This window comes from Danio aesculapii, chromosome 4, assembly GCF_903798145.1.
Source record: "Danio aesculapii chromosome 4, fDanAes4.1, whole genome shotgun sequence".
Taxonomy (NCBI): Eukaryota; Metazoa; Chordata; class Actinopteri; order Cypriniformes; family Danionidae; genus Danio; species Danio aesculapii.
In genome coordinates, this window is record NC_079438.1 from 51,463,953 (window position 1) to 51,718,740 (window position 254,788).

The window sequence follows — 254,788 nt, forward strand, 5'->3', positions numbered from 1 at the left end:
AAAAACAAACAAATAGGTAAACATCAAAATTCAGAAATCATTCAAAACTAATGAATTAAATATTATGCATTGATCGTGTTCACGTTAGACCTGTCACAATAATCAATATATCGACTTGCCATGGCTCAATCATTTTTGGTGATGCAATACATATTGCCCATACATAAAAAAACAATATCAGCAACATTGCGTAACATCTCTATCTCTATTGGAGGTGTCAGTGTGAGCATGGTTTAAAAAACACTATAGTATTTACTATAAATTACTATAGTATATTTTCATGTGAAATCTGTTACTATCTAGTTCTTTTTACCTTGCAATTTTTTGTTAACATTTATTATTTATCATAATTAATATTTATTTCTTTAGGATACATGTTTTCACATTCTGAATAAATTGTTAAAATGTCTATAAATGAAATATTTTAATGAATGAAATATGTGTACTTTGGAAAAGTGTACGTGCATTAAGATGATGATGCTATTATTTTGTAAGTCTGGCATTATATAATGAGTGGCATAAAATGGTCTTAAAAAGACAATAATATTGTTTATCACAATTTATTTTGGTGCAACATCGTACAACAAAAAATAGATATCATGACAGGCCTGGTTCACGTACATCAATCATAAAAATTACGCGATTAAACTTTTGCTCGATGATATTTGGCATTCGCTTGCGTGCACTCACTTTTTGTGCACTTCAAGAATAAACAAACAAGCAAAAGAAAATAACCAAGGAAAAATAATTGAATACATAAAACACACATCAGAACAAATAATATACATTGAAAAACTTGAAATGAAATAAATTTAAATCAATATTTGTATTTATGTGACCTCTGTCCTTACACTTTATTAATCTGTAGTCTGTTGTTTACAATATAAATAAGTCAGTTGTCTATGCTTCTCTTTTTACTCTGAATAGTCTTAACATATTTGGCGATATTACAGTGCATGGAAGCTTGAACCTTTATCATTCCCCATTAAACTGCAAATCACAATGCATTTCATACTCGTGAACAAGCATTACTAGTGTCCCCTACATACAGTATAAGTCAGGTATCAAAGTAGTTGAGGGTGGCACACCATAAAATGTCATCAAAATTAAATCATCCCCATATTTCGAGACTTCTGAAGTCAAACTACAGACTTTATATCTTAGTCTCTTCAACACATAAGCAAAAATATATTAGCCTGGACTAAAAACCAGACATAAGTCTCAATATTTGTTAAATTAAAAGTATACTTTATCTGAAAGCTGAATAAATAAGCTTATGTTGATGTTTGCTTTGTTAGGAAAGAACAACATTTAGCTGTGATACAGCTATTTGAAAACCTGGAATCAAAATACTGAGAAAATCACCTTTAAAATGTCCAAATGAAGTTCTTAGAAATGCACATTACTAATCAAAAATTGAGTTTTGATATGTTTATGGTAGAAAATGTACAAAAAGTCTTCATGGAACATGGTCATTACTTAATATTCAAATATTTTAGGTGTAAAAGAAAAATCTGTCATTCATACTCTTTCATTGGAAGACTTGTTTTTGGTTCATGCTCATATGGTTTATAAGACCTGAAATATACTGTACGAGTTGATGATATTATGACATTTTTATTATTATTTTGCATAACTCAAATTTTTTGTGTAGATGTCTATTACCTAAAAAATTCAATCAACATGAAAAGAAATAGTAGGTCAACATCTGAACTAGACTGTTTAAATATGTGGACATGGCTTGTATGTCATTGACTCTTGTTTTTGGCAACTTGATAAAAGTAAATAGGCCAACAGAGAAACTTGGAGTTTCTCATTGGATTTAATAAACTCTTGATCAGATTTACGTGTGTGCATTGGGTTTATAAAGTGTTTGAGATTCAGGATGCTTTCATACTAAACCCAATACAAGTGAGGTAAGCCAATCGTCCTGATATTAACATGTTCTTGTTTCAATATTTGAATGTTAATCATTATAATAACAATCTTTCTGACAGTCATGGCAGTCTGTTATGATCTTCGTCTGGTTTCTCTGGCTGTGCTAATGTTGGTGTGTCAGCTGGACTTTGCCAGTGCTTCCGTTCGGGTTTATGGCTTACAAGCCAGGGACCTCACTGGGGATCCTTTCGGAAACCACCCTGATCCATATGTGAAGGTTTGGTGTGGTGGTACTTTTGGGGGGATGACTGAATTTCAGAAGGATAATGCTCATCCTGCATGGTCTGCTGAGTTCAACTTTCCAAACTGCAAAGTGAATGAATATCTGAAGCTGGAGGTGTGGGACAAGGACCTGAATTTCGATGATCTCTTGGGCACTTGTACCATAGCGGTGCAAAATAGGTCATTGCCTGTTCCTTGTCATCTGTCAAGTGGATCTCTGTTTTACAATTATTTGTTTAAGCAATAAATTTATTTACTGAAATGCTTTATATTCACTTTTTTAATCCAAATAAAAGACATTTTCAAGTCATTTCAGTTTTTCATTTCACACTGAATTCTTAAATATTTGCAGATTTTATATACAGTAGGAATTAAACATGTTTTTGTTATTATTATTATTATTATTATTATTATACCATGTAATAACCAATGTAATTCACCATGATGTTAAACATTTACAACGGTGAAAAAGTGTAATGGTTAAGCAAATCAAAGCACTAATAAAGCCCCATGGTTGTCTTGACTATAACGGTTAACGTAGTGGCTTGTTCAGAGTTTAAAATAAATAAACAAATAAATTAATAAAAAACTGTCATATAGCATAGGCTACTTAACTCAATATAGCATACTTAAGTCAATAGTAGCCTACTTTGTGGTAAACACATCCATTACGTTTACTCAAGATTAATGCCGCGTTTACGCCATGTCATCATTACTATTATTCCAACAAAAGATTAACACAACTTTTATTTCATCCTTGGACTCTCACAAAGCATTGTGATACCTTTATATAAGTGTCGTGTGGTAAATTTATGATCAATTGTGCACTACGGACGAGTCGTTTATCGCTTCATGTGAATCGCGTGAATGAATCGATTCATCCAGTACACGCTCCAATCACGCATAACGCAAGGTCAGGTGAAGATCATCAGGTAAAAGTGACTTTTATTGTTAGTGTGTTTGGTCACAGATAATTCTCGATACAGTAAAGTTACCTTACTTTTTTCCTTCCCTCAGTATTCTACCTTACGTAGTCCTGTATTAGCAAAATACCCCATGTCTCCACTGAAGAATGCGACACGAGGGTGAGTAAATTTCATCGTGAACAAACTTGTCCTTTTATTTGTTACAGAAATTATAGTAAAAGTTATGGTAGTGTGCTACAAATTTTAGGTTTGTTGTCTGGTTATAAATTGTATGTCATTTCACCACCTGTCTACACATACCATGGTTTAAATGTGTTTACTGTAGCAAAACCATCATTTATCTGTGGTTAGCCGAAGTAAATTAAGTGAGGCTTTTACCATGTATCCAATATGCTTTCTCTGGTTTAATTCGGGTCACCATTCTTATGTAATTTGAGCAGTTTGTCAATATTTATCTGACCCTGATCTTATTTGATTGAGGTGTGTGAATGACCCCACGTGTGCACATGCACTCGGTTTCCCCCCAAGTGTGTACGTGCACAACTTTCTTTCAGCGATGAATTCATTCATTTTCTCTCTGCCTTAGTCCCTTTATCAATCTGGGGGTCGCCACAGTGGAATGAACCGCCAACTTATCCAGCATATGTTTTACACAGCGGTTGCCCTTCCAGCTGCAACCCATCACTGGAAAACATCCATACACACTCATTCACACACATTCACATAGCTTACCCAATTCCCCTATACCACATGTCTTGGACTTGTGAGGGAAACCGGAGCACCCGGAGATAACCCATGTATTGAATTCATAAAATCAATATTGTTTCTGACCATGTTACTGGGGAAATTAGGCCATTACAGTCTGCTCAAAACATGATGTCTGCTGTTTGTCAACGTATTTAAAACGAGCAGGGGTGGATTTAGTGATTCGGGGGCCCCAAACAATTCCAGCTATGGGGCCCAAAAGTTCTAAAATGCACCTCTTGTAGGCTACTTTATTTTTATTAGATTTATTTTGCTGTTTTTTTTTTTTTCTTATATCACTCCATCTCCTTTTCTACTCTTTGTCTTAATGCAAAATAATAATAACAACATGTAAAGCATCTTGTAAAACCTTTTAAATTATTTGTTTTCTTAAAAACAAATTCACAACTAAAAATAATATATAAACTATTTAGTTTTTAAAACTAAATATTTACCTAATTTGACTGCTGGACTTCTCCATGATTGAGGGTGGGGGAACATTTGTGCAGATGTAATAAACTTTTAGACCCTCATCATAAAAATATGATAGAAAATGCTGTTATTTATAATTCATATATTTATGAATATTTATTTATAATTCATTCATTTTCTTTTTGGCTCAGTCCCTTTATTAATCTGGGGCCGCCACAGTGAAATGAACCACCAACTTATCCATGTTTTACGCAGCGGATGCCCTTCCAGCTGCAACCCATCACTGGAAAACATCCACACACACACATTTACCACATACACTACGGACAATTTAGCCAACCCAATTCAACTATACCTCCATATGGGAGAAACCGGAGGAAACCCACCCAACATGCAACAGACCCAGTCGAGGCTCGAACCAGCGATCTTCTTGCTGTGAGGCGAACGTGCTACCCACTGCTGCCGTTATATATAAATTATAGGTATAATTAATTCTTCTAGGTATTTATTTGGGGGCCCTCAGATTTCCTGGGGTCCTAAGCAGCCGCTTATCTTGCCTCTTGGTTAAATCCGCCCCTGAAAACGAGCTGAAACAACACAATTCTTGAGTTTTTTGGGGGACAAACAATTGTTTTATGTTCGATCCACTTAAACTTGTAAAAAGCTAAGTTAACCCAATTCCTTCATGTTGTCCCTACACTGATCGATTAGAACCCAGCATTTTATATATTAAAGTTTAAAACCAACAGATATACAATTATATAACAGACACAACCCAGTGTTTTTTGCTTTTGTAAACAGTTAATTACGTAATACAGATAATTAATTTAGGGGCAACGCAGTGGCGCAGTAGGTAGTGCTGTTGCCTCACAGCAAGAAGGTCGCTGGTTCAAGCCTCGGCTGGGTCAGTTGACGTTTCTGTGTGGAGTTTGCATGTTCTCCCTGCGTTCGCATGGGTTTCCTCCGCTGCGTTAAACGTGCTGGATTAGTTGGCGGTTCATTCCGCTGTGGCGACCCCGGATTGATAAAGGGACTAAGCCGAAAAGAAAATGAATGAGATAACTAATTTATCATCAATTTTCATAAATTACTAAAAACTGTATCTGTTTTTGGCAAATGATCTCTTCTTATATATTAGGACAGATAATTACTCTGAATATTTGAATATATATATAAATATATATATATATATATATATATATATATATATATATATATTTGGAAACATCCGTGGAAAATAGGTCAACACAGATGCTCATGGGATTTTGGCACCTGTTGATCATGGAGATTTTTGTGATTACATCGGCTTTATAAACTGGGTGAAGATCATGAAGAGTTCACACAGAACCCGGAACAACTGAGGTAAGGCATCTTCAACACTAAATCACCTCAGCTTCTTGTTATTATCTTTTATTATGGTCTTTACGATCACAATAATATTTATGTTAGGGATCCACAATATAGGAATAATTTAACATTGCAATATTTTGTCTTTCTGCAATATGTATTGCGATATGAATATAATTTTAGCAGATGACTTAAACATCTCTACTGGGAAAGAATTAATAATTTTAGATTAATTGAGATGATTGTATAGGGGAGTGAATCAAGCATAACATATAAAAACAATCATAGATAAATACAATAGAGATCAAGATGCAAATGAAATAAACGGTGCTTTAAGGTCTAAAAGAATTCTGGTACATTCAGGTAATTAAATAATCACATGTAAAATAATACAGTCTTCATTGAATACATATTGATGACAAATAGTTATTATTAAAATTACAAATAAAACAATTACTAATGCCTCAAAAACACATGCAAACAATAAGCTACAGTATTATCCATGCATAACATTGCATATGCTGCAATGTAACTATTGTGAATGATCGTATCAATGCTGAAATGATATATTGTGTGGCCCTAATTTGTGTCAACCTTTTCTCTTCTGACAGCCATGGCAGTCTTTACCCATCTCCAGCTGGTGTTTGTGGCCGTCCTGACGCTGTCGTCTCAGCTAGACTTTGGCAAAGCCGCTGTTGTGCTCTCTAGTTTGAAAGGCAGTAACCTCCCTGGTGATGCTTTGGGAAACAAACCTGACCCGTATATCAAGATTTGGTGCGGGACCTCTTCTGTTGTGACGGGCTATTTCAAAAACAATGCTAATCCTTCTTGGGATGCAGATTACTATTTCTCAGGCTGCGCTTCCCGTAACACTTTAAAGCTGGAGGTGTGGGACAAAGACTTGAAGAATGACGATCGCATAGGCTCGTATAGTGGAACTGTGGCGTCAGGAACTAACAATAAGGTTTCTTTCTCTGTGGGCAAAGGAACTGTGAGTTTCAAGTATGATGTGAAATAAATCTGTTTCACATTAGCACTTTGTGAAGGTGTTCAGAATTAAATTGAAATGCAGACACTGCATTGAACTCTGTATTTTGACTTGTGAGATGTTCATTCAAATGTACCAGCTGCTTTGCTTTAAAAATATATATGTATTTTATTGTAATAAAATTAGACAAAAGAAGCCTTTTGTGAGTGAGTGTCTTTAGTGTCACGAGAATATCCATGCAGATTTGGTGCTTATGAAACATTTATTACCGTCACTGAACCGAAATGAATGGCTACACAAATAAACTCTGTCTATTTGACGACTAGTCTAGTTTGGGCTATTCTTCAATGTCTGTTAGATTTTCACTGATTTTTAACCTTGGCTATCACCTTGTTTTAGCCAAGCTGTCTACATTTAAATATCTATTATACATCTATTAAACTCAAAATTGTTAGCTGGGAGGTTACTGATCGCAAATAGTCTGGCACAGGAACATTTTACCTCCACAACTCCCTTTCTTAATTGCGGGTGCTCGGAGAAAACAGTCAGGATGGGTCTTAAAGAAACATTTACTGTACACAGACTATTACATTATTTACTAAGTGTACCACAAGAGGGCACTGACTCTCTACCTTTGTATTAAATAAATTCAATCCAGAAGGGTATAATAAATACAGGCAGTTATTAACTTGCAGTTATATTTGGCCCAAATTGCCTGAAACGTTTTCTTTTTTTACTATGCCTAATGTTTTAAAGGGATAGCCCACCCAAATATTAGATACTTGCTGACGATTCAAAATAGGTGACTTTTTACTCTTCAGTAGATTGTTAAATAAGTAGTTCTTTTTTTTTGTTGCTGAAACTGGTCCTTGGTGATTCCTAAAATGCAAGTCAACGGCTATAGATTTGAGAACAACATTGAAAAAAAACATAAGGGCAAAATAAAATTAATACTTGTGGCCCTTGATGATACACTAAGGCAGGGGTGTTCAAATTCGGTCCTGAGGGACGGTGTTCTGTCGATTTGTCCTACCTTGTCAGATTATGCAGCACATTTTGATGATGCAACATGCTACCCATCAGATTTTTCTACCGGTGTAAATTTTAATGTAGAGTAAAGTGTTATATGAAGTTGTAATATAGCCCTAATTTACCTAATCCCTAACCCAACCTCAGAGCCATTCAAATACAGTGTTGATAGCATAATCTGATGGTTAAGATAAAATGTCAGGACACAGGAGTTTGGACACCCCTGCACTAAAGCCTGTATATGAGACCTTAATATTGGATAGACCATTTCAGTGTGATGTCATTGGCCCATGAACATTTCTTGCTTGTTGTCAATCTATTTCATAACTGTAAAAAGAGGGGATTTAATCATAACTCATTGTTAATACCGCTATTATAACATTATTTATCAACATGTGGACCTTTTTGGATTCTAGCAAACAATGGAAATTAATCATGTATAACAGGAAATGCAATACAACCATTGTTATTGTTTACATTCCTCAAAATGGCCTGTATAATGTTCAATCTCTTGCGCAAATCACAGGTATTCACGATACCTGTGAAAAAAATTTATTAGATTTTATTTTATTACAATTTTTTGGCTTTCAAATTGTATTAGCATTATATTATGTTTCACCAAGTACCACAGTCTTCTTGGCTAAAAAAGTGTTTACTGAAAAACTGACCTGCATATTTTATAGCCTGAGAGCATGCAAATTAGTAGCAGGGTGTTTTTTGATTGTTTATTATTATTATTATTATTAGTGGGTGACCTATCCCTTTAAAGGATTGTGCTAATTTACATGTGTTCTGTCCTTGAGCAAGACTCTCCTCTGCATATCAGTCAGATTGTGCTTTGACTTGGAGCAGTTCCATATCAATGTGCTTTCCACAATATCTAAAGTTAGCAACACAAAAAAACAAATGTGCCAACCAGATGAATTAAATATGTGACATATTTTTAAAATCATACTAAAACCCTTAATTTATATGGCACAGCAGTTTCTCAAACAGCGAATATATGCCACCTGTGTTTGGCTTTTGGGCCTGTTTGCCTTTACTACCTTTGGTACCATCTTCAAAGACAAATCCTTAAGCACAACAACAATTAAAAGCAGTGAAACATGTCATGGATCTTAAGTCGTTAAAGCAATTAAACCAAAATTAAATGATGTTTGCATGAAGATAACACCTTTCTAGAGTTTTCATATATATAGGATGAAATTTACTGCAGTGTCAGGGTGTTTATAAGGTGAAAAAGTAAAGCAAAAATCTGCTCATGATACTTACACTTAAAACAATTATATTGCTGCTTGTTCAAACTACTTCATTAAAATGAGCTGAAATAACACAATTCCTGAGTTTTCTTTGTAGGGTGCAACTTATTTGTTTTATGTTCTGTCCACTTAAATTTGTCAAAACTAATAAGTTAACTTAATTCCTTCATGTGTTGAGGAACCCAGCATTTTTACAGTGTATATATATATATATATATATATATATATATATATATATATATATATATATATATATATATATAAATGAAAAATCAATGTTTCAAAAGCTGGCAAAGAGCAGTGGATATTTAAGATCATTTCAAACTTGCTGATTTGACACATTTCAATGTGCCAACATAAAAAAAGTTGGTTCAGCAAATCTGATAGCAGATATCCATGGGATTTACCCATCTGTTGATCACCAAATGAACGAATTTTGCGTTGGTGATTGCGTTATAAAGGGGGCCTGGATCAAAAAAACAAGCACACGACACCTAACACAAGCAAGGTAAGACATCCTTAACATTCAATCACACCTCAGATTTCATTTTGGTACTTCTGTATGTGTAAAATTGACACTAAAATGTAATATATATATTTTTTCTGACAGTCATGGCAGTCTTTTGTGATCTCCGGCTAGTTTCTCTAGCCGTGCTGATGCTGGCGTCTCAGCTGGACTTTGCCAGTGCTTCTGTTCGGGTGTTTGGCTTACATGCCAGGGACCTCACTGGGGATCCTTTCGGAAACGAACCCGATCCATATGTGAAGGTCTGGTGTGGTGCTGTTTTTGGGGGGCAGACCGAATATCACAAGGATAACGCTAATCCTACATGGTCTGCAGAGTTCAACTTCCCAAACTGCAAATGCGGTGATGACGTGAAGCTGGAGATTTGGGACAAAGACAAGACTTTCGATGATCATTTGGGCACATGCAGCAAATTGGTTCAGTATGGGTCTTTCACCGTTACTTGCTATCTGAACAAAGGAACCTTTTTTTACAGGTATGAAGCAAAATAAGTTTCAGTTTGTAAAACTATACTCTGAGACAGCCTCCTTTGTGTGATGCTTGATAACAATAAAGTTGAACAACTTTCACTGAACCATCTGTGTGTGTTTTGCATTAAACATTGACTTATTGAAACGTGTTTAGTGTATGTTAAAATCACTCATTCATTCATTCATTTTCCTTCAGCTTAGTCCTTGATTTATCAGGGGTTGCCATAGCGGAATGATCCGCCATCTACTCTGGCATATGTTTTACGCAGCAGATGCAACCCAGTGCTGGGAAAGCACTTTAAAATTATTCCAATGAAAAAAGAACATAAGCAATACTTCAATCAGGGTTAGTTAAATCACATTCATGCCTCGTGGTCAAATCCTTTTTTTTTTTTTTTTTTTTATTTATTTTATTGGTGTTTAACAAGACAATACATCACTGTATACAATACAACATAGGAAAAATTACAGTTTGTCTTATTTTTCTTATTTTCCCCACTTTCCCCTCAAAATAAAATAAATTTAATTTATGAATTATAAACAAACATATCCTCTAAAGGAAAAAACATAATGATAATAAAATAAAAATAAAGGAAATTCTTTTTAAAAATTATTAATGATAAATGAGCAAGTATACGATACGAGCAAAAATAAATAAATAAATAAATTTTAAAAAAAATACAATAAAAATAAATAAAATCGGGAAAAAAAAAGTTCACATTAAGGAGTCAATATTTTCTCTTTCCAATTATTTACTGTGTATTAGATCTGATATCAACTGAACAGGGTAAGCCTTTGATATAGTCTAAAACAGGGTTCCAGGTCTTGTAAAAAGATTTAAGAGATCCTGCGAGTAAACATCTTAATTTCTCAAGTTTTATGTAACTAAAGATTTCTCGGATCCACATGTCATGTGATGGAGGAATTACCTGTTTCCATTTGATAAGAATGGCTCGTCTAGCTAAAAGAGTAGAAAAAGCAATAACTTGGCGAGATGCAACAGTCAAGTCAACTCTCTCTGAAATACCAAAAAGGGCTGTCAAGGGGTTAGGGTCTAGATTTATATTAATAGATTTATTAAGTGTGTCAAAAATACTGGACCAGAAATTTTGTCAAATCCTTTTTTAAAATTATTTTTTTATATTTATTTATAGAATTTTTTGCATTTACAATTTAAAGCATTACATTACCCCTACCACAACCACGGCATTGAAAGAAAAGAAAAATAATAAATAAATAAAAATAAAACATATATCATTCCAGAGTTTCTGAGTTGACAGTGGGAAAAAAAGTCCATATGTTATCATTTAACATGAGAGGCTTGGCAACATCTAAAAGAAGGAAAATACTGAAGAGGTGCATTTTAATACAAAAAAAAATTATAAAAATAAATAAATCTAAAAATCTATAATATAAAAGCTAAACGGTCATATCCTGTTGAATCACAAAACCTTCCAGATTTATCAAAGTTAACAGTGAGGCAATACATTTTCATATTTTTAGTCAATATGTTATCGTTCGACATGAAGAGTTTGGTAACATCCAAGAGTACAAAATATAAATAACAGAGAAGAAAAAATAAAATATTCAATTTCAATTCATCTTTATTTGTATAGCACTTTTACAATGTAGATTGTGTCAAAGCAGCTTCACATAGAAGATTATAGTGAATTGAAACAGTGTAGTTAAAAAATAAATATGAAAAATATATAAATAAATTTATTCTAAAGGCCAGGGAGTTCTTTAAAGTATTTATTAAAGGGGGACCATTTGTTCAGGAACTTGCGCTTCGAACCTCGAATCATGTATTTAATCCTTTCCAATTGAATGTAAGACATCACTTCATTTATCCAGCCAGTGTGTGTTTGGGGGTCTACTCTTTTCCACTTGAATAATATTAAACGTCCTGCTAGTAGTGTAGTGAAAGCAATAACTGAATGTATATCTGTACTAAGATCTATATTCTCAGACACGACACCAAAAATGCCCATCAGTGGATCTGGGTCTTAAATTCCCTAATTTATCTGCTAATTACATATGTTATGCCTGTAAACATTTATTTATTTGGATTCTACATATCATTAAAAATATTATTTAAAGTAGGTTAGGATACAGGCTGCAGTGTTCCCCCAAAAAAGAAAGTATGTATAAGTAAAATAAAATGAGACAGTATTACAATATACAAGCACGCGGTATTCTTTAGGACTCCTCTCACCCTGCTCACAGTGTTGTCTATCATGCCCTCCAGCAGGCGCTTCAGGTTCTCCAGGACAAAAACCAGCTGACTAAGGAAAAGCTATTTCCCCAGAGCTGTCTCACTTTGAAATCTGCCCCCAACTGACTCCCTTGCCCCCCTCATATACCCCAACACTCTCCTCATAACTTACACTCCCCATAAACACTGCATTATTTAATATTTTCACAATTAAAATTGCACTAATTCATCTTGAATTGTACATAGCCACTGTACATATACATTTGTAATTATGTTCATATCTATCTGCATACTTCTCATTATTAATAGCAACCTGTACATGTATTCATCTACTGTAAATCTCTGTTCATAGTTAATACAACCTGTCTATAATGTCCATAGTACATCCATCTGTAAATATCACCATGGTTTTTCTATAATAGCACTTATAACTTATACCTCGGCCCACACGGAATCTGCACGCGCAGAATTCTGCAGATTTTAAGCCCATCATCTGATTCTATGTATTTACTTGAGTAATGTGTGTAAATTTATATTTATTCAGTTTTGAAATTAATTTCAGTATAATTATTGACTAGTATGAAAATGTTAATATGATTTATTTACAATACAGTTTGTAAAGTAATATTTTCTGTCTTTTAGTAGATAAATTATATAAGAGATGTGGTTTATCAAATCAAGTGGATCTAAATGGATTTGCTTTGTAAACATTAAATAAAAGATAAAAAGGTATTATTTTTATTTAATTTATTAAGTTTTTGAATACAATACTCCCAAAATCATTTCGCATAAATCCGCAGATTTTTAACAAAATTCTCAGCAGAATTAGCAAAAAATGTCCACAGATTCCATCTGGCTCTACTTATACCTATATCCTGCACTTCAAGAGTTCACACTTAGCTGATAATCAATAAAGCATATTTGGCATGCTGTCCCGGGAGAGAGCCCTGAGCTCATAATATCCTTGAGCCCGGGGCTCCCTCCCGTTAGAAGGACGAGAGGTAAGTTCGAGCTCAGGTAGGTCTCGAGAACTCCCCTGCTTGTCGCCGTGTGAGAAGTGTAAACTAAAGTTGTTTTAGGTGATAATTGGTTTAGTCGATTGGCTATGGTTTGTTTTTGGATGGTGGGAGGAAACCGGGGAACCCAGGGGAAACCCACGCAAACACGGGGAGAACATGTAAACTCCGTACAGAAACACCAACCGGCCCAATAAGAGGTTAGACCAGCGGTGTTCTTGCTGTGAGGCAACAGTGCTAGCCACTGGGCCACCGTGTCACTCTATCAGAAAAGGAAGAGGAAGTAGGGGTGGAAGGGGGGAAGCTTCAAGATGAAGAAAACTGGAGTGAAAAACTCTGGTTATTTATAATGCTTCCGTAATCATCTAATGGGTCAGATTACGGAGCTAATGAGGAGCCAGCCGTGTTGATCATAAGCACGTGATCCTCTCAAAATTAGTTTATAAATAAACCTCACTTGCTGCTATTACACTGCTGGTTAGACCTAAACTGCATTCCGTTGCCTTGTACTTGTACATGTGTAATGACAATACAGTTGAATCTAATCTGAAAGAAAGCTAGTAGAAGACGTGAAGGGTTTTATGGGCTTTATTTCGTGTAGACAACCATCCTGGATGTACTTTATCCTGCTTATTACATGGCTATTTGCCACAAATTATAAAAATTAGACACAGAACATTGTACTGAGCCGCAATGATTTATTCAATCTTTAATTAAACGCAAAGTTAGACCTAAACCTCATTTCATTGCCTATTACTTGTACATGTGTCGTGACAATAAAGTTTAATCTAATCAAATGCTACATTTAAAGTATTTTAAGTCATTGTTATGGCCTAGTTATAGTTGAGAATTTAAAAAAAACATCATGTAGTGATCATTTTGGCTTGATTGTCACATAAAACGAATCATTTGACTTTGTAGTAATAATAAAAACAGACAAGTTGTATATCCTCTTTATGATTTTGGAGCATGGCAGTAGCACAAGTTGGTTGGTTGGTTGTTTTTTTACCTCAAAAATGTCAATCACAAAAGAGAACCATACGAATTGTGGTCTGAATGTAAGGAAATAATGACAGGCTATTCAATTTTGCACTTGCATGTTTTTTAATATGCACCAAAGTTATGAAATCAACTCAAAAGAACATTACTGATCGAACCCATATGTGACAGATAATACAGGCTGGAGCTTTATGAACTTCTTTTAATTATATTTATGTACGTATAAACAGACAGACAGTTATATTCAAAGTAACCTGCCCCAATTCTAACCATTTTTATTAAACAAAGTAAAGTGCGTTGACATTTTTACAGATCCAACAAACGACGTCATCTGTTGCTCACTGAATATCGTAGGGCATTGAAAATATAATATAAATTGAACTACAACTTTTGATTCACTCAAATATATTAGAGCTAATCTTAAAAATATGTTTGCAAACAATAATGTAATTCACCCACAACGGATATTACGTCCCACTGATTGCCCACCTGCAACATTATATATTCATACTCATAGTATTCGACATTGATCAAGTGTCTTGAATCAGCTTAATATCACATTTTCGTTATACAGAATGCAGCCAGAGTAAATCCACCCAGTCAAAGCTACACATTAAGTTCTCTTTCTTATCCTCGACCGATTGCAGCTATAGTATTAATCTGAAATCCTCCAGACTGATAAATAACAGTATTGTTAGGATGCACGGTTCATAGACCGGTGTTATTAAAGCAATATATTTGCAGGGTGCTATAAGGTAAAGCTATCACACCACTCATTCACATATGAGGGGATCTGGTAAGGTTACTAGGCAACAGGCTCAAATAATGCAATCCATGATGTGGATCTGCAGGGAGTCCAGGTCAGGTAGGACTTCCCCACATTTAGGACAAGCATGATCTGGAATGTTCTGCTGCTGCCATTCACCTGAGGAAAAAAAGGAGATTGATTTTAATTATCTTCTCAGTATGTTAGGGATAAAGTAGATATCGGAGAATACAGTCTAATCAGCAAAAAGGTAGTAGGCAAGAAGTGAAGGGTTTTACTGGCTTTATTCTGTGAAAACAACCATCCTGGACGTACTTTATCCTTTATTAGGAAAGTATTGGCTACTTGCCAGAAAATATAGAAATTAGACACAAAACTTTGTACTGAGCTGTAATAACTTATTTATTCTTGAATTAAATGCAAAGCTGACAGAAGCGAAACAGGCTGAGTGAAGCTTATATACACTAACCTGCGCATTATTCAGTATCAAGATAGCACCAAACAGTCAAAAACGCAAAGCTAACAGAAATTAAAGCAGCTGATGGAGTACACACTAACCTGCGCATTATTCAGTCACAAGAAGGCGTCAAATAGTCAAACACAAAGCTGACAGAAACCAAAACAGCTGATGGAGTATACACTAACCTGTGCATTATTCAGTCACAAGAAAGCCCCAAATAGTCAAACACAAAGCTGACAGAAACGAAAACAGCTGATGGAGTATACACTAACCTGTGCATTATTCAGTCACAAGAAAGCCCCAAATAGTCAAACACAAAGCTGACAGAAATGAAAGCAGCTGATGGAGTATACACTAACCTGCGCATTATTCAGTCACAAGAAGGCGTCAAATAGTCAAACACAAAGCTGACAGAAACCAAAACAGCTGATGGAGTATACACTAACCTGCGCATTATTCAGTCACAAGAAGGCGTCAAATAGTCAAACACAAAGCTGACAGAAACCAAAACAGCTGATGGAGTATACACTAACCTGTGCATTATTCAGTCACAAGAAAGCCCCAAATAGTCAAACACAAAGCTGACAGAAACGAAAACAGCTGATGGAGTATACACTAACCTGTGCATTATTCAGTCACAAGAAAGCCCCAAATAGTCAAACACAAAGCTGACAGAAATGAAAGCAGCTGATGGAGTATACACTAACCTGCGCATTATTCAGTCACAAGAAGGCGTCAAATAGTCAAACACAAAGCTGACAGAAACCAAAACAGCTGATGGAGTATACACTAACCTGTGCATTATTCAGTCACAAGAAAGCCCCAAATAGTCAAACACAAGGCTAACAGAAATCAAAACCGCTGATGGAGTATACACTAACCTGTCCATTATTCAGTCACAAGATGGTGCCAAACAGTCAAAAACACAAAGCTGATAGAAACTAAACCGGTTGAATGAAGTATATACTAACTTATAAAATCAGCGGCATGACAGACAAGCAAAAATATGCATGTGGATGTAAGTATATGGATGTCAAGATATTGACTGATAGTCAAGTTGTTTTGACGTTCCGGGATGAGCCTGTGTTGTTTAGTGGTTGTTTTCTCAGAATACCATACCTTGGAATTTTATAATTGACCAATCAGAATTGAGTATCCCTGACAGTCTGAAAAATGACGGGTGTTCAAAATGAATTTAAGAAAAGGTACTACCTCTACCTCCTGGCAGGTTGTTTGGAGCTGTGGGCCCTTGAGGATTGGCTCCACGTGGCACATGCCTCCTTTGCATCTCGCTCATTGAATGCCTGATGCATGAAAAAATGTTTTTTTCAGTATGCACAGAGGTCGCGTGTGAGTTGGAAAGTGTTTGTTGTAAATTTGTTATTTCACACCTCCCAAGTGACTCCATCTCCTCCTGAAGCTGGCTGTTCTGCTTTTTCACATACTCCAGCTGAGTGGCCAAACGCTCTTTCTCCTCGTGAATCTTCTCCCGAGCTGCTCTTTCTGCGTAGAAATCTGAGGAATAGATTTCTGCCTGTGTACATAAACACGGAAACACACATTAAATAATGTTACAGACTGCAAAGAGGTTGAAAAAACGTAAGCTGGTGTTACTCGTGTCCGTCATGTCAACATCCAGTCATATGTACCTGTGCCTGGAAAACAGAAATGGTTTCCAGATCCTTTTCCTTCTGGAATATTTCCATCTTCATCTCATCGATTTTCTGCTGTTTATCTGCAAGTGCCTTTTCAGCCGTAGCAAACCTGGTTTGGAGTTCATCGTAATCGTCCTTTGATACACAGCCCTGCTCATTCACATACACAAGAAGGCAGAGTGTGTAAGAAAAATGAACCACCATCATAATTACAACCCAAAGTGGACTGCCTTTTTTCCTTCTTTCTTTTTGCATGGGAATTACTTAATAATCCCTACATTTATTGCAATTAGATCAGAATATATACCTCTCTCTTCTTCTTTTCTTCCTGGAGCTCACTGTAGTCTTCAAACAGCTTGGTGTATGCATCTTTCAGCTGGTTCAGATTGTTCCTGGACAAGAGAGATTAGAATACCAGATTACCATGAGAATATTATCAAGAGAACACTTGCAACTTTCTTTCCTTCAACTTTAAACAACGTTATCAGATGGAGGTAACATGTGCCACTCACTTCTCATCCTGAGTTTTCTTCTGTTCCAGTTTAATCGCCGCTTGGAGGCTTTCCATCTGAACCTTCAGACAGTCGTTGTCAGCCTGGACCTTCTGTTTGTCTCCGAGCTGAGTCTTTAAGGTGCCTAAATCCTGCTCCAAATCTTTACATCTGACAACAAAGCAGGAGATGGGATGTTTTGAAAAGATTGTGGACTTACTAACACTTGTTACTAATTTACTAATAGTTATATAGTCTTTGAGCCAATGTGGACCATTAATCTGTTGTTAAATGCAACAAAAACCTTGAGGTGACTTTACTTATTGAAAGCAGAAATGCATTTATAGAGGAAACATAAACACTTCAAAGCATTGAGGAAATAAAATCTAAGTTTCATCCTTAATATACACTCACCGGCCACTTTATTAGGTACACCTTACTAGTACCGAGTTAGACCCCCTTTTGCCTTCAGAACTTCCTTAATCCTTCATGGCATAGATTCAAAATATCCCCCACACCATTACACCACCACCAGCCTGAACCATTGGTGCAAGGCAGGATGGATCCATGCTTTCATGTTGTTGATGCCAAATTCTGACCATCCAAATGTCGCAACAGATATCGAGATTCATCAGACCAGGCAACGTTTTTCCAATCTTCTATTGTCCAATTTTGGTTAGCCTGTGCTAATTGCTGTAGCTTATCTGCCTGAAGGTTGGACGTGTTGTGTGTTCAGAGATGCTCTTCTGCAGACCTCGGTTGTAATGAGTGGTTATTTGAGTTACTGTTGGGTTTCTATCAGCTGGAACTAGTCTGGCCATTCTCCTCTGACCTCTGGCATCAACAAGGCATTTGCGCTCACAGAACTGCCGCTCACTGAATATTTTCTCTTTTTCTAACCATTCTCTGTAAACCCTAGAGATGGTTGTGCTTGAAAATCCCAGTAGATCAGCAGTTTCTGAAATACTCAGACCAGCCCGTCTGGCACCAAAAACCATGCCACGTTCAAAGTCACTTAAATCACCTTTCCTCCACATTCTGATGCTCAGTTTGAACTGCAGCAGATCATCTTGACCATGTCTACATGCCTAAATGCATTAAGTTGCTGCTATGTAATTGGCTGATTAGAAATTTGCATTAACGAGCAGGTGGACAAGTGTACCTAATAAAGTGGCCAGTGAGTGTATAAAATAACAGATAAACCAGTACAGTACATTCTTATATATAAAACAGAAATATAATTCTACTATAGATATAAGCATGTTCCTTTTTATTTTTAATTAAAAAATATTATTATGTATAATTAGAAGCAGAAAAAGATGTTAGTTTGTTGGTGACTGGTGATTCCGACCTGTCCTGCAGGTTTCTTTTCATGTTCTCAGCCTCGTCCAGTTTAATCTGAGCTTGCTTCAATTCATTACAGAGCTTCAACAACTGATCTTCCATGTTCTTCACCTCAGTGCTCGCCTGAGGAAAATAGTAATTCCAAAATAAGTGTAAGCTTAGAAAGTGGCCGCCACGTTTAAAACAATTCCCCCATTTCAGCTTGTCCTCGAAATCCACTCCGAAAAAAATCATTCCTTTACTTTATTAATGTCATTTCAGCAGCATTGGCTATATTCGTAGCAACACTTGTATTAAAATTTTGATATATAATTTACAATCATAATCATTTCTAACATTCATTGTACAAAAGAATATACAAATAACAATAACACTGAGTAAATAGTTATGTTTTTCAATTTGATCAGCGATTAATAAAAATCCCTCCAAAACCCCTTCAGAAGAGACCTTTTTACACATTTCCCTATTAATATATCCTGATTAAAGACGTTCTCTAATATCATTTTAAAATATACGTTCAATTAAAATATGTGTTATCGTCAAAATATTCTCACACAAGTCACAAATACAGTAGGCTTTTCAATAAATATGCATGTGTAAGTCTTGAGTGGCTAATTCTACCTACAGTACCTGATGATGTCTATTTTCAAAATGATACTCATTTCTTACATTTACAAATGGATTTACTTCATACATGCATCCTATTCCATTTGCCATTTCTTATTCATTCGTGCTTTAGTATACAGAGTTTGCAACTTTATATTATCCTACATTGGTTTCAGCTGCAGAGGGTAGAGACGTCTGTGCGCTGCTGTCGGCATGTTCCAGTTTGGTCTCTAACTCTGCAATTCTGCAAATATTAACATATGTGCATATAGTAAAAGAAGCTTAAGCACTTTAAGTTGTGTTGTGCTTAGAGGGAACATCAAATTGTGGCTTACCTCCTACTAGCCTCCTGGAGCGTGAGCTGCAGTCTCTCCTTCTCATCAGTTTCTGCTCGGAGCGAGCGAAGCAGCTGCCTCACCGTCTGTTCCTCTGACTCAGCCTTTGGCCTGCTTACACACACATATTTACTAACTTACGAAATCGAGCTCCTACTACACTGTAGGCTTTCATTGTGTACATATACAGTACTGTGCAAAAGTCTTAAGCACTATACCAGCTTTGTTGGCCTAAGACTTGTTCATTCATTCATTCATTTTCCTTTGGCTTAGTCCCTTAATTTTCAGGGATTGCCACTGCGGAATGAATCACAAACTATTCCAACATATGTTTTACACAGCAGATGCCCTTTCAGCCGCAACCCAGTACTGGGAAACACCCATACACACTCATTCACACACATACACACTCATAAACTACAGCCAATTGAGTTAATCAAGTAAAAAGTAAAAGTCTATGTTTAATGTCTCTTCCCTTGCTTTGTTCTAATTGATCTGACATTTTCTGAAATAATGTGCTGTGTAATATTATCAGGCTTCTTTGAGCCCTCTCTATAGTTCTTCTTTAGGTTTAGTGTCTCATTTTTCATTTTCTGTCCAGGCGATCTCACACAGCCTCTATAATATTCAGGTCTGGACACTGTGCAGGCCATTTCATGACTGTGTTTCATTAGCTGTTTTCTTTCTCTCTGATTTCACTGCAATTAGATCTTTATAATTTTAAATGAAACTATTACTACTGAAGTCTATTCCAAAAGGAGTGGTGTAATGGATTAAACCCTATCTGCACTTTTCAACATTCACAATTCCATCAATTCAGACATGCTAACAACACTAGTAGAAATGCAGCTTTAACCTAACAACACTAGTAGAAATGCAGCTCTAACCTAACAACACTAGTAGAAATGCAGCTCTAACCTTGACAAACAGCCTCCCTTCAACATTGTTTTTCATATGTCTTATAGAAGTAAACCAAAATAATTCTAACTCTAACCCAACTCCTATCCCATCAAGCACTTCCCATGTTTTGTTTCTGAAATAATGTACTGTGTAATAGATCAGGCTCCTTTTAGCACTTTCCAGAGTTCTTCTTTAGGTTGAGAGTGTCTAAGCTTTTTACACATCACAGCACACGTGCTGCTGCTGATGTGCTAATAAAAAGTGATTTGATCTAATCTTTCCTTTTATGTCTAGGCGATCTCATACAGCCTTATAATATTCAGCTCTGGACACTGTGCAGGCCATCATTTTATTACAGTCGGTGTTTCATCAACTGTTTTCTTTCTCCAAATAGGATTTCACTGCAATTAGCAGATCTTTATCATGCTGAAAATGGAAGCTATTACCACTGAAGTCCTTTCCGGAAGGAATAGCATAATGGACTAAAACCTATCTGTGCTTTTCAACATTCACATTTCCATCAATACAGACACTATTGCTAACAACACTGGTATAGATGCAGCTCAAACCAGGACAAACAGCCTCTCTCCAACAATATCCTTCACATTGCTTAAAGAATTAAAGCAAAATAATTCAACCTCTATCCCAACTCCTATCCTAACAAATAAACTAAGAGATAATTTATTCACCCTGTCTATATCTCTGGTTTTGGTTTTGTGGTAAAGGGACACATACATCCATTAAACCATCAGTAAAACAACAGATTTAATGTTGGCCTAAATCTTTTGCACAGTACTGTAATAACTTTAGATCAGCCATGACCAGCAATCAAACCCTAAAGGGATAGTTCACCCAAAAAATTAAGTTACTCAATGCTTATTCACCCTCAAGAGCATATGTCTCAAACTCAATTCCTGGAGGGCGGAAGCTCTGCACAATTTTGCTCCAACCCTAATCAAACTCAGCTGAACCAACTAATGAAGGTGTTCACGACTACTAGACACTACTAGATCAGCTGAGTTTGATTAGGCTTGGAGGAAAACTGTGCAGAGCTGCGGCCCTCCAGGAATTGAGTTTGAGACCTGTGCTCAAGAGGTTCCAGATCTTTATGATTTTTTTTATGTTTAATTTTGTTGAACACAAATGAAGGTATTTTGAAGAAAGCTGAAAACGTGTAACCACTGACTTCAATAATATGAATAACAAACACTAAGGAAGTCAATGGTTACAGGCTTCCAGCGTTCTTCAAACTATCTTTTTTTCTTGTGTTCAAGAGAAGAAAGAAACTCATGAATGTTTAAAACTAGTAAATGATTACAGAATTTTCATCCTATCCTTTAAACCAGGGGTGCCCAAACACGGTCCTGCAGGGCCGGTGTCCTGCATATTTTAGTCCCAACCCCAATTAAACACACCTGAACCAGCTAATCAAGCTCTTTCTAGGTATACTAGACACTTCCAGGCAGGTGTGTTGAAGGAAGTTGGAGCTAAACTATGCAGGACACCGGCCCTCCACAACAGAGTTCGGACACCCCTTCTTTAAACATTCAAGATTGTTTTGGATGTTTTAAAAAAAAAGCATGTCTGATTAATCATGAATAGATTTTCTAAACAAAGTGAAATTGTGCATTGCTCCATTTATAGACAACAAATTAATAAACAACAATTTTTTGGTGTTTTGAGACTGAGAATTTCATCTACTGAACTTTATGCATAATTCTGCAATGCTTACATGGAGAACATCGATGCCTCTTTTGGCACACTGGACAAATCTTTGGTCACTTTTAAGTCATCATCCTAGTGAAGAAAACACATATAGTGGCAAATTAAGCAACATACTCTCTCTTTATTATATGCATGTGTGTGTGTGCACATACTTACAGCTATTCTAATCTCAATGAAGGAGTTGCTAGGTGAACCTTGGCCCATTTTCAGTTGGAGTTCAGAGTTCATCGCTACCAAATCATTCTTCTCGGCTTGAAGACGAACAATCTGTCCTCTCAGGGCCTCCAGTTCAGTTTGTAAACACTACAGCAGATATTCACCTTCATTTTAGTCCACTTTTATTGATGTATTTCTGAGTGGAGTGATTTAACCACTTGTTAAGTTTCTCTCACCTCAGCTCCGCTTTTTTCCAGCTCTTTCACTTGATTTTTCAACGCCTCGTTTTCAGCGTCCATAGTGTTCAGTCTGGTTCTGGCCTCCTCTAATCGTTGCTCCAGGAAGTCTCTTTCCTCCTTTTGCTTCTCCTTCCAAGCAGAAAGACCCTCAAATCTCTCTTTCATTGTCAAGTTGGTCTGTTTCAGAGCCTCTGTGGGATGCATATAAATAATGTGTTGTCATAAGTTGTAGAACATGTTTATGTATTGTGATTATGGCTGAAACTGGAAAGATGAGAGGCCGTGGTGTAAACCGCACCTTTCAGTTCTCTGTTCTCTTTGATCAGCGTGTTCATTTGCTGGAGGGTCTCTTCTAAACTGCCCAAATTTCCTGGACTGGACCCATGTGGGTGACTAATGTCCCCATTCATCATCGATGATCCAGATGCTGGAATCTGTTAAACTAGAGTTATGAAATACCACAACACGACTCTTATTTCAAGAATGGTGTCTTGAAGAGCACAGAATCAAAAGTGAAACCTTTTATGGATCTATTTACAAGATGTAAAATAAATCTCTGATGTCCCTAGAGTATGTAAAGTTTGAGCTCAAAATAACACACAACTATTTTTCTATAAATTGCTGAACTGCATCTTTTAGGCTTTGATTTAAATTGTGCCATTTTGGTGACTATCTCTTTAAATTCAAATGAGATTGTGCTCTTTTTCAAAAGAGGGCGGAGCTACAATCAGCTTTGCGTCAGCAGATTCAAAATAGGACTAATGTCAAAAGTGGCTCAGAGGAAGGCAGTCTATGGAGACAGTGTTCATCTCTGCATCCTAAAACTTCATTTATAATCCTTTTAGTCGCTGGCATTATCTTCAGCAGGTGAAAACTCGGATGGCTGCTTCTCGCTCAGGGCTGTTTATGCTAATGTGACAGAGATCACTGATGGATGGGGCTTTCCCCCTCTGATGACATGTACAAAGCAGGAATGTCAATCAAAGTGTTTCTGCAGACTGCAGACTGTGACACTTACTCCATGAGATGAGACAGATTTGGGTTCACGAGAACGACACGAGACGAGATTTTTTTAAAAAATATCAGAAATTACAAAGCTATTTAGGTGCTTGTTTTAAATCAACTTTTAATGAATGTTATTTTACTTCTATTTAAATTAATTCTATGGAGTAAAGTACATGCAAACACTGCAAAATATTTTGCTAATAGCTTATGTAAATGCAAAATAGTTTTTAATCATTTTAAATATTAAAGTATTTGCTAATGTATAAATGGAACATAAATTTTAACTTGAAAACAATTTAGGTGCTTTTTTTAAAAAAATATGTAATGAATGGTATTTTACTTTTTTTTCTGAATTATATGCCATAAAGGATATGCAAACACTATATTTAGCTATAAACTCTAACTGGCTTCTCGCGAAAGCAACCAAGTGACACCTGCAACTCCGAGGCCAGCCTGGGTTGCCAGGTGTTCAAAGCACTTGATTTGCAGTTCAAATCCAATCCTGCCTCCAATCTTCAATGCTAATTTCACCCTGATGCTACATCATAACGCCACAACTCACGAGACAACTTTTCACCTCGACGAGAAATCTTGTTGCGATTTAATCTCGCGAGATCTTGTCATTCGAGATCTTGACACACCTCTAATTATGATCCTTTTAAAATGTATTCTATGCTTAATATGCAGTGATATTACGACTCTCCTGCAAAGTATGTGCTAATGCTAGTTTGCCTAATCAGTTAATGATTCGCATTGAGGTAAAGTTAAATTTAATTCAATTTAATTCATCTTTATTTCTAAAGCACTTTATTTCTATAGCGCTATAGCATCTTGTCCAGTTTTCAGAGCTGATGTTCAGTTTAGTTCAGTTCAGTGTGGTTTAATTTTCACTGCTGAAAGTCCAAACACTGAAGAGCAAATACATCGATAAGCAGCTCTACAAGTCCCAAAACAAGCAAGCCAGTGGCAAGAAACAAACTTAACCAATTGACAAAAGTTAAGGGAAAAAAACCTTGAGAGAAAACAGGCTGAGTTAGGCAGGACCATTTCTCCTCTGGCCAAACGTTGGTTTTATATTCACACATTGATTCATTTTTAACACTGAAAACTAGTGACATTGTCTCTATATTGTTTACCAAGCTTTGAATATTCGGTCTAAAATCGCATGCAAGTATGACTTCAAAACAACATTAGACCTATTTAATTGACCGTGAACAATGTTGTACTTTGATAGTCGTTGGCTGCAAATATGATTTCCATGAATTTTTTCTGAAATTATATTATTAGGGAAGAAGTGCGAATATAAAACCAACTTTACACCAATATGATTCGCTGACTAATCGAATATTGATTCACTCAAATTAAGTCCAATATGGATAGATGCTTTAAAAGATTGCTAGTGAGTAAAGAAGGCTTATTATTATTATTATTATTATTATTATTATTATTATTCAAAGCTATTGTGTAGCTCCAAACTATTTTATGAGAGTGTGATATGATCACAAAACAGTTCTCTATAATCTGTCATTTGGGGAACCTGTGGAAAACACACACACGAGTAATAAACAATGCTTTACTCTCATGCTTTACCTCATGGGACTGTCCGCTTATCTAAATCCTGACCATTACAAAATCTCACCGAGAGATTTCACAAGACATCAACTGGCCATGTCACGAGAAAACGAAAGTTAACAAGGACATTTGCGATCGGAATTAAATAACAATAGTTAATCTCCGTTCCTATGTGTTTCATAAGTGCGCCACATATACAGGCAAATATATATTGAATTACGTTGAAGTCAAGTTTTAAATAACTTTCTGCATTTAAGAGCATATACTCACCAGGCGATCACGTCTTGTGTACAGCAACTTGTTTTGGGTAATGCTGCTCTTCCTGATCCAAACGTCAGTGCAAAGCGGTAAACGCACACACATGCTATCAAGAAGGATTGGTGTGTTACAATAACCCGTACACAGGTTTATGTCTATCCACCTTCGTAAGGATCTACTGTAGGGCTGCTTCCATTCACTGCATTGAATCAGCTGACGGAGTGCGTCATGACGCGGACGGGATTTCCCTGCTGAGGTCATTCCGCATGACGCACTCAGATATAGGCCGAATCGAGGGGCTTTTCGACACCCCTATGATGATTTTAGAGTGACAGTCATGATTTCCTATTTATGTGGAATCAAGACACATGCTGTGGGTTTCCATAACTTTAATAAATAGTTTTGGCATGATGTGCTTCAATACAGAAAACATAATCGCTAAAATAATGATGATGATAATAATCCTAATAATAATAATAATTATAATAATAATAATAATAATAATTAAAGGGCATTTCAAGAAACTCAAGGTCACTTTACAACATATATACATTTTTAAAAAAATCAATAAACCAACATAGATATATAAAATAGAGAAGATGATCAAATACAAAGACCTAAATGCTAAATGGAGTAGTGCAGTTATAGTATTTTAATACTTAATGCATAATCATTAGTATTTGTATGACAATTAAAGGAGTATGCATTGGATTTTCATGTAATGTAATGACTTTGTTTGTGCACAAGATGGAGCCACAGAAACAGATCCAAATACATATGAGTCAAGGACGTCCTCTTTTGGTGTCCAAATAAAACTAAGAGGTAGGCCCAATACTTTGCAGGGATATTAAATGCACGGTCTATCGTCATTTACAGATATATTATGTCAATTAAAAGACTTGTTGTTATTAAAAATATATATAAAAAAGGGTGATCATACGAAACATATATATATATATATATTTTTTTTTAATAGTTAAAGACCTATTGTTAGCAAATAGGTATAACCAATTATCAACCTATTATTACACTGTATGACACTTTAGTGGGTGTCTAAATCATGGTTAAATGTAGGATACTCATTATATGGCACATTCTGATGAAAATAAATAAACAGATTAGATAAAGTTTTACAATTAATGTTTTGATGCTTGAAATTCATTTGACTGACTCGTACATTCAAAACTAATTTTGAATTTTCCTCATTGTAGGATTTAATGCTGCAGCTTGTAGGAAAATCTTAAAACAGAATTTCCGACAAGACTTCTGAGAGAAGTAATAGTCTATTAAGTCAATAATGAATGAAAGTCTGGTATTAGTTGTCATATATTAGTTGTTACACAACATGTTTACACTTTGCACTTTTAAGCTGTAAATTAAGGGGAACATTTGAATTTTATTTCAATAATTGCTTGGTGGGCTTTTTGCAAATGTAAGGCTAACCGAAATGTAAAAACCAAAGGATTTTACAGCATTTAGTAAGCATTTCCAAATCTGTCAATTCATTTTTATTCACAGCAGTTTTGGTTGAAAGTGAATTCTCACAGTCAGTGGTCTGTTTGCTACCTACAGTTGAAATCAAAGTTATTAGCCCTCCTGTAAATTTTTTAATTTTTTAAATATTTCACAAATTATGTTTAACAGAGCAAGGAATTCTTTTACAGTATTCCCTATAATATTTTTTCTTCTAGAAAAAGTCTTGTTTGTTTTATTTTGGTTAGAATAAAAGCAGTTTTTAATGTTTTTTTTTTTTTTTACATTTCAATGTCAATATTTTTAGCCCCCTTAAGCAATTTTTTTCTGATTGTCTATAGCAGTGTTTCCCAACCCTGTTCCTGAAGGCACACCAACAGTACACATTTTCAACCTCTCCCTAATCAAACACACCTGAATCAACTCAGCAGAACATTAGAAAAGACCCCAAAACCTGACACAAATGGGTCAGATAAGGGAGACATACAAAATATGTACTGTTGGTGTGCCTCCAGGAACAGGGTTGGGAAACACTGGTCTATAGAACAAACCATCATTATACGATAATTCGCCTAATTACCCTAACCTGTCTTATTAACCTAATTCACCTAGTTAAGCCTTTAAATTGCTCTTTAAGCTGAATACTATAGTATCTTGAAAAATGTCTAGTGAAATCACTAGTAGGTAATCAGTGATCAATTATTAGAAATTAGTTATTAAAACCATTATGTTTAGAAATGTGTTTCTCTCTATTAAACAGAATATACAAGGGGGTTAATAGTTTAGGAGGGCTAATAATTCTGACTTCAACTGTATAACCATTGAGGACAGAAAATTAGTCCAAGAAGAGAATGCAGCTGTGCGTCTGGTGATGAACGCAGGACGCAGCTCGTCTATTGGCTGTTTAAACTCCAGCGCGTCCGATTGGCCTGAGACAAACTTTAGGAGTGATGGACCGAGGAGGAGCAGGACGTGGGAACTTTTGCTTCTGAACCCACACCAGTCCGGACAGTTCAAGACTATGCGAAGTGACCCTGGATAACCCGCATGGGCGCCTTCACTATCCACTAACCTGTGAACGAGCACTTTTTACGCGCGCGTAAATTTACTGGCACTGGAAGCATGCACCTTGCGCTTCTGCTGACGCTGGGTTTCGGCTCCGCGTTTGCATGCCAGCTTCCAAGCGAGTGGCGACCCTTGAGCGAGGGTTGTCGGGCTGAACTCGCCGAGATTATCGTGTACGCCAAAGTGCTGGCCATCCACGAAGAGCCGTACGCGTCCAGCCTGTACAACTACCTGCCGTACCAGAAGCACGAGCGCGCCGAGGACGCGCTGCTGTACGCTGCGGAGGTGGAGTTGCTATGCGACCAGGCGTGGGGCAGCATGCTGGAAGTGCCCGCGGGTTCACGCCTCAACCTCACGGGACTCGGCTACTTCAGCTGTCAGTCACACACGGTGATGGAAAACAACTCCTACATATTCTTTCTCAGGTGGGTGCAAGAATCAGTTGTTATTTTAAGCTTCTGTTGGGGGGTACCTATTGAATTGAAACAAATATTTTTTATATGATTATGTATTGTTTATTGTTTTCAAAACTTCTAAATAAATTTTCAGTGGAATAAATAAATAAATAAATAAATAAATAAAAGACATCCATTAAAAGCTACTTTAGGCCAAATCCCTACGAAACTTTAAGGGATAGTTCACCCAAAACGGAAAATTCTGTCATTATTTACTCAAACTCTATCTGTCTGGAGTTATTTTTTAACCCAAAAGAAGTTATTTTGAAAAATAAGCTGTAAACCTGTAACCATTGACTTCCACAGTGTTTGTTTTTTCTACTGTTGAAGTCAATGGTTACAGGTTTCTAACATTTTTCAAAATAACTTCTTTTGTGTTCCAATCAAGTGGCAACCTTCAAACTCTCCCTCATGAAGCAAATGTGGAAGTAACTGAAACTGCAATTCTTCAAAATTCCGCTAGTCCTGGCTCCATAATAGAGCAGATTTATTTTGAGCCCTCTGTAAAAATGGCCAACTTTACAGCAGAAATAAGGGGGTTTACAGCCTGGTACAAAGAACGATTTTGGTTCATATAGCTAATATTATCATTCATGACTGTGAGGGGGGTGAATTTTTTTATAACTCATCCGTTTTCTTTTTATTAAGCTATAATAAGTCTGCATAATTAAGGGCATGGCCACTTGAGTGACAGCTAGGTCTCGTTATGTCATTCCGGCTGATCAGCCGCTGAACTCGGCATATTCATCGTATTTTTGTTTTGTTTTATGTGGCTTTACACAGTCAGCTGCTTTTTAAAATTATTTCTTACAATTATCAGATGATATGTCATGCTGTGTGCACTTAATTGTGCTCACAAACCATTCACGGCTCTGTTTCCCAGGTGAGTGAAATAATTAACTTATACCATCTCTATAAATGTATTTGCTTTTTTTATTCAAGAAAATTTATTATTTATATTTTTGTAGACCTGTAATGCACTCCAAAATCTGACAGATTGATTAGCTGAAGGCTCTAGAACAGTTATCTGAAATGTTGTCATACAGTGTTATGCCTGGATTTCATCAATAGCCATGCATTTACTAACACAGACTATGTTTTAAGTGTTTGGAAGTAATTGACGCTTTCCTCTTGTAGAAAAACGTCATAAGAACAATGTTTAGTGGGTCAATGTATTACAACAGTGTTTTTAAAAGTATAAACACTTTTTTTTGATATGGTGTACAGCCAAGCACATGTAGTCAGAACACAACCGAGTCGCAGGTAATGAAGTATTAAGTGTTTTTCCCAAAGAAAAGCCTGTCTAAGCAAAATGCTAGCTAGCTTCTTTTGCGTTCTTCAGAAACCTATGGGTGACGTCACAAATACTACGTCCATATCTTTTACAGTCTATGGTTCCAACAGTAAAGGGAAACTCATAAAGGTATGGAACAATATGAGGTTGAGTAAGTGATGAGTACATTTTCATTTTTTGAGTGAACTATCCCTTTAACTACTACATTATATTCCCAAACAAATCATTAGCGGTTTATGAATCATTCAACTCCCATACTCAGATTTTCCATTGAACTTTCAACCTGAAACAAACTGCTTAAAATGAAGGTTAATTTATGATTTTAATGTGTGTGCAGATATTGAGAGCCCTATTGTAGGCACAAGTATCAAACATACCGTATGAAAATTTTACCATAGTTTTGTAGGTTAAAAAAACATGCTTATTGTAGTTTAACCATAGGAATAATCAATTCATCATTATTTTGCTACACAAACTATAGTCTAACTAATGGCATTTGTAGTAAAAACTGAATTAGTGCACCAAAAAAAATGACTGCTACAGTTTTACAATAATAAAACATTTACAATCATTCATTCATTCATTTTCTTTTCGGCTTAGTCCCTTTATTAATCCGGGGTCGCCACAGCGGAATGAACCGCCAACTTATCCAGCACGTTTTTACGCAGCGGATGCCCTTCCAAGCCACAACCCATCTCTGGGAAACTACATTAATTATATTGTAATATTATTATAATTAAAACATATATTTTTGTAAAGCATTGTATGCACAATCGACAATTAACATTAAGAACTGAATAAATATTTTCAGTTTGTTTCAGTAGCAATCGGATATATTCAAGTTAAGCCATCATATCAATCAATAAAGCATTCTCACATGTACATGCAAACAAACATTACAGTGTGTGTGTGTGTGTGTCTCTCCCTAAACAGGATGGATGAAAACTACAACATCCTCCCGCATGGAGTTAACTTCCAGGATGCCATATTCCCTGACACTCTGGAGAACAGACGCCTGTTTTCGAGCCTCTTCCAGTTTTCAAACTGCTCTGGTGGACAGACAATGCACGACTTTAATAGCGATTGGGAGAGCCAGGAAGACAGCAGGGTACGACACCAATAAACACACACACACACAGATTGGGGTTAACATGCACTGCAATGGGAAGAGTAAACAAGAAACTCCTTAATGATGCAGATTAGGGCTGTATGATATTGGAAAATCAAACATTGCAATGTTTGTTATTCTGAGATATATACGCTACCTGGCAAAAGTCTTGTCACCAATCCAAGTTTTAGAAGCAACAAATAATAACTTGACTTCTAGTTAATAATTTGGTGTCAGGAATGGCTTATATGAAAGGCAAAGATTCTAGATTCTAGCCTCTAGATTATGCTTATTTTACCAAAATAAAATATGATCATGTCTTGATTTTTAATGATTTAATTAGGACAGTAAGGTTTGACCTTGCTTAGACAAAAGTCTTGTCACTTAACAGAAATAATGTACATTATAGAATATAAAGTCATGGTGCAGTTGAAACAGAATGAATATTGTGTATGACTCCCATGAGCTTGGAGGACTGCATCCAATACATCTCTGCAATGACTCAAATAACTTATTAATGAAGTGAATAGCAAAGAAAGCGTTCATCAAGAATCCTTGGATTCGTCTTCAATGCCTTCTTCATTTTACCACAGACATGCTCAATAATGTTCATTTCTGGTGACTGGGCTGGCCAATCCTGAAGCACTTTGACCTTCTTTGCTTTCAACTTTGATGTAGAGGCTGAAGTATGAGAATAAAGACTTTGCTCTCTCCTGTGGTTTGTAATGTAATGGGCAGCACAAATGTCTTGATACCTCAGGCTGTTGATGTTCCACATGGCTCAAAAAACACATGCAAATGATCCATTATAATACAGACTCATATCATGCAGCTATTGCAAATGATCACATTGTGATATCGATGCTGAAACTAATGCAGCCCTAATGCGGATTCAACATTTGCAAGCAGAAAGTGATCCATCTTGTGAAGACAAGGCATAAATCGTCATGCATACGTTTGAGTGCATCATTAGGGGCAGACGTTCAAAGCAAGTTCGGCTTTTCGAAACGACTCCGTTGTAAATTCAAGAGGCTCGTAAAAGGCTTTTTATGAACACCGCAGTGTCTGCAAGCACAGCTGTTTTATTTTTACCTGTGAAAACACCAGCCCCATTCTAATAGTGCTGATATCTAGAGACGAAACAACTAAAGCTGCAAAAAACGAATCAAGGATTCTGATTGGCTGCAGCCGAAAAGGTGCGAGTAGCGCAGGAAGTGAGAATAATATGAATGTAACATGTTTGAGTCCTCATGGGTAAAAATGGGACTTCTGGTTTATAAAGTGCACACGTAAACACACAACTCCCTTTCTTTGGTGGTCTTTTGTATTGATCACGGTAGGGAATTCAAGAGCTCGTTCGGCCCGATAGAGACCGGATTAAAGACCTCCCAGCTAGAGCTGCTTTACCTTACACTCTCTCTCTCTCTCTCTCTCTCTCGCTCTCTCTCTCTCTCTCTCAGAGTTAGCCTGTCCCACCTAAACACACACATCTGCCACTGAAAATATAGAAGAGATTGAGCATAAAAAAAGAAGAGACGTCAGCTGGACATACTCTTGGGGAAAGGCGGTGGGTTTTGAAAGGAAAATAAATCAGGCGTTTGATGTGGACGGTTCGGGGCAGAATGGGAGGAATGTCAGGGGTCCTCGGGGGTTATAGAGGATGAGAGCATATAAAACACACACACACACACAGACACACAGTATCAGTGTTTGCCTTAATGAGATTAGCCTGCTGTACATTCACTCACATCAAATACAAAGCCGCTCATTAGTCGGACTGTGGTCTGAGAGGAGAGGGGTTCATTTTAAGGCAAACACAATGAGAAGCCAGAATGTACAGATAAATAGGCACCGAAAGCCGAAAACAGTCATCAGCTCAGGGTCAACGCTTTCATATTTGGTAATATACATACAGAGAACATGAGGGGAGTGGGAATTTCCCTCTTCATTCAGATAAACATGTACAGTAGTACAAAAAGGATTTGGCCCGTAGCAAAAAGAAAGTAGTAAAAAACTTTTGATAATAAATTTCAACTGGTAAACAAGAAATGTACCGTTCAAAATGAAGTCAAGTGTCTGAATTATTTAGCTTTTTCAGGCTAATATAGAAAATGACATGGTTTATAAAATTATCATTCATATTATTTATTTATTTATTCGGGTTGGGTCATTTAGGTTGATTTTCTTTTTTAAATATCTAATGCTATTAAATTCTTACTTTGTGTCTTCAATGTATTTTTTTGGTTACTGACTAATATTGTATTGCTCATCAAAACAGTTCTTATTGATCTTAATTTTTATATATATTTTTAATCTGTGAGAAATCATTTACACTCACAGAGGATCACGTGCTTATGATTGACTACGGCCGGTCCTACATTAGCTAATGCATGATTCACCAATCAGACGATTCCTAACTCATATAAATAACCAGAGTGTCCTACCTTATACCTTATGGCCCGTTTCCACAGAGTGGTACGGTATGATTCAGTATCTTGTTATGGCCGTTTCCACTGTCAAAAGGTACCTAAAAGCGTATCATACCGTACCACTTTTTGGGTACCCTTTGTAAAGGGTACCTAGACCGGCAAAAGTGTACCAAAAGGCGGAGCTAGATGCGCAGCTGAACGCTGTTGGTTTACAGAGATACGTCATTCGCTCCTGGACAAGCCAGAATGAAAACAAAGGATCCTCCATATTTAAATACACAGCCGAGACATTACACCATAATAATATATACATATAATAACGAGTCATGGTCGACCCGAGCTCAAACAAACCTTGTCGTCATCTTGATGACCAGCCACAATGCCAAGAAGAAGAGCAGACTCTACCCTGTGTGCCCTGTAATTTTTTACAAGGCTGTTTAAAGCTTGAGCGGTTTCTCTTTCTCAATTGCACTCGCTGCTCGTCTATATTTGAAATAACAAACTTCTTGAGCTGCTGATGATAGCGTGTGCGTGATTATTGAAGATCTTCGGACATCCGATCCTCTCAGAAACAGACAAATGCGAGACTGACACACGAAAACGCAAAAGAGAAGCCGGAAAAAACAAAGGAGCAAATGATTCTTTCAGCAACCTAAAACATGAATAAACTGCCATGTTTAGGTATTATCATCACCTTTTGGACTATTATATAAAGCACAATAAGGACTAAATGCATGCTGTGTGTGTAGTTTTTCTGTAATTGGTAACATGTCAGAGACTGTAAGGGTCTGTATGTGTTCATATATGCTGCATTTATTTATTTTATGTAATCATAGACATTACAGTAGGGTATTTCGCATCATTAACATCATTGACATCAAGTACAGTATTAACGTGTATCTTTGTCTTGAAGAATCCCCCCTTCCACCCCTTCTCTTTCCCTTTTCCTTGACAGGGTGGCACGGCAGCCCAGTGGTTAGCGCTGTTGCCTCACAGCAAGAATGTCTCTGGTTCAGGTCTTTACCCGGCCAGTTTACATTTCTGTGTGAAGTCCATGTACTCCCTGTGCTCGCGTGGGTTTCCCCCGCGTTCTCCGTTTTCCTCCCACAGTTCAAAGACATGTAACAGAGGTAAATTAAACCAAATCAGCACCATAGATGAGCTCTTAATCAGCAGCACATCCTCATAGCAATCCTTAATCCCCCATTTGCCTTAACAGCAGGGGAGTTCTCGAGATCTACCTGAGCTCAAACTCCCCTCTTGCCCTGCAAACGTGAGGGAGCCCCGGGCTCGAGGATCTTATGAGCTCAGGGCTCTCTCCTGGGACAGCATGCCAATCCAGCTTTATTATCAATCATCAGCTAAGTGTAAACTCTTGAAAATGTCATTAATTCGTGTTATGGCAGAGGTAAATTGTCCAGCCGTTGTTGCAGTCTTGAGTGGAGTCTATACACTTTTGGTTAATTTAAATGAATTAACTAAAATCTTTCTTTTGAACTGTACAACTAAGGAAAAATGTATTTTCAGAATTTGTGGTACTTGTAAGCATCATAAGCTGCCAGAGGTGTGTGCACCTTGTATTGCTTACATTGTGGGGAGCAAATATCACAACAAGGATAGTAATACTAGTAAAAAAAAATGGTTCCTATGAGGAAAACAGCTCCTAAATCACACAGAGTGAAGTATTCTGAAATTGTAAAAATGCAGATTGTTTACTGTGAGGGTTGGTGTTAGGTGTAGGGGATATAATATACAGTAGAAGCTGTTATTACCTCTATGCCAAGTCCCCATAAAGATAGCTGTACAAGTGCATGTGTGTGTCTATGTATGTCTGTGTTAGAGGCATTGACCTGTGTGTGTGCGTGTGTGTGCATGTGTGTGTGTGTGTGTGAGAGTGTGTGTCTGTGTTAAAGGCATTGACCTGTGTGTGTGTGTCTATGCATGTTTATGTTTGAAGCAGTGACCCGAGGAGGTGCAGAATTCTTTTAACAGGTGTCTGCTGCTTTAAACAGATGTGTCCGGCCCTCGGTCTACATGCAAAGAGGAATATTCTGCTTCAAAACAATTGAAGCTCTATTAACAGCATCCTTATTGAACCCTGAGCATGTTCTTCAAATACTGTCACGTTTATTCAGGTATCGCAGCCCATAAAAGACACAGTGGCAATTCAGTAATCACATCTGTACAGAGAGAGAGAGAGAGAGAGAGAGAGAGAGAGAGAGAGATAGAGAGACAGACAGACAGATGCAAAGAGAAAAGATAATGATGGAGTATGTGTGCTGCAGGAACAGGTGGGGGTGATTATCAGGCCCGGGAACCTCAGAAAGATAATGAGAGTGCTTTTACACAGGAGCTTTCCTGTGGGAAAAGGATTGCTCGAGGCCGCCTGAGGGACTTTTGTGCTCTTGTGACTGGAGCCAGTGCGGTGTCTTCCCCTGCTTCCTCTACCATCCGTCTTAAACACACATTATACAGTATTAAACGCTAATTAGATTCAGATGAATGCAAAAACACCATTGCTTTTGTTATACACTGCAAATCATTTGAATGAATAAGGTAGCATGGAAAAGGCATGGGATATCTAATGTCTGGGTACTTGAATATTTATGACATGATAATATTGGGTAATTTCCCTGAGATGGGTTGCGGCTGGAACGGCATCTGCTGTGTAAAACGTGCTAGATAAGTTGGCGGTTCAGTTCGCTGTGGCGAACCCGGATTAATAATGGGACTAAGCTGAAAAGAAAATGAATGGATGAATATTGGGTAAATTGCGGTTTATGTCTTTAGGTGACGTTCTCTGCGTGGGGTAAAAAAGCAACTTTATTTCAGCTGCGCCACTCTTTCACTCGCGTTCATCATAGTTCAAGCTCTAACTACAGGGGTAAGATATACTGTGGGTGCTAATTTACTGTGCGTGCTAATTTGTACTATTATAAGTAAAACACAAGCCAACATTTCTAAAATATTTTTACACAGACTGCAAGATACTTTCTAAAAACTATTTTACAGATATAGAAATAATCAAACTACTGAACATAGATTGTCACATATGTTTTTTATATGCTGTAACAAATGTAAACGTGCATTTTATTTTTAAACACGCAACATTAGGTCATGTATATTTACCTGAAGGTTTTGGAAAAAGTTTGAAAGGTAAAATTGTGTATGAACCCTGTACAGCATGTCCATGTGGTCTTAATTAGTATTAAAAGTTGATAAATCTATTTAGAAAAAAATCTAAACATCAAAAATGCCATTTTTCAAGGTATTACATTGTGTATCAGATTTTCATAATACATGTGTATTTGTCCAAAAAGATTTTCGATTATTATTTATTTTTTTAAAGAGAGGGATTCTGTGTAGTTCATGCACCACGCTCAGTGATTGGTGCATTATGTCACGTTGTTGTTGCTTTTTGTGACATATTTATTCAAAATAATCAGGATGAATTTAATGCACGATGTGCTCTCAAAAATAGTCAATTAGAAGAAAGTTTTAAAGATATTGTGACACGGGTTACAGTCCAAACAGACTACAAAAGCGGATCATAAACAATAATAATAATAATAATAACAAATAATTAAAGTAATCGATTAACAAATAAACAAATAAACTTTTAAAGAGGACGTTCTTTTGAGATCTATCTATCTATCTATCTATCTATCTATCTATCTATCTATCTATCTATCTATCTATCTATCTATCTATCTATCTATCTATCTATCTATCTATCTATCTATCTATCTATCTATCTATCTATCTATCTATCTATCTATCTATCTATCTGTCTATTTGTCTATCTATCTGTCTGTCTGTCTGTCTGTCTGTCTGTCTATATATCTCTTCATTCTTTCTCTTATTGTCACTTCTACTTGTTTGCCATTTTTTCTTTTCTCAAAACAGTCTATTGTTATAGATGACTCATTGACCATCACATCTGGGTCTGGTTTGGGTCTGAAAGCAAAACAGGCTATGTTTGGCTCTTGTGGCTGTAAATACACATCACCTACATTAAGAAGAAACCTTATGTCAAATACTATTAGCAAATAGCTGTTTACTGTTTTACAAGCAAATGATTGACCATAAGGTCTTGTGAATGAGCAGAGATGTTTATTCCAGTGTGTGTGTGTGTTGTTTTAGGTGTGTGGCTCTCCACCTGTCAGGGTGTCATGTAGTTTGGAAGAGCTGTCATTTGGAGAGTGCTGGTGTTGTTACGCCAGTGGGTGTTCTGTTTAGACAGTAGGACACAACAATAGTCATTCTCATGGCTTCTTATTCGCTGCATACATTTATATCCGGGAACGTTTTTAAATGCTGTGTTTATCCCTTCAGTATTTCTGTAGTGTATATCATTTTAAACATTTTATATATTCATTTGTTATATTCAGAATTATTCGCCCCCCTGTATATTTCCCCCCAACTTCTGTTTAACGGAAATATTTTTTCAACACATTTCTAAACATAATAGTATTAATAGCTCATTTCTAATAACTGATCTATTTTATATTTGTCATGATGACAGTACAAAATATTTGACTAGATATGTTTAAAGATACTAGTATTCAGCGTAAAGTGCAAGGCCTAATTAGGTTAATTAGGCAAGTTAGGGTTCTGTAGACAATTGGAAAAAATATATTGCTTAAGGGGTTTGATAATATTGACCTTAAAATGGTTTTAAAAATTAAAAACTGCTTTTATTCTAGCCGAAATAAAACAAATACGACTTTCTCTAGAAGATAAAATATTATCGGAAATACTGTGAAAATTTCCTTGCTTTGTTAAACATAAATTGGGAAACATTAAACAAAGACAAGAAAAGTAAAAGTAAACACAGGAGAGCTAATAATTTTGACTTGAACTGTGAAACTGTGTACAAATCAGTGTTTGTTTTATAAAAACTACAAAAAGTACAATGAGGTTGCATTATCCCCAGTTAATCAATCGAACATTTAAAAAAGTATTTATTGGAATCAACAAACTGCTTTCAGCAGAGTAAGAATAATCCCAAAAACCTCTACTGTAGAGAGAATATAATCTGCAGCAACAAAATCACAAACTCAAAAGAGCTTTAGCCACAGATACGCTTGTGATACCAATACCATGTTAAAATACCAAGTGAAACTTTAGTTTTCATGACTGCCATTTGTGTTTACATTCATCATCATTTAATTTGTGCAAGGGGTATATGCACACATGGACTTTTAATTTTCAGCCAGTCAGCCCTAGCGCTTCTGTTGAACTGTCTTTTTATTACAAAATTGCCACATTTAAGATCTGTTTTCTTTAAAAATCAGTGATCTTCACTGCCTGATCGATATACAATATGAAGTGGGTCTCAGATCGGACAAGAAGCACTGCATTAAATTCAATTTCCACCATCATGTCTTTAAAATATGACAATTTATTTTACAGCAGTATATTCAATGGAATTTCTGCGCTCATCTGTTGCTACTAACAGCGCTAGAGTTTACACAGTCTATCGTCTTGTTTTACACTTGAACAACTACATGAATGCTTAAGTCTATTTAACTGAATGATTTATAATTACATTACAACATCGATGCTGTCAAGCAACCTTCTTACATTGAAAATGGTCACATAAAGCTTTCACTGGAAGTTTATCATTGGCTGAAAAACACTAGCTGTGCATATAGCCTATTAGATCAAATGGTGGCCTTTGACATCATGTACCACAAGAATTGTCCCTTTACAATAAGGATTTGGGACTTTCCACTGTTCAGACTGAACATACGGCCTCCCATCGCTCAGATACACACAGAAGCAGCCATGCAATCACACAAGCTCCACATGTGCACACACACACAGCATGTCCCAGCTTGTGTCTACTGTGGGCATGACAGCAGGCCACTTTTGAACTGCCTCCTTCATACACACACACACACTGACATATGTGCAGGCGCAAAGAAGAAAGGCATGGCTCAACTGGAAATAATAGGGTCTGGGATTATGTCATATTGTGTGTTGACCTTTTAATTATTATTTTTTGTTTAGAGGTATATATTTGAAATGGCATTGCAGTGATATACAGTTATCCAACATCGCATTTAGATGAATTTGTATTTAAGTTCTGTTCATTTTGCTTTTTATTAACAAGTAGGACCAGCAGGGGGCGCTCAACCTGTGGTCTAGTGGGTCCTAATGCCCCAGTATACTGATGGGGACTCTATACTGCTCAGTGAGCACCGTCTTTCGGATTAGACATTAAAGCGAGGTCCTGACTCTCTGTGGTCATTAAAAAATCCTAGGATGTCCTACGAAAAAAAGTAGGAGTTTACCCCGGTATCCCAGATAAGCGCTATATAAATGTACAGAATTATTTTTATTATTATTATTATTATTGCACAACAGAAATGGCATTAGTGAGAACAGCAATTGAGAAAGCATCTGCACTTCATATATACATTGCACTTCATATAAATGATTGTTATAGCAGCTCTGTAATGTGTTATATTGTTTGTATCCGACTTTGATGAACTGAACAGTTTCTGTGTCAAAGGAGCTGGAGCCTCTGAGCCACACCCACATATTACATCATCAGACCAATGTTATTTGGAAGAAGTTCACCAGCAGAATGAAGTTTTACAGGACAGTTTGCTTTGGCTTTTGGTTGTGGAGTCCTGAAAATCCCCAAAATATTTATGTTTTTTGCACTGATTTTATTTGGAATTACATCACACCATTCTTAAATTCAATTTGAAGTATATTGGCTTTCAGTATGGACTAATATTTCTGTGCAGAAGTTTGTAAAAATAATTGTTTAGAGTTTAAGAGCTGAAAACCTAACACATAAAATAAAAAATAACACTTATAAATATTTTAATATACAATTTAAACCACTTGTTTGGTAAACAAATCTACTGTGTTCTCTCATATAATACACTCAAAAGACATAAAATATTACTCTACGTGTTGTATATAATTTATCTGAACATTTCCAATTATACAATAATTTTCAATAATTCAATAGTATTACTGAAATGATTATAAAAATGGTAGCGTGATGGCGCAGTGGGTAGCGCTGTCAAGTTTGCATGTTCTCCTCGTGTTCACGTGGGTTTCCTCTGGGTGCTCCGGTTTCCCCCACAAGTCCAAAGACATGTGCTATAGATAAACTGGGTAAGCTAAATTGTCTGTAGTAAATGTGTGTTTATGAGAGTGTATGGGTGTTTCCCAGTCGTGGGTTGCGGCTGGAAGGGCATCTGCTGCGTAAAACATATGTTGGATAAGTTGGCGGTTCATTCCGCTGTGGCGACCCCTGATGAATAAAGGGACAAAGCGGAAAAGAAAATGAATGAATGATTATAAAAACTGAATAGATGTATATTTGCTCAAATTTACAGAGGTACATAAAAGATTCAATGATGGGCTCAAAAATCTTCAGATTTCTGTGCGTGCACATACTGCATGTGGGCCTACAGTACTCATAAGTGACCATATCGCTCTTTGTGCTTTTAATTTTTCAGCTGCTGTGTTCCTCCATGCAGAAGGTGTTGTTTGAGGAGGAGGAGAGGGTGGGACAGCTTGAGGAGCGCGTGGCCGAGCTGGAGAGGAAGAACGAACAATTAAAAGAACGAGTGGGAAAACTGAGGCATTCTCTGAGGAAAACCCGGAAAGTGCTGCGCCGTGCTGAGAGGGAACGCCAGGAGCTTCAAGAGCATCTGAAGACAGTGGAGAGACATGCAGGACATCACCTCAATGCCATTCCACCCCAACACAGCCCTTCACAACACAGATACACACACGGACTGTGAGCTCCAACACTCACACTCACAGCACAAACATATGGACTCGTGAGGCTGCAGGGCAGTCTACAAAATATGTAATATTTCAGCAATAATTCAATTAACTTGTACATAATTTTCATGTTGAAGTTTATATAAGATAAACGTTAATAAGCTTTTTAAATTGAAGATCATATTGTAAAAATGAAGACTTCATAACTCACAAATGACTTGTTAGTGTAACCTAATGTAATAGTGTAGACTTGTATTCAGAATTAGAGCAATTAACTTTGATTAGGTGAATTTTTAACACCTTAAAACATGTCTACAGTGTTTTAGTTCACCCAAAATTCTAATATTTACTCATTTTTAATATTTGTTAACACTCTAGCAGAAAAAGTACAGTTAAATCACCCACATAAACACACACACACGCGCGCACACACAGTTTGATCAGAAGCGTGAGGACACATGCTGTGATTAAACTGAATAGCATTACATCTGATTGTTCCGTTCTGCTGTGGCTGATAGTAATGCATCACAGGTTCAGTTATCAGGCAGACAACCCAGTGACGGCTTTTCAGCAAATCCTCACTCACACTCCTTTCATCTGTTGAGCAGATTGAGATAGAGAGCAGAGGAAGGGCAAGGAGTGTATGTTTTCAACGTGTCCAATTCTGAGAAATGATGGCCTCCCTCATATTCCCAGTTGAGGAGTCTGCAGTCAAGCTGAATCTAGTAAGGTCTGAACAAATGAAATCTCAATCGTTATTCAGTACAAATCATATTTCATTTATAAGATGACACACATTGTAAATAGTATGTTTGCCCTGATGAGGATTACCATTTTCTATTTCATATAATTGTACATTGAATATATTATTCAGAAGGTCATGATTCACACTTATTAAATAATTACTTTGTATAGCTTTTATTTTACATTCTTAGGTGATACAAATCACAGACGTTTCGGCACAATGACTTCCTCAGTGTGTGACACAATCCTCTCACTCCACCCTTTTATCCCACAGTCAATCACATTGCGTCATAGACGGCCACTCAAAAGTTAAAAACAACCTCACTTTCATTTCAATATACTGTAATTAACCACACAAAAAACATTTCCCTCACCTTTAAAAACATTATCTCCATTGCACAGGAAAGTAACATATAAATTATCGACATTAACTTATTCATGTCTACATCAATGCAACGAAATTTCGACAGTCCAAAACACAAAAAAATACTCTTTAATCTCATTATTTGTTTCATTACATACTCAAAATCCATGATTCACAATATTCTAGCTGAGCAACAAACCATTAAAGAGACACAGAAAGGTCCAATTCCTCATTTATTCCTCTTGGTGTAAGTGATTTTAAATAGTGAATCCATAACGCTTCTCTTTGTAATAATCTTTTATACAGATTACATCCTCTTCTTCAATTCCTACATTCTAGTTGTTTAACGTCATGTCCAAACTCTATAAAATGTCTTGCCGAAGTTAGATCTTGTCGTCGTATACTTGATTTATGTTCACTTACTCGCAACTTCAATTGACGTGATAACTTCCCTATATATCTTTTGACACGGACATTTTAACATATAGACCACATTATGAGTAGGTAATACAGGTTCTTATTTTAAGATTTTTACCTGTTGCTGGATTCAAAAGTTCCTTACACTTTACTAAATTCTGACATGCGGCACAATTTCTGCATGGAAAACACCCTTGCATGAAAGTGGATTTCATATTTCTTACTATATACACTCTTAGAAATAAAGGTACAGGAGCTGTCACTGGGGCAGTACCTTTTCAAAAGATACATATTTGTACCCGAAGGATCCATAGTGATACCCAGGGGCGTAGCGGACATTTTAAAAGTGGCTGTATGAGATCATATGTTCATATAATTATTAATGACCTGTTTCTAAATGGTTCTAAATGGACGGATCCCCCCGTCCCCCCGGTTGCTACGCCCCTGGTGGTACCTCAAAGGTAATTTTTAGGTACAGTTGGGCACTAAAATGCACCTTTGAGGTACCACTGTGGACTGTTATATGTATCTTTCGAAAAGATACTGCTCCAGTGACAGCTCCTGTACCTTTATTTCTGAGAGTGTATCTGAGTCTGTAAAGACTGTGAATACTTCTGTACAGTTTCAACAAATCTTTTTTCACATTGTCATTATGGGGTGTTGTGTGTAGAATTTTGAGGATATAAATCAATTTAATCCATTTTGGAATAAGGTTGTAACATAAAAAATGTGGAAAAAGTGAAGCGCTATGAATACTTTCCGGATAGCACTGTACATACAAAATGTATAAAGTGTTATATAATTACTATACATATTACATTTCACAACTAGAGCCTTTATAACCTCTAAACAAAACGTATCCCAAGAATTTTTCCCACGTCCTCGCAGGAACATCATGAAATTTCATCAGTACACCCCCAATTCCTCCATTAATAAATCTCCGCAGGCATTGTGCAATAGAAAGAAATGTCAAAACCGTCCTGAAGCTTACAGAGACCCTGTAGAGTCACATTAGAGAGTGTGTGTCTTCTCCTTTGAAAACACATTAAGCAGACAGTAGCTTTGATTCCTTGTCTCTAGATAACTGTAGGCTCGCTAGATCAACAGAAATTGCTCAATTTGAACCGCTATTGAACTTTGCTGGACTCTTTCAACTGCTGCTACACAAAGCATTACCACAGCACGCTGACAATGCCGAGTGTATAGATCTAAGACAGTTCAATCTCACTCCAAACCAAACAATCATTATCCGGTCAGCGCATAAACATTAACCCTAGCTACAAAACACACCAGGCTGACGTGTGTGTGTCCACTTTCAACACAGTCTGAGTCTGCTATCAAAGACTTGGAGCTGCAGATGTGATCAAATAGCAGGAAATGAAGATAAGAATCAAACAGACTAAATATAACGTCAAAGTCATCATATGAATTAAAATGGACTGTGATTTATGATTTTTTTTTGAGTACACACTCATAAACTTATTTAAAATTAGTTGAAACAACACAATTCTTGTTTTTTTTGGGGGGGAAAGCTTAATTGCTTTGTGTTTAATCCTCTTAAATTTGTAATAACAATCGATAACACTTTATTTTGATGGTCCATTTGAGTATTAGTTGACTGTCTGCTTAATATCTGTTGATACTGCTCCTTCAACAAACATTTAATTGACTATAGGAAACTTTGCAAATACATGTCAACTTACACTAATCCAAACCCCAACCTAACAGTCTACTTATAATCTAATGAGAATTAGTTGGCATGTAGATGCAATGTAACTTAAATTTAACAAATGGACCATCAAAATAAAGTGTGACCAAACAATCAAGTTAGCTTAACTGATTTGTGTAGTGACAACATGAAGGACTTGTGTGGAACCTAGCATCTTTTACAGTGCAGATTATTTTTCAAAATTCACGAGCCCTAATAATATTTAATATTATTATAAAGTCTCTTCAATAGTAATGTGTTTATTAGCGTGAGGGATGAACCTGTCATTCACATTAAAATCAACCAATAGAAAACGACAACCATTAGATTGGACCATTCCCAATGGACAAAATCAAGTTTCACCCCACATTTTCCTGTTCAAGTCGCTTCACTTGAGTAAAGGTCACTATTGGGAACTTCAATTCCATGCCTTTCATCACTTCATAATGACAGAGTTTCTACAGTAGATAAAATGAAAACAGCCAATTAACTTTAGTGAAAATGAATAATTGTTTAGCTTTTGCTAAAGGGTTAATCTACTTTTTTGCAAGATATCTATGGTTCGGTAATGGTGCTTACTGAAATGAGATGTGGTGTATTTGTGGAAAAGCCAAAAATACATTGTACTGGTCCAAGTCATGACTTTTATTTCATGTCAAAAATTATAAGAGTATTAAGTAAAGTGGGTAGCACGATCACCTCACAACAAGAAGGTCGCTGGTTTGAGCCCCGGCTGGGTCAGCTGGCATTTCTGTGTGGAGTTTGCATGTTCTGTTGGCATGGGTTTCTTCTGGGTGCTCTGGTTTCCCCCACATTCCAAAAGCATGTGGTACAGGTGAATTGAATAAACTAAATTGGTCGTATTGTATGTGTGTGAATGCAAGAGTGTATGGGTGTTGGGCTGGGTTGCAGCTGGAAGGGCATCCGCTGAATAAAACATATGCTGGATAAGTTGGCTGTTCATTCCGCTGTGGCGGCCCCTGATTAATAAAGGGACTGAGCTGAATAGAAAATTAATGAATGAATTATAAGAATATGAAGTAAGGATCATCCATGAAGAAATTTAGTAAATTTCCGTGTGTAAGTATATCAAAACGTAATATTTGATTGGTAATATTCATCACTAAGAGCTTAATTTGAACAATATAAAGGCGATTTTCTCAAAAAACTACCCACATATTCCAGATTGTGTATCTTAAACATGTTATCCTATATGCAAACAAACCATATATCAATGGCCAACGTATTTATTCAACTGTCAGATAATGCCTATATCTCAATATCCCAAAACTGACTCATATCACTGGTATTGTGATCCACTACTTGTTTTATGCATGTTGAAAGCTTATAAAACATGACTCAAAAGTAAATGCGAAAAAAAATGCATTTACCATTTGCTCAGCATTTGCTGCATAAAGTAGGAAAGAAGTGCAGAATGTCATGCATGTGCAAGACATTTTTGATAGAGCTTCACTAATCTAAATATATCAGATTTGACTTCTTATTTGATACATGCTAGGCCAATAGTTTCGATTGAAAGCAAGTAGCGGTACACCAATATTGGGGTGTTTCCAAGATGGCTGCCGTTGTCATGCTTTCAAAGGAAAACAAAATTCCTTCTTAGACATTCAGACCTGCACGAAAGAAATTCAGCTGAGCATAACTTGTTTCAGATGAGCTTCACTGGTGAGTCAAGCTGGTTTCATACTAACTGCGCTGTGAGATATTGCATTTGAGGTGTTGATTTGATTTGGACCGCAGTTGTTTTGGTCATAGATTTGTTATGTGAGCTGTTTGAGATATATTTGGCTAATATATTTGGACAGTTTTGGTTGATTTGAAATGACTAGGTGGGCTTTGTGTGCACTCATTGTGGATTTTTTTGTTAAACCACAAACAAAGATCCAGCGATGCCGACAAATGGCTTAGGCTTTCATTTTATTATGATCTGCTGAGGTAAAGTTGGTTTTTATTGAGGTATAGTTGGTTTCACTGAGGTAAAGTTAGTTTCTTATTCACACATTTGGACTTTCTCTATCCAAATATAATTTCAGAAAAGCATTCTTAGGAAATTTTAAGGAGAGAAATCCTAGCAGCCAATGACTATTAAAGTACAACATTGTTCACAGTCAGTTAAATAGTGCTAATGTTGTATTGAAGTCAAACTTGCATGCAATTTCAGACCCAATATTCAAAGTAGCATGTCCAAATTGTCAAAAATGAACAAATGTGCGAAGATAAAACCGATTTTACCACAATGTCTGGTTTATACATGTCACAAAGTACTCTGTTTTCTGTTATGTGTCTATATTCTGGGAAAGTTCCTTTATTTGGACCCCCAGCATGCCTGCCATGCCCCTTCAGCATGCTTCAAACAAAAACATGAACATTTTTGTGGTTTAGCAAACTATAACATTAGCATGACTCAGAATTTCCCACTGATCCAGGTTTGATATGGCGTGGGTCATATGTTGCTGAGCATGGTTCTCCAGGCGATGCATTTAGAAGTCATTTATTTTAAGAGGAAAATGGCAGGGAAACTCTGCTGGTCCCTGCGGCAGCATGAGGGGAAAACAATGTGCGCTCTCTCTCTCTCCTCCAGGGAAATCTCGACATCTATTTTAAGATGTTTCGGATGTTGGTGTGTAAAATGAAAGTGGGTTTCTGCAACGTCTGCACTGCAGAAAAAGTCTAGAAGAACATTAATGTCCTAGTGTGCGGTGACTGGTGATTTATTGAAATTGTTATGGAAAATAAAAATTAGGGTGAAAACTCAACTCAATTTTGGGTTTGTTAATCAAATTAGATTCACACACTAGCCAGATATTTAATAAGTGTAAAGGTCTAAAAACTGCTGGTTAGCTTGGTGTTTTTAGTCTCTGACACAGATGTTGTTCAGATTTATCTACACTGTTAACAATGTCCTATAGAATCTACAGTAGCAGTTACTGGGAGCAGTTCGCCAGTAACTTACTGTAAATCAATTACAGTAAAATACTGTTTTTACATTTACAGCATCATTTATCTTGCTGTATATGTATTTACAATATTGTATATATTTACTGTAAAATATACAGTCATTTTCACAATGCAACTTTGAAATACAGTAATATACCGCATAACTGTCCTACAGTAAAATACAGTTCATATTGCAGTTCAGTTTTCCAGTAACTTACTGTAAATCAATTACAGCAAAAATACTGTATTTACTTTTACAGAACCATTTACCTTTCTTTATGTGTATTTACAGTATTGTATATCTTTACTGTAAAAATAAAGTAAATTTCACAATGCAACACTGAAATACAGTAACATACTGCATAACTGTCTTACAGTAAAATTCAGTGCATGCTTAAATCAAATCCAAAACAAATGAATCGGTCTGTCTACACATTAACATCTCTGAAAGATTCACTGAGCCATTTTGATTCAAACCACTATCTGTGAATTTTATTTATAGATCTGATTGTAACACTGAATCAATTTTAAAGCAAACAAAAAATACTTTAAGGATGCTTCTATTCTGTTTTTCCTGAATAGCAAGTGTTACAGTAAATGTTCTCACATGATAAAACACTATAGTCGTTTAGAGTAAATACTAGTGGCTTTGAACAATACTATGGTAAAGTGTATTATTTTGTGTACATTATAGTATTTACAACACTTTGTTTATGTGATTGTATATTTAACCATTGTGAACAGATAAGCTGTAATAAAATCTGTATGCTATAATCTAGTTTTTACAACAGTAAACTGTGGTATATTGTAAAGTACTATACCTAGTTATAGAAAACTTAGTACAGGGTTATTTGTGTATATTACCATAGTTGTTGTATTACTACAGCAAATATATGATTACCACAACATATTAATTCAAGCACTTTATTATAGGATGGTTCAAAAACACTGTAGCATTTACTATATATTACTATAGTATTTTTTAATGTGGGCTTTACCATGGCCCAGTTATGTTTTGTAATCTATGAACTCTCCGAAATAAAAGTACAAAATCCGTCACTGGTGCAGTACCTTTTCAAAAGGTGTATTTTTTTCCTCCATTAGGTCATTAAAGGTACATATAAATACCTAAAAAGTCCAAATGTGTACCTCACAGTATCTCAAAGGTACAAATGTGTAACCTAAAGATACTAATATCCACCTGTATGGTACAAAAGTGTACCTTTTGAAAAGGTACCACACCAGTAACAACTGTAGTACCATTATTTCTGACAGTGTGGGAAATGGGCTTAATATTTTCCCTTTTAACAAGTGTGCTTTAATACCATTTTATCACAACACTTTAGACATCATTTATTCCAGTATTTAGCATCGTTGTTTAGTGTCCAGTAGTTTGTGCAATTAAAAAAAGGAACTTTTGACAATTTTTGTGTGTATTTTCACAGCAAGACACCGAAGCAAATATTGCTATATGTTTTGAGGCCTAATTATGAACCATCATTTTAGGCCGCAAATATGCAAAATATTATTCCTGCAAAATCCTGAAGAGACTAGTTTTGGTCCAAAGATGTGTTCAGGAATTGTTCGTTAGGTCCCGTTTACACTGTCAGGTCTTGATGCCCAATTCCTATTTGTTGCCTATATCTGATTTTATAGCCTGTCTGTTTACACATTTTTTTAATTGTGACCCATATCCGATTCATGCATTTACACAATAATAATTTAAACGTCACGAATGCGTAAAGGCGGGTTCTAGCATCTGCGCCACACTAGCCACAACGGAAGAAAATGTCCTGCTTTTAGTTCTGCGAAAAAGTTCGCCCAACTTAAAAATGATTTTGAGGTGGAGGAGGAGGAGGGAAAGGGCCGTCATCGCAGCTTACACCTATGGTTTATATATGGTGTCCTCCACCATTCAAAGGAATTTGTAGGTTAGAGAAAGATCTCTTTCCTCCTCCATGTTTCCTTGTTGTTGTTTACCGCGTCAGCATCTCCACACACGCTCTTCCTTCTATGTCATCAAACCGCGGAGAAGTACCACATTGTCGCAAGTTTAATGATGCCTCAATAAATTATTAATGCCTCAATAAATTCAATTCGATATGGTCGCATTGTCACATATCCGACTAAAATCTGATTTATTTCCACATATGAAGGAGGTCTGAAGACAATCTCTGAATGTCCAAATGCTTGCGTGTTTTTTTTCTCATGTTTACACGGTCATAGAACAGATCCGATCTGTGTCACATACTGTATGAGTAAAAAATTGGAATTGGGTCACATTTAACTGGCAGTGTAAACGGGGGTTTAGATGCACTTTGTGTTAAATGTGTGTGTGTTTTCATGTCTGGTCAGCTGGCAGACACCTTGTACATGTTGAATGCTTACTAGCTTGGCAAACTGTGTTTTTTCACCTCACCCTCCTGGACATGGCTAAATGTCTAACATGTTGGCCAGACACACGCACAGATGCTCGGGGGTCGCAAGCGGTCATGCATGGCTGGACTGTGTTCACATGCTCTCTTTCCAGCCAGCTTCTGAGCCCGAGCCTGAAGCTGTGAGCTAGTGGGAGACCGGCAAACGTCCAGCCCGGCTGACCGCTAATGAAAGACCCAAAGCGTACTAATGACAGACCATCACAGAGATACTTTAAGCCATAAAAAAATAGACAAATCGTGATCATTCAGGATTTATTCAAGGAAAAGAAATAGGAAAGCAAAAAAACAAAACGAAAAACAATCATTCATTCCCCATAGCTTTACAGCATGGAATATAAACTCTGATATGTGCAGATGATTGTCAAAGGCATTGGATATACAAGCCCCATATCAACAGAAGATCACGTCACAGTTAAAGTTAGTATTCGTATGCCACTCCCAAAAATATGAGCATCAGTGTCACATGCATATGAGTATAGAATTCACATTTCACTGGGCAACTTAGTTCGGTGTCAGAGATGCAGAGACCGCGAGGCCTGCATTGCCAGAGTTGCATTTTTTTTTTTAAATATATATTCATATATATTTATTCATATAGAGAGACATGTTTCTTCATACATATAGTTACATGGACTTGAAAGTATGCAAATAATCGATTGATTTCAGAAAGCGCATTTAACATGCTTGCAATTCTTTAAAGAAAACAAAAATCAGATGCAGTTGCTAGTAATTTTCTCTCTTCATTTGCAAATAAGTCGACATTCAAGGGACAAGTTGAAAACTGCACAGTCACTGGGTAGCACAGACACTTGTCAGTCACAGCTTTTTCATCGTAAGAGGCAAAAGTGACGCCTGAGTTTGTAAAAAAAAGACTTTTCTGGAAAAGGTGCATCACAACTGATAAGCGTTATAATATTCACCATGTCGCTCGTTGTGAACTTTGTACAATAGAAATGTGAACGTACAACACTGAGACACAAGTTTGCGAATATACATCTGTGTTACAGTCAAGTGTGTGGCCAGAGAAAGGCAGTGTTTAGAGGATGAGTTGAAAGACAGAACACACACTAACAACATGACAGACAACGTCACGATCACAGTCTATTTACAAAGCCTTTAGACGCACAGAGAGATTCGCTCGGGACAAACAGACAGACAACAATGATGCTGTAATCCAAGTGAACTGACGGACTTGTGTTTGACTTTATCTCTGTCCTTCATTACACTCACAGACTGGGGTGTGTGTGTGTGTGTGTGTATGTGAGCCATGGCACATAAGTGTGCATGTATTTACTGGATTTAATTACTATCGTAATACCAAAGTAAGTAGTATACCTAATTTTTCTTCTATATTTAAATACATTAACGTTTGGCTTGGAGTGGCAGTAGCTGTATATATAGATATATTCATATATGCTCATTCAAAAAACAAAAAGATTTTGGTTTATACTTGTCCTGCACATCCTACCGAGGGTTTAAAAACCAGCATATCGTATACATTTCCTGCATTTTTACACAATAAATGCACACAAATACATATAACATGAACACTGAGACCAAAAAAATTCCAGGTCCAATTCAAGTCAAGTTCGATTACCGCTGAAAATCATTAAGAAAAGTCCCTACACTGAAGAAAAAATCTTGGTTGCCTTAAAATCTGAATCTAACCTTATGAGTCCATTGAACTTATATTATATTAAACTGACTTAAAACAGCTTGCATGACTAATAAAATTAACTTAGAACATGATTAACTTGTTTAATAAGTTACAATGACCTAAAAACATATGCTGTCTAATTGATCATATGTTTTTCAGTGTAAATAGGCAAACATGACTAGAACAGAATTGCACTTACTATGAAATGCACCGTTTTCAAAGTAATATCAATTCTGACAAAAATGACTGTCCTTTTATTAACAATTCCACTTCTGTCCTAAATAAAAATCAATTCAAAAGTGAATTCACCTTAAAATGAAAACTTGAGGGGACTGTTTTCAGTATGAAATGTGTAGTTGAAGCCATGATATATACCCAGCATACACACAACATTATAAGATGTTAACATTAGGTTAGATTTGGGTCACCAGCGTCTAAGGACAATGTTATTTTGACGTCCAATAATGATGTGAAATAACGTTGATATTTTGTTGGTGTTAGGTTGTGTTGGAAAGTGATCAAAATCCAATGTTGAGCCAAGATCTTAAACCAACATCATGACGTCAAGTACTGACATTTATTCGTCAGGTATGGTAACTAAATTCAATGTCTGATAGATGTCATATTGGGTAACGTCCACACAGTGTTAAGCTGGAACATCATTAGGGATGTAATGATTCACTGTGAGCAGTGTTGCCAACTATTTTCAATAAAAAGGCGCTAAGCTCTGGCCGAAAAAGTCTCTAAATGTCGCTAGATTACATCATACATCAATTTGCATATTACTGATGTCATTACATTCTACCGTTTCAGTTTGTTTAAGAGCCTATGGTTAATAAAGGGGTATTTATGTTAGCACTATGCTTTATATATGCATGTCAATTTAACTTAATTTATTACTGTTTGAATACAGTATAGATGTGTAGTGAATTTGCAGTAATCTCTCAGACGTATTAAACTCAGACAAGTTCCGAAACTGTTACAAAAATATCTGTAATTGTGAACAAGGTCAAATTAAATTGTTAAAATAAAGCAGAAGCAGATTGGTTTGACTGTACGATGGAAATACCTCACACTCCTGGTGCTAAATCATTTGCCATCTGTACTAGGCATGGGCCGGTATAAGATTCTGACAGTATGATGACCTTGGATAAAAATATCTCGGTTTCACGGTATTGTGATCACTGCTCTAAATCATATTCTTTTTAAATGTCTGGGTAAAAAACTACAACTTTTTTCTCTTACGAACGCAATATATTTTTATTTTGAGAAACATTTATAATATTTTGGAGCAGTAAACATGTCAGGCTAAATAATTCAAATAAATTATTGACTTCTGCTGTCTTCATTAGTTTCAAAAACACTGATTTCTATATTTAAAATGTAAAATATCTTTGGAGATCTTTTCTGCTGGATAAAAAAAGTAAAAAAAATCGTACACACCTTAGGAACGGTTTAACAGAAAATTGACGGTTTTAAAACCTTGACTTTTCCAAACCACGGTATACCTTGAAACCGGTCATTGTCCCATGCCTAGTCGGTACGCAAAGGAGTGATCTGCTCTCAGGCTGCAGGTGGGAGAGACTGTTGTACGAGGACTGGGCCGCCTGTCAGTGCTCTGAGGCATCACTTGCAGCTCGTTAAGAGTAAGGACGGTACAGTACGGAAACAGGAGAGTCTATAAAAATCTCCAGTAACACACAAAAAAGTCACTAGATTTGTCGCTAGTCGTTTTTTTGAAAATTTGTCGCTAATGGGGTGTAAAAAGTCGCTAAATATAGCTACAAGGTGGCTAAGTTGGCAACACTGACTGTGAGATGGTTGAAAATCGATTCAGATACGTGACTATTCCAACCAGTAGAAATGTTGAATTAATCGCGATACATTTTTTTAACAGAGGGGGCGCTGTGTTTACAGGTGCAAACTGTGTGCAAATGTCTACAAAAAGACGTTTACTTACACTAACAAAAGAACGAATGTGATGCACGTAAACCGTCAGCACAGTGAAAAACTACTGTCACAGACGTCTATACGCAAAAAAACCTATTAATAAGCCAAACCACGCAGACCGGATGATTTGTAGCTCCGTTTGCTTCGATGAGTGCTAAGGAGATCACATGCCGCATCAGTGTTTTCACAGCGAAAGTGTGAAGATATTTTCCAGACTGAAAGAGAAAGTTGTTTTACAGAACCAGGTACTATATAACCTTTTCAAATTAGTTCATGCATATTTTAATAATTTGCTTATTATTATTGAATATTTAGAAATGTTGAAGACTTTCTCTTCTTAAGTGTATCACACTGATACTAATTGATTGTACAAGTAATATTAATTATTCACCGTTATAATCATGTTCAACTCCTGTCTCTATCATGTTCCGATAGAGATGCTCCTATCTCTATCTCTGACGCTATGTTGATGTCCTGTGCCTGCTGGGTAATAACAAATTTGTGCAAAAAATAATGAAAATCACTTTAACAGAGCCCTCTTTCCAAGAACTACTTCAAGCTTAGAGACCAATCAAAATAATTCCCAGTGGTAATTGACATTTATGCACACAGATACAGCTTAACATTCATTTAAACAACTGTTACTTATCGAACACCTCATGCTTACACTGTAGATGTGGAAATGTGCAGTTTGAACCATATGAAAGCATCACATCGCCCCAGTTAGTTTTTTTTTTCATGAAAAGCTTCTCTGTTGGGAGATTACAAACTGCTCTCGAGTGTGAAAGCGAAGACAAAATGGTGCATGCATGACCTGACGGAAAAATAAAGCCATTAGCTGAAAGCCCCTCACGGTGAGGTGCCGTCCTACACCGAAACAAACATTCAGGACGAGACTAATGGGAAATGCATGAAGATATTCGATGGCACTTTGGAAAATGTCACGCGCTCCTAAGTCCTTGTCCTTAGACTAGGTTCCCTCCTGTGATATTAGCAAACCATAAAGGGCGAAGAAGACATCAGTCACGTTTAAAAACCTGACGGGACATAATAGCAGATCCGTTCGGTGACAGAAAAAGCCAGTCGCTTTTCAATACGAAAGTGTAAAAACCTCAACGTAGCCCTTAAACCAATGCTGGAAATTCAGCCACTTTGAATTGTATGGAAAGATGTTTACAGTCAATAAAAGTTATGCTGCGTTCACGTTGTTTAAGAATTACCAACTTGATCAAAGTTTATCAAAATTGATGATGAATGCACAAAGCTTAAAAGCCACTTTAATTTTACCTTTATATTTTTAGCAAGAAAGGAAGCATGGCTATAATGAACAACTTCTCAAATAGAAATATCTAGCAGTATCTTTATAAAACGGTCTTTAAAAGTCATGAAGAAAGTTGCAGAAGCATTGCAGACCTGCCAACTTTTTTTTTTTTTCATCTCAGCAGCACTGGATCCCCAAGTGTTTTTCCATTCATTTCTCTAATAGGGATTCTTTTAAAAAGCCAAAGATATAAAGATGCAAATCAGCCCTAAAGAGACTGTATGGCTTTAATAAAGAACTACAATCCCATGAAGGGAATGGTAGTCAAATATTGATTTCAATATGGTGACTGTGTATTTTTATGGTTATCGAATATGCATATAAATACGTATTTAAGTAGTTTGGAGGTTTGTTTCTCAGAATCATGGGTAATACCAGGTTTTACCAGCATTTGTATGATTTTTATTTTAAATTAAACTGAAATAATTCAGTCTGACAGCAAGATGATAACATCATTTATCATTTTCTTAGGTCAATGGCCCACAAAGGTTTTAGATGTCTATAAGATTTCATTTTTAATGTTTTGACGTATGGAGAAATCGACTTGATTTACTTTATGATTCAGAAGTGCTGTACTCTGTGGCTTTAAAAATGTTTCAAGTTACTTCTGCCGCTGAAATAATTGTCGTCTTGATATATTTTTCATCATCAAGAGTGTTTTCTGCATGAAGACAGACGTTATGTTGGTAACGTCCACACAACGTCAAGCTGTAACATCATTAGACGTTGATATTTAGTTGTTTTTAGGTTGCGTTGGTAAGTAACCAAAAAGCAACATCTGTCCGATGTTGGACATTGATGTGGGCTTGACGTTGGCATCTGGCGTCGAACCTGATTTTAATTTCCAAACAAAATGCAACGTCCCATCACGTAAAAATGTTAAAGTTACTTCTGTCAGTGAAATAAATGTCATCTTGATACAGTTTTCATCATGAGGAGTGTTTTCTGACTTCTGCATGAAGCACAATTCATCAGTTCAAATGAAAAGTGCGGATACATACAATGCAGTACCACTAGGTGGCGCATGTGTTGAACTCATGCACTCATATGTTATGTGTCATTTGTGTATTTTTAGAAGCGGTGTGAGCATATCTGTGAGTAAAATTGAGCTGTTCTGCATGAAGATAGACATTATATTGGTAACGTCCACACAACGTCAAGCTGTAACATTATTAGACGTTGATATTTTGTTGTTTTTAGGTTGCGTTGGTAGGTACTGTACGCAAAAAGCAACATCTCTCCGATTTTGGACATTGATGCCGGCCTGACGTTGGGTTCTGACGTCAACCCATTTTTAATTTCCAAACAAAATGCAACGTCCCATGACGTTGAAATAAATTTTTTTAATCTACTTCTGCCACTGAAATAACTGAGGTCTTAATACAGTTTTCATCATCAGGAGTGTTTTAGCATGAAGCGCAATTTATCTGAATAAATAGTGCGGATTAATACAATGCGGTACCACTAGGTGGCACATGTGTCAAACTCATTCATTCATATTTGTTTGTGTATATTTTAGAAGTGCACAGCTGTGTGTAAAATGAAGCGGTAATTGATAAAAGCCTTCACAGTATGCTAATTCTGATACTGCGTGAACTTAGCATAACATTTTCAGCACGATCAAACCGTCATACAATCATTATAAGAGCTAAACAGCTTTCTATCTACATTTTCGACATTATTCTGACTGGATGAGACGATCTCAAACTATGGCGCCCAGTGCAGCTGCGGAATTCCCTGAGAACTCGTACACTGGGGCGCAGAGAGACGCTGCCATGGCTTTTCGGGAGATTTGTGTGTGTGTGTGTTTGTGTTGACTATTAACAGTTTAACTACAGTATGTACTTCAATAACTACCACCTTCAGTGTCTATTTAAAGTCACAATTCACGCAGAGAGTAGCTGCTGCTTCTCTGCATTTTTTCAAAAAAGATAGCAATCAAATATATATTGCGTGTTTTAACCGATACTGAAAATTTTGTGATGTCAAACCCAATCGTGAGGTGTGAGATTGAAAATCTCCCATCTTTTGCATTTGTAAAAAACGATAATATTTCTGCTAACCGCTCTCTCTTGTGTGCAAACCGAAAGTCTCGACTCAGAAAATGTCTCAAAACAGTCGTAAAACGTGATTATTAAAAGCACTTCAGCAGGTCAGCATGAAACCTCGAAAGAAAATGGTAGCTAACAAGAATTACAATAACGTGTGAGTAGATAGAGAAAGTAGACAGGGGAAAGAGGGAAGAGCTAGACATGTAATGATAGTAGAATCGTTTGACATTGGCGCCGCCCTCTTATAAGGTCGGACATAATCATGCACGCACTTTCGCACCTACACCTCCGCGCTCGTAGCAGGATTTGTAGCACATTCTCAGCAAAGACATCATCACAGTTCTGTCCAAATCACTTCTCAAAAAGGAAGCCGTCTGCTGGAAATCTGGTCTCCTGCCGCTGCATGCATTGCACCCTCTTGTGGCCTGGAGGTTAAATGGCAGGAGTGCATTAGGCGCGCGCAGTGGTTGCTATGGCGATGGGTTAGTCCTCTGCCTGATTGGACGGCAGGGCGGGGGGTGGGCTGAGGGGCGGGGCTCACAGCGCTGTGGCCTCCCAGCTCTCCCCCCGCAGAACCTGGCGTCACTTGGTCCCAGTTACCACTGTGCTCACCGACGCAACGGAGGGAGGGAGGGGCCTGCATGGCTCCGCCCCTGAGGAGGAGGAAGCAGCTGATGCCAGAGAACAGGACGTGTGGGGAGGGACGGTACCTACAAATGCAAATACACTGGTTAGAAATACACACACGTCTACTTCAATGTTTTCTCCTGTGAATTTTTTCTCTTTTTTTTTTATATTTCCCAAATGATGTTTAACAGAGCAAGGAATTTGTCACAGTATGTCAGATAATATTTTTTACTTCTGGAGAAAGTCTTATTTGTTTTATTTCGGCTAGAATAAAAGCAGTTATAAAATTTTTTAACCATTTTAAGTCAATATTATTAGTCCCCTTAAGCAATATTTATATTTATTTATTATTTTTCAAAAGAACAAGCTATTATGTTTAGTGATATGTTTTGAAAAATTTAGGGATTTAGTATGGTAATGAATATGTATACGACAACGTTGATGTATTTGGACTTGGCGGTATAGACCTGTTACGCTGCTGCTTTGATTATTATGGCAGAGCAAGTACCAAGACCTGCTACTGCCAGTATATACACAGACATGCCATCTGAGAATATAACACACTGCTGCTGCAAACAATTTATATGCAAACCCTGTTAGCAGATCTAAACACAGGTGGAGCTGGGGTGGAGGAGGGTCTCCGAAAACGCACCACAGCTTGACAGCGTAAAATGACACGGAGAATTTAAACTGATGAGGAGCATTCTCATTGGATGAGAGGTGACAGAAACCAATCTCCTGTGCTATGTAGTTAATGACACAGGAGCAGATTAAGTAACCTATCAGCCTGTGCGCGCATAGAGTTTCATGGCAGAAATTTCACTTCCTTTAAACAGAAATTGGGGGAAAAAAATATACAAAGGGGCTAATAATTCACGACTAATTCACTTTATGCTAAAATGAGCATTTTTCTCTAGCCCCTGAGAATATAAGTTGAGTAATTTCTTTTTTTATGGAAATTAATCTGTAATTTTCATTGCCTTTAATGTGAAATAAGTGAACATAAATTTAGGAGTCTGAGAAAAAGGCTCATTTTAGAAGAAAATTTCAGATGGCACCATGAAGTTTTTGCATTTGAACTACTGCAATCATATTATGAATAATTATGTATTTGGTCAGAATTTTACATTATATATATATAATGTTTTGTCAGACATTGTTGTAGTACAGTAATAAAACTAAAACTTAGAAACTTAGTCCACAAAATGTTAAAGTTATAAGTAAATCAAAAGTTAAAATTACAAAATTTTTCCCAAAACCATTTCATGCAATTATTCCTTGAGCAGAGGCAACACATTTGTGAATTTTATGTCTACTTTCATGTTTCAAGTAAACTTAATGAAATATATTTGTTTTTAAAATAAAATATCATTCACTGTAATGAATATAATGTCATTCAGTGTAACAGATATATTTATCCAAAAAAATTCAACCTATTTAGGAATTAATAAAATATATAAAAGAATAAATGATCATGCAAAATTTAAGTTTGAAATATTTTAAATTAAAAGCAGTATAGAGTCTTTCAATATCTTTATTGACCCTTGTTCAAAATACATGCTTTTTGGTACATAAACTGAATGTAGTCATGGTAAAAATGTCTAATCCTTTTTATTTTTGGCAAGGAAAGAAATACATAACTACAGGATGCATTTTGAAATCAGGAAAAAATTTTCTACACTGTAAAAAATGATGCAAATGTTTTTAAGTTACTTTCACTTATTTTAATACGATTTATGTACATTTTTTAAGTCATTCAAAGTTTAGCCTAATATTTTTGTCAGCTTGATTGATATGAGTTGAGATGATTAGAAAAGTTCATTTGATTCAACAACAACAAAAAAGAATGCAGCAAGATTTATTTTTACAGTGTATTGTCTTGAATGTTAAAACATATACTTAACAGTCTTTGCGTGGTATGGGGGTGTTTCCTGTGGCCATGTCATTAATGAGAATGGCGTTTGGGTTTGGAGCAGATTTTTGATTTTGGGTCAGTGGCGCGGTGGAATTCGTTGTTGTGTTGAGCGGTGGGTTTGCGTTCAGTATGCGGTTCTGGTTTGCGGTGTTTGACTGATCCATGCTGCTTCCCATACTACTGCCCAACTGCAGTCTCCTCATGTGGCGAACCACCGCCGTGGCATTGAAGGCTTGCTGTTAAGTGGAGAGACAGAATGTCATGGTCAAAAACAAATGAAACAGATTCAGATATGGTTTGCGGAACTGTCATACAAAAGTTCCATATACTGAATGAGAGTTACGTTTAGCTTATTTCAGGGTTCACACAGTTATGACCATCCTGGAAAAGTCATGCAATTTTGACAATATTTTCCAGGCATGGAAAAGTTTTGGAAATGTCTTGGAAATTTGTTTAACAGATATCTGTATACTTGAATATAGGTTAGATGTCTTTACTTCTTTTCTGTCCTTGGCCAATCGCATACTCTCTCATTATTAGTGCTGTGTAAGTGTAATCGAAGTAAATTTTACATAGATATAAAAATACATTGAAACCAAATAGAGTGTTGCGTGCTTTGCAACATGGTGTAATAAATTTGAACATGCATTGTTTTTCTTATTGTTTACCACATATACATAGACATTAAAATTCAAAGTCTAGGAAAAGTCATGAAATTTTAGTAGTATAAATGTGTATAAACCCTGTTATTTAGTTTATGTTGTATTTTTATCAGCATGAAAAAGACAATATGCCTAGTATTATAACGTAGTATTTTAGCAGTGGTTTAGCATCGCAAGCATATCTGTTTTCTCTCTATTTCCAATAGTAAATTCAACACATCTGTAACGTTGAGGGTATATCTATCTGCCCCTGCCCACTGATTGCCATTTTTGGGATTTCTCCCATATTATATAATCTTTTAATCTGATTGCAAAACTCCTGGCTAAACGACTAATATTGCTAAGGAGGAAATATCAAAAACCTTCAACTCTAACACAGTGGATCTGTGATGTCCTCTTCTTCCTAAAATTGAAAAAATTTGACTTTCTTAAGGTTCATCTAACCACACTGTAAAAAAAAAGTTGACAAATTAAAATTGTAAGGCAACTTGCTGCAGAAATTTTTGAGTTGACTCAATTTTCAACCCAAGTACTGCACTTGACTCGATTTGAGTAAACTCAAAAATGTCCTGAAGCTGGTGCCTTGAAATTTAATTTTAGTTTTTTTTACAGTGCAGTTTAATAAAATTTGGGACCCATTTAGGAAATATATCCAAGAACATGTTTTATTGTCAGTTATAGACTGAGTCCTTGTTCTAGCAAATTGGTACAGTGTATTGTGTGACCCAGATTGATCAATTGTAATTATGTACATTATTATTATTTACCTTTTTTGTTGGTATGTTTTTTTTTATTTCACTGTATGTGCTTAAGTTGATACTAAACTGTAATTATTTTTGTCTTAATTTTTTACTGTAATTTGCCATAAAATTCATAAATTAAAACCTAAAAAAACATCTGTAATGTTGATGCAGACAGACTTGTTTTGAGTTTTTGGAAAATTTTCATGGTCTGCTAAAGGTAATTGGTTAAATCTAATACGTTTTCTTTTAAAATACAACCATGGATGAATTGTGAGAATAAAAATGCCACCTCGACTGTACCTAGTTTAAAAAAAAAAAAGCTTCACTGATTGTTTCCAGATTAATGAAAGTTACTTACACAATTCACACAAAGCACTGCACTGTAAAAAATGCTGGCTTCCATGCAATTCCTTTATGCTGTCCCAACACAAATTGATTAAGTCAACTTAATTTTTACAAATTTAAGTGGATTGAACATAAAACAATTAAGCTGTCCCCCAAAAAACCTTTAGATTTGTGTTGATTCAGCTCAAGTAGTTTGAACAAGCACCAAAAATCATTTTATACTCTAGTACTCTAAATATCCACTTGTACTCACTCTCCATTTGCTTTTTGCAAAGTTTTTGCGCATCTGTCGACTGACGGACTCGTGGATGTTCTTGCAGAGCGCCGTGTCGCCTGCGATCCTGAAAAGCAAAAGCATAAAATCAAATCTTTCAGTCGTCCTCTCATCTCAAGAAGCACTTGTATTTTTCTCTAAAGTGTGAGAATTCCCTTCGGGTTTCCAATCCTTGTGTTTTTCTGACTCGTGTGTTTGGTGAAAGGCTTGTTAAAGGTGCCTGTGGAGGACGTGCTAATTGCCGATTAGCGCTTCGGAATACGTAATGCGAGATTAGATGCAGCGTTTTAATTGGCGAGCGTTTATTCAGTAGCTTTTCCTTTCTGCCCTTGAGAGAGATCTCGGTGCATGATAATGGAGAGACTGAATTCAGAACGCACATGCAATCCCCCGGCTGATGCAGAGAGCGGCTCGAGTTAATACGGATAAAACGCTGCGCTAATAACAAGAAATAAAACGCTGTCTCTAAACGATGCTTATGAAGTCACAGTTTAAGTGTTCTGGCGTTAAGTGTCTTAGAGGACCTGAATGATAGTCCTGTGACATACAAGTGAGAATTATGCAGATCTGATGAGGTCTGCTTGTTGATGTTACAATTTTTAACAACATTTTTTTTTTTGCATTATTCCACTTTTTTTGCATTCATCACCTTAAAGGTCCAAAATTTTCTTACGCGTTTTTTGTTTCGTATTTATATGCGTAAAATTTGTTATGTAAACAAACCTTACACACTGAGTCCAATGCGTATTAATGAATCAAAAAACCCCAAAACATTTAGGAGTCAGTCTGATACTTTGTCCTCTTCTATCTTTTCAAAAGTAGAAAAAGAAAGAGTAATACGCTACATATTGTGTTCATCCAATACTGCATAGAGAGGAAGGAGAGTTCAGCTCATTATTAAAGGGCTGCGCTGGATTATACCGAAACTCAAAGTTTATTTCAGGAAATCAGTGAAATTTTGATACATTGGTTATGAACAGAGACTGGCTGTACCTACAGACATTATAATAGCTGGTGGTCACGCTGACATGTCGAAACGGACTGAAAGCAGACCATGCTTTTTTTTATTATAATGTCTATGAGCACGTCAAATGTATGGACACACACACACTCAGACCAAACAGCAACAAGGGTAGAGGTGTGCCAATCACTGAATCCAACTGGTTCTCAACTGTCCGCCACATTCTGTCTTTATTTTATGCCCTGTTAGTCATAAAGTTATCTGTAGCTCAGGTGACGGCATTCTGTATTTAGATTATGACTTGTATGGTGACTAAAAACACAGCTCAAAATGATTTTTCAGATGCGAAAAGCGGAGAAAATCAAACACAGTTCGAATTTTTTTATGACGGACGAAAGGCTCAGAGACAGTGTGTCAATACGATTGACACAATATGAGGTCGAATTTATTTTTTCACATGCAAAAATTATGGACGAAAATTTTAGATTCAGTGTGCAATATCCTTAAGGATGAATTATACTGCGTTGAGTGATCGGCATGACCCACGGCGCCGGCCTTCCGAATAGTCGTGCATTTATACTTGAGCATGCTGTTTGTGTTGCTCTGCAATAACATTTCTGAAACGCTAGCTCAATTTTTAACGACATTTTTTTTTTTTGCATTATCCCAGTTTTTTTGCATTCATCACCTTAAAGGTCCAAAAATTTCGTACGTGTTTTTTTTCCGTATTCATATGCGAGTAGGTTTTTATGTTCCTCTGTGTCAAGTTTCTTCATGGGTGCTTTGTTTTTTCTGAACGCTACCTTAATGTAGAAGTAGCTAAAGCTTGCTCATTCAGATGCTGGAACCGGCGGACGTGCTTTAATCATGAAGTAAACACAAAGCAAAAGTATCCATCTGGAGCTCCTTCACGGGGACTCCACACTTGTAAACACTCTGCCTATCGGGTTCGCAGCTCTCAGCACCGCCCACACTCTTCACCGCTACCAAGCTGACCAATCAGTGTCAGCCACAGCAAGGGCTATGCAACTGCGCGAAAGCTGCACCAGACCATACGCGTGCGCTTGACGCAGAAGTATAAATCAGCCTTTAAGGCAAGTTAGTGCTATATTATTTGTCAAAAGGGTGTTATTATAACTAACATTTAATTTTTTTTATTATATTAAATTCAAATCAATTTTTATTTATGACTTATTATGTAAATATAGTGACTTACCAGGGATGTCGAAGAGCCTGTTCACATGTGTTTCGTTTTGAAGGGTCCTTTTCCATCAAACAACTGATGAAATCTTTTGCTGTACATTAAACAAGAAAGTAAACCATTAAAATAATGCAATGCACGCTCAAGAACCACAGACCATTATACTATATCATACCTGTACACTCTCCCATTTTTTCCCGGATTTTTCCGGAAAAAAACGGGAGAATCCATTCTATCCCGCTATCATCCCGTTTAAGTATTGTCCTGTATTTGTCCCATATTTTGTATCTTTCTATGAAAAGTCAAAGTAGCTTCAAAGAGCCGATCTCAAATGTGATATAATTGCAAGAGCTGTTCAAGAGAATTAGCTTTCGCATTATTATTATTTAGTACGCTGAAATGAATATAAAAACGTCCGTTTCCATTAAAGCTCTGCGTCGATCGTCGCCCCTTTATGTGCAGCCTCTGAATATAAAGGCACTGTTCCCAGATCAACTTCTGTACATGCCATTTGAAGAAAAGTGAAAGTGGACACTTTCGGATTTGGGTGTGTTTTTAAACAGAGAAATACACTAAATAATAAGTAAACATGTCCGTCATGGCACACAATTAATTTTGTCTTAAATTAGCACAAGTAATTGAATTATTTCATTATAGATCTGTCGACTCTTGAAGCGACACCTCTGTTATCAAACAAAACAGTGGATCAAAATGGGATATTCGCTGCTCTTCACTGAGTAACTATTATAACTTTAATCAATATTTGAATACAGTGAATAAAAAACTGAATGAGATCTTATAACTGACAGGTATGTACTAAATTTAAATTTCAAAGTGAAAAGAAACATTTGCCTCGTCTCAGATAATTTTGAGATAAAACTGAGACTTTGCGTTTATCAGTGGAAAAACTGACAGCAAAATTTGGATTCGTTCACAGATCCTTAATTTGCAGTTTGGATGAATGTTATAGAGTTTAAGCCTGTGGTGTTTACTAAATGCCAGAGTCATGATCAGTCTTTCCTGTAAAACATTCCTTTACTGTTTCTGGCAACATGTGAGCTAACAGATGCATGCTTGTAAATTCAACTCATATGAACCACACCATTACTGTGATGTGCTTCTTTGAGTGTACCTGAATCTGATATATCATCCCAGTACGGAGCATCAAACTCATAGTCGGCTTTCAGGATCTGCTCAAAGAGTTTGGAGTCATTCTCGTCATAAAAAGGAGGATAACCACAAAGCCTGTAAGAAAACACATGCGTTTATTGCATCATTTCCATACAGTATATTTTATCTGTACAGTATGTGTTCATTGGGAATCGAACCCACAACCTACTGACATTTATTAATTATATTTAGTGCCAGTTTACCTGAATAAAAGTACATACATGTATTTTAACCCTTTGTTAAATAGAAATATTATTCTGGTTCCTTAGGAATTTAACCCACACCTACTGACATGTATATTAAATTATATGTGTCCCGTAATGTTAGGAATTGAAGCCACAACTTGCTGACATATATATTAAGCATTTATCTGACATGTATTTTAACCATTTAATACATACTGATAGTACACTTTTTTTTTTTTTTTTGGGAGGGGGGGGGGGGAGAATTGTTAAGAATTGAACCCACAACCTACTGACATGTATATTAAATATGTGTCCCTTATGTTAAGAATTGAACCCACAACCTACTGACATGTATAATAATCCTTTATCTGACATGTATTTTAACCCTTTAATACATAGCACTATTATGCCTGTTTCTTAGAAATTTAACCCACACCTACTGACATGTATATTAAATCATGTGTCCCTTAGGATTTGAACCCACAACCTACTGAAATATATATTAACCCTTTGTCTGACATGTATTTTAACCCTTTAATTAAATAGTCATACTGTGCAGGTTCCTTAGGGTTTGAACCCACAACCTACTGACATATATATTAACCCTTTGTCTGACATGTATTTTAACCCTTTAATAAATATTTCTGGTATGTGGGTTCCTTGGGAATTGAACCAACAGCCTATTGGCATATACTGTATATTACCCTTTATCTGACACGTATTTTAACCCTTTAATGAATAGCTTTAGTATGCAGGCCCCTTATGAATTGAACCCACAACCTACTGACATATATATTAACCCTTTGATAAATAGCCCTAGTATGCAGGTTCCTGAGGAATCAAACCAACAACCTACTGACGTTTAGTGAAGTTTTTTTTCCCTCTCCGCTGTCGCCACTGGCTTGCATGGTTCAGGATCTGTAGAGCTGCGCATCGTTGGATTTGCTCTTCAATATTTGGACTCTCAGTAGTGATTATTAAACCACACTGAACTGAGCTCAACTGAACTGAACTTAAACACTACAAACTGAACTACACTGTTCCTATTTACTGTGACCTTTTATGTGAAGCTGCTTTGACACAATCTACATTGTATAAGCGCTATACAAATAAAGGTGAATTGAATTGAATTGAACATTTATTATCTTGTATGACTTTAAAATACTTTTAAATACAGTATTGTACAGTAAAATACAGTACTGATTTTGAAACACTGGAGATTACTAGCCCTAGTCGTGTGTAAATAATGACTGAATTTCACTTTTGTCTGACCGATGCTTTTAGATGATCACTGTAATCCCCTGAAAACACATCATCGTGCACCTTCATATAACAGTAAACATTACGCTTAATAAACATCTGTAAATAAACCCCCGCAAGCCTTTGTGAACCTTCTGATTAAAGAAAAGACGGCTGATTAAACCTGAGCAACGTAAATAACACTTCTTCAACATCTCTGGGAATGTTTTTTTTTCACCCATCATCAAAGCCATTAAAATACCTTTCCTCATGGGGAACGGGGGCAGTCGGGGAGAAAGGGATGGTAATTTTCTGCCTGATTTCGACCCCATTAGCTTGGTGTTTTTTCTCTCTTCTCGTTGGGTTTGCTAATCAGAGGCTAAGAGAATTAGCTACGGTTTCGGCCGGTTGTCATTCCAATAATCACACCTGAGAGAAGGCCAACCATGCATAAGATCAAACTGCAAGCTCTAGTGGACGACTGACTCGCAGGCGCTTATCTCCAAACACAGACCAAACTTATTTTATTACTATTTATATCAGTTCTTATTTCAGGTTCTTTTAAAAAATATTATTGTTGCTGTTTATATATATTTATATATGTTGTTTATGAATTTCATTACAGCTTTAGTATTTACAGTGGGCATTCAGACCCCCTTCAATTTTTCACTCTGTTATATTGCAGCCATTTGCTAAAATAATTTAAGTAAATTTTTTCCATATTCATGTACACACAGCACCCCATATTGACATAAAAACACAGAATTGTTAACATTTTTGCAGATTTATTTAAAAAGAAGAACTGAAAGATCGCATGGACCACCTAAAAATTCAGACCCTTTGCTGTGACACTCAAAATTGAAGTCAGGTGCTGTCCATTTCTTCTAATCATCCTTAAGATACTTTCCGTACCCATTATACAGTATATAATTGCACAGTGTCTATTAATACTGCTATTATAAGTTTATATGTATATTTTCTTTCAATATTTGATTTGAAATATTTATATTTCTAGCTTTATTTTTATTTTTTATATATATGTACAGTATAAATAGCTCAGGCGCTTATGTATTTATTTTTAAAGTAATTTTAGCATTCAGCTTATAATCGTCAATGTAACATTTCTAACTAGGAATGTCCCGATCAGGTTTTTTTGCCCTCGATTCCGAGTCCGAATCATTTGATTTTGTGTCTACCGATGCCGAAACCCGATCCGATACTTCTATAATACATAAAAAAAAATAAAGAAGAGTGAATAAATATGTATATGTTTATATGTTTATTTGTGTATATGTTTTATTTCAGCTAGAATGAAAGCAGTTCTTAATTTTAAGGTCAATATTATTAGCCCCCTTAAGCAATATATTTAATATATATTTATATACAGAACAAACCATCGTTATACAACAACTTGGCAAATTAATTTGCCAAATTTACCTAGTTAAGCCTTTAAATGTCACTTTAGGCTGATTACTAGTATTTTGAAAAATATCTAGTAAAATATTATGTACTGTCATCATGACAAGGAGAAAATAAATGAGTTATTAGAAATGAGTTATTAAAACTAGTATGTTTAGAAACAGAAATTGGGGAAAACAATATACAGGGAGGCTAATAATTCTGACTTTAACTGTATTTAAATAGCTTTCATCATTCATTCAAGTCCTCTCTCATATCTCATTCTAGATTACGACATATTTCACACAATACTGAATTAAAATTACAAGGCAGAAGATGCATTATCTGGAGCAAGAGCGGAAAGCACAAACGTGTGAATATATTGTGGATGAGTGCAACTGTGAGTGGGAGTGAAGGAAAGTGTTATTATCTAAGCCACAGATTCGGCAGTTTGTTGACAGACAGCGATCGGAGAGCAAAACAAAAGACAAGTGACTCAGACGCACATGCAGAAGTCAAGCAGACTATGATAGGAGAAGCTGACGAGACACTTGTCTTTATGTTGGTTTGAGAGCCAGTCAAATGTTAATACACACAGAGACGCGCAGATGGCCGGAGCTCATGTGAAATGTACAGCTTTTATGACACGTTCTCGGTCTCCTTATGAACATTATGGCGCACTGAAAAAACAAGACATACAGAGGGAGAAATGAAGAGTGACTTCTAGGGAATATTCAGGATGTTGATTATTGAATGTGGTGGCTCAGTGTATAGCACAGTCACTTTAAAACAAGAAGGTTGCTGGTTTGAGTCCCAGCTGGGCCATTTGGCATTTCTATGTGGAGTTTCCATGTTCTCCCCGTGTTAACGTGGGTTTCCTCTGGGTGCTCCGGTTGCCCTCACAGTCTAAACACACGCGATATAAGTGAATTAGGTAAACAAAATTGGCCATTGTGATTCACACAATGAGTGTGTGTGTGTGAATGTGAGAGTGTATGGGTGTTTCCCACTACTGGGTTGCAGCTGGAAGGGCATCCACTGCCTAAAACAAATGTTGGAATAATTGGTGGTTCGTTCCGCTGTGGCAACCCCTGATAAATAAGGGACTAAGCCAAAGGAAAATGAATGAATGAATGAATGGTAATTGAATAGTAATGATGTAGTCACAGTGACTTTTTTGTTGTTGTTAAGAAGTAGGCTCTTGAATATTTATATTTGAATGCACTTCTTATTTGTTAATTAGATTGTGAGTATGAGAGCATTAAGGCGGTAAGTTTAATTATTTTCTGCAATCAGTACAGTCAGTCTGTTCTAAATGAAATTGATGATGAAAAAGCCTTTATTTGTCACATACACTGTTTCATGTTGAGAAATTAGACCCTTCCGACCATACACAAACATCAGACATTTCAGGGGAAGGCAGGTCAGATGAGAGGTAGCATTAGAAGAGGAAATAAGATACATTAGGGAAAAGGGGGGCGAATAAAAGCCCCTCCCAGACTGTCCTTAAAGTAGGGCAGTGCGAGATCAGGGGGGAAAAATATTGTAAATATCAAATGAAAACATCAGAATATCAATATTGTAATTTATCACTGCAAACTATAATAGTTTTATATTCGAAAGTATGAATGCTTTTTAGATATCAATGTTTTATAAATAATACAGATAAATATGGAAATCGCTGTTAATTATAGGTTTTTTTTACACCACAGACTACACTTTTTTTGCAATTGTGAGTTTAGATCTCACAGTTTGAGCAGTCACAATATATGATCTATGACGTGATATACAGTTGAAGTCAGAATTATTACCCCCCCTGTTTATTTTTTCCCCAATTTCTGTTTAATGGAAAGAAGATTTTTTTCAACACATTTCTAAACATAATATTTTTAATAACTCATTTCTAATAACTGATTTATTTTATCTTTGTCATGATGACAGTAAATAATATTTGACTAGATATTTGTCAAGACACTTCTGTACAGCTTAAAATGACATTTAAAGGCTTAACTAGGTTAATTAAGTTAACTAGGCAGGTTAGGGTAAGTTATTGTATAACGATGGTTTGTTCTGTAGAATATCGAAAAAGCATATAGCTTAAAGGGGCTAATAATTTTGACCTTAAAATGGTATTTAAAGAATTAAAAACTGCTTTTATTCTAGCTGAAATAAAACAAATAGGACTTTCTCCAGAAGAAAAAATATTATCAGACATACTGTGAAAATGTCCTTTCTCTGTTATTTGTGAAATATTTAAAAAAGAAAAAAAATTCAAAGGGGGGCTAATAATTCTGACTTCAACTGTATGTGATATATATAAAGTTTGAATTATTTGAAAATGAATTGAAATTGCAAAACAATAACTCATAATTGTGATTTATGAATTCAGAGTTGTGAAATATAAACTCGGCATTGTGAGAAATAGACTTGGAAATGTGCTATGTGAGCTCGAAATCTGATATATAAAGAAAGAATTGTGTGACAAACAATTCGATTAAAAGGTTAGAATTGAGAAAAGTTAAGAACTACTGTAAATGATGAGAAATATTTGCGAGATAGTGAATAATAATTAATGTTCTTTCAATAATTAAATTACAGTTATTAAGTTCCTTTAATAATTAAGTTCCTATAAATCATTGATGTGTTCAGTTGGTGAAAATTGGTGATATGTTCGGTGAAAAGTGTACACACACAGATTTGTTTTTGTGAATTGTGGGGACATTACTTACAGTAGGTTTCAACTTATTTTCTATTCCCCTACCCCAACCCTATCCCTAATCCCAACCCTCAAATAAAACTGTATGCCGTTTTACTATTTTAAAATAAAATAAATCTGTTCATAAGCTTTTTGAGAAATGAGGACATCAGCAATCCTCACACCTATGTAATTATACAGATTTGTGTCCTGATGTGTCTCACACACACACGCACACGCACACACACACGCACACGCACACGCACACACACACACACTCCTACTAATCTTTTTTTAGCTCTAAAACAATTTATAGTATTTACTGTATAGTATATAAACTTTTTATAGTTCTTCTTTAGTGTTTAGCTCTTCTTTTTTCTGAACTTTATCTACTTTTTCAGAAAACTAAAACCAGCAAACTATTTAAAGCCAAACTTTCATTAGTTTTCCTTCGGCTTAGTCCCTTATTTGTCAGGGGTCACCACAGCGGAATGATCCGCCAATTTATCCAGCATTTACTCAGCGGATGCCCTTCCAGCTGCAACCCAGTACTGGGAAACACCCATACACACTCATTCACACACATACACTAAGGCCAATTTAGTTTATTCAATTCCCCTATATATTTAGACTGTGGGGAAAACCGGAGGAAACTCCACACAGAAATGCCAACTGACCCAGCCAGGACTCGAATCAGCGACCTTCTTGCTTTGAGGCGACAGTGCTAACCACTGAGCCACGGTGTCGCCTTTAAGCCAAATCACCTGGCCTTATATATATATATATATATATATATATATATATATATATATATATATATATATATATATATATATATATATATATATATATATATATATATATATATACTGTAAATAGCACCTTGGCATTTGAATCTCGTCTCTCAGTCTCACCAGACCATGACACCAATGCAGTATTAATTAATAAAGAGTTCTAATGAAACATCTGCTGAGAAAGTCGAGAAATTTTCTAATGACTGACATCTCAAACATCTGCGAGACACAAACTCTTTCTGGTTTAGTGACTCAGACTTACTCAAACAACAATAAAACCATAGAAGGAGAATAAATGAGTGAAATCAGACAAACCATCTGTAGCTGATCAACAGGAACGGCTCACTTACTCATTAGGCCACGTCATGCAACATTTCCCTCCGACCTGATTATGCGTGAACATTTCATTCAAATCCTAGCTGAAGAAGTTCTGAGATAATATTTAAAGGGACAAGTGTGTGTGTGTATGTATGTGTGTGTGTCTGTGTGGCATTGTGGGAACTCACAGGATGTAGGCAATGACTCCGATAGACCAGCAGTCCACAGCTTTACTGTACGGTTTCTGAGCGAGGACTTCTGGAGCTGAAAGCAGAGAGGAAAGCACATCAGACACTGACAAACATGTTTCATTCCTGACTAGCAATGTGTTAGACAGTCTCCAAATCCCATATTTTCTACAATATGAGTCATGTTTTTGTAATAATTAAAGTTTTATTCCAAAGCAGCTTATAAAAACGTAGTTAGCATCAAGCCAACCAAACATCTACAAAATGGCAGACGTTTGGATTCATACAGAATGAGAGATGTGTGTACTTTTATATATTATTTACCAAACAGTGATAGTTTGGCAAGTTGTTAGCATCGTTTACCATGTGGGTAGCATGTTCATTTTAGCCTGTTGCTAGCAGGTTTTATCAAGTCAAGTTAAAGATACAGATTTAAACTTAATGGAGGGTGGCATGGATGGACAGATAGCTGCTAACATGTTTTAGCATGTTGCTAGCATGTTTTAACAAGTTAAGATAATGTGGGTAATGTATATACGATAGATGGATGGATAGATAGATAGATAGATAGATAGATAGATAGATAGATAGATGGATGGATGGATGGATGGATGGATGGATGGATGGATGGATGGATGGATGGATGGATGGACGGACGGACGGACGGACGGACGGACGGACGGACGGACGGACGGACGGACGGACAGATAGATAGATAGATAGATAGATAGATAGACAGATAGATGCTAAAATATTGTAGCACATTAGCATGTTTTAATATACTGTAGTACGTTGTTAGCATGCTTTTTTCGTTTACAAGCACATTGCTGGCATCTCTAACATGTTGCCCAAATGTTTTAGAATGTTATGAGCCTACTTTACCATTTTATCATGTTTTAGCTTGATATTGTCATGTTTTGACGATTAGCTAGGATGTTTTAGCATGTTCACAATGTTTTAGCAAACTGGTAGCATGTTTTAGCAAGAAAAAACGTCTTTAATGGATGATGGGTGGATCGATAGCAGTTTTAGCATTTAGAAGAATTTCTGTTACATTATTTTAATATAATGTATGTGTTATGTTTGTAGTTCCGAAAAGTGATACAAGTGTGAGTTTAGGACAGCAGACATGCATAGAAATCATGAAGGACGCTCAATTTAGAATCAGGACAAACTACTACTGTCCTTTTTGAGCTTGCACACCTTCACACACTCGCATAATCATAATCCTGTTATTCTCCACAGGAGGCTGAGGCTCATGAGTCCACATGAATGTGTGCTATTATTCTCCATTTTCTGCCTCTAGACATTTTCTTCTTACCTTCAGGAAACAAGCCTTCACTCAGAACACAAAAGCTTTGAGTCTATGGTTTTAAGGCTTCAACTTATCCCAGAGTCGCCTATTGTATGTGTGTGTGTGTGTGTGCAGGGGTGCCACTAGCCTCTACGGGCCCTCTGACAACCTCTGCGGGCCTCTGAATAGCCGGTGGGTGGGGTGGTGGTTGGGGTGGTGTTGTGGGGGGGGGGGGGGTGGTGTTCGTGGACGAAAGTGAAGAACGGAAAATTAGCTAAACTCGAGCTATTTATTGAGGGCATTATCTTTTAATTGTTGAATTATATCATATTATGAACAAAAGAAACATTCTGAAGCGTAGTATGAGGATATTGGTTGGTGTTAGGGGAGCGCAGGGCACAATGTAACGCAGGGTAAAATGTAACATGGAGGTTTAAGGTATTTGCTCAGGGTTAACCATGGCATGCTTCTGAGGTTTTCACCAGTGTCGGCAGACGTCTTCCTGCCAATTATTGAAAAGTAATTAAAATTTGGATGAGAAACACAGGAGAAACCCTTTTTGCAGCATAAAAGTATTTTGATTATAGTCAATATTTTTTTATTTTAAAGAAATCTGTGAAAGTATGAATGTAAAATCTTATATTGTTGTGATCACCGTCTTCTAGACTAAAAAATGGAACCATTTGAAAGATGTAAGAAACACACAGTGACTGCTAGCCAGTTTTGAGTAAAACACGACACAGCGGGGTTAATTGTAACAGGGTGTTACCTGGGTGTTACACAATTTATCTGGGGTAAATAGTAACATTTTACTCCTGGCACTTTTTTCAACACTGCACTTAAACCATAGGTCGGGCGATCATACAACCAGTGCTCATTTGAAGGTGAGGCTTGTGTGTTATGGTTTGTCTAACCCCATTACTTTGTACATTATTTGGCCAAAACCAAAAAGTGTAACTTTGTGCCCCGCTCTCCCCTATTATATTAGATATTCATATATTATATTACAGTCTTTTAGCTACATCATCTATAGCAGTGCTTTACCAAAACAAAGCCATGCTATTCTTCTGTCTGTATTCATTCAGTTTCAAGGCTGTGCAAGTAAATGGTACAATGCATAATTTACACTATTCTGTATTCTATAGGCAAAGTTTTGTGACTGAATTCCCCAAAAGTTCACTGAAAATGGGAAAAATTAATTTCCCATTAAATTCAATAATAGAGTCGGCGCCAGTGGTGTAGTGGTTAGTGTTGGTGGTTAATGCACCCTGGTGCTCACGGTGACCCGAGTTCGATTCCTGTCTCGCAGTCCTAAGCCGATCCTTCCCCTCTCTCTGCTCCCCATGCTTTCCTGTCAATACTCTCTACTTTCCTATACTATAAAGCAGAAAACCCCTAAAAATTAAATATTAAAAAATTCAATAATAGAATACTGCAATAAATTAAATTGAAAAACTTGAATTGTTTACATGTAACAAGTTCACACTACGGCCAATTTAGTTTATTCAATTCACCTATAGCGCACGTCTTTGGACTGTGGAGGAAAAAGGAGCACCCGGAGGAAACCCGTGCTAACATGGGGAGAACATGCAAACTCCACAAAGAAATGCCAACTAGCCCAGCCGGGACTTGAACCAGCTACCTTCTTGCTGTGAGGTGACAGTAACCACTGAGCCACCGTGTCGCCCATATGCGCTTTTATTTACTGCTCAATTGAGTGTGTGCAAACAAATCCTGCTTCAGTTCATCTCCATATGAAAACCAAACTCTTCATTCCTGCCTTAGGTCTGCAGGAATGGATGTTTTCCAAGACGGGCTATTTTTGCAGCTATGATCAATATAATCCCATCAACGCACTAGAAATGTGTGTGTTTGTGTGTGTATTGTGAGAGAGAGAGAGATGAAACAAAAAATGCAGAGTAACATGAGCAGCTAAAGGATAGAAAATAATGACTGCGGTTGATCCTTAAATTTGATTTGGAGAGCTTGGTGTGAGACTGTTACCATTTAAAGACAAAAAGACGGCATACCAGACACACACGTACACACACACTGAATGCATGCCAGTGTGCTTCTCTCATTTAGTCTGAGTCGTCATGTGTTTCCATTGAAGAGAAAGCTCATTTACAGCAGTGTTTGACCCCAGTCCAGGATGCAACTGGTGAAGGCATCTTTTACAGCCATCTCAGCGCCACTTAAACACTGTTACCATGAAAACCTGCCCATAAAAACTGCTCTAAACATGAAGAGGCATGCAGGAAACTCGTGCAAATAAACAAGGGTGACTTTACTATGGTTTGGAACCACATAATGACATATAATGAATGTTTTTAATGGAATTACAATATATGAATTAATGCATTCCTGCCATTTGCTCAGTTTGTTGACTTGTTGTATTTTGTCTCACAATAAGGCTCAGCATCGGTTTAGCATTTATTAATCTTAGTTGATTTTTATTTCTACATAATGTCTTACATTTTTTTTAAATATATATAACATAGTAATAATATAATAATAATTTGAATAATTAGAATTGCATTTGATTAATTGAACATGATATTGGATATTACTGAAACAAATAACATAAGGCAATTCAAATGATCAATATATGGTACAAAAAACTAGATAGATAGATAGATAGATAGATAGATAGATAGATAGATAGATAGATAGATAGATAGATAGATAGATAGATAGATAGATAGATAGATAGATAGATAGATAGATAAATAGATGGATGGATGGATGGATGGATGGATGGATGGATGGATGGATGGATGGAAAGATAGATAGATAAACAGACAGACTGACAGACAGACAGACAGACAGACAGACAGATAGATAGATAGATAGATTAGATTAGATTAGATTAGATTAGATTAGATTAGATAGAATGTTTTTGCAATTTTCGCAATTTGTTGCCCAAAATGTTTTAGAATGTTATTAGCATGCTGTGGCATTTTGGCTTGTTATTATCATGTTTTCACAATTAGCCAGGATGTTTTAACATTGCTAGCATGTTTATATTTTGTATATTGTAAATAAAAAATCCTGTGGACTACAAGAAAAATAACAAAAACACATTAGTTTCAACTTATTTTAGTGTGTTTTTAGCATGTTTAGCATGTTTTACGCATGTTTTAACTTATTTTAGCATGTTTTAACATGTTTCTAGCATGCTTCAACATATTTTAGCATGCTTTAGCATAAAACAAAAATACATGCGCATGTTTCAACATATTTGAGCATGTTGTTAGCATGCTTTGGCAGTTTTCGTAATTGTTACCGCAATTTTGGCTTGTTATTATCATCATGTTTTCATAGCTAGGATGTTTTAACATTGCTAGCATGTTTTTATTTTGTATATTGAAAAAAATCCCATGGACTACAAGGAAAATAACAAAAATACATTAGCATGTTTCAACTTATTTTAGTGTGTTTTTAGCATGTTTTAAGCATGTTTCAACTTATTTTAGCATGTTTTAAAATGGTTCTTGCATGCTTCAACATATTTTAGCATGCTTTAGCATAAAACAAAAATACATTCGCATGTTTCAACATATTTGAGCATGTTGTTAGCATGCTTTGGCAGTTTTTGTAATTTGTTACCGCAATTTTGGCTTGTTATTATCATCATGTTTTCATAGCTAGGATGTTTTAACATTGCTAGCATGTTCATATTTTGTATATTGTAAAAAAATGGACTTCAAGAAAATATTACAAAATATATTGGCATGTTTAAACATATTTTATCATTTTTTAGCATGTTTCATGATATTTTAGCATGTTTTAACATAAAACAAATGTACATTAGCATGTTTCATTGATCCATCAATTAGAAATATTCATTTTTAATATAAATTTGAGATGTGTGATTGTGTTTTTCCATTTTCTTGTAGTGTGGAATTTGTTGGTATGTATTTATTTATGTAATTTTTTATTTTTTAAATTAATTTAGTTGTAGTTTTATAAATATATTTCTTGCAGCCTTGTGGTTTTTCTTTGTTATGCAGCAGCACCACGTCCGGCCATGTTGGCTCACAGTGCTGCAGTCGCTCTAATCTACGGGGAAAAGCAGGCGACTCTGGGGCAGCTCTGTCAGTGTGAGATAAGAAAAAGCTTCGAGTGCAGATAAAACCCACAAACAAATGCAATCGCTTTCTACTGGCTAAATCTATAAGCACACACTTCTATACAGTATATGAACATGCATTTTAAACAAATCAACAGCCCATAAGGAAGCAAAATCAAGCTCATCTCAATCTCTTCTTACCCACGTATCCCGGCGTCCCGCAAGCGGTGGACATGACATCCCCCGTCCCCTCCATCTTGGACAGGCCGAAGTCACTGATCATGATTTTTGAGCCGTCTTGAGGGTTGAAGTAGAGCAGGTTCTCTGGCTGGAGTGAACACACATGTTAAAATGAAGCTGGTGTGAAAACTGTGAGTGTGTTTGTGTGTGTCTGTTCACCTTAAGGTCTCGGTGGACGATGCCCATAGTGTGGAGGTAGTTGACGGCGTCCAGTACTTGTCTGATGAGTGTGCTGGCATCTTTCTCCGTGTAAAAACCCTTCTCTACGATCCTGTCGAACAGCTCGCCTCCAGACACACTGCAAACAGACCATTATAAACTAAAAACACACATAATCAACTATATTTGTACTAATTATACACTATTATTTGGGATTGGTTAGATTTTATGTTTTTGAAAGAAGTCTCTTGAATTAGCAGGAATTTTTAGAGATCATTTTTTATCACATAAAATCATTAATTCATTCATTTTCCTTCAGCTTAGTCCTTTATTTATCAGGGGTTGCCACAGTGGAATGAACCGCCAACTATTTCAGCATATGTTTTACGCAGCGGATGTCCTTCCAGCCACAACCCAGTACTGGAAAACACCCATACACACTCATATTCACTCATACACTACGGCCAACTTAGTTCATACAATTCACCTATACCGCATATCTTTGGGCTGTGGGGGAAACCGGAGCACCCAGAGGAAACCCACGCCAACATGGGGAGAACATGCAGAACACTCCCCACAGAAATGCCAACTGGCCCAGCCGGAACTCAAACCAGCCACCTTCTTGCTGTGAGGCGACAGTGCTAACCACTGAGCCACCGTGCCACCCTTAATCACATACAGTTTTAAATAAATATGTTAAATAAATGTGATTCTGCACCACATAAGTGTCAATAATACAATAAAATACACAAGTGTCCATAAGTGGCCATATTATGCATTATCTGACAGCTGAATAAATCTGAGAATAGGACAATATTAGGCTGAAAATCTGGAATCTGAGGGTCTCAAGATTAAAAATATTAGGATAACCTTCTTTTAAGTTCACAAATGAAGCTCTTAGAAATTCATTTTACAAATCAAAGATGGCGTTTTGATATAATTACAGTAGGAAATTTACAAAACATCTTGAAACTTGATCTTTATATCCTAATGCTTTTGTCTTTAAAAAGTTAAATCGATCATTTTGTCACAAACAATGCAAAAATATACCCATGAGAAATTTTCTTCTACTCACCAAGGTTACATTTATTGGATAAAAAATATATAATTTCTACCCCTAAAATAACAGTTATATAACATTTAAAATATAAGTTCATGTTATATATTCATGTGATTAAAAGCTGACTTTTTAGCATCATTACTCATTTATTACATGATCATTCTAGTACAGAGATGCTCAAAATAGGGCCCATGGGCCAAAGTCAGCCCATGGTAACCTTTAATTTGGCCCACCACCCCATCTGAAAAGAGAGAGAGAATGCTGGGGAGGAGGATGGGGCGAATGCCTTCGTCAATGATCGTCATTTCGAATTTAAGGTAACCATTTGTTTCTTTGTTTCATTGCTGAGCTACAAAAAAGCTGAAATTAAATGATTCAATTAGATACAGTAAATGAATCTGACTTTTAAAATGTAAATACTGTCAGCAAACTGCACAAGACATATGCGAGCAAATCAAAGTAAGCGTGACTAGTGTATTCAACATTGAACTTGTGTTATAAATGGGATTGTTTATGTTTTACTGTTCATTATAAATGTTACAATATATTCTGCATTAGTCAATTTGACTTAGAGCAACATTTTCTAGTTATTTATGAATATTACCAAATAAATTAGTAAATTACCCATGGAGAAATTTAATATATACGGTTTGGTATATATTCAGCCCATAGTCCTCAATCAAGTTTGCTCTTTGGCCCTTTATAGGAAAAAGTTTGGGCAGCTCTGTTCTAGTAGGTTGATTTGCTGCTCAATTACGATGAATTAATGTTGGCAGAAAAATAAATCTTACCAATCCCAGACTTTCAAACGATACTGAAAAAATATGCATTTTCTACACTCTACAAAAAGCAAGGGGGTGAGGGGGGAGTGAATGAAGTTCCAAGCACAAATATGTGTAATGAATGTGACGTCCTGTAGGGGGAGCTGCATATTGACAAACCCTCCCTCAGACAGGTGCAGAACTGACCTGAGCTTAATCTAAATAGACTCATCTCTATAAGGACATGTAAAAAGCCTCAGCACAGCTCAATGCTGCCTGACCTCCATTAGTCAGTCATTCTTATGTAAATTCAAAATCTACTCCATACGATTAGACAGAGCTGACCTCAGATCTGCAGACAAGAGCTTTAGTGCAGTTCAAGATCACGATTGCTGGAGGTCTGTTATTGGCTGTGGGTTGACAAGGGGTTGTTTCTTAAACCCTTGAGACTGTAGCGCCTCCTTCTGGTCGGGGATACCATGAAAAAATACAGACATCTCTTAAAGGGATAGTTCATGCAAAAATGAAAATTCTGTCATTTCTCATCCTTCACTTGTTCCAAACTCATTAGATTTTTTCCTTCTGTTGAACACAAAGGAAGATTATATATTAAAGAAAGCTGGCAACTTGTCACCATTGACCTCCAAAGTAAAACAAATATAGAAGTATGCATGTGGAAGTCAATGGTTTCTTCTTTTGTGTTCAATAGAATGAGTTCATATAGGTTTTGAACCACTTGAGAGTATTATCTGTTTTCATTTAAGAAGTGGTCAAACTCATTTTAGTTTATAGTTTCTGGTCATTTTTATTGGAATATAGATTGCTGTGGAATACTATGTACAGTTGAAGGCAAAATTATTATCCCTCCTGTGAAATTTTAAACTTTTTTTTCAAACATTTCCCACTGCGCCACCGTGCAGCCCCTTAATATTATTTATATATAGTAATACAATATATGAATATTACAATTATATTTATGCTTAATTATACATTCATTCATTCATTTTCCTTCTTTTGTGTTCAATAGAATGAATTTATACACTTAAGAGTGAGAAAATATTCATTTTTGCGTGAACTATCCCTTTAAATGTCTGTTTTTTCATAAAAAAAGATTCCTTTGGCGTAGTATCTCATCTATACATTATTATATATAAATTATTTACACTTTTTTTTTTTACAAATGATATAAATAAATAATTATCAACATAAGCTGAATTACATAAATAAGTTACAAATAAAAAAGTAAACAGAACTAAATTGATAATTTACTGCATACAATTGTTAATAAATAATAATAATATTGAATTAATGCATGTTTGCAATTTTTTTAGTGTGTATATAAGACAAAACGGCAGTTTTAGAGAGCCTATTTTGACTACAGGAATATGTCTCACTTAAAGAAATCTCTTCAGCTCCCAGCCTTGAAATCCGCAATACATAATCCTGCGACGCACATTGCTTATTTCATTTCCAAGCCTTCACTGACCCCTGACAGCATATACGTTATGATTACAGGAAACCTCTGCAATGGATTGAAATAGTAGAGAGACCTTTTGGCCGTGAATCGAGCCTCGCCACTGTAATCAATGCATTTACAGCTCTCTGACGCAGTGTGCAAACGCCCTCCGTCTGTCCCCTTCTCTCCGACCTCCCTCCACAGCCGTAAATACTGTCATACAGCATGGCAGAAGGAAAAAAAAACATCCATAGCTCTAATCACAACACTTACAAACCCAGAGAATTATGGAAAGAGTTTCTAAAATGCGTCTGTCAGATCATACAGAAAAGCAGATTGGTACTGTTTAAATATTCATCTCAACACCATATGCCAAAGTGTTCTTCATGTTTCTCTTAGTAACACACACACTCACACTCATACACACATGGCACAACCTATTAAGAAGGAAAAGAGGGGCAGGCTTTGGGCCAACTATCAAATTAACACGGCGGAATTCAAATTCACAATTTATTTCTCAGGCGAAATGAGGACAGAAAATGAATGTTTGTTTGGTCTAATCCTCCTCACTTGCCTCTCGTCTCCTCAGCATCACAACGTTCAGAGTTGAAATGAAATCAGAATTGACCTGGTTTTTGCGCTGTTGTCTTTGTAATCTCTCATCCAAATGTAATGACATCCTCTGCCCCTGAAACAAATTTCCTTTTCGGCCTGATGTCTACTGCCAACCACCTGTCATAGAAAGCACTTTACATGATCGAGTCCAAGTGTTTTCCGTCGCTAAACACAGACGTAATCATTTCTTGTTTTGAGATATATAACCTATATAATGACCTCTGTTGAGGATTATTCCAGGTTTCAGTACGAGATTAATCAACAACGTAATGTTGACTACCACAAAAAGAAATGTCTTTAAACAAAGCTTGAATCTGGATTATAGTGAGACGTTTAAACATAACACTATAAAATAATATTCCAGTAGATGTTAGTTTGATGGTATTTACATTACATTTAACAATGTATAAACAATCATAGTTCCACATGTGTTATTAAAATGCAAAATTGGGCTTGTTAACATTAATGCACCAACTAAAAAGAGCTAACAATGAATGACTTTATTTTCATTAACTAATGTTAACAAGATGAATAAATATTGTAATAAATGTATGCATCAGTTCATTTTAGTAAATACATTAACTAATATTATATAATGGACTATACTTTTAAATTAGGGCTGCGTGAAATTGGTAAAATCTAACAGAGCGGTATTTTTTATTTTGTGATATTGTACGCCGGACAAAGGAAGTGTGGATCCAAATGCAGGGTTTATTTAGATGGTCAGGCAAGCAGCAGTCAACACAGGAGCAAACAGATGTATAAGGGCAAATCCAGAGTCATGGTCAATTAACAGGTAGATGGTCAGGACAGGCAGGCCGCAGGTAACATAAACAAACAAACAAGGCGAGGGTCAAAAACACGGCAAGACAAGGCAAGGAAACTGCGTCGTAATGTTCACAGTGACAGTACAAGACTCAGCAATGAGTGTGTGTGTGTGTGTGTCAGTGCTGCTTTTAAAGTCCATGCCATCAGTTCTGAACAGTTTCAGCTGTGTTTGTTAGCAATCAGCCAGGATTAGGAACCGGTGTGTGTGTAGTGCATGACTGGATCTGTAGTTCACATTGAGACAGGATTGTAGTCCGTGTAAATGTGAATGTGAATAATTTATAATAATATCATAATATATCTGTCACAATCACCAGCGATCTTACCTTCATAGATCGCTGGTGATTGTGACAGATATATTATGATATTATTATAAATTATTTTCACCATACAACTTAATATCTCCATTTGGAAAGAATTTATAATATTAGATATTAAAGGTTTATAATGTTAGAATTACACGTTAGAATCATAATGTTAGACTAACATTTATAATGTTAGTAGAATTTATAATGTTAGATAATTCTGCAGTGGGAGAGCATCTCCATAAATTCGAATAAAAAATTATAAACTTTTTGGTGTCCCCCGACACATTTGTGCTACTTGCAGTGCGTTTCTGTGTATATATATATATATATATATATATATATATATATAAATAATTCAATAAAATTAATCATAGTTAAGGTCGCAAATGGTACGATTTCTTATACCTGAATGTTTTTTTAATAATTATACAATCACAGGCATCAAAATTACATGCAAATGATACATTATAATACAAACTTAACATTGCTTATCCTGCGATGTGACTATTGCGAATGATCACATCACAATATCAATGAGGAAACTATATATTGTGCAACTTTATTTTAAAGTGTTAGCAAATAATGACTTTTTAATAATTAGTAAAATATTAATTTGTGAACATTATTTTATTAACTTTATGACAATAAATATTTTTATATTTTATTCTAATCTACACAATATCTACACGTATTATTATTATGATCCAACATAATGTTTTTAATATTTAACACAAATTGATAAATAAATGAATTAATTATGTATATTTTAAAGGTTTTCTAGCATTTTGAAAGTTTTGTTCTACTAATTCTAAATTTATTATTTTTATTTATTTATTTTAATTTTTATTTTAATTTTTATTTATTTATTTATTATTTTTATTTATTTATTTTTATTTATTTTTATTTATTTATTTATTTATTTATTTATTTTTATTTATTTATTTATTTATTTATTTATTTTAATTGTATTTCCTCTTAATCAAAATGGACACATGCATTGTGAGAGATATTAACAAGTTAAAAAATGTTTATAAATGACACAAAATTTATTTTAAATAAAAAAGCTTATGCAATATTATAACTTTATTTACCATCACTTTTCATCAACTTAATGCATCCTTGCTAAGTAAACGTATTCTTAAAAAAAAAAAGATTATGCAAGCAATACTACTCTAGCACTTCTAATCACAAATATCAAATGTAACATGCCATTCAAATTCCACCCGAAATGTCTTTGCATAATAATAGGCGGCTCGTTTTCTCTTTAAAAGCATGCAAGACTCACTCAACAGCGTCTCTGCATTTTCAGGAGTGTGTGTGACTGCGGTGTATGGACGTTGGGCTGGCCGTCACTGCTGTTACACAACTCTCCACGTCAGCAGTCAGTATACAGTACAGCAGCCAATTCACCAGACCTGCAGACTCTCTCTCTCTCTCTCTGTCTCTACATCTTCACTCTCTCTATTGTCTTATCACTGTACTGATTCCCTTTTGAGCATTCATGTGTCAGAGCATTACACTCGTCGAAAGAAAAGCAGAAGTGAAGGACAGTGCGGAAGTCATGTTAATGTTTGAGCAGGAAAAACTGTCCGCTGCTGTTTAATCAGAACACACAATATGCCTTTATTGAATGCAGAAATGTCTGTAGAAAATATCTTTAATATTCTCCTTTTCCTTTAGCATTTGTCTGAGTATGAGATCTTCAAAACTCACAAATGATCGGAGTCCTGCTATATAATTATAGGCATAATAAGCAATTTCTACAAACTACCATAATCAATTGTTACTGAAATTAAAGATCAATTAATTGATTAACTGTTAAACTTAATAATGGAAGACGTGGCTGCTTCAGTGGCTCATTGTCATTGGTAATTAATCAGCAGTTGATGAGGTGGATCGATTTGAAGGATTATTGACAATTGATCATTCATTCATTTTCTTTTCGGCTTAGTCCCCTTATTAATCGTCACAGTGGAATGAACCGACAACTAATCCAGCATATGTTTTTTACACAGCGGATGCTCTTAGAGCTGCAAACCATCACTGGGAAACATCCATACACACTCATTCACACACATACACTACGGCCAATTTAGTTTATTCAATTCCCCTATAGCACATGTCTTTGGACAGTGGGGGAAACCGGAGCACCTGGAGAAAACCCACGCCAACATGGGGAGAACATGCAAACTCCAAGCAGAAATACCAACTAACCCAGCTGGGGCTCGAACCAGCAACCTTCTTGCTGTGAGGTGATCGTGCTACCCTCTGCACCACCACCGTGACCCCTGACAATTGATCAATAATGGATTAATCGTTGGCATCCTATTAGGGCTGCATAATATATCATCGATATCAACGTGCACATAAGATATGCAATGTTGGACTGACATTGGATTTTGGTCACTTTCCAACGCAACCTAAAAATAACCAAGATATTAATGTCTAATGATGACGTTGTGTGGATGTTACCACTATGACGTCTATCAGACATGGGATTTTGGTTGAATAAATGTCAGTATTTATGGTTGATATTTGATTTCCAACACAACACTGAATTCACCTGACATCATGACCCAAATCTAACCTAATATTAACATCTTATGGCGTTGTGTGCCTGTTGTTCCCATTTCTTTAGATATGGCTTTGGTCTTGGAATAGCTGCAAATATGGCTTCCGAGGGAACTGATTTGCTTTGAAATTGACTCTGGCGTGAAGCATTTTTGTTCTTAAGCCCTGCTCACACTGCAATTTCAGCCACAATTTTGTCATCTGAGACAAATTTGGGAAATCCTAAAAGATTTCTGAAATTCTAGGCTAAAATTTGTGATCTTTGGTTTGACATGTTCACTGACAGCCGCTTGGTGCCTGTTGCGATGAGATTTTTCCTCCGATGAAAGAAGATTTCAGACACTTCCCTGCAGTGTAACAACCACTGCGATGAGTGTCAATCCAAGAACCAATAGGAGCTCCGAATCTGATGACGCAATTCATGCGACAATACAAACGACCGCGGAGAAATTCAGACACGCCGTGTGTAAAATTGTCACTACAGATTGTTTAAGTTTGCTGTGAGAAATCATTTCAGAACGCTGGATAGTAAAAATATCGCGGGTGGATGACGTCAAACTCCGGGGGTGTTTGTTTCATGTTTGCCTCGTCTTCATTGTCGTTTAGACTGACTTTATCTTACAGTGTGACACAGGAGCCATGTTCATGATGTCTGACATGCTACAATCGTTCAGGATTATTAAAAATCACACAATGTGAGCCGGCCTTTAAACATTGTTTCAAATTGAAAAGCCACTAGGATAAATGGCACCCCGGTCAGCAGGCCAATCAGAATTTGAGGGAGGGGCTTTGAAGAAATCAAAACTTAAGGCTCGTACACACCTGGATGCTTTTCGTTTGCGTTTATTGTCAGCGTTTTCGAGGTGTTTTTCCGTTTTTAAACCCAAACGATTTTCACTGGCATCGAGCAGAAGAGTATGCAAAATCACTCCTTGACGTTAGATGGCACAACACAACTTTAAGCTTCTGACACCCGCTTGTAACACAGAAGAAGAAGACAGAAAGAGCAAAAAGCATCCTTGTGTGCACGGGCCTTTAATCAGACCATTTCAGACATTGAGGTGCAGTCTGTAAAAAACAATGGACATAAAAGCAAGTTAATCTATTCTAGTACCCTCAACCAACAAAATCATAACCTTTTAAAACTGTATCATACGGCCTACTTAATAAGACAATAAGAAAATTCTTCCTCCACTTGTTCGAAACCTGTTAGCGTTTCTTTCTTCTGTTGAACAGATTTTTTTAAGTGTTGAAAACCAGTAGACGTTGACTTCCATAACATATTTTTCCCACTATTGATGTCAGTGACTGCCGGTTTAAAATGTCCTCTTTTGTTTTCAATGAAAATAATCTCTCTCTCTCTCTCTCTCTCTCTCTCTCTCTCTCTCTCTCTCTCTCTCTCTCTCTCTCTCTCTCTCTGACCCTTAGACTCAAACAGGCTGTCTCTGCTACTGTGCTTTTAAGACTTCAGTATGTAAATGGCCTGTGTTATGATGGGCTAACCTCCTCGCATGTAAATGAGTTAAGGACGCCTCCACTAGATTGCTGAATACTGATTAGGAAATGACGACGTGGGTGGTAATATAATAAAGGCACAGTTCACTCAATACTGAAATGACTGGAAATGATTATGGAGCACATGTAGATGCCATGTTTGATTTGTGATCATGCGGTGGAATGGAAGATTATTACTAAATAAGCATTAATTTTTTGGGGATGAAATACGCCAGCAAGATGTTTTTTAAAACTAATTTAAAAACACGTAATTGACAAATCCCATGTTAATTCTTGTGAAATAAAGATTGATAGATGTGAAGTTTATTTAACTAATTTCGAGATTATCACATGCTAATGATTGCTTGCAGCCGGTCCCGCATTATTTAATTTATGATTCACCAATCAGATGATTCCTAAGCAACTATAAATACACTTAAGTTCCATATAACAGCCTTCTTCGTTTTGAAGAATCCCCCCTTCCACCCCTACTCCTCCTCCTTCCCTAGATGGGTGGCATGGTGGTCCAGTGGTTAGCACTGTTGCCTCACAGCAAGAACGTCACTGGTTCTAGTCCTTACCAAGCCAGCCAACATTTCTGTGAGTTTACAAATTCTCCCCATGCTCACATAGGTTCCCCCCGGGTTCCCTGGTTTCCTCCCACCGTCCAAAAACATGCAACTTAAGTTAATTGACTAATCCAAATCGGCACCATAGACATGCTCCTAGTAAGTAGTTATCTCTTAAGAGTGATCACTATCTGTTCATTAGCTACTACAGCAGGGAAGTTCTCAAGATCTACCTGAGCTCAAACTCCCCTCTCACCTGGCAAACGGGAGGGAGCCCCAGGCTCGAGGATCTTATGAGCTCAGGGCTCTCTCCCGGGACAGAATGCCAAACAAGCTCCATAATCAATCATCAGCTAAGTGTGAACTCTTGAAATGATAGAAAATCATAATGACGAAATAAATTCATGCTTTATACAACAATACAAGGTAGCTTTCCAGCTCCAAACTCATACACATAAGCAAAAAACTGGGTGTTGGCTTGTTAAAATGTGTACAGAGTGAATGTTTGCAGTACATTGTGGGTAATTGTGTATGCATTGAACATACTCACAGCTGCATTATAAGGTAGAGGTGATCTGAGCTTTCGTAGATGTCTTCAAGAGCCACTATGTTCTCATGCTTAATTCTGTAAAACAAAATGCACATAACAGACTGCTTCAGTACGGTCTGACAACTTAATATTAATAAACTATTAATATGATACAAGGTTATATTCATTTCTGAGGTATACAAAGTGTATCTATTCATCTGTAAGGAAAATATTACATAATATGTATTTATAAAAAATTAGAAATTATATATGCATTGTTTTTTCATATAATATTTATAATATAAAGTTAATATAAAGTCTACAATTAAATATATATGCACATATGCAGGTTGATATGCATAAACATAGCTAGACATAAACAAACAGTGGTAAAAATCATATTTAATTGCTAATCAAAACATTATTATTATTATTATTATAAATGTTATTATTATTATTATTATTATTATTATTATTATTATTATTATTATTATTATTATTATTATTATAAAGAAAAACACATTGGAAGTAAACTAATGTGTGTATGCATGCATGTGTCTGTTGGAATTAAACACACATTGCCTTAGGGTTTATTTAGGATGTGAATTTAAGCGAGTGGAACATTCCAGACCTCCTCATAAGCATATGAATACTTCAGTGTTGCGCATTTCCATAAGCCCATGAAAATATACAATAAGCACCACCATGCTTTATGCCATGAAGCTGCATGCACTACACACTTTTAGCATTCACATATCTTTACTTGCATTTCAGTTTGTTAAGATAAAGAAAACATTTTACTTTGATTTTAATATATATGCACCAAAAAAAGACTCAATTGCTTTATGAAGCATCTAAATGCAGATCTAGTATAACTGTTGACATCTAATGCGGATGCTGCTTAACAAACTGAAATACGTGTGACAAAAAATAAATTAAAATACATTAAACATTTTTACATGAATCTCGAGAATCTCAAATCTATGCAAAAATCACATTTATAAGGGGCTTAAGCACAGTTGTGTAGCATCAGTCTATGAATATAACCAGCTTTTAATGGTAAAATGTATTAATTGTATTTTTTATAATCACACTTCATAAAAACAGTCTGCAGAAACAATTTGATTGACATTCTCCCTTTCTATTTGTCATCAGATAAGGAAAGCCCCGCCCACTAGTGACGATCTCTCTCTCATTAGCATTGTTTTTGAATCTGCCACTATGCTGACACATAGGCATTTGTAGCTCCGCCCTCAAGAGCACAATCTCATTTGAATTTAAAGCGACAGTCACTAAAATGGCACAATTAAAATCAAAGCCTGAAAGGGGCAGTTTCAGAGTGACATTATTTGTGTGGTATTTTAGGCTGAGCTGAACTTCACATACACACTTTTTTTTACATCTTGTAAAAAAGGGGCTTAATAGGTTCCCTTTAAGATAACCAAAATATTTCAATTAGATTTTTATTGTATATATACACACCGGCCACTTTATTAGGTACACCTTACTAGTACCGGGTTGGACCCCCTTTTGCCTTCAGAACTGCCTTGATCCTTTGTGGCATAGTTTCAACAAGGTACTTGAAATATTCCTCAGAGATTTTGGTCCATATTGACATGATAGCATAACGCAGTTTCTGCAGATTTGTCAGCTGCACATCCATGATGCGAATCTCCCGTTCCACCACATCCCAAAGGGGCTCTATTGGATTGAGTCTGGTGACTGTGGGGGCCATTTGAGTACAGTGAACTCATTGTCATGTTCAAGAAACCAGTCTGAGATAATTCGTGCTTTATGACATGGCATGTTATCTTGTTGGAAGTAGCCATCAGAAGATGAGTACACTGTGGTCATAAAGGGATGGACATGGTCAGCAACAATACTCAGGTAAGCTGTGGCTCTGACACGATACTCGATTGATATTAATGGGCCCAAAGTGTGCCAAGAAAATATCCCCCACACCATTACACCATCACCTTTCATGTTGTTAATGCCAAATTCTGACCCTATCAATTCTGAGACTCATCAAACCAGGCAACGTTTTCTAATCTTCTTTTGTCCAATTTTGGTGAGCCTGTGCGAATTGTAGCCTCAGTTACCTGTTCTTAGCTGACAGGAGTGGCACCAGGTGTGATCTTCTGCTGCTGTAGCCCATCTGCCTCAAGGTTCTTCTGCAGACCTCCATTGTAACGAGTGGTTATTTAAGATACTGTTGCCTTTTTATCAGCTGGAACCACTCTGACCATTCTCCTCTGACCTCTGGCATCAACAAGACATTTGCGCCCACAGAACTGCCGCTCACTGGATATTTTCTCTCTTTTACACCATTCTCTGTAAACCCTAGAGATGGTTGTGCGTGAAAACCCCAGTAGATCAGCAGTTTCTGATACTCGTGACAGCCCGTCTGGCACCAACAATCATGCCACGTTCAAAGTCACTTAAATCACTTTTCTTTCCCATTATGATGCTCGGTTTGAACTGCAGCAGATCGTCTTAACCATGTCTACATGCCTAAATGCATTAAGTTGCTGCTATGAGATTGGCTGATTAGAAATTTGCATTAATGAGCAGTTGGACATTGTACCTAATAAAGTGGCCGGTTAGTGAATATTATAATACACCAAAACAAATAATAAAATTGCTTTACAAAGCATTTAAATACACAACTTTAACTGTTGACATCTAAAGGACGCTGCTTTTAAAAGTGCCTTTTTCATCTCTGTCATATAAGCCAGCAATATTATTGTTTTGTTTTTCTTCCCTGCAGTTAACATCTCTCTCTCTCTCTCTCTCTCTCTCTCTCTCTTTCTGTCTCTCTTCTCTAGTCATGGTAACGCAGTCATGCTGACCATGTGTATACACATTAGCATTGCATTTTAAGTGAATTCTGATCAGCGAGTCCAACTGGCACACGATAACAGGCCGGGCAATGACGCAAGTGAGCGGACAATAACAAGACGCTCATGCGCACATAATGGACGTCGGCAAGCACAGATAATACATTTGTTTTCCCCCAGTCCGCCTTAGTTTCCTATAATTAACTCTCTCTTTCTTCATCCATATGTTCAGCAAAGATTGATCCTCGCAGGTAAAGAAGCAATCATTTCAGATAAAAGGAAAAAAAGCTTCAATTCCCAGAACAATAGACTGGTGTATTTTGTTTTTGTCATAAATGCTCGTATTATGGATGAATCAGAGAGCGAGTGATTCATTGTGTGCCCGATTCATGATTCAGTGAACTGGGAGTCACCTATGATGCAGTGTATTAATATGTTAGCGAATGAATAAATGATGTTTTTTGAGGTCGAATCATACTTTGACATATCGATTTTTGGCAAAAACTGATTATGGAAAAGTTGTCTGCGGGGAGGATTACAAAGCCATTCAGTGGTTTAATATCCCTCTTTCATGCGCTCGCTGCTTTTTTTCTGTCTGTTTCTCTCTTTCAGCAGTGAGTGGGCAGAAGCTGTAGCACGACTCATTCGCTGCCTCTGAAACCATCTTTTTTTCATTTGATTCAAGAGGAGAAAGCATTAAGGGATAGAAGGAACAAAAAACACACACACACATTCTCTATTCCTTCATTTAATAAATATAACACCAATAAAAGAGGTCGTTTGAGAATTAAATAACTAGGATCACTAGCAATTTACCTTTTAAAAGCAGGGTCTCGCTTTGGAAATGGATTTGCTTTTAGATGCTTTTAAGCCAGAGATGATTCACTTCAGAGGTGTTCACGTTATCTGATGTGGCGTGAGATTTGTTTTTATTAAAGAGGAAAAGATCTTATGAATATCTCAGTTGCTTCTCCATGATAGACATACAATACTGTTAGTTTGTTCTTAGTTAGTTAGTTAGTTAGTTAGTTAGTTAGTTAGTTAGTTAGTTAGTTAGTTAGTCATTATTTCGTTAGTTCTTAGTTAGTTAGTAAGTATAGTTAGTTCTTAGTTACTTAATTAGTTCTTAGTTAGTTAGTTAGTTAGTTAGCTAGTAATTTTTTACCAGTTGTAATAACGATTTTGTGGTGGTGTTTAATCAACTACAAAACATGAGACATGAGATACTTTTTGATTTGTTAGTTAGTTCTTGGTTGGTTAGCTAGGTAGTTAGTCAGTTAGTAGTTGTTTTAAAATTTTGAGTTTACCAGTTGTAATAACGATTTTGTGGTGGTATTTATAATCAACTACGAAACATGAGACATGAGATACTTTTTTGATTAGTTAGTTAGTTAGTTAGTTAGCTAGCTAGCTAGTTATTTTGTTAGTAGTTTGTTTAGAATTTTGAGTTTACCAGATTTTGTGGTGGCGTTTATAATCACTTAAGAAATATGAGACATGAGATACTTTTTTGATAGTTAGTTAGCTAGCTAGTTAGTTAGGTAGTTAGTTAGTCGTTTTTTTTAGAATCTTGAGTTTTTCAGTTGCAACAACGATTTTGAGGTGCCGTTTAATCAACTACGAAACATGAGACATGATATACTTTTTTCATTAGTTAGTTAGTTAGTTAGTTAGTTAAGTAGTTAGTTAGTTAGCTAGCTAGCTAGCTAGTTATTTAGTTAGTAGTTCATTTCGAATTTTGAGTTTACCAGTTGTAATAACGATTTTGATGTGGCGTTTATAATCAATTATGAAATATTAGATACTTTTTTGATTAGTTAGTTAGTTAGTTAGTTAGTTAGTTAGTTAGTTAGTTAGTTAGTTAGTTAGTTAGTTAGTTAGTTAGTTAGTTAGTTAGTTAGTTAGTTAGTTAGTTAGTTAATAGTTGTTTTCCAATTTCAAGTTTACCAGTTGTAGTAAAGATTTTGTGGTGGCGTTTATAATCAACTCCGAAACATGAGACACGAGGCACTGTTTTTATTTGTTAGTTAGTTAGTTAGTTAGTTAGTTAGTTAGTTAGTTAGTTAGTTAGTTAGTTAGTTAGTTAGTTCATTTTGAATTTTGAGTTTACCTCATTGGTCCATAATCCTGCACCAAATCTTGTTTGATTGGCTGCTGTATCTATCAGCAGTGTATCACTGAAAGTGGAACACACTGATTTTTTTAAAAGTGGTTGTTAACTATTTATATAGGCTGAATTTAAGCAAACAAATTAAGTTGAACATTGAAAATGTATTGTTTAAAAGTAAATGTTTAAATTTAAATTTAAATTGTTTGCAGCCCCTTACCTTTTCTTTTTAAATCAATTTTAAATGAATCAAACATGAAACAATTAAGTCGTTGTCCCCCCAAAAAACTTAGGAATTGTGTTGTTTCAACTCATTTTAAATAAGCAGTTTGAACAAGCAGCAAAAGTATTTTTCAGAGAGTGCATAGTGCCTGATTAGAACTCAATTCCGTCTCGTGATCTGTGGCTCTGAGCAATAAAACGTTCCCTCTGGGTTATCAAGTCCCATGTCAGGACAAATTGAATTGACTTAAGTATTTAAACATAACATTAGTCAGGCAGCCAGCATCATTCCGAGGCATGCTGGGAGTGTGCGTTAGTGATTCTCCGCGGGTATTATTATTATTAAACTATAACCTACAAAGGCATCTCATTATCTCATTTGGAAATATCTCCATCTCTCTCTCTCTCTATATATATACATGGTTCTGTCATATACATGCGCGAACGGATCACGAACATGCTCTGGTTGCTGATCTAATTACAGGCTTGTGGCATCACCCTGGAGATGGCAGACGGGCTGTCAATCACTGGTTGCTATGATATGAGACAAGGGAGACTGCAAGTTGAAGGACAAAACTGTATGCCCGATCTCCAGGGTGCCATCGCCACGACAACAGCAGTCCATGTCAGAATCACACACAGGCTTTTCTGATGAGTCTCAAGGGAACGCAAGCCATATGTCAGACACACTGAACACACCTGCTTTCATTTGCATTGGTACTAACGGAAAGAATACCGTGTTGTGTGTGTTTGGGATTTAGTCTGCAAGGCTGTTTTGTTGTCTTGGCTTATTGGGAGAATTAAAGGGATAGTTCAACCAAAAAATTAAAAATTAATTTATTCTTCCTGGTGTTGATCTATTGATAGACAGATGTGGCTACTGAGAATGCGCAAGTGAATGAATGTGACCACACAAAGTGCTGCAGTACTGCACGGCACAACATAAAATGGTGTAACACAAGAAAGACATGGCCAGCAGGGGGCAGTTATGTAACATAGGGAACATACCGGACTGATATACATATTTGATGTAGCAGCCAGAGCATTTGAGCGGAACTGAGTGGTGTGACGCTGGTCGTGTGCTCTACTCAGTTGCTAACCACCCAAAGCAAATGCTCCGTTAACTTTCTGCTGACATTGGCCAGTAAACCAGTACAGCTCAGATCCCGTGCCAACATAAAATTTTTAAAAATATATGTAATCGTGATTTTTTTAAAAAATATATAGAGTTAAAGTCAGAATTATTAGCCCCCCTGTTTATTTTTTCCCCAATTTCTGTTTAATGGAAAGAAGATTTTTTTCAACAACAATTTCTAAACATAATAGTTTTAATAACTCATTTCTAATAACTGATTTATTTTATCTTTGTCATGATGACAGTAAATAATATTTTACTAGATATTTTTCAAGACACTTCTATACAGCTTAAAGTGACATTTAAAGGCTTAACTTGGTTAATTAGGTTAACTAGACAGGTTAGAGTAATTAGGCAAGTTATTGAATAATGATGGTTTGATCTGTAGACTATCAGGAAAAAAATATAGCTAAAAGGGGCTAATAATATTGACCTTAAAATGGCTTTTAAAAAATTAAAAACTGCTTTTATTCTAATCGAAATAAAACAAATAAGACTTTCTCTAGAAGAAAAAATATTATCAGACATACTGTGAAAATTTCCTGCTCTGATAAACATCATTTAGGAAATATAAAAAAATAAATAAATAATTTCCAAAGGGGGGCTAATAATTCTGACTTCAACTGTATAGTGCTATAAGGGCTGGGCCAGTTGGCATTTCTGTGTGGAGTTTGCATGTTCCCCCCGTATACGCGTGGTTTTCCTCCGGGTACTTTGGTTTCTCCCACAGTCGAGGCACTGTTAACACTGATAAATAAGGTCATGCATGTATACTCCAATTGTTATATATAAATAATACAGCCATGCACAAATTTGAGGCATTACAAATTTCTTTATAATGGATTGCAAAATAAGAATAAATGATTGGCCTAATTTATTGTATATGCATAATTAATTATAATTTACCAGTTTGTCAATGCCAAGTCAGTGTGGAACTCTTTATAAATATGAATTAGGGAAAATTACTAAAACATCTACAATTGCCTGGCAACCTCAATTTAATCTAGCAAGCTTATTAATATTCATAAGCTCACATACTATGAAATCTGACATCACAAGCCACCCATTTGTAATGATAAAATACAATATATTTGTGTGTGTGCGTGCGTGCGTGCGTGTGTGCGTGCGTGCGTGTGTGCGTGCGTGCGTGTGTGTGCATGTAATATTTTAATGGTTTAAAGTTAATCTTTCTATTAAATATATTTTAAAATGTAATTTATTTCTGTTATTTCTGAATTTTTGCATCATTATTCCAGTCTTTAGTGCTAATTGATTCTTCAGAAATCCTTCTAATATGCAGATTTTTCTGCACAACAAACATTTGTTAATATTGTCTATGTTATAGATCAGGGGTAGGGAACCTATGAATGTAACTAGAAATCAGTTCCTATTGAAAATACAATTGCAATTCCCTTTATATCACATTTTACAGTAAAATAAATAAAATATCAGTTTACAATAAATGAAAATTTTTAACTAATGCTCATGTGTGGCCCGTGGTTTAACTTGAATTGTGACACTAATTCATTCATGAGTGGCAAGGGCAAAAAGAAAAAAAAATTCTATAAAAATTCTATTATATTTGAGTATTCATGGACATAAATGAAGGTTTTGTTTATAAATAAATAAATAAATAAATAAATAAAATTTTTTAAAAAGGTTTTGTTATTTACCCCCCCCCCCCCCCCCCCCCCCCATGGCTCTTTAAAAAAATGCATTTAATAAAAAAAAGTTCTCGACCCCTGTTATAGATAATACCTTTTTAAGAAATTAGAATATAGACATTTTTAGAAAATAGATTTTTTTTCTCCAGAAGAAAAAATATTATAGGAAATACTGTTTTAAATTCCTAGCTCTGTTAAAAATCATGATCATAAGCTCATAATTAAATCTTTAGCTGTATAGTTTAATACTGCACACATTTGTATACTATCCTTTCCATCTAATAGGCTTGTTTTTCATTGTGCGCGCAGTCCAAGCCTCTGTCCACACTCACAGACACACGGTCTGCTCGCGTGCAGCTTCATGGAGCGAAAACATCTGCGGGAGCTTCCCTGCTGTAATTGGACGAGGGCACTGAAGTTACCACAGTAACTGCGGGTCAAACCTCAGGCAAACAAGCTGGCAAACTGAGAGAATGAGTGTGGATGCTGTTGCCATGGGTACAGGTGTGAGGTGTGGGCAATGGAGCTCACTTGCGCAGAACGGCGATCTCGTTCTCGATGCTGCTCTCCTTCCCCTTCAGCGCTTTTTTAGGGATGCATTTCACAGCGTACATCTTTCCCGTGGACCGTTCCTCTGCCAGGACCACTTCTGAGAACGCACCCCTTAAAAAGAGAGAGAGAGAGAAGGTTTCAGTCATGATTGTAGAGCTGGAATATATATATATATATATATATATATATATATATATATATATATATATATATATATATATATATATATATATATATATATATATATATATATATATATATAATAGGTGGGAATAGATAAAAAAATTAACCTAGATTAAAATGGCTTATTTGAATTCTGCTGAAGGCATTCAGAATATGTGTGCTACCCCAATTATAAGTCTTTGAGAATGGGTTTCTCAAGCCAGGTGGCGCATTAGACCAGGGGCTCATCTCCTGTTTTCAGACTGCATCACAAGCTGCTTGAGAAACTCTTCTCTACTATGATAATTGGTGAGGAAAATAAATGATGTTCAATAAGATGTACTTGTGTTTACTAACCGTTTATTCCGTTAAACATAAATTTTGAACTATAAGCCTACACATGCTCAAAACAGCGATTTTTGATCACCTTAATCTGACTAAAGTCATAACTGAAATAAACAGAAATGAAATTAAGACGTGGAGTTTGCATATATTAGTGCCATTATAGAAGTAAACACCACAATCAAGCTATTACCGTCATGTAGGACTTTTTACCATATTTTCCGACAAGATCCACACTTGTTGTCAGTAAAGGACCGCACACACACACACAATCACACACACATCGCGAAAAGCGGAAGTTTTTCTTCTTTCCGTTTGGCGTGCGTTAATATTCCATAACACTCTCACCAGTCCTTACTCCTTATTTGCATCTAATACCCCAGTTTGTCACGGGGGCATGAATGAAATGTGCGTGCGGTATCAAATTTCATTAAAACAACACTCTTCCAATGGAGAATGGATTCTTAAACCGTTTAAGAGACATTTAGACAAAAGCTGATGCTGAAGTGTGTATATAATAAGAAGGTTTTCGTTTTTTGACTTGGAATAGAAGTAAACTTATTGTAGGAGACCTCTGAAACATATTCATCACAGTCATTTTTGACCTTTTTCGTGTTTGTGTGTGTGCGTGTGTGGACGGGTGGCCTGAGATTTGAGAACACTCATTTGCTGATTGAGATCCCTGAGAAAATCTCCATGTCGTCTGCCATCTGCCAGCACACGTAAAAGCTTTTAAAAACACTGAGTAAAGAATTAGGGAATGTTTGCTCAGGCGAACTTACACTGTTGCCACGCTGCTGCAGACACTAAACACACTCTACAGCATGACTGGACATGTGACCACACACACACACACACACACACACACAATAACAAAAAAAAAACTACTTTTTTACTCTTTCTGTCCATGTGAAACCCATCTTTCGCTTTTAATACCTACTTTTTATATGTATATATATATATATATATATATATATATATATATATATATATATATATATATATATATATTAATTATGAAGAATAAGTTTGGGTCATATTTTATTACAAAATGAAAAAACAATGAAAAGATAACTTCTAATGAGATAAATATGAAATAAAATTCACAAAATGCATGGAGGTCAGGGACAGTACCTCTGGACTGGGCAACTGGGATGGTGGTTCCCATTTTTAAGAAGAGGGACAGAAGGTATGTTCCAACTAAAGGGAGATCACACTCCTCAGCCTCCCTGGGAAAGCCTATGGCAGGGTGCTGGAGAGGAGGATCCGGCCGATAGTTGAACCTAGGATTCAGAAGGAACATTGCGGTTTTCGTCCAGGCCGTGGTACCCTGGACGAGCTTTATACCCTCACCAGGGTGCTCGAGGGTTCATGGGAGTATGCCCAACCAGGTCACATGTGTTTTGGGGACTTGGAGAAGGCATTCAACCATGTCCCTTGTGGCATTCTGTGGAGTGTGCTCCGGGAGTATGGGGTCAGAGGTGCTTTGTTAAGGGGTGTGTTGTTCTTGTGTGACCAGAGTAGGAGTTTGGTTTGCATTGCCGACAATAAGTCAAACTCAAACCAGTGCATGTTGGGCTGTCTTTTGTCATCAATTCTGTTCATAATTTTTATGGAAGGAATTTCATAGCGTAGCCTTGGGCTAGAGGGCGTCCGGGTCGGGGACAACAAGATCTCATCTCTGTTATTCGCAGAAGATGTTCTTCTGTTGACTTTATCGAACATGGACCTTCAGCATGCACTGGGGCGGTTTGCTGCAGAGTGTGACATGGCTTGGATGAGTATCAGCACCTCCAAGTCCGAGGCCATTGTGCTCCACCAGAAAAAGGTGGTTTGCCATTGACAGGCAGATTGGTGAAGTGTCAGCGCAGTAATGAAGTCAATGTATCGGTCCGTTGTGGTAAAGAAGGAGCTGAGACGAAAGGCAAAGCTCTCGATTTACCGGTCAATCTACGTTCCTACTCTCGCCTATGGTCATGAGCTTTGGGTCATGACAGAAAGGACAAGATCTCGGATACAAGCAGCCGAAATGAGTTTCCTTTGCAGGGTAACAGGGCGCACCCTTATAGATAGGGTGAGGAGCTCTGTCACCTGAGAGGAGCTCGGAGTAGATCTGCTGCTCCTCCACATCGAGAAAAGTCAGCTGAGGTGGCTCGGGCATCTGTTTCGGATGCCTCCTGGACGCCTACCTAGGGAGGTGTTCCAGGCATGTCCCAGAGGGAGGAGGCCTCGGGGAACACCCAGGACACGCTGGAGGGACTATGTCTCTCGGCTGGCCAGGGAACGCCTCAGGATCCCCCTAGAGGAGCTGGAGGAAGTGTCTGGGGAGAGGCAAGTCTGGGGTTCTCTCCTAAGACTGCTGCCCCCATTACCCGGTTGAAAATGAATGAATGAATGTATGGCACATATAATTTTTCTTTTTTGATTAAAATAAAAAAAAATTCTAACTGATAAAATTTCTAAATTGATTTTAATAAATTCATTGTTTTTGGACAGTATGACTTTATTTATTATTTTCTATTAGTGAAATTTAGATGTAACGTAAACATTTAAATGTTTAATTATAAAATTAATGCCACACTGCAAAACACCTCCACTATCCCATAACTATGCTACTTTTTGACTCTGAGATTTGATATTTCTTGTGAGATTCACTTTTATTAGTGTCTCTTTTTACAAAGAAAAAAATTCTCAGACAGGATTAAAATACACAGAAATTAGAATAGAAACAGTCTGCACCACTACCCTCCACAACACACACACACACACACACCCTGCTGAATTAATCCCTGATTAACTCTGTCATTTTTTCTCAGCTCTCTTCAAGGCAACATGAACATGAATCATAAAACGCACACAGGCTTGGCTGGAAACAAGCATGAAACGCCGCAGCCAAAATGAATTCCTCTAAGCTCCCCAGCAACCAGCACCTCTGAACCGCCATTTACAGCAGCAAAGAGAGCAATTAACAGAGAGGAAGATGATAAGGACAACACGCGGTTATTATACTGTTGATGAACGAAACCATCATCAATCAAATGACTGTACTTTTGCCGCCAAAATGTAGGTGGTGGCTAGGGTGTTACTAGGCTAAGCAGACTTTGATATTCAAGTCTCTAAGCATTTATTATTATTATTTCGGTTTCAATTTCAGTTCAGTACATCATATTAAACTGAAGGTATATGAGACTAGAAATTAAATATTTAATTTTATTTGGTAAAAATTACTGTAAAATAGTATATATTACATTTCTATCATAACGTATTTGATGTATTTTAATCATATTTGTAATCGTTTTATGTTAGCTTGGTTAGTTTTATGTTCTGTTGACAATTATTCCGAGCTGCACTTTATCAACCATCTCTTCATCTTGTTCTCTAAATATCGCCATCAACTAGTTCATCTAAATTCCTGACACAACATTAACTGCCTCTGCAAAGCACCGTTAATGAAACAGTCATCAAAATGACACATCTCACATTTAATGAAATGAAAAATCGAAATGAAAACAGGAAGCCAGGCAGAAAGAGAGGGAGGAGAGGCGACAGGGAGCACAGCACGTAGCAGGAGAGAAAATCCTGATGAATGAACACTGAAAGAAAATGTGAATGAAGCATCCGACACACATCCTAACTGGCCACAACTCATACGCACACACAAACACAGGTTTGTTTTTGTGAATTATGGGGACATTCAATAGGTTTCCATGGTTTTTATACTGTATTCTTCTATTGTCCTACCCCAACCCTATACCTAACCCTACCCCTCACTGGAAACTGTACAGTTCTACTTTCTTGAAATAAAAAAGATTTATAAGCCTTTTTAAAATGGGAACATCAGCAATGTCCTCATAATTCACCATCTCACAATTCACATATGTGTCCTGATATGTCACAAACATACACACACACACACACAAACGTTGGTATTGGTGGTTTATGAGGACTCTCCAATGGCGTACTATATTTCATACTGTAAAAACACTTATTATATGGACCTACCCTATACCTCCCCCTAACCCCAACCCAAATTTTGAATATTACAAGATTATTAAATATGTTTTAGGTGTTTTGAATTACAAGGACAGACAGAACAGGACAAACAGATGTACACAGGAAATCAAGAGTTGTAGTCTTAAACAGACGGATAGATGGTCAAAGGCAGGCAGCAGACAGGAATAAACAATAAAACAAAGCAAACGTCAAACACGAAAGACAAGGCAAGGGAAACGCGTCGTAATGATCCAATAACTGTTAACAAGACTCAGCAATGATGTGTGTGTGTGTGTGTGCACTGTATTTATAGTCCTTGTAATGAATGAATGATGAGCCTCAGCTGTGTGTGTGTGTGTGTGTGCGTGTGTGTGTGTGTGTGTGCGTGTGTGTGTGTGTGTGTGTGTGTGTATAATGACCAGAACTCAGAACAGATGCGTGTGAGCGGTGCATGACTGGAACTTGTAGTCTATGTAATGGCGGATTTGTAATCCTTTGCGATCTGCGTGTTTATCAGTGATCTGCAGCCGCTCGATAACTGGTGATCATAACAAATACCTAAGTCATCATACCCATGTCATAAAATTGTACAAAGTTATGCTCTTGACCACCAAAACCAGTGCACACGCACACATGTTGGTTTTAATGGTTTATGGGGACATTGTAAAAAATGTGTATTATATGCCCTACACTACCCTTAACCCGTAAGTGTTCCACACAATTCCTTCAAGTTGTCCCAACATAAAACAATTCAGTTTCCCCCTAAAAAACGTAAGAACTGTGTTGTTTCAACTCATTTTAAGTAGTATGTAGTACTAAGTAGTTTGATCCAAGTATGATTTTAAACATTTTGTACTACAAAGACATAAGGCATGTCCTCATAAACCACCTTGGCTTTGTAATACCTAGGTCACAGCCATGTCATCATAAAAAATTGCGTCCTAATAAACCAGCGAAACCAGTACACGCACACACCCGTTTATAAATGGCATAAATTTCAGGCCACAGGTGAAAGAGCAATACAAGCTGGATTTCTATGATACGTGAGAGCCTCTACCTGTCAAATGTGATCAAGCGTGTGTTTTTCAGTGGCAGGCGTGTTGCCGAATCGTAATCAAACTAGATACAGCTAAACCAGCAAACGCACACACACGCACACAAACATATAAGCATCGTGCGTATCATTTCTGCATCCACAAGTGCAGCTGCAGATTTGAGCCCCAGCTGCGTCTGAGATGTGTGTGTGTGTGAGGGAAAGGGCAGCACACGAGCAAACAGAAAAATGAGAAAACGTGTGTTTGTAAATGTGCTTCAATTTGTGTTTCTGAAGTGAGGGCAGCGGCCCGTGAGGCTGCTTTTCTCCCTCCTTTTGCTGAATGACTGGAATTTTTGTCAGCACGGCTCCACTGACTCTGTGATTTGATGGGAAATGCTTTGGAGTTTCCTGATGCAACCGCCGAGATTCAATCAGGATAAATGTGCTGACATTTGATGGGTTTTTTAATACTAAACATCAGACTGAAAACAAACTTTTCAGATTTGATTTAAAAAAAATACATTGATTTGAATGAACAAATTTCTTATGATTTTGGAACACAAATGAACACGTTTAATCAGATTTGAGATTTTTTTTTGTCCATTCACCCAAGATTTGATTCGATATACTACTGTATGCTTACATTTTCAAGGCAAGGTAGGACAAGTTTATTTCTATAGCACATTTCAAACACGATGGTAATTCAAAGTGCTTTACATAAACAAGAATAAAAGAAAGCAGAAAATAAAAACAACAAAGAATAAAATATTAAAAACAGATTAAAATGTATTAAAAACAGGTTATAAATGAATGAAAAAGAAAAGAAAGACATAATAGTGTGATCTGTGGGACGTAGCACAGTGCTCATTGAGTAAAGGCTAAACAGATGTGTTTTCAGTCTTGATTTGAATGTGCCTAATGTCGGAGCACATCTGACCTAATGATCTGAGGGATCTGTTGGGTTTGTATTCGGTGAGCATATCTGCAATGTATTGAGGTCCTAGGCCATTTAGTGATTTATAGACAAGTAGTAATACTTTAAAACATATTCCAAATGTAACTGGGAGCCAGTGTAAAAACCTGAAGACAGGTGTAATCTGCTCTGATTTTCTGGTTCTCGTCAGAATCCTGGGAGCAGCGTTTGGGATGAGCTGCAACTGTCTTTTTGGGAAGGCCAGCGAGGAGTCCATTACATATTTTACCACATTCTTACCCTGTTATTTACTTGTTTATTTCATTTCTTGTCTTTTGTTTTTGTCTTACCCGCTTTCTTGAAAATGGTAACAGCGGGAAAGCTGTCCATATGGAGGTAAGCGGTCAGCAGGTATTGCAAAATGGAACTGCATCATACGCCACGTAGCGTTCATTTTAAAAACGAAATGCAGCCATTTGTACCTCTGGCTACATAATTTGCGATCTCCAGAAATGTATATAGGGCTACATTTTCAGAATGAGCCTATGTTGCAATCATTTTCAATTGCATATCTCCACTGAGCTTTTCGCTTGATGTTTAATATAATCTCATTGTTATTTTTGCTTTCAGATGCATTGTGTAATTAACATTCATTGAGGCCATGCTAATCGTAACTCCATCCTGTCCTCTTTAAAGCAGCTCTCATTGTCTGTTTCTCTCTGCAGTTTAGGCAGTAATAAGTGGATGTTATGTGTATAATTTGTCAACCGTTCCCTGGAGAAGACAGCGGCACAGAAACCCATCTAGTGAGAATATGTGTGTGTTTGTGCACACATGAGTCATTGACTGACAATCACAGCGGCTCAGTTCCATCCCGTATGAGCACTTGTCGATGCATATTGACATATAGTTTCCTCAGCAGGCATCTAGTTCACACATACACACAAAAACGATCTCATCTCTATGCCCTAATACCTACGGGGCTTTTCACACTACACTTAGCCCTGTGTTTTCTTCACTCTAAACACTGCTTTTAACTCCAGGTAAAGAAAAGCACTTGTAATCTGGAAGCAGAGTCAGTACTACTTTTTATCTAGGGGTTTGAAACGCTACTCCAGAGCTTTACTGGTGTTAACCCTTCATTGTCTAGTTAAACGTGCATTGCGAAACGATATGTTTTAGCAACCAACAAATAATTGCATGCGTAATATTCATGTGCTTTGGAAAGTTATGGAAAAATTGTGTTACTGTATACACTCACCGGCCACTTTATTAGGTAAACCTGTCCAACTGCTTGTTTACGCAAATTTCAAATCAGCCAATCACATGGCAGCAACTCAATGCATTTAGGCATGTAGACATGGTCAAGATGATCTGCTGCAGTTCAAACCGAGCATCAGAATGGGGAAGAAAGCTCATTTAGGTAACTTTGAACTTGGCATGGTTGTTAGTGCCAGACGGGCTGGTCTGAGTATTTCAGAAACTGCTGATCTACTGGGATTTTCATCTTTGGAATGTGGTGGAACAAGAGATTCACATCATGGATGTGCAGCTGACAAATCTGCAGCAACTGCGTGATGCTATCATGTCAATATGGACCAAAATCTCTGAGGAATATTTCCTGTACCATGTTGAATCTATTCCACGAAGGATTAAAGCAGTTCTGAAGGTAAAAGGGGGTCAAACCCGGTACTAGTAAGGTGTACCTAATAAAGTGGCCGGTAAGTGTATGTTAATAGTGGCTAAAAATAACAATATTCACATTTGAGAAGGAAATCATAAGATATTGATGAAAAAAAAAAAATTGAAGTGTAGAAAACACTGTAAAAATGTTGGGATCCACACAGTGGCATTGTGCAAAATGCAGGCCGCAAAAAGAGCGCGGGGGGAGTTGTGCGATCACATACTGAAGAGCGGGGGGGTGGGGGTGTTGACGCAGGGCCCCCCCGTCCGCTACGCCACACAAATCCTTCAAGTTGCTGCTTATTAATAGTTAATATGTTAGTAGTTAGGATTAGGTATTAGGTAGGATAAGATCATGCAGAATATGTATTTTATAAGTGCTAATAAACAGCCAATATATTGATGATAGGGAGGTAATAATCAATAGTGACAATTTGTACTGAAAATAAAGTGTTACTCTTTTTTTTTTTTGCAGTTATCAATATAATCAATCAACCAGGAAGAGTGTGGTCATAGTTGTTGTTTTTTGTTGTTGTTGTTTTTATCCTATTTGCCTTCAGTGTACTGCCTTAAAGAGCCATGAAACCCCCCTTTTTTGGTTCAAGTCTACCTCAGAATTTTTTTTAAAAATGCTCTGAGATGGGCGTAGAGCAAGCAGAGGGAGGTGTGGGCGTGGCCAGCAGAGCAGGGAAAAAAGAGGGGAGCGAACAGTTGTCAGTTGGCTCACAAAATGAGACACAAACTGTGAGGAGATGCATGATTTGATTAATTTAACGCATGATTTACAAAATTAAAATGCAAATAAATAATCAGTAAGTAATTTAATGCCCTGCTACATATGTTATTTGTTATTTCATGTACACATAACAAATTGTTATATCATCATAAAGATAATCGTGTTTATATAAACACTATAAATCCCCGGGTCTGAATGCAGACACAGTGGATAGGAGTGCAGCAGGTCTCTTGCCCAATCTATTCCTACCATTAACCCTGCGAACATTAATAGGCGAACACAGCAGCACAGATAGGTGATGTGTCTGAATGGTAACAAACTCAACTGATAAAAGACAAAGTCCGCTATTGTCCAACTCTTATACAGCTTTCTCAACAAAAATGTTTGCTGCAAACCAACAGCTTTGCTGTATCGGCCCTGACAGAATCGCAGGGAAAAACATGCAACAAACCCTGTGGATCATGGAAACATACAACGCGGGTCACGACACCAAAATTGTTGTGAAATTCTAAGATGAGCCAAAAACCAGGGAGAACTTTCGGGTATCTTCAAAGCAGAATTCTTTAATAAGAAACTCGCCGTCTCTGTGGCGTCATCAAAAGAACTCTGAACTGGTACAGCAGGCACTCAGTTTTAAATACATACAAACGTAAACAAAGCATGCAAATGAAGTGTTGTAGTCAGCAGGGTAAATTACCTTTTCCTCCAGCCCCAATCTTATCAGCATATAAGTACCCATTCACGATACATTTTAGCATGAAAACAAAGTGTGCAAATGACGTACTGGGGTCATACTGCGGCCAGTTGACCCACTTGAAAGGGTTACTTTGCCATTTGTTAGACAATAGACACAACTGTGCTTTGAAACTGACAATTTGCATTACTTTGGAGACATGAGACAGTGTTTCACATATAGGCTTCCTTAGAATGTATTGAATATATTGAATATATATATATATATATATATATATATATATATATATATATATATATATATATATATATATATATATACATTTAAAGAAATTTGTAATCGTTCAGGTCTCACAGCTTGGCAGGTCTGCCTTGCCTTTGGAACGCACGTCCATATAATAATTAATAAGCAGGGTCTTCTCATAGGATAAGAAAACTCTATGAATAATAATGAGAAATGCATGGGTGCATCATCACTCCCCTAGCAGATTCACTACGATACAGATTTTGATCCCGCTCCAAAAACTATTTAAACCCAGAGAATAAAATTAGCTGACAAAAGCTCAAAATTACCCAGTTTTCCCCACGATTAAAGCTAACAGGTGCTGATGTTGTCTTAACTGTTGCTCAACACACACAAATCTGTTAAAATCTCAAAAAAAAGTACTCAAGGGTGTCTTGAAGTTTTAATAAAATCTTGGTTTAAGATTTTCATGTACATATAGTTCACACAATATATTTTACTTTAACAAACTAAAGTGGATTAAACATAAAACAACTAAGTTGTCCCAGAATAAGACTTAATAATTGTGTTGTTTCAGCTCATTTGAACAAGCAGCAAATGTAATTTTTCTTGAGAGTGTAAGATGGCCTAGTACTGAAACACATTTCCATTTCAGCACTTTCCCGGTCACTCATTAACCTGATGCCAATGCATTCTGCAGTTCATTGTGAACTTGGTTATTCATGCATCTCAGTGGCTTCCCTCCGCCTGACCCTTTATTGCAAATCCGTTTGTTACAGCAGTCTAAAGCAGGGGACACGAAGAGACTGATGATGTAATCAACTGGCAACTACACTCAACCCAAGATAAAAAGCCTTAGAAATGGGAATCCGCGGGTATAAAAACAGTCCTCATTCTCAGAGAACTGCAAATTCAAAAAGTGCTTTGCAAATCGCCATTACAGTGGCTCGTTTCAATTATTTTCTGCTTTAAGTATTCGTCAGCATTTTCTGCAATGAAGCATCCGTTCCTTTTGATGTTGAAGGAATCGGTCGCTCTGCCAAAGGGAATTAAAGCGAGAGCAGAAAATCCACTGCAATTGATTGCCTAAGTCTCAATCTCTTGTTTGGAGCTGTCCGATTTCCCATTAAACACAGGTGGAAACACACAACTTTTCATTAAGGAAAGCTTGTTTGTGCATTACAGCCTATGAATGCCAAAATAAAACCAAAATAAACATCACCCTTCGAAAAACATATGCATTTTACTTTCACTATCAAATTCGTGAGAGTGAGAAATTGCATGGAAATAGCGTTTCTAATGCATCTCTCTAATGATAACTATAGTTTATACACCAGACATGCAAACAACTCATTGCTGAGAATAGCTTTTTTATAGCTATTTTATAGTTTTCATTATCAAATCAATTATAAAAATCACATATTTAACACGCAAGTTCATGTTCAGATTTTACGGTTAGAAAAACTATCATACGTCAACATATAGTCAACATATATTTCAAAATATTGTAGAAATGGTGGTTACATGTCCTTTTTCAACCATTGAATAACAAATATGCACATATTAACATAATTTCTGTACTTTAATTTACGAGGAAAACCTCTTGAGATTTGTAATCATCTTTTCAAGTGTGTCATGGAGTATAATTCCCTATAATATACTCTATATAAAGTATAACTTACAACATATTTGGCTATATATTATTAGATATATATATGGGCCCTAAATTAATCACTAATACACCAAAAAGTTATCACATAACCCCAATTATTTATTATAGACAATGAATCGTCAGCTAAACTTCACCATCGTGAGAGTGCTAAAAAATGTTCCAACACAAATCGATCAAGTTAACTTAATTGTTCTTACAAATTAAAGTTGACTGAACATAAAACAGTTGTCACAAAAAAACTCTTTGTTTTGTTTTGTTTTGTTTTGAATTTTGTTGATTCAGCTCAGTAGTTTGAACAAACAGCGACGTGTTCATTGGTTAGTCTAGTTATCCAATCACATCCTTATCTAAGGCACATCAAGGAATTTATTCAGTAAATATGTTTCCATTATAGTTTATTAACAAATCTTTATACTCGATTAAACATTTATCTGACTCAATTGACCACAAACAGTTATAATGTGCATTTTTAGAATTTATGCACATCTTGGAGTTTCCATTCAGCATTTTTGTATTGCAATATCTTAAAATATACAAAAACAATAGCTGAATGGAAACATGGTTAAAGGGGGTTTGGTTGTGGAATTGTCTCAAACAGAAAGATAATGCTTGTTAAAAATAAAAATCCCATCCCTGCTAGATTAGGTGCAGTTGTGGAGATAATCTCAGCACGGCTCAGTTTGACCCTCACTCAGATTAACAGATCAGCAGCTAAAGCTGACAGAAACAATTTACTTTACGCTTTTCTCATTAAGTGGACAGAAGAGAGGAGCCGATCGAAAGGTCAATGTGTGGTTTGCACTATGGATATTACAGTATAACAGTAAGCAGCAGTAATAGCATTTTTAAATGACTGTTATTAGCATAAATATGCTGGAATTTCAAGCAGATGTCACAAATAAAATGTTTCTTTTTTGTGTTATGAAAGTACTGTATTTTATGTCCACCAGCAATTAAAATATTAAATTATTTAAGTTATAAAAATACCCTGAACATTCTAGAATGGAGAGAGAGTATTCATAATACAGTTTGAGCATATTATTATCTAATCTATAATATACAATAAACTGGCTATTTTAAAAAATATATAATGTTGAATATACAAAGGTCAACAATAAATCAAATGATGATAGGCTGCTGTTACATAACCTGAATTTAATAAAACATAAAAAATGTATGGTTTAATAAAAATATATCCATAATTACATGACAGTTGGGCATCACGGTGGTGCAGTGAGTAGCACGATCACCTCAAGAAGGTCGCTGGTTCGAATCCCAGCTGGGTCAGTTGGCGTTTCTGTGTGGAGTTTGCATGTTCTCCCCGTGTTTGCGTGGGTTTCCTCCGGGTGCTATAGGTGAATTGGGTAAGCTAAATTGTCCGTAGTGTATGTGTGTGACTGAGTATGTATGGATGTTTTCCAGTGATGGGTTGCAGCTGGGCATTCACTGCATAAAACTTATGCTGGATAAGTTGGCGGTTCATTCCGCTGTGGCGACCCCAGATTAATAACGACACTAAGCCGAAAGGAAAAAGAATTAATAAATGAATGAATGAATGTACCTGATAGTTGTATTTTGCATGAACAATTTCTAGAATGGGAATTTTAGAGATAAAGCCCATTAAGAATATCTTTGTACAGTTTCAATATTTATTTAAATTAATATTTATTTAATATTATTTTATGTTAATTTGTATTTATTTTCTTTCATATAAAGTTAAGCTTTTGATTTAGTTTCAAGCCAAGGGGAATATTATTTGTAGTAATTTATAATATAATATAATATAATATAATATAATATAATATAATATAATATAATATAATATAATATAATATAATATAATATAATATAATATAATATAATATAATATAATATAATATAATATATGCCCAAGGTAGTGTGCTTTGTGATATAAAGTACTTACAGTGTGTGAAATAAGCATTGAACACGTCACCATTTTTCTCAGAAAACCTATTTCTAAAGGTGCTGTTGACTTGAAAATCACCAGATTTTGGTAACAACCAGTGAAATGCATATAGGCAAAGACAACAATATTAATTAGTTTACAAATGAAGTTATATGTAACAAAATTAAATGACACAAGGAAAGAGGATTGAACACATGAAGAAAGGAAGGTGTAGAAAGGCATTGAAAGCCCAGACAGCAGCTGAAATCCCTCAGTACGTATTCAGCAGTTGCCCTTCGTCATTGTAAATTAATATTAGCTGCTTCAGTCCAACATCTACATTATCAGGATGATGAAGATGAAACCAGAGTGGACATTTCAGCAAGACAATGATCCAAAACACAGCCAAGGAAACTCTCAAATGCTTTCAGAGGAAGAAAATCAAGCTGTAGAATGGCCTAGCCAATCACCTGACTTGAATCCAATATAGAATACAAAATAAAGAGCAGATTTGATAGACGAGACGCACAGAAGATCTTTACACTATGTTGGAGTCTGTGACAAACTCACGCCTGAGCAATGCATGTGACTTCATTCCCCATATGAGAGGTGTCTTTAAGCTGCCATCACCAAAAAAAGCCTTTTATATAAAGTATTAAACACATTTCAGTAGTTCAGCACTTTCTCCTGGTGTTATTTGATTGTTATTACACAGTACTCATTTCTCAGATTTGTTTTGTTTTATTTTTATGTCTGTATTGTTTGGGTTTTTACCAAAATCTGGTTCAATTCCATGTCAAAAGCTCCTTTAGAAATATTATTCCCAGGAAAAAACATGACGTGTTGAATACTTTCCCCCCACCTGTATGTACAGTCAGGGTTATTACACCTAATTTCTTTTGAAATAAAATAATATAAGTGTCCAGTTTAACTTAGTATGCTAAAATAATTACAAATAAATATTAATCAAAATATATATATACAAAATATATCTAAAAATGAACCAAAATAATACAACATTACTAAAATAATAACAGACGTTCACATTTAAACTGAGAACGTCAGTAAAAAAAACGACAGTAGTATATTAATACTACTACAGTAGTATACATAATCTACTACTACATGCTAAAAATACACACTACTGGAAAGCATCAGTGTCTCAGCCTTTAGTGACCAGCCGGATGAAAGGTTAATTTTCCTAATTGGCGTCCAGACAGCAGATCATGTGGATTAGTGAATGGATTACCGCACATTTGATTTCCCTCTGGAATACATGAACTTCCGACATACTGTAGAAGATGAGAGATTTGAGCTGCGCCTGAGACCGCATGATCAATGACAGGCAGTAAATATTAAATATAGTTTAATCAGAGACCTTGTGAGCAGACAGTTATGCTGACGCAGGAGCTGAGAAGATTTACAGCCAATAATGCCCTGTACGAGCACACACACACACACACACACACTCTAAACTACAATATTACATGTACATGAACTCAAAAAGTATATATGCACATCCATCAAAAATTTAATAGTGCTGTTGCCAAAGCAATTACAGTCAGGGGTGTAATAGTAACACTGTGTGCTGCTCAATTTTCACACTAGAAGACAAATAAATAAATAAACCTAGAGAAGATCTAAATGAAACAACCTGAAGGAAAACAGTGTGTATTGAGGTTACATGTCTTTGCTTGAAACCATTAAAGTCATCTAGTCCAACAATTCATCAACCAAACCCTGAAACCAACACACACACACATAAATACACACACAGAATCCATTATTTATTAACTTCTGACAATTAATCATTGCAATTGGTTTCTTTGCCTGCAGGGATCAATAGTCAGCACTGCAACAAATAAGAATAAAGGATCATTTGGAAGCGTCTACAGCTTTGGTGTGCGTGAGCAAACAACAGACACTGCAGTTGTTGTTTGTTTTATGGAGAATATTATTTGTAGCACGTATAATGCATCTCTAGAAATAAATATGCATATAAATGTATAGTTTCTCTACTGTATTTACAATTTGACATTTCAAATGAATGATTAAAAAGCTGTATAAATAAACAGGCATGTTACACTATGCCGTGTGCACTATGGTGTAGATTAAATATATATTTACAATTAAAACCATAAAAGCGAAACAATATTTGTTATTGGAAATGAAGTCAACATTAACACCTTAAATACATTTTTACAGAGCTATTACCGTGGAAATATATATTTAATTGAACTAATATATATATATATATATACTTAATTAATATATATTATAACTTAATTAACTATAATAATACTATTTAAATTAATAAGAATTACTAAAAATAAAAATATTCAAATTTTTAATCATTAAAAAATACAAATAAATAAATAAATAAAGTATTTTTATGGAGCTATTACTGTGGCCACTCACCGGCCACTTTATTAGGTACACCTGTCCAACTGTTGTTAATGCAAATTTCTAATCAGCCAATCACATGGCAGCAACTCAGTGCATTTAGTCATGTAGACATGGTCAAGACCATCTGAAAACAGAGCATCAGGATGGGGAAGAAAGGTAATTTAAGTTATTTTAATGTAGAATGGTTGTTGGTGGCAGACGTGCTGGTCTGAGTGTTTCAGAAACTGCTGATCTACTGGAATTTTCACGCACAACCATCTCTAGGGTTTGCAGAGAGAATCGTCTGAAAAGAGAAAATATCCAGTGAGCGGCAGTTCTGTGGGTGCAAATGCCTTGTTGATGCCAGAGGCTGTTAGGAGAATGGCCAGACTGGTTCCAGCTGATAGAAAGGCAACAGTAACTCAAATAAGCACTTGTTACAACCGAGGTCTGCAGAAGAGCATCTCTGATGCACAACACGTCCAACCTTGAGGCAGATGGGCTACAGCAGCAGAAGACCACACCTGGTGCCACTACTGTCAGCTAAGAACAGGAAACTGAAGCTACAATTCGCACAGGCTCACCAAAATTGGACAATAGAAGATTAGCAAACTTTGCCTGGTCTGATGAATCTCGATTTCTGCTGTGACATTTGGATGGTCGGGTTAGAATTTGGCATCACCAACATGAAAGCATGGATCTATCCTGCTAGGCTGGTGGTGGTGGTGATGGTGTAATAGTGTGGGGGCCATTTTCTTGGCACACTTTGGGCCCATTAGTACCAACTGAGCATTGTGTCAGTGGCACAGCCTACCTGAGTATTGTTGCTGATCATGTCCATCCCTTTATGACCACAGTGTACCCATTTTATGATGGCTCATTAAAAAATACAAATAAATAAAGTATTTTTATGGAGCTATTACAGTGCATATATATATGTATATATGTATAAATGTTAAAATATGTATAATTTAACTAATATATATATAATTGAATTAACTACAATAATTTTAAAAATACTATTTGAATTAATATCAATTACTAAAAAATTTAAATATTCGTATTTTTATTCATTAAAAAATACAAATAAAAAAATAGTATTTTTATTTTTAATAATTGTTATTAATATAATTTGTATTTCTACATTAATTAATACAATTTTCTAAAAATACAAAAAAATAAATATATAAAAATTAAATTAAAATATTAGTGTTTTTGTTATCTAATTGAAACTATTAAGAAATACTTCAGTAGTATCTCAATAACACCCAAATAATGCTAATGTAAGATCAAAATATTATCTTACCGTAGTATTCTGTATTACAGCAAGATAGCATTTCCACAAATATCCTCTATTGACCTTATTCTACAATGCGGATGTGCGCTCGTTTTTGTGATTTGTTTTAGATCTTCTGATTCAGTCTACAGATTGTGGTACTTGGTATTTTGTAAGATAACATCTTAAATTGAATGGAAGTGAATAGGACCGAAAGTCTCGAGCCAAAAAGATTCAAATGGCTGCGGCAGCTCGAATAAGGATAAGGTCAGTATTCATCTTTGCGAACACATTTCTGTAACCGACATTAATAAGCTCGTCTGAAATCAATAGAAAACATGTTTTTGGAATGTCTTGAAAACATTTCAAGAACATTTGGAATGTTCGGAATGGATCAAAGTACGCTGTATGCTTGTTGCTAGGAAACCTTGCAGCTGTAGAGATGCTTTATTGATCTAACTGTCCGAAATAATGTATCACCCTTCCTTTGGTAATGGCAGGGGATTTGACATCCATCTGTTCATAGCTACAGAGCAACAGCCACACAGCCCTTAATGAGAAAGCCTTTCTGCATACTGTATTTCATGCTCCCTGCGAAAACCATGGCATATCGTTCCTTGATTTAATCACAGTGAGTGCACAGAAATATGAGACTGAAGGTCTGATCCAAAACCTTATTGAGCTTCCATGCTGTCTGCTGCCTTACATAAGCAGCAGCCTTCTTAGCCGACATCCTAAAAGGTGTTAAGCGTTTAAAAAGGATTTATGTCTAACCCGTAAGAATGACATTTACTGGTGTAACCTAATTTGTCAGGCTGACACAGTAAATAGCATTTCTGATTTAAATAAAACCCTTTTTTCGATGTTAGCTGCTAATTTAGTTAGCATCTTAGGAATTTGTGCACACACAAAACAACTCTATTAAAATGAAGCACAGGAGTGATTAGCAAAATAGAGTTAGCTAATAGCTAACATACAATAATAAACCTAAAAATGCATGGGTAACCCAAATGGTGGTTAAAAACAGTCAATTTTGCTGTCAGGTTAAACAGTTTTAGCTATTTCTCCACCACCATTTTTACATATCTGAGAATTGCATATGATTTGTTTGCTTAAACAGTTTCTAAAGCTAATTTCTGCTTCTCTATTCATCTAAACATAGTTCTCGGTAGCTTGCTCTGGATGTTACTTCACTGTAAAATTCTTCTTTTGTTTGTTTTAAAACCAAAAAAACAACTTTGTCTGAGTTTTAAAGAGACATCTTGTTCAGTCTCTTTTGCATCTCAAGTACAAATGCAAGCACAAGCAGTGTGGTGCTGCCTGCAGTTCACTTAATGGCCACCGGTGTTGCTAAAACAAAGGTTTCCATTAATATCCTGAAGTGATGCATGATATATTAGCGAACATTTTGATTTCAGCTGATAAAAACTTTTTAAAATATTAAAGGTTTTTAATATTTACTCCTTTTACAAGATGTAAGATAAGCCTTTAGTGTCTCCAGAATGTATTCGTAAAGTTTCAGCTCACAATACCCATCAGATAACTTGTTATAGCCTCCAGAATCTGCCCATTTTGCTGTCTGAGTACAGTGTAGTTGTTTTTGCAGCCTGTGGCTTTAAATACAAATGAGCTGTTTCTCCCCACCCACTGATCTGAGGCGTGTCCCTGCTTCTCCTGTATTACATCAGATAAACAGCAGTCAGTGACAGAGACAGACACAGATGATGCTGAAATAACGTCATTAGTCAAAAATACCAAGTAATTTTATTTCATGTATTTGTGGGGGAGATTATTCAAGCCTTTCTCAAATGATAAGTCTCACACAAATGCCGTTTGCTCATAGAAAAACGAATAAAAATCTTGCAAACTTGCGAAAGAGTTGGATCAGATATTTTAATCAGTTTCTTTGTGAACAAAATGTTCCGTGGACATGTGTATGCATGTTATTATAGAAACATGACGCCTGTCAATCAATTCAGTGGGTGGAGAAAACCACATTCCTACATTAAGTTGTGGTGGGCCTCAAAATCACTGGGATTTGGATCCTATTTTAATATCAGGAAATTTTTTAATACACTTGTTGTGTTTATATCACTTCAATATGACAGTGGACACACTCTACATACACACAGGTCTCTCCAAACAGCTTGCAAAAGTTGATTTTCATCATACTGTAGGTGCCCTTTAATATGATAACATTATAATGTGAATACTGATAATTTATGTATTATTTACCTGCATACATGTGCCTCCCACATGATGTGCCTATATAAGTGTATATACTTGAGGGAAGAAAAGAAAAAAAGAGAACTTCAGAATTACTTAAAGGGTTTTAATAAAAGAAAGTTCTAGACGCTTCCTTCCTTCATGAGTTTGTTTGCTTTTTGTTTTTGTAATTAGTCTCAAATCATTTTCAAGCATATCGGTTATCAGTGGATCCATAATATTCAGATATTTAGAGCCGAATTTTGGACCAATGAGATTTCCCTTTGAGGAGATGAAATGGAAACTAAACATTGCAAAATGTAAAATACATTGCTCCGGGTGTTTTTTCCTTCCACATTTCCAGTCTGATCTCATGAGAAAACGTAACTATTTTCCGCTTTGTCAGTTTAGTGGCTAATTCGTATGAATTCGAGTTCAGTCAAATGAAAATGTACAGTTTTAAAAAGGAGGCGTGGCACCCAACCCCACCGCTAAACTCAACCGTCATTGGGGGGTGAGATTGTGGAATGACATTGTACGAATTCATAGGAATTAGCCACTAAATCAAAAAGTCGATATGGTGACATTTCACATAAAAATCCACTAGAGGGTGCTGTCGCATTTTTGCAAATCTGCAATACGTTACTTGTTATACGTTTTAGAAACACTACGTCTTCTACATGAGAAGGCAGGGCTTGTCATACAGATCACCTAGACCAGCAAACCACTTCGCAAAATCCAACCAATAGTGTTTCAAAACAAACATAGCAGAAAATTGTGCTGCGACCATGTTGATTTACCTTTATTTTACATTGCTTTTATCTCTTTTTTGTAACCGTGCTTCACTTTACTCGAAGTACAACACAATACAAACTGACCACATCAACAATGTTGTCCATACGGAGAAAGATATGTGAGGCAATGTTTTATTTGTCGATAATATGTCCTGGCAAATGTCATTAATGTGAAAAGCAACAAATATTGTTGCCGTCATACGACCCCATAGCATTCATTTTACTATGTTAAATGCTAAGTATTATTATTATTTTGTGGTTTCCCAAAGTAGGCCAAAGTATGTATTTCCAATAAGCCTGTGTTGCTAAAAATCAAATGAACACCAAATTTTAGATCAGCATTCACTTCGTATGTGCACTAATGATGTATTAAAGATGCCATCCAGGTAAATACATTTCAGTATAAACCACAGTTTGAGTTTGCATGCATATCGATCAACCCCATGCTTCAAATAAGTTTTTATTTGTGTGCGACTGCAGACACAAACAGCGAAAAAACTTTATAATGGCGTGTGATTCATACTGACACCCATCTATGGCCGCTGGCACGAATGCAAGTGTGTGGGTGCGATTGACGAGGTGTGATCAGAGATGTGTGTTTGTGTCTGCGTTTCCCTAAGGTCGTGACTCATATGACGACCAGTGGGCTGCAGAAGCCTGTAATTTCAGTAAAAAGCCCTGAGTCATGGAGCTGAACAAACACACACACACATACACACACAGGACTAGATGAAAGTTTGGAGGGTTGTCCTAGAAATAATCGAAAATCTGATCGAATTCCATGTCCTCTTGTGTTAATCCACTTTTTAAAAGGATAGTTTACTAAAAAATGAAAATGTACTCACTATTTATTCACCCCCCAAGTGCTTCCAAACCTATATGAGTTTCCTTCTGCTGGTAAATAAGTAAGTTTTGAGTCTTGTTTTGAATAATGTAATAGAGTCAATGAAAATGATCTCAATAGTCGTTTATAATTACACATTAACCGCTTATAAACGATGAATCACTGTCTGACCAGACCATATTAGACTACAAAAATGACAATGCTGATTTTTAATAATATTAAAGCACACTGCGAGTGTACATTAGTACCTATTGTGATTCGCTTTTAGCATCTGATAGAAAATCTGGACCCAGAAACTGTGACGTAAGGTGACTTAAAATATATATTTATGTCAAATTTAATTTTATTTACACAATTTATTGTTAATGCAGATAATATTTCACAAAGTAAACAGAACACAGTGATTGTGTGTGCACATGTAAATGACATGGGCATATCTAATAGCTCACAGTAACATGTATTAACTACCTCTATACCTCTATATGTTTTGAGCATATTTCAGTGTTGGTTGATCTCCATCTAAACTTAGGTTTACTTTGAGTTATTTTGGTTATTACTAATTTGGAAGAAGCCAATTTATTTCGATCTGTGATCAAAACTGACTGGAACTACATGTGCATTAAATTCATTTATTGCACACCTTCAAGCCAATCAGATACAAGAAATTTAACAGACCGTATGATAAAGTAATATACATACTATATTATATAGTAATATAAACTATATAATTGAGGAAAGGGTCTACTGTATATTTCTTGGCCCTTGACTTCAAAGGTTTGATAATATTATAATATGAAGCCAGTGTATTAAAAAAAACATGGATAATTGATGAGAAATGTGCTATTTCTTATCTGAACTATCAATTTGGACCCAAAAACTGTGACGTAAGCAGTGTGCGAATTATACATTGATGATCGGGGTTAATTTTTTCAGTAGTTTGGTAATAAATACTTTAGTGAATCAAATTTCTGAATGTATTTAAATTACATCTAATTTATTAATAAAATGTATACATTTTCAGTGTTTTGGATGATATTTAGTGGCTATTTTAGAGGTTCCTGTAAGTCAAACTATACAAATGATGTCTAATTTTTACTTTTTTTGTAGGCTACATGCAGATATAACCACCTATTTTACAAGAAATGTGTTTTGTGGATACTTAAGATGTCTATTGGTGCTCTAGAACTGCCAGTTTCAGACTGTTGAACGATATTTCTCCTAGCATTGATTAGCGTGATTATGCATTCACAGTGGTATGAACTGTTATTGGCCAATGTATTATACATTTTTAATTATTAATATTTAAGATATAGATCAGAGAAATCTATTTAAAGGGCCCCCCCATACATCTTGTTTTGATGTCCTTCAGGGGGGATCAAGCATTAATTAGGGTGGTCAATCCCCCCAAACCCCACTTCGCACCCTGGACGTAAGGTGACTTAAAAGACAATTTTTTGTAAAGTTAAAAGAATCATGAGTAATTATTAAAGCTATGGTATCATATTGATTGTGAAGCACCAAGGAGAAAAAAAATGTTTCAGTGGTTACAAAGTGACGATTAGCCTATTGACAGCATGTCTACAGACGAGACAGACATGAAACAGGGCCAGGAAGACGAGCTGACACTCAGAGGACATGTGGGATGAAGGACAGAGCCAAAATCTGCACAAAACAGCTCGAAAACATCCATGGTACAAGAGCACTCGCTCTGGCATTGCTCTCGCACTCTCTCTGAGATATTATCCAGGGCAGGCCCAAAGGACCATGGGTAATTACACGTCTTATTATCTTCTCGTTCTGACTGTACGCTCCCTCCAATTCATCACTACTTTTCTCTATGCTGCTGCCTCTTGCTCAGTCTCTAAAATTAACGCCATGTGAGTTGGTTCTTATTTTAAATGGCTATCAGGATCTTGCTCTATGTCGTTTACGAGAGCTGTGAGCATGTGAAAATGGTGCACGCACACACAATTTTTCCAAAATGACATGTAATGGATAGAAAAATGTACAATGTTAGACAATAACACATTGTAAATGGCCTTTTATTTACACGTTTTACTACCATATACATACACATTGCCATTACATTTTCACTGTAGGCCAAAGAGGATGTGTTTTCAATCAGGATCAATTTGATCAAGAGAGAAGTTGAGAAGAAGGAATAATACTTTTCACACTATTCTTTTATTTTATGAACCCTGTTTGCTTTAAATTCTGATATTATTTCACAAAGTAAACGAAACACTGAAAGATCATGAGTGCCCATTTTAATGGCATGGGCATATCTAATAGCTCAGAGTAATATGTTTAAGCAAGCTCTTCACAAATATTTTGAGCATATGTGCGAGTTGGTTGATCCCCATCTGCTTCACTGAGTTATTTTAATGTTTAGAGGAAGCACATTTACTTTGGACTGTGATCAAAACTGACTGTAACTACCTGTGTATTAAATGAATTATCAATTCATCAATCAGAATGAATAAGACTATAAAATACTTCAGTTTCTCATCAAATCTTCTGACCAATGTCCTGTCCAGCCGCCTTCAAGATAGGAATGCAACTATTAACCATGCTTTAATTCGTCACTGTTAATTAATTATAAAGGCTTCCCAACACTGCGTTTCTGTTGCGTGGAAAGAAACCGCACAGTTATGCTGACTATGTTCGCGTTCCGAGTTTATATGTACACCAAGGCTGATCCACATAGAAACTAGATTAGCTATGGCTGAGGCACCTAGCAGCAGGCCGTTTATATATCACGTCTTTTCAGCGCACACATTCGTTTTTTCCAGTGGAGGCGCATATAGGGAGTGACGCACGCTCGCACCTTCCAGGCTCTCACAGTTGAAAACATCTCATGCTCAGTGCAATGTAAACAAAAGATGTGTTATTATTACAAATAATTCAAATGATTTTGTATGTATGAACACAGATGATAACATTAGCAGATGATACTATTTTTTTTATTTATTCTTATTTTAATTTATTCATTGTTCTGTCATTTGTTCTCACTGTAAAATTATTACTTGCGTTTAAAATCCAAAGAGATTGGACTATTGTTTGTTTTTTATTATTATTATATGCTGTATTATTTGGTTACTAAGCAGCAGTAAATAACACTTTAAAATATAAGGAGTTTTCATGTGATTTTCTAAACTAGTAGTGCTTTGATATTGACGAATGCATAATAATCGTGATAACCGTGAAACCATGATTATTCCTTAGACTATAATTGTACAACCAAAATCTATAAGCGTTGCATCTAGGATTGGGCGATGTTGACCAATTTGGCAACAGCAACCAACCAACAGGATCTGAAGTTTTTCCTAAAGTTACTAAGTAAAAGTGTGCAAGCGAAAGATTGAAGCAGTGTGCTGACTCTGTGACACGTTGCCTGATAGATTCAAAGGACCGAAGAGTCGTTAGATAGAGACAAGATTCAATTAATATCACCTTTAATTATAGTGAGATGCAATCCAGCGGTACATCCTTGATAAACTGTCCGACGTCCACTGCCTGCTCAAGACTGCTGGAGCTCAGATGTGCACATACGCTGCAGCATTGCAGAGTGTGGGTTTGTGGTCACGTGATGTGCCTTTTTAGCGGTATAGTGTGGAAGGAGCTTTTCAGAAATGCTAGATGAAACGCCAGGATCGCTTTTGTTCTAAAATGCCATTTTAAAACTAAGACATATTAGTGTAAATGGAGTCTAAGTGTGTATTTTTCACGAGCGGGTTGCTGCTTCGACGGGGACGGGGAAGAAGATTGCGGTACTGGCTCAGCATCATGATGTCTGTCGTCTATCGACCCAACCCTAGTTGCATCTCTACTTCAAGATGCTATTGCTATGTGTCTTGAGCTCAACCACTCTCACTGGCAGAGCTGTGATAAAAACAAAACGCTACTGGCTGTTTTTCAAACAGGGGGAGGAGCTACTCTATGTCCCACCCTGTCTTTATTTTTCAGTTCAAATTACGTCACACATCGAACAAATATGACATTTCAAAGAACGTCACGGGAGCTTTAACAACAACCCAAACCATTCACAACATCTCATACTGTAGCAGCCACCCACAACATGTTGCCCAAGCGAGCAAACATTTTGTACAGAAAACATAAAACTTGGTGTTTACACAATCTCAAGTCAGAAAGGTTAAAAGCCCACACCAGTGAAACCATTCCTTTTCATTTTCCTTCGCAGTAAACTCAAAGATGACAGAAAGTGACCCCCGTCCAGAGCCATGAAAAACATGTGTGCTGAATTAAAAGGGTGAGTTCTGGGTCACCGCATCGGATGAAACAACACTAACACACTTATCTGTTCAAACCCAGCACCCGGTGCCCTCAAAACACAAGAATAACACAGCTGAGATCTTTCTAATAGCCCCTATTATCTGTTATCGAAAATACAGATGCGATTTCTCATTGAGCAACATGTATTCAGCGGATTATGTGTGTGTGTGTGTGTGTGCACATTTATTTGTGTGTTTTTGCACTGTGAATGGAGTAACAGTGCACACCGGTACAAACCACAGGAAGCCTGCATATTTTCTCTGTGGCTGCACCTGCAAACAGCATGAGAGAGAGACAGACAACGCATGCAAGGGGAGCACAGATGAAGCTCCATGGTAACTCTATTAAGATTTGTGATCAAATCACATCACAGGCAGAGGATCTGAGCATTTCTACTGCTTTGAGCTTGAGATACAACACACGCACACACACACACACACACACACACACATAGCGTACTGTTTTTCCCGCTAACCAACTAGAGACTATTTACTCCTGTAAATCTGTTTTACTACTGTAAATCTGACTATTTACTACTGTAAATAAATACTGTAAGCAATCACAATAGGGCTAGGACAACAAACAATATACTGTACACTCACAGGCCACTTTATTAGGTACACGTGTCAAACTGCTGATTAACGCAAATTTCTAATCAGCCATTCACATGGCAGCGACTCAATGCATTTAGGCGTGTAGACATGGTCAAGACGATCTGCTGCAGTATAAACCGAGCATCAGAATGGGGAAGAAAAGTGATTTAAGTGACTTTGAATGTAGCATGGTTGCTGGTGTCAGACAGGCTGGACTGAGTATTTCAGAAACTGCTGATCTACTGGGATTTTCACGCACAACCATCTCTAGGGTTTACAGAGAATGGTTCGAAAAAGAGAAAATATCCAGTGAGCGGCAGTTCTGGGCTCAAATGCCTTGTTGATGTCAGTGGTCAGAGGAGAATGGTCAGCCTGGTTTGAGCTGATAGAAAGACAACAGTAACTCAAATAACCACTCGTTACAACCGAGGAATGCAGAAGAGCATCTCTGAACGCACAACACGTCTAACAACATGCGCAAATCATTGAGTTTCTTGAACATGACAATGAGTTCACTGTACACAAATGGCCTCCACAGTCACAAGATCAATCCAATAGAGCACCTTTGGGATGTGGTGGAACTGGAGATTCGCATCATGGATGTGCAGCCGACAAATCTGCAGCAAATGTGTGATGCTATCATGTCAATATGGACAAAATTTCGGAGGAATATTTCCTGTACCTTGCTGAATCTATGCCATGAAGGATTAGGGAGTTCTGAAGGCAAAGGGGCTCAAACAAGTTACTAGTAAGGTGTACCTAATAAAGTGGCCGGTGAGTGAAGTATCAAATAGGGCTGCATAATATATCGTTTCAGCATCGATATATCGCAATGTGCAAATCTGCAATAGTCAAGTTTGTATTATAATTAAACAGTTTAAAACCTTCAAAGTTTAAGTCTAATCTAATAATATGAAGTATTTTATTTGGATGAGTTTTTAGGGTCTGTGACTGTAAGATTTCAAGTTAATTTAAACCATTTGGCCACAAAAATGTTTTGAAGTTTGCTGCTTTAACAAAGATAAACTGTTTAATTATTTAATACAATAAAGAACATGGGTGGCATGGTGGCTCTGGGGTTATCACTGTCAGTAAAACATATGCTGGAATAGTTGGCAGTTCATTCCTCTGTGGCGATATGTTACTAAGCCGAAGCAAAATGTGCTGTTTACATAAAAGCAGTAAAAAAATAAATTGCTAGAAGGTGAACCATGTGCTGTTCCACAAAAATATGCCATGAATTAAAATGGTCATTCATATATATATATATATAATTCATCATAAAGGACCATGAAACTGATCTGTCTTCTAAAGCTATGATTTTTTTAATCAGATTTGAATATCTTCAGTATTCCAGTAGGAAACACTGCTGAATAATTTCTAACTGGAGGGCCATGTCCACAGAACCGATGAATAATAGTCTAATAATTGTTGCAGACAGTTAATAATTAATGATAGAGAAAGAGAGTAATAAAGTTCTTTAGTTACCTTGCATGAAATCCCCAGCTAGGAACTGCAAATGTCAGCTAAAGACTTGCTCAAAACTGATTTTCTATGTGAACGGTTTGTTTGCTTTCTGATAAATGGTCTAAAAAAAATGACCAGGTTCATCTCTAGAGTTTGACTTTGTTTCGCCTCTGTCCTTTCAGCTTTCTTTTTCATTAAGCTTCCCTTTCCACATCACCTCTTTCTCGCTCCCATTCTCTCTCTCTATCTATCGTTCTCTCTCTGGCCATGTTTCATGAGAGACCTACTTTGGAAAACTTCCATTACAGGTTGTCCCCTCAGTAGGGATCTAAATAAAGTGACTTTTAATGTAAGTGTCTTGTATGTGCGTGTCCCATTTGTGCAGTTCGGACAGCAGTGGGTTGTTGTCCTTGAGTTGTTCTGGTCTTAGACTGAAGAAAGGTCAAATATAAAGCACTTTCTCTCTCACACTCACAGATACCAGCTGTGTATGTGCAGCTTGAGTCAAAGCCAAATTATAGGCTGATACTTGCATATAAGGGATGGCTGTTGGATTTTAAAGTGATTAATAAACATATATTCTGAGCTAATTTGTGCATTGGCATTGCAACTGTTTGGCTCAAAATGCTCACAGCAACAATGTTAATTCATCCCCATGAATGAATGCATGCTCTTTTTGTGAAAAGAGGCAAAAATGTAATATCTATTTAGGACGTTGTTTAAATTTGAAATACAAATTTTTGAAAAATATGAATAGTATGCTGGGTTATGAAAAATGCTGGGTTGTTTTAACACAATGTTAACATTGATACAGATTTAAATAACATTTTCCAACCCAACTGTTTGGTTTGTCCATACTTGATCCATTGTTGGGTAAAAACAACGCATTTTTAGGGTGTATAATACAGACAAATACAGACATTGTTTCCTAGTTTCAGTATCCCAGCATGCTTTTTATGATTTGAATCCAAAATGTAGTATCTATTTAGGACACTGTATCCATTTGGAATTCAAATTTAGAAAAAATATGAATATTATATTAATAATTAATGTATATACAACAAATCCTTGGTTGTTTTAACCCAATGTTGGGTAAAATATAGACCAATCCAATGTTTGGTTAATTGTTTTAATTAAATTTCAATAAAAAAATGTATTTACTGTCCCAGCAGAACAGGATGTCAACATGATAACAGATTGACGTTGTACCCCAACATTGTGGGGACGTTGTATTTTGTTTGGAATCCAACATCCGACCAAAGTCAATGTCCAACCTAAAAACAACCAAATATCAACGTATAATGATGGTACAGCTTGACGTTGTGTGGACGTTACCACTATGACGTCTATCAGACGTTGGATTGTGGTTGCCATACCTGATGAACAAATGTCAGTATTTGACGTCAATATGACGGTTTAAGATGTTGACTCGACGTTGGATTTTGGTCACTTTTCAACACAACCAAAACTCAACCAAATATCAATGTCATTTGACGTCATTATTGGACATCAAAACATTATTGGACATAAAAATAAGACGCTGGCGACATAAATCTAACCTAATATTAATGTCTTATGATGTTGTGTGCCTGCCAGGGTTAGGTTTGTCCATACTTGATCCATCGTTGGGTTAAAACAACCCATTTTTAGAGCGTATAATACAGACAAAACTGTACTGGCATTAGGGCTGATTGGCTTAAACTGCTGACATTTTTTTTGAAAAATATGAATAATATTATAATAGTTAATGAATATATATTTTAAAAATGCTTAGTTGTTTTAACCCAATGTTAGGTCAAATTAAGACAAATCCAAGGTTGGGTTAATGTTTTTAATTCAATTTAAGTTAAATTTTTCAACCCAACTGTTGGGTTTGTCTATATTTGATCCAACATTGGATTAAAATAGTTTATACATACAGAAATTGTGTATTGGGGCTGATTAGCTTAAACTGCAGAATAAAAACAAGAGATTGTTTCATTGTTTCAGTATCCTAGCTTGCTGTTTTTATGATTAAAACCCAAAATTAAAATCCAAAATCCTAATTTTAAACAATATGGTGGAAAGAGTACTGAAAAATCATAGTTGAGTAGAAGTGTCATTACTTCCCCAAAGATATGATGCGAGTAAAAGTATCTATTGTAAGTATTACTCAAAGTATCAGTAAAAAGTGGCCCTTTTAAAAGTACTAAAGAGAAGTGAATATTACACTGTGAAAGCTGATGCGCTTACATGCAACTTGTGTGTGTGAAAACGTAACATTCTGTAGTGCATTTAGTGATTGTTTAGGCCTTTTGGCAATTGTAGTCATCATAGAGTAGGCATCCATCATCTAAACCAGGGGTCACCAAACTTGTTCCTGGAGGGCCGATGTCCTGCAGATTTTAGCTCCAACCCTAATCAAACACACCTGAACAAGCTAATCAAGGTCTTACTAGGTATACTTTAAAACCTGGGCAGGTGTTTTGAGGCAAGTTGGAGCTAAACCCTGGAGGGACAACGGCCCTGCAGGACCGAGATTGGTGACCCCTGATCTAAACAGTCTCTTGGTCACTGGGTGTAACAATTTTGTGTCTTGAGGTTGTATGATGCAATTTTCCTATGTGCGATTTGATTGGACGGGAATCACAGGATTGATTATTCTACTTTAGCCAATCACCATAGACAAGAAAAAATAATAATGTAGCAAATGCAGGTTGATGGAAAATACTAGATTTAAAGTACCAATACAGAACTAAAAATGCATTCAAGGCAAAGTAAAAGTACACATTTAGTAAAGTACAATTCCTGAGAAAACCTACTCTATTACAATAGTTTGAGTATTTGCAATTTGTTACGTCACACCACTGATTAATAGTGATTAGTGAACGATATAAAGAGGATCTGTGCATTGGCATTGCATCAGCTCAGCTTAAACTGCAGACAACAACAACAAGGTTGATTTATCCCAGCAGTATCCCAGCATGCTCTCTGTGTGATTAGAAGCTAAAGTTTAATATGTGCATGTTGAAAGACTCCAGAATCCAAAGTTTGAACAATATTAATAGACATTACTACACTCTATGCAGTGGCTTTGTATCTGTTCCATAGTTTCCCAGAATGCACTCTGTGCGATTAGAAGCCAAAATGTAATGCTTCCATATAGCCAAAACTTATTAATATTAATTATTAAACAACTTTGAGAGAATGTGTGCACTGGCCCTGCATATGCTTGGCTAAAACCACCAACGAAAACAAGGTTAATTCCTCTCCGCGGTATCCCAGCATGCTCCCTGTGTGAATACAAGCCAATGCCAAACTGTAATACCTGCATATAAGAGGCTGCTTCCTCCAGGATACGAAGTTTGAACATTATTATGGCACTCAGCATGCTCTATGTGGGATTAAAAGCCAAAAATGTAATCAGTTTCAGAATTTCCAAAGTTTAAACAATATTAATAGTAGTGCTGTTTAATAATCAATCATCAATCTAATCGCATACTAAATAAAAATCACACACATGTCCATGTATATTTATTTATTGTGTGTGTGTTGAGAAAAAATAAAAATAAAATAAAATATGTATATATAACCTACAATTATATGGAAATATTAATTAGCGCTGGGCAAAGATTAACCGCGATTAATTGCATTCAAAATAAAGGTTTGTTTTGACATAATTGTTATGAAGCGGACGCTAAGAACAGACGTGCGGATATAAATGCAGTTTATTGAAGACAAGGTCGTACAGGCAATGGTCAAAAACCGAAGCAAAACAGTAGCACAGCGGAAATCCAATAAGCGTGGTCAAAATACAGGCGAGAGTTCAAACTAGGTGGCAAAGAATCAAAATGGGGAACAAGGAAAGAATTAACCTCCTAGGGCTTGAGAGTCCACATACATGGACAGCATATTTTAGCTCTTAAGTGGCTATTTAAAATACTTTGAATGTTTTACATTTTGTTACATACATACGGTGTCATTCTGCAGCATTTGAAATGTCCCAAACACTATTTTTAACTGTCTAAAATGGGGAAAAAAAAAATTTTTACTCTCTGATTGTCAAAGCAGGTTCAAAAAATTTCTATGTTAAATATGCATTAAAAAATTCAGGAAAAAGCGTTAAAAGTACATCATATCAAAAGATGATACTTAGGTTTTTATTCTAATTAGGTTCTAATAAGCCCAAATAGCAAAGAGAAATAAAAAAATACATGTAAAAAAAACACCTTGGGCCTTAAGAGGTTAGAATGCGGGAAAACAAACTGAGGAAAACGCTTCGTAATGCTCATGAACAAAACAAGACTCAGCAAAGAGAATGTGAATGTGACAAGGGCGTAGGCTTGCTCTTGACATTGGTGGGGACCTAGGATCCCTTCAATAGTTTTTTTTTTTAAAGAAACCTCTTCATGTCCACCTTTTTTCTTCTTGCTACTACCATCCTCACTTGCTTGTCACCCACCTCACACACCTCATTCTTCCACAGTTTTAGCAATGCTACATCTGAACGCAGCTACAGCCTCTCACATTCATATGTGTTTTGGGGTGGTACGACTCGAGTAGAAAATGTAATTTAACCCTTTCTGCATGTCCAGATTAATGTTGGAAGCGCGATTGTTAAGTGAATTAATTTATTGGTGTAGACATTTTAGTAGTCAGTGGATATTGGTGGGGACACGTCTTATTCGTCCAGGCTAAATTTACACCTCTGGAATGTGAAGTGAACTTTATAACAATAACTAATATTTTTGCAGTACTGTGACAGTTGGGTTTAGGGTTAGGGGTAGATGTTAAAAAATACAATTTATTGGGTAATCAAATAGATAACATAAATAATACTCAACTACTGTTTTTACGTTACTGTGACAGGGTTTAGGGTTGGGGTGGGGGTAGACATTAATAAAATACAATAAATGAGAAATTTAATAAATGATATTAAATAATTTCCGTTACCTTCAGGCCGCAACCATATCTGATCTAGCAACAACTGTATGTATAGTCAATGTAATCAGTCCATCATGACCTACAGCTGTGTGTGAGTGTCCGGATTATTGTCAGCTGCAGCAGGAGTTGATGAGTGCAACGGGTTTTGGGAGTTGTAGTTCATTAGAAATACCGGAAGTAATTTCCAGTGGAGAAAACACCTCTGGTGAACCTACACTGGTCTCACGGTTCAGTTAAGATTATCATGCCATCGATTTAGTTCAATTCAATATCTCGGTGCATGACGATACATTAACAATGCTATAACGATGCTTTCTATCCACAATTAGATTTTTTTAAACACACACAAGAAAAAACTTGTATTAAAATCTATAAATAAATTAATATTTATGTATTATTTGTAATACAATTTATTCCTTTAATACAAGTAGTCAGATATATGAACTGTAGCTCAAAGAAAACTCTCTTTTTGAATGTTATAAACAAAACTCCAATACATGCACAGAAGACAAGATGAGCATTTAAGAACTAATGTAAATATTATCCCGCTTGCTTTTTGAGCACTGTCGAGGGAGTTCTTACACTATGATTGGTCATTGTTTTCATCCGCTCAACAGAAAAGGGTGCAATTGGCTCTAAAACTTTCAACCCTGATCACCGATGAGTGACGCGGGAAGAACAGCCATGGTTACAGATATATGTGCATAATCGTGAGCTGTACCTTCTTTAGTGTCAGTGAAAGACTGTCTAGCAAACACACAAGCAGTGAATAGCGCACAATTTTCTGCTTTTTAAGTAGTTGGAGCGTATTATTTACTCGGCTTTTATTTTGTATGCGATTAGTCATGATTAACAGCACTAATTATTCAAGAGTTCACACTTGGCTGATGATTGATTATGAAGCTTGTTTGGCATGCTCTCCCGGGAGAGAGCTCTGAGCTCATAAGATCCTCAAGCCCGGGACTCCCTTCCTTTTGCAAGGTGAGAGGGGAATTTGAGCTCAGGTAGATCTCGAGAACTCCCCTGCTGTAGTAGCTAATGAACAGATAGTGATTGCTCTTAAGAGATAACTACTTACTAGGTGCACATCTATGGTGCCATTTTGGAATAGTTAATTAACTTAAGTTGCATGTTTTTGGACGGTGTGAGGAAACTGGGGAACCCGGGGGAAACCCAGGTGAGCACGGGGAGAACGTGTAAACTCAGCACAGAAACGTTGACTGGCTTCGTAAGGACTAGAACCAGTGATGTTCTTGCTGTGAGATTGGAGATTTTTCAAAACAAATATGGCTGTTATATGGAACTTAGGGTATTTATAGTGGCTTAGGAATCGTCTGATTGGTGAATCATAAATTGGATACTGTGGGACCAGCTGCAAGCAATCATAAGCACATGATCTCTCGATATCAGTTTATAAATAAACTTCACTTAGTAATTAAGAAACAACATAGAAAGAATATGTGCATTGCCGTTTCATATGCTCACCTCAAACCCAAAGTTGCTTCATCCCTGTGGTATCCCAGCATGCTCTCGGTGTGATTTCTCTGGGGTACCTTAGGCTGTTCTCTCTTTCTCTCTTTCATAAAGCGGTGTACGTGCACCCGGACAGGCTATTACACTGATTGATTTTCTCCTTTGTCTCTATTGTTCACGTTCATCAGATAAAGCTTCTATCTCAGTACCATGAAATATGAGACATACAGAGGATAACTCCAGATACATTTAGCCATGGATCCTTCACTCATACATAGTCACTAATGAGCCTCCTACTCAGGCAACATTTTCGGGAGTCATTCCAACTAACACATCTAAAAACGTCATGGAAACAATGAGTTGAAATGGTTTGCTGTAATTGCTTTGTCATAAATGGAGAGTTATTTTAAAGTTTACTATCCACTACACTATACTATACTATACTATACTATACTATACTATACTATACTATACTATACTATACTATACTATACTATACTATACTATATTATCCAGGTGCACTTTTTTGCATGTGTTATATGAATTATAGGCTTAAATGATTTAACTGTTTATAGGGCACTTGCTAAAGTAGTCATTGGAAAAACCCTGGGGTGTTACCCTGGGGCTTATTACAGGACCATTGAACTTTTATATAATGCTATATACAGTCGAAATTATTAGCTCTCCTGTGATTTATTTATTTATTTAATTATTTTCAAATATTTCCCAAATGATGTTCAAAAGAGCAAGAAATTGTTCACAGTATTTCCTTTAATGTTATTTCCTCTGGAGAAAGTCTTATTTATTTTATTTCGGCTAGAATTAAAGCAGTTTTTAATTTCATAAAAACCCTTTTAAGGTCAATTTTATAAGCCAAGCAAGATATTTTTTCAGTTGTTTACAGAACAAACCATCGTTATACAATGATTTGCCTAATTACCCTAACTTAACCTAACTTACTTAACCTAGTTAAGCCTTTAAATTACACTTTAAGCTGAATACTTGAAAAATATGTAGTAAAATATTACATACTGTTAAAGAAGATTTACCATTCTCTGAAAGTATGCAGTAGTGTGCAGTAAACATGAGTTTAAAACAACGAGGCTAAAACTGGGTTTGGGTAAGATCAGTAAGCTTTTGTTCATTGTACTCAAATGGCCTCCACATGCACCAGACTCAATCCAATAGAGTACCTTTGGGATGTGGTGGAATTGGAGATTCACATCATGGATGTGCAGCCAACAAATCTGCAGCAATTGCATAATGCTATCATGTCAATATGGACCAAAATCTCTGGGGAATATTTCCAGTACTTTTTGAATGTAGGGAGTTCTGAAGGCAAAAGGGTCCAACTAGGTTCTAGTAAAGTGTACCTAATAAAGTGGCCGATGAGTGTATGTAAACACTCAGAAGAGTTTGTATCTATGGAGAGACATCTCTAGTGTGAAAACAGTTGCTTTCGTTGCAGTGGACAGGGCCAAGAATAACATGAAACCTCTCAGTAAAGGAAATGTCCTCGAATAGTCAAAGTTAAAACGAGAACACAGAGGTGGGGTGAGAAAATTCGTATAAAGAGGGCACAGAAAAGAGACTCTTCAGACTGTCAGGAAGAGACTTCAGATCGCTCTGTAGTTTCTTGGCTTTGTTATTTAATAAAGTCTATCTTCTGGTATATAAAACCTCCAGTCTGATTGTGGTTAATAAATGGAAAGGCTGGGAACTACAACACTGCCATCATGACAAAGAGAATATAAATCAGCTATCAGAAATGAGTTATTAAAACTATTATGTTTGGACATGTCTTTAAAAATTCTCTCCGTTAAACAGAACTTGGGGAAAATATATGGGGGGATAATAATTCAGGAGAGCTAATAATTCTGACGTCAACTGTGTATATACTGAAATCAATGTTAATTAAGTTAACATACATGGTTCTTCACCTAATAAAGGGTTAAACAGTAAATAATCTGTCAACTTTTTTTTATTTTTAACTGTGTAATTATTTGGAGAACAGATTCTCCATTATAGTTCTTGCAGATATGCAGAGCAACTGTTCTCCAAAGACCAGCCTCCAAGCGACGGCCCACCGTGGGAGGGGGTAAACGTGGCGGTCTTTTCCTGTTTGTGGCTGTTTGTTACTATACTAGTTTAGCGCCCCCCTTCCCGTAACACTATCTGTAATTGATATATTTGCATAATGGCCTGTGGTTGTTGTACAAGAGAGCTCATCATGTCTGTTTAATTGAAAGCGCTTTGTTGTAGTTTACGGAACAGAATGTTCAAGCTCAATTCCTCCTTTGATGAAGAAACTCTTATGTAGAGTCCTTTCTGTAAATCAAGCGTGTGTGTCAATGGAGCAGTCAGTGTGTGTGTGTGTGTGTGTGTATGATCAGTAACAACTAATTGTTGTATTTTTAAAGCTTAAAAACTACAGTAGCTCTACCTAATTTGACTTCTGAAATGAGTTGCAATCTACACTGTAAAATATCCATTAATGAGTTTATTTACAATTATGATTTGCATTATACAACCTTGATCGGTTGAATTTAAATGTTGAAAATTCATCTTGTCAATTTATTTTATTAGATTGAAACATTATATTGTCAAAAATATATATATTTCTGTATAATTAAGTCCTAAAATAACAGGACGTACTAGCAGATTGGCCAGGTTTTGTCCCATAATTTACAATACCAACCCAAACACACTGTAAAAAATGCTGGAATCCACACAATTTTTTCATGTTGTCCCAACACAAATTAAGTTAACTGTTTTTACAAATTTAAGTAGCTTGAATATAAAACAATTACAAAACAAAAACAGTCCCCCCCTCAAAAAAAACTCAATAATTTTCTTATTTTAACTCATTTTAAAAAAGTAGCTTGAACAAACAGTGTATCATTTGCATATATTTTAAGGTCTGTGACTGTGTAAGCATTCCAAGCCAATTTTAATTCAGTGTTGACTATTTAGTGTAGCTTATTTTAAATAAGTAGTTTGAACAAGCAGCAAAAATCCTATTTTAAGCGCAATATATCACTCCAAACTATTAAAATGTCAATAAAGGCTATTTTTTATGACTTTTCAGCATCAAAAGTTATTGGAGGGAAGATCAAGGTCCCATAATACAGTTCAAAATCAGCAATTTGAGCACAGTAAAACCCAATAAATGAAGAGAACTCAAACCAACTGAGTACTGTAAAACCCAATAAGTTAAGGCAACTCAAACCGTTTGAGGAAACAGATTGCAACAAACCATTTGAGTTAAAAAAACTAATCTATATGAGTCCTGTGAACTTACGCCATTTAAGTTGAAGTAATGAGGTATTTTATTAACTCATTACCTTCAACACTTCAAAACTCTTTTCAAATGAGTAGAATTAACTTTCAGTCAATTTTGAGTTAACTACACTCATTTCATTTGATAAAGTGGACTGTTGGGTTTTAGAGTGTGTGGATATTTTACAGTGTAATGTAATGAGGCTGAATTCATATTAAATTATATCTTGAAGCATTTTTTAACCCTCATTCATTAAACAATCATTCATTCATATTTAAAAATTGTCCTATTCATTCATTCATTTTCCTTCAGCTTAAGTCTCTTATTTATCAGCCGTCACCACAGTGGAATGAACCACCAACTATTCTGTCATATATGTTACGCAGCAGATGCTCTTCCAGCCGCAACCCAGTACTGGAAAACACCCATACACTTTCACACACACTCATCCAATTCACCTATAGCGCATCTCTTTGTACTGTGGGGGAAACCGAAGCACCCGGAAGAACATGCAAACTCCACACTGAAATGCCAACTGACCCAGCCGGGACATGAACCAGCAACCTTCTTGCTGTGAGGTGACAGTGCTAACCACTGAACCACCGTGCCACCCTTAGGGTCCTAATCACTCTACCAAAACATTACAGAGACGGTACCCCCACTCTGAGTCTCCGGGCAACATTATAGGATGCCTGATCAACCTACCTACTTATTGATTATTTATCCTCTCACTTCCGTTCCCCTTCATCCCACTATTCCCTTACCAACCCCTTTAATCCCTATAGAGTCTAGCTCAAGGTGTAGCATGGTCCATGCTGGTGAACACTAAATTAAGCTAAATAATGATACTATTGTGATATCACAGCAGCTTTACAATCTGAATGTGCCTAATTTCTTAGTTACACTACAAATAATTACTTCTGTACCTTTGTCTTTGAGAGTTAGTGTACAAACTGACATTTAACAATAGGATATCTAAAGTCGGTGTCTCCACATACACAAAGTTTACAAAATGTTTCTGAATTCTGATGCAGCTGCGTTTACTTTTGGATGAACACAATGAGAAAAAATGAGAACTAGGGGTGACAGACGAACACATAACCATCCCCAAATGCCACTTAAAGCCCACGCAAGAGCCACTTAGCCATTCGACTTCCAGAACTAGACGATTTGCATAAATCCATGAAGTTTCAGATGTTCACAAATGGCATAAATCTTGTTCTAATGATCACTAAGTAGTTTGATGCATTAGTGGACATTCGGGCCGATTTTGGCTTGTCTTTTATAGACGTTTATCAGCGCTGAGTTTCCTCTATTGGCTCTTTAAGTAGTGAACGCACATTATTCAATTCAGAAAAGTTTGGTTTTGCGCGATGCTTAACTGAACTGGATTTACTGTAAATGGCTTTGATACCAATTGAATTTCTGCAATGCTGTCCATTAGTCAACATTTAACAAACACTATTTGATAAATGATGTTTGATTATTTTCAGCTTATTTACATTTTTTATTGTTTTAATTATATTTTTGGTATCCCTTCGGATCATGTGTTCATTACAATGGAGATCACATGTCAGTTTTTTGTGGTTGCTGAGCATTTCATTTCATTTAAAGCTTGCAGTCCATGAGAGTGGACGATTGTCATCCAATCAAATGGCGGTAAGACTCGGAGTGTTGTAATTTGAATAAAATCCACTACACTGAAAAGCAGCATGGCATTCACTTCAGACACAGATGTAAGCCACATTTACAATGTTTTATTCAAATTTATTGATATAATTGCCTATATTTCATAAATTGTATGTAAAAGAGAGGATTGCACTTACTAATTAAAGTTTGAAATCTTTTGTAACATTGCAAGCTTTAGATCAGGATTTCTTTTTTAAAAATGTCTGTTCATTAGGATGTACAATGGGTTCAAGATCTGTTACTCAAACTAAATCTCCAGTAATGCTGATTGAACTATTTTATATTAAAAAACTATATCGATGTACTAATTATTGTTGAAGCTATTTTATATGCAGAATATACAGATCTTAAAGTTCTTGAGCATATAGCAGATAGAGATATCTCAGATGTGGACCATATGTGAAGATGAAAATCAAAAAAATTATAAGCAAGATACAATATATACAACAAAACCCTCAAAACTGAAGTAAATATGTTACAATGTTAATGTTTGTAATTAAAAAAATAATAATTTCAAGATTATACCAGCAATCATGTATTTTTTTTTGTATTTTATGTTGGTATAATGTTCGGGAAGTACAACTGTTCTGATCTGATGTCCATTTAAATAAAAAATATATACTTTAAGGGTGTTGAATTTTTATTATTATAATTTGGTCGCATTTATGGGAGCCTCAAAAACTGTGAAAACATACTTGGACATTTTTCAGAAACTTGTAACATTATCTGGGCTTGAAGGGGTTAAATTATTTTTGGTATATTTTTGGATTTGAGTAATTTTGCTGTGTTTTATTCTCATTTTAATGTCTGCATACAGCATTTCATTCATTTCAAAGTGAATCTGCTATACAAGTAAACTTGAATTGAATTGATTTGAACATATTGTCTCATTCATTCATTCATTTTCCTTCCGCTTAGTCTCTTTATTCATTAGGGGTTGCCACAGCGGAATGAACTGCCAACTTATTCAGCATATGTTTTACACAGCGGATGCCCATCCAGCTTCAAACCAGTTCTGGGAAACATCCATACACACTCATTCACACACACTCATACACTGCGGCCAATTTAGTTTATTCAATTCACTTTTACCTGCATGTCTTTGGACTTGTGGGGGGAACTGGAGCATCCGGAGGAAAGCCACACGAACATGGAGAGAACATGCAAACTCCACACAGAAATGCCACCTGGCCCCACAAAACCAGCGACTTTTTTGCTGTGAGGAGCCACCGTGCCACCCTTTTTAAGTATAGAATTTTATTTTAGTATTTAAACTCAATCAAAATGAGACGTTGCATGGCTGAAATTACATTTAATTTAACAATTATATCAAAACAAACCACTTTAACTTTGTTTTTTACTTGTTGACAAGTTAAAAATAAGTAAAATACATCTTTAAAACTTAAATCAATTGTGATTCATGACAAATAATTGTTATTGCTGTTGATAGACATTCACATTCATGATAACCCTGTAAGTAATTCACAATTCTGTAAAATTCTTAACTAAAACAAATATCAACCTGCTACTTATCAAACATTAGCTTCGTCATGTATCTAAACAATGGCAATGTCTCTAAGTTGCAGGTGGACAATCTAATTAGACCCTGTTTGTTATTTTCACAGCTACCTTCTTATTTTTCACAAAACACACATGAACCGTGAGTGCTCGGTGAAGCTGAGACCCCTCTAATCCACCTTTTCTACTCCAGTCTCTTGTAAGGATGCATTCAGAATCAGCGCAGGGCTTAGTTAAAGGCCAAGCAGATAATGAACAGCCTGTTCCAAAACAGTCTTTTTTTATTTAGCCTAGTTCACTCGCAGTGCCCTTTCCAATATACTTCACACTAAGCTTCAGCACTATCCCGCATTCACAAACACTTCCAGATGATGACTTGATCCGCGTTCGCTGAGCAGGCCAGTCCTGGCTTAGCAGAGATAGAGATCGAGGAAACAACTCGCGAAGGAACTTAAGGTTGACGTTGATACAGATTAATGTGGTTAACGTAATAGACTTAAATTGCTGGACTATTTGTTACTCGGGACGTACAATGAATGCCAAAGCCCTGAGACGCTAGGCTAAATAAAGACTGGGCAGACTCCATTTATAAATGGAGGCCAATCCTAAAATAATGGGCCATGCTGGTGTGCGAGATTTGTTTATGAGTGTGTTGCTAAGAGTGGAAGATAATCGCTAACACTAAAAGCTCATGAATGGAGTGAAGCTTAATTGACGCTCTTTATTTTTTGGCATTAACCTTGAATGTGCTGTTCATCCATTGATTTTGAGTCTCAATTTGGCCACAACTTTCTCTGTGTTTCAGCAAATGGAATGACTTTAGGTGACCAATCTTATGTTGTATATATCATATTTTGTGAAAATGCTTTGAATATTGTGAAAAACTCAACAATACACTCAATTTACTATATTTTAGTTATGTCCGTGGCTGTTTTTGGCCCACTGACTTAAATTATAATGACATTTTGGGATTACAAAGCCTTATTATCATGTATTCTTTATTGTTGGTTGTTTCACCTGTTGGAAAGAGGTTCAACTTGTAATTTTTAAAGTTGATCATCAGTTGCAGTGTAAAAAAAAGCTTTGTTTATAGTCCTCAAAGTGTGGCTATATAACCCTAATAACATAATAATCTTTAACTTTTACACCCTACACCCCAATTACACCTATTGAATGTTTTGCTTCATGACGTATCTAAATAGAACTGAATAAACTAAATTGTCTGTAGTGAATGAGTGTGTGTAAATTAGTCTTTATGTGTGTTTCCCAATACTGGGTTGCAGCTGAAAGAGGGTCTGCTGCATATAACATATGCTGGAATTGTTGGTGGTTCATTCCGCTGTGGCGAGTTCTGATATAGAGACTAAGCTGAAGGAAAATGAATGAATGAATGTATTTAAACAGTGGTGACTTCCCTAAGTTGCAGGCGGACAATCTAATTAGAGCTTGTTTATTATTTTCACATGCGTGCGTGTGCGTGACCTTTGCGCACTTACCTTGATATGTCTGAGAAAATCTAAATAAGCAGCTCAGCTCTCAGAACATAGAAAACATAGTACAGTAAGTGTATTCAAGCATGCACACTACAATTTGCTATTTGTTATACTCCATAGAACTGCATATAAAAGCCAGAAACCTTTTTGTTCAGGCCTACCAAAAAGGTTAGTGCTGCCAACTGATGATCAACAATAAAAATTACAAATTTGACCTCTTCCCAACCGGGGAACAATCAGGAATGATTATATGCTGTAATGGCTTTGCAATCAAAAAAAGTCATTAAAATGGAAGTCAATGGGGCAAAAACAGCCCCGAACATAGCGAAAAGATAGTAAATGTTAACAACACACAAGTGTATACACAAGTATTTTGAAGGAAATGCTTTCAAATTTGTGTAACAGCTTCATGTACAAGAATTAATACACAAGCATGGAAGAAACTATAACACAAAATACCCTTCATTGCATCTAGCAATGATTTACATTCATGTGTCAAACTGCATGCTTCAGCAAGATACAAATTCTGTCATTTGTTAATATATTTGATGATATTAAAGCTTCATGAGCTACATTTTCTGGAGTTTGTGTTGAAAATCATAGATCATATGTTAGCATTCATTCATTTGAAATACAAGATCTAACAAATTTGAAGCCGTTTTGCACTATTTCCATGTTATGGGTTTAAAATATGTGAATGCCACAGATTTTAAAAGGCCATGATTGTGCCAACCTGGTCCACAAAGTGATGGTACACAGAGATATTTATTTATTAAGTATATTTCTATAATGACTAATATAAAAATTAGCATTTACCTTAGAAATTGGTGTCTAAAAAAGTAATTTAAGGTACAAAATAGTATCTAAATGCCTAAATGTCATAGATATTCCTATTTCATGTAACATTTTTTTAAATGCACACAACCTCATGATGCATGTTTAATTTGTGAGTACAATTAAGTAATCTGATATAAACATATCTCATTTACACGTTTGTAAATATACTTTTGGCATTCAAAATTAAAACATTGCATGCACATTTAAGAAAATATTGACCGTTTTAGAAGATGTAAACTATAACAATGGTCTTGGCATATTTCCTATTTTACATTTTAAATTTCCACAGCTTCTGAGAGTCCGATAAGATCAACATATTGATAAGTAATGTTACGATAGCTGTTATAACATTAAGTTATGATCGAATCGCCTCTTGTTACAGATATGAAATTGTTTGAAAACAAGCAGGAAATGTTCATGGGCCAAAGACATCACCACATTGAAATGATCTATTGTGGATACATGTGTGGATACAAAAAGTGTGCATACAAAAACAAATGTGCTGCATGGAGTAGTATAGAAGTTGTTGAAACATATAGAATATAATAGAATGTGGGTTATTTCTGCACTTATGCATAATGGTAAAATATAAATAAGAAATTATAAGTAAGAATAAATAAGTCAGTTCCAGTTGTCCGTGCTTTCTTTTTACAGTTAACTCCTTATTTATTAATACATCTATGCTCTTTTAAGAACAAAAATGCCTCCCTTTAGAAGACTATAATCCCAATGGTGGAAGACATAAGCATTCCACTGCATCAGTGAAGCATTAAATGTTTTTGAAAACAAGCAATTTCACCAGTTGCGAGCCAGGCTGAAATACAGGCCTTTATGAAGGCATCAAGTGAAACCCTTGCTGAGATGTAATGCACACCCACTAATCACAGGCATATTATACCTGCTACACAGCAAGCAGGGCATAATTAATGACTCACATATGTTTAAAGGGGCTGCAAAGTGTCAATAAAAACATTGCCAGACAAACGCTTTTCTGTCTAATGGACTTGAAAGGTGTGTCAGTGAGTCTAATCCTGCTTGAAACGAGTGGGCAGGTTTCACTTTTCTTTGTGGCCAAATCGTTTCAGCTTGGGGAGTGGGGACGTCCCCAAAATGAGTAGACGGGGGTGTTCTTTAAAGGTCATGTATGGTACTAAATGATTAGCTGTTATACTTTGGTGCGCAGACATTGTTTTTTGGAGATTTTATGCAAAAATGTCTCAAAGATCCATAATTTTAAACAGTTTTCAGTAATTAATTTGTCATTTATTTAGCATATTTATTGAAATTTAGATCGTGAAATAATTAAAATGGTAATTTAAGATACTAAATAACCTAGAAATGCCCTTTATAAGAATTAATTTAGAGCCCATGTCAGTGATATCCTTATAAATTAATGTAATACTCCTATAGTTTTTATTTATCTATCTATCTATCTATCTATCTATCTATCTATCTATCTATCTATCTATCTATCTATCTATCTATCTATCTATCTATCTATCTATCTATCTATCTATCTATCTATCTATCTATCTATCTATCTAAATATAATATATATAATTGATGTAATCAAGGTGACAAGATGGCTCAGTGGATAGAACTGTCGCCTCACAGCAAGAAGGTTGCTGGTTTCCAGTACTGGGTTGCAGCCGGAAGGGCATCCGCTGTGTAATACATATTCTGGATGAGTTGACTGTTCATTCCGCTGTGAAAACCCCTGATGAATAAAGGGACCAAGCCGAAGGAGAATTAAAATATAATTTTAAAGTGTTTGTAATTATGTTTGTTGTTATACTTTTATTATCATATTGTATTTTAGTTTTTATTTTGGTTTTTATTTTAGTGCATTAACTTAAAATACACAAAACTACCATCTTTTTTAAATGCCTTTGTCTTTGTTATATTTTTATATACTTTTTGTAAACTATAACCATATATAAATCCCTATAAAGCCCATTTTCTATTGAATAATATATTTTATTTAAAGTGCCTTTAAGAAACCCAAGGTTACTGTACAACATATATGTACACAATTCAATAATTGAAAATTGTACAGCATATACAGAATTCAATCATTTAAAATAAACTGACAGTATCAAAATACAGAAGATGATTAAACACAAAGACATGATACAGAATGTAGTATGCAGTTATAAAGAGTTAAGTTATTTTGAACAGATGAGTTTTATGAATATTAAGATAAATTTTCAACATTTGCAAACTGCGGAATTTCGAAAAACACATTCTTTGATGCGTGTTCTTTTTGTTGTTCTATTTAGAACCCCTCAAAATTCCAAAGAAGAACATGTTTTTAGAACACTTCAAAAGAATGAATGTCATACATTGTAAATAAAGCTACAGGGGGAAAATAAGTAATTATGTTACCATTTTTCTCAGAAAACATATTTCTGAAGGTGCCGTTGACTTGAAATTTTCCCTGGATGTTGGTAACAACCAAAAAAATCAATATATGCAAAGAAAACAAATCTAATTAGTTTACAAATAAAGTTATGTGTAATAAAATTAAATGACGCAGGGATAAAATATTGAACACATGAAGAATGGGGGTGTAGATCGGCAGCGAAAGCCCAGACAGCAGCTGAAATCTCTCGATAGTTCTTCAGCAGTTGCCCTTTCTTAGTGTAAATTAATATTCGCTGCTTCAGTCCAACATCTACATTATAAGGATGATGAAGATGAAACCACCCTGCAGGCACATTGTACCATTGTACCGCAATGTACCCCAATGTTGTGGGGACGTTGGATTTTGTTTGGAAATAAAAATCGGGTTGACATCAGAACCCAACGTCAGGCTGACATCAATGTCAACCAAATATCAACGTCTAATCATGTTACCTTGACGTTGTGTGGAGGTCACCACTATGACATTTTGTCACTTTCCAACACAACCTTAAATTAACCAAATATCAACGTAATTTGACGTCATTATTGGATGTCAAAATAACGTTGTCCTTAGATGCTGGCTAGACATAGAATTTTGGTCACCTAACGTCATGACCTAAATCTAACCTAATATTAATGTCTTATGATGTTGTGTGCCTGCTGGGCAGGGTGGACATTTCAGTAAGACAATGATCCAAAACACAGCCAAGCAAACTCTCAAATGCTTTCAGAGAAAGAAAATCAAGCTGTAGAATGGCCTAGCCAATCACCTGACTTGAATCCAATATAGAATACAAAATAAAGAGCCGATTTGATAGACCAGACCCATAGAACCATAAAGATTTTTACACTCTGTTGAAGTCTCTGAAAAACTCACACCTGAGCAATGCATGTGACTTCATTCCCCATAAGAGAGGCGTCTTTAAGCTGCCATCACCAAAAAAGCCTTTTATATTAAGTATTAAATATATTTCAGTAATTCAGTACTTTCTCCTGGTGTCATTTGATTGTTATTACACAGAACTCATTTCTCAGATTTGTTTTGTTTTATTTTTATGTCTGTATTGTTTGGGTTTTTACCAAAATCTGCTTTAATCCCAGCTCCCTTAAAAAAAAACATGATGTTTTATACGTTTAATACTTATTTTCCCTGCTGTATTTACTGCTAAAATCGGAGCATATTAAAAATGGTGCGTCCAAATTTACAACGAAAGCACATCGAGCGCAACAAAGACAAGTTGAAGTCTATAAAAACACATTAGTCTGTTGGTGGGTGGCGTGTTGTCGGCAGCAGATGGGATTTGGGCCTAATCTCATTCAGATTCTGCCTGCTCTTGTTAAGTGAACAAGCTTTGCTGATAAACATTGGTGACACGAGCACAGACGGCCGTCCCCTTGGCTGAAAGCGATGGCAGGAACCAGACTCTCGTGCACTCGGATAAGCAGAAGAAGCAAGCGAATGAGCCAAAGACCGCAGAGCTGGAGGAGAGACGGAAGAGAGAGGATAATCTCCAGACGGGTTTCCTTTCCTCCACTGCTTTGATCAGAGCGGATTAATCCAGCACATGACCCCAAAGCCAAACAACTTAAAGACTTACTGGGGGAACTTCCTGCAAAAGCGGTTTGTCAACGCGTATCGAATGAGAGATGACTTCTCTGAAGATCGGCTCCATGTTAATACCTGGCGGATGGTTTGGTTGACGGCGCATGACAGATGGTTGCGTGAGCTGCGCACATGGGGGGATCTATTATAGCACTCACAAGATGTTTGCATAAGAGGAAACTTGCAAAACTCTGCTGCGTTTTTGTTCTCTAAAACAGATTGTGCCACAGGAGCCTGTTATGGGGCCTATATTATTTGTTTCTTGCAAGGGATTTCTTGCAAAGCTGTCAATATCTTCAAACCCAAATTCACTACTAGTGCTGCACAATATATCGATATCGCAATGTGAGCATTTGCAATAGACACATCGCAGAATCTGAAAGGTGGAGTCAGAATTATAGTCACCGGAGCCAGTTGAAAAAACATGGGATTCATTGCTACACTTTGCAGTAATTCCACAAATTTACCAAAAATGGTATCATTTGCATATATTTTAAGGTCTTCAACTGTATATGCATTCCAAGCCAGTTTTAATCAATCGGGCATAACAATTTATAACGTTAATAACTTAAAGAAAGATTAATGAAGTCTAAACAGTGTTATTTTACATTTGATAATTCAATTTATGTATCTGAATACTCACTCAAAAAAAATCAATCATTATTTTTTGAGGACAACTTAATTGTTTTATGTTCAATCCACTTAAATTTGTAAAAACAATTGAGTTTACTTAATCGATTTGTGTTGCGACAACATGGAGGAATTGTGTGGAACCCGGCATTTTTTACAAGCACAGTTTATTTTATTTGTATCTTCGCTAAGCTATTTATCAATGCTTGTGATTGGTTTGTTATATTTTATCCAGATGTACTACAAAACGATCCCAATCAATCTAAAATTACACATTTTTTCCAAATAGAGCCATTCAAGTCACCTGGTGAAATTGGCCACACTTTAGAGTTTCATTAGTTACTGTATTTACTAACATGAACTAATAATGAACAATACCTACAGCATTTATTAATCATACAATCATACAACATTTACAAATGCCTTATTAAAATCCGCATTCATGCTTGTTCAAATTAGTTAATGAACATTGTGTCTGTATTTTCATTTTAACTAATATTAACTAACATGAACAAATACTGTAATAAATGTATTGTCCATTGCTTGTTAATGTTAGTAAATACATTAACTAACATCAACTAATGCTACCGTCTTGTAAGGTTTTACCATAAAATTATACTCGGTATCACAATGTGTATTGCAGAAAAATAAAACAGTAATAAACTTTTCAAAACAGTGAGGATTTGCCTGACATTGTGTATACCTCTATCTATCTATCTATCTATCTATCTATCTATCTATCTATCTATCTATCTATCTATCTATCTATCTATCTATCTATCTATCTATCTATCTATCTATCTATCTGTCTATCTGTCTATCTGTCTATATATATATAGTTGCAGTCAGAATTATTAGCCCCCCTTTGAATTTTTTTTTACATTTTAAAGGCTTCTGTACATTTTAAAGTGACATTTAAAGGCTTAACTAGGTTAATTAGGTTAACTAGGCAGGTTAGGGTAATTAGGCAAGTTATTGTATAATGATGGTTTGTTCTGTAGACTATCGAAAAATATATTGCTTAAGGGGGCTAATAATTTTGACCTTAAATGGTTTTTAAAAAATTTTAAAACTGCTTTTATTCTAGCCAAATTAAAACAAATAAGACTCCAGAAGAAAAAATAGTATCAGATGTACTGTGAAAAATGTCCTTGATCTGTTAAACATCATTTGGGAAATATTTAAAAAAGAAAAAAAAATCAAAGGGGGCTAATAATTCTGACTTCAACTGTATAGTCCCATCTGCACTTTTAAGGAGCTGAGCTCTCACACAAATCTCCTTTGTCTTGTAACTTTAGCCCAAAGTATGTACTATTTTCACTTTATATTAGTGGCACATCTCTCCAAACTGAGGAAGTATTGAAAACAGGAACTATTTGACATTTTCACCTTTAAGCAATTTGTGCTATTTTTCTGTCAGAGTAAGCGTAACTTTCCCCGGCGTTGAAGCTAAAGATTACACCTCGGACAGCTGACTCAGGATCTCAGGCTTACCACATCAATGATCAGCCATTGGAAACACTCCCAAAGACATCAGAACACACTCTCGCACAATAACAAAACTTCATTTTAGCACTGCCAAAAATCTTTCTTTTTCTCCATTTTATTTCTTATTTTCTATAAGTATCTTATTGCACTATTATTTACATGGAATAATTTGCAAAAAGACTTAAAACTAAATAAAACTGTGTCTTTCTGGGAATTTAAAGGTATTTTAAAGAGAGTGGTATTGGAAGCATTTGTTGAGAGGACTGATGAAATGTTGTATGTGGTGTTCATGTATTTTAAATTTGTTTGACTGAATGGCTGTTACCTTGGCCAGATCTCTCTTGTAAAAGAGATTTTAAATTTCAATGAGACTTCCTGGTTAAATAATGGCAAGATTAAATAAAATATTATTCTAGAAACAAGGTACACACTATTGTTTTACTATCATTTTAGTATACTCTCAGAAATAAAGGTACACGAGCTGTCACTGGGGGGGGGTACCTTTTCTAAAGGTTAATTTACCTAAAAGGTTCATATTAATACCGCAAGGGTACATATTAGTATCTTAAAAGTACAAAAATGTTCCTCTTAAAATGTTTAGGTACTAAAATATAATTTTAATGTACCAATATGGACCCTTCAAGTACAAATGTGTACCTTTTAAAAGGGTACCACCCCAGTGACAGCTCGCGTACCTTTATTTCTAAGAGTGTAGATGGATTGGAAAAACCATGGATCTCTACACCACCCAGAATGCAGACTGATACTTATTATTCTAAAATGGGAATTTATATTGTTATAAAAAATAACCAGCTTCAAATAAATACTATTCTTTCTATTCATTAATAAAATCCTGAAAAATGTATCACTGTTTAAGCTAAAATGTTCAGCACAACTGTTTTCAATACTGATCATTGTAATATACAGTGTTTATTCATTCATTCATTCATTCATTCATTTTCCTTTGGCTTAGTCCCTTTATTCATCAGGGGTCGCCACAGTGGAATGAACCAGCAACTTATCCAGCATATGTTTTAAACATCCATACACACTTATTCACACACATACACTATGACCGATTTAGTTTAATCAGTTCACCTATAGCACATATATTTGGACTGTGGGGGAAACCGGAGCACCCGGAGAAAACCCATGCGAACATGGGCAGACCCAGCCGGGACTCAAACCAGCAACCTTTTTGCTGTGAGGCGACGGTGCTAACCACTGAGCCACTGTGTCACCTTATTTATTTATTTAAAATGTCAAATCAGCATACTTACTGAAGGACCATGTGACTATAAAGAGTGAAATATTGAGTAATTTAATCGAATATATATTCATAGATAATTATTGTTGATTATAACATTTACCAAAGTTATACTGTTTCCACTGTAGTTTTATCTGATTAACAAAGCCTTGGTGAGCATAACACACTTTTATTTAATTCATTTTTCAAAATATTTCCAGAAATCAATTAATCAACTTGATTTATATATAGCACCTTATTCCCAGGGGTTGCCCAAAGTTCTTTAAAACAAAATCATTACAAATAAGATGATGAGAACACAATCTAAACAAGTGTCAATAAAACAATAAAACAGCATTTTGCACTACTGAATATTAAAAGCAAATCTAAATAAATAGGTTTTAAATTTTATGCTATAAAACAGTGCCACATTGGTGATGATACAAAGCTTTACAGCATAGGAGTCAAATCCAAATTCTGGAATGCCGCAGCTCTGCACAGTTTAGCTTTAACCATAATTAAACACACCTGATCAAACTAATCGAGTCCTTCAGACTTGCTTGAAACCTACAGGTAAGTGTGTTGAAGCAGGGTTGGAACTAAACTGTGCAGAGCTGCGGCCCTCCAGGAACTGGATTTGACACCTGTGTTCTATAGGGAGGGTATTCCACAGTTTTACACCTGTCACTGCAAAAGAACCCCCACCTCATTGTTTATAACTCGATCTGGGGACGTCTAGCAACAACTGGCCTGCCGATCATAGGGCCCTGTTTACTAACCTTCAAAATCTCACATAAAAATGAAGGTGCAAGACTATTTACTGCATTAAAAACAAACAACAGTAGTTTAAAATCAATTCTGATTCTGAAATGAACAATAGAGCACGTACTTACATCAAGTGTTTTCAAAGAACAAGAAAAACAAAACAATAACTCAAAAGCTAGAAAGAAACAGCTCATTTGCCCTTTAGAATTGTATTGGTTTTAATCCATTTTGCAAACAATATCTTAAAACCACTAAATGTCAACAGCTAAGAGAAATATTCCCAGATTTGAATATTTTACAGCTCATTAAACTGTATTTTGAACAGTATTAACTAAAAAAAATGCTCTTTATTAAAGTTCTTAACTTTTATTTCTAAAACAAACCGTGCATTTATTTACTTACTAAAAGCAAAGATTTCTTGCACTTTGGCACTTGACTTACCATAACTCAAAAGCTAGAAAAATAGCAGCTAATTTGCCCTTTAGAATTGTATTGGTTTTAATCCAATTTGCAAACAATATCTTAAAACCACTGAATGTCAACAGCTAAGAGAAATGCTTCCAGGCTTGAATATTTTACAGTCCATTAAAATGCATTTTGAATGAAGTGTGCATTTATTTACTAGCCAAAGCAATGCTTTTTTGCACTTTTGCCCTTGACATACTATTGAACAAAACTCATAATGTGAAATACTTAGAGGCCAACAAAAACATGCAAAGAGCTAGCTATATTTTGAAGAAACATTAGATGGATGGATGGATGGATGGATGGATAGACGGATGGATAGATACAGATACTGTAGATGGATGGATGGATGGATGGATGGATGGATGGATAAATAGAAAGACAGATACTGTAGATGTACAGATACTACATATAGATAGACAGATAGATGGACGGACAGACAGAGAGACAGACAGACGGACGGATGGATGGATACACATACTATAGATAGATAGATAGATAGATAGATAGATAGATAGACAGACAGACAGACAGACAGACAGACAGACAGACAGACAGACAGACAGACAGACAGACAGACAGACAGACAGACAGACAGACAGATAGATAGATAGATAGATAGATAGATAGATAGATAGATAGATAGATAGATAGATAGATAGATAGATAGATAGATAGATAGATAGACAGATAGATGGATGGATGGATGGATGGATGGATGGATGGATGGAAGGGCGGACGGATGGATGGATGGAAGGGCGGACGGACGGACGGATGGAGATAGATAGATAGATAGATAGATAGATAGATAGATAGATAGATAGATAGATAGATAGATAGATAGATAGATAGATAGATAGATAGATAGATAGATAGATAGATAGATAGATGGATGGATGGATGGATGGATGGATGGATGGATGGATGGATGGATACAGATACTGTAGGTAGGTAGATAGATAGATGGATAGATTGATGGATGGATGGATAAATAGACAGATAGACAGATCCTGTAGATGTACATATACGATAGATAGATAGATAGATAGATAGATAGATAGATAGATAGATAGATAGATAGATAGATAGATAGATAGATAGATAGATAGATAGATAGATAGATAGATAGATAGATAGATAGATAGATAGATAAACAGATAGATGGATGGATGGATACAGATACTGTAGGTAGGTAGATAGATAGATAGATAGATGGATAGATTGATGGATGGATGGATAAATAGACAGATAGACAGATCCTGTAGATGTACAGATACGATAGATAGATAGATAGATAGATAGATAGATAGATAGATAGATAGATAGATAGATAGATAGATAGATAGATAGATAGATAGATAGATAGATAGATAGATAGATAGATAGATAGATAGATAGATAGATTCAGCAATTCAGCTCTATCTAGTTCATCTTTGGAGACTTAAACAACACGATCTCCCCGCGATTATCTATGACAAGCATTTTATAATAGAATCTCATTCTGAACTCTGGCTCGCCCTGCAAAAGTCACTTTAATAAAGTACAGTGAAAAACAGAGGGATGCGGAAGAGAGAGAAAGAGAGAGAGAGAGACTTTCTTAAATAGAGGACAAAGCCAGGAGCACAGGCCTGAAAATGGAGCAGGCAATTAAGGGCTTCATGGCCTCAATGTTTCCTCTCTTTCTTTTTTTTCTCCTCTCTCTCCTCTGCTTTTCCTTTCTGTCCTCTCGCCTCACCTGCTGCACGAAGGGTGTGTGTGTGTATGTGTTTTGGCTGTGTCTCTGAGAATTTTCTAACAGTAGCATGCTGTACCTGACAAACACACACACACACACACCTGTTGAGTGATCACATGACCTCCTGTGGCCTCTGGGCGATTCGCATGCTGAATAATTCAGTTTAGAGAGCAACACTGGAGGCGTTCACACACGCATGAAACACTACACTACATTCTCATGTCTCTCATAGGGATTATGCAGAATAGACAAGACTTTTGCTGCATATTCATTGTGTAGATGATTATATTATTGGTGGCGGTGGTAAACATCATGATTAGTTATGAACAAAGAGTTTTGGATTTCATTTTCTTAAACTTCTGTGCATATTTTTTTATAAAGGCATTAATATGTTATATATTAAAGTAAAACAGCACAATAGTAAATTTAAATAAATATTTGGGGTGGTGCAGTGGGTAGTGCTGTTGCCTCACAGCAGGAAGGTCGCTGGTTCGAGCTTCGGTTTGGTCAGTTGGCATTTCTGTGTGGAGTTAGCATGTTCTCACCGTGTTTGCGTGGGTTTCCTCCGGGTGCTCCGGTTTCCCCCACAGTCCAAAGACATGCACTATAGGGGAATTGGGGAGGCTAAATTGTCCTTAGTGTATGTGTGTGAGTGAGACTGTGGGTGTTTCCCAGCGATGGGTTGTGGCTGGAAGGGAATCCGCTGTGTAAAACATATGCTGGATAAGTTGGAGGTTCATTCCGCTGTGGCGACCCCAGATTAATAAAGGGACTAAGCCGAAAATAAAATAAATGAATGAATAAATAATTTTTTTTACAAATGAATATAAAATAAAATATAAAATGGCATCTATACATTTTTTTGTCTCTGAATGGATGTACTTCATGCTCCTCATGGCTATTTAATTGATTTATAATGAATTAATAATGCAAAATATTATTAGAGTTGTTCATGCTGCTAAATATTTTTGTGTCAACCAGAATTCTTAGAACAGAATGGAATGATAATATTTATAATATTGCTATTGTCTTAATTGATTTTAAACCAAAACTGTTAGCCAAGCTTACGATTACATTACATATTTAAAATCCCCAATAAAATTAGACAACAACCATCTCATAAGTTTCATTTCTAAACTAATCGAATCAAACAAAATCTGAATATTTTCAGGTTACCCGAGCTAATGCGCGTGCACACTCTAAAGGAACTAGGTCACGACACCAACCTCATTTATTCTACACATGCTCATCCTCTGGATAATGATTGTCTGATCGCAGTGGTCTTCTTAAATAATTTACAACTTGGTCTTGATGGCGAATCTCCTCCAGAAATGACAGCGACTATTTGTTTACAAGTTTGTGGACGTTTGAGTAGTTGCTGTCAGTCATGTGACGTGCGTTTGACAGGACTGACTGTACCTCACATTCATTTCATACAGATTACAACACCAGAAAACTTTTTCAAGTGCACTTGGTTTATTTAAAAGTACAGATTTCAAGCTTTATGTGGATATATTTTTTATGTCTGTGAAGCAAGTATTCGCTGAGATTTCAGTGCGTTTGTTGATCACGTAAACAGTTGTACTGTAAATGCACACGTCTGGTCCGAGCTTCTCCCCAGGACAATCGTCAGTCTTGACATATTACACTTTTCCCCATTCAAAACAATACGAGTGACATGTCTTGTGTATTCTACAGTCTTTGGATTATGTCTGTCTGTGGTATTGGGTTTGGCTTACATACTTAACCACGCCCCTTCAATTGTCCGTTTTGACAACAAAGAGAAATGGTGAGCATGAGGTGTCTGTTAGGCTGTAATAACCTCTTCCAAAACACTTTTCCCGATCTTTCTGAATGAAATTCCTTCTTTACTATATCCAATCAGCTCTCAGTAGAAAAAAAACAAGCCACGCCCACTGTTTTCTCATTTAATATTTGGTCACACTTTATTTTGATGGTCCATTTGTTACATTGCATCTACATTTCAACTAATTCTCATTAGATTATAAGTAGATTGTTAGGTTTGGGTTAGGGTTGGGGTTAGTGTAGATTGACATGTACTTGCAAAGTTTCTTATAGTCAGTTAAATGCCCATTGAAGGAGCAGTATCAACAGTTATTAAGCAGACAGACTACTAATACTCAAATGGACCATCGAAATAAAGTGCTACCTAATATTCAGTTTCTCCAGAAACTGCGTTACAGTACAAAAAAAATGGTCGCAGCTTCCAGTTCATGCGGATTTAAAAGCTCTGAACGATCACCAAATGTACGCAAACAGAAGAGTGGGAATGCGAGAAAAAGCAAAGCAAGTCAGCCCTGTGTGGTCAATCAGGGCCAAACAAGCTGGAAATTAATGATTCATGCGACTCCAAGTGTGAGATGGCCGAGAGAGAATATGTAATAGTCTCCGAGCGAAAAAGTGCTTCATTTCTGAAAACACACGCTTTTAGAAAGCTGCCCCTGCAGAGTCCAACTGTTGAGTTTGACACATCCGTCAAGAATATGGGCAGAAATACCCACACCGCCAACACAGCTGTCGTTCTTCAGGAAAAGCCCTGGCTAGAGCGAACGAACAAGTATATTCTGCGGCTTTTCCTTGCCATTTTAGACCCAATCCCTAATCAATACTTCCAAAGGAAATAATAGCACTATTCTGTGAACACAGCAAAGATCAGACATACTGGGTACTGGTTTATAATGGCCGGTTGGATGTCTGTGGGTGGATAAATAAAATCTGTGTGCGCCTGAGCGTGGGTGGGAAAGGACTGTGCGATGCCAGCAGCGTTTTTTCATAAGGGGGAAATGAAGATCGGTGAGACCCTCTTAACGGTGTGCATGAACGGGCCAGTTGGAGTTGCCATGACTCCTGTCTTTTGGGTTGCTATGACGGCAGCATCTTCACATTGAGCACAGATCCACCTAATCATTGGTTTATTAGATGTGTGCTCAGAGAAGCAGAGCTCTTCCATTCAAACAAACTCTCATACTTTATTTGTGATGTGATATTACTATTCATATACACGGTGGTGTAAAGTAATTAATTACAAATACTCAGACTACTGTAACTGAGTAGTTTTTCTCAGAAATTGTAATTTACTATGTAGTTTTTAAAATGTGTACTTTTACTTTCCCTTGAGTGCATTTTTAGTTCAGTATCGGTACTTTTACTCCTCTACTTTCCGTCAACCTGCAGTCAATACTTTATTTTTTGTCTATGGGGATTAGAAAAATCAGTCCTGTGATTCCTGTCGTATAAAATCACACATAGAAGGTAAATCACATCATAATTAACTACCTCAAGACATGGGCGCTTTATAAATGCAGCAAACCTTTTGGAAGCATTAATGTCCAAAATCTTCACACGTATTGACTGTTTAGATGCACGTCACTGGTGAGAAGACGTCAGATGTTTACTGTATGATAACAGATGGCCTTAAACACAAGACGTCAGATTGACGTTGTACCCTAAAGTCATGGTCATTGCATTTTTTTGAATGTAGGGTTGACGTCCGAACTCAACGTCAGGCCAACGTCAATGTCCAACCTAAAACCAACCAAATATCAATGTCTGATGATGTTACAGCTTGACATTATGTGGACGTTACCACTATAACGTCTATCAGATGTTGGTTACCATACCTGATGCGTAAATGTCAGTATTTGATGTCAATATGACGTTGGTTTAAGATGTTGGCTCAGCGTTGGATTTTGGTCACGATCTAACAATCTAAAATTAACCAATTATCAACGTCATTTGATGACATTATTGGACATCAAAATAACGTTGAATTTCGGTCAACTGATTTCACAGCCTAAATCTAACCTAATATTAACGTCTTATGATGTTATGTGCCTGCTTGGCAATAACTAAACGCACTACAGAATGTTACGTTTACATACATCCACAAATTACATGTAAATGCATCAGTACTATACAGTGTAATACTCACTACTCTTGAGTACTTTTGAAAGGTCTACTTTTTACTCATACTTTGAGTAATATTTACAACAGATACTTTTACTCCACTTGCACTACATTTTTAGGCAAGTAATGGTACTTTTACTTCAGTATGATTTTTCACTACTCTTTCCACCACGGCATACACAGTAGTTTTAATGTACACAACCTGACAAAAATCTTGTCGCCTATCCAAGTTTTAGGAACAACAAATAATAAATATGCGCACATATGAACACATGTGAATAATTTAAAAGCAAGGTGCTTATATTAAACATCCAGACATCGTACATACACTGTTGAGTGTGACGTGTGGATGAATATGTAAATATAAGCTGATCACTTTCCTCTTAAAAACAAAACAAACACCTAAAATGACAGACTAGATTATAACATCTAATAATGTCAGTATGTATATGTTTGCACAAACTGTGGTAACTGATTCTGTTGTGATTAAATTGATTTTAAAGTGAACTATATTTTGAATCAATGCTTTTTCTTTGCTTGACACATTGACTTTACAGTACAGAATTGCTCTTTCGGCAATATAATGAACATTGCTTTATTATATTAGAGTCTCTTCTAGTATAATAAACATCGTCTATTTGATCATCTCAGCAAAACATTGAAAATTTACATGGGAATCATTGTAGATTTTCATTGACAACTGATTTACTAAGAGCCGTTCACACATTGTCAGCAATTAAAGGATAGTTCACCCAATAATGTAATTTCATCAAGGTAAGGGGTCGCCATTGACTTCATTCATTCATTCATTTTCTTTTCGGCTTAGTTCCTTTATTAATCCGGGATTGCCACAGCGGAATGAACTTATCCAGCACATGTTTTATGCAGCGGATGCCCTGTAGCCTGCAGCCCTTCCAGTCGCAACCCATCTCTGGGAAACATTCAAACACACTCACTCACACTCATACACTACGGACAATTTAGCTTACCCAATTCACCTATATCACATGTCTTTTGACTGTGGGGGAAACCGGAGCACCCGGAGGAATTTCCTGTGAACGCAGGGAGAACATGCAAACTCCACACAGAAACACCAACCGACCCAGCCGAGGCTCGAACCTGCAACATTCTTGCTGTGAGGGGACAGCACTACCTACTGCACCACTGCGTCGCCCCATTGACTTCAATATAAACAAAAATTATAGAAGTCAAGGGCTATAAAAACATTGTTTTGCATTTATGACTGATTATTTGAATTATAGCACTGTTCAAAATGTATAACTTTATGAGCTTTGTGTAACCTTCCACAATATTTATGGACAGTTCCATATTAAATATTATAAGCTCAAGAAATACAGAAAATTTATTGTAAAATTACAGCAAAAAACATATTTTTAAAAATGTGAAATTTCTGTAATTTAACAAATGATATTTTGTGGGGTTTTTTTCAACAGCTAGGGTGCAGTAAAATGTAAAATAAATGTAAAATAACAGACGTTAAATTACCAAAATTTCCTGTAATTTTTTAAATTACGGTAAATTTCTGTAATTTAAGTCTATTATTTTACTTTTTTCCGTAATAGCTGCCGGAAAACAAATTCATATTCCATGACCCTAGCTGCCAGTAAAAATAACAGAATTTTTTTTGCATTGCACTTTTTCCAACATTCTTCAAATTATCTTCTTGTGTGTTTAACCAAAAAAAAGAACCTCAAAGGTTTAGATCCAGTTAAGAGTGCGTAATGTACATTTTTGCTTATTTTCACGCTTTAAAAATGTTTCTTTTTTTCATAGGGCTCCGTTAAACGTATTAAAAACGCTTAACTGACATGTAAAAATGTTACAAACATGATTTTCACCACAGGGGGTGTTTAAGTAAACCTCTCAGGCTTGCATTATGAAATTTAGACACAATCTATTTGAGGACTGTCTTCCTCCAGTGCAATAATCCAACCTGGTTAATCCGACCCTCTCCTGGTTACTACACAGAGATTAAATTACTGCAGTCAAAGTGACCGGGGCAGCCCGTCGCAGCACGTATAAACACAGTACAGGCCTGTGAGGATGAGGCACAACAAAAACAGTGCATTTGTGCATGATATATGTAGCCAAGATGCATATAGGCTCATCTTTATGCACTGGATTGGATATCGGCTAACGAACAAACTGAAAGCAAATCAACAGCAAAGCATGCATGCATGACGATGCAAGTGGCTGCACAGTGCAAAACAATCGCACCGTTTATCATCAAACACACGTGCATGACCTCAGCTGCTGCAAATGCAATGCATGCGGTTTAACAGAAACCCTCATGTCCGTTTATACATCAAAAAACGCCCTTATATGACTTTTCTTTCTTATTTTAAACCCCCACCAGAACAGCAGTGCATTCAGACTCTCTGCGTTTAACCACTATTCTTGTGTACAGTAAAACCTTTATGTTTGGAAGAAAAACATGTTGCAAAACCCTGTTTAATCCTGTAGTTGTGTTGTCAAAGATGGTTTCCAGCTGGTCTGAAACCAGTCTGACCATCTTAAACTAGCATTTGTTGCTGGTCTCAGATCTGATCTAAAAGATAATGATCCTATAGGACAATGATGGATGTATTTTCCAGCAGTGGTTGCTTATTGTGATTGATAACTGGTCTTTAAAAGCAAGATGAAATGATTTGGGTTACACATGGGCAGTTACTTACGCACAGTTTACTATGTTGGCCATATTGTAGGTTTACAATCATTTTAGTAAATTACCTTTAGGATGATGCATTTAACTTGCCACAACATCTTGACATTTACACTTAATTTGACTGTCTTTATTAATCATTTATTCGATTGTCAATAATTAAAAAATGTGCAATGAGCTTTATCATTTTGCCACCACTCCCAAACAACGATATAACTCACGGCTGAAGTATCATAATACGATGCATCATTTGGGAGTGTTTTCCAAAACCATAGTTTCTCTGTCGCTGATCCGTCGTTTGAACCACGTTAGTTATAATGGAAAACATCTATAATGACGCTCTAAACAGGGTGGAGTAACTAGTTTCATCATTTTTGTGTGAATTATATTGTTAACGCACACTCATTAAAAAAAAATCCAATATTAGTTTTGGTAAAAACATGCACTCGATTTCCATATTAATTAAAATATATAGAGACAGCACACATTGGGCCTATGTTTCCCTTACAAATATTAAAACCTAAAACCACTTAGCTAATTTTAATCTTATATATAAATCATATAAATTGTTAATGGTTATTTACAGTAGACAATTTATTAAGAAATGAAGAAAAATCCTACTTAATAACAATAATTATTTTTATTTTTATTATTATTAAGTAGGATCTTGTTTCTTTTTTATTTTATTTACTTACTATAAATTTCAACTTTTACAATTTGACAAATTCAAACCATTGCAGAAATGTTCTAACTAACAGGCCCATCATGCAGGGGGGGATATATTGATTTTGGGGCCCTAAGCAATTCCAACCAAGGGGGCAAACAGTCTTAAAATGCACCCTTTCTACTTTTATTTTCTGTTATTTATTGATATTGGTGTTTTTTCTCTTGCAATCTCTACATTTTAAATGATTTGTTTCCTTAAAAATTATTTCACAAATAAAAATAATAAATCAACTATTTTATTTTTAAATCTAAACCTTTACCCAATTTGACTGCTGGACTGCACCATGATTCAGGATGGGGGACAAATTTGTGTAGTTGTTTTAATTACATTAAAATTGCACCCTTACCATACACCAAAACATTGTAATATATAATTTATAGGTATAATTTATACTTCTGGGTATTTATTGGGGGCCCCCATATTTCTTGGGACCCTAAGCGATCGCTTACCTTGCTTACTGAGTACAGTACAGATATATTTCTTAATAAATAACCTAAAAGCATTAATGTATGCTATATATTTTTGTTTTCACAAGCTTTGGAGACATAAAGAAAATTTCTGCTTTTAAATAATAGGTCACCTATAGCTTTCAGCATGAGCCACGGCTGCGTTCAAGATGGCATAAATGTTTTCAAAGTGCACTACGAAGGGAGCGCAATTGTCAATATGAAGATCGCTAAAACTGAACTGTAAAAATAGGCTACTTTGAAAACAAATTACACTTAAGAGAGATGACTTTAATTTTTTTTAATCATTCCAATTTTAAATATTGGATTGTTCTAGATAAATAGGGCATATGCAGGGATAACTGGGAATAGAACACAACCAGGAACTATGCTTTTTCTAACTACAGCTCAAGAGTACAAGTTTGTGACGCAGTTTGCGGATGTTTGATGGAACGATCAATTTGGGAAACGCCTAATCATGTTTGTAATGATGAAACTTGCGACCTTAGTAGGCTAACGATGGTTTTCGGAAACATAGTTATTTACATATTAATATTATTATTATGTGACAATTTATTACATTACACTGTGTGAGTGTCTCTATGTGTGTATGTTTATGAAATCCAAACACTTTAAAGCTCAAAACCACCCGGAACCAGGGTGCAAATTACAAAGGGCTTTGGAGAGGATTGACCCCCCCCCCTAAATTAATGCTTGATCCCCCTGAAGGACGTCAAAACAACATGTATGGGGGGGTCAGCCCCCTAAATAGTGAGAAATAGTTTGCTCTGATCTGTCTCTTAAATACTAATATCACAAAGTAATATGATAGATAATATGAATGTACATTTGACCACTCCTATAATGGATTATACCATAGTGAATTCATAATTGTTTCTTTATGTTAAATTTAATGCATAGTTTGTATAGTTTGACCTACTGTAACTTCTGAAAAAACTAATCAGAGGATATTGTAGGTCAGAATACACAAACATATCCCACAAAACACTGCAAACTTTCAATAAAAGAGATGTCATTTAAATAAATACATACATTTGATTCACTGAAGGATGTATTAGACATTATAACATTACCATAAAAGTTACCCCCCCCCCCCCCCAATATATGATTTGCACCCTGCCCAGAACATTAAGATTACGAAGTTTTTAAATATTAAAACTTCAATTGTTAGTGTACATAAACAAAAAAGTGACGCAAATATCCTAAAAAACACTGTTTGAAAGTGATTATCCGTTTACAAACGATCATTTACAGCAACCCTTGATGAAACTATAACATATTAAACCAGCCTGAAGGCTTATTGGTTTTGACCAGTTTCAGACGCTCTCCTGACCAAACAGGTGTTCAGCTAAATAACAAACTGCTCTCCTGCACCAAAATACGCACAGCAACTGTAAAACCAACAAACCAGACCAACCCAGAAGACCAGCATATAACCTACCCTTTTAGACTGGTTTAAGATGCAGCGGTAATTAGCTTACAACTACTGCGTTTAGGGGACATTTTCGTCCGCGGTTTCGGTTACAGGCGCGTGTCAAAGCCAAAAACAAAGTTACTCACGTCCCGAGCACCTCCTTGAATTCAAACATCTCCTTGATATTATCGACTTGCTTCTTCCACGAGCAGTCCCCGCCGGCCTCTCCGTTCTCCCGAGCCATGGCGGAGAAAAACGGGGAGGACCGTAGATGGAGAAGTTAGCGCTGGAGATCCCCGGAGATTTTCCCCGCTTTCCCACGCTGCACTTCCTGCTCTCTCTCTCTCCTTGACTGTCTTCTCTCGCCTTCCTCGGTTGTACCGTTACCGAATAACCCCGGAGAGGATCTCCCGCGTGCGCTCGTCACCCTGAAGCTGCTTAAACGGTTTGACGTAAATAGTTGAGAGTGGCGCGTGCGTGCGCGCGTGTGTCACCTTTGCGGTGTCTTAACGGCACCGGTGCGGGTTTATTCCGCCCCGCGCGGATGTTGCTGATGCTGAAGGTTGATCCTGCGCGGATGGACTGATGCGCTACTGATGCGCTGCATCTGTTGTTATGGCAATGAGGAGAGAAAGAGAGAGAGAGTGAGTGAATGAGGAGGAGGAAGATGCGCTGCTCCTCACGGCGCGACCTGACAAAGAGCAAACGCACGAGAAGTATGGCAAGCCGTTTTCACATTGACTGACTACACTAAAAACGCTTGTTTGTTCAAACTACTTATTTAAAATGAACTGAAACAACACAATTCATGGGACAACTTAATTGTTTTATGTTTAATCTATTTAAATTAGCAAAAACTAATAAGCTAACTTAATTCATGCTGTCTCAACACAAATGGATCCCAGCATTTTTTACAATGTAGCAAGCTTTTTATATTTGTATTATTATTACGGGACATTTATAGTAATTTAAAAACAATTAGCAACAAGTGGCGACTAGTTTGGCTACTAATATGATGGTTACACTTTATTTTATGGTATAGACTGGAGTAGGGGTGGCCAAACACGACATGTCCTGCAGAGCTTAGTTCAAACATCCTATTCGACACACCTGAACCAATCAAGCATTATATATATATATATATATATATATATATATATATATATATATATATATATATATATATATATATATATAATGTGTCATTATAGTATTTTTAGGATTCAGGAACTTGGATCCCATTGATCTCTATTGATTTATTGTATCATATATAGACATCAGCAATAAACTGTAAGCACTCACACTACAAATTAAGAAGAAATGCATATATGGAAATGTTTTCCTGTGGCAGCTTGTTACTTTTTAATCTTTTTAGTTTCACTTTAGCACACTGCATATTTTCAGCTTCTCAACCGGGTACACATGCAAGCTGAGGCTGCATACAATGCTTTTAATGCATACACCTAACCAAACCAACAACCTTTGGGTTACCAGTCCAACTCACTACCCATTAGTAGGCCCAGACGGAATCTGCGCACGCAGATTTACTGCAGATTTCCGCAGATTTTTAGCTCATCATTAATTCTGTTTATTTACTTGAGTAAATGTGTGTAAATCTATATTTATTCAGTTTTTAAATTAATTACAGTAATATTATTGAGTACTATGGAAATGTTCATCTAATTTATGTACAGTGCAGTTTGTAAAGGAATATTTTCTGTCTTTTAGTAGAGATATTATATGAGAGACCTGCTTTGTTTACCAGATGAAGTGAATCTAACTGGATTTGCATTTTAAGCAATAAATAAAAGTTAAAAGGATATTATTTTTTTTATTTCACATATTAAGGTTTTAGTTATGATGCTCCCAAAATAATTCCGCAGAAATCTGGAGATTTTTACTAAAATTCTCTACAGAAATAGCAAAAACCATCCACAGATTCCGTCTGGCCCTACCCATTAGTAATAACACATGATTAGCAATTACACAAAATTAGTACTCGCATCTTAAGTATTAAAAAAACAGCCAATTATGCATTTATTATTTATTCAGCCAATTATAAGTTTTCATTTTTTGCAAAATCAACATATTTATTTTATTTAAAGTTAATTATTATTTCCTGTTTAGTAACAAATTATTAGGAAAGCAACACAATTTCATTTTTAAAGCAGTTTCAACCACTTTATCCGCTGTGGTGCTGTGTGTGTGTAAATGAGAGAGAGCGTACATATCCACCGTGATTGTGTGTGTGTGTGTGTGAGTGAGAGAGAGCGCACATCCGCCGTGGTGCTGTGTCGCTTGTTAGGCTGTCTGAACTCATTCAGCTGGGTGTTTTTTTTTTTAATCGCTATACATTTGACATTCTTTCTTGGCCCAATATGTACAGTTGAAGTCAGAATTATTAGCCCCCCTGAATTATTAGCCCCCTGTTTATTTTTTTCCCCAAATTCTGTTTAACCGAGAGGTTTTTTCAACACATTTCTAAACATAATAGTTTTAATAACTCATCTCTAATAACTAATTTATTTTGTCTTTGCCATGATGACAGTAAACAATATTTGACTAGATATTTTTTCAAGACACTTCTATACAGCTTAAATTTAAATTTACATTTAAAGGCTTAACTAGATTAATTAGGTTAACTAGGCAGGTTAGGGTAATTAGGCAAGTTATTGTATAACAATGGTTTGTTCTGTAGACAGTCGAAAAAAATGAGCTTAAAGGGGCTAATAATATTGACCCTAAAATGGTTCATAAAAAATTTAAAACTTTTATTCTAGCTGAAAAAAATTCAAAGGGGGGGCTAATAATTCTGACTTCAACTGTTCCTGCTTTGTGTATAGAAATAATGCTGATATGATATGAAACACAATCGGTAGTTGGCAAATACATTGAGTGGATATGTCAGTAAATCTGACTTTAAAAGAGTCAGTGTCTCACCAGGCAGCACTAATGTCTCATCATAAAGGGGCAAACAAAAGTGACATTTAGCCTACCATCCTTGCACAACCTACATTTATCTGTTATCTCTCTCTTTTGGTAGTACCCAATGTAATCTGAGATTTTGGAAATTAGATCTAAATTTAGCAGGAACAGTCGGGGTGGGTAGAAAACGGGGCAGGGCAGGCAGCGGGTGAACAAAGGCTGAATATAAAGCGAGAGCTGTAATAAAACCTGCAGAATAAAACCTGGCGGGAACGGGACTAAAAATTCATTCCCGCGCAGATCTCTAGCTGGTGCCTTCATTTAATTTGTTCAATTTGCTAAAGCACTTATTTCTTGCCCATTTACTGTACTTGCAATAATAAGCAGCTTACATAATATGTAAACCGGGATGCAAAATGTAACCAAATTTATCTCAATTTCTGTATTTTTTCCAGTTTTACTACTGAATTAGCTAGACTTCTCTATATCTTATAATACTAAAATCTCATTCATGGACCCTTTTCACATTACAAGGTTTCTTAGTAGCTAAAGTCTTCATAGTTGGGAAAACCTATAGAAACCTATAGAAAACCTATAGAAACCTATAGAAAAACCTATAGAAACCTATAGCAGTGAATAGGAGAATGCAACAAATAATTTTTTTACAATCTTATTTGCTCAAGTAATAAAATAAAAACTCTACAATGATGTTGTAAAGACTTTCAGAAAAAGGAAAGAAATATTGTGAGACTGACGGCAGCCAGAGGAGAGAATAACATCAAATCTACTGTCCTGTCCCATAGACGCTGCATTAGAAACACTTCATATAAGCGGTAATTCGTTTTTTTTTTTGTTTTTTTTTGTAATTTAAAGCAAAGATGATATAATACATACATAAATGCATATAAATGTTCATATGTTTTTAAAAAAATCTAAATATTAAAAACTTTTAAGGATTTAAGATAGTAATGAGTCTTGCATGCATCGTAACAGGCTTGTGAAAAGGGTCCATTAAACATTCAACCCATTAAAGCAGGATGAACTCTTTTTGGTTGTCAATGTCTTTACTGAATGTTTTAAATGTCATTCGTCTGTAAGGGCGTAGATTTGCTTTTTGATATTGGTGGGGACATCATTTTAAGTTAAAGGAATGTCTGACAAAAAGGTAGTTTAATAAAGACTTCTGTTTACTGAGGGTTTACTTGTGCATAATCAATTAGCACCACATCTGAACACATTATTGCAAGTAGCCCTTCTGCATGCACCTTAATCTAGAAGATGACTACATGTCGTTGTTTTGTTCCGTTTCTGAGTGCATAAATTAAACAGCACCTTCTATTTCATGCTTTAAAGATCACGAATAAACAAATTAAATAATTAAAAAAATAACATTAAACCGAGCGCGTCTCATGCTGCAAAAGTAAATGTACATGGTTTTACTTTGACACCAGAGAAAGGCACAGCTAATCAGATTGTCAATATGTGTTTGTGGGAGATATGAGTCGAGTAAAGTGTAGATATTTCAGTACATATGCATTAATGAGAGTTAACAGAGCATTATTTTATATATGGAGACAATTGTTAGGGATATTTCAGTAATCGGTGGATCTTGGTGGGGACACGTCCACTCTGTTTATGCTAATTCTACACCCTTGTTCGTCTGTAATTATTGTTGTCAAGGTATTAACTCCCCTACTAGTCTGTTATACTAATAAATGCGTGTTAAATTGGCTTGCCATATGAGAGAGGAAAGGAGAGGAGGAGGAGAGACCGTGTGGCTGTGTGGATTGTTCGCATTGCACCAAAAGCATGCTCAAGTCCAACTGAAAAAAGAAACATGCATCTGTTCAGATCAATTGCTTTAATAAAGTTGAAATTTCCAGCCTGCTTTGTAGGAAATAAAACAGCGGCCGCATTGATATCACATGCATCATGGCACGTGGAGGAAGATGATTAATGGCTCTCAATTCAATCAGGCAGAGCAGTTCACACAAAGTCAGAGTAAAGCAATATTTAGCAATAATGCACAAACTAATGTTCTACTACAAGAGCCCATTGTTAAAGTGTAGAAAGTGCTTAAAATTAATGTATACCGTGATTTTAAGACATGCGTCAGCACTTTAATACAGCACAATGAATATAAATGTACTTTAAAAACAATTACATTTACATTTGAGGCGATGATGTATGTATTTATAACATGATACAGCTACATATATAGGCAAATGAGCATCTTGAGGTGTAATTATGATATAAATATATAAAATTAAAAAAACTAAACTAAATAAAATACAATAAAACAAAACTAAATGAAATAATAAAATAGAACAATAATAATGAAATAAAAAAATATATATAATTAAATAAAATAAATAAAATAGAAATAAAACAAATCAAATAAAACAAAACAATAAATAAATCAAATCAAATAAAAAATAATATAATAAATAAAATAATAAATTAAATAAATAAATAACAAAATAAATAAATTAAATAAAAGTAAATTAAATAAACAAAATAAAATCAAATAAAACAAAATAAAAAATACTACAATATTTATTCTATATTCTAAAAATGTATATATATATATATATATATATATATATATATATATATATATATATATATATATATATATATATATATATATATATTATATATATTATATATATTATATATATATATATATATATATATATATATATATATATATATATATATTATTCAAAATAAAATAATTATTTTATTATTTTTATTTCATTTTGTATATTTATTTTATAATTACACTTTTTCCCCCCAAACCCTAAGGCCCCAAACCCTAACCCCAAGCCCAAACCCCCACCTAGGCTCAAACCCTAAACCCTATACTCCACAAGTCGGCCTCATCAGCGCCCCCCGCAGGGTTCATTTCCGCTAAAAACCCTTTCCCCTTTAGCAGGAATGAACACTAGGCAGATAAGCGCATATACAGACAGGCGGATGGGCGGAAGAAGAGACGAACGGACGGATGGACGGATGGGTGGACGGATAGATGGATAGATGGACGGATAGAGGGAGGGATGACGAATCCGACGACACCTCGTTTATGCAAATAGGGCCTAGGGTCGGAGAGGTACGGCCGTAGCGGTCTGGGCCAATCGGATCCGGTATGCTAATGAGGGGGCGAAACAACCAACCAACGAGAGGGGGTGAAACGCGCGGCCGTGACGAGTCCGACGACACCTCGTCGACGCGAATCGGGCCCAGGCTCGGAGATACAGCCCCACCGGTCTGGGCCAATCAGAGCCAATATGCTAATGAGGGTGGAACATAATGAGGGTGGTGGTCGTTTTTACCCCCTTACCCTATGTGCAGGCCCCGCCCCTCTTCCCTCTAAACCCCAAACCCCAACACCCAAGGCCCCAAACCCTAACCCGTTAAGCCCAAACCCCCACCTAGGCCCAAACCCTAAACCCAGACGCGAACCTTGACCTTGAGACTGAATGCTCATTTGCCTTTATTCAGCCTAATGTGATATCATTTAACGGTTGAAAATGATATCCCCGTTATATATTTATATATAATGCCTTAAAAGTAGCCCCAATTCCTGCTTGGGGCATGTCAGACTGGCTGTAGATTGGTCACTCGCATCAGTGAAGTCAGTATTGAGTGTGTGTGTGTGTGTTCATTCAGCTCTTCATGCTGTAGTCTACTGCTCATGAGTATTCCAGCTGCAAACCACTGCAGTTTCTCAGCTCTGGAAAATGTGTCCCTCCCTTCGCATTCTGTCTCTCTTGTCCTCTTTCTCTCTTTACCAGCCCTGAGTCAGCAAATCTAAAGCAGTTTGATCTGACAGTCCGTCACCACCAACCCCCATCAGCTGTTTTTTTTCCTCCCCCCTCGCTTCTAAAAAGATATTTCTCCACTGAATCCTGAGTCCACTTGTGCATTAGGGTTGCCAATCATGATTCCAGATTCATGCTACCCAGCAACCACAGACAAAAAAAATTATAATGCGTCTCATGTGATCGTATAATTGCTAGTGAAATTCAAATGAATGTGTTAATGGGATTTTTGTCCATCACATCAAATGCATCTGAGTGCTAATGCAACACAAGAGAAGTTTTGGGAAGAAAAAGCACTATACTGCAAGCTTTAATTGGTTATTGTTAGTTCATTAGGATCAGGTTAACACATTTGAATGCAATTTATTAATTTAGGTTAAAGATAATTTAATATACAAACATAGACTTAACTATTGTTAAAGTCTTGATATGGTCATTTATTATACAACATATGATGCGTACATACATATATATATATATATATATATATATATATATATATATATATATATATATATATATATATATATATATATATATATATACACACACAGTTGAAGTCAGTATTATTATCCCCCTTTGATTTTTGTCTTTCTCTAATACAGTTATAGTTAATTTATACATTTATTATAGGTGTTACATTATAAACATGTTGTGTTTTTAGAGAGAGAGAGAGAGAGAGAGAGACAGAGAGAGACATCTAGATTATTATAAATGAACCATTGTAATTATTTATTATTACTGTTTTATCCATAAATGTTGATTGCTACATTGTACAGGTTATTCTGATTTATTATTTTATTTATTATTTATTTTTATTTAATTATTATTATTATTATTATTATTATTATTATTATACTATATATTATAATGCTATACTACTATTTACTGTGCTTACTATGTTTACATTTTAAATATACAGTTGAAGTCAGAATTATTAGCCCCCCTGTTTATTTGTTCCCTATTTTCTGTTTAACGGAGAGAAGATTTTTTTCAACACATTTCTAAAGATAATAGTTTTAATAACTCATTTCTAATAACTGATTTATTTTATTTTTGCTGTGATGACAGTAAAAAAAGGGACTTATAATTTTGACCTTTTGTGTTTAAAATGGTGTTTAAAAACTTAGTAACTGCTTTTATTCTAGCCAAAATAAAACAAATAAGACTTTCTCCAGAAGAAAAAATATTAAAGGGGGCTAATAATTCTGACTTCAATTGTATATATATATGTATATATGTATATGCATATATGTGTGTGTGTGTGTATATATATATATATATATATATATATATATATATATATATATATATATATATATATATATATATAAAGTCTCTCCAGATTAAAATCGTTGTCTGATAACATTAAAATTAGAAAGTATTGTTTTTTATTTTGTACCAGTAATCCAAAATCTATCTACAATCAATTTCTTTGGTTTTTTATGATTAGATAAGGATTTTATTTTTTCAAATTAAACAATTAAATACAACAATTTTAGCGAATTAAAAAGTTTTGGAGAAGAGCAAAAAACTGTAAAAGTAAACTATAAGTATATACACATACTACACACATATTTCCATTACACATACTACAGATATTTCCATTGCATTTTAAACTCTATAATATGTTTTGCTTGATGCGTTTAAAAGAAAAATCCTAACTAATTGTATGCATCTTGTAATTAAAGTAAAAAAAATAGAAGTATTTGCAATTATTCCTGTACACAGTATATTTGTCTTGGTGTTTGGCGCCCTCATGTGGATGCAGAAAAATCAGTCGAGATTTTTGTTGTGATTTTGGAGAACATTTTCACATCAAATACAAAATAATCATTGAGATAGGGGTATTTTGCATTATTAAACATGTTTATTGTTACTTCATAGCACAGTTTAATATCTATTGCACAGTGAAACTGTTAAGAGTGTGTGTGCATTATTACAGATAGAAAGCATAAAAATGTTTTCTGCAGCACAGAAGCATTTGACAGGGATTTGGTTGGTCAGCACCGATCGTCCTTTTATATACAGTAAGAGGAGCTTCCTACAAGGTTTAGTACCTCAAGTTTCATCTTAACCCTGAAGCAGCCAATTAGAGTCTTCCAGTTCACTTCTTTACAAGTAGGGCTTGAAGTAAACTGCAGGAAGGTGGCACAGATTTACACCAGTTTACTACTGAGGCTCCTCCCCTTCTTCATTAGACTCCTCCTCCTGCTGACCCCGCTTCTGAAATTACACAGAGAGGAAATATGTCAATATATATGACAGTTTCTTATACAGTTGAAGTCAGAATTATTAGCCCCCTGAATTATTAGCCCAGCTGTAAATTTTTTTCCCTAATTTCTGTTTAACTGAGGGAAGATTTTTTTTCAACACATTTCTAAACATGATAGTTTTAATAACTTATTTCTAATAACTGATTTATTTTATGTTTGCCATGATGACAGTAAATAATTTTTGACTAGATATTTTAAGACACTTCTATTCAGCTTAAAGTGACATTTAAAGGCTTAACTAGTTTAATTAGGTTAACTAGGCAGGTTAGGGTAATTAGGCAAGTTATTGTATAACGATGGTTTGTTCTGTAGACCAGTGTTTCCCAACTCTGTTCCTGAAGGCACACCAACAGTACACATTTTCAACCTCTCCCTAATCAAACACACCTGAATCAACTTATCATAACATCAGAAGAGACTCCAACACCTGAAGTTAATGGGTCAGAAAAGGGAGACATCCAAAATATGTACTGTTGGTGTGCCTCCAGGAACAGGGTCGGGAAACACTGCTGTACACTATCGAAAAATATATATAGCTTTAAGGGGATAATAATATTGACCTTAAAATGTTTTTTTTTTTAATTAAAAACTGCTTTTATTATAGCCGAAATAAAACAAATAAGACTTTCTCCAGAGGAAAAAATATTATCAGATATACTGTGAAAATTTCCTTGCTCTGTTAAACATAATTTGGGAAATATTTAAAAAAGAATAAAAGATTAAAAGGGGGGCTAATAATTCTGACTTCAACTGTATGTATAAACAGTGAAGATCGAAATTAAAGATTATTTTACAGCTTTCTACATTTCGAGATCACTGCTTAGTCCTTTTTAAAGTTATCCTACCTAACAGGTGTAAAAGAGCCGTTTTTAGGCATATTTAGGCACATTTCTTCAAATTCCTACTAATTATTGACTACGGTAACAAGAAACTGTTGTTGTAATCTAGTTTCTTTGTGCTACAATCTTAATTTTTTTCACTGTTCTTTTTCAAATATCTGATTTTCTTTATACTGTGCTTCTGAAAAAAAAGTATACTTAAAACGCTGTGTTTTTTGAACTCCTGTTTGGAAAACATCAAAATAGGACTAAGTAGTGAGCTTGAAATGTAATAAGATTTCTCTAATATTGATTTAACTGTTCTGTATTTTTATTTTGAAATCTCAAAATGTGATTTTTATTTAAGTTTAAGTTTGCTGAATTTATAAAGCGCTTTCAAAACAGCTAGGGCTGACCAAAGTGCTGTATATAAAATGTAAAATAAAACAATAAGAGGTAAAGAAAGTACAAATAGCAATAACTGCTTAATGAAGTTAATGCTTGTTGCCAATAAGTCACATTATCATTTGGAAAATAATAATCACACAACTCTACCCTATTCTTCTGTATGAACAGCACATCGTAGTATAATAGTTTCCAGGGGGGCTAATAATTCTGCCTTCAACTGTATATCCTGGTGTCACTCACCAGCTTAAGAAAATCAATGAGCTTATAGGCATCTTCTCCTGTGGTCAGGTCCAGGAAGTCTCGTGGGATTCTGTAGGACAGACATGGGCTGGGCTGCACCGTCACCTCACTGTTGGTGCACCGAAAAGCAGGTCCATCCTAATATAATGTAGTATACATGTTATTAATATATTATCACAACAGGGTTTGATCTGAAACACGTAGCCTTGTTTAAAAAAAAAAGTATGAGTACCTGCAGTGCTGTTTCCTCTTGCGTCTGATTGGCTGTGAGATTTTTGCCAGATGTGAGCTCCTCCCACGTGAAAAGCAGAGAGTCTGTGACTTCACCAAACGGATTGAAGTCAATCAACCACACACGTCCCTTCAAACAAACACATTTTTTAAGGTTTGTGTTATTCAGTTATTATTTTTTAATACTTGATTGCATTATTTTTTACTGGCTTGCATTGAAGTAACATAAAAATTTTTAATTCTTAATATTCGATTTTTGCAATCTGTTCATGAACACTATAAAAACTTTAAAGTTGAACCATACACTACAGAAAATGACACTTGAATGAAATGAAAATGAAACTTACTGAGCTGTCTTTGTAAACATCCAGGACAACTAAGAAAAAAAAGCCGTAGGATTATTGTCAATGCTTGTTTTTAATGTAAGAAAAAAAATCTTCACTGCTACACTTACAGTCCTCATCTGGAAACTGGTATTGAATGTTGTCTCTGAAGAATTGAAGAATAGAAGTGGAGATGCTGGCTTCTTGTTTGCCGATGTGCTGGTAATGTTGTGTATAATCTCGCTGACAAATCGCTAAAATAACACCAAACATGATCTCAGTATTTATATGTAATTTTTAAAAATTGTTTTTAATATGCAATGCATTCCTCTTCAGCATTATAAACAGAATATTCAATTTTGTAGTTTAATAGATACCGATTAGTTTGTTCTCTTTCACAAAGCAACGAAATTCCCCTCCTGGGATGAGTTCACTCCATTTTCTCAATACCAACTGCACAAAAAGCAGATACAAGTTAGTATTTAGTATATATTATATTATTTAACAGGTTTCATTTAATAAAATAAAATGAAATAAAATAAAATAAATCTAATTTAATTAAATTACATAATAAAAATATTTAAATTGAAGAATTAAATAAAATTAAATAATAAAATAAAATAATTATATATTTGAAAGATTTTATACATTATTTAACGGGTTTCATTTAATAAAATAAAATTAAAATAAATTAAAGTAATTAATACAATAAATTTAAATTAAATAATACAATAAAATTCTAATAAAAATAATATAAACAAAGATTTTTTAAAAATTGGGGTCAGAATTTTTATGTTTTTATAATAAATATCTCATTTACATCCTTTCAAGTTCTTGTTTCTTTAAAACAATCCTACAACCCGCAAACGTTTGAGCTTATAATATATAATATAATATAATATAATATAATATAATATAATATAATATAATATAATATAATATAATATAATATGATATAATATAATATAATATAATATAATAATATGATAATATAATATAATAATATGATATAATATAATATAATAATATGATACAATATAATATAATATAATATAATATAATATAATATAATATAATATAATATAATATAATAATATAACAATATAATATAATATAATATAATATAATATAATATAATATAATATAATATAATAATATGATATAATATAATATAACAATATAATATAATATAATATAATATAATATAATATAATATAATATAATATAATATAATATAATATAATAATATGATATAATATAATATAACAATATAATATAATATAATATAATATAATATAATATAATATAATATAATATAATATAATATAATATAATATAATATAATAATATGATATAATATAACAATATAATATAATATAATATAATATAATAGTATGATATAATATAATATAATATAATATAATATAATATAATATAATATAATATAATATAATATAAGATAATTAGTGTTGCCAACTTGGCAATTTAGTTGCTACATTTTGCAACTTTTCATACTACCCTAGCAACATTTTTTTTTTTCCAAAAAGCACCTTGCATTGGTATGGAAAATACCCAAAGACCTGTTCTTGCACAATGGATAAAGAAGATGTCTGATAATCTTGCTCTTAAAAAAAATACATATGCAATCAGAGGTAAAGCAGAGACTTTTAAAAACTTGTGGTCTCCTTTCGGTCACTTTATAAAAGGATAGATAAAAACGGGAAGTTTTTGGAAAGATGACTGTAATTTAAAATTCAATCTAATAATGTTTTTGTTTTCAATTTATTTATGTTATTATATACACACACACACATTGGTCAATTTAAATGTATGTATTTATATTCATTTATTTTTTATATAGTATTGTATTATTTATTTTAAATGTTATTTCTGTTTAACAAATAATGAAGTGGGAACGTACATTCTGAAATATTATATAAGTTAATATTCTGTATTGTCTGCAGGGTTTTGTAATATAATTAAAATCAATAAAAACAAAGTTAAGCTAAAAACAAATTTACCAGTTTTTAACACCAATTTGTCTACTTTTAAAAGATACATTGTGAATGAAAATGAATCATAAAGGTTAAGCATTTCTATTGCTTATACAAACAGTCTACTATATCAAACAAATCTAAATAAACATATTTCAAATAATGTTTTTGCTGAGGTGGCCAGTCAATTTGAGAGAACACGTGATTTATTTTGTATTTAACATAAAGATTCATTTTTGAGTTGCAATTACATCACAATGACAACATTTAGTAACAAACTGTTCCCCCTTTAGCAACTACCTCTGCAAGAGTGAATATAATAGAGTGCAATGAAACAAAACGCTGGGAAAATATATAGTTTTCAGTACCTCATACTTTATAGTTGGGTCTTGAGAATCATCACTACAGTGGAGGAATCTATCAGGTATCAAAATAATGACGTTAACCAACCTGAGAACATGGAAATCAGCATTTATGCACCAGTAAGGCGACACTTACGGCTGTGTGAGATCACGCGTGATGAAATCTGAACTTTTGAACAGCAGGAAGATGTCGCTTAGACTCTGACACTGTAAGGAGCTGTTCAGGGCAATCCAGTTTGCATCCTGACAGGAAGATATTATGAGTGCTATACACTGAAGTTTATAAAAATCCAACTGTAAAATCTCCTCACCCTCGGAGCGCTCCAGTTCAGCTTTGGGAAAATGCAGCCGCCCAGAACATTTATTGCTTCTTGCACTTTTACATTGAACTCTGGAAATTCTGGAGCCTGCAAAATAATAATAATAATTTAGTACATGCAAAAGTATTAACAGAAGTTAGCTTTTATTGACACTGAGGTAAAGTTGGTTTAATGTTTGCACATTCTGACTTTCTCCATAATGATATAACATTAGAAAATTATTCCTTTACAAATTCTAATTAGGAAAATCATATTAGCAGCCAATGACTGACTATTAAAGTAAAAAATTGTTTACAGTCAATTAAATAGTGCTAATGTTGTTTCGAATGGTCATATGGTTTCTGTAATGTAATGTAATGTAATGTATTTTTTATTTAATGCCATGTCAGCAACTAAGGCTATTTTCATGGCAGGAACATTTCAATAATAAATATACAATTCAAAATCAACAACCAAATGAATACATAAATTAAATAAGATTTTTAGTGTTAATACATGATAAAAATTCTGAAATCTTTTCTGGTGTTTAAAAATGTCCTTAAGAGAGTTCATTTCATTAAAAAAAGTCTTGTGGAACCATTAAAAGCAGGACAGTCCAGTAAAATATGTTTTATAGTAAAGGCAATTCTGCAGTACAAACACACAGAGTAGGGTTTTCACCTTGGAGCAAAAAACATGGGTTATCCGTGTAGGACCAATACGACATCTGTTAAAAACCACTTGATCAAATCTAGTCTTAAATTTCTGTTTGAGATTTCAGGTTTTATTTCATATAATTTATTATTTTCCAAAGCAGCAAACTCATCTTGCCATTTGTTTAAAATGTAAACATTGATAAAAGGACTCATGTCTGATGGAGAAATTTGGCATTTGTTCACCACTTGCTTCAAAGCATACTTAGCAGCTGCATTCATATGGTTGCAGACTGAATATTCAGTCAAAGTAGCATGGTAAACAATACAGGAACAAGTTGTCACTGTTCAAAAATGTACAAACGTGCCAATATAAAACCAACTTTACCTCAAGTTGATTGAGGAATAAGACTCACTGTAACTGTTGTTGTAGTTTCATCATCAGTCCACTGGAATTAAAAGCATTTATGAGAATTAAGAAAGCTGCTCAAGCTCAGATATCTTATGTACACTATATTTTACTCACAGTTTTGTTTTTGTGAATTGTGGGGGCATTACATTGCTTTCCATTGGACAAACTGTACTTTCTATTGCCCTAACCCTACTCTATTCCTAAACCTTACAGAAAACTGCATGCAGTAGTACGTTCTGCAATAAACAAATTCTGTGTGATTTATAAGCTTATAAGTAATACTTCAGCATAATTCACCACCACCTTGTAATATCAGTGTCATATGCATGTCATTACACTGATTTGTGTCCAGATATGTCACAAAAACATGTACAGACACACTCAGACCTGTATGTCCTCCTCGTCAGTGTCACTGTTGTTGGCCTGTGTTTGTGAATTGTTGTTCTCACTATAAAAGGACACAATAAGACATTTATTTCATACAGACAAGACAGGAAAGTGCTGTATTTATTTAAGTACCATACTTTTGTGCAAATCTCACCTGCCAGAAACCACAAGTGTCCCATCATCTAATAGGTAATCGATTACATTTTGAGGTATGGGTAAAATCAGGCTGGGGAAACAGAAGACATCAACACTACATCTTTACCTACAACATAATGCTTAAATTAAAATGTCTGTCATTATTCAAAGATATGTTATAGTACATATTTTAGACTTTAAGACAGTAGGGTAAGTGTAATGGTAGGAGGATAAATGGGTATTTACGTACACGTTGCTTTATATAATGTTACTTAATATCATAGCGAGTGATTTTTTCCCCTTATTTGTACCAGTGAGCCCCGATCATTATATATTACCATACAGAAAGGACATTTCATACCTTTTAATGGTGTGTTTCTTAAATAGAGGATACCAAACAGAGAATTGACAGTTGACAACCTGCTCCTTCTTCATGCTGCCTGAAAGTTGCGCTGGTAATCTGCGCAACCTGAAAAACATTCCGACATATCGATATAGTGCCAAATAATAGCAGTTCCGGATTACAACTGCGCATTTTTCTGTTTCAGCGAAACTCTATTTTAATCATTCACTCTGTATTTTGTGTTAAATACTACTTCTCTTTATTTAAAATAAGTGGAACTGGTTAACAGTATTATGTGCACAGCGATAATATCGAGACAACAAGAGGGGAAACTATTTTAGCTGCACACAAGCAGGCAGATGTTCGGTGAACACGTGATTACATGTGTGAAAACTAACTAAACAACATCACTTGGTTTGTCAGGATAGGTCACTGTGATTTATTTGACACATTTCTGCGATTTTGCTGGTACGTACCACACTAACTGAAACAATTGTGACATATTGTTTATTTCGTGATGCATTAAGTCGTATAAATAGGATGTGAGGTCATCAATGACAGCATCATGCGCCTTGTAAGTGAACTTAATTTCTGTTGTACGTGCAGAATTACAGTAGCTGTTCAGACTGATCAAGATGAGCTCTCCAACGAAAGCCAGTACTACAGAACCTCATGTAATCAAAGAGGAGGTAAGAATCTGCTTTCAAATTTAAGGCATAGCTCTCTCTTTACAGTTTTGATTTGTCATTATGTAATCAATCAAATGTTCTTACAAACTGCTTTTAAATACTAAATTTGACGTCTCTGTGTTGTTGTTTTTTTAGTTGGTAGCGAGTGGAAATTGGTTGAAGCTTGAGAAAACCACTTATGTCGATCCTTCTGGAAGCACCAGGTATTGATCTGTGACTGTATGTGAATGATGTGTGACCTCTGGACTGAGTGGACGTGATAATACACCTATTGATCAAAATAATCTGGTTTATTTATTTATTTTTTTAATTGCATCAAACACCCTTAAGTATTTTCCTGTTTATTTCTAGATAGATAATCGGAATAATCTGATTTATATTGTCACAAAATGATAAGAAACACTGATCATTTAAATAATATTGTTTATATTGGTTTATTTTAGCAATATATATTTCCAGGTTTGTAGGTAAGTGGGTAAATAACTAGGTGGTGGGGTAGGAAAATTTGTAGGTTGCTATGTGATGGAGGCGGTAACACCCACCCCTGCCACCTAACTGGGCCCAACAGTCCTAAAATGCACAGTTTGTACTTATTATTGTACTTTATTTATTTACTTACTTATTTAGCTGTTTTTCATATTTATTTACTTATATCTCCTTTTCTACTTTTTATCTTAATTTAATCTTTACGTTTTTGTTGTTTTTTATTATATTGTTAATGAATATTGTTATTTATTATTTCTTAAAATGAATTCACAACTAAAATAATAAAGAAACTATTTCATTTTGAAAACTACATCTTTAACTGCTGAACTGCTCCATGGTTCAGGGTGAGGGGACAAATTTGTACAGATGCATTAATTGTGTTATTAATTGTTAGACCCTCACTATACAAAAATGATAGTAAATTATGTTGGATATAACTCATTGATCTCATTTAATTTATATGAACAGATAAGTAGTTATGAAAATAGATAGATAGATAGATAGATAGATAGATAGATAGATAGATAGATAGATAGATAGATAGATAGATGGATGATTTGTAGATGGATAAAATGGTTAGGGCATAGATATCTAGTTGGAATAGGCAGTGGATAAGTGGATAGTTTATTTGGAAATGTGGATGGATGGATGGATAAAATGGTTAGGGCATAGATACCTAGTTGGGGTGTTTAGTGGATAAGTAGACAGTTAATTGGATAGATAGATAGATAGATAGATAGATAGATAGATAGATAGATAGATAGATAGATAGATAGATGATTTGTAGATTGATAAAATGGGCATAGATACTGGTTGGGATGGGTAGTGAATAAGTAGATAGTTTGGGTAGTGGATAAATTAATTGGATATGTAGTTAGATAGATCGATAGATGGATAAAATGGTTTGGGCATATATATCTAGTTGGAATGGGTAGTGGATAAGTAGATTAATTAGTTAATTGGATATGTGGATGGATTGACAAAATGGTTAGGGGATAAATACCTAGTTGGGATGGGTTGTGGATAAGTAGATAGTTAATTGGATATTTATTTAGATAGATAGATAGATAGATAGATAGATAGATAGATAGATAGATAGATAGATAGATGGATAGATAGATAGATAGATAGATAGATAGATAGATAGATAGATAGATAGATAGATAGATAGATAATTTGTAGATGGAAATGGTTAGGGAATAGATCTCTAGTTGGTATGGGTAGTGGATTGATTGATTGATTGATTGATTGATTGATTGATCGATAGATAGTTGATTTGTAGATGGATAAAAGTCAGTGAAGGGGTTGAATATATAAGTAGTTAGGTGGATCTGTGGATAGGTAGTTGTAGGTAGATTTTGGTAGATTGTAGATACATTTGTGGGTAGTTATGTGGATAACTAAGTGTGCAGATAGTAGTTGGATAGGTATGTATTTAGATAAATAAGTAGGTAGGTCAATGAATACGTAGGTGGTTATGTGGGAATATAGGTAAGTATGTAGTTTGGTAGACATGTAGATAGGTTTGTAGTTAAATATGGTACAGTAAGGTTGATAGGTGTATAGAATGGTTGCTGCTTGGGTGGGTGGATAATTGGAACAATGTGTTTTAATATGTTATTCCATTAAGCAGTCTAATAAATAACATGCATATTAGCACGTGTTGAAAAATGTTTATAATTGTCCAAGTTAAATGACTTTGTTGAACGTTGTCTCTTCAGAACATGGGAAACTGTAAAGAGAACAACCCGAGTCGCCAACTCAGCAGCTGATGGTGTGTGTGCTTCCAAACACTCTCATGTTCTCACTTACATGCTTTAATGCTCTATGAATATTAATACATCTGATCTAAAGGTGTGGGAATCATAGCTCTTCTAAAGAGGACTCTACACAAAGACTGCGTCGTCATGGTCAAGCAGTTTCGACCGCCCATGGGATGCAACACACTGGAGTTTCCTGCAGGTCTGAGGATGCCAGTCTCATATAGTTTTGTAAAACACATAACAGTTATTGATTATTGTCTGTGCATGAATATATCAGGTCTGATAGATGAAAACGAAAGTGCTGAAACTGCTGCTCTGAGAGAACTAAAGGAGGAAACTGGTTATAAAGGGGAGGTAGTGGGTGTCACACCAGGTAAAAGTCAATTAATATCTGTGTTTACTCAACGAAATGTATATAATCTTACATGGTTTAATAACATCTGTTACATTTTCCATCTTTTAGTAACATGTTTAGACCCGGGCTTGTCTAATTGCAGCACAAAAATTGTTATGGTACATATTAATGGAGACGATATTGAAAATATAAACCCCACTCAGCAGCTGGGTGAGTAAAGGAGCAGTACTGTATCTAGAATCATGTAGAAGTTCATATTATGTTTTAAATGATTGCTCTTTCTCTTTTTTCCATCATGCATGTCTAGGTGATGGAGGTATGGGTTTGTTTTCTAATATAAAGGCTGCCATTATTGCTTATTTGTTTTCCTGAAAGCATGTTGTTTGTTTCTCAGAATTTGTGGAGGTCATTCTTCTACCTCTGGATCAATTTCAGCAAAAAATTGATGGTGAGTAACGGTATTGCTGATGTGAAATGCATAATCCTTATAAGCATTAAAAAAGAGACGTGTCTGCATGAAATAAAAATTATGGAGCCAGATCAGTCTCAAAAATCATACATTTACAATATTAAATTTATACATGCACAGCACAATTCACATTTACAAAATCCAATTTGTAAATTCAAAACATAATTCAGAAATACGACACGCTATTTGTAAATTCACAAGTCAAAATATTTTCATCAAATTAAATGGATTTAAGTAAATTATGAATTGTGTTTTTGAATTTACAAAATGGATTTGTGTAATTACGAAGTGTGTTTTTTTTATTTACAAATTGGATTTTGTAAATGTGACTTGTGTTGTGGATGGATGAATTACATTTTGTAAGTGTTTCTTTTTGAAACTGATCTGGCTCCATAATAAATTACTTTATTTACAAAGAAGGCGGAATGTATGAATGATAAGTGTCAGATTTTTCAAATTATTTTGCAAAAATAAATGCAAAAATATGCAACAATAATTATTCAGCGTAACTAAGATGTTTATGTAAAAATGCAACAGTTAGTAATACAATTTTATGTGTTTTATGTATATATATATATATATATATATATATATATATATATATATATATATATATATATATATATATATATATAATTGTTGTGGCTAAAGTTACTTATTTAAATCTGGAAGCATTAACAACTTGTATTGAAATGTATATCGTTATCGCTCAATATGGAAAATAATTATTGAGATATGCCATATCAGCCAGCCCTACTCATTCATAGATGGATGGATGGATGGATGGATGGATAGATGTATTTTTGTTTTGTCCATTTATGTGTTTTATATATGTTTGTGTGTGTGTGTGTGTCTAGATATATATATATATATATATATATATATATATATATATATATATATATATATATATATATATATATATATATATATATATATATAAATATATATATATATATATATATATATATAAATATATATATATATATATATATATATATATATATATATATATATATATATATATATAAATATATATATATATATATATATATATATATATATATATATATATATATATATATATAAATATATATATATATATATATATATATATATATATATATATATATATATATATATATATATATATATATACTGATTAAAATGCACAGTATACACTATTATGTAGATACAAAGTTTTATTTTGAATGTGGTTAATCACAACTGACTGCACTACGAATTAACAATTTACTCATTCTTACCTGTACTTGACCACTAAATGCATAAAAATGCTAAATTGTATTATATTTATTATCAAAACTGCCTTGCTGTCAATTGGAAATCCTCAGTGGCTAATGTGTGCCTTTCATAAATCTTTATAAAATGCATATTAGTCATGGAAAAAAATCTAATCTGTATTGGACTTTTTTGTTTTGATGCATAAAACAAATGCTTTTGTCTTTGATCCATATATTTTGCTTTTCATCATGGTTCCTTTTGGATATTTTTACAGAGCTACTGCAGAAAGAGAAAATAGTGGTGGACTGCAAGGTGTACATTTATGCAATGGGAATGTCTCAAGCCTTCTTTAAACCCAGAGAGCTGCCCGTGCTGAAGCAGTGAATGCACACATCTCTCTTCAGGAATGCAAAGAAGACAGTTTCTGAGCTGTAACACACTTTTATGAGCTCATTAGAGAGATGAAATCAGTACTTGACCATGGCTTACATGTTTTACCACAGTTGCCTCAACATTCCTAACAAACTAACAGTACTTAATTAACAGGTGATCAGTGTTTTGCACAGTTTTAGAATTTATGATTGCAAATATGACTTTGTCTGACAAGATTAATCTAAAGTGTTGGGTTATTTTTCCAGATATTGTAACCACATTGTAATCTTTGTCTGCTGTTGACCCATAACAATGAAATACCATTAAAAAATTAAGAAGAAAATAAATAAATCTCCTTAATAAGGAAACTCTTTGAATTATGATCAGATCTTAATATACATTTAAAACTGACCCTAAATGTGTGTTTTTGACGTACTGTAAATATGTATTAACAAAAGGTCAGTAGAATATTGTTATAGATTATCTATCCAATTGTCAACAGGCCTGCAATATGTAGGTAACGCTGGAAACTGCATATGCAATTCTGTATACCTGAGTAACTATTCCTTTTTTATCTAATAAAATCTGACAGTTTAGATTTTGCATTTGTGTATGTATATGTCTTCAGTCCATTTTACTTTGTAACCTCTGTACACAAAAATGAGTACATTTCAAGTAATTATTATATAGGATAGTATATAATCTTTAATGTTAGGCTAGTATATTAACAGCTTCAATAAACCATACTCGATTCAGATTAAAAATGTAAATTGCTGCATTTCCTGTTAACCTACAAAGTTTAAATGTCGTCAAGTGGGATCCTAAATGTGTTTATAAACAGTATATAGTCCATATTGTGGTATTATATGCTTGAAATAGATTATGGCTACATAATTAGTCGTTATTTACTTCTTATTGGGACTTGTTTCTCGTTAGACATCCTAACAGTTACAAGTGTTGCTGTTATATTTCATACATATATCGATCGATCTATCTGTCTGTCTATACCTACTTTATCTATCTATCTATCTATCTATCTATCTATCTATCTATCTATCTATCTATCTATCTATCTATCTATCTATCTATCTATTCACATACATAGGCTACATTTTAACCCAATACAAAGTTTAAAGATTAGTTTAAAACTTGGATTCACCTGAATGTGTGTGTAATTATGAACATAAATTACTAAACTAAATAAATTATAAAAAAAAGACACCTATTCAAAATATGTTGAGAATAAACAAAATTGATTATACCTAATTTGTGTTTTTGAAGCATACGTTTATTTAAAAATATATATTTTTAGTAATATATATTGAGAATTTCAATTCACTATAGCCTATTTGAGACGAAATGTCACTTTCACAGGTCTATCTAAGCAAAACCCTTTATTATTAAATGTTTTTGTGTAATCGTGACAATGTAAGACCTACATTTGTGATGTTTTGTACAACTGTGATTCTTTATTGAAGCAATTTAATTTAGTACTTTAATTTTTAATATTATTACTTTGTTATGAACAGGCTACAGCAGGTCACGACGTTTTCCCGCAAAAGTGACGTATTTCCGGGGTCCTGAATATTAAACATTTTGCGCGCCAACATTGAAACAACAGCTGCTACGTCTGGTATTCTCGGAGACATTTAATCGCTTTCAATTAAACAAGGGAAATACGGTCAAAGTCAAAATGACAGGTGAGTTTAACATCATATTATTGCACACGTTAGGCTAGTTTATTAACAGCTTTAATAAACCACACTCGATACAGATTATAAACGTAAATTCCTGCATTTCCCGGTAACCCACAACGTTTAAATGTCGTTAAATGGGATCCTAAATGTGTTTATAAACAGTATATAGTCCATATTGTGATATTATAAGTTTGTTCTAGATTAAAATTATCTATTTAGTCCTTATTTGGTTTTCAAAGGGACTTATTTCTCATTACACACACACACACACACACACACTTGATTATTTTATTTGGAATGACTAATTAATTAATTATTTAAAGCAACACAGCATCCACATAATCATAAAGAGTTCGTGATGTTTCACAGTACAAGTAATGTGTAAATAAATACAATCACTAAATATCTTTTACATGACAACATTAAAACACTCAAATCAGCTCTGCGCAAAGAAGTAAATAAATAAATACTTAAAGGAATATGTGCAAATTAAGGATAGAGTAGGGCTGGACGATGCGGCAAAAATTTATATGACAATATATTTGCTAATTTCGGTCGATACGATATAATATCGATTTGGACAATATTAAAAAGCCAGGAAAAAAAATTGCTAAGAACCCACACAATGGATATCTGTACCCACAAATGTCTGCAAACTGAATTTGCAAAGTCTATGATACCTCCAGGCTCTTACAACTTAAAAAATAAAAACAGTACCAAAATTAATGTTCACTTTTTATTTGTATTTAGCCTTTACAAACAAGAAATGTTAAACTATCAAATAAATAAAACTCTCTAAATAAAAAAGTCAGAATTATTAGCCCCCCTGAATTATTAGCCCCCATGTTTATTTTTTCCCCAATTTCTGTTTAACAGCGAGAAGATTTTTTTCAACACATTTCTAATCATTATAGTTTTAATAACTCATTTCTAATAACTGATTTATCTTTGCCATGATGACAGTAAATAATATTTGACTAGATATTTTTCAAGACACTTCTATACTGCTTAAAGTGACATTTAAAGGCTTAACTAGGTTAATTAGGTTAACTAGGCAGGTTAGGGTAATTAGGCAAGTTATTGTATAACTATAAAATACTATATTAAATGCATTAGTATTATAATGCTTCATACCAGTAGTCCTCAAGTTTGAGAACTACTGGTATAAAGCATTATTATAATAATAATAAAAATAATAAATATAGTTAATCTACTTATACGAACAAATTCTTATATTCTACAGCTTTAATGTATAAACTGTATTGTTTTAATTGCATCATATTGATCTGCCTTCATATGTCTGACACCAGAGGAGGAGAATCTGGACATGCTGCTGTCTTTATTTGCGGAGAGTGAGGGTCAGGATGTGGAGAGTCCTGCTGCTGCGGAGGGTGAAGACAATCTGGACGATCTCTTCGATGAGGATGATGACGGCGAGCAATATATTGAGCCTGAAGAGAAAGAGGAAGAAGTGTCAGCTGGGAAGTCCGGCTCTTCTGAGTTGAATAAGTCAAAAGAAGATCTGGAGGGTAATTCTCTGCTCTGTGGTTATTCTAGGCATATTTATGGTGCATTTACATGACATTCATTGTTAAAATGCAATGTTTTTTATTCCTTTGTATTTAAACAAAAATGACAATGACATACTATCATACATATTATATTTTAGCCCTGCAAATCATCTTTTTTGTGTATAATAAGACAAAATGCATGTTAAGTTTATAGATAAAACCAGTCTAACGTAAACACCCCCTTACACTGTGTCCTAAAAAACACTTGACGTAACAAGATTCCAGCAACAAGCAATGTGGCTGTCTGCACCAAAGGTGACGCGACATGACAGAAACGTTTAAATACTAGCCATTCATCTAATTATCCACCAAAATGGTATGGGTTATATAATCTAATAATGAATGCATATTTAACCTATTTACCAATATTAAAAGTGTATAGGCTTTATATTTATATGTTTCTATTTTATTATTTTACTTTCAAGATCTGAGGTAAAGTATCTGCTGCTGCTTTCAGTAGTATGGCACAAAATATCACGTATAATGATCTTCAAGCTCACACTGGTAGCATTTAACACTGCATATAGCACATAATCAGTACCTGAGGTGATCATTGTCATAGTAGTTTATGCTGTTGATGTTGAAGAAATAGCTATTTTGCATGTTGCTTTCGCAGATGGTTAGACCAAAAACTTGTAACATGAATAATTATTGTGCTGCGGCTCCGCATTGTGTGTAGTTAGCACACAGTGTTAGATATGAGCTGCTTAGACTCTTATGCAGTGTGTAAACCAGTAGATTGAAGCTTGTTCATACCTCTTTAAAATGGTAGAACTCTACCAAGAACAATGCACCTGTAATATATTAGTACCTGATTGTGTTCTGTGTTTTATATATTTCATATTTACATGTGGAATTTCTTTGTAAGCAATGTATTTTCTTAATTGTTTTGTTTGTTTGAATTATTTTACTCTCTGCTTAGAACGTTGTAGCACTTTTTTGCCCAAGACATTTTCCTCTCGGGGACAAATAAAGTTTATCCTATCATATTTGTTTTCCAGCTGAGCTGAAGTTAATGCAGGAGAAAATGCAAAAACTACAACAGCAGCTGGAGTCCTCACAGAAGACCACACCAGCTCAAAACAAACCCTCCGTGCAGAGACAAGGCACTAAATCCTTAACATCACCTCAAGGAGGTGAGAAAACTACCCCACCAACAGTACGAGATAGCGATGGCTCTCCATCAAACGTCACGGCAAAGCTGAAAAACAAGCAGAGGACGGCCCACCAATCCAAAGCAGGTGAATATCAAGTTTCAAGTTTTTAATCTTATGTATTTATTTATTGCAGTTGATGTCTTATTGTTATATTGGATTTATCATTATAGAAAAGTAAGTAATGTTTATAAAATGTTGCCATGATAAAGCCAGAGAAGCTGATGTGGATGTATACATTCAAAACTTTCTCTTTCTCAATCACTTTTCTGTTTCTTTCTCTGTGTTGTGAAAGGGGTTTGAAAATGTTTAAAACCTTTTTCATTTAAACTAGCCTCCTCAGAAAGGCAGATTCCTATTGGTCAGAGTACGAACCAACCTCAGCCGATGAGAGACTGTTCTAAAGTAAACAGCACATTGAAGTCACCGCCCCTTATCAAGACTCCTCCCACTGTGCGGCAGGCCACGCCTCGTCTATCTGTCAGTCAAGAGGTGGCCGCGGAGAAGTTTTCTGGTCTCAGACTCAGGTTAGTTTAAAGATGATTTTATTGTTAATGATATTGACATTATATCATTATTGACCATAGCCTCATTCACTTCTATTCATTTTTAGCCATATAAAAAAGCAGCTCATTATGATGCAAACTGACATTTTATACTTGTATTGTTTTAATTTTTATGTATAATCATAAACACACTTGTTTGGAGAGCAAGTAGTTTATTATTAACTGTTTATTACTCCTAGTCATTTCTCCCGTAGGCAACTGAATCGTTAGCTATGCGCATAGCAGAATAAGGTCAATACTGTCAAGTTAATGAGCTTAAGACTCAAAACACTTTTAATGTTTTAAATGCCTTTGAATAACCTGAAAAAGGATAATTATATAATTAATAACCTTCAACTGCTTTTCAGATGGTATTCTTACTATTAAAAAGCACAACGTTTTTGTTTTTCTTCTTCTTAGGAAGCCACGTCTGTCTTCCATTGACATTGAGCAGAAAATGGCCAGCCGCAAACTGATCAGGCTCTCCCAGCTGCCTGATCGACTGGCCAGAGACAATTTAGAGGACAGCGATTGGGTCACTTTTGCTGTGATCATAAATAAGATCACTCCACAGAGCAAAAACAATGTAGGGGTGCAGCGTTTCTGAGATCTGGCGTCGTCTTATATTGATTTCTATATTTGATGACAAGCATGTTTTATTTTTTGTAGGGGAAAACCTTCAGCATCTGGAAGCTGAATGATCTCCATAATCTGGAAGTGAATGTGTCTCTCTTTCTGTTCGGGTCTGTTCACACTGACCTGTGGAAGACTGACACCGGGACAGTGATTGGCATCCTCAATCCCAACCCGATGAAGAACAAAGAGGGCTCCAATGAGGTTTGTTTATATTTCATTGGCTATCAGCAATCCAAAAAAAGTTGATCAGAAATGTAAGAAATCTTATACTCTCTCAAAGACCATTCTGTAGCCAGTTTATTAAAATAATCAACAGTAGGCCTGCACGATACTGGAAAAAAAATGAATATGGAATATTTCTGCAATATATTTTGCAATAAATACATAATCAAATTACAAGCATAGATGAATCCAAAACAGCAAATGAAATGATCAGTGCTTTTCTGAGAATTCATTTGGTATTCAGACACAGAAATCAAATCTAATGCAAAAAAAAAATCACTGTATAGTCTTTATTTTAGAAATAATGAAATCTAAATAATAGTTGTAATCTAAAGCTACAAAGCTGCTTTGAAGCTCTATTAAAATGCTTACTAATTATCACAGGTAAAAAAAAAAACATGCAAATGATAAACTTTCACTATATTATGGATGATCTTTGCAATGACAAAATATAGTACCTGATCAACTATAATCATAGCTGGACGATGTGACTATTGCGGATGTGCACATTGGGATATCAATGCTGATACGATATGTTGTGCAGCTCGAATCACCCAGTAACCTTGATTTCGAAAAGCTGACACGTGTAAGGAAATTACTAGATTTTTAAAATAAAATATGGATCAAAAGCACTTTAACTATGAAGCATGTTCTATTGGTTTATGTTGGTTGTAATTCTGTGAGGAATTTATTTTATTCAGTTCATTCTTTTGAAGTTATTTTTAACAATGTTAGTTCAAATACAGTTTTGGAGTTTTAAGCTAAAATCTATTTTAAAGCCCTAATATTATCTGTGTCTGCAGTGTACTTTTTATCACCATGGAAATGACTATAGAAGCTGACTCAAAACACAAACAAACATAAAATATGGAGCTTGTTTTAATGGTTTTTCAACCAGATGCAACATATTTGAATGCTTGAGTTGTCAAATCCTTTTTTAATATCTGTTGGAATGTTCAGATATCCTACAGTATGTTCCAGCAGAACAACGAATGTCCTTCTGTAAAGTGTTTTTAAATAAAAATAAAGTTTTTTTATTTTATTTTAATATAATTTTTTTAATGTATTTTTATCATTAATATTTTTTCTAATATACATTTGCTTGTTTAATTCAAGATGATTCAAAAATTCAGAATAAATGTGGGTTTTTTTTTTCTTCCTGCCAATAAATATATTTAGCATAAAACAGGTTTTAAACACTTGAAGCACAACCAAGTTTATAAATGCATGGAACCAACATCAGTATTTTTGATTAAACTTCTTTTTTTTTTTGATAGACATCACTTATGCACATTTATATAAATAAAGACTTCTGATTTCAAAATGTCAGATCCCTCAAGTAAAACAGGTTGCGACGTGTGTTCATTTTTTTTTATTATTAGAATATGCAAGAAGTACACAAAATGGGAACACATACAAAGAAAACAAAACGACAACAAAAACATGAAAAATGTTTGCGTGGTTGTGTGCATGTAAATGTAACTAGGTGGAAGGTCAGAGTACATGCATAATAGGGGGGGTGTATATATATATATATATATATATATATATATATATATATATATATTATATATATATATATATATATATATATATATATATATATATATATATATAAAATAAATGAAGCAAATAACATGGATATAAATAAATTTGATAGAAAAAAATCTTTAGTAAGGAGTGACAACAATGATAGTAATGTAATGATAGTAATTATGACCGAAAAAAGAAAGAAAAGACAGCAGTAACAACATTAATAATAATTACAAGTACTACACCAACTACTACTACTACAGACAATTACTTGTGTTACAACTACTACTGAAACTGCAAAAAAGGCTATCTCCTTGAATGTGACCGAATGTTTAATTCCTCCTGATGACTTAAAACCCACATACATTGTACATAAACGAAACATGGTAAAGATAATGGGACAACTACATCAACAACAAATTACATGAAATTAACCTGAAAATAAATGAAAGACATTTAGAAAATTATAATTTTGAGACCAGGCATGATCAGACGCTCTATACCAGATGTCGAATTGGACATTCTAGGTTGACCCATTCATATTTATTAAATAACGAAGAATCACCTAAATGTAATAACTGCCAGACTGCTTTTACCATCGAACATATTTTGTTGGAATGGAGAAGTTTAAATTCCATTAGACAAAATTTTTATAAGGAGAGTACTTTGGATATTTTTAAAAAGGTACCACCAGGAAGAGTTTTACATTTACAAATCATATTTAACTTTGAATACATTTTTTTGTGAATTTTATATATTTATATTTTATATATTTGTCTAAGTAACCTTTTTAGTGTTATACAAATTTGTTTTTATCATGTAATATTTTAATGTATATCCATTTGGCCACGAAATGGCCATAAGTTGCTAATGTGGCAATAAATATGTAATAAATAAATAAACAACTACTACTGCTGCTACTGCAGCCACAACCACGACTACCACTACTACAATGTCTACTACTACTAATACAACTGATACTACAACAATGACTACTACTACAATCACTACTACAACTTATACTACTACAACAACATCTACCACCACTACTACTACAACGACTGCTACTACAACATCTACATTGACAACATCTACTACTACAACATCTACTAATTCTGATGCTACTACTGTGTTCAATTCTAACATCAGTAATCCACTTGTCTCTCTCCAGCTCAGCCTGACAGTGGATCACCCACAGAAAGTCCTCATAATAGGAGAAGCCATGGACTTTGGCACCTGCAAAGCTAAAAAGAAGAACGGAGATTCTTGCACTCAACTAGTCAACATGGTGAGTCTCCAAACATCAACTTTTCTGAAAAATAAAATCCCTGACCAGTTAATTCATTAGTTGTTTGCTTTAACAGTATGAATGCCAGTTCTGTCAGTACCACGTTAAAGCCCAATACAAGAAAATGAGCTCCAAGAGGGCGGAGCTTCAGTCCAGCTTCACAGGCTCTGCCCCTGGTAAAGGAAGGGGGCGGGGCAGTTTGAAGGAGCGCCTGTGCCAGTCAGATTTCCACTACGGTGGCATGTCATCACTCGCCTGTGCGCCCTCAATGTGAGTTCACTGCGTCCCATAAATGTCACCTCTATCGAAATTCACACCAGCCCTACAATTAATGCATCAATCTTTTTGTTTTGACAGGTCTGCCCCACAGCCAAAGAAACAGCCAACTATACAGTCTGCTTTGGCATCCATCCCAACTAAGAAACTCGGTAAACTCTTTTTCACAAATATGGTGTTTTATACATGTGTTCGTGTCTTCTAATCAAGTGTTATGTCTTGTAGTTCTGAACTCCGGTCAGGTGTCGGGCTGTTCAGATGATTTCAGAGGCCTGATGTCTATGCCTACGCCTGGAGCACTTAACATTAAGAGACATTTAGGACAATCCAAGAGTTCAGGTAAGTTTATGAGCATAGTTTAGTAAAGAAACACAACTTCTATGATCATTAACTCCTTTGTCATTCTAAACCTTAAAGACTTTTGGAAATACTGAAATAATTCCATATGCACTCAAACCTAAAGGGCGTGCTCCCACTAGGAACAGTTGGCTTGAACCGTGCTGAAACGCACTTGTTCCCCCTCCCCTCTCCCCCCTCCCCCATCGGCCTGCACTCACACTGCTTCTAACTTCTGAGCTAGAGCACGCTTGCGTCATCGACGATGCAACTGTTCAGTGAAGAAGAGAAGTGCTCTTGCTCAGCACAGTGGAGATTGCTTTAGTTATATCGTTTTGTATTAATTTAGTCATTTGGGATGCAGTGACACACAGTTAAATCCTTTGCCGAACAGATCCACAACTTTTGACGCTCATAAATTATCTTAAAAGTCCTCGTGCTGCAGGCATTAGGAGATTTGTTGAAGGTGCAGCTGACATGCAGCAGGGGGTTTGCGTCCTTAATAAACTATGACTGTTTGTGTTCATTGAAATGTAAGAATTATTAATAAATCCATATGAAACAGTCCCTTAAAAGTGACGTCTTGTCTTTAGTTTCGTGCTTAGGCCCATTTTGCACTCACACTACAAGCGTACCGCGCTTTGGCACGTCTCTCCCAATCGGGTCAGGGCCAGCCAACTGAACAGCGCCTGGGCCTGATTCAGAGCACTCGCACTTGTTAAACAAACTGGGAAACGCGCCTGGGCACGGTTCTGATAGCCTAGTATGAGTCTGAAATGTAAAGTTAGTTTGAAGTGGAAGTTGCTGCAGACTATGATTTCAGTATCTAGAATCAAACTAAAAGTGCTTAATTAATTGTAATTAAGTGGTAATTAATGTGTCAGTGCTCTTTTAGATGCTCCTTTTAATAAAAAAAAACTTAAGTAACAAAAGCTATTGTTCTTTTAAAACATTAACCATGTTTATAAAGGCCTTGTAAGGCTTGAAGCTTACGCTGCTGTTCTGAACCGATAATCGAAAACCGAGCAGTTGAAGGATGGCGTGTTTAAATCAATTATTTATCTGACTCCATTGTAATTAATCTGCGGCGTAGGCTGTTTTTTCATACAAATAAATATAGAAGGCTAACTCAATTACTAACTCACTCAAATACTAACTCAACTCTATCGCTCTATAGAAAATGAGCAAGGTTAAGTATGAGGTGACGTAAAAAAAAATCATTGATCCATTCAGGCTTGACACACTGCAAGCTTTGGATATTTATAACTTCTAAATAAGCTTCTAAACTAGCTTATAAATATCCTTAAGACTAACGTATGACCCGATTCTTGCCTCGAGGTTCTATGCCAATTCTTCCTCTCTTTTTGCTCCCCGTACTTTCCCGTCAACACTCTTTACTGTCCTATCTATTAAAGGTGAAAACCCTGAAATAATAATAATAATAATAACAATAACAACAACTAACATACTTATACGAACATCTAAAGAAACATTCGTTTTAATTTTATGTGACCTTTTAATATATAAAAGCTTTTGTTCAAAGATTGCACAATAGGGTCACTAAACACATGAATGTTTTCTGATGCTGCAGTTCTGTTTTGGGCCAGCAGATGTCTGTCGAATTTTACTTCACACTCGAGACTAAAGCAAACCAAATTCAAGCATGTTTATGTTCCTGGAATATACAACTTTAATGCACCATACACATTTAATCTCTAATGTACTTTTTATCCACCATTTTTAGCTGTGGCAGGATCTTCAGTTCAGTCAGTATCTGCATCTGACCTGCTCAAACAGCAGAAAGAGCAGCACCAGCAGCGAATGATGGCCCGAAAGAAGAGGGCGGAGGAGATTCAGAAGAGGTGAGACGCATTTTCTGTAGTTAATCTTGATTATTCGTTACATTGCATTTCAAAACTAGTTTCTTAGCCTGTCTTAATAAACGAAGGCTTTCTCTACCTAGGGTGCTTCAGAGTAGCGAAGCTCCTGTTGCTTCATCTCGGCCCAATGTAAGCAGGGGTCCACTGCTGTCCCCGAAAGCAGCCTCCGAGGGTCCTAAAGGCTCATCTGGCTCTGGGTCCAGTCTCTCAGGGCCCGCTGCGCCCACACTGGGTCGTGGCTTTTCAGAAGGAGAGGACATCGTCTTTGATATGTCTCCACCTTCAACGAAGAGCCTCTCAGCTACAAAGGTACAGGCTTGGGAAAGTGCTGCACCATTTTTTAAAGCAAATGTTCAATATGTAACATGGAGTTGCTGCGTGTGTATATGTGTAATATAAACTGACATGGACAAAAGTGATGGTACCCTTACGGAACAAAATCAGTGCCAAAAGTATTGAATTAAAAAACTTGTTGAATAGCACAAACTTAAAACAATAATACACTGAATTAACAGAAGCCAGCTGGTGATCGCGTAAACCTCACTCCTCGGATCCAGACAGACGTTTCCGGATGTAATGTCGAATTTTAACAGTCGAATTTGAACCACTGAATTTATGGAAGAGAATATTTGAACTGAAAATTGCCTTTTGAATATTATAAATCGTATTTTTAAAGGGTATTGAATATATTGTAAGTGAATTCTAAAAATTGAACATGAATTATTAAATTTATACGTATAAAAACGTGTTTGAAATATTTTTTGTTGAAATATTCACAGCTTAAATAAACAGATGTTAAATTTCAGGACCTAAAATACAAACCCTGGAATGCAAGTCATTACAATGCAAGAACTTGTTAATTCGGTGTATTATTATTTTTTTTCTATTTGTGCTATTCGACAAGCTTTTTAATTCAATACTTTTGGCATTGATTTTGATCCAATTTAAAAAAAAAGCATTAATACAAAATTTGAAAAAATAATCTACTGAAAATCAGATATTCATCTTGAACCGTGGTTTAACATGAGCATTAAAAAGGCAAACTACTGAAACTAGTCTGGACGAAATTGAAGAGTAGCAGGATGGATGGATGGATGATAGGGAGGCAAGGCAAAGCCATTTTCCCCATGCATTACAGAGGATATCTTTGTTTAATAATGTTACATGCCAGAATATTCTCTAATATTTCTTTAATCAAAGATCACAGTGGAAAGAAGATTGCACATATTTCACACGTATTTTAACATTTTTCACAAAGAAAAGATATTTTAGGACACTTTTTACCTAAATCTTTGATGCTTTTTAAGTATATAACATAATTTTTTTTACATTGTATTTGGATTGTCTCAATAAAAAAAGAGATTAGCATATTCTGAGTTCCCCGTTTTGTCCATTTCCTGTTTTCAGCATGATTTTCATTACAATTTGCATTTTTTTTTATTTTGTAGTTGGCAGCAGTGAGGAAACTCCAAGCTAAAGGCTCAGTCATCGTTAAAGAAGATCCGAATGCTGTTAAACGGAAACGAGCTAGCAGTGGTGACATCACAGGTCGAGTTGAGCGTAACATCGTCAAACCCAAAGGTACAAACATCCACAACAAAATTTTGAAGGGAAACATTTACTCACCGTTACCCTCAAGTGTTTCCATTTTTTAGGGGGATAATTTTTTCTGTTGAACACAAAAAAAGATATTTCGAAGAATGTTGGAAACTGGTAGCCATTGACATCCATAATAGGAAAAACTTATTGTGGTGGTATCTGTTGAACGCAAATGAAGATATTTTGAAGAATGTTGAAAACTGGTAGCCATTGACATCCATAGTAGGAAAAACATATTGTGGTGGTATCTGTTGAACACAAAAAAAGATATTTGGAAGAATGTTGAAACTGGTAGATATTGACATCCATAGTAGGAAAAGACATATTATGGATGTCAATGTCTATATTTTTGGAACAAAAGGAGGGGCTGTATAAAAATAGAAGGGGGATATTTTAATTCTAGGTGAATTTTAATGAATTTACTCTATGTAAATGGTGATTTATTTTTTTTTATCCCTTTGAGACAGTGTTTGCATACATCACTTACGACAGCTCTAAAATCTCTGTCTGTAGTAACGGATGAAAATTCAGCCGGCGAGGAGGAGGAGCCAGCAATGAAGAAGAGGCGGGAACAGCTGGAGTACATCCAATCAGAAGAGTTTCAGCGTATCCTCAACGCCAAGTCATCAAACTCATGGATGATGGGAGAGGTGTGTGTGTGTGCGCGCGTGTGTTGGCTGAACACCAGTGAGTATGTGTTTTGATATGAATGTCAGCGCTATGATAAATGATGTCACAATGGGTGGGTGGAGCTTGACAGCAGGGTCCGGCACAGCAAGCTAGATGACCGTGTTTGTTTTGGATGCTGTAGTAAGGGATATGGAATTATTGTACATTAGGATTTGATGTTTTTTTTTATGTTTGACGTAATTTCCCTTGTCTAGATTGAGGAGCGGGCCATGCAAGAGTACTTTGAGCCACTTGTGCAAAAAGAAAAGATGGAGGAGAAGATGAAGAGCATAAGGGAGATGAAATGTCGGGCCGTCACATGTAAAACTGTAAGTCACATTTTTACTTTTTTATTATTAACATTTTAGAAAGAAACTCATTCAAGTTCAGAACAACTTGAAGGTAAGTAAATCGTGAGGAATATTTGATATAAATAAATCTATACACAATAAATGAGTACAGAGGCTTAATGCAGAAAATTAATACAATTATTATTAAACTGTTATATTCATTAAAATGGGAGTTTGTGCACTTATTATCTTTAGAAACAGAAAATTAATACATTTAAACTCAAAGTAGATTTATTCATTTATTTTCTTTTTGGATTAGTTCCTTTATTAATCTGGGGTCGCCACAGTGGAATGAACCACTAAGTTATCCAGCATATGTTTTACACAGCTGATACCCTTCCAGCTGCAACCCATCACTTGGAAACACTCATACACTCTCATTCACACTCATACACTACGAACAATTTAGCACACCCAATTCAACTATAGCGCATGTATTTGGAGCATGGGGGAAGCTGGCGCACCCAGAGGAAACCCACACGAACACGGGGAGAACATGCAAACTCCACGCAGAAATGACCCAGCCGAGGCTCGAACCAGTGACCTTCTTGTTGTGAGGCGATCTTGCTACCCACTGCACTACTGTGCTGCCCCTCAAAGTAGATATTACAAAAAATTTTGAAAACTACAAAAACACTACAGAATGCTGTTAAACGCAAACATGATGACTTCACAGCCCAAGTAGAGCATAACATTGTCAATCCCAAAGGTATAAACCTCCAAAACAAATTTTTAAATGGATAATTCACCCAAAACTGAACATTTACTCATCGTTATGCTCAAAAAAACAAAAAAGCAAGCATTTATTACACAAAAGAAGATATTTCGAAGAATGTTGAAAACTGGTAGCCAATGCCTTAACTCAAAGTAGGTATTACTAAAAAAATCTGCAAAATTTTTTTTATGGTTATCACGATTATTTATTTATTTATTTATTTATTTATTTATTTTCCTCTATTAAAATTTTTCCCTAACATTTTGCGCACTTTGCTAATAAAACATTTTGCGCAATTAATGTTTTTAGAAACAGAAAAACAATACATTTAAACTTAAAGTAACTATTAAGAAAGAAATGACAAACTACAGCCGTGTATCTTTTTTATGGTTATCATGATTTTATTTATTTATTCCTTTGTTAAAATTGTAATTAATATTTTTTCCCAACATTAATTTGGGTGTACTAATTTTGCACCGTGATCTTTAGTTGTTTTGTTTGATTAGTTGCAGTTTTGGCTTTGGTACTGACTAATGTAAAGTGTGTGTGTGTGTGTGTGTGTGTGTGTGTGTGTGTGTGTGTGTGTGTGTGTATATATATATGTACTTAGATATCTTATTTTATAGCAGTCATTTAAAAGAGAGCTCTGTAAGTGTATTCATGTTTTTATTTCTCTTTATACACCAACAAAACAAATCTACAAATTTGTAAACAAGGATCACAGTGGAGCCCTAAAACTACAAAGTAGTTCTGTCATTTTAAACTTTATACTATTCAATAAGTTTTTCCAACCTGGCAGCAAGTTTTTATTCCTTTAAAACAGAATCAAATGTATTATGCTCATTCTTTTATATCAAGTTCAAGTTGAACTTTGTCGTCGTTTTGTGGACATAAAGTGGAGCGAAATGTTGTCTTACAGGCACCGTGCTACATAAATAAACATAATCATAAATATAAACACAACACTGGACCTAAGAGCAATTTTTAAACCTCTACATAATGTACTGGAGCTTTAATCTAACTTTACCTGTACTATAAATGCTTAACTATACCTATAATGAACTATGCAAGTACTTGGCATAAAACAGAAACAATAATGTGCAATATTTTGTGCAAAGGAGGTTTTTAAGTTTGAAAGAGTAAGTAGTGAAGCATGATTTATAGTGCATTCACAAGTAAACATTGTTTACCTTATTGAGTCCTAGTAATATGGAGTTTATGAAAAGTCTCCAGTGCATATGAAGAGAGTGTTCCTACAGGTGGTTTATCAAGCCCACTCACCTGTGTGAGGCACACTCAGAAACGCACAATGTTTTTCTAAAGTTATCTAGTGAGTGTAAGAAAGTATCTGGTGCATAGAGAGATGAAAGAGTGTATTTTCTACAGGTGGTTTGTCAGACCCACTCACCTGCATGTACACTCTTTTATAGGTCAGAATACACAAGTTGTTTTAATACACAGAAAATATAACAGTTAAATGATTTAGTAGGTTCACATGAATTTCACAAGTCTCTGTCTCATTCAGGTCCTTGCCAAAAGCGGAGCGATTTCCAATGCGTTGTTAGCAGCTAATCATTATTTATTCACATGTCTTAATGACGAAGCAGTTTTGAATGTAATTTGTGACGGTCTCAGTAAATGTTTTTCGAGGGAGCGAAAAGCAAAGGAAGCTCTCTGTGATGCTAATTAGACTTGAATTAGGTTTTGGAATGTAAATCAAGGGCTGTTTGTGCGCTTTGCTTCATGAGCTGCTCTCGCCCGCAGTGTAAATACACCCACTTTAAACCAGCGGACCGCTGCGTGGAAGAGAAACACGACTATCACTGGCACGACGCCGTCAAACGCTTCTTCAAATGCCCCTGCGGGCAGAGAAAGATCTGCCTGGCGCGGATGCCACACGGAGCCTGCAGGTGAGACGTTCATTATTCACTGCTTTATATTCAGGGGTCGCATTAAGTGCTTGAAGATGTTTTTTGAAATGAGAGTTTTGGAAGACCCTTGAAAACAGACACTTGAACAGCAGTGCTTGGAGACTGAGAAAATTATTCAAGTGTGAATTTATAAAATAAGCGTTTATTAATTAATTTCCACATTTATTTATGCTTTTGAATTGCATTATGGGAACTGTTAATCTTAAAGTTCAAAAAAGTGACTTTTATTGTAATTTTTAATAGTTTAAGTGATATATTGTCTGGGTTGGTGTTGTATATTATGGTATGAAAACCTTGTAATAAACTGCCAGTACATCTTCTGTTATTTTACAGACTTCTTTCTCTATATATCATTTCTTATACCTTTTTATTATTACTAAAATGTCAATAAAAGTCACTTTGTTAAACTGTAGAGTTTAATTTTTTTTTATCAAAAGTCAGCAGAGCAGAGATCGACGTCCCATAATGCAATTCACAACTATAAATAAACAGAAAACACTTGTGAATCTCAAAATGCAGAAGCTGTTAAGTAACGGATATCTTTTACAGTGCAGTTTCTTCTTTATTTCATTTGAAGAGTGATGAGATCTGTAATTGTTGTCCTTTTAAAAACAAACAAAGATAGTGCTTTACAAGTGTTTGTTGAAACCCTCTAAGGGTGGAGAAAGCGATATATTTTTATATTTCGTTAATACAATGTTGACATTTTAATACTCCACTGTCTGTATAGAAGTTATTGTCCTTGTTGATGTAATGACATAAAATTCACTTTTTCTGTTTTAGCCATTGTGGTCTTTTCAAGTGGGAAAGAGACGGCATGTTAAAGGTACAGTTTAATGTCTTTTAATCACTATTTTTAGTCCTTTTTAATCTTACTCATTGATTCTGATTGCTTTAGATGTTTAAATACTGAATATATATATATAAATAAATTGCAGGTTTTTATTTGCTTAAGGAATTGTATTTGCCAAATTTAATTAGTTTATTAAATTTTTTTAATTATTTAATTAATTTTATTTGTTTTCATAAACAGTTGATTATTTATTTGGTGTTTCTATCGTGTATTATACTGTTTATTCGTCTTTAAATGTGTATTTATTTTAGTATTTTATAGTTATTTCATTTAATATTTATTTATTTACGTATGTTAATAAATTTATACATTATTTTTTTTTTTGTCTGAATATTAAATATTTTGTTGTTGTTGTTTTTTTGTCCTCAATTATATTTTATTACCCCAAATTTAGTTAGCATTTTAAATCAACATTCCATAACCCTATTTATTTTATATTTATTTATTTATAAATATTTTATATATTTTAATATAATTTATATTTATATTGTACGCATTTTTTATCAGAATATATCATTTTACCGTGTTTTTATTTTGTCATTAATTATATTTTATTACCCTAAATTTAGTTAGCATTGTTAAGTAATATTCCATAACCCTATTTATTTCATAGTTATTTATTTATGAATTTATATATTTGATTTTATTATTATTTATATTTGATTTATTTTATGTTTTATGAATTTTTTTTCTAAATATTTTGTTCTATTGTTTTTTTTACTCATTAATTATATTCTATTACCCTAAATTTAGTTAGCATTTATAATTAACATTTCATAACCCTTTTTATTTATTTTATTATATATATATATATATATATATATATATATATATATATATATATATATATATATATATATATATATACACACATATATATACACATATATAAATAAATAAATAAATAAATATATATATATATATATATATATATATATATATATATATATATATATATATATATATATATATATATATATATATATATATATATATATATATATTTATTTATTTATTTATTTATTTATTTATTTATTTATTTGTATTTGTCGATTTGCTCCAGTTTTAACCTGCCTCTCATTTCCACAGGAGAAAAAGGGACCTAAAATTGGAGGGGAGCTTCTCATGCCACGTGGAGAAGAACAGCCCAAATTCCTCAACAGTTTAAAGTAGAGTCAGAACCCAAACTCCATCCGGGACGAGTCCAAATGCAGAAGAGCTTTCCATCATGCAAGACTAGTCCTTCATTTTAGTCTCTTACTGTTTGTCTGTTGCCTTTTTATATGTTCTTTTAAGATAAGCTGTTATAAATGTAAATATTATGTATTGTTATGATTTTAATTGTGATCTTTTTATGTCATCTGTGGTTCCCCTGAATTAAACTGAACCTGCCTGAACTTCATTGATTTGACTGGAGGCAGTGGCACACATGCTCAATCTTGTTTGTTAGTTACATTTTAAAGCTCTATGATTGGCTCTTAAAGCAGTAGGAGTGTCAGAAGTCGTTGTCCTGTCAGTCAAGTGTGTGTGTGTTAGATTTGTGAAAGGCACAGAGGGTCGATAAATCTCTTTCCACTTGTTTCTTTCTTCCCTCATTTTCCCATCTGTCGAAGCTCTCAGTGCAGGAATGTCCGACCGTTGCCAGCAAATACTGCCTTGGAATTATTATCCCGTCTGCAGGCGCGCAATCCTGAGCTCCTTTCATTATACGTACAGCATATTTATGAATTTACAAGATGTCATAATTGAAGTGAAAGTCTTTATTTACTTGGTATTTTTATTGCCCCTTTTTTTAATCATTCTGGGTCATAAATTTTAAGTCTGTTCCTCACTAATGTGGAAAAAAAAAACTAGCTTTAGTTGCACACATCAATACAGACCCAGAGTTATTTAAAGAGATGGCAGATGAATGCAATCACTAAGGAAGGAAATTGCTCTTGGATCAAAGCTTAAAATCACAAACTAATTAGGAATGTTTCGATTTGAATGCAGTTAATTAAAATATATAGCGATTAGGACAGAAAATATGACGTTTATACACAACACTTTTATTATGAATGTACTAAGAGCTTTAGGTCTATAAGTGCTTATATGTTCCTATTATGTCTTGAAATGATTATCCAATGATGAGGTGTTCTCTGTCAGAGGGGTTGTTTAGTAGTACTGGCGGTGATGCGGGTATTGTGGGTATTGACCATCATAGTTGAACTCTCTCCACTGTTCGTTCCTCTCTCTGGTTCTCTCATACTGTTCTGTTGGTCAATTAAAAGAAGAAAACACACAGATGGTAGTTAGAACTGAATCCAAAGAGCTTTAAATACATTTAATGAGTGTTTTTAAATAATAAAGGGGACCTATTATGCAAAAATCACATTCGTAAGGGGTTTAAAGACAATTGTGTGGCAACAATGTGTGAATATCATTAGTCTCTAATGATAAAAATGAGTTAATTCCATGTTTTATAATCACACTTCATAAAAACAGTCTAGAAACACTTTGATTGACATTCTCTCTGTGTATGTGTCATCAGAGGAGAAAAGCCCCACCCATTACTGATGAATTCTTCCTCATTAGCATAAACAGCCCTGAGAGAGAAGCAGCTGTCCATTATTAGAGTTTTAGCACAGAAGGCAGGGCTGTGCACAGGGGGGTGGCCCGGTGGCTAGAGCCACTGCCCCTTTGCCTTCCTTGGCTGAGGTGCCCCTCTTCACTTTGTAATCGGCAAACATAATCCCACCCACCCTAACCCCCCCACCCCCCGCTTTTCACTTTGCGATTGCGTTGAGCACCTGCCCCTGTAAGGCTCTGTGCATGGGCCTGACAGAAAGTAATATCATAAAGAGGTTTGATTTGAATTTTTGAATTCGTTTGAATATAAAGTGACAGTCCCCAAAACGGCACATTTGGGATCAAAGCCTAAAAGGGTCAGCCTAAAAGGGTCAGTTTTATAGACTATTATTTTTTTCCGTCCTTAAGGGTTTTTAGATGTAACACATAAAAACAGCTTGTAATGCTAATGTATGTTTATTTTTAAATCACTCAGATTTAATAGTGGGTTTCAGGAAGAAAGTACAATTTTACATAATGACGTACACGAAAAAGAAATCAACCAATCAGGTTTGTGGGGAGCAAAGCATTCTGTAAGCAATCTTTATCTCCTCCTACTTTTGATTTAGTCTCCATATGCAGACAAAATATAGATATGGAACCAAAAAAATTAAGAAAAATTCTCTATCCGATTAAAAATTCTCTGGATTTATTTAGGTATGGGTTTGAGTTTGATTTCAAATTCAGATATTATTTAACAGCATTTTTTTCCCCACCGAATATTGATTTCTTAACTAATCTGAAACTAAAACATTGGTAATGTATTTATCTAAAATTAATGTATGTATCTAAAAATGAATACATAGAAAAAGTACTTTTTAAACAAACATTTTTATTATTATTTAATGCAAAAAAGGCTAAATGACAACTTTTTTTTAAATCAACTTTAGAAGAGATATAATTATATTAAAAATATATAATATAAAATAAAATAAAACATTTATAAAAAATATAATATATAAAATTTACTCAAATACATAACTAGAAAACCCCAGAGGAACTAAGAATTGTCAATTGGTCTTAAGTTAGTGTTTCTGTTTAGAGTTTTCATGCCCTTCAGATGCTCCAGTTTTCCGTGTTTCCCAATGCTTGGTTGCAGCTGGAAGGGCATCCGCTGCGTAAAACATATGCTAGATAAGTTGGCGGTTCATGTTCATTCTGCTGTGGTGACCCCTGATAAATAAAGGGACTAAGGCGAAGGAAAATGAACGAATTAAAATATATATATATATATAATTGATCTTTCTTTAGTTAATTGTCACTTGCAGTGTTCCTACACAATGCTGTACCGTGTTTTTTCAAATATTTCTTTGCTTTAAATCCAAGTTTGTAATGTGACTCCTCATAGCTGATTGCTTTGGTCCAGTATTTGTCTTCAACAAAGACTTTTCTTAAAAATCCCTATGGAGAAGAGGAATGGGGAAAACCAGCCCTGCGGAAAAGAAAGCAGACCACACCAATGAGCTCTATTCATATAAATTCAAGCCACTGTACGAAATTAACAGTTGACTTTTAAAACAGTGAAGGAATGCGATGTCACCTATCTAGTGTACCAGATTATAACCCCTAATGATTGGTCTCTGAGCCTCTGCTGTCATCAGACTCTTATTAATCCAGCAGTCCTGTCTGCAATCTTGATCCCAGAAGAGGGTTTGAACAGCATGTTTCTCTTTTCTGGAGGCCAAGATCATCAAGCATAGAGATCAGTCTCACCGTCACGCTCCTCCTCTAAATAGTTCTCGTGTTCGTTGCTCTGTTCCTCTAAGTGCTCCCTCCGTCGCTCATTTGCAGCCATCTTTACCCTCTGCTCCGCTGAAATGAGTGGAAAACGCAGATTTCAGATTTCTTTAAAGTTTGCATTTATTTGATGCAAATAAAAAAGTTATGGTCAAATATTCAAATTTAAAATAAGATGTGTGTAATTTGATGAGATCCAAGACCCGTGAAGATGAAGCCAACCATCTAAGATTTACACAATACACAAATACACTTCATTAAACATATGCGCACAGACATCACTTAAACTGTATAACTGCAGGTTAACCATGTTTATATAGAATAACTTGAACTGTTAAAAGCTATTAGTTACTAGTTAATCAGTTGAAGTTGTTAGTAACTAATAAAGCTATGGGAACTAATAACCTTAACCTTTCTGAATTTGATTGTAATGCAATAATGTGCACCTTTTGTAAAGCTGCTTTGAAACAATAATTATTGTGAAAAGTGCTATACTAATAAACTTGAATTGAATAGTTTCATATAAAATGTTTTAATGTTATTGGGATTTCTGTTATATGTGATTTTTCGGGAAGCATTCAAACGTGCTGATAAGATGCTCAATACATTTCTTATTATTACTGTTGAAAAAAGTTGTGCCGCTTAATTTTTCTGGATGTTTGTTTTCGTAAGATTATTATCTTCACTGTCACTTTTATTCAATGTAGTGCATTTAAAATACTTTAAACTTAAAATCGAATCATATTATTAAACCTAATGTTAACATCAAAATTTAGACTTTTATCACTCATGTGATTTTTATTTTTTAAATTTTTTTGCTTTTTAAAAACCATAACCTTCATAGATTTTGAGGCATGTTTTTTCACATTATTTTTATGGCACTGCATGTTTACATGGTTTAAAAATGTACTAGTTTGCATGGAGAAAATATGCATTATTGATAATCAGAGTCAAGTTTACAGTATATACAGTTAAAGTCAGAATTATTAGCCCCCCTTTGATTTTTTTTTTTTTCTTTGTTTTTTAAATATTTCCCAAATGATGTTTACAGAGCAAGGAAATTTTAACAGTATGTCTGATAATATTTTTTCCTCTGGAGAAAGTCTTATTTGTTTTATTTTGGCTAGAATAAAAGCAGTTAAAAAAAATGTAAAAACCATTTTAAGATCAAAATTATTAGCCCCTTTAAGCTTTTTTTCCCCGATAGTCTACAGAACAAACAGAAGGAAAAATCATGGTTTGGCGTTACATTCAGTATTGGGGTGTGCGAGAGATCTGCAGAGTGGATGGCAACATCAACAGCCTGAGATATCAAGACATTGGTGCTGCCCATTACATTACAAACCACAGGAGAGAGCAAATTTTCCGCAGGCAAACGCTCCTCATACTTTAGCCTCCACATCAAAGTTCCTGAAAGCTAAGATGGTCAAGGTGCTCCAGGATTGGCCAGCCCAGTCACCATAAACTAACATTATTGAGCATGTCTGTGGTAAGATTGAGGAGGCATTGAAGATGAATCCAAAGATTCTTGATGAACTCTGGGAGTCCTGCAAGAACGCTTTCTTTGCCATTCCAGATGACTTTATTAATAAGTTATTTGAGTCATTGCAGAGATGTATGGATGCAGTCCTCCAAGCTCATATGAGTCATACATAATATTCATTCTTTTTCCACTGCACCATTATTATATATTCTATACTGTACATTATTTCCGTAAAGTGACAAGATTTTTGTCTAAGCAAAGTCAGACTTTACTGTCCTTATTAAATCATTAAAAATCAAGGCATGATCATATTTTATTTTGGTAAAATAAGTGTAATCTAGAGGCCTTTGTCTTGCATATAAGCCACTTCTGATACCAAATGATCCTCTAGAAGTCAAGTTATTATTTGTTGTTCCTAAAACTTGAATAGGCGACAAGATTTTGTGAGGTAGTGTTTTGTCATTGCAGTTCTCCATATCTTCTGTTGCTCTCATCTATAAGGACCTGCCCCAGAGCTTCTGTGTGTGCAGAGTAAACAGTGTTAAGCATAACACTCGCTCCTATAAACCCTCTGACTGCAGATATGAGCAAATTGGGTGCCAAAAATAATGTAGGTTTCTGGCTTTTCCTCTGTAGTGAGGGAGGGGGCTTTAGCTCAGGTCTGCACATTCCACTGCTGAGCTCCAACTGCTTTAACTCCTCCAACCTGCAGACTGCTACTGTACAATAACACACACAAATGTGCACACTAATTCACATACAGCACACACATACAAACTCTCAAATGCAGACACATGCATACAGTATGTGGATACACATTCACACACAAATACAAGCCAGCACATACTGACAAACTCTTTCACACTCTCACACATGCACACAGTCATACACATGCACACACATGCAAACTCATTCACACAAACGTGCACACACTCATTGACACACACATGTACACTCGCATGCCAACACACACATGCAAACTCATTCACAAATACACACATGCACACTCACAGACATGCATGCATGCATACACACACACATACATACTCCCATGTCAGCACACACACACACAATCTCTTAAACACAAATGCACACACACTCACAATCACATGTGCACACTCACGCACATCATACATACAGTATGTGCGCACACACTCACATCCTCATACACACACACACACACACACACACACACACATTTCTGTAAAACTTTTCCATGCCATTGCTGCTGTAGTTGTAGGATGGTGAAGGAAGGACTTATGGTGAGTGTGTGTGTGAAAGAGAGAGTGAGAGAGAGAGCACTACTCCACATAGTCCTGCTGGTCCTTCTAGCTCAGTGGTTTTAACTTAAAGCCTCCCACTGAGTGAGGTATTATTCAATAATATTTCCTCTGGATATTTGGCTTGGTGATTAAATAAATGGAGTAACTCAGGATTATGTGACTTCCTAAGTTTAAAGAAGTGTATGTAGTTCAAAAAACTAGTTGTTATTAATGTTTGTTACATTTTAGGTTAGTATTCACAATGGGTCTAATAGGTCCAAAGTATACCCAGAAAATACCCTCCATACCATTAAACCACCACTAGCCTGAACCATTAATACAAAGCAGGATGGATCCATGCTTTCATGTTGTTGATGCAAAATTCTGACTCTACCATCCGAATGTCACAGCAGAAATCGAGACTCATCAGACCAGGCAACGTTTTTCCAATCTTTTATTGTCCAATTTTGGTGAGCCTGTACGAATTGTAGCTTCAGTTTCCTGTTCTTAGCTGACAGGAGTGGCACCAGGTGTGGTCTTCTGCTGCTGTAGCTTATCTGCCTCAAGGTTGGACATGTTGTGCCTCAGAGATGCTCTTCTGCATACCTCGGTTGTAACGAGTGCTTATTTGAGTTACTGTTGTGTTTCTATCAGCTCAAACCAGTTTGGCCATTCTCCTCTGACCTCTGGCATCAAGACATTTGCGGCCACAGAACTGCCGCTCACTGGATATTTTCTCTTTTTCTGACCATTCTCTGTAAAGAGATGGTTGTGCGTGAAAATCCCAGTAGATCAGCAGTTTCGGAAATACTCAGACCAGCCCGTCTGGCACCAACAACCATGTCACGTTCAAAGTCTCTTAAATCCCCTTTCTACCCCACTATGATGCTCGGTTTGAAATTCAGCAGATCGTCTTGACCATGTCTACATGCCTAAGTGCAATGAGTTGCTGCCATGTGATTGGCTGATAAGAAATTTGCGATAATCAGCAGTTGGACAGGTGTACCTAATAAAATGGCCGGTGAGTGTACATTTGTCTGTTTTAATTTATACAAATATAGTATAATAATAAGAATAATGTTTGCTGTTAATTTTATTATCATTATTAAACAGTTCTGGTTATTTTTATCCATGATGCCTGTAATCACCCTCACATTTTCCTATCTAGTGAACAGATGTGCAATAAATAAGACCACAGGCAATTCCTTCTTTCCTCTAATATGTGACAGAATGAAATTAAGTTGACTTTTAACTCAGTTGTCTACATCTGGACCCTGTTGTGGTGCGCATTTGCATAATTTAAATGTAAATACAATTTGGTAGGGGATTACCTCAAGTTTACTTTAAGCTCTTTAATTGTCAAATTGCATATTAGCAGCACTACTCTCTTTGATTTGAGATTATAAGAAGAGAAAAGCAGAAGTGAGATGTGGAAAACAAGCCGGATTTACCGCACTCACCATAGTATTCCTCATAAGTTTTAGGAGATCGTCGAGCGCGCCGTTTGAAGAAGTTTGAGGCATCAGATGCTGGCACGAAAACTTGCTTAGATGGTCCTGCAAAAACAATGGAGTAAGAGGAAAAATTGTGTGTGTGTGCGTGTGTGTGGGTGTGTTGGACTTACCTTGAGCTTTACTGTCTTTTCCATCTTTAACAGCTGCACTTTCAACCCCAGTCAGCACTAAAGAAAAAAGGAGTTTATATGAATAACAGTTGGTTTTCTTTTGCTGGTATTGTGTTTTGCGGAATATTTATGAGATCTTTAATACATATATTTAATTTATTTAATTTTTAAACAGTTTTTCTTGTTATTCTGAGGTTGCATCTCACCACAGGATGTGTTTTAATGGGCGATTGTTAATTCTTTTCTTAATATTATGTAGTTTTTGTTGCAATTAAATCATTTTTTATACATTTTTGGATCCCCTTTTTTTAATAACACTTTTTCTCTTCCACAAGATCAAGATTAAAAATTAAAATAAATGTAAGTCTCACAATTCTGCTTTTTTTCTTACAATTGTGAATTTGTAATGCTGAAATTTTTCTATTTATTAGACTTTTTATTATATTTCTATATTATTTTACAGCCATGGGATGAAAATATACATTTCTACCTCACTATTGACTAGTTGTTCCTTGAAATTCTTATGTTATGGCCACTTTATTTTGAGTTTAAAATGTATACGTGTGTGATTATGGTTGAAGCACATCAGGAAATGAAAGCAAATGTGACCAAAATAACCAAAATACATTATGAAGCATGCTTTAAAATAAATTCAGAACATTTATTAGACATGCTGCTCTGGTTACAACCTTAAAATAATCCCTTGATAAAATATAAATAATAAATAAAATAGTTTTTAAATATCATAGCATAACGATATGATTCAATTATTAAGTACAATGGTATTAATTAAAGTACTAAGCAAAGTACTAACAAATCTTGATAAATAAAAATATGGTTAAAGTAGATCAGGAATATTTATTATTATTATTATTATTATTATTATTTAAATATGTTCATCATTAAACATCTTAAAATTACCTATTTCATTTGCTGTTGTATATATATATTTGTGTATATATTTTGTGTCTGTGTGTGTATAGATGTATAATTTTATTTAGTTTTTTTTTTTTTTCAGAATTAATAATGAAACTTTTATCCCAAAATATGTAAAAGTGTTGTTACTCACCGATCAGGATGAGGACAGTGGGCAGCAGTGTGAGCAGGACAGTGTGAGTCCAGGCCATAATTAAGACGATCAGTGTGTCTTGAGCAGGTACCAGAAGCACAGACTGAGTTTGAGAGCTGAGCGAGTATGTGTTTGATAGAAAGAGAGAGAGAAGAGGGACGAGTGAAGGAAAGGAGGGGCAGCTTGTAAATTCAGTCAGATGAGAGAAAGAGAGAGGGAGAGAGAGAGATCTGGACTCGACTGATCAGACTAGACTGACCCTCTGCTGCTGTCCACACTTCAGCCTTTTGGCAGGTTTACAGCTAAACTTCAGGTTTACATTCCTTTGAAATCAGTGAAGCTGGAGGTCATCAGGATTAAACCGATTAACTAAAGTAATATCTGCACTTTCAGCTGTCATCAGACATGATATTGCCTGCATTCCACTCACATAAAACTGTCTATCATTTGTTGATTCATTGATATCTTTCATCCATCCATCCATCCATTCATCCATCCGTCCGTCTGTCATTCTATTTATCCATCCATCATCCGTTGTTCCATCCATCTGTCTGTCATTCCATCCATTCAACCATCTGTCCATCGTTCCATCCATCCATCTGCCTTTCGTTCTATCCATCCATCCATCCATCCATCCATTCATCTGTCTGCCATTTCATCCATCCATCCATCCATCCATCCATCTGTTGTTCCATCCAACCATCCATCTGTCTATCGTTCCATCCATCAACCTGCCTTTCATTCCATCCATATGTCTATCGTTCCATCCATCCATCCGTCATTCCTTCCATCCATCCATCCATTCATCCATCCATTCATCCATCCATCCATCCATCCATCCATCCATCCATCCATCCATCCATCCATCCATCTGTTGTTCCATCCAACCATCCATCTGTCTGTTGTTCCATCCATCAATCTGCCTTTCGTTCCATCCATCCATCTGTCTATTGTTTCATCCATCCATCCGCCTGTCATTCCATCCATCCATCCATCCATCCATCCATCCATCTGTCTGCCGTTCCATCCATCCATCCATCCATCCATCCACCTTTCGTTCCATCCAACAATCCATCTGTCTGTCGTTCCATCAATCAACCCGCCTTTCAGTCCATTCAGCTGTCTATCGTTCCACCTATCCATCCGTCATTCCTTTCATCCATCCATCCATCTGTCCATCTGTCTATTGTTTCATCCATCCATTCGCCTGTCATTCCATTCATCCATCCATCCATCCGCCTTTCGTTCCATCCATCCATCCATCCATCCATCCATCCATCCATCCATCCATCCATCTATTCATCTGTTGTTCCATCCAACCATCCATCTGTCTGTCATTCCATCCATCAACCCGCCTTTCATTCCATCCATCTGTCTATCGTTCAATCCATCAGTCATTCCTTCCTTCCATCCATTCATCCATCCATCCATCCATCCATCCATTGTTCCATCCATCCAACCATCCATCTGTCTGTTGTTCCATCCATTCATCCGCCTGTCATTCCATCCATCCATCTGTCTGCCGTTCCATCCATTCGCCTTTCGTTCCATCCATCTATCCGTCCGTCCGTCATTCCGTCCATCCATTTGCCTGTCTGTCATTCCATCCATCTATCCATCCATCCATCTATCTGTCTGTCTGTCATTCCATCCATCCATCCACCTTTGGTTCCATCCATCCATTCATCTGTCATTTCATCCATCAATCCATCCAACCATCCGTCTGCCGTTCCATCCATCGATCCGCCTTTCATTCCATCCATCATCCATCCATTCATCTATCCATCTGTCTATCGTTCCATCCATCTATCCATCCATCCATCCATCCATCCGTCTGTCATTCCATCCATCCATCCATCTATGCATCCATCGATCTATAGTTCTGTATAGTATCCATTCATTTTTCTGTCTATTGTTCTATAGATTTATAGGATTGATCATTAATGTTTCATCAATCATTCATTTGTTCATTAGGTGATACTGACAGAAGACCTACATTTCATTAGAGTTGAACATTACTCTCTCTACAAATCACTTGGGTTTACAAATGTGTTCCAAAACCAGTGGAATGGAATGATTTAGCATAAGTTGTTATAGTAACTGGAGCAGTGTGTTTTTACATGTGACTTTCTGCCACACATGCGAGTCTTTAGCAAATGTGTCAGAAATTACTGTCAAGCTGGAAAATATATAAGATGTGTGTGTATATAGATGAGTTATATGGTTGTAAGAGGGATACAACTGTGGTCAGAAGTTAATGAGAAATATTCATATTATTTATTAAATTACATATGAATTGTACTTTATTAACATCCACCCCCACCCCAACCCTAAAGCCAAGCATCACAATAATGTAAAAACAATAATTATACAGAATATTATTCGTATTATTTATTAAATTACCCATTAAATTGTATTTTATTAATGTCTACTCTTACCCCAAACCTCACAGTAATGTAATAATTATGAATTATTAATGTACAGTGTCACAAAAACAGTGCTGTATTGATGCGAGTATACGCAGCTGTATGCCATCTAGACTTTACTGAGTTATTTGGTTATAGTCAACATTTAAATCGGATCGAAACCTTTCATCAAAGTTGTCCTAAAACTATAGAACGACACACTTTTATATCTTGTAGGACTGTTTTGATCCCCTTTAAATGTTCACTTATACCATTATTTACCACACAAGTGACTTGTTTCCACTATTTATAGTAGGTTAATCCTCAACAAGTGTCCAGATTAGAGCCGAAGGTCATGCAAATAAGATACACACACCTAAAGAAGCCCAGATTACATTTCAAAACTACAGCCAGCCATGGATATTGATATTATAACACTCAAGAATGTTAAACCAGTCTGTATCAGTAGGTAAAACTGACAGAAAGGAAAAAGAATTAGAGTAACTACTAGCAGACAGAGAATGTCAGGAAATGAGAAGCAGACTTGCTGATTGTTTAAAAGAAGAGATTACCAGCTATGTATATTTAGTGCTTCTTAGATTGCCATGTGTTTGTCCCTCAATGAAATGTATGAAGGAAAACCTCCATATTGTATCAATGACTTGCCCTTTATGGGCTGGTTTGGCTATAGGGTGTGCATGTGCATTTATGAGGCATTTTTCCATGCGTAAATGGATTCCTGCGAGTCTGGATTCAATCCAGGTATTTTCTTCGGCTCTGAGTCTCCATAAAGCAGACACCCCAGGAAACAGTAGTGTCCCCAGCCGTTCCCTATAACACACGCACACATAAAGGACAGCATGTGAAATACTACTCTATGCTTATGATTTTCACAAAGGTTTCTCTCTGCTCTGGAGAATCAATCTTTCCCAAGAAAACAGCCATTAAGTTGAGTTCTCAAAGGAACACTTAAAGGGAAAGTTCACCCAAAAATAAAATTGTATCATCGTTTACTCACCATTTACTTGTCCAAAACTAATTAGAGGTTTTTTTTCTGATGTCGAACAAAAAAAGAAGATATTTTGAAAAATGCTATAGCTGGCACACATTGACTTCCATTGTAAAAATGTTTTTCCTTCACATAAAGAATTGTTTTTACTGTTTCTTCAAATGGCTTATTTAAAATGAGCTGAAACCACACAATTCCAGAGATTTTTGGGGGGAACAACCTAATTGTTTTATGTTCAGTTCTCTTACATTGTTATGTTAGCTTAATCGATTTGTGTTGGAACAACATGATTGAATTGTGTGGAAGTCAATGGGTCCCAGAAATCATAATTCTTCAAGATATTTTCTCTTGTGTTAACAGAATGGTTTTAAACTACCTGAAAGAAAATAAATTAGGATTACTTTAGATTTTTTTTTAAGAGAACTACTCCTTCTTTTTTTTAAAAGCGTGTAACACTTTACTACACTTATGTTGCTTTAAATCCATACTTTCATCTCTAAAATTCTCAACTTCGTTTGGCACCATTAAATGTGGCTTGCTTTGAGCCACTTGGTAACGTATGAGCCCCTTTTATAACTGTATGTCATTTTTGGAGCCTGTGGCTTTTTACCAAATAGAAACATGCAGCATGAACATTTTACTAAACATCTTAATATAGGTTTAAAACGGCCTAATGTTGAAAATGTTATTTTATGTTATATTATTTTTTTTGAGTGTGCTATCCCTTTAAACAGTATTATTTGCGTCAGTGGAAGATTTTTAGCTGAAACCATCATCCATAAAATACAAGTCACTGGAATTTGAGAGTAAGAAATACAGAGACGGCTAAAAACAAAATGAATACATGTGGCTCCAATTATATATTGAGGTCTTTACATTATGGACTAGAAATTCTTGATTCTGATTGGCTGGAAAGTGTACAATAAAACTTTTTAATGCACAGATACATCACAGTTTGAAATAAATGTACTGCCGCATTTAAAACCGATTCAATCACGGCAAACTGTTATACATGTATTTATATATTGAGGCCTGAACATTATTTCCAATATTATTACCTTTAATCCACAGACTTCACAATCTTGAATATGTGTATGGCAGTTTGGAGCTTGAATATTCTGTGGCATTATATTTGATGTGGTAATAAAACTGTACACAATGTTCAGTATCTTGCATACGGCTTATTATTTAGCTTTGGTTTAATACCTCCATATATAATCACAAGACATAGGTATTCATTTTGTTTCAATTTATTTTTGACTGTTTGACTGGCACATTTTCTAAACCAGCAAATGCCACAATTCCAGCAAAAAAACAAACAAAAAACAAATGTTTTATTGTGTCACAAGATTTTAGGTAAGCAAATTTTTAATTTGGGTGAATCCCTGTAAGCTCCACACTCAAAAAATGAGCTGCATGTTAAACTGCTTATTAAAAAAAGGTTAATCAACACAATTCTGGAGTTTTCTTTAGAGACAGCTTAATTGTATCATATTTAATCCACCTACATTTGTAAAAACAGTTAACTTTAATTGATTAATGTTGAGATATAAGCTAGCAAGAGTGTTTTTCTTCAGATGGGGAACAATTCTGAACTGAAATCACTCTTACTGTTTGTTTGTGTGTGAGTTTGTTTCTTGTTGACAAGGTGTGGTTTGAATTGGCCTGGATGAGTTTGTACCTTCGAGCCACTCTAAATAGCCCAAATAGCCACTTACCTTTTCTGCTAAAAGACCATTTGATTTCGATGGAGTCTGCAGTCTGGGCGCGTATGGTATTTATTATTCGTGTGTATGCACTGAAAGAAACAAACAAGCATTCATGGCTGCTCTTAAAATGCCCACTTTTTCTGCTTTTAATCAGCATGATCAAAGATTTGGATTACAGTTAGCCGGTAAATATATAAATAGATGGTTTATTTTGCTCACATCTGCTAAATCGAGGTTGAAAAACCACCAGCGCCTGATATTAATTCAAAAGTGGCAGCTAATGTTTTGTGTGTGCACCCAAAGAACGTGCACAAGTGCATTAAATGCAGGTTTTATTGTGTGTGTGCATGTTGGCAGTTCTACAATTTTGTTTGTGTGTGCATAAATTTTAGTTTATTTAGTTAATATATAAGTGTTTTTTTTCTTTTGTGCAAATGGCTTTGTTAATAGCTTAATATTATAATGTAAATCTATGTATATTAATAGTTTTCAAAAGTTAACAGCTTGTAAAAAACAAAAAAACAAGCTTCAAATTTACCATGTAATCTAGATATCATAAATAACAATGTCATTTTACTGATTTCTGGTGATATGATGACAGCAAATTGCAGAGTTTATTGAAAATAAATGTTTATTGCATTAAAAATATGCACAATTATACGGTAGAAACTTATTAGATCATAACACAAGTAGTGTTGTTAAGGCAAAATTACTAGTGCTATCCACTGTTATAGTTCACCCCCCAAAAAATTATTTACTCACTATTTACTCTATCAAGCTTCTTTGTTCTTTTAAACACTAAATAATATATTTCGAAGAGAAATGAAAACCTGTAATCATTGACTTCTGTAATAGGAAAAACAAAGACTATGGATTATGTTAATGGTTACAGATTTCTAGCATTTTTCAAAATATCTCTTTTTTGCTCAATAGAAAGAAACTGATTAGTGAAACAAGTAAAAGACGAGTAAATGATCAAAGAAATGTCATTTTTAGGTGAACTGTCCCTTTAAATACAGCTACAGACAAATATTGAGGAAACGTTCAGGTCGCCTCTTAATGCAGGGTTTCTGCAAGGTTTTAAAATGTCTTAAATTCACTCATTTTCAACCGCTTTTCCGGGGCCAGGGGGCAGAGAACCCCAGACTTCCCTCTCCCCAGACACTTCCTCCGGGGGATCCCGAGGCGTTCCCAGGCCAGCCGAGAGACATAGGCCCTCCAGCGTGTCCTGGGTCTTTCCTGAGGCCTCCTCCCGGTGGGACCTGCCTGGAACACCTCCCTAAGTAGGTGTCCAGGAGACATTCGAAACGGATGCCTGAGCCACCTCATCTGACTTCTCTCGATGTGGAGGAGCAGCGGCTCTACTCTGAGCTCCTCCCGGGTGACAGAGCTCCTCACCCAATCTATAAGGGTGTGCCCTGCCACCCTGTGAAGGAAGCTCATTTCGGCTGCTTGTATCCGAGATCTTGTCCTTTCAGTCATGACCCAAAGCTCATGACCATATGTGAGAGTAGGAACATAGACTGACCGGTAAATCGAGAGCGCATTACTGCTGCCGCTGCACCGATCCGCATGTCAATCTTACGTTCCATCCTTCCCTCACTCGTGAACAAAGCCACGAGATACCCCTCCACCTGGGGTAAGGACTTTCCTCCAACCTGGAGATGGCAAACCACCTTTTTCCGGTGGAGCACCATGGCCTTGGACTTGCTAATTCTCATCCCAGCCGTGTCACACTTAGCAGAAAACCGCCTTGTCTTCAATTTCAAAAACTAAATTTTAGGCCTTAAAACGTCTTAATGTCATTGGAATATTATCTTGTAGATTATTTTAAAGCATTTTAAACAGGTCTTATTTTTCCTGTGTCCATGTAAAGCCACGCAGTCGGGCAGACTGACACCAGCAATCCATCTCAATAAAACTTATAACTCTAGCTCTATTTATCAAAATGGTTTAATGTTCTTCCTCACATTAACATCAGTTTAAAGGTTCTCCTGTATTAACAGTCCATATGTGGTGAGGACACTGATCTGGACAGACTGTTGTGCATACATTTAGATTATAATTAGTTTTATTATAGTGTTTTTTAAGTAATATTAAAAATGTTTATGTATACAACAAGGGTTTGCTTGTTCAGACACATTATTTAAAGTAAGTGGCTGAGAAATAACTCATTAGAATTTTTTTGATAGGGCAAGTTAACCTCTTTTCTGCAGGTAAACTTAAATCCTTAGTGTTTAGCCCTGTCTTAGTCTGAAATTTCATTCATAATGGTCTTAAAAAGTTTTAAATGTGACTTTGTGAAACCTGCAGAAACCCTGTAATGTTTTTCAGAATTAAATGTACAAGAGCTGACTTATAAGTACACTTTTGGGTCACACATTATTTTGATGGTCCATTTGTTGAATTTAAGTTACATTGCATCTGCATGCCAACAAACTGTCATTAGATTATAAGTAGACTACTAAGTTGGGGTTATGGTTGGGGTTCGTGCAAGTTAACATGCACTTGCAAAGTTTCTTATAGGCATTTAAATGTCTGTTTAGCAGCAGTATCAACAGATATTAAGTCTACTAATACTCGAATGGACCATCAAAATAGTGTTACCCATTTTTGTACTTAAAGGGTACATGTTAGCACCTAATGGATCTGTATCAGTACCTTAAAGTTATATATTAGTACCTAAAAAGTACAAAAATATACCTTTTAAAAGGGTACAACCGCAGTGACAACTCTATTTCTCAGTGTACTTATGTTTAAATCTAAAATTCATCAAAACTATATGAATTCCTTTTATATTCCAGAATAACCAGTTAAAAACTCTTAACTTTGTCTAAAAGAGTCTTTTAACTCTTTTTCTTTGATACTTTCCAAAACTTCATTTCAATTTGCAAAAACCTAGTGCTTATATGTATACATTCCACATTAAAGCTGATTAAAAACATTTCAGTTTTACTTTCCCATGTTCCTCAAATTGTAATCAAAGTGCTACAGCATAACTCGCTAATCACTTGCAGGAAAAACGCTCTCACGAACACCTGAAGTATTAATCCAAGACAATGAATTCCCAATGCTTTTAAATCTGCCACAGGAAGACGCTAATATTACAATGTCTGGCTTTCGTTATCATTAGATTAGTAGAGAACTGATCGTCCCAGACTCCTTAATTAAGTGCCTACAGTGCCACCTTCTGGGCATTCTGAGTGGATGCATTGGCGGATCACATTGATATCCTGTCCCCTTGAACCAGACGTCCTCGTATAGCCCAGGTGTCCTGCATTCAGAACGAACACGTTAAAACCTTCAATAATCCAAATGAAAGAAACTTCATGTTTAAAGTCGAGAACGCACCGCGAAAGTGACTGAATCGTCAGCTCCGTACTTCCTAAATGCAAGGTCCTTCACTTCATTGCTAATGTTTTCTTGAGTTGTTCCATTCACATCAATGTAATAGCAGTCACCGCTGGCGTAGTGACAGGAGATGGCCTGAAATAAATGCACAAGACCTTAAATTGACATTTTAATATCTGTGATTTTTGATTAAAACACACTGAAAAAATATATTAATTGGATTTGCTATTTTTTTAAAGGTATCATTGATCAAATTTTTCAATTTAAAGGATTCTCAAATTAATTGATCAGCAATTATTGGTTGACATCTCTATATGCTGTAAGTTAGTTATCAAGTTGATTTGATTTATTTATTTTCGAACAAAATATCATACATAAAATATCATTAACAAAAAATAAATTTCAACATGGTCGAAAATGGAGTGGGATGAAGCACAAGCTTAAGCACAAGTTGCATGTTGATAAAGCATTAAAAGTCTGAAGCATGTTGATATCGTGCATCTAAACGAGCACTTTTACATGTTTTTGATTAGACATTTTCATTTATCTGCCAGGTGAACATAAGACCAAGATTAAAAACCTTTCGAAATCCATTTGTTTGGTTCATTCCTGAGCCGTGGATCAGCAGAGGATGGAAAAACACAGTATCTCCTTTCTCCATCTCTAAATGCACTCTGGGATGGTTTGGGTCGTAGTTCCGCACCCCGTGGTACATCTTATTTACTCCACCCTGGAAGGAAACAAATAGACCAAATGAGTTTATCCTTCTCAAATATTTCCCAAATGATGTTTAACAGAGCATGGAATTTTTCACAGTATTTCCTGTAATATTTTTTCTTCTGGAGAAAGTCTTATTTGCTTTATTTCGGCTAGAATAAAAGCAGTTTTAATTTTTTTTAAAAACCATTTTAAGGGCAATATTATTAGCCCCCTTAAGCATCATAATTATTCAGTTTTCTACAAAACAGCCTAACCTAGTTAAGCCTTTTAATGTCACTTTAAGCTGAATACTAGTATCTTGAAAAATATCTAGTCAAATATTATTTACTGTCATCATGGCAAAGATAAAATAAATCAGTTATTAAAACTATTATGTTTAGAAATGTGTTGAAAAAATCTTCTGTCCATTAAACAGAAATTGGGGAATAAAATATTCAGGAGGGCTAATAATTCTGGCTTCAACTGTAAGTGTTAAGTAGACAAATTGCGTTTGCATTTTTCTCCTTTTTACCTCCCATTCTGGGTAGTCGTGTTCCTGCAGGGAGCCGCGGTGTGAGCCGGGCAGGACGACCAGGCAGCCGTTCTCTCGGTGCACTTTCTCCATAGCCGTCCAGGAACACACAATACGATCTGCAGGTCTGAAGGGGAAGTAGTGCAGGTCCTGGTGCATAGGATGGCGAGAGGTCTTCTTACCTATAGAGGATGAAGACAAGTGGGAATATATGCGTTATAAATCATAATTATGATTAACAACCGCATGCAGTTAATGTCAAAATAATTAGCCCAACTTTCAAATTTAAATTCTTTGATTCTAAATGATTCCCAATTGTTGCTTAACGGAGAGAAGGTCATTTCAACACATCTTTAAACATGATAGTTTAACTCATTTCTAATAATAACTAATTGACATTGCAAAATATTTTTCTAGTTATTTTGCAAGATGCTAGTATTTAGCTTAAAGTGGAATTTAAAGATTTAACAAGGTTAGGATAATTAGGCAAGTTATTAGACAACAACATCTTTTATTCCAGCCAAACTTGAATAAAAAAGAAATTCTCCAGAAGAAGTAATATTATAGGAAATACTGGGAAAATTTCTTCATTCTGATAAACATCACTTGGAAAAGATTTGCAAAATTTACTGAATACAAATTTCACTGGAGTGCGAATAATTTTCACGTCAACTGTACATAAAAGTATAGATCTCATTTTCTTCATATAGTATTTTTTATTAAATTATATTTATTTATATATATATATATATATATATATATATATATATATATATATATATATATATATATATATATATATATATATATATAATTCTTTGAATAGTGGTAATATAATATATATTATATCATGTAATAAATTCCTATTATTACTACTGTGGTTAAGACACTTTTTTATGATTCAATTTTTTTATTTTATTCAATAATTTAACAGTACTATCAGTTTACAAATTTTTACCTCCTTTTAACATCCCCTTTTCCCTCCTCTCCCCTCCCCAACAGCGGCAGTGGCTGTAATTAGATGTTGCTATCTTAAATCCAGTAAATACAGATAAATAACATAAACTCAAAAAAAATTAATAAAAAACACGTGGTTTAGACACTTTTGATGTACAGTAACTTCTGTGACTTATGTTATTACAACTTTAGTACTATTAATAACTATTGTTCGTACTGCTTTGAATTTGATTGCTTTATATGTATGTGTAAATATAAAACCATATGAATAAAAAAAAATAATATATATATATATATGTATATATATATATATATATATATATATATATATATATATATATATATATATATATATATATATATATATATATAAAATTATGTATTTTTGAAGATTATTACATTAATTTGCTATTGGTATTTTAAATGCTATTATAAATTATTACAAACTATTTATTATTTGTCAATTATGTATCTTGCATCTCATTGTGGAATATAATTACTACATAAAATGAACTTTTATTACAGATATTATTTAAAAGATCCCTAGAATATTCTCCTGATTACCAGGCTTATAACGTGTCTACCCAAGGATGTTAATTCAAAAACACATCTAACTTGGGTAATTCACATTAAGCGTCAATATTTACCTGTGTCTGGCGGTTTGTTGATGAGCATGGTGTGCATGGCCATGATGTTGGGTCCAGTAAAACACTCCACATATTTCAGGATCTGAGAAACAAACGTTTAAAATGATTAGAAATGATTGTGCTCTTGTTGTGAAGAGTGTGTTGTATGTGCATTGAGCTAGCGTCTACCTGAGGTAAAATGCAGTAGCGGAAAAGCTCTGGATCTTCTTGGTAATCCTGAAGTTTGGTCACTGCCTTCTCACCCTCAACAAACTCCGATTTAGCGATCGAAACATCTTTCATTACCGTCAAACCAGGCACCGTCACCTCTCTCTTACAGATGCGCTCAAACTCGTTCCTGCCAAACACACACAAGTACCCGGTTATGAGCAAAGTAGAGCAATGACCGCTCACATCAGAGTTTCTGTGAATGATTTACATTGTGTTTACATAATCTCCTGTTAATCAAGCTGAAAAGAACTTCTGATTGATTTAATGTGGAATAATGCACTGAGTTTTGGAATAATAGACACGTGGTTATGTTCATGAATTAATATAAACCTATTTAACCTACATGGGCCACACTTTACAATAAGCTTTCATTAGTTAGTGTATTTGCTGACATGAACTAATAATGATATCATATACAGCATTTATTAATGCATTACGAACATCCAAATGCATGCTTATTAACATTAGTTAATGCACTGAGTTAACATGAACTAACAATAAACAACTCTATTTGCATTAACTAACATTACCAAACATGGTTACTGTAATAAATGTATTGTTCATTGATCATGTTAGTAAATGCATTAACTAATACAACCTTATTGTAAAGTGTTACCGAATATACACTAATATCAATATTTCCAGGCAAAATTAAGGCTTAGTTAAGATAAAACATTAAAGAAATATAAAATAAATGTGACTTTAGAAGTCATTTTAATTGATTTATTCTTCTGTGGTTACATATGTTGCATATCACTGGCTGAAAGTCCATGGCTATCCCTTTCATAATCAATATTACATAACTGATAAAGTGCATTGCTGTCATATTTTTAATAATGGAAGCAAGCTTTCCTGTCATTTTTCAGCTATGTTTGTATGCCAACACAAAAATTAGACATTATTTAGACTTATTGTTGTAATTACACTAAATTAATGTATGTTCAGTGCATTTAACCAAAATGTTTGGATCAGCCTTGCCTGAATTTGTCAATATCCTCTTCAGATACCAAATTTCGGATGAGTATGAACCCATTTTCTTCATATGCGATTCTCTGTTCTTGTGTCAGGACATCCGTATCAAAAGTGTATCTGCAGGGGGAAAACACGCTTTAAAAACATCTACTCATGTGATGTTTTAATGATTAATCAAATAGCATTCATTTAAAATCTATATTTTCATTCTTAAATAGTCTATTCAACGCAATTTCAATAATATTTACAGACCAAAACACAGGCAAACATTCTGTATCACGCGTTTCATAAATAACTGCATCTTTCATGGACAAGATGATGACGACGTAATAAAATGCATTAAAAGATCAGCTGACTAACTGAAGGGTTTGAGGATGATGATGGTAGGACACATTTTGTGCTGAAGTGAAGGACGCTCGCTGAATTATACAAGTTAAGGATCATGAAATAAATGCATACATGTCAACGTCATCACACTTAATAACTACGCAAAGCACGTAACAAAACAAATTTGCGTCATTTGTCATAGCAATAAATAGTTTAGAATTATATTATGTACCCCCAAATATTGTTTAAAACACAATAAAAAGCATTAAATAATAAACCAGGCCTCTTCCTGACGCCTCGGTCTCTACTGTAAATGTGATCCGGACAGCGTGACCGCGGGCGCGCGACTTCAGTTTGCTCTGCTCGCTTAAGGGCGCGTTCACGGTGTAGATCTTGTATTACTCCAAAAAAATCCTCCTCAAAAAGGATACGACAGCACTGTGAGACCGGTCCAGATGATTCAAAACCACTTTCAGTCTGTCTGCAGCCCGGGACATCTTTAATCCAGTACAGTCGACGAGGTGAACTGAACTGTGCGCGTTTGATAGTGCTTATACAACGTTTACTGGGGTAAAGTGCACGGACACTTGTCCTACATACAGCACCATAAAGACGCTATGACATTTGATTTACGTTACTCATTAACTAATAAAAAACATACCAATAATAATAATAACAACAATATATGAAGACAATAGATTCATTTTAAGCAAAATAAAGAAAAATAATAAAGAACAATAATAATAAATAATAAAAAAGAAAAAAATGAGCCAAAAAAACAACAAAAATAGTTAAATAAGACAACTTAGAGTATTTTTATTGTATTTTTTATTTGAAAAGTCTTTCAAAAATGTAATAAGCATTTGCTAACAATAGCAGCACTTAAAACGTTAAGAAGAAATCATGCTCGTTCTGCATCTGCTCACGAAACACAGCATTAGCCTTCGCCACTTTATCAGCTGTGTTCAGATACTTGTTCAGCAGAGCTTTATAGTGTTTCTCATGATTGCCGCCCATATTGCCCACCTTCCAGGTGAAGTAGGCATTGGTTGGAGGAATGTTGAGATTATTAGCCAACCAACCCCAGAGTCTAGCACATGGCACCAGGCCCACTACAAAATACACTGGCTCTTCAGTTAGCATGAGGTTTGTGTAGAACGACAGATAATTTCTCATGGCTGGAGTTTGCTGAATTGATGGCTCAGCCTGTGGAAAAGACAATATAAAGTATCTTCAGTAAATTCAGAAACAACTTAAAAATCTTAAGTGCTGTTTTTAAATATTCCTACCTCAAACCAATAGATTTTCATCATGAAGTCGCTCAGTTTTCTGTAGCTTGTGTATCTGCCTTCTAGTAGCATCTTGATGTCAGTGGGGAGAGATTCGTTTGCACTCATTTTCTTCAACATATCGCCAACCTTCAGTGCGTAGTTAAGGTCTTGGATGGTGAAGTTGACGTATCGCTCTGCCTGCAGGGTGCCGTTCTCCATTTGCCTCAGAAAGTCCAGATGGAGCGTCTTTGCAGCGATGTCTTTATTGTTCTCCCATAGATAGTTATAAACATCCTCCACAGATGTAACATCCAAACTATCACTGGGAGAGCTGCAGTGCGTGTACCTGTCATAGACATGAACTAGGATGAAACTGAAATCTTGGACAAGGGAATTGGTGATTGTTACTAGATGACTGGTTAGTCTGATTAGCAAAAACACAAGACAAATCAATGGACCCTTTTCACATTTCCAGGTGTCTCAGTAGAGTCATAGTCTTGTGAAAAGGGTCCATATACAGTATTAAGATTAACGTTCATTAAAAAAATTGATCTGCCTGTGTTATGCTAATTTAAATGTTGCTAATTTAGTGATGGAGGTCTCTCAAAATTCATTTACATCCAGTCAGGTGTATTTATTATTATTTTTTTGTACAATGCATGAAACACTTTCTGATCGCAACCTCTACTCTGATTGGTCGGATGGTCCAGTCTGTTGTAAGTACCATACAGTATATGAATCTCTGAAATCTTCAGCATTAGTAAATTAATATGAACAATAACTCTGGTGTCGGTTATGCAAAGTGGATTGTTTTTGCGTTATACTTGACACAAACCAAACTCTTCCAGGCCTTAGGTAAAACTACACTGTCTGAGAAGTAAAGCAGATGTTGTAGAAGACCATAGGCTACAATTTCACACAGCAACATATGCAGATACAGGAGAGATCAGACTTAGAGAGCCACATACAATTTCCTGAAATCAGTTAAAAGCTGGAAACGTTGAAATAATGAGATGGCCAGCACAGAGTCCTGTGCTAAACCTGATTGAAAATCTCTGGAAAATCCCTGGCAACAATGTTATGGTTAACAAACAACAGTCAATGAACTGTTCAAGTGAAATTAAGTCATTCAGAGCAAGGATGTGCCCTATTCCTATTTGATTTTGACTTCTGTAACCTTTAGAAATGTTATCTTTCTACGGTTATTGCTATTCTCTAATATTGACTACTGTACTGTTTATTGACACACTGTTCTGCTAGCATTATATAGCCACTACCAAAAGTTAAAAATGTATTATTTGTGAAAAACTCAAGTGTTTCTGAATTGTTGTCTGGTTTTGATTTCCGTAGGCTTGTGCTGAAAGTAAAAGTGAATTCCAGATGACGCATTGCTGCCAGTTCACAGTTTGTTCTTTCATTTTGGAGACTTTTTTGCGAGACCTCCATTTGTCTAATCTTTGATATTTAAGACCTTTTAAATTCACAAACAGCTTCTTTTTTTTTTTACACAAAACATGAATGGTAATATCAGAAAAAGCATAACACACACTTTTAAAGTGTCTTGTCAAATTTACGAGAGCAAAAACTACATTTATAAATCATTCCAAAGCTGCGCTGTGTTGTGAAAGTAAAACATTAAAACCTTACCTGAAGTATGAGATGCAAAAGTAGAGTATGGCCACAGTCTTCATCCTTCTTTTGTCTCGCTACGTTTTTTTATATGCTCTTACTTCCTGATTCTTTGAAACAGTTTCAGTTTCATTTATAGTATGATCATTCATTGGGTAATACAAAGACGGCCAGCCTATTTTAAAGATGTTTCACTGAAACTGAATACAAGCTGACACAGAGATACAAAATAGCTGGAAGATCAGTAATTGCAGTGAAAACATGCAAGTACTTTGATAGATAGATAGATAGATAGATAGATAGATAGATAGATAGATAGATAGATAGATAGATAGATAGATAGATAGATAGATAGATAGATAGATAGATAGATAGATAGATAGATAGATAGATAGAAAGATAGATTTACAGTATTTAAATATAATGCAGTTAATGATGGTAAATGTTCAGTTTTGTTTTTAAGGTCTATTAGTTTGCATCTCATTGTTTTCTAAGTAGATTCTCACTTGTTGCCATGGCTACTCATTATGTTTTATACCTGTGTCTGGTTTAGTTGTTTAATTTGTCTTGTGTTTCACTTTTTGTGTTTCAGTTTATTTGGCTTTGCTATGGTGTTTTTCTGTTGCGTCTTGTGTTATCCAGGTGTCCAGCAGTTTTTATTTTGAGTTATTGTAAGCAAATAGTGGTAGAATGAAACAAATAATATTTAAAATTCTACAAATCAGTCCTATATCTACTGTCCCATCTGCCTGTTTTTTTTTTTTTTCTTCATCAGTTATGTATCCCACGAGTCCTACTGCACCCAACGCGCTCTGAGTTGGGATCAGTTGCTCTAACAAGGAGGCTAAAGACCATAGCCTCTAGTGTCTGTCGATAGAGCACCTTTAGAGGTCAGAGGAGTGAGGTTTACCTGCATAGCACTTTACTAGCTGGCCTCTGTTACACTCACCTTCTTAAACCTCACTCCCATCCCGGACGAGCCCCCAGTGGAAATCCACCGGACCTTCAGCACCTGACCAGCTCTGAGCTGGAATCAAACTAGCAAATCTTTACATGGGAGTCAGTTGCTCTAACTAGGAGGCTAAAGTCCATTGCTTCTAATGTTTGTCGCTGGAACACCTTTAGAGGACAGAGGAGTGAGGTTTACCTGCATAGCACTTTACTAGCTGGCCTCTGTTACACTCAACCCCCTAAACATTACTCCCATCCCGAACACACCCCAAGTGTAACCCACCGATTTTACTGCACCCAGCCTGCTCTGAGATGGGATTGAATCAGCAATTCTTTGCATGAGAGTTGGTTGCTCTAACAAAGAGGCTAAAGACCATGGCCTCTAGTGTATTTTCTTCCTACTATGGTAGTCAATGGCTGTTGGCTGGTTTTCTAAATATTTTCTTTTGTGTTCAACAGTAAGAAGAAACTCCTATAGGTTTTGAGTAAATGGAGAGTAAATAAAAATTTTAGGGTGAACTATACCTTTAAGAAATATATCTGTAGAAATAGCTGTCGTATTACAGGAAAAAGTATACTGGCAAATTTACTCATTACCTAGTTCATTTTTATTATTAAAAAAACATTATTTTAGTGACCAACCCAGACATTTACAAAAGCAATGAGAGATATCAGAAATATTGGATTATTTATTTGTATTGTTATTGGGGAATACAACAGACACTAAATATATAGACAATAAACAGCAATTAAATTGTGTTCGATTTGACTGTGGTGTACTTCCAGAAAATATTTGTACTTGCTTAAAATATTAAATTATTAAATAATTAACTTATTGATTAAATATATTGACTGCATGATGTTGACAAAATCACATGCACAATCTAAAAGGTCTTTTATGAAATGTAATAAGCATTTGCAAGCAATAGCAGCCACTCAAGATGTGGAGAAGAAATCATGCTCGTTCTGCATCTGTTCACGAAACACAGCATTAGCCTTCGCCACTTTATCAGCTGTGTTCAGATACTTGTTCAGCAGAGCTTTATAGTGTTTCTCTGGATGGCCGCCCATGTTGTCCACCTTCCAGGTGAAGTAGGCATTGGTTGGAGGAATGTTGAGATTATTAGCCAACCAAACCCAGAGTCTAACACATGGCAGAAGACCCACCGCAAAGTAAATCGGTTCTTCAAGCATCAGTTTTCTGTAGGACGACAGATAATTTCTCATGGCTGGAGTTTGCTGAATTGGAGGCTCAGCCTGTGGACAAGACAATATAAAGCATCTTCAGTAAATTCAGCAGCAGCACAAATCCAAATTTACGCACACAGGAAAAGTAGGCATTATTAAAGCAGTTAAAGTTTGAGCTGCAATAAATAACAAAATCCTGGTTGTCCAAATTAAGCGATTGAAATGAATTGGCTTCTGAAGAGTAAGCAGTGATCCCATGGGAAATTCAATGTATTTTTTAATGTATTTAAAAAAAAAATCATGGGCTTTATTTGGCTAAAATTATTTAAATTCGTTTAATTCAGATAAGTTAATATAATGCAATTCAAATGTGTGGAAATGTGTGTCATAATTAAACAATTTTACACCAAGAATTTACTTTTTTAGTGTAAACTCAAAGATATAGAACCAATTTTAATTTGTGGGTGAACTATCCTTTTTAAAATGTTGACTTCACTCAACAAGAGATTATGGCAATGGCTACCAGTTACATTCTTCAAAATATCTTCTTCTGTGTTCAATAGAAGAACAACAGACTCAAGCAGATTTGCAACGAGTGAGCGTAAGTAAATGGTGTCATAACTATAGATCATTTTTGGATGTACTGTCATTTTAAGTGTTTTTACCTTGAAAAGATACCCCCTTAGCATTGATTCTCCAAAGCTTTTGTAGCTGGAGAATCTCCCTTTCATGAACTCCCTGATGTCGTCAGGCCGAGAGACTTTGGTGCTCATGCTCTTCAGCATCTTGGTGACCTCCAGCACGTAACCGATGTCTTGGATGGTGAAGTTAACGTATCGCTCCGCCTGCAGGCTGCCGCTTTCCATTTGCCTTAGAAAGTCTAGATTAAGGATCTGGTCGGCGAGGTCTTTATTCTTTTCCCATAAATATTCGTAAACGTCCTCCACACAGCTCACTGACAGAATATAGCTAAAACACAAACCATTTAGATTACAAAATCCCGTTTCAGATTAGCAAAAACCATCAATGAAGATAAATAGAAACAACCTTTATTATAAATGGCTTATTTATGCTTTCTAAAACTCTTTAAAAGTACACATGAAATCAAAACTAACCATATTGATTTCGTTGGCTTTCATTTTTTTGATGAACAATTATACAACGTGGCTTGTCTTGTTCTGCTCCGAGCTGATTGAATGTAGAAAAGTAGGTTTTAGATTACAAGGGCAAACCTTTTTTTTTGTTAATCACATGCACAGATGAATTGTTCATCACAAAACTAGCAATGTGAGTTAACGAAATCTATATGGTTCGTTTTGAGTTCATGTGCACTTTAAAACTCTCTTTCAAGTCATCAAATTACCAAAAGTATTTAAAAACAGGAAAAGCTAGAATAGTGGGAAATAAGTGATAGAGAGGCTAGCAATGAATTTGTGTATCTAATTTGAGAAATATAAAGAAGTTATAGTGGAAAATGGGCACAGAAATAATAAAAAATGGCATATTTTTCTCACTTTAAACATGTGTGGATGTTTTAACCTGAATTGGAGTAAAATACACTAAAAAAAGTGTTGCAGGCAAAACTGTTGCAACTGTTGCAATTTATTTGTGTTGAATTTAAACAAACAAGTTAAATTTAACAACGTTCAACTTAATTTGTTTGTTTAAATTCAACACAAATAATTTTTTACAACCACTTAACGTAAAAAAAATTGAGTAAATCCAAGGAATCATCTTTGAATAATTTTTTTCAGTGTATGAACAAATTTGACACTTTTTAAACCAATTGTTGTGTTGGTCCATATTTTAACCAAATTTAGATAAAAACCTGAGCATTTTAGTGTAAATTTTACAAATAATTACAAAACATTGTCAAGTAAAACACTGAACTAAATGTGAAGAGAAAGTAAAATGTGTATACTCAATCGGTTTTGTCTACATCTAGAAAAAAAAATCACTTCTCATTTTATTTAGGTAAGATTTTATCCACACACGATGGCCTGAACAATTCTTTTGAGAGTATTATACTAATACTAATTTGCTATTATAGTATTTATTATACTAATATTAATATTAACTAAAAACAAGGTAATTTTTAAGGAATCAGGATTAAGTAAAGATTAGAAAAAAGTAGCTGATTTAAAAAATAACATAAAATATACAGAAAAGATCAATGTGATTTTCACGATGTAAATTCAAACTTTAAAAGTTTAACTATGGTTTTTATTAGTTATCTATATTTAAAATGTATCCTCCTATACTTTCCTTGTTTATGTTTAAAGGTTTAATAAAAAGCATTAAGTTATAAAAGAGACACCAATTTTGACACAGATACTGTTATGTTTTATTTGTTATTATTCAATTACTCTTATTATTATTTTAGAATAATTTTACTAAAGCGATATTCTTTTTTAAATAAATGTTATTTCATATGTATTGTCTGACACTGAATCTATAATCATCTAAGAAAACTGTCTAAAATATTTTTATAATATATACATTACATATTTGTTTTATTTGTATATATATATATATATATATATATATATATATATATATATCAGTACTCACCTGTAGCCTAAAAAGCAGAGAGCCAGAAAAGTGGCAGCAGTCTTCATGTTTGTTGAATCTTGATGAAGTCCTCATTCGGCAACTGTTATTTCTTCAGTCAACCTATTCTTTTATAGTGGCACTTTATTATGTAATTTCATAGAAGGGACAGGACTCAGGTAAGTAAGTGACAATATATTGTGAAGGATGGCAGTATAAAGAAGGTGAATATGCAGGTAACAATAATAATCTGGGAGTAGAAAGTAGATGATCAAAGCCAGGTTATCGTCTATTGCAAGATGAAAATGGATACAGGAACCGATGATGAAAACCAGGATGAGGACCAGACGAGGAACCAGGAAGTACAAAGACGGGGAAACACTAGAGATTGCAGGAGACAAGGAAGGTAAGTAATATATCTAAGAGTATCAACGCTGACCGTGTACTGATGGGCTTGTCCTTTCTGACAAAAACCAAGACAATGACAAGACGAGGAAGCAGGAAGACACAGCACCAGGTAAAAGACGGGGAAACACTGGAGATCACAGGAGACAAGGAAGGTAAATAATATATCTGAAAGTATTAATACTGACCCTGTACTGAATGGTTTGTCGTTTCTGTCTAGGATGAGGCCAGACGCCGAGTGAACTGTGTAAAGAAATTTTATGGTGCGGGGGAGGGGGGGGGGTAGTGATGACATGATGAAGTTTAGGTGCATTACTCATAAGTATTCAGGTGAGAGTGAACTTAGTGTTTAATTGGGGGGAGAACCTGGTCTGACTGTGACATTACCCCCCTCCACGGTGGTCTAAAGACTTGATGACGTGGGGGTCTACCTCGGTTTCGTTGTGCAGGTCAATCAGGATTTGCTGTGTGAAACTCTTCCATGAGGACCTCCTTCTCTAGGACCAGGTTCTGTGGAAGCAGACTGGGTGAGTGGTATAGGAGTTGAGGAGACAATCATGAAAATTGGCATGTATTCTATACTCAAAGGGTAAGTGAAGTTGGTAAGTAATTGGGTTGATCCTCTCCTCAATGGTAAAGAGGTCAATGTACTGAAGACTCAACTTTTTACATGGCTGCCGAAGACATTTATTACTCATAGATAACCAGACCTTTTGACCAACCATGAAATCAGGAGTCTGCGCTCTACGAAGGTTTGCCTCAGTTTTGTGTCTTCGGATCGTCCTTTGAAGATGGCAATGAGCTGAATGTAACTGAATACTAGCTGACACCAAAGTACAGAATATGTGTAACATCAGGAATTCCAATAAAAACATGTTAATATTTTATATATTTTTGTGTACGGTGTACAGGTTTGTAATAAACAACATGTTGTTTTATCATTTACAGCAACAAATTAGATAGATAGATAGATAGATAGATAGATAGATAGATAGATAGATAGATAGATAGATAGATAGATAGATAGATAGATAGATAGATAGATAGATAGATAGATAGATAGATAGATAGACAGACAGACAGATAGATAGATAGATAGATAGATTTGCACCTCATTGTTGCACCTCAAGAAGATTCTCACTTGTTGCCATGGCTACTCATTATGTTTTATACCTGTGCCTGGTTTAGTTGTTTATTTTTTTCTTGTGATTAACGTCTTGTGTTTCAGTTTATTTGGCTTAGCTATGGTGTTTTTCTGTTGCGTCTTGTGTTATCCAGGTGTTCAGCAGTTTTTATTTTGAGTTATTGTAAGCAAATAGTGGTAGAATGAAACAAATAATATTTGAAACTCTACAAATCGGTCCTAGATCTTTTGTGCCATTTGCAATAACCTATTTTTTTAGCAGTCTTGTAACTCACTGGTCCTACTGCAGCACTGAGCTGGGATCAAATCTGCAATTCTTTGCATGGGAGTCGGTTGCTCTAACAAGGAGGCTAAAGACCGTGGCCTCTAGTGTCTGTCGATAGAGCACCTTTAGAGGTCAGCGGAGTGAGGTTTACCTGCATAGCACTTTACTGTCTGGCCTCTGTTACACTCACCCCCCTAAACATCACTCCCATCCCGGACGAACCCCCAAAGTGTAACCCACTCGTCTTACTGCATCCAACCCGCTCTGAGCTGGGATTAAATCTGCAATTTTTAGCATGGGAGTCAGTTGCTCTAACAAGGAGGCTAAAGACCATGGCCTCTATTGTCAATCGCTACATATATATATACACGTTAAAGGTATATTTCACACCAAAATTAAGATTCTGGCATCATATACTTGCCCTTCACTTTAAGTGTGTTTTTCTCTGTTCAACCCAAAAGATAATACTTTGAAGAAGGTTAAAAAAACTAAGTAGCCGCTGACTTTCATGGTATTTTTTCCTACTATGCAAGTCGATGGCTGTCGGTTACCAACAGTTTTCGAAAATTTTCTTTTGTGTTCAACAGTAAGAAGAAACTCCTATAGGTTTTGAGTAAACGGAGAGTAAATAAAAATTTCAGGGTGAACTATACCTTTAAGAAATATATCTGTAGATATAGCTGTCAGATTACAGAAAAAGTATACTGGCAAATTTACTCATTACCTAGTTAATTTTTATTATTTAAAAAACATTATTTTAGTGACCAACCCAGACATTTACAAAAGCAATGAGAGATATCAGAAATATTGGATTATTTATTTGTATTGTTATTGGGGAATACAACAGACACTGAATATTTAGACAATAAACAGCAATTAAATTGTGTTCGATTTGACTGTGGTGTACTTGCAGAAAATATTTGTACTTGCTTAAAATATTAAATTATTAAATAATTAACTTATTGATTAAATATATTGACTGCATGATGTTGACAAAATCAAATGCACAATATAAAAGGTCTTTTATGAAATGTTATAAGCATTTGCAAGCAATAGCAGCCACTCAAGATGTGGAGAAGAAATCATGCTCGTTCTGCATCTGCTCACGAAACACAGCATTAGCTTTCGCCACTTTATCAGCTGTGTTCAGATACTTGTTCAGCAGAGCTTTATAGTGTTTCTCTGGATGGCCCCCCATGTTGTCCACCTTCCAGGTGAAGTAGGCATTGGTTGGAGGAATGTTGAGATTATTAGCCAACCAAACCCAGAGTCTAGCACATGGTAGAAGACCCACCGCAAAGTATATCGGTTCTTCAAGCATCAGATTTCTGTAGGACGACAGATACTTTCTCATGGCTGGAGTTTGCTGAATTGGAGGCTCAGTCTGTGGAAAAGACAATATAAAGTATCTTCAGTAAATTCAGCAGCTGCACAAATCCAAATTTACTTACAATTAATTGGTTTCAAAGCAAAACCAATAATGGATCACTTTTGGATGTACTGTAAGTGTTTTTACCTTGAAAAAATACAGCTTTAACATGTATTCTCCAAAGCTTTTGTAGCTGGAGAATCTCCCTTTCATAAAGTCCCTGATGTCGTCAGGTTGAGAGACTTTGGCGCTCATTCTCTTCAGCATCTTGGTGACTTTCAGCAGGTAACCGATGTCTTGGATGGTGAAGTTGACGTATCGCTCCGCCTGCAGGCTGCCGTTTTCCATTTGCCTCAGAAAGTCCAGATTGAGCGTCTGGTCAGCGAGGTCTTTATTCTTTTCCCATAAATATTCGTAAACATCCTCCACACAGCTCGCTGATGAGATATAACTAAACCAAAAAAAAACATTGGGATTACAAAATCACGTTTCAGATATGCAAAAAGCATCAATGAAGAGAAATAGAAACAACGTTCATTATAATTGGCTTATTTATGCCTCATAAAAGTCTTTAAATCAAATTAGCACATTAATGTTGTTAGATCTCATTGCTAGTTTTGTGGTGAACAAGATGCATGTCATTAAGAAAACAAATTTCTTGCCATTGAAATCTGAAGATGCATTGTTTGTTTTCAGTTAAATTCTCGGTTTACAATGCAAAAAAAGCAGTGTTATTTCAACTCTAACAGAGTTCAAATCAATTTCAAATGAGTAAACATATTGTCCCAATATTATCAGACTTAAAATAACACTCTTAAGAGAGTTACTTGTACAACACTATAAAAGAGTTATGTTTACACTGCATCGAGTTAAAAAATAACTCTGGTCTACACTACTGGGAGTTGCTTGTTTCCATTGTAAAGAGTGAAAACTCTATCATTTAACTCTAGTTAACAACGTAAACATTACAATACTCATGATTGATAGTTAAAATAATTTACATGAGACAGTTCTCCAAGAATGATAGAAAAATATATCACAATTATACAATTATGTTAATAATCATTTTTATAACTTGATAGTCAGCACAATAAATGTACACTTTTTACAAATTAGAGACTTTAAAGCGATTTTAAAATGCCATGACTTTCATGTTCCATTAAGATATTTGGTTAAATGAATTCTTGGATGTTAGATTTAACAACATCAAGTGTTAGTTACCCATAACTCCTTAATTTTACACTCTATCAAATGAGCTTCGAACTCTGATTGTGTTCATTTATCAAAATCTAACTCTACAAAGTGCTTTTTTCTTGTAAAATGTGTATACTATAATAATCTGGTTTGTCTATACATATGAAAACTCACTTCTCATTTTATTAAATGTGGACAATCACAAATGCTGTTTTAAAAATGTCATTTTAATCAGTCAAACCATCTGCTTTAAAACGGTAAAAACAGGTGGGGAAATGTTAAGGAATTAGGATTAAATTAGGTAGGTATAAAAGAAAAGTAGCAGATTAAAAAGTAACTGAAGTTATACCAAATGATGTAAATTCTAAATTTCTATTTAACGTTTAATTAAATTAGTTTCATGCTTTTTTAATTGGTTAAATATGTTAGGATATTAGAAATATATTAGAAATTCAATCATTCTGTATTTTTCTACTGTATGTTTTAAGGTTTCATTAAAAGCATTAACTTTTATAATATACATTGTTAAAATACACATCTTATTAATAACTCTTTTAAATGACAAAAGAGACAAAATGTTTGCCATGTACTGTTATGTATTCTTCTTTATTATATTCAATTATTCTTTACCTAGGCAATATTCTTTTTGTGCATTTAATAAATGTTATTTTGTGTGTAATGTCTGATACTTATTCTATAATCATCATCTAAGATAACTGTTGTAGAATATTAGTAATATATAAGACTAAACAGTAAATTATTTTTATGTTTTATTAAAAAACAAGAGATCAGTACTCACCTGTAACCTAAGAAGCAAAGAGCCAGAAAAGTGGCAGCAGTCTTCATAATTGTTGGATGTTGAAGAAGTCTTCAGTCGGAAACTGTTATTTCAACAGTCAACCTATTCTTTTATAGTGGCACTCTATTGCCTAATGCTGAATTGCATCAATTAAAGATGACGATTGGAAGATCTGTTTATAGATCAAATCCTTTCGATTCTTGCATCTTCCTTATCCATTCTGCTGACGTCCTGATCTATCAGTCTGACTGTCTTTTTAGCAATTTTTTTTAGATTATTTAAATATTTCTACCAATTTAAATGCAACTTTTAAATGAAAATGCAACATTAATTTTTATGGGAAACTAAAAAAAAATTTTAATTCTTTTTTCTCTCTCTCTCACTTTTTAATATATTCTCTTCTCACAATTTTAATATATTAATTTCAAAGATGTGTAAACGTTTATTCCATGAATCATGATCGCTAATTAATTTTTAATATATACACTGTAAACAATTTCGTAAATTAGCAGTTTTACATATTTTTTTGCATTTGGATTGTTTATGACGTCTTGTTTATTTCAACAACTTTTAACCTTAAAAAAGTTTGAAAAAGTGACTTTTATGAACATTTTTAATAGTTTAAAGTGATATATTGTCTGTTTGGTGTTGTATATAACGCTACAAAGACCTTGTAATAAACTGCCAGTGCATTATTTGCTATTTTACACTGTATATTATTTCTTTTATAATATTTCAAACTACCAAAATGTCTGTAAAAGTCACATTGTTAATCTGTAGAGTTGAATTTTCAACATCAAAAGTCAACAGAGCAGAGATTAACATCCCGTAATGCAATTTACAACCGTAAATAAACAGAAAACACTTAATTATGGGACCAGATATTATTAACAGTGTATATAAACCAATACAAAGTACATTCTAGATAATGAATGGTGAGTGTTTAGTTAATATAATACAATACAAATATAAATACTACATATATTCCTTTATTATACAACTTACTTTAGAGCAGAGGTTTTTCATTTGCTGTTGTTTTATTATCTATTACTTGTTGGGTTAGTGATAGTGGTTTCTGTCAATAACTGAAAGTAAGTTACCTCACTTGCACCGCAGCATTGCAGTAACATTGTTGCGGTAACTGAATAATGCAAGACATGACAGAAAGAGTTCTTCTTCTGCTTTCTTCTTTCATTTTATATATGAATTCCTGTTATTTGAATTACTTAGTGTTAGAAAAAATTCCATTTCAATATGACTTTCAAGAAAATGAGTCATGACAGTGGCACAGAGATCATCCTGTACAAAAATTTCTGTATTGTGTCAAAATTCTTGGTCTGAGTTTTTGTGCTGTGTGAATAAGATTGATAAAATATACATTGATTTACGTTAGCATTAATACTCACACACAGTTTCTCTGGATTTCAAATGTATAGTTATGTAATAAAAATGGTTATTTTGTTAATTCTGAAAAACATGTCTTCAAAATTAAAAAATATATAATTTTGCAAATGCTCTCAAACATTTTTAACACAGTACCAATGTTTAGAATGAATATTTTGATGGAATAAGCTTACAGTAACTCTTATTTTGGGTACCACGGTAGTTCAATGGTTAGCACGATCGCCTCACAGCAAGAAGTTTGCTGGTTCGAGTCCCGACTGGGTCACTTGGCATTTGACATCACTTGGATGCTGGAATAGTTGGTGGTTCATTCACCTGTGGCGACCCCTGATAAAAAAGGGACTACACTAAAGGAAAATTAATTAATGAATAAGTCACAATAAATTAAAATCTTATCGATTTTCATTTTTTAAAAGAAAATAAAGCTTCAAATGTCAATATTAGTATTTAATAAATATAATTAATGTCATCAGACCCTTAAAACAAGTATTAACATTTAATTCAAAGTCATACTGAATAAATCTAAAAATTCTAGAGAAATTGAGAATTGTGAAGTGGTCTCTAAACATTTCCAAATCTGTATGGTAAGTTGACTTTATGCACTTTATTTATTTACGTATAGATAAATATTGAGAATTTTAGGGGAGTCCAAAACTAGTTTCTACAAAAGGAAAATTCCAAAATTTGCAGCTACAGTATATCTTAGCAACCATCGTGAGTCAGAAATACAGTTGCAAAACTGGACATGACCTTCAGTTTCACAACTGTCCCATTATGCATTTCCTCATGCAGTCTTTTTTTCCATTATGCATTTTAAAATCTTTACTGCATATAAAAATGCATTTTAAAACTAATATACTATGATAGATACTCTCTTTATTTAAAAGCTATGGCAAGTAGCCCCGGTCTCCTCTCAAAGTAATCTATATAACCAAGAGTTTTTATATTATATCAAGCAAATTGAACATTTAGTTTAATAATTAACCCAAAAATTAAATATCTTTTCTTTTTATATATGTCTATTCTTTAACAGTGCCCACTATATTTCTCCTGATGATAGATTTCTCAAATTTGCAATATATATATATATATATATATATATATATATATATATATATATATATATATATATATATATATATATATAAATATATATATATATATATATATATATATATATATATATATATATTTATTTATTTATTTATTTATTTATTTATTTATTTATTCAATATTGGAACTATTCTAAGGAAATAACTAAAGATCATGTTGCAAAAAGGAGTATGTATAAATAAATATATTGAAAGAAAAATGATAGTAAAATGGTAATAAACTGGAACTATCAAAGAGGCCATATAAAATATTAAATGTAAATCATTTATGGTTGTGATTATTCGTGCAACTTCATTTATTCTTTTTTTTTTTTTCAAATCTTTTAAGATGTTTGGGGACCATACTGTCGCATTAATGAATATATTAAAACATATAGTAATACATGTGTAAAATGTGACAATATTGTACATATTCAGCTAGAAGAGTGACACAAAACCTTATGATCGCACTATTTCTGTCTTTCGTTATTTCTTTATTCCTTGATTAATTTTAAACCATTTTAAACACATTTTCAATCTGTTTTTAATCATTTTGTATTCTTTGTTCAGGTTTTAATCATTTTTAACTCTGGTTGCTGTGATCAAGACTTTTTGGAAGGAAAATTTTGATCATTTGTGGAAGTTGTTTTTATTATTCCATATACTTGTTGTATTTGATGTTTCTTTTATTCTTGTATACTGTATGTAAAGCACTTTGAATTACCATTGTGCATGAAATGTGCTATATAAATAAATTTGCCTCGCCTTACAGGTATATATTTGGAAATAGCAAAAATTTAAAAATGATCGATCAAAATGATAATTTTTTTCTTTTATGCCAAAAATCATTCAAAAATTTAGCAAAGATCCTGTTCAATGAAGATATTATGTACATTTCCCTACCGTAAACAGATCAAAACTCAATTTCTGAATAGTAATGTGCACTGCTAAAACCTTGTACAACTTTAAAGGTTGATTTTCTTGAACCATCAGATTCCAGACTTTCACATACTTGTATTTGGCTAAATTTTCTAAAAACCACAAGAACAGAAAGCTTTTTTATTCAGCTTTCAGATAATTAGCCTGTAAATCTCAACTTACAACTGTTGTTTTGTAGTCCAGGGTTACACATATCTTAATTTTCAAAGGGTTATACAACTCGACTGAATTAATTTTCACTTTTTAAACATATTATATTTAATTTATTATATTACAGTAACATATTTTTTACAGCTGTTGACAGAAGTAAATAATTTCCAAGTTTCACAAGATTTAAACCTAAGCACTACGCCACATCACCCACAAGCGTAGCTGGGCCCTAGTGGTTTTGTTACATTCATTCATTCATTCATTTATTCATTCATTCAAACTTTATTACAAACTCAAGGTGCAATAAAAAAAAAAAAAAAAACTAAACATATTTCATAACATATAAGTAGGGCCAAACAGAATCTGCGGACATTTTTTGCTATTTCTGCTGAGGATTTTGTTAAAAAAAATCTGCAGATTTATGCAGAATGATTTTGGAATATCATAACTAAAAACTTAATATATGAAATAAAAAAAAAAAAATATATATATATATATATATATATATATATATATATATATATATATATATATATATATATATATATATATATATATATATATATATATATTTTTTTTTTTTTTTTTTTTTTTTTTTTTTAAAAACAACAACTTTTATTTAATGTTTACAATGCAAATTCATTTAGATGAACTTTTTGGTAAACAAAGCAATTATCTACTAAAAGACAGAACCTATTACTTTACAAACTGTATTGGAAATTAATAACATTTTCATATTAAACAATAATATTACTGAATTTAATTTAAAAACTGAATAAATATAAATTTACACACGTTATTACACAAGTAAATAAATAGACTCAATGATGGGCTAAAATCTGCTGAAATCTAGTCTATGGTGGGCCTACATATAAGAAACCGAACAGATACCAGCAGATAGCGCTGTTTATCAAGTCACAGCTTGCTGCGATGTTTAAATAATTGTGCAAGAAGGTTTTCCTCTTCCTCCGATGTCACCCCTAGGCGGAGGCGTCAGTAGACGGGCAGCAGCGGCACCCCTCCCGGCCTCGAGCTCCGTCACCGTGCGCTGCGCTCCAGGGAAACGATCGCCATAGTGAACCGCACGCGAAGCGCCTACGGACCCGATAAACCAAGGATATCAGCGCAAGTTTGGCCGATTTAAGTCGGGCGAGGCTGTGTGTTTTTCGTCGGAAAGGCGGCTTGTGTTTGTGTGTGTTGGCGGAGAGTGGAAAAGACGGCATCCGGCCTCCGAGAAGCAGGCGAGGGCAGGGACTCGCGACCGAACAACGTTTACCGTCTCTGGTGAGTTTTTCCATCCGGCGACCGTTTGCACTTTAGCGGAAGGTGCACGCGAAGCTAATGTTATGTTTGTCAGTTGCGCGTGTATCAAACAAATCCGCGATGTTTTGAGTCGCGTAATCTGGTTAAATGTTGTTGAGTCGACGGTTGTTTTGTCAACAAGAGCTGAATGTTGTTTTCAAATGCTCTGTGTGTGTTTGGTTTGGTTATAAAAGAAAAGCCAAACCGTTGGTTTTGAAGTTTTTGTTTAAGCTTTGACTAGCAACGAATTCCACCACCTGGTTAAATAACCATCCTGACAGGCTTTGTAGGTTTGTTTTTGTAGTTTTGTTGATCACACTTTGCGCTAATGTTTCATTAGTTGATGTATTTACTAACTTAAGCTAATAGAAAACCAGTACTACATTTATTAATCATAGATCAACATTTAAATAATGCATTATTAAAAATAAAACTCATGTATGTTTAGTTAACTCACTGTGAGCTATCAATGAGCGACTGTATTTTCAATAACGTTAGTTAGGATGTAATAAACATGCTGCTAATTTTTGTAAATACATACAATAATAACTAATACAACCTTGTAAAATGTTGCTGTTTTGGTTTACCTTTATCTTTCCACAAATTGAATCATAAGACTAAAATCAGTCATCTCAATGTGTTTGAAGCAGTTGTGCAGATCAATTCACTGCAAGCAAACACTGACAGACATTTGCCTCCTTACTTAATCATGTTCCAGCTAAAATGGTAATTCCCTGGAAAAGTTTCCAAAAGTTAGAAAGTATGTGGTGTTTTTGTTCAGATAATGGGGATTTCTATGCGCATGTATGATTTGCGTTCATCAGAAATGTTTTAGGCGAATATAATGGATCACAGTGCATACAGCAATTAACTGTCTATTTAAATATATACACTCTGACTCTATATATCATATGTTTTCCTGATTCGGACAGTGTTTTATTCTTAATTTAAATTAATTTTAAACATAAAATGTAGTTTGACTGCTTATGTGTGTATATATTTAATAATTAATGATCCAAATAGGTATGTTGTTTCATTTTTAGATGAATATGACTGCTGCTGAACCTAAATTTTACCTCTTTTTTTCAGTTTTTTCTCAAAAAGTAAGTTATTTTAAAATATGAACCACTTTAGCTGCATTTAATATGCTTTCTGTGTAAAGTAACATGCACTTTTACAGTGTGAATCAATAAACGGTTGTAAATTTGATTAAAATTTGTAGTAATAATTAAAAACAGAACTTTTTAATATTATTGCATTACTTGTATCTTTCGATCACGTTGTTATACAATAAAAACAGCGTGCATTTACACCTGACAGCTCGTAACATGCACTGTAAATGTCATTTAAATTATTAATCACCATTTTTAAACAGGTTACTAGACGAACCATCGCATAATGCCCAATTCATTCCTCATCCACACATTCTCCAGTCAAACCACAGGTGACTTCGTAACCCCGGCAAATGTGATGATGGGTTTAATGAATCGTGAACGTGGACAAATGTATCTCCGCCCCTCCAGCAGAGCAAAGGGGCTTGCATTAAAATGCTTGAATGTAGAAACCATCGATGTGGTGCCAACTTTATATGCCCTCCGTAATGCCCGGGCTATTTTGGTGTCTCGAGCAGATGTAGCGAATGAGACGTGCATTCACCGAATAGCGCAAATGAGCTCACATGTATGCATGGATATGAATACGTATGCCTTGGATGGATGCGATTAATGGGCTGGTGGCCAATTTAGGGGGTTGCCAGTCCCAGGATGATGCCTTTCTCAATCAGGGGCTCTTGAGATGGAAATGAGGGTGCGTTCCACAACCTGGCATGCAGCTGTTACATGGATGACCCAAATTGGGGACTGTGGCTTGGCTGTTTTCAGTCTGGGATGGCTGCATGTAATATGACCCACATGGTGATGGATATATGGCTGGGTGGTGATATGATAAAAATATGATATCACGATACAAGTCATGTCATATAATGATAAATATTAGGGCTGCACGATATTGGAAAAATCTGACATTGCGATACTTTGTTTTTTTTGCGGCATGTATTGCGATATGAATACAATTGCACCAGACAACTTGAATAGCTCTATCTGAAAATTGTTTATAATTTTAGATAGATTCTGTAGTTGCTGAAAAAAGTGATTTAAAGAAAAAAATAGAAATTAAATAAACTGTGTTTTATTGTATTCCAAGAAGTGTTACAGTATTCAGGTAGGGTTATCGAATAATCAAATGTATAAATAATACTGCAAAGTCTTCATTTTATAAATAATTCAATACAATTAATAGTTATTAAATTTAAAAACAGTACAAATTCTCAATGCTTTTAAAATCGTCACAGGTCTTAAAAACCCATGCAAATGATAAATTATAATCTAGACTCAACGTTGCATATATTGCTTGATGCGAATATCGCGAATGATCACGTTCCGATATCAAAGCTGAAACGATATATTGTGCAGGCTTTATATATATATATATATATATATATATATATATATATATATATATATATATATATATATATATATATATATATATATATATAAATTATATAGTAAATATTTTTGTAAATTCAATCAAGTAATCGTTTATTTATCTATTAGGCACATGGAAAGAAAGGATTAAAAGTTTGTACTTAAGAATTTACTTGTTCATATGTGATTTATTTTTCTCACTTTATTTCCAAGTTCTGAGCAAATGTTTGATTAGGAATCCTGAAATATAATGATGCATGTTGGTAATATATAAAACACTTTTCAAAAACGAATGAATACAGGCACAACACAAAATATTGAGTAATAATAATGCAAAGAGTAAATATGTAAACAACGAAATCATAGGTTCAAAGGCACTCAAATTAAAATGTACTTTTTTTTCTTTTCTTTTTTACACTTTTTGAGTGCGTTGTATTTACGATTTTGTTTATCTTTTTAAATATTGTACTTTCCAGCTTGCGACTGTTTTACCATTCTATTAATAGCTGGGGTTTTTATCATAGCGCAATCTTTTCTAAAGTTCGAATATAATCCCAAATGCGAATTAGATGCATTTCCATCCAATTTTTAGAGGGGCTATATGTAGTATTGGTAACCTAGCAACCAACAGTAAACAAGCCAATATAATAGTCATGTGCGAGTTTAATGTTAGCTTTGGCAGAATTTATGCAGATGCATTTACATCTCTCATTGTTTGCATTAACTTTTTTTTAAAGCCCAAAACCACTTCAAAGGAGCACAAAAACATTTTTTTTGCGAGGGATTTTTATTTAAAATTCCTATACCTTGTTTCTCATTAAAAATGCACTTTTTTTTTTTTTTTTTACTTTTTGTGTCCTTTGTATTTATGATTTCGTTGTTTATCTTTATAAATATTGTACTTTCCAGCTTGCGACTGTTTTGCCATGCTGTTACTAGCTGGGTTTCTATCATAACCTAATCCTTTTTTAAAGTTCAGATATAATCCCAAATGCTAATTAGGTGCATTTCCATTACATTTTTAGAGTGGCTCTCTGTAGTATTGGTAGCCTAGCAACCAAAAGTAAACAAGCCAGGTATGTCAGAATTTATTCAGATGCATTTACATCTTCCTTTATTTGGATGAAGTTTTTTTAAAGTCCAAAACCACTTCAAAGGAATGCAAAAACATTGTTGCGAGTTCAGGGATTTTTATTTAAAATTTGGGATTCCCATGCCTCATTTCTCATTAAAAATGCACAATTATTTTGTCACTTTTTGTGTCTTTTGTACTTATGGTTTCGTTGTTTATCTTTATAAATATTGTGCTTTTCATCTTGCAACTATCTCGCCATGCTGTTACTAGCTGGGTTTCTCTCATAACTTAACAGTAATCTTTTCAAAGTTCGGATGAAATCCCAAATGCGAATTTTAGAGAGGCCATCTGTAGTATTGGTAGCCTAGCAACCAAAGGTAAACAAGCCAATATAATAGTCATGTGGGTTAAATGTTAGGCATGTCAGAATTTATTCAGATGCATTTACATCTCCCATTAATCGCATAAACTTTTTTAAAAGTCCAAAACAGCTTTAAAGGAGCACAAGTTTGGGAGTAAAAGGATTTTTATTTAAAATTCGTAATTCCCATACCTCGTTTCTCATTAAAAAGACACATTTATTTAGTCACTTTTTTGTGTGCTTTGTACTTGTGGTTTCCTTGTTTATCTTTATAAATATTGTACTTTCCATCTTGCGACTCTTTCACCATGCTGTTTCTAGCTGGGTTTCTATCATAACTCAACAGTAATCTTTTCGGATGAAATCCCAAATGTGAATTAGATGTGTTTCCATCAAATTTTTAGAGAGGCTATCTGTAGTATTGGTAGCTTAGTAACCAACAGTAAACAAGCCAATATTAGTCACGTTGGTTTAATGTTAGCCATGTCAGAATTTGTTCAGATTCATTTACATCTCCCATTATTTTTAAAGTCTAAAACCATTTCAGAGGAGTGCAAAAACATTTGCGAGGGATTTTTTATTTAAATTTGTGAATTTCCATCTCCTTTTCTCATAAAAAATGCACATTAACAGATGCTGATGGAAATCCAGCTACTCGCATCCCAATTATAAAGAAGCATTATTGTAAACAATGTGTTTTGCGACACAATAGAGCAAAATATGAAACTTTAGACTTTTTGTTTTGTCCATATACATCATATGGCACAGCCCTAGTTGGATATGGGATGTATAGGCACGCCATTGTTCCTGTGCATGCTCTAGTTATGCGTTTGATGATGGTCGTCAGTGTAACATGAGGACAATGGGTCCATGCCTCACCCAGATGAAGCTCACGATACAGTTTCACGTTGTGTCAGTGTGTTGTGACAGAGGAGCAGGGTTACATGGCCTTTGTCGCTTCTGGGTCCTTTGTACTTGGCCGTCTTTATTGTGGCGGTGGATCATGCTGATTATGCATGGCCCATAAAAAGGCGTCAAAAAAAAGTCTCTCACTCTTAATCTCACGCTGGCTTTCTCACACACACCCACGCACACTACATGCTTTAATTTTTGTCTTCTTAATAAACTGTTCGTACCCATATTTCATCCCTCTCCCTCTGGTTTCAACAGTGTATGTGGTTGTGTAATGTGCTGCCTGGTAGCGTGAAGTGTAAATGTCATTTTTTAATGGATGAGATGCTTTGTCGGTTGGTAATTGGATGTTTTGGGGTCTTCAAAACATGTAAAGAGAACAAAGCTATAGAATACTTAATTAGTGGCTAACTAGTCTAATATGCTAGTATGTTTTTGAGTAAAATCAATCACCATATTGTTAGGGTGTTTTTATTGGTTACCACAGTGTTCCTGTATGGTTGTTAAGGAGTTCTAAGTAGGGATTTCATGTTGCTGTGGTTCCTAGGGTGAAAATTGAGTCAAAAAAAGAAAATGTGATTGTTTTCCTGGGGAAAACCCATTACCCTGTTGCTAGGGTGTGCATGGTGGTTACCATGATGTTGCTTAATGCTTACTAAGGGGTTTGAAGTGGTGAAGTAATGTTGCTAGACTAAAAGTAAAAATCAAATGTAGGCCTATTGTGATAGTCGATATATTTACTTATTGCGTGATTAATGAAAATTAGGGCGGTTAATTTTGAAGCCGTGATATATTGTCTATTTTATATAAAGAAATTTAGGATGATTATGATGATTAGGCCACATAATATAAATTTTCTTTTGTCAAACTTATGCAGCATCTCCACACACACAGGCAGAGTGAAAGAGAGAGAGGATAGTGAAAGTAGAGAAGGCAAGACGCGGACCCACTGATTCGTGTTTAGGAACTACAGTCAGTTAGGATAAACAAGTTGCGATGGTCTTGGTTTCAAAGTCACAGCCTTCAGCTCCGGTGTGCGAAGCTGGCTTTAAGCCGAATGTCGAATTTGTTTCAGAACAGTGCCAGTTAAAAAAGGCAACACAACTAACCTTAAATCACACCTAAAACATAACCACCCTACCCATTTTTTCAACAGGGGATCAACAACCGCAGTTGGTGCTGGAGAGGGGTCTTCCAGACAGTTAACTGTAATGGATGTATTTACTTGCAGTGCATAAATAAACGTGATGGCGTTAAATGGCACACACTCACAGACAGGTACCATTATTTAGCTTAAGAGATGTAATGAGATTTTAATGTAGCCGTCAAGCATGCTCAAAAAAACAGCATTTAAAAAAAGAAATGTTGCAAACCTTTAATAAACAGTCCTGTCTTGGAATCTGCCTGATTATTAAAAAAATGGCACCTGAGATGCATTAAAAGTCTACTTTTGACTTACACTTTTTTTCTCATTTGTGGATGTGTGTAAACATAACATTCTGCATTTAGTTACTGCCCAGCAGGCACACAACGTCATTAATATTAGGTTAGATTTAGGTTGTGATGTCAAAATTCAGTGGCTAACCAGTGTCTAAGGACTATGTTGTTTTGATGTCCAATACATTAAATGATGTTGATTTTTAGGTTGTGTTAGAAAGTGACCAAAATCCAATGTCGAACAAACGTCATATTGACATCAAATGCTGACATTTATTCGTCAGATATGACAACCAAAATCTAACATCTGATAGAAGTCGTAGTGGTAACATGCACACAACATCAAGCTGTAACATTATCAGATATTGATATTTGGTTGATTTTAGGTTGGGCGTTGGACATTGACGTCAGCCTAATGTTGGGTTCTAATGTGGACCCAAACAAAATGCAACGTCCCCACGACGTTGAGGTACGTCAATCTGACGTCATGTTGAAATCTTGTGCCTGCTAGGAGTTTAAAGCCATTTCAGTCATCATACAGTAAACATCCATCATCTTCTCATCAGTGACGTGCATCTAAACCATCTCTGGGTCGATACGTGTGAAGATTTTGGACATCTTCTTGGACACTTTTAATGCTTCCAAACAGTTTGTTGCAATTATAAATCACCCATGTCTTGAGGTAGTTCATTATAATTTATCTATTTATCTTCTGTGTGCGATTTTATTGGACAGGAATCACAGGACTGAATTTTCTAATCCCCATGAACAAGAAAAAATAAAGTAGTGACTGCAGATTGAAGGAAAGTAGTGAAGTACCAATACTGCACTAAAAATCTACTCGAGGGAAAGTAAAAGTAACCATTTTTCCTGAGAATTTCTGAGAAAACCTACACTGTTACAGTAGTTTGAGTATTTGTAATTTGTTACTTTACACCACTGGTTATATATAAACATTAGTTGTCCTTAACTTTTCTTAGACATTTGCCAGTTTATCTTTACAGTATTACTAAGCAGTATTTATTTCTTCCCATTGCAATAAGCATGCAAAACACACACACACACACACACACACACACACACACACACACACACACACACACAGCAATGAAAGAAACAAGATGGGAGTGTAGACGTGAGAAAAGTAGTCATGCTGTTGTTCTACACTGCGCATTGATTTGGTCTGGTGATGTTTTTTTTTTGCTGATTGTTTGTTCATGCTTTTCTTGTGTGTTTGTGGCCAAGGAAAGTAGGATGGAGGAAACACGTTGTTGCAGGCTTGAATGTAACATGACCTGTGCTAAGCTGCTAGCGGTGGGTTGTGTTATATGAGAAGCCCTATCTCCTGTTGTCTATGCATTGGGGCTCATGCACAATCAGTAGGTCAAGGACAGCATAGCATGCAGTTAATTTGATGAAGAACAGCTGGTGATTTACCTTGCATGCAGTAAAGGAGCTTCTGACTGCACACGCTTGTTTTTTTCACAATGCTAGCTTTGACACTCAAACCACATGAAAACATCAGGTTGTTCTTTTGGCCTCTGCTATCTTCCCATCATCACGTCAGCTGCGCAAGAACACAGTATGCTGACTTTTCATACTGATTGCATCTGAAATGGGTTCTCATTGCTTGAATGAACCGTTGATTGATCCGTTGTGAACGATTTGGCTGGTTTCAGCTTTATATATGAGCTTGAGTGTAATGCAAAAAAAGAAAAAAGAAAAATCTGTAGGTGTTTTACTGCATTGTACACATCAGGATTATTATTGATAACTAAAACTGTAAATGCAAAACCCTAAAATAAAGATATTTAAATTATTATAATATATCAGTTGGCAGGGGCGACATGGTGGCTCAGTGGTTAGCACTGTCGCCTCATAACAAGAAGGTCGCTGGTTGGAGTCCCAGCTGAGTCAGTTGGCATTTCTGTGTGGAGTTTGCATGTTCTCCCTGTGTGTTTCCTCTGGGTGCTTCGGTTTCCCCCATGGTCCAAACACATGAGGTCAGTCTCTTCGGTCATCTAACCAGAGACTGTTATGCATTCCTAAGTCGAGGCTGAAATGCAGAGGTGACCGTGATTTCGCAGTAGCTGGGCCTAGGATGTGGAATCAGATCTGTTTCATCCTTATCTGTTTTTAAATCTAGGTTAAAAACTCACCTCTTTGATTTGGCATTTTATCAGTGAAAATTGTCTGTTTTAGCAATAATTTTATAATTTTATATATACATTTGTTTTTATCTGTTTTGATTTGTACTGTGCAGCACATTGGTCAACCTCTGGTTGTATAAAATTGTGCTATATAAATAAAATTGACATTGACATGCGCTCTAGGTGAATTGAATAAACTAAATTGGGCGTAGTGTATGAGTGTGAATGCGTGTGTATGGATGTTTCCCAGTACTAGGTTGCAGCTGGAAGGGCATCCGCTGTGTAAAACATTTGCTGGATATGTTGGCGGTTCATTCCGCTGTGGTGACCCCTGATGAATGAATGGACTAAGCTGTAGGAAAATGAATGAATGAATACGAGTTGGCAAGGAAATGTTTCTAATTTTGGTCCCACTTTATTTTAAGTGTCTTTAACTACTATGTACTTGCATTTAAAAAAATTATGTACATACTTACTGTGTTCATAACGTATTTGAAAACACAAGTGGTGCTCTTGAGTTGAGATACAGGTATGGTTATGGACAGGTTTGGTGGTATGTGTAGATTTAAGCATGGGTTAAGGTGCAAGGCTTGGTCAGCAGTGCATTTACAAATGTAAGATGTAATTACATACAGATATGTACAATGTAAGTACATGCATTTACACAATACGTACATTGTTACGAATGATTAATATCGGTATAAGGACATATTAGTTATGGCCACTTAATATAAAGTGGGATCCTAATTTTTATTTGATTTAAATTAATGTGCTAAAATAAACTAAAGTAAACACCCTTTAAAAAAACTACAAATCAAATTGAAATAAAAAAAGAAAAAAATATGTTAGTAATTTATTTAATATATTTAATTAATTAATTAAATTATATTTTATTTGCTGTATGGAATTGTTCTAATAAATATATAATTAGATTTACATATTGATTTTGTACAATAATTAGGTTAAATTAAAAAGGGGTCTGATTATAGCTAATTAAAAGGCACATCTGTTTTTACTTTGTCTAATTTTAAAATCAAATTTCTTTTTATTAATAAACATTATTAATATAAAAGGGAAATAAGTAGTGGGATATTCAGTTACAGTAATACGATACAATACGATATTATGATATTTTGCCCCCGATGATGATAGATCACGATATCAGCGATACATCTCAAGAAAACCATCCACAATATATCATAATATCTGTAAATGAAGAGGGAAGAGTGCGTCAAAAAGTTCTAAGATGTATTTCTTTTATAAGCAGCACATATATTACTGCGAATTGCAACATAGGATACGCTCACACTGCCAGGCTTAGTGCTCAAATCAGATTTTTTTCTCAGATCAGATTTTTTTTTGCATGTCTGCTCGCACTGCCCTTATAAATGTGGCCAATATCAGATTTGCAGTGTGAACAGATCATGGTCCTAAACTGACCCGCATGCACAAAAGTGCAGTTACGGACAGCACAAAATGTCTAATTATGCACACGTGATACTGTTTATTACACAAATGAGGGTTAATATGAATAATCACTAAACGCTGACACAAATGTGCATGTATTTGACCATTAAAGCGCTCGCATTAAGATGGCGTTAGATGTGTGTGCTCTGCTCGTCTCCGAGGCTAGCACGGTGCGCACACATAACATCATGTGCTCTTTCGCACTTTTGAAAATATGAATGATTCGAACGTACATCAATGAATGATGTGCATCCTATGCAGCGAACGTTACATTACAGTACAGGCTTTTAGTCATTTTCACGTGGAACTGAGCTTTGCAGAGAGACAAATGTGTACAACTGGAAAGGGGGGCGGTATATGATGGAATAATCGTTTATCTCGATTAATGGTTTTCATAATCGTTAGAAGCCGAAATCGAAACCGGAATTTCGATTAATTGCACAGCCCTATATTCTACTATGCTGTTGAGGAGTAGATGATGTTTGCAGCACAGAATGATGATGCATGTCGCTCGAAAATATGTAAAAGTCACATGAAATCCCGTTATGTGACATATGACATAACCGTTCACACTGCGGTCGCATTGCAAAACATCAGATCTGTGTCTCATGTAAGACGACATATGAAAGTGGCACAGATCTGACCTGAAAAGATCAGATTCCATGCGGTTTGGGCTGTTCACACTGTCATTATCTGAGTCACATGTGGGCAAAAAAATCTGATTCCGGCCACATTTGCCTGCCGTGTGAACGTAGCCATAGATATATGTTCGATCTGCCATTACGAGAAGCGCCACCTTATGCAAATCGCGAGCTCTTTCTGATTCTGATAACCTGATAGGCCATTTTTGCTGACAATTGCCATGCATTATAAAATGATATTATTATATTCATTTTATTTTCGCCAACATTACGCAAACACTTCCAGCTGATTTATGCAAGTTGTTTATCTCCAATCCTCTCCTTCATGCTGAAAGTAGGTTACTTCACATTCTTGAAGTAGTTCACACTTTCTGGACCCTGTTTGCGATGCAGACGTCTTCTAAAAAGAGCCTGTTGCCATTAGCAACAAGAGTTTCTCAGTTTCTGGCTCCCCTTCCCTTCAAGGATGAGACACTTTTAATGTGGATCAACACAGCTAACTTGCTTTTCTTCCGCCTGTCTTTAAGAGGAAGTGGCAAACCTCACAGGAAGTGACCTAATTAGAGAGCTGTGATGACATCGTCATGCTGTCATCATGTTGTGTGATTGACAACCAGTCTTAAGTAAGCCGCATGGAAACTGCAAACCGCCATCGGCTATTTGAACAATAGTTAACCTTTCAGGAAAAACAAGCAGTTACCAAACACAGGAAGAGAGTCATGTGATACAGGACCTGAGTGAGAGCAGGCAGTGTTAGAGTGTGATCTGGGTGTTATTGGAGGAAAACCGTTTTAAGCCTTTAGTCGTGGGCCTGCACACAGACACAATGACAGATATTTCAGCCATGTGAAGAATGTGTGTGCGCGTGTGTGTGTGTGTTTATTTGTGTGAGTGCTTGTTGTCATTTCCCCTCAGGTCATGGTTTCAGGAAGCAGGCTATTATCTATAGCGATAGAAGACTAATCAGCTGGACTTAAGTTTTTGTCTGATATTCACCCTTCAGTGGATCCACTATATACTGTATGTATCTATTAATCTATAATTGTACAGCAAAATATCTTTGCTGTGCTTTGAATTCAGTGGAAAATGGTATTCAATGGTAATATCTCTTGGTTCTGTTTAGAATAAATTCACTGCCCTGTACCTGCTGTTGATTTGGGTGAGAGTTTGATCCAAAAAAATAATTTATTATTTAATAAAAAATTAAGAATTTATGTAGTTATTATTATTATTATTATTATTATTATTATCATTATTATCATTATTATCATTATTATATTATTAGAACAATCAATAATTAATGACGTATATGAATAATAATGAGTTATTAATTTATATTTAATTCACTGTTTTGATTACTGATGATAGCAATAATAATGATATACATTATTATTATTATTATTATTATTATTATTATTATTATTGATATAGTAATAATAATACGAGTCATAACATTATTATTACTAATAATAATTTTTGTTTGTAATTAAAACATACATTTTTATTATTTCAACAAATGTATTGTTAATATTTATAAATTTTTATTTGATAAAGTAAATTAGTGAGCAAAAAATGAAATTTCTGTAATTATTATTAGGTAATAATTATTAATGTACATTTTTAATTTTCATTTTTATTATATCAACAAATGTATTGTTAATATTTGTTAATTTATATTTGATCAAAAAGATTTTATAAGTAAATACAAAATTAAATTAAATGACTGTAATAATTATTAGGTAATAATGAATTATTAATGTATTTAATTCACTATTATGATGATGATGATGATGATGATGATGATGATGATGATGATGATGATGATAATAATAATTATAATAATAATAAGAAGAAGAATCATAACATTATTATTACTAATAACAATAATAATACAAATAATTATTTTCAACATATTTATTTTTATTAATTTAGATTTGAGAATTTTTTTAAAAGCAATTGTTTTCTTTTATAATTTATGGAATTATTATTATAACATAATAGTGAACAATTAATGACATCTATGAATAATAATGAATTATTTATGTATATTTAATTCATTGTTTTGATATTATTATTATTATTATTAATATTATTATTAATATTACTATTAAAATTATCAGAATTAATAATAATGTTATTGATCATCATAATAATAAGAATCATAACTTATTACTAATAACAATAATAAAAAACAATACTTATTTTATTTTTATTAAAGTAAAACATGCATATTATATCAACAAATGCATTGTTACAATTTATTACTTTATATTTAATCAGAAAATAAAGGTTATATTAGTAAATAAAAAAAAATATGAAATTTATGTAATTATTATTAGGTAATAATGAATTGTAAATGTATATTTAATTTACTGTTTTGATGATAATAATAATAATAATAATAATAATAATAAGAAGAAGAATCGTAACAATGTTATTACTACTAACAATAATAAAAAGCAATAGGTGTTTTTTATATAATAAATTAAAACATACGTTATTACATCAACAAATGTATTGTTAATATTTATTCATTTATGTTTTGATAAGTATTGTGATATTTAAAAAAAAAGATAAAGATATAATTTATCATTTTGTGAAATTATTATCTTAAATTATTTTAATGATAGTATGATGTAGATTATGATGATGGTAATACAGTTGTTATTGCATCTTCATAACAAGTATTATTGTAGCAATAATGTAATAGTATTCATTAATATTAGTTTATTATAAGGATTCTTTACGAATAATACATACACATATTAATACTGAATTATACTGATAAATTTTTAATCATTAATAATTAATGATTAATAAATAATAAATAAGTATTGCTCATACTAAAAGCAATATATGAATCTTTTGGTAGAAACTCCAGTGGTAGATTCTCACAGCAATGGCAAGTTCATGGGCTCATTGTATACACTGTGTGCACTGTAAGTCATTTCACATATGAATGAATGTGAATATAACCAGTACATTAAGCATAAAGTGAGTGTGTTCGTGTGTGTGTTAGTCTGTTCCTGGTTCAACTCTTTCACTCACCAAACTCCACTTTCTGAAAGCTTTCTTTGTATAGTGCCAGACTGCTTCAGTATCCCCCGCACACACACTCACACACACACAGAGCATTCCTCCAGTACCATCCGTGCCCATCACAATCTGATCCAAGTGTGCTGCATAGACTGGCCTACTTTCCTCTCTGATCATCGCTTTGACACCATTTGTGCCATGTGTGCTCGTCTGTCTGTGTGTTGCGCTCTGATTGGCTGATAATCTCTTTGGATTAGAATCAAGCATTCACATGGGAAACAATCGCAGGGTTCCTGTGTGGTGTGCACTGACTTGAGCACAAGTCTATAAAGGTTTAATTATTCGATTTACCCAAAATATGAATTAGAAACATTGCTGTTAAATTTTAGAAAATGGCTATTGGTCAGAATTATTATGTTATTTATTTTAGCATGTATCATTTATTAAATGTTATCTAAAAGGATTATACATGTCTGAAAAATTGTTTTATTATTACTGTTTTAATTATGTTTGATGATATTTAAAAGTAATATTATTTAAATTCTGTAAGAAATGTCTTATGTCATATTAATAGTATTAATTATACATCCAAATGTTTTTTTTTCTCCATAACTTTGTGCAAATATACACAAACACATACATAAATATAGATTATACATTATAACCATTATATATTACATTATATTACATTTATTATGATATATATAGTATTATGCTTTTTTTGCTATATTACAAATATATTAAACACAAAAAATTATAAATATATTGCAGCATCTGTTCATATAATCATATCAATAATAAATGAGTTAATTTATAATCTGCATGTGTGGCTTTAACCTTTATGTGATCCACAGACATGATATTTGAGTTGTAAAGGTCAAATCTCAGTCGTTCTGTACCCACATTGAGCTAAATAAAAATGCCAGACTCCTTGTCACAGCGGTTATTGTGTCCAGATTTTGTGTAGTACTGCATGAATTACACAGGCAATGACAATATTCCTCTCAACTTCCTGTGAAGTAATAGTGATGTACACTTGTTTTCTATAGTTTGTCATGGCCTTGGATTGAGGGTTGTTGTAAATAATTGTTATAGGAATGTTTATATTTTATTTATCTATTTTTTTATTATTCGTTGTAAATGTAATATTATTTATTTCATATTTTAGAGCTTTATTATTGATTAAATCATTTACATAGTTTTAAATATTTTGATATTTTCATCATCATTTATATATAAATAATGAATATTTCATTATTTATCATATCATTACATTATTTAAATATTTAGATTATTTATCATTTGTTTATTGTCTAATATTTATTGTACTATAGATTTTTCTTCATTATTGATCAAATAATCTATGTTATTTTAAATATTTTTAATTTCTATATCACCATTTATCATTTATTTATTTCTATATTTACATTAGTATAGATTTTTCATTATCGATCAAATAATCTATGTTTATTTTGAATATTTTGATTGATATATCATCATTTATCATTTGTTTATTGTCTAATATTTATTGTATTATAGATTTTTTTTCATTATTGATCAAAATTGATCTACATTTTAAATATTTTAATTTCTATATTGTCATTCATCAGTTGTTTAGTTACTTATATTTATTGTAATTAAAAAAAAAAAATATATATATATATATTTTAAATTTTTCACATTTATTTTGTATTTGTCAAATCATCATAAATGTGTTGTTTTACATTTGATCTGAAAATGTGATTGTTTTTTTTTCACTCTGATTCATTCAAGAAATGCTTTGTCATCAAATTTTATTTTAATATTCTAAATATTATTACTCTCACTGTTTGTGCCAGAAAAGAACCATGACATTTGTAGCTTTGGTAGCTTTGCTGTAGGTTATAAGGGCATTGGTAGAATGAGGAAGCCACCAGTTTTACAGTAGCATACCTGCAATGCTACATGCAACGTTGGCTTGTATTTCAGTCCTTTTTTGTGCCATAAATGATGCCATTTTAAGCCAACCTCCATCATGAATACTTTGACTTTTAACAATACATCTCTACTCTGTGAACATTTCCCAACGATGCGCTTCCAAAAACTCTCTCTGTGCGACTTCTTTCAACCTTCTAGCTCTAAAATATAATGGCGAGGCACAACGATAGTAACAGACACTCTGGTGTCACTCACGGTCTACGAAGCAGTCTGTGTGTGTGTTTTTGTTTGTGTGGGTGTTCATTTGCATCTTTGTTTGCATCTTGTATTTGTGTGTGCAATTGTGCGTGTGTGTGTATGTGAGAGATCACTGGTGTTTACATTCCTGCATCTCTTAGCAACAGCAAGAGCATCGCAGATCTATTCTTTTTTTTTCGCGCTGTAAAGCACACGTTGTACTTTTGCATGGAGGTGGGGAGTTTACCTGGAGTTCGTCATCTGTGAGTCAGAGATTATTTTTCCATATGAAGATTTTGCGTATGATGGCGCCGATATGGCCTCAAACTGATATTGTGATATTTCAGGAGTATTATGAGAACTATTTATCGTGATATTGAAAATATGCCTTGTTTTATTGTTGATTGTCGCTGACAGGCAGCAGCAAATATTAGATGTTTACTATTAGTGCTGCGGCAAGTATTAATCATGATTAATCATTCAAATTAAAGTTGACTTGTATATTGTGTATGTGTATATTTACTTGTATGTATACAGTGGGTATGTAAAAATATTCTAGACACCCTTAAATTTATAAATCATTTAAATCATTTTTAAAATTAAATCCAGAGATATTCTGGATGAAACAACTTTGCTCAGGGTGCTAGCACTTCAGACTGGTGCCGAAAGTTTACCTTCCAACAAGACAATGACCCTAACACACAGCTAAATTAATGAAACAGTGGCTTCACAACAACTCTGGATGTTCTGGAATGGCCCAGCCAGAGCCCTGACATAAACCCAATTGAGCATCTCTGGAGAGATGGCGATTAATCTTTGCCCAGCACCATTTATTACATCTGGCCAATTATAATTTATGGCATACAGTAAATGAGAGACACGCAGACAGTTAGTACAACTAAAAGTATTCATAAATATTTGTTAAAATCAACGAAATGCAATTGTGTTAACAAAAACTGTGGTTTATTTAGGGATATTTCACTCGCAATAAATTATTTACTGTTGCTTACTGAAGTTTAAAGATATCATTTGTAAATTAATATTTATAAATCAGTGTCAAAAAGTAATGTATTTTATGTTTATATTAATATATGTGTTTATTTTTAGTGGTTATGATGTTTGGGCGTCTTCTGCGTTCACATACATCTCATAGATATGAAGTGGATGTAATATTGTTTATTTTCGTAGGTGTTCCAAGTGTATTTTATGATATGTCCTAATATAAGTTATATTAAAATCAAACAAAATATAATTTGATGTATGTTTTTTAAAATAATTTTATGTATACACTGTAAAACCCAACAGTCAACTTTAATCAAATCAATGAGTGTAATTTACTCAAAATTGACTGAAAGTTAATTCTATTTATTTGAAAAGAGTTTAGAACTCAGTGTTTGAAGGTAATGAGTTAATAAAATACCTCATCACTTTAACTTAAATGGAGTAAGTTCACAGTACTCGTGTAGATTAGTTTTTGAACTCAAATGGTTTGTTGCAAATCGGTTTCCTCAAAAGGTTTGAGTTGCCTTCACTGTTTGGGTTTACAGTGTAGGAATATAAGGAATTCTGAAATGCTGGCTTGCTGTGAGTTAGCACAGAAAATAATTAAGGCTTGAACTTTTAATTTCACATTGATTTGTGTTTGTTTACAACAAGGAGAATAGATGGATACGTTTGGGATATGTTTAACATTTTCTGCAATTTTAAACTGGAGGGTGTTTAACTTGCCGTGAACCAGGGAAAATATCATCTTTTTAAATTTCACATTTTTTCCCCTTCTTCCACAATTCCTCCTTTGTGCAAGCTCTGCTTCGGAGGCATATAGCGTTGAGTGTATGCCGTCCTCAGCTGTGATCGATTACAGTAGTTCATTCTTGTTTTAAATCCCCAGGTCTGACTGATTTAGCTGATGTCTGGAAATATCCGTCCACATGATCTGTCATGAGAACAGACCAGCCGAGGGGCTTTTAGCACAGCCTCTGGAGCTCAGATCAGCACATGAGCATCGGGAAACATGGCCAGATGTGTGTGTGTGAGGATGGCTGAAAGGTGTCATGTGAAGACTGTTAGCGTTTAGTATCGGTTACTGATGGTTGGTTAGTGCTGTGGTTTTGGTGGGAAAATAGTCAGTGAGTGTTGTTCTGGGTGATCTGACCTTGAAACTGGATTCTTTGGGTTCATCTTCATGCATCCTTCTTTGTCTAAACCCAGACATGCTCAATATGTTCATGTTTGGTGACTGGGCTGGCCAATCCTGGAGCACCTTGACCATTTTTGCTTTCAGGAACTTTGATGTGGAGGCTGAAGTATGAAAATGAGCCTTATCCTTTTTTCCTATCCTAGCCCTATTTTTTTTTTCTAATGGGACAAGTAATAATCTTTTATCACAGGCCTTAACATTTTAGCCCTGAAATTTAATTCACAACAATCTCATAAATGTCTTTTAAAAGTCTTAAATTTGGAAACCAGATATGTACCATATGTGTATTAAGTTGTACAAAAATTATAATCATTGGAAAATTTAAGGTCTGTGTATTTGTGTTCATTTCAGTT

At 35.1% G+C, this 254,788-nt stretch overlaps 14 protein-coding genes across 15 annotated transcripts in view; 6 read left to right on the forward strand and 8 right to left on the reverse strand.

Moving 5' to 3' along the window:
- Positions 1–5,581: 5,581 nt before the first annotated feature.
- si:ch211-240l19.7 (uncharacterized protein LOC799219 homolog) lies at positions 5,582–6,792 on the forward strand. Its single transcript, XM_056455114.1, has 2 exons — positions 5,582–5,624; positions 6,221–6,792. Exon 2 carries the CDS (start codon positions 6,223–6,225, stop codon positions 6,625–6,627), a length of 405 nt encoding a protein of 134 aa, XP_056311089.1. The 5' UTR covers positions 5,582–5,624; positions 6,221–6,222; the 3' UTR covers positions 6,628–6,792.
- Positions 6,793–9,309: 2,517 nt separating this feature from the next.
- Positions 9,310–9,985, forward strand: si:ch211-240l19.8 (uncharacterized protein LOC799298 homolog). Its single transcript, XM_056455115.1, has 2 exons — positions 9,310–9,393; positions 9,496–9,985. The coding sequence occupies exon 2, from the start codon at positions 9,498–9,500 to the stop codon at positions 9,900–9,902; it is 405 nt and encodes a 134-aa protein (XP_056311090.1). The 5' UTR covers positions 9,310–9,393; positions 9,496–9,497; the 3' UTR covers positions 9,903–9,985.
- A 4,522-nt stretch (positions 9,986–14,507) lies between these two features.
- Positions 14,508–23,210, reverse strand: optn (optineurin). Of its 2 annotated transcripts, none has more exons than XM_056456029.1 (13): positions 23,087–23,210; positions 22,786–22,979; positions 22,550–22,696; positions 22,401–22,465; positions 19,769–19,879; positions 19,599–19,677; positions 18,835–18,950; positions 17,505–17,654; positions 17,300–17,384; positions 16,987–17,142; positions 16,729–16,871; positions 16,556–16,641; positions 14,508–15,036 (listed from the first exon to the last, which is right to left on the reverse strand). In XM_056456029.1, the coding sequence occupies exons 1-13, from the start codon at positions 23,199–23,201 to the stop codon at positions 14,930–14,932; spliced, it is 1,554 nt and encodes a 517-aa protein (XP_056312004.1). In that variant the 5' UTR covers positions 23,202–23,210; the 3' UTR covers positions 14,508–14,929. The 2 variants fall into 2 exon arrangements, with proteins under 2 accessions (XP_056312004.1, XP_056312003.1); XM_056456028.1 differs by having other exon boundaries at positions 16,550–16,641.
- A 4,844-nt stretch (positions 23,211–28,054) lies between these two features.
- ccdc3a (coiled-coil domain containing 3a) lies at positions 28,055–41,555 on the forward strand. The gene is made up of 3 exons (XM_056455116.1): positions 28,055–28,586; positions 30,844–31,018; positions 40,935–41,555. Exons 1-3 carry the CDS (start codon positions 28,219–28,221, stop codon positions 41,220–41,222), a joined length of 831 nt encoding a protein of 276 aa, XP_056311091.1. The 5' UTR covers positions 28,055–28,218; the 3' UTR covers positions 41,223–41,555.
- Positions 41,556–54,021: 12,466 nt separating this feature from the next.
- camk1da (calcium/calmodulin-dependent protein kinase 1Da) lies at positions 54,022–158,667 on the reverse strand. The gene is made up of 11 exons (XM_056456030.1): positions 158,151–158,667; positions 95,981–96,112; positions 87,506–87,580; positions 77,294–77,432; positions 77,096–77,222; positions 71,529–71,604; positions 64,674–64,786; positions 63,557–63,635; positions 61,359–61,446; positions 59,345–59,591; positions 54,022–57,523 (listed from the first exon to the last, which is right to left on the reverse strand). Exons 1-11 carry the CDS (start codon positions 158,246–158,248, stop codon positions 57,396–57,398), a joined length of 1,302 nt encoding a protein of 433 aa, XP_056312005.1. The 5' UTR covers positions 158,249–158,667; the 3' UTR covers positions 54,022–57,395.
- Positions 158,668–166,600: 7,933 nt separating this feature from the next.
- On the reverse strand, positions 166,601–173,750 carry cdc123 (cell division cycle 123 homolog (S. cerevisiae)). Its single transcript, XM_056455117.1, has 13 exons — positions 173,653–173,750; positions 173,311–173,382; positions 173,157–173,217; positions 172,774–172,806; positions 171,717–171,812; positions 171,542–171,648; positions 171,412–171,460; positions 169,427–169,502; positions 169,181–169,303; positions 169,074–169,102; positions 168,728–168,856; positions 168,496–168,633; positions 166,601–166,979 (listed from the first exon to the last, which is right to left on the reverse strand). The coding sequence occupies exons 1-13, from the start codon at positions 173,724–173,726 to the stop codon at positions 166,926–166,928; spliced, it is 1,041 nt and encodes a 346-aa protein (XP_056311092.1). The 5' UTR covers positions 173,727–173,750; the 3' UTR covers positions 166,601–166,925.
- Positions 173,751–173,981: 231 nt separating this feature from the next.
- On the forward strand, positions 173,982–179,613 carry nudt5 (nudix (nucleoside diphosphate linked moiety X)-type motif 5). The gene is made up of 10 exons (XM_056455118.1): positions 173,982–174,102; positions 174,241–174,323; positions 174,459–174,526; positions 176,531–176,583; positions 176,664–176,771; positions 176,850–176,945; positions 177,036–177,137; positions 177,235–177,243; positions 177,322–177,375; positions 178,913–179,613. The coding sequence occupies exons 2-10, from the start codon at positions 174,270–174,272 to the stop codon at positions 179,020–179,022; spliced, it is 654 nt and encodes a 217-aa protein (XP_056311093.1). The 5' UTR covers positions 173,982–174,102; positions 174,241–174,269; the 3' UTR covers positions 179,023–179,613.
- Positions 179,614–180,619: 1,006 nt separating this feature from the next.
- On the forward strand, positions 180,620–198,145 carry mcm10 (minichromosome maintenance 10 replication initiation factor). Its single transcript, XM_056456031.1, has 18 exons — positions 180,620–180,710; positions 182,018–182,236; positions 183,280–183,519; positions 183,767–183,959; positions 184,398–184,563; positions 184,647–184,814; positions 187,540–187,656; positions 187,733–187,926; positions 188,014–188,084; positions 188,158–188,271; positions 190,013–190,130; positions 190,232–190,457; positions 191,597–191,729; positions 192,261–192,397; positions 192,632–192,745; positions 195,246–195,391; positions 196,196–196,238; positions 197,355–198,145. The coding sequence occupies exons 1-18, from the start codon at positions 180,704–180,706 to the stop codon at positions 197,436–197,438; spliced, it is 2,490 nt and encodes an 829-aa protein (XP_056312006.1). The 5' UTR covers positions 180,620–180,703; the 3' UTR covers positions 197,439–198,145.
- A 147-nt stretch (positions 198,146–198,292) lies between these two features.
- Positions 198,293–206,180, reverse strand: ucmaa (upper zone of growth plate and cartilage matrix associated a). The gene is made up of 5 exons (XM_056456032.1): positions 206,048–206,180; positions 204,979–205,035; positions 204,815–204,910; positions 200,586–200,684; positions 198,293–198,517 (listed from the first exon to the last, which is right to left on the reverse strand). Exons 1-5 carry the CDS (start codon positions 206,103–206,105, stop codon positions 198,420–198,422), a joined length of 408 nt encoding a protein of 135 aa, XP_056312007.1. The 5' UTR covers positions 206,106–206,180; the 3' UTR covers positions 198,293–198,419.
- Positions 206,181–211,783: 5,603 nt separating this feature from the next.
- On the reverse strand, positions 211,784–219,433 carry phyh (phytanoyl-CoA 2-hydroxylase). Its single transcript, XM_056456033.1, has 9 exons — positions 219,297–219,433; positions 218,899–218,957; positions 218,545–218,655; positions 217,525–217,693; positions 217,357–217,438; positions 215,753–215,934; positions 215,102–215,251; positions 214,522–214,656; positions 211,784–214,444 (listed from the first exon to the last, which is right to left on the reverse strand). Exons 1-9 carry the CDS (start codon positions 219,360–219,362, stop codon positions 214,391–214,393), a joined length of 1,008 nt encoding a protein of 335 aa, XP_056312008.1. The 5' UTR covers positions 219,363–219,433; the 3' UTR covers positions 211,784–214,390.
- A 245-nt stretch (positions 219,434–219,678) lies between these two features.
- si:ch1073-67j19.2 (uncharacterized protein LOC101882838 homolog) lies at positions 219,679–221,872 on the reverse strand. Its single transcript, XM_056455119.1, has 3 exons — positions 221,784–221,872; positions 220,155–220,482; positions 219,679–220,071 (listed from the first exon to the last, which is right to left on the reverse strand). The coding sequence occupies exons 1-3, from the start codon at positions 221,825–221,827 to the stop codon at positions 219,748–219,750; spliced, it is 696 nt and encodes a 231-aa protein (XP_056311094.1). The 5' UTR covers positions 221,828–221,872; the 3' UTR covers positions 219,679–219,747.
- Positions 221,873–223,486: 1,614 nt separating this feature from the next.
- LOC130222569 (uncharacterized) lies at positions 223,487–226,572 on the reverse strand. Its single transcript, XM_056455120.1, has 3 exons — positions 226,476–226,572; positions 224,570–224,873; positions 223,487–223,973 (listed from the first exon to the last, which is right to left on the reverse strand). The coding sequence occupies exons 1-3, from the start codon at positions 226,520–226,522 to the stop codon at positions 223,653–223,655; spliced, it is 672 nt and encodes a 223-aa protein (XP_056311095.1). The 5' UTR covers positions 226,523–226,572; the 3' UTR covers positions 223,487–223,652.
- Positions 226,573–229,066: 2,494 nt separating this feature from the next.
- LOC130222570 (uncharacterized) lies at positions 229,067–231,698 on the reverse strand. The gene is made up of 3 exons (XM_056455122.1): positions 231,631–231,698; positions 229,785–230,088; positions 229,067–229,652 (listed from the first exon to the last, which is right to left on the reverse strand). The coding sequence occupies exons 1-3, from the start codon at positions 231,675–231,677 to the stop codon at positions 229,332–229,334; spliced, it is 672 nt and encodes a 223-aa protein (XP_056311097.1). The 5' UTR covers positions 231,678–231,698; the 3' UTR covers positions 229,067–229,331.
- A 4,497-nt stretch (positions 231,699–236,195) lies between these two features.
- Positions 236,196–254,788, forward strand: part of cdk17 (cyclin dependent kinase 17) — an 83,550-nt gene continuing 64,957 nt past the window's right edge. The window contains exon 1 of the mRNA XM_056456034.1: positions 236,196–236,498. The gene's annotated coding sequence lies outside the window, so the exon portion shown is untranslated. The remainder of the gene's footprint in view (positions 236,499–254,788) is intronic.

Coding starts and splice junctions, on each gene's coding strand:
- LOC130222570 (XM_056455122.1), bottom strand. CDS start 231,677: ATGAAGACTGCTGCCACTTTTCTGGCTCTTTGCTTCTTAGGTTACAG. Junction 230,089..231,630: donor CTTTGCTTCTTAGGTTACAG/GTGAGTACTGAT, acceptor TTTTTGGTTTAG/TTATATCTCATCAGCGAGCT. Junction 229,653..229,784: donor TAAAGCTGTATTTTTTCAAG/GTAAAAACACTT, acceptor TCTTTTCCACAG/ACTGAGCCTCCAATTCAGCA.
- phyh (XM_056456033.1), bottom strand. CDS start 219,362: ATGTCCCGGGCTGCAGACAGACTGAAAGTGGTTTTGAATCATCTGGAC. Junction 217,694..218,544: donor GAGGATATTGACAAATTCAG/GCAAGGCTGATC, acceptor TGTGTTTGGCAG/GAACGAGTTTGAGCGCATCT. Junction 215,252..215,752: donor ACGACTACCCAGAATGGGAG/GTAAAAAGGAGA, acceptor GTTTCCTTCCAG/GGTGGAGTAAATAAGATGTA.
- LOC130222569 (XM_056455120.1), bottom strand. CDS start 226,522: ATGAAGACTGCTGCCACTTTTCTGGCTCTCTGCTTTTTAGGCTACAG. Junction 224,874..226,475: donor CTCTGCTTTTTAGGCTACAG/GTGAGTACTGAT, acceptor TTTGTGTTTTAG/CTATATTCTGTCAGTGAGCT. Junction 223,974..224,569: donor TAAGGGGGTATCTTTTCAAG/GTAAAAACACTT, acceptor TCTTGTCCACAG/GCTGAGCCTCCAATTCAGCA.
- optn (XM_056456028.1), bottom strand. CDS start 23,201: ATGATGAATGGGGACATTAGTCACCCACATGGGTCCAGTCCAGGAAAT. Junction 19,678..19,768: donor CTCCAGGAGGCTAGTAGGAG/GTAAGCCACAAT, acceptor TAATATTTGCAG/AATTGCAGAGTTAGAGACCA. Junction 16,642..16,728: donor GAGATGGAGTCACTTGGGAG/GTGTGAAATAAC, acceptor TTCATGCATCAG/GCATTCAATGAGCGAGATGC.
- si:ch211-240l19.7 (XM_056455114.1), top strand. CDS start 6,223: ATGGCAGTCTTTACCCATCTCCAGCTGGTGTTTGTGGCCGTCCTGACG.
- nudt5 (XM_056455118.1), top strand. CDS start 174,270: ATGAGCTCTCCAACGAAAGCCAGTACTACAGAACCTCATGTAATCAAA. Junction 176,946..177,035: donor GGTAGTGGGTGTCACACCAG/GTAAAAGTCAAT, acceptor TCCATCTTTTAG/TAACATGTTTAGACCCGGGC. Junction 177,376..178,912: donor ATTTCAGCAAAAAATTGATG/GTGAGTAACGGT, acceptor ATATTTTTACAG/AGCTACTGCAGAAAGAGAAA.
- si:ch1073-67j19.2 (XM_056455119.1), bottom strand. CDS start 221,827: ATGAAGACTGTGGCCATACTCTACTTTTGCATCTCATACTTCAG. Junction 220,483..221,783: donor TTTTGCATCTCATACTTCAG/GTAAGGTTTTAA, acceptor TGTCTATGACAG/GTACACGCACTGCAGCTCTC. Junction 220,072..220,154: donor TGAAAATCTATTGGTTTGAG/GTAGGAATATTT, acceptor TCTTTTCCACAG/GCTGAGCCATCAATTCAGCA.
- si:ch211-240l19.8 (XM_056455115.1), top strand. CDS start 9,498: ATGGCAGTCTTTTGTGATCTCCGGCTAGTTTCTCTAGCCGTGCTGATG.
- mcm10 (XM_056456031.1), top strand. Junction 187,657..187,732: donor GCACTCAACTAGTCAACATG/GTGAGTCTCCAA, acceptor TTGCTTTAACAG/TATGAATGCCAGTTCTGTCA. Junction 191,730..192,260: donor TAACATCGTCAAACCCAAAG/GTACAAACATCC, acceptor CTCTGTCTGTAG/TAACGGATGAAAATTCAGCC.
- ccdc3a (XM_056455116.1), top strand. CDS start 28,219: ATGCACCTTGCGCTTCTGCTGACGCTGGGTTTCGGCTCCGCGTTTGCA. Junction 28,587..30,843: donor TCCTACATATTCTTTCTCAG/GTGGGTGCAAGA, acceptor CTCCCTAAACAG/GATGGATGAAAACTACAACA. Junction 31,019..40,934: donor AGAGCCAGGAAGACAGCAGG/GTACGACACCAA, acceptor TTAATTTTTCAG/CTGCTGTGTTCCTCCATGCA.
- camk1da (XM_056456030.1), bottom strand. CDS start 158,248: ATGGCTCGGGAGAACGGAGAGGCCGGCGGGGACTGCTCGTGGAAGAAG. Junction 96,113..158,150: donor TTCAAGGAGGTGCTCGGGAC/GTGAGTAACTTT, acceptor TCTCTTTTTAAG/GGGTGCGTTCTCAGAAGTGG. Junction 77,223..77,293: donor TCGTCCACCGAGACCTTAAG/GTGAACAGACAC, acceptor TGTTCACTCCAG/CCAGAGAACCTGCTCTACTT.
- cdc123 (XM_056455117.1), bottom strand. CDS start 173,726: ATGAAGAAGGAGCAGGTTGTCAACTGTCAATTCTCTGTTTGGTATCCT. Junction 171,813..172,773: donor AAACTACAACAACAGTTACA/GTGAGTCTTATT, acceptor ATTATTTTGCAG/GCTCCAGAATTTCCAGAGTT. Junction 169,103..169,180: donor CCAGTTTCCAGATGAGGACT/GTAAGTGTAGCA, acceptor TTTTTTTCTTAG/TTGTCCTGGATGTTTACAAA.
- ucmaa (XM_056456032.1), bottom strand. CDS start 206,105: ATGGCCTGGACTCACACTGTCCTGCTCACACTGCTGCCCACTGTCCTC. Junction 205,036..206,047: donor CACTGTCCTCATCCTGATCG/GTGAGTAACAAC, acceptor TTTTTTCTTTAG/TGCTGACTGGGGTTGAAAGT. Junction 204,911..204,978: donor AAAAGACAGTAAAGCTCAAG/GTAAGTCCAACA, acceptor TTGTTTTTGCAG/GACCATCTAAGCAAGTTTTC.